The 282,249-nt window shown below is 49.3% G+C and overlaps 7 protein-coding genes, 1 long non-coding RNA gene and 1 pseudogene across 10 annotated transcripts; 8 read left to right on the forward strand and 1 right to left on the reverse strand.

Moving 5' to 3' along the window:
• The first annotated feature begins 9,242 nt into the window (after nucleotides 1-9,242).
• Nucleotides 9,243-16,567, forward strand: NODAL (nodal growth differentiation factor). The gene is made up of 3 exons (XM_087863056.1): nucleotides 9,243-9,438; nucleotides 13,549-14,246; nucleotides 15,656-16,567. Exons 1-3 carry the CDS (start codon nucleotides 9,243-9,245, stop codon nucleotides 15,806-15,808), a joined length of 1,047 nt encoding a protein of 348 aa, XP_087719182.1. The 3' UTR covers nucleotides 15,809-16,567.
• An 8,623-nt stretch (nucleotides 16,568-25,190) lies between these two features.
• On the reverse strand, nucleotides 25,191-43,870 carry EIF4EBP2 (eukaryotic translation initiation factor 4E binding protein 2). The gene is made up of 3 exons (XM_045783689.2): nucleotides 43,412-43,870; nucleotides 26,667-26,852; nucleotides 25,191-25,683 (listed from the first exon to the last, which is right to left on the reverse strand). The coding sequence occupies exons 1-3, from the start codon at nucleotides 43,554-43,556 to the stop codon at nucleotides 25,652-25,654; spliced, it is 363 nt and encodes a 120-aa protein (XP_045639645.1). The 5' UTR covers nucleotides 43,557-43,870; the 3' UTR covers nucleotides 25,191-25,651.
• Nucleotides 43,871-43,945: 75 nt separating this feature from the next.
• On the forward strand, nucleotides 43,946-157,043 carry LRRC20 (leucine rich repeat containing 20). 3 transcript variants are annotated; one of them, XM_045783685.2, is made up of 7 exons: nucleotides 43,946-44,033; nucleotides 45,724-45,780; nucleotides 50,615-50,686; nucleotides 73,034-73,178; nucleotides 110,725-110,874; nucleotides 131,629-131,796; nucleotides 154,477-157,043. In XM_045783685.2, the coding sequence occupies exons 4-7, from the start codon at nucleotides 73,097-73,099 to the stop codon at nucleotides 154,629-154,631; spliced, it is 555 nt and encodes a 184-aa protein (XP_045639641.1). In that variant the 5' UTR covers nucleotides 43,946-44,033; nucleotides 45,724-45,780; nucleotides 50,615-50,686; nucleotides 73,034-73,096; the 3' UTR covers nucleotides 154,632-157,043. The 3 variants fall into 3 exon arrangements, with proteins under 3 accessions (XP_045639641.1, XP_045639640.1, XP_087719183.1); XM_045783684.2 differs by lacking the exons at nucleotides 43,946-44,033; nucleotides 45,724-45,780; nucleotides 50,615-50,686 and adding an exon at nucleotides 67,348-67,474; XM_087863057.1 differs by lacking the exons at nucleotides 43,946-44,033; nucleotides 45,724-45,780; nucleotides 50,615-50,686; nucleotides 154,477-157,043 and adding an exon at nucleotides 141,108-141,198 and having other exon boundaries at nucleotides 73,082-73,178.
• Nucleotides 157,044-165,946: 8,903 nt separating this feature from the next.
• On the forward strand, nucleotides 165,947-188,701 carry NPFFR1 (neuropeptide FF receptor 1). The gene is made up of 5 exons (XM_087863192.1): nucleotides 165,947-166,179; nucleotides 166,232-166,287; nucleotides 179,044-179,358; nucleotides 182,815-182,914; nucleotides 184,022-188,701. The coding sequence occupies exons 1-5, from the start codon at nucleotides 165,947-165,949 to the stop codon at nucleotides 184,899-184,901; spliced, it is 1,584 nt and encodes a 527-aa protein (XP_087719318.1). The 3' UTR covers nucleotides 184,902-188,701.
• Nucleotides 188,702-201,372: 12,671 nt separating this feature from the next.
• PPA1 (inorganic pyrophosphatase 1) lies at nucleotides 201,373-237,064 on the forward strand. Its single transcript, XM_045783431.2, has 11 exons — nucleotides 201,373-201,566; nucleotides 204,401-204,459; nucleotides 217,857-217,910; nucleotides 218,798-218,917; nucleotides 221,047-221,133; nucleotides 222,360-222,486; nucleotides 228,130-228,257; nucleotides 228,565-228,650; nucleotides 234,964-235,033; nucleotides 236,066-236,108; nucleotides 236,716-237,064. The coding sequence occupies exons 1-11, from the start codon at nucleotides 201,503-201,505 to the stop codon at nucleotides 236,745-236,747; spliced, it is 870 nt and encodes a 289-aa protein (XP_045639387.1). The 5' UTR covers nucleotides 201,373-201,502; the 3' UTR covers nucleotides 236,748-237,064.
• LOC148109808 (uncharacterized) lies at nucleotides 202,557-204,135 on the forward strand. The gene is made up of 2 exons (XR_015724835.1): nucleotides 202,557-202,690; nucleotides 204,005-204,135. It is a non-coding gene; the product is annotated as an uncharacterized LOC148109808 (long non-coding RNA).
• A 10,405-nt stretch (nucleotides 237,065-247,469) lies between the features above and the next one.
• Nucleotides 247,470-247,600, forward strand: LOC123783166 (U6 spliceosomal RNA; annotated as a pseudogene).
• Nucleotides 247,601-253,151: 5,551 nt separating this feature from the next.
• SAR1A (secretion associated Ras related GTPase 1A) lies at nucleotides 253,152-268,511 on the forward strand. Its single transcript, XM_045783448.2, has 7 exons — nucleotides 253,152-253,272; nucleotides 257,988-258,061; nucleotides 258,187-258,306; nucleotides 258,741-258,806; nucleotides 261,347-261,450; nucleotides 264,276-264,407; nucleotides 266,164-268,511. The coding sequence occupies exons 2-7, from the start codon at nucleotides 258,004-258,006 to the stop codon at nucleotides 266,278-266,280; spliced, it is 597 nt and encodes a 198-aa protein (XP_045639404.1). The 5' UTR covers nucleotides 253,152-253,272; nucleotides 257,988-258,003; the 3' UTR covers nucleotides 266,281-268,511.
• A 2,180-nt stretch (nucleotides 268,512-270,691) lies between these two features.
• On the forward strand, nucleotides 270,692-278,670 carry TYSND1 (trypsin like peroxisomal matrix peptidase 1). Its single transcript, XM_045783503.2, has 4 exons — nucleotides 270,692-272,014; nucleotides 273,712-273,842; nucleotides 275,080-275,265; nucleotides 277,802-278,670. Exons 1-4 carry the CDS (start codon nucleotides 270,837-270,839, stop codon nucleotides 278,017-278,019), a joined length of 1,713 nt encoding a protein of 570 aa, XP_045639459.2. The 5' UTR covers nucleotides 270,692-270,836; the 3' UTR covers nucleotides 278,020-278,670.
• Nucleotides 278,671-282,249: the final 3,579 nt, after the last annotated feature.

Raw genomic sequence — 282,249 nt, forward strand, 5'->3', positions numbered from 1 at the left:
ACCAATGCCCTCTCCCCCTCCCGCCTCCCCTGACCTGGGGCGGGGGGGTTCTTGGCTGGATGCCACAGCAGGGCAGGGCCCTGTCAGTTTCTATTACCAGTCCTTCTAGCTCTGCGAGGGCAGCACAGGACCTGAGGCAGGTACAGGTAGAAAAAGGGCCCTGTGATCTTAATTCTTACCAGTGGGGGAAAAACAGCGTTTGGGGGGTACAGCCCACAGGGAGGCCCTAGGGGAGCTGAGGGATGAGGTGGGAGAGGGGAGCGCAAGGGTGCTGCGAGCCAGGAGTAGGAGCTGGGCCAGGGACTGGAGGGAAGCCGGTGTGGCCTTTCTCACACCTCATAACCCCGGTCCCCTGGCTCTGAGTGTCAGCTGTCAAGGGAGTGATTGGGGAGTGGGGGATGGATATGGGAGCCGCGGGAGAAGGTGGGGGTATGGGGGGGTCTTCTAGATATATAACATCTCAAATCCTGGGGACATGATCTCAGCCCTGGATTACCCGGTCCCTGTGCCCCAAAGATGCAAATGTGATAGGTGGGCAACAGGCATAGTCCCACGACCTCCTGTGCCTGCCACCCTCACACCAGAGTGAAGGAAACACCAGAGAGCTCCCTGTGGTCTTAGCTGTTTGTCCCCTTAGAAACGACCGGATGGAGAATGAGGATTAGAGTCAAAATGGACCTGGGGTCCAATTCTAGCTCAGCTGCCTAGAGCTTGGGCAAGCATTTAAGCAATCCGAGCCTCAGCTTTCTCATCAGTAAAATGGGAACAATTATACCCATAGAATGCAATGTGAAGGGAGTTGTGCATGAGGCCTGTGTCCAAAGCACTCAGCACTGTGCCTGGCAAAAAACTGGTGACAACTGGTTTCCGATGTATTTTTCTGTCTATGGGATGAACATGCATTTGGCACAGCCCCTACCTCACCTTAATCCCCAGGTGTCTACACTGTCTGTTAGCAGCCCTCGAATGAAAGATGCTGAGGGTGGGGGGTGGGTGAGAACGTATTCAAGTTCCTTGCATTGAATTATCTGCTCCGTGAAGACTCTTCCTGCCCCATTGGGTCTCTGGTTAATCGTATTAGCTCTCCTGGGCTTTCCTGCATACACAGCCAGGTTGGTGCGTCTCCCTTTAACCTGCCTTTGAAGCCTGGGGCCCTTTGATGTGAGTGGGGAATGCCCCAGCCTGGGATCCTGCCAGCCCTGTGGTCAGCAGCTAACAGGGCACAGGGCTTGGTGGAAACACAAGTCCCCCCACCCTGCCTGAGTTACCCCAAGTGTAGGTTTTGGAGTCAGACCGCCTGGGGCCCGGATTCTAGCACTGCCCTGCGTGACCTGGGGCAATTCACCCAGCCCCCCTGAGCCTCGAACACCTCTGCTATGGAACAAAGCTGACAGAAGCACCTACCTCGTGGGTTTGTGGAAAGACAGGAGAGAGAGAAAACGAAAGAAATGATGCCCTTTTCCACCGTAATTAATAGGACTCCTCCAGCGAGTCTACAGACCTAAAAGGCGTTGGTATTCCAAATTTTAGTGCAGTTGAAACCTTGGCACTCTAGTCCGTTGAGTGGATTTCTATTTCAGAACTATAAATGCTACAAATTTGCAAAGAAGAGAAGCTTAATTATCTAAATTTCTTTTTTTTTAAGATTTATTTATTTATTTTAGAGAGAGAGCAGGGAGGGGTAGAGGGAGGGGGACAGAATCTCAAGCAGACTCCCTGCTGAGCTCGGAGTCCAATGTGGGGCTCAGTCTCACGACCCCGAGATCATGACCTGAGCTGAAATCAAGAGTCAGACGCTTAACCAGCTGATCCACCCAGGGGCCCGCTTAAATTTCTTCAATGCTTACTTAGTTTTATGGATTTTGAATAACAATTTTTATATTTCAAAGATTTATTATAGTTACATTCATTGTGACAAATTTATTTTCTTATTTTTTTAAAAGATCTTATTTTTTTAAGTAATCGCTATACCCAACGTGGGGCTTGAGCTTACAACCCTGAGATCAAGAGTCCCACACTCTACCAAGTGAGCCAGCCCGGTGCCCCCACTGTTACAACTTCAGTAAGGTGTCATTGACACACATCGGCTGCAAATACCTGAAGCGTGCCTTTCAGCAAGCTCTGACATACTCTGCAGCCGTTGCTACAATCGAGACAATAAATGTACTTATCGCTCCCAAAACTCTCCTGTGCCCCTTTGTAACTTCTCCGTCTCCCTTCTCCTCCCAGACAACCACTGAGCCACATTCTGCACTGCTTATCTGCAATCATTAGTCTGCGTTTTCTAAAATTTGTAGAAACGCAATCAGACAGTATATCCTATCTTTTGTCTGGCTTCCTTAACACGGCATCGTTATTTTGAGGTTTATCCTCGTTGCGTCTATCAACAGTTAATTGTCAAGCAGCATTCCAATGTTCAGATACACTGCAGTTTCTGGGTCCAGTCACCCACGAATGGGTGCTCGAGTTTTTTGAATTTCAAATAATGAACTTTTCATTTAATATTTTTTGGAAGACAGCAAAGGTCGACTGGAACCAAAAAAACCTTAATTAAAAATGTCTTATTAAAAATTCACAAACTAAATAAGTACAAAGGGAGTTTATATAATTGTACTGTCAAAGGGTGTTTTTTGTAAGTTTCTATCCTTGGTACTTTTGACATGGATAACATTTCAAAGGGCACTAAAAGTGCACCCTGACTTGGGGGGCTCCCTTTATCTTTAATAAGTGCCTCCAGGGGATTACCGTGGTCACGGACGTTCAGGAGACACCAAGTCACAATGCATGTAAATCTCTTGGCATAGCCAGTACCTGGCACAGGGGCGGCACTCCCTAAAGCCCACGTCATTCCCACAGAACATGTTCCCTGGAGTGTTTGCCCTTAGTTCTGATTCTTTCCCCTGCTCCCCCCATGCACGCATGCACACACACACATGCACACACACACACACACGCATGCACACACACACACGCACAAGCCCAGGCTTGGCTGCATCACCAAACTCCAGCTCACCTTCAGCACCAGTGAGTCTTGGTGGAAGGAAATGGGGAGGTGGGAAGCAGGAGGTGGCTGGCGGGGCTGTGGGAACCTCTGAGAAGCTTCCCAGTGGGAGGAGAGGGATTCTCTTGGTGGTCTCTGTTTGTTTCCCAGGGCGGGCTGGGGCTTCACCTCCTGACCCTGTGGGAAGCACAAGAGAAGCCTGGGCTCTACCCAGGAAGGGCTGGGAAGGAGAGCCCGGGCTGGAGGGAGCGTCAGGTTCTCAGTCACACAGGCCTGGCCCCTACCAGTTCCACCATCGCAGGCTAGCCCCCTCTCCAAGGGTGAGGCTAGCCCTGCTCAGGTCACACGGCTCCTGCAAGGACCCGGAGCGGGAACGGAGGCAAGAGGGTGGCATAGATGGCTCCCTAACAAGAATGCCGGTCCTGCGGAGCCAGGAGCACTAAGGAGGCACTCTCTCGCTGATGTTAAGACATCAGCATGCTAAGACAGGTGTGCTAAGCATTTATTGAGCATCTACTGTGTACCCATTCCCCATGTGCTCAGGACAGTGAAGTAGAAGGACTTGAAATCAGAGGAAGCTGGTGACCTGTGGGGCTTACGTCCTTTTGGTGGCCACTGGATCTCCCTGCCCTTGTCTTCTTACCTCTGTGTTCCCCAGTCCAGGGACTGCGTTAAGTGTATTTATTCAATAAATACGTACTGAGCACTTGTATGTGTCCAGGTCCGTGCTAACTACTGGAGGTTCAGTGGTGAACTGAACAGACAGGGAATCTGGCTTAAAGCCCAGTGCTGGGGGAGGGAGGAGACAAAAACTGAACAGGACTGAGCACAACAAGTTAATTTCTGACCATGGAAGAAAAAAGCATGGTGAAGTGATAAGAGTGCAGAAGGCCGACTGAGATGGGGAAAGCGGAGAAAGGCTTTTCTGCACGAGGGCGGGAATAAATGACTAGGCTGGGACCTGGTCGTATCCAGTCTCACTTCCAAAGTCAGAATAACGTGGGGTCCATCACCGCTTGACCACTTGCGAGGGGTTCCACCTTGAGCAAGCTCTGAGCCACAGTTTCTTCACCTGTAAAATGGGAGTAAATATCCAATCCGCTTCCTAGGGATAGGAGGGGTGAATTAGATAATGCAAACACATCGTGGTAAGCACTTACTAAATAATAGATGATTTACAGATCATGCAGCCTGGGCCAGGTACCCACAATCTGTGGGTTAGTCCCCGTGGAGAGGAATACTCCCGAGTCTCTGCTCCTAACTGCTCCCGGAGTGTCTTTCTCTCATCCAACATACAGCACGCGTCTCACACTCATTGTCTCGGGGGCCAGGCAAATGGGTGCGATAAGTTAAGGAGTGGTGCAGACCGCGGCGCACTGGAGAGGACAGAGCCTGCCACAAAGAAAGCAGCTACCACTCAGCTTTAGGGAGCACTGGCCATGTCGAAATGAGGGCCAAGACCTTTCCGTTTCTCAAATGATGAAATAAAACCATTTTATTCAGGGGCGCCTGGCTGGCTCAGTCAGTAGAGCATGCAATTCCTGGCCTCAGGGTCATGAGTTTGAGCCCCGTGTTGGGGGTAGAGATTACTTTTTTAAAAAGCAAAACTATTTTATTCAAAATCTAGAATATTTTTAGTGTTAATGATTTAAATGAAAACCTTTCAAAACATTGCTGGGGGTAGACCAAACACTGCTATAAGCCAAGGCTGGCTGCAGGCATGGTTTACAACCTCCACTTACGGAGGGCCAAGCCATCTGATGAACACCGAAGAATGCGAAGCAAGGCAGGCGGCAGGCTCGCTGGTGGAGGACTCCCGACGGCTTGAGGACCTCGGCCCTCAGCAAAGAGCGGCTTGGCTCAGAGCCTGCAGGGGGAGAGAGACCACGTAGGAAGGCTTTGTGGGAGAGGAGACCCTCGAGCTGGACAAGGGAATAAATCGGAGTGTCTTGTGGGGATGTAGAGGGGGCAGAATTACCCTGGACAGAGGAAGAACGGCTTAGAACTTTGGGGGAAGGGCGGGTGTTTCCATGGGGCTGGAGGACATTGGAGTACAAGGGCATCATAACGGGGACAGCTGGCTCTCTCTCTCTCTCCAGGTCACAGAGAGCCACATGTGCTCCACGGAGGTGCTGAGATGGTACCTCCCAGCTCTGGGTGCTGGCCTCCAAGATCAGCAGGGTCGGACAGAAAGAGTGGGCAAATACCGAAAGCAGAAGCCAGGAGCCTGTGCTTAGAACACCTCTACCATTCCCTTTTTTTTCTTTATTTTTTAAAGTTTTTATTTACTCATTTGAGAGACAGCGTGAGAGAGCACAAGCCAGGAGGACGGGCAGAGGCAGAGGGAGAAGCAAACTCCCCGCTGAGCAGGGAGCCCAATGCAATGCAGTGTGGGGCTCGATCCCAGGACCCTGAGATCGTGACCTGAGCTGAAGGCAGATGCTTCACCAACTGAGACACCCAGCCGCCCCTCTACCATTTCTAGAACTGGATTCATTCATCTAAGTTAAGACCACAGCAAGCAATCGTCAGTTATGAACCAGGGGCTGGGGCTTCAGGAAAAATAACTCAGAGGCCATCTCTGCTTCTTGGGATCTCACAGTCCAATGGCGGGCACTGAAGACAGTTTGGACAACGGCTCCATCGTGCTGTCCTTAGAAGAGGCCTCGCCAAGTTGTTGGGGAGCTGGTGATAGGTCTTTCAAGCTGTGTCTCGATGGTGGAGTCGGAGTTCACCAGGGGATACGATGGGAACACGTCCATAGAAGAAGGAGCACAGAGGTGCGCTGGGAAAGTGAGGACAGCTAGGTCACACTGACATAGAAAAGATACGCATTAAATGTGTGCAGAACTGCGCTGTCTTCCTGCCTGGCCCGGGAGAATAGAGCTCTTGCCGTTGACCTGCTGTTGACCTTTGTAGAAAAGCAGGTCTGTTCGATGACCGAATATACAAATGATCAGATGCTACGTGTCCTATGCGCTTGACACACACCTCCATTTCCTACTCACAGCATTCCTCGCGCACAGACACTATCCTTTACCTCCGTTTTACAGCTGAGGAAGCAGAAGCTTCAAGATGGTAAGTGGCTGGTCTAAGGCGCCCAGGTAGTGACAGAGAAGGATCCTGACCCTGCGTCCTGGCAGCCTGACCTCACGGCTCCAGCATTTCACCATGCCGCCTGCCGCTGCTCGTGTCAAGAGAGGGTCTGCGACGGTCTGATGGAAAGCATTCAAGAACTTCGAGGGACTTTGCTCCCCACCCTCCGGCCAGCTGGGATGGCCCTGAAAGGTTATCTCCCAGGTCAGGTAATCTGTTGGTCAGTCCGTCTGGGGCAGGGGAAGCAAGAAGGTGTCATTCCCCACCTAGGAGGAGGGAACTTGTGGTTCTTCTTGCAGGAAACAGATCCTGGATGAGCAAATACCCTTCAAAAACGAGCGGGAGGACCATCAGCCTTTGTCCTACAGAGCTGACTGAGGTTTGATTTCTCGTAGGCCTCTGGGGCTGCAGAAAGGCCAGTGATGGATGGGCTTTGACAGTTGCTCGTACTGGTCGGAGAGCACTTCCAGGCCCCCGCGTGGTTCTGGGCCAATACACATCAGAAATGAGCTCTGTCTGCAGCTCCCAGGCCCCAGGAGAGGCACGACTTGGAGAGTTCCTAAGTCTCAGCACAAGGCACACGTCCGCCCTCTCACCTGTGGGAAAAGCAACGGAGCTCAAGGCACAGCTCTGGGTCACAAGCTCACCTGCCCTTCACGTGGTGGCTCTTCCCACCTGAGTCTGGGGCCTTGAGCAAATCACCTTGTTTCTTCTGAGCCTCTGGCTTCTCATCTCTGACGTGGGCCTGATGGTAAAAATCACTGCAGAGGGCCAACAGCATGACGGACTCAAGAAGTGCTGGCGATTGTCATAATCGCTCCTTTTAGCTAAAACATGGATTAAGCACCTTCTAGATGTCACATCATAGTGCAAGCGACACAGGAGGAATACGCCTTTCTTCTTAATTTCAAGAAGCTTCTGGTCCGCTTGGAGAAGTAATCGACCTTCTTCATTGTTCCTTTCCGCATCTCGGTGGGTAAGACCGCTCTGGGCTGAGCGTCTCTGTTTCCATGGGGACCACCAGGATTCTAGGTCACATGGGACGTGGGAAGATCCGGGTTGGGGAGGCTGACTCCTGTACCTCTGTCTAGCTATACGCCCCTCCCCTGTGTTGCCGTTCTTGGCTTCTATGTCCTTGTCAGGGCTCCCATTGCACTAACCACAAGCTGTCCATTTTTTATTAATAGATTCGTAACCTGGGTGAGGGTATCTCTGCCTCTGGGGAACCAGCATCCCGAACCAGCAAGCCCCACTCTGGGGAGGCTGACCGAGAACCATGGAGCGCGCATAATGATATCCACGTTCAGAAGCTTTCCATACACGCCAAGTTTTAGAGCTGGCGAAGCACTTTACCATTCGCTTCCTTTATTCTAGGGAAGGAGGGATCCCCAGTAATGTTTTACAGATGAGGAACCTGGATGCAGAGGGGTGGGTTCCAAACTGCGACTAGAACCTCAGCCCCCCCCAGGTTTACTCCAAGTTGTCTGGTAAGGACCACGGGGTGCTTGTCAAATATGCAGATAACCAAGCCCTTTCTCGAAATTCTGAGTCTAGAGGTCAGGATTGGGACTCAGGAATCAATAGTTCAACAGCCGAAGTGATACTTCTCTCCAGGCAGGTCCAGACACAGTGCCGTTCACTGATTTATTTACTTAGCTAAGATTTTTGGGGTCCAAACAAACGTGTACTGTGGGGGAAACACGACGAACAAGGCAGTCCCCACTTGAAGGAACTAACAATCTGCCCCCTGAGCCCCCTGTCCAGGTCCCATGGCCGGGGTGGGGCTGCAGCCCAGGTTTCTCCTAGGTGAGGCCCCTTCCTGCTGGGTGTGGGCCGGCCCCACCCCCACCTCACGCCCACCCCCCAAGTCTGGAGCTCCTGACTGAGCCTGTTGGGCCTTCTTCCACTGTCTGCACCTGCTCTGGGCTGAGTCTGTGGTTCTTCGGAGCTGAAGCGTCCTGTGTTCGGAGCTGAGGTGGGCCTGGCGCACAGCATTTCAGGAAACGCCAGCCAGCCGCTCATGTGCCCGGCAAAGCTAAGAAAGGGAAAGGGAAGGAGGAGCCCTCCTGGGTTGAGGGAAACAGCTGGGGCCGGACAAGGGGCAGGGATTTCTATTTCTTTAAAGGTAATCCCAGCTCGGGCCTGACTGCATCGGGCAGGGAGGCCAGACAAGGGTCAGTTCCGTGCAGCTGAAGAAAGCAGGGCTCAGAGGAAGGGAGATGAGAGTGCTGAGCTGAAACCCAGGTTTCCTGCTGGGCACGGACACCACAGGCGACACCTTTCTCCCGAAATCCCTGGGGGGATGGATGGGTGCCTGCAAAGGGAAGAGCCTGATGCCACCACAGGTGCTCCGAGGGCGGGCAGCCAGGATCCCCCTGTTAGCTCTGCCCCGGGCTCCAGCTTCTGCCGCACACCTCCCTTTTCTGCTGAGAAAGTCTGTCCTTCATCCTGGGCACTCCTGCCCTTTGTCTTCTCCAGGAGAGCCCTTCCATCCCTGTCTGGAGCGGGTCCCCGGGGGGCCTTCCTCTGGAGCTGACCTTCACGGATCCAGCAACTCCCAGTACCCAGAAATTTCCCAGAGGCTAGCCCTCTGGACAGGCCTTGCCAGATAAGGCCAGGATGCGCCTGGAGGCCATTTGGGCGGTGTCCTGGAAGGCTGCACCTGGCCAGCTCGGTGGGAGCCTCCCAGGTCAGCGAGGGGAGAGCCTCCCGCACCCACCACGAGTCCCTACCTGGTCCTACTGAGCCAGACCTCCATGTGCAGCCTGTGTCAGGGCAGGGATCCGAGGTAAGGCGGAGCAAGGAAGCCACAGTTCTGACCTGAGAGTTGCCGGGACGTGTTTGCTGTGCCTCACAAGGCCCTTAGTAGCTACGGTAGCCGAGTGCCAGGGTGCCCGGAGGGGGCAACCAGGACAGTCCCTGACCTCACAGCGCCTCCAGCTTGGCGGGTCTCCTCCCTGCCAGGCTCAGGTCTGGCCCGCCCCAGCAGGTGGTCCCTCTGGGGGCCACCACCACCAACCCCCCGGGTGGGGGGAGGTATAGGATCTCAAGGCTTTCCCCAGGGAAGGAGGAAAGAGGCGGGGCGGCAGCGCAGGCCCAGGATATAAGGGGCGGAGGCGCAGCTCGCGGTCCCAGCCAGCCCACCATGCACGCCCCCCGGCTGCCCCTGCTCCTCCTGCACGCCTGGTGGGTCCTGAGCCAGGCGGGCGCCGCCACGGTGGCCCCGGTGGCGCTCCGCACGCGGGTGCAGCCCTCGTCGCCGTCCCCTCTGGCGTACATGCTGAGCCTCTACCGGGACCCGCTGCCCCGGGCGGACATCATCCGCAGCCTGCAGGCGCAAGGTAGGCAGCGCCGCCCCGCCGAGCAGCCGGGGCGCCTCGGGACTCCGGAAGGGCACAGGGCGGGCTGCGGGCTGGGGGCCCCGGGCCGGGGACGCCGCCGCAGAGGGCGCACCGGGCTGGGAGCGCGCGTCCGGGGTTCGGGTCTAGGGTGCCTCGGCGTCGGCTCCGGCTGGGCGGATGGAGGGGATTGTGGCATCGAGAGGGGCGCGGGCGGAGACCTTTGCGCTCCGCGCCTTGCTTTAGAGTGGGCAGCGTGCGGTGCCCGGGAGGGTAGGAGGCCGACTGCGCCACTGGACCCCGCGGGCTTGTTAAATTACGTAAGCTCCCGGCGCCTTGGTGTGCGCTCCCCTGCAATGGGGACAACAGTACCTCCCTTAGAAGACTGTGGCAAGCGCTAGGTGACAGAGCACATTCAACGCTCCGCACGAAACCAGGCACAGTAATAAATGGTCGTTATTATTGCTACATACATTTTGTGGATTTCTTTTCTTTTCGCGCGTGGGGGTGAAGGGGTGCCGGAGCCAGGCGCCGGGAGTGTCTCAGGCTGACTGCGAGCTTCGAAACCCAGCACGGTGCACGTAACCTCAGGGATTAGAGTTCAGAGATCCGGTACTAGAGATGGGGTGCCCCGAAGTCGGGAACTGAGGCAGGCTTGGGAACTCGAGTCCAGGCCGGGAAGGGTCAGAGTCCCGAGTGATTCGGGTTCGGAGCCTAGATGTGGGTCAGAGACCATGGTGACTCGGGAGGATCTCCCTCAGAAACAAGGCAGGGCGTTCCGGGCGTCGGGCGACGGGCAGGTGGGTGCTGAGCAGACGGAGCACTCCCGCGGGGTCCCCTTGCCCCTTGCAATACACATCCTGACGCCTGGGGTGGGGGTGGGGGGGCAGACCCCTGCCGCCTTGCTCCGACCTGGCCCTCCCTCCGCCAGCTGGGGCCAGACGGCCCTCCCCCACGCTGGGGCGCAATCCACATCCGATAATCTAATCTAATTGGCCACCCGCCAGCCCCTTGTGGTCCGGGGGTGGGGGCTCCTAGTTCCCTGGCCGCCGCCTCTGGGGTCAGACAGCTGGTGACCCTCTCCCGAAGGGTCATCTGGGGACCAGACAGCCTAGGGAAATGGAGGGGCGGCCGGCTTGGAAATGACTGGAGTGTTTTGCTCAGTCCTTCTACCAGAAAGCTGGGTGCGCAGAGGAGGCTGGGCAGAGGGGTAGGGGGTGCCCTTTTTCAGTTCACTCGTCCTTCTGGAGAGTTCCAGAAGGTTTGTGGGGGTTTGACAGCCTGGGAGATTGGAAAACTGAGTCCTGGTCCCTCAAAGCCTGCTTCCCAATCCCAGGAGGGTCCCTTGCATATCCATTGGGTTCTCTAGTTTCCCCTTCTGTAAAACAGGGGACTGGCTTTCTGCCTCATTGGTGTGTACATGTGATAAAATATATCGGACAAAATCTACGACGCTACCTCTTTTTAAGTGTACGCTGACGTTAAATACACTCAGTGTTGTGAACTGGCTTCTTTTTTTTAAAAGCAGCCAGAAGAGCTGCCTGGAGAGACACTGATGGGGAAGGAACGTTCTACGCGCTCTTCCCCTCGGGTGTATCTGTAGGCCGCCCCAGGAAAGGGGGGAGTGGGTGTTGGAGACTAACCCAAGTGGGTTTGCATCTGCTTCTGTCCCTGCTGAAACACCCTCGGCTTGGGCCTTCAGCTTTCTCATGGCAAAATGGTAACGATGGTGGTGAGGATCGAAGGAGACCAGGCTCGGCTCAGGAAGCAGTTAGTGGCAGTTATCCTCAGAGTTTGTAACAATGCGGAGCAGACGCTGAGTGTCATACCCACACCCTCCTTTCCCCCAGAGCCCCAAGTCCTAACTCAGCCCCAGCACGCTGTCTGAGGGGAGAGAACCCAAGGAACCCAAGGGCATGGGCCCAGCCACTTTCTTCTTTAGAACTGGACGTGGGTCGAGATTTCACCGGGGCCTGTGTGGCCAACTCTGTCCAGTGCCTGGATAGGTTTCAGGGTGTCCCTGATACCTACCCCCAAATCACATCTGTTGTACAGGTGGGAGCATTCTTAGCTTGTATCAGGCATCAGTGACCCTCAAAAGATTAGGCACCCCTATCCTCAAGAACCAGAGCCAGATTTAAGAAAACCCATCAGCACTGTTTGCCAAGGAGCCCTTGGCTGGGGGTGGGGTCACAGAGTCAAAGACTCTTCTTCACCCTGAAGGAGCACTCCATACACATTGCCCAGCCTGGGAACAGATGACTTTGCTCCTCTGTCTGGGTCCCTCACTACCTGTCTGGACACCTTCATTTCTAACCTTGGCCGTCGGCAGTCATAAGGAAGTGGTTGACGACAGCCAACACTCGCTGTGCTTTTGTTGCACTGGGCAAAACGCGGTAGGCACGTTATCTCAGTAATCCTAACACTCCCACGAGGTGGATACTGTCACTATCTTCCTTTTACCAAGAGGGAAGCTGAAGCCCAGAGAAGGGGAGTAATCTGCCCAACGTCCAACAGCGAGTGGCAGAATTTGAAGCCTCACAGCACGCACCAGAGCCCAGGCTCTTAACCGCTGAGCTGGACTGTCTTCCTCTAAAAGGCCATTTGTGGATACTTGAGATAAAAGCCTTTAACTCCCAGCGCAGGTGGCCAGGAGTTGCTACGGGTCCCACCTAATCCCCAGGTGGCTAGGGGGTGCTGTGGTGGGCGAGGGGGAATGCCGGCCTCCTCCCCACACCTCTGGGGAGAGTTGCTAGCCAGGGGCCGGTTATTGCCCCCTGCAGGTGCTAATGAGGAGGCAAGTGGAAATTGAGTGAAAAAGAGCCTCTGCAGATGGGCTGGGAGAAGCTGCCAGGAGGCTGAAGCTAGGAACTGCCTCCTTGTAATGCACATTGGATTTCTCAGAGAAATTCACTTACCATCTGACCAAAGATGATCTATGAGACCCTTAAAAAAAAAAAAACCATTACGTGGTCTGCCCAGAGTGGACCTAGATCGGAGACCATCACCACCCTTGAGATCGATTCACGAAAGGGTTAATGTTTTTATTCTAAGGGATGATCCCTGACTTTGATTTAGCAACAAGCCTTCAAACCCTTTTATTTCCACGAGGGCTGGTGAGATGGCAGGGATGGGTAGGGCATGACCCTTCCCATTGCAAAGAAGAGGAAACTGGGCCTGAAAAAAGTTAAAGGTCACTTTTAGGTGACCTGAAAATCCACAAAAACATGCTATTCCCAGACATCGGACCAAATTAGTCCAGGACTAAAATGATTGGAATGTGCTTCCCCATTCCTTTTCATCCAGTTTGAGTGGAGTTGTGTTGGGGAGGGGGTGGAACAGGGCCAGGGGCTGTGCGTGTGCTAGCTGTGCCCGCCCCAGGTGTGGGAATGCCCCGCAGTGGCCGGGGGTGATAAGCATCCTGCAGGTAGATGAGAAAGCCCACAGGGTGGAAAAGTCCCAGGTCAGTGCAAACTCATGCTTAGAATGCCTGTAGGAGCCTATGCGTCAGGTTGTCAAGAACTCCTGAAGCTTCTGCCTCCTTCGTTAGGAAGGGGCGGAGCAGAGAGTGGCCAGTCCTGGGCTTCTGCTGCCTGTGCCTCCCTGAGCCCGCCAAGCCTGGCCTTTCCATGATGTGCGTATCAACGTCATGTGCCCAGGAGATGGGACGCCCTTTCCAATGAGAAAACGGAGTCTGGGACGGTGACTTGTCCAGGGTCACAGGGCGAGTAGAGGCTCAGGGTTTAGGTCGGAAAGCTCAGGGTTTGGCTTGAGAGCATGGAGAAACTCATCCAGTTTCTCCCAGTTGATCTCCAGCTGTGGGGTGTCTTGGAGGGAGCAGCAGAACCCGGATTTGGAGTTTGGGCTTTGCGGTTGGGCAAATCCAGGTTCGTTCTTGGCTCCGCCAACTTGTGCGGGTGATTTAACCTCTCTGAGCTGCAATTTGAATGGACTAAAGTGGACTCCACATTCCCAGCTCCTAGGGTTGGCGCGAGCATCGAGAGGATCCCTATCAGGTTAAGGCTCCAACGTGAGCTCTGGCGGTTGTTACAGCGATGAGGCTGCAGGGGGCCCCCACTCACCCTGCTTCCTTCCCGGTGTCTCCCCACCCAGATGTGGAGGTGGAAGGGCAGAACTGGACCTTTGCCTTTGACTTCTCCTTCCTGAGCCAAGTGGAGGAGCTGGTGTGGGCCGAGCTCCGGTTGCAGCTGTCCGGCCCTGTGGACCTGCCCCCCGGCGTGCCACTGTCCATCGAGATTCTCCACCAGCTAAAGCCGGATGCGGAGCAGGACCCAGCGGACTGCCGGGAGCGTCTTCGGATGGACCTGTTCGCCGTCCCTCTGTCCCAGGTTACCTTTGCCTCAGGCAGCCTGGTCCTGGAGGTGACCAGGCCACTCTCCAAGTGGCTGAAGCACCCCGGGGAGCTGGAGGCACAGATGTCCGGCTTGGCTGGAGAGTGTCAGCAGCGGCCTCCCACGCCGCCTGTCACTAGCGTGCTCCTCGTGCTCTACTCCAACCTCTCCCCAGAGCAGAGGCGGCTGGGCGGCTCCACCTTGCTGTGGGAGGCCGAGAGCTCGTGGCGGGCCCAGGAGGGACGGCTGTCCCAGGAGAGGGGCAGGCGGCACCGTCGACACCACTTGCCGGACAGAAGCCAGCTGTGTCGGAAGGTCAAGTTCCAGGTGGACTTCAACCTCATTGGATGGGGCTCCTGGATCATCTACCCCAAGCAGTACAATGCCTACCGCTGCGAGGGCGAGTGTCCTAACCCCGTGGGGGAGGAGTTCCGTCCCACCAACCACGCGTACATCCAGGTGCGGAGGCCTGCCAAGGGGAGGGGAGGCGGGGGGCTGTGGGGAGAAGCGGCCATACTGCCCGATCGGGGGGCGGGACTCCGGCTTTGCTCGTAAATTGCTGTTCCTTGGTTCACTGTTCTTCACGCACCAACAGCGTGCCAGCTCCTGTCCTGGGAGAGAGAGATGGCCTGTGACGCAATCCTCAGAGGGCCTACGTGCAGCCATGCCCCCTTGGGTAACCTTGAACACCTTGCTTCCTTAGGCCACCTTCCTAAGAAGGTGTAGACGAGAAGGCCTCCGCTTCTCCTCAGCTCTGACTTCTAGGAAAGGAAGTTCAGAGTCTGGACTCTGGGAATAAACCCGGCTCTGATTCCTACGTATTAGCTGTGTGACGCTGATCACGTGGCTCATTCTCGCCGAGCCTGACTTGTCCCGCCTCTGAGAGGGGGATGGCAGTGCCATAGTTCGCAGCGACGTGGTAGGATGAGATGAGACGTATACCGACATGTGTATCTGCCGGCAGGTGACCGGCACGCTGCATGTTGCAGTACCATTACGAGAAGTCTGTGATTCACTGCTGGAATCGGGGCCACATTTATGGGGCTGTGGTTGGGGTGATCCTGTTCCAGCCACTGTACTTTCGCTCCCGAAAACAGGAGTTGGACACCGTTTTGTAGTAGAGAAGGCCCAAGACTCCCACCACGGGCCACTCGTCAGCCTAAGGTCTAGAAGGTGGTGGAGGAGAGCAAAGGGAGAATGAGAGGGAGGGAGCAGAGAATAGAGCCTAACATGGTGGCCCTGATATTGGGGCTCAGAGGCTCTGGGGGGCGTGTGAGCTGAGCTCATGCAAGGGAAGCACTCGTGGGGCCAGAGCCCTGCAGGACCTTTCTTGAGCAAAGGCCCGAGCCTCTCCTGGGACTTGGCTCCACGAACCTCCCTGCTGCATGATCAAGGGGACCCCCAGAGGCCCAGAGCGTCCCAATAGCAAGTCTAATAGTCGGATCCGAAAAGACCTCCCTGGACCTCGGGGACGGGTCCCAGTTCCAGAGTGAGTGCCAAAGGATTGTTACCTCTTCTCCTATTGACTCTTATTTATCCTTCTCTGGGCAACAACGCAAATCCCACAAGAATTTCCGCATGACTCTCTTCTGCTTCATGTTTCTGGAACTAAACCAGGAGTTTCTTGGAACTGGTATGCACTCTAGACTACAACAATAGGAGGACATGTCCATTCGCTACTGCTCTACCCTGATATAGCTTTTAGAATCTTCTGTTTCGCTCTGTTTTGTTTTGTTTTTTAAACAGCCCGTAAAGATACTTCATGTGTTCCGAGTTGATGATGTATTGGCAGGCTGATTCCTTTATGAGAACGACTTTCTTCTGTGTTTATACCCAGAAACTGATTTTAACTAACTTTTCTCCCCCAGAGTCTTCTGAAACGATACCAGCCCCACCGAGTCCCTTCCACCTGCTGTGCCCCCGTGAAGACCAAGCCGCTGAGCATGTTGTATGTGGACAATGGCCGGGTCCTCCTAGACCATCATAAAGACATGATTGTGGAAGAATGCGGGTGCCTTTGAGGAGATTCTGGTGGGGGCCAGATTTGCCTGTACCCTGGGAAGTTGGGAAGGCCTGGAAGAGCCTTCCCAACACGAGAACCATCTAATGCCGTGAGGAGAAACAGAGGGGGAAAGGCTGCTCTGTCTGCCAGAGCTGAGGAGGAAGGGCTCCCCGCTCGTAAAGGAAGGCTCTGTGGAGGCTGGCTCACGCAGAGGCTGCTGTCAGGAGAGAGAGAGGAGCCAGCCTGAGCGGCAGGCTTGTTGGCCGTTCTTTCCTGAAGAGACTGTGGTGACTAAAAGCACTAGGGCAAGGGTTCTTTGCTTGACTTTTTAACCTACGAACCCCCAGAAACGGTATGCAAAAGTTGGGGCACATGTGCATTTATCTTTGAGGTGGGACGGGTTACTGATGACTTTTCTGTATTCTCAAAAGTGGGCTTTCTGCACCCCCGCCCCTGCCAAGATGAAGTTCACTGTGTTAGCTGGGAAACAGTCGGCTCTTGTTGCCTCCGGCTGGTTTAGGGAAGCCCCCACCTCTTTCGGGCTGGCCAGTGGCAATCTGCTGGCCTTGTCCAGGGGCTCCCCGGAGTGCGTCTCTGCTAATGAGTTGCCCAAACAATACAGCCATTGTGAAGTCCTCCCAGGCCAGCTGGTGCCTTTGAGGGGAGAGGCAAGAACTCCAGAGAGCTGGCCACACTGGACTCCAGGAGCAGAGCCCTCGGGCACCCCCCGGTCAGCCTGCTTGGGCAGACACAATCCGAGTCTATTAAAGTTGGTGACAGTTCACCTCGGTCTCTCATTGTGTGCTGTGAACAAGGCCCCTGAGCTTCCCATCCAGCAGGGGCGAGGGCCGCCTAGGACTTGGGTTATGGTCACAGCCGAGCCGCTGGGAGTGGCCTCGGGTGAGTAATTCCTTGCTCGGCCTCCTCCTGTGGAGTGCAAGGGGTTGGGTCCTGACACGCTCCTGTAACATGTCTGTTAGCAGGTCCAAGGTCATGGACTGTCCTCTGGGCCTCATCCCCATCTCCCTCTACAGCTTACGAAGCCTGCTGAGCCCCAGGCCCGCCGTACCCCCGCTCTCGAACCTTTCCCCGCTCGTCTGTTGCTCAGGGTTCGAAGTCTGGCTTCATGTCGGGTTCCACCCAGCAGCCCAGCGGAAGGAACCCCAGCTTTCTTGGGGGACTCGCTACCACCAAAGCACCTGAGCACGGCTTTGCCTTTTGGATGAAAAGACCCCCAAAGGCAGTGATCCTGTTTCTCTTTCAGCTGACCTCGTTAGGCACTGCCAGAACAGGGGCTGTGTCTGTTTGGCTGGGTGAGGGGGCCATTCTAGCGGGAACGCGAGTCTCTGGTAGTTCTACCCCTGCTTCCCCGAGAAGCCGGTCAGCGTGCGCTCCAGGCTTAGGAAGATGACCCCCATCGGGTGGGAACCCGCTCCCAACTTTAGATGTAACTTGATTGCGGCGTTGGCTGAGTCAAGGCAGTAACCCTGGCCTCGGCCGAGGTCGGAGAGGCTAGAGCCAGGCCTGGGCTTGAGAACCCTCAATGCCCTGGTTCAGCAACCAAGCCGCTCCCTTCCTGGGGTGGAAACAGACTCCCAGCACTGCAGTCCCGAATCACAATAGGGCTCTGCCGCTGGCCCTAGTCAGGAAACAGCAGAGCTGGAGAGCCCGTGTGAGGCCAGCTTTTTATCCCATCCAGAGGCCCCGGGGCCTGACCACACAGCTAGGAGGGGCTGGGTCAAGAACTCTGCTCTGGTCTCTGGAGCCCCAGGGGCACTGCCCTTAATAGCAGCTAGAGGTTTTTCTCTCCTACTTTGGGGTCAAGGCCTAGCCTTTAGGACCAAACATGTGGACCCAATTCCACTACCACCCTGAAGTTCTGGGAAGTGCAAATCCCATCCCGGGGTTTAGAGCGTCTTCCTTGGTAAATAGGTGCCCAACATTTCTTCCAGGGCGAGGGCCAGGAAAGCGAAAGTTCAAGCTCCTTGTGGCCACGGCTTGTGGGAGAGTTTACAGTCCGCGGCTCCACTGACTCAGCAAACCTCACCGACCTCACCGACGAGGCACGGCCTCCTATTAGGAGGCCAGCACAAAGGAGTGGAACCTCGCTTTGCCGCGCTGCTCAGAGCTCCGTACGGGCGTGTCAGCCGTGGGCTGTCCTGCTGCCCGGCCAGAGGCGTTTGGGGCCAAGCCTAGCAACGCAGCTTCGTGCTCTGGGCCCCGGGGGCTGGTCAGGCTTTGTAAGCTGGAGGAAATACTGCCTCCAAGAATGGAGTCCTGCCCTCACCTGGGGGCCAGATGGGGCTCCACAGAATGGTGATTTTCACGTGCTCTCAAGACCAAGGTCTACTGTACTTAGAGCCGTGCCAGGCAGTAACTGTGTGGGGACAATCGGATGCCTTACGGTCCTAGGGCGGGGCAGGGGGTGGGCCTGGCGGTACCTAGGAGTGGAGAAAAGGAGAGACTGGAAGGGGAGGTGCAGAAACGGGCACTACACGGGACGTGGGGGTGGTTGTGACTCCAATAGCCCCACTGTGGGGCATTTGTCTCCATCCTGCCCCCCCATCCGAGGTTGCCTTGGAAGTTAGCATCCCACCTGCCTCGGCGCAGAGGAAAGGGTGTATGAAGTGCTAGCAGAAGGGTTTGGCCCTGTCTTCCCTTAAAGATTCTTCAGTCCTTCCAGAGGTCCCAGGGCTGGGTCGTGGCTGCAGCCCCCAAGCCTCCACGCCCGAACTCGCTCACTCCTGAGGGAAAGGAGGCCCAACGGGCTGACCTCAGGTCGCCACGCCAACCGGGCTGTGCTCCAGCCCTTTCCCGAACTCTTCACGTGCCAGGCCCGAGGCTAAGCGCCTTCTGTGAGCCTCACAGCCCCCCAGGAACCAGTAGTTCTTAACCCCAGCCTCCCTGAGAGAAGCCTGGCAGGAGGACGGGGGCCTCTAAGCAGCTCGGCTGGGCTTCACGGCCAGCTCACTCTAAAGCCTCAGGACTAAACCTCGACCCTGCCCGGATGGGAAAACGTTTCCTCGAGTCCGCTTTTACTCTGCGGACCTCCGTTCACGTCTCAGGCAGGACAGAACTCTTGTTCGCCGTCTTAGTATGTGAGACTCACTGGACTAACAGCAAGGACTCGGGATGTTACTGCAGACACAGCCTAGTTCCGGACCTCAGAGGGGATGCATTTCGGACAGGTGCCCTGGGGGCGCAGGCAGCCGTCTTGGAAAAAGGGAAAGCCGTGGTCCGGGCTTCCGTGAGGCTGGTCCGCGGAGAGGGGCCTTCCTGGTGTGTCAGCCCCCACACGCACCCGATCACCACCAAGCTTCCAAGGGAAGGGACGGAGCACCTCGCCCCACCTACGGGCCAGACAGACAAAGCCAGTGCTCCGCCAGTGTCGAGAACGAGGTGGCGGACCATCTTCGCCCATCTACCTCACCGACCCTCCACGTGTGAAATCCACAAGGTTTCACCCGAAATTTAAAAAACTCAAAACACAACTTGATACTCAAGATCTTTATTGATTTAACGGTAACAGCAACCATTGGTGAGAATTTAATTTTTTCCCTAATTTCCAAACACCTGCTGGTTTAGGACAGTTACAAAAAAAACAAAAACCAAAAAAACAACCAACAACAAAAGTGATCACGGACTCACACAGGACTGCCTCAAGACTGCATGGTGTCCTTGCTCTCCATCCATGACGGCGGAATGGACGGGAGGGGTGGGGGGACAATCACGTTGAAGGGGACTAAGGGAAGACCAAGGAAGTAACGGCAGTCTCCACTTTTCCGTTCAGTGGATGGAACTGGGCCACTGGTGGCACTAAGACGGGGAAGGGCATTTGTTTTATACAGAAAAATATCTTTAAAGATGCTTAAAATGGACCCCTGGATATGTGAGTGTCCTCTGAGCTCTCCAAGATGCCTCCTTTGAGGCTCGCCCCTGGGGTACTCAGGTGGGAAGAGGCGGGCTCCGTCTTCAGGGGAGGGAAAGGCACTGGCTCACGGTACTCAGTGATTTGGACACGGCCACCAGGAGCAGGATGGCTTACACGGACAACTTGTCCCTTAGCTCGTGTTCCTCCCCCACCCTCCTGGTTTCAAGTAAAAATTACCCTTGGCCTGGGCTTAGTTTTTTGTTTGTTTTTAAAGATTAAGATGGAGAGGAAGGGGATACACCAGGGGCAAGAATGGCTAGCCTGTGCTAGATTCATGGAACTCTCTAAGTCAGAAGAATCCAGGAATTTGGGGTATAAGCACCGGCAAGAGCTCCCTTTGGAAATTTCAGCGTGGCCACATGATTATCAAGCATTGCAGCATCTGTCAGCCCCCCCACTCTTAGAAAGGTGGCAGAGTAAGAATTTAAATACCCCAGGAACTGCGTTTCACCTCGGCAACATGTCCCGCTGGCCATCCACACTGCACGGTTGGCCGGAGCTGCAGGCAGAGGCTAAGCAAAGAGAAACCACAGACCCCCTGAACAGGGACTCAAGAGACCTCTTCCATCTAGTTTTGCCACAAGGTATTCACTTCTAGGACCAGCCCAGAAAAAGAAATTTAAATTCCAGAGGGTGGGAAAGGTGACATGAATGACTGCTTGAGAAAACAAGTTTGTATCGTCTCCTTCGAGTCCTTCCTAAGAAATTCCTGAGCTGGCCTCAAGGAAACCCCAAGTGCTGAGCTGGAAAATCCTTACTAGAACAGGAAATGCCCCTGGGGTACAGGCATTCAAAACAATTGTGACCTCAAGATGTGATCTCATCCTTTATTAAAAGCTGAGAGGTAAGGACACGGGCATGGGTGGGTGTGGTTAACCACACCCCTTTTAAGTCCAGACAGAAACCGCCCTCCCAAAGAAACCATGCTTCTTTCAAACGATTACCCGGTCCCAGGTATCATGGGTGGGTAAGTGATTGGGTTTCGCAGATTAATACACAGCTGCTATGCCTATAGTCCGGAAACACGCCAGGACGGGCAAGTTCTGGCCCAGATGGAAGGCAGCAGACCGCCTCTCTGCAGGAGAACGCAAAGGGCCCAGGGCCCCGGCTTCAAGCAGCCAAGATGCTTGACACGCCATCGAATATCCAAGAAGGGGAGAATGGGTAAAGAGTCCGTTTCTGGGTTACTGCTGCCAGCACGACGAGCCGCTCGTACCAGCTGCCTTGACTGCACGCGGGCACACAGTGTGCTGGCTGAACAACGGGCTCTGGGGGACAACCCGCAACGGGCAGCATGCTACTGCACATGTCTGAACCAAGGAGGGCAGACGGTCCCAAAGAGCTGGGAGCCCAAACAACAGAAAACGAAAGACCATATATTTTGACTCCACCTCGAAATCTGAAGGAAAAAGACAATTCGTGGGGAAGTGCTGTGAAGAGGGGTCCTTACTTGTGGAGCAAGTGCCCTTGTTCTTACAGCTGCCTCAGCAGCCATGCTTTTGGGTCAAGTGCATGCTCAACCAAGCAGGGACACAGAGAAGAAAACGCCGGGAAGAGCATAAAGCCAGACAGGAATGTGCGTCTTGAAGATGTCTGAAGTCTCTAAACCGCGGTTGAGAACAGGTGCCAGACACCCAGCAGACGTTCCGAGAACGTGTTCAACTGACCAGGCTCATCTTAAGCTTCTCTCAAAGGGGAAGCCAGGGCTGGTTCTCTTTAAGAACTCCTCTCCATCAGGAAGCCCGGGACGAGGTGGGCACCCAGTGAAGACACACACCGGATGTAGAGGAGCAATCAAGCACCGACAGACATTTCGAATTCCGATGTTCCCTACTGAACTGGAGAAGTGGCTTCTTGGGTGAGAGCCCTAACCCCAATCTGTTGCAGCTGGAATGGCTGCAGAGACCAGGTGCCAACACCGACTCTGCCAGGGGCGGGGCTTGCAGATGACATCATCTCCTTCACCCTGAATCTGAACCATGCAGCTTTTACTCAGCCCCGTAACCCGACATCTCGTTCACATTTCCTCCTTCGGCTTAAGGACCCTGACTCCAATTAAGTCCCCTTTCATGGCTCAGTTAGGAGGAGCCGATTCCCTTTGTCAGTTCCTGGCTCAGGGAGATGCGAAGACGTCGTGCTGAGTCTCAGAGACAGGAAGCCTGAGCCTCGCACCGTAGCGTCCTTGCACTGCTGGTAGCCAGGCACACGTCGAGCTCTTTTTATTCTCTCGGGAATGGTCATTGCTTGCCACCACTCTCCAAACCAGCAGGTGGCTTTGGGGAAAGAGTGTGTCTTCTGTTCAGTTTGGAGATGGCAGTAACAATATATCTCTTTGTGTTATCTGGTTTAACCTACCCTGGGGTCGGACTGACTTTATCCTCTGTTGGGGGTGAGGTGATTTTAAGACAGATCCTCACATTCTTTGATACGGCTCCATTCATAGGTGGGGTGTAACTGCCCTCCCCTTGGGTGTCGGCCGGGCTTGTAGCTTGCTTCTAAGGAACACAGTAGGGAGAGGTGATGGTGTGTGCTTTCGGAGACCGTCATGAAAGGCACTGCAGACTCCTTGCTTGCCCTCTCCCTGGGGTCACCTGCTCAGGGGGAGCCAGATGCTATCGTGGGAGGACACCTGCACTGCTCTACAGAGAGACCCTCAGGGAGAGAACGCAGGCATCCTGCCAATAGCCACAAAGAGAGCGTGCAGAAGCGGATTCTCCAGCCCTAGGGGACTGCAGACCCTGCCAACATCTTGACGGCACCTTCCGGAGACCCTGTGCCAGAACCATCATGCTAAGCTGCTTCCCGATTCCTAACCTCCAGAAGCTGACAGAAAACGTCTGCTCTTTCAAGATTGAAAGTCTGGGGGTAATCTGTTACACAGCAATAGAGAACTAATACAGGTGGGACGATAAAACTCTGGGGTGACAGCCCAAGACCAAGGAGCCAGCCGCCTGACAGTGTGCTCTTGAGGGCGTTAGCTATTTAAACAGAATATGAAGACGCGTGATCTCGGCAAACCATACTGTAAGACAGACCAAGACAACACGTGTCTCCTGCTGGAATCTGGAGGGTCCTTTCTCACTAAGGTGGATTGTCCTCAGAGGTAGAGAAACGTGGTTTCCTCATGAAAAGAACAAATGATCACGAAGATTTGAAGAACCATCTCACTCAGATGGTCCCCTAAGGGTTCTTCCTCCCCAAGAGAAAGCCAGGAGAGATTACTCATTCTTCTGGATCTGGCTCGCCCTGAAAAAATCATTCTGTGAGGCATGGCACACAGGTGTGATCTGTTACAAGTTAATCTGTTGCTTTGTGAAACTATCTTTAAAATGCAGACTCATGGAGGTCAAAGTATGTCTCACGCTAGCGGCCTCCAGGAAAGAAGGCCACCAACCAGTAAGGAGGTCCCTGCAGAAAAGGCTGGAGGATCGGGCCACTGCCGTATCAGACAGCTGACACTCCCCGCAAAAATGAGAAAAATGGCCTCCGATTAGGGAGCCGTGTGCGGAGATGCCCCGAGATGGCAGAAAAGGGAAAATGGCACCTTGACGTTACCCAAGCTGGCAGGTTTTAAATCCACTCCCCGCTGCTCAGCGAGGAGGCCAGATTTTCATGGGCAGCAATAAAGATCAAGGGGTGCTCTTCTGCTCACTGCCCGACTAGCTGGATTGCAGCCAGGTTCCACGGATGCCAAAGCCAGCTATGAAGAACGAGAAGCTTCATTCCCAAAGAATTGAGCTCCCAGGGGACAAAGGGGTCCTGAGCAAGCTTCTCATGCAAATGACGGTGCAAGTGAAGTTTTTCCAAGAGTATGGAAAGCGAAATTCGGAGTTTAATGAAAATCAGAACAGCGATACATTAAACAAACAAACAAGAAAATACTTTTTTTGATCATCAATTTTTGAGACCGAAAGCATCCCCCAAATTTTGGAGATCCAGCTTATTCCTGAGAAACATCAACCATCACAAAAGGTTCACTCTTTGAACTATTCACATTTTGTAGAAAACAGAACAAAGTTCCTCGGACAGCCTTCCTCTCTTCTGTCTAAAATGTGTTCGTAAACAGGGTCTTTTCATAGTTCAAAAGAAAAACAAACAGCTTTCTTTCTTAGCCAGTTGGCCTGTTACTCTCACCCTGGGATGTGATCTCTTAATGAGAGGGTTCAGGGCACCAAATGGAACCAGAAATTCCCAGGACACCAGCAGCTACTTTACTTGTCATTCTATGAGGACACAGAGGTGTTAGTCTTTCTACAAGGGGGTCACTCTCCCGGGATTACTGTGCCAGTCAATAGTCGGGAGGGTGCGGTGGGTCCGCATGAAAAAGCAAAGGAGGAGGGAAAAGAACGAGGCTCTCGTGAACAACCCACGGCAAGGCAGAATGGTCCAGTTTCACAAACCACCCACCACAAACTGCAAACATGCACACCCGAAACTAGAGGGAGAAGCCAAGAGCTCGTCAGGGACTTGGGGAGACAAAGGATGGTGACACGGAACAGCAGACTTGCCTGTGGACATTTCTCACCTTCCTAACACCGGAAGATGTGTAATTAAAAAGTTGCTGTTCAAAATCGTATTGAAAACATATCTAAAAATAGGTCTGTAGTCATCTTAAAAATAAAAGATCACTCCTCAGATAAGAGGAGTGCGATATTATCAGATACCAACACTCGAGGTATCTTTGATGTGTATTTGAAAAATGGCCTGGCAGAGAGGAGGGAGGGAGGGACGGAGGGAAGGAGAGGGACAACTCTGAGTACGACGGGGAAGGCAAGACCTGGGAGAACCCACTTTCAAGCCCGTGCTTACCTATCCCAGCAGCCTCAGCAGGTCCATAAAGGAAAAAAGTTTGGTTCTTTTCTAAGAGCATTCTGAAAGTCACCTTTTAAACTCAAAACAGAAGACACTGCAATCAGACAGCGAGTATCCCAAAAGCCTGGTGGACTAGAAAGCAAGACTACTGAGACTGAGTACCCACCTGGTTCAGCACGCTCCCAAGGTCACTCTTCGGGGTCACCCGGCAGAACACTATGACCAGGCCTCCCCCAAAGCGCCTGTCACTTGGACAGGCCTGTTGCAGGAGTGGCAGAATCACCCCGGTGGCTCAGATACAAGGGGACGGCGGGCAACGGGAGGCTAGCAGGGAGGAAGAAGAGGAGAGCCGCGCTGCTGCCCGAGGACCCCCCCTCGGGTGGGGCTCACACCTTTCTGCACAGATGTGCTGAGTGAAGGACAGGGAAGCGGCACTCGAATACCAAAGACAAAAGACACTCCTGCCGGAGGAAGGAGGGGAAGTGGACCTCAGAAAGCGACGCAGGGTGATGCTAGCACAACTGTACAACTGCACTCTGGCCCCAAGGACAAACAGCTCACGGTACGAGGCAGTGGCTCTCGTCTCCGTTACCACTGCCCTCTGATGGCTGTGAAGACCCGACACCCAGACTGTTGCAGCTCTGAGCCACAGGTGGGAGACAGGGAGGGCAGACAGAGGGTCAGAACGCAGACAGTACTAAACCCGCCACACCTCTGTGTCACTTTCCCAGACTTCCCAGCCAGGCAATTGGCAGGTTGATATTTGATTTGGGATTTAAAAAAGGAGGGGGGCGGGGAGGACAGGTTTTCTCAACTGTAAAATGACTACGGAAGCCAGAGTTTAACTGTTTTCCTCTGTGGGCCACTTAGGTCTACGGAAATATGCCAAGGACCTTGGATCGAATCTGTGTAACTGGGAAGGGGGACAGGAAACAGGGAGAGGAAATGGTCAGATGAAGCCCATCTTCGCATCATTTGGCACCCAGAGGAAGGAAGGGGAGGCCTCGGGGGCTGCGATGGGACTGCTGGCCGCCCCCCTGTCCGCTCATTGTTGATCCGACGGGCCCCATCCGGCGCGCAGCCTCAGCGCCGCTGCTTTCCTGCTGCTCCTGCAGGCGGTCAGATGTCCATCTCAAACTGGGCGTCATCCCCTAGGAAGATTCCGGGCAAAGTTCAGCACAAAAGGAAGAGCCAGGCAGTTCTGTCACTCCTCTGCATGAGGGCCAAAAAATAATCCAAACTCTCCCACTCTCTGCTATTTTAAAACAATTATTTGTTTGCTCTGGCCGGGCTTTTCAATCTGGGGCAAAAAAGAATGGCAATCAGACAACCCATGAGGAGTAGGATCTGGGGAAGAAGATCCGAGGGAGAACCTGCCCAGCGTCCCTCTGGCTGCAGGCGGCCCCAGCGGGAGCTCCTTGCCATCTACCATGACGGCAAACTCTTCTGGAGGCTCTGAACTCTGGCCGTGCTCTCAATCAACACTTTGTCCACGAAAAGCTCATTTGGAATTTGAGGAGGCAGAATGCTGGCTCCCGCACAGAGGTCGGGGGGTACAACCCGAGGTGAATCTCGGGAGCTGGCCATGTCCACCTCCCTCTTCTGCTTCCACAGAGACAGAGTGGACTCCTTATTCAGTGTGTGTGTGTGTGTGTGTGTGTGTGTGTGTGTATCACAGGCAGTCCTGGAAAATGGGGGAAACAAACCCTATTTCCCACTGCACCACAAAAAGGACATTCTTCTTGTAAGAAACAGGTCTGTCTCTGAAGGGCAGTGGAAATGGGGCCTGTTCGGGTCTGTTCTGTGTTCTGCGTGTTACTCCTAGTCCGGTATAGCCCAGGCTAGGCAGGACTTGAGACCTGGTTCAAGGACTCGTCTAAGGATTTCCTATGCCCTGAGTTTGGATTCCTCCCCACGCCCCTGCCCCCGGATCAGATTCGCTTATGATTTAGAACCCAGGATTTCCAGAACATTTCAGTAAACTCTGGTGATGGGAGCTGGGGGAGGTGGGAACCTTAGAGACATATAAATCCATGTCGGTTATAACCAAGGCATCCATTTTTCAACCTGTAGCCGACTGACATTTGAATTCCCAAAGCTACCCACTCGGTCCCCCAAACCGGCGTTCTCTTACCAACTGCATGCTTCCTGTCATGATTGTTCAAGTTGTTCAAATTGTTTACTTCTACTTTGGAGTCTTCGATTAAGGTGCCAGGGCTGGTGACCCCTGGGATATTGGGCAGGTGGCAGGGCGGGGTCTGAGCCATGGGAGAATTGCGACGATCCAACAGAAACTTTCGATCATAAATGATTCGGGTTCCTGGAAAACAGGGTTCAAGAGTCTGAAACAAATTAAGGGGCTATCAACATATAATATTACCTGGGAATTTATTTTAAATTCCATCTAAATCTAACCCTTGAGGGTTCACAGTTCAAGCAAAAAGGATAAGCTCTACCCTCTGCTGGAAGAGCGCCTTGCCCCCCTCTTCTGCTCATCTTTAAGGCTCAGCCCCAACATCACTTCCTTTACAGAAAACCTTAAAAAAAAAATTTCTTTCCCCCATATTACTCCATACACATCACCTATTACAGGTCACCTGTTTATCGCTTTGCCTCTCTAAAGGCTGTGACTTCCCTACACCAGGACTATGTCTGACCTTGGTTCTACCATTTAGAAAGTTTTAAATGAAGTAATAAACAAGTGAACGAATCACCAATAGATAGAGAGCAGCCTTGAAGTTAAAGGCTTTCCAAAGGCACGGAGACCAACATTCTTCCCAGACAGAGCTGTGGTAGAAGCTGGACCCTTCTCTATTTTACGAAACAACTTGCACCCCAACAAGCACTACCACAGTGCTCTACGACAATCCTTCTGAAGAGCGCACCTGACCTGATGAATAGTTAAGAAAACCTGCTGCTGCTATTTCTTCTGTCGTGGTCGGTCCAATGGACGAATGGCTATAAATAAGATCTACAACTAAGCGACAATTTAGAGATGCTTGACGTCGGCTTAGCGTAGTGGCCGCCTGGGGCCCGGCTCCCGACCCTAGGAGCACAGCTGGCTCAGTGATCAAGGACGTGGCCACCATTCAGTGATGTCTGCTGAAGGAGGGGAGAAGGGGGAATGGCCGCCCAGCACCCCCGCCACCCCAACAAAGGGACGTGGTCAGATGGAGGCATTCTGCTCACACTAAGCATAAATCCAAAAAAGGAAACGGTTCAGGCACGTAAGTGAAAAGCAGCAGTATATGAAAGCTAGACTGTGCGCGGTTACCCATCTAAAGAGGCGGAATCTAACTCCAACCGTCTGCTGGCCCTGCTTGCAGAGCCTCCAGTAACATGGGACAGCTACATCCCGGGAAACAGAAAAACAGAACAGCTAACCAATCTACCTGAAAAGTGAGGAAGCGGGTGGAAGAAAGCAAGGCATCTACTGCAAGAGGAATGGAATTCTGGAGTCTTCCCAAAGAAGAAGGAGATGGACATTTCATCTAAAGAGAGGATACTGACATTACGCTAAATAGCTGGAAAAAGAACTACAAACTCAGCGGTTTCCTCAGGATCCACACGGCAGTGGTACCATGACAGTTTCATGCAGATGCTAGTAAGTCCTCTCTCTTCAACTAGATGGAAAATAAGAGTCAAACTAGTGGTTTCTAGGTGAGAAAATGGCCGAGAGAGAGATTCTACCCTCCAATTTGCCCCCCGCATCCTTGCTCTTACAACCAGAACCAAGTGCTAAACATATTCTCCTCTTGGTACTATAAACCTGTCACAAGAAAGCATGACTCAGTGTCTCAGAATGGCAGCAATGTTCTCAGGTGGGCGTCCGTTAGCACATGCAGGCATCTCAAAACAAAACCTTTAAGGCTTTCCAACCAACTCCAGAGGAGATCAATTCTTTCTTACTCGCTAGTCCTGTTACAACTACACTGTACACACAATCACACTTACCATCTGCAAGAGGTGAGTATCAGGTATCTGGCTCTCAGCCTCTCCATGATCAAGGACTAAGAAAAATGCCTTGCCATATTATTAGGACAGTATTTTTGCAGGTATCTGCATCAGAATCCTCTGGGAAGCTTGTTTAAAAATATTCTCCCTGAATCAGAATCCCTCGGGATTAGAACCTGGACAGCCCTATTTTAAAGAGCAAACCAGAGGTGACATTGGAACCGAGCCCCCGGGGTGTAGACTCCCAGCACAGCCCACTCTGCACTCTGCCTCGGCACCTGGGACATCCAGAGTGGGAGCACGGTGTTGGAAGTGAACGGAGGCGGACGGTAACCGCCACTTCGGCACGAACACCGGGGTGAGCAGCAGACGGGGCGCCCGCCGTTTGCACGACAGAGGCCGCCCCACCAGCCCCAGAGCACTGCTGCACTGCTTCTCCAGAGGGACGCGGCAGGCTGGCGGTGCCGGTGCTGCCCCCTCGGGAGGGCGACAGACACCCGCAGAGGTGGTTTCTGTTTTTTGGTTTTTCTAAGTTTGCCAAGGCCTGAGTACTTGGGTCTTTTAGAAATTAGGTAATCCGTTTATTTTTGCTTACAGAACAGAAATACGCGGTTCTAAAAATTACACGAGCAGGCAGGTCCTATCATCCAAGCTCATTTCAGAATAGCAAAGGGGGCCTCGCTGGTAGTAAAAGGGGATGCCGGAGAGCATTGTCTCTGAAGGACAGCAGGGCACAAACCAGGTCAACAGCTCTAACTACTGGTAAGCGCCGGCTCTTTCATTTTTAAGGCTAAACGAGGTAGGCAAAGGCTGACAACTTCACAGAGGAAGTCTCGGGGTCCTAGAGTGGGCTACAATTAGCTGCCTATGTTTACTTTTAGAACGACTGAGAGGCAAAGGCCCACAGCCCATTTATGACAGGACTCACACCGTAAACCCAACCTTAACAGAGCAGTTCTGCATGCCTCGCTCCAACCCCTGGAGAACACCTGCAAAAGTTGGAAATCATCCGTCCCCCGCTGAAGAACACTCAAGTCTTCTGTCCTGTCTCAAATACAATTTTAGGACAAGGAAAGTAAAACCTTGACCTTCACCTCTTTGCTTTGAAAAATAAGGACTAGAGTAACAACTAAAAAGGCATCTGGAAATTATGAGGAATGAGTCATTCTGGATAGCAGAAAACAGTTCGACTTTTAAAAAGTGAATAATGCGAATTATTCTGGATGGACATTTTTCTTGTACGGATTTAAAACTTTTTACCACCTTAAACAGAAAACAACCCGCCCCTTGCTTGATGAACTGGGGTCACTTCTGAAGATCACTTCATAAACGAGGCTGTGGCCTACGAAGTCTAGGAGCCTACGCTCTTGATTTCCCCTCCACTGTACGGAATTCAAGAAGCCTGCATGTGCCCCTTTCCTCATTCCGTTTCCTCCCTCACTGCTAGGTTTAAGAACCCCCGTTTTCCCCCCAAGTTTCAGTCAGCTCGGACTGCCACACCAAAACACCATGGACTGTGTGGCTTTAACAGAAATTTAGTTTCTCAGTTCTTGAGAAGCCCAAGACCGAGGTGCCAGCGTGCTCTGTCTCTGGTGAGAGCTCTCTTTGTGTGTGTGTCGACAGCCACATTTTCAATGTGTCCTTAGAGGGGGCAGGGTGGGGGAGCAAGCTCCCTCCCTAGTGCCCCTTCTTATAGGGGCACTGATCCATCATGAGGGCCTCACGACCTCATCTAAACCTAATTACGTCCCGAGGCCCTGGCTGTAAAGGTCATCACATTGGGAGGCACACAATTCACCTATCCTAACCCAATGCTTCTATCCTTGTAGGGACTTTGCAACCAGTGATACGCTTATTAGAACACTATGTAAAATAAAGAGCAAAAGGGCTGAGAGGGGGCCCGATGGCTTTCCAGGGAATAAAGGGAAGGAGCTTTAGTGAATGGACTTTGCATATTTGCTGTGTCACCTCCACTTTTGCTCATGGCTAGGTTTCAAGAGTGAGGTTTCACCGTCAGACGTTCTTAGACTAACATTCAACTTGCAAGTCAGAACAAGATTGTTCGTACTTCTGCAGTATGCCAAGCTTGGAACTCTGGGAATGAGACGGTGGGGGGGGGGGGGAAAGCACAGGATAAAAGCAAGCTTTCTATTTCTAAATTATAGATTAGCAATAACATATGCATTAAAGAACTGTGATTGGACCAACTAGGAAACAAATAGCAGAGTCTACCTAAATGTGTGAGGTATAAGGGAAACTTGGAAGAACGTCTGCAACTCTGCAGAGGCGGTAAGATACCTTTTTTTTACAACTTTATTGAGATACAATTCACACATAATTCATACCACGTGTATAATTCAACAGTTTTCAGCAGAGTCACAGAACTGTGTAACCATCACCGCCATCAATTTTAGAACACTGCAACCACCCCCAAAAGCTAACCCGTACACATTGAACAGTCCCTCTCCATTGTCCTCTGACCCCTGCAGCCCTAGGAAACCACTGTCTTCTGTCTCTACAGATTTGCCTATCCCGGACATTTCATATAAATGGAATCATACAATATGTGACCTTTTGTGACTGTTTCTTATACCTGCGTATGTTTTCAAGGTTCATCCATGTTTAGCATTTCTCAGTTACTTCATTTCTTTTTATTGTCAAATATTCCATTACGTGCGTTTATCACATTTTATCAAGTAATCAGCTGATGGACATCTGGGTTGTTTCCACTCTGAGTAATGCTGCTATAAACATTCACGTACCTGTCTTTGTGTGGACATATGTTTTCATTTCTCTTGGGTAAGAGGAGAATTGCTAGATCATATGGTTAACTCCGTGTTTAATCTTTTCAGCAACCACCAGGCTTGTTTTCCAAGGTGGCTGCACCATTTTACACTCCCACCAGCAGTATGTGAGGTTCCTGTGTATACACACTGCAGCCACTTGCTGTATTTTATTATAGCTATCTGATGGCTGTTAAGTGCTATCTCGTTGTCGTTTGATTTTTTTTTAAGTTTTTATTTAAATTCCAGTTCGTTAAAACAAAGTGTAGTATTAGTTTCAGATGTACAATACAGTGATTCAACTTCTATACAACACCTGGTGTTTATCACAACAGGTGTACTTCTTAATCCCCATCACCTATCTCACCCCTCCCCCCACCCACCTCCCCTCTGGTAACCATCAGTTTGTTCTCTACAGTTAAGCGTGTTTCTTGGTTTGCCTCTCTCTCCTTTTTTCCCCTTTGCTTATTTGTTTTTTGTTTCTTAAATTTCACTGTGGTTAGATTTAATTTGCATTTCGCTGATGGATAATGGTGTTGAACATCTTTTCATATGCCTATTGGCCATTCCAGTGGACATCTTTGGAAAAATGTCTATTCAGATCCTTTGCCCATTTTTTAGTGGGTTGTCTGTTTACTACTGAGTTTTAAGAGTTCTTTATATTTATGAATACAAGTCCCTTATTCATATATGACTTGCAAATATTTTCCCCTATTCTGTGGGTTGCTTTTTCCCTTATTGGTATTCTTTGAAGCACAAAAGTTTTTATTTATTTATTTTTTTTAAAGATTTTATTTATTTATTTGACAGAGAGAGAGACAGCCAGCGAGAGAGGGAACACAAGCAGGGGGAGTGGGAGAGGAAGAAGCAGGCTTATAGCAGAGGAGCCTGATGTGGGGCTCGATCCCATAACGCCGGGATCACGCCCTGAGCCAAAGGCAGACGCTTAACTGCTGTGCCACCCAGGTGCCCCAGCACAAAAGTTTTTAATTTTGACACAGTCCAAGTTATGTCTTTTTGTTGCTTGTGCTTTTGGTGCCATACTCAAACTATTTGCTAACCGAGGTCATAAAGATTTGTGCCTATGCTTTTTTCTAAAGGTTTTATAGTTTTCAGTTTTCACATTTAGGTCTTTGAGCCATGGGGTCCAACTTCAGTTTTTTTGTGTGGATATCCAGTTGTACCAGTATCATTTGTGGAAAAGACTATTTTTCTCCCATTTAATTGTCTTGGCACCCTTGCCAAAGATCAAGTGGCCATCACTGTATGGGTTTATTTCTGGACTCTCAATTCTATTCCATTGATCTATGTTTATCCTTATGGCAGTACCATACTGTCTTGATTTGTAATAATTATTGAAATTGGGCTATTTTAGTTCTCTTAAAATTCCACATTAATTTTAGGGTCAGCTTGTCAATCTACACAAGGAAGCCAGCTAGGATTTTGACCTAAGCCAGCTTAGGTGTTGAACATGGAGATCAATTTGGGAAGTACAGTCATCTTAACAATGTTGTCTTCCAATCCATGAATGTGGAATGCCCTTCCATCTACTTAGGTCCTCTTCCATTTCTTTCAAAAATGTTTTGTAGTTTCCACAGTATAAGTTTTGTGTTCCTTTCATTAAATTTATTCCTATATATTTTATTATTTTTATGTTATTAGAAATGGAACTGTTTTCATTTTTGCATTGTCCGTGGAAAGTGTATAAAAATACAACTGGTTTTTGTATACCAATCTTGTATCCTGCAACCTTGCTAAACTCAGTTAGTTCTGATAGTTTTTTAGTGGATTCCTAAAATATATTTGGTTTTGAACGCAAAGCAAATTAATTCAGAAGACACCCTGAAGAACTGGAGTCTTAACTGATGCCACTAACGCTCTCAAATATGGCCAGGGGACATAGGAGGACAGAAGGGTAGCATCTTAGGTGTCTGAATTCTAGATCGCTGCAAGCTAAAAAAGTTTCACTGTAGCAGATATAGAGCAAAAATGAGGAATCAGCCTGGTAGTGACTAAGGATCTATGGTGTGATTCAAAGGCACCTGACCATTCAAAAAATCAAAACTATTCAAAGAAAAACATTAAGACTCAACTATGAATAAAATGGCAAGAAAAAACCCTTTGTTTCCTTTGTTATATATTGTGTTTACCATGAGATTATATTTATTCCAAGACAAAAACTAAAAAACCTACAATACTCAAGATCTCTTATATATGTGCATGCTCAGACATCTATTTTCTAAAGCAAGAAAACTTGCTGGTAATCCACATTTCATCCAAACTGCCCACCACACTTATGTCAGGCCAATTTCATGTCAACCAATGCAGCCACGAGTAACTAAAATAGAGTTAATCCTAAATTCCTGAAGAAGGAAAACAAAAGACCATACAAGAAACCCATACCTTGAATAATAACATATTAAAATGGGCCGTGGGTGCCTAGATGGCTCATTTGGTTAAGCGTTGGACTGTTTTGATTTTAGCCAAGGTCATGATCTCAGGGTCGTGAGATGGAGCCCCAAGTGGGACTCTGTGCTCAGCAGGGCATCTGCTTGAGATTCTCTCTCTCCCTCTGCCCCTTCCCCATGCACGTGCTCTCTCTAGAAATAAGTAAAATCTTTAAAAAAAAAAGAAAAGGGCCATGTTTTAGATCAATTGATGGAGTATAAAAAAAAAAAATTCTCTATTTCACCTTGACAATGCATGCTTTTCCTTCCAGTGAGTTTTCCACTTCCTTTTCTATGAAAATAATCATGCCACTTGGTTTTACATTGAAAAATTAAGAACCAAGGTATCATATATGCTATATACTGGTTTTCACTGTTTGTGATCAAACTATAATAAAAGTGAAGAAGATTACTTACAGGAGAGTATGTCAATGTTATAGGCCCGACACTGTCAAAATAATGAAGTTACCTACCAGAGAAGTAGAGACGGAATGGATGGTACACAGCAGAGAGCTTAACTGACAGATTGCAACACGGAGGTTTTGACTCTATTATTTTATATTTTAAAGGCAGCTATCAGAAGAACCAGAGATGGGGTGCCTGGGTGGCTCAGTCGTTAAGCGTCTGCCTTCGGCCCAGGGTGTGATCCCAGGTTTCTGGGATCGAGCCCCACATCGGGCTCCCTGCTCCGCTGGGAAGCCTGCTTCTTCCTCTCCCACTCCCCCTGCTTGTGTTCCCTCTCTCGCTGGCGGTCTCTCTCTGTCAAATAAATAAATAAATAAAATCTTTAAAATAAAATAAAATTAAAAAAAAAAAAGAAGAAGAACCAGAACCAATAATACTATCTACAAAAACTAGTAAATGGAGAGGGGAGCAGAAATGAGAGGGAGAAAGTAATGAAAGTGTTCCAGATTACTCATCTTCCATGACAGGGAATCAATGGTATTAGCTAATGTTAACAAGCCAAGAAATTGTGTGCCAATTGGTGGGTTACAGCAACAGCAATAACCCACAAAAGCATGAGAAACAGAAACCGTTAAAAAGTAGTTGTCTACTGGCATTTTACTTTGCATTTTAGGTGCTTCTGTTTTTCTTTTTCCATCTTACTTTTTTTTAAAAGGACATTATTTATTTGTTAGAGAGAGAGCAGGGGCAGAAGGAGAGGGAGAAGCTGACTCCCCGCTGAGCAGAGAGCCCAATGCGGGGCTAAATCCCAGGACTCTGGGATCATGACCTGAGCCGAAGGCAGCCACTTAAACCACCGAGCCACCCGGGCAACGTTTTCCATCTTATTTTTTAAATGTGCCTATATTACTTCAGTCTACATGTTTGGATTTCAGAACAAATAAGAACTTTTAAATCTTTTAACATTAGATATTTATAAAATTTTCTTTATCCCTAATGACCAGATACTAAGATAAATCTAACACCTTGACCCCATTGCTTTCTAGATGCTGATATTACCAGGAAAACATGAGAGTAAAACAGAGTTCCTTTGGTGGAGAACAGAAAGGAGGGGGGAAAAAGCTACTACCCTTTGATCTAAAAACTAGTAATTTTCAAAATGGCAAGGAACAAGAAAACCAATGAAAGAGGTCCAAAATTACGCTTGCCAAGACAGTGAGGTATGTAAACAAGGTCATTCAAGCCTAAGGGTCTCTTTCAAGACCAAGAAGCTTAGTTTAAATAATTAATCCAGGGATTATGCTATATACATTCAGGAAACTGTATTACCTTCAAATTAAATCACCGAGAGAAAGCCCACTGTAATGCGGTTACCTGAACAGGGCAGTCATTACTATATTTCACAGGGTCCCGAGCATGATGTTCTGTTTAACAATGGCTGCTTCTTGTATTAGAATTAAGCATCCACTCATGCAAAATGACAGCTCGGACCAAGTAACATCAAGTAACTTGCCCAAATTGCATAACTTGAGTAAGCTGGTGACAAAAATCCTCCAAAGGCTGAGATGGACCTACACCCCCATACGACAGTGTTCAAGGAGGAAGGGGGAGTGTGGAATTAAACAGGGCTTCCCTCGGGGGACTCTCCAGCCAAGAGAAAATCCTTCTCAGCAAACCCTTAGCAGACTTGCCCCTACACCTCATTTGGCCAGAACTGGGTCAGACGCACACCAGACCAGACACTGGGGGAAGCCGTGACTGGCAGCCATGGTGCATATCCTGGGGCTTGGCACACTGCCACGGAAAAAAAATGCTTAAACATCTATTCTTCACGGAGACTCTGAATGAAAAGACAAGACTCCTAAAAAGCTCTAGGCCAGATAACCCAGAGGAAACTAACAGCGGCCCAAGCCAGCCCCCTCCAGGGAGGCTGCTGGTGGCCAAACCACATTCAGTGTGTGCCACCATCAAACCCCTGAAGTGCTAATAAAATCAAGAGAGGGACAATTTTTTACATGAACAGAAGGTACAAGGGGAGCCTCAGGATCTTACAACTTAGTCTAAAGTACTATGGCGAATGGGAGATGTCTAAGGGTTGTGAAAAGCCAATCCTACTGTCCTCTGTAGAACTCCAAGTTTCAGTAACTGGGAGCAGCGATTTCCAAGATACTGTCAAAGGATGGCTCCTGGCCCAGTCACTCAGGACACGACGTCACAGAACACACACTTAGGCTGAAAGGGAAGTTAATGACTGTGTTCCTATTCTGAAGGTCTAGTGTTACAAGAGGCATAGAGAACATCTGGCAAAAGCCCGTCATTTTAGACATGAAGAAACTAATATCCAGAGAAGTCATAAGTATTTGTGAAAGGACACAGAGTGACCCAGGAGTCAGGACACCAACACAAATAAACTAGGTACACTAAACAAATCTGGTTCTCTTGAGTCTCAGCTGCAACATGAGTTGAAAAGATGATCTTTTTAGCTAGTACCAGGGCCAAAATGGTATACGAACCACAAACTAATCTTAAATAAATGTCAAATGATTTTTAGCCTTGACCGTCAAAAAATCGGGGTGAAAATAAAGTACATCGAATACGTCCACTTCTTCTTCTTCTTCTTCTTTTTTAGATTTTATTTATTTATTTGAGAGGGAGGGGGAAAGGGAGGGACAAGCAGACTCCCCACTGAGCAGGGAGCCAGACACAGGGCTCAATCCAGGACCCTGAGATCATGACCGAAGCCAAAGGCAGACTCTTAACCGACTGAGCCACCCAGGTGCCCCTCAAATACATCCACTTCTGTTTGGGCTTGAACATTCATCCCAAAATAAATCATCTCTACAAAAATGCCTTGCTCTGATTCCAGAAAATGCTGATTGGGTCTGCCAGGTTGCTGACTGTGTCCTGGATCAATTCTTTGGGTTAGATTTCCCAGATGTGGTTCAGCCTCTGTCTGTAATACTAACAATTAATGAAGGATCACTGCTATTGGTCTGGGGAAAACATTCAGATTCAAACCTGGCTTTTTATTCCAACTGTCTGTTTTCTTCCAAGGTTCCCTGCTCTTGGGCACTTATTTTAAAAAATAAAAATAATGCCTATCTACTAAACTAACATCTTCCACTTTTCACTTTCAAGTAAGGAGACTGAAGTCTATCGACAAAGTTTGTGAGAAGCAGGAGTCTACTGGAAAGCCCTGGTCTAAGTCACTGTTTTTATGTGCTGCCTATTCGTGATTCTAGGAACTTACTGACCAGAGAATAGTTTCATTTCAACCTAAAAGCAGCCTGACTCTGATATGAACAGTCTCTGGTGGTGACAGGGGCTCCTCTGAGGCCCAAATGATTAATTATTGAATCTTGAAATGAAGAATCACAAGGCTCTCACACTTTCTGAAAAGTGTCTCTTAACACCTAGAGAGCAATGGTCTGTCTACCTTCACCAGTAAATAGTGAGCATTTCTGCTATAAACAAGCCACTTCTAAAATAATTAGAACTGAATAAGGCCAGTTATTACCTTGATTCTAAAACCAAAGACATCATGAGAAAAATACACACTAATACCCCTTATGAATAGAGACACAAAAATCCTCAACAAAGTATTAGCACAACAAATTTAGAAACACATAAAAAGGATTATATACCATGACCCAGTGGGACTTATCCCAAGAATACAAGGCTGGTTCAACATCCAAAAACCAATTGACACAGTATGTCAAGTCAACAGGATAAAAAACAAAAAAATTACACGATCGACTCTGAAGTGGAAAAAAAAAAATGCATTTGACAAAATCCACCGCCTTTCACGATAAAACACTCAAAAGACTAGGAACAAAAGGGAACTTCCCCAATCTGATAAAGGGTATCTATGAAAAACCCACAGCTAACATCTTACCTAATGGTGAAAGACTAGATGTTTTCTAACACTGAGAACAAGTCAAGGGCATCTGTTCACACTATCTTGCCACCTCCATTCAACACTGTACTGAAAGTTCTAGCCAGAGCAATTAGGCACGAAAAAATAAAAGGCACCCAGATAGACCAGGCAGACATAAAGCTATCACTATTTACAGATGACATGCTCTTGTCTACTGAAAATGCCATGGAATCCACACAAACTGAATTGCATTCTCCAGTTCATTTGTCCTTGCTTAAGTTTTTACTTTCTTAAAAACACTCAATGAATTGAACAGCTTCAGTTTGTCAGGGCATTCATCCTGAAGATCTAAAAGATTATTTACTTAGATGTAAACGCTAAGGGATTTCTGAGCTTTTGGCTTCAAGCAATGGCCTAAGAACAGGTGCAGGGGGCCTTTAAAAACTAGCCACCCATGGGATGGACAGTTGCTGCCTGTTAAAACACAGGTTCGAAGGGGCCGTCACAAAAGGAAATTCCACGATGAACAAATTTGAAAATGGGAGCCTAGGCCTTGCCTATTCAGTTAGGTTGAACAAATGCAATTCTCAACTAACTTTTTTTCTATTATAAATGGAGTAGCAAACATCTTTTAAATATTATTGTTCATCAAAAGACTTGGAAGCCAAGAAAAAGTTCTGCCGTGCACCAATGAACTATTCTCCTGCTCAAACTGTCTTCTTCTCCAACCAGATGAACTAGCTTACTTCACATTAACTGTACCCTATCTGATCTGCACATTTTTACGCGCACACACAATCAAGCCTGCAGTGCAGTCAAACCATGCAAGACCCCTCTTTTTTTTTTTTTTTTTAAGTTAAGTAGGCTCCACACCCAACATGGGGCTTGAACTAACAACCCGGATGTTAAGAGTCACGTGGTCTACCTACTGAGCCATCCAGGTACCCCTTTGCAAGACCCATCTTATAAAACTGTTGTTAAGACTCCAGTCATGGGGTACCTGGGTGGCTCAGTCTGTTGGGCATCTGCCTTCGGCTCAGGTCATGATCCCAGGGTCCTGGGATTGAGCCCCGCGTTGGGCTCCCTGCAAGCCTGCTTCTCCTTCTCCTTCCCACTCGTGTTCTCTCGCTGTCTCTCTCTCAAATAAATAAATAAAATCTTAAAAAAAAAAAAAAAAAAAGACACTCCAGTCATAAGTCTTTCCTGAGTAACCCTGCGAGTGCCAGTTTACAGACTCATCACTTTTCCCTCTTCCTGTTGCCCACAACAGGCCTCAGCGAGCTGAAGGAGCTGTGCACAGGGCGTTCATACATGCTACACTATCAACTTGTAAGAGCCGTCTATCCTGGTCCCTCTGCACCTGACTTAGGACAGGCAGGGGCTTCCACATAACGCACTGCTATAGGCTCTGAGGACTCGAACTGCTGCCTCCCCCAGGCTCCGAATTCAAAGATTTGTGAGCAAAACATGCACCCCACATAAAAACTGAAGTACAGCTTCTTTAATATATACTTTGGCAGCTGATGAATATGAGACCACAGCTGAATCTCCCACAGAATGACAAACGTGTTAATAATGTGGGTTACTCTGAGGTAAGTAAATGCCGTCTTCCTCAAACACAAGGCGGAGGGACTGAACACCTCTCATTATGTTTTCACGTACTTCTCACATGGCGTAAGGAAGTGCTTTGGTTAATAACTGAAGCTAGGTAGCCAAATAAGTACATTTGTTGGTTCGGAAGGTTTTGGCCTAGAATAAACTCAACCCAAGGTCATGGAGTTCGAAATTTCACAACAGTCAGAAACTGACCTTCCTTCTCCATATCGACATAGAGCTCTATTGGTCTCCTAAGAAAGGAACCAGATTAAAACTTAGAGGACTCCTTGAAAATACTTTTATTATAGCTCACTCCAAGTGGATTATTTCCCCTTCTTCCTACTTTTCTCCTTTATTTCCAGACCCTTCCAATGGCCTTCAGGTAATTCTGACCCAATGAACCAATCACTGCAACTCCCCAGCTGGCAGAGAGGAAACACAGTAGCAGGAACAAGATTTTAGGCCATCACAGTTAGTTCCCCTCTGGTGCTCTTGTTATGGCAACAGCACTTTTCTACAGCTGATGAGGATGTTATGCAGGAAAAGAAAGGCAGAAAGAAAGGCTAAAAGAGTTCTTCTACATTTGTGCTCATTTCCCAGAGCACAACACTCCCAGAAGGAGAAAGTTCAGAACTTACAAAAGCATTAGGTCCCTTCCAGCTAACCAGACTGTTATAAAAGCGAAGACAACTGCAGTACCTTTCCCTTCCATTGAGGCTAGATGGAGCTTCTCAGAGGAAGAACCAAATATCCTCCTCACTTCTCCACAGGCAGATAAAACAAAGTAAAATAAAATCCAAGGGCATTTTTTTTTTTTTGCCTTGAATTTACTCAACAAAAATTTTCCTCCTCCTTAACAATGAAAACAGGTACTCTTCTAGCAATCTGAGAAATCCAAAGGTCAGAGCAAGTGTGTTTCCACACACCTCTCATTTCCTAAACCATGAGAAGGCAGTTTTGAGAAACCTTTCCAAGGTAGGCTGTAACCTCTGATGCCCAAAAAATAAAGGGCTCTCAAAAGAGAAAAAAAATCACAAGTTCACTATGTTGTGAATGTCCTTGCCCAGTCTGGTCATTTAGGGCATTCAGCACATCAACTGTTATCCCGGAATGCTGCAACATGTGTATGACACTCCAGAAGGTTTCCAGAAGTTTAAGACAGGACATGCTAATCCCCTTCCTTCCCACTAAATAGAGATTTCCAATGCAAGCTTACTATCACTTTTCTAAATGTTTTCACACCTGAAATATATGTTAGCACTGGATTCTATACGTTTTTTGGTTCTAGAACGAAAAATCTTATCAGTCCCCAACCCCCTTCAAGATTTTAAGATCACTGAGAGCAAGGACTGCATTTCCTACTTTTGTCTGTGGTTCTCTTTTGGGCAAAGCACTGCACTAGGCCCACAAAACTCATTAAAAATACCTAACCACATTAATTCAGGTGCCTGGAGGAGACCAACAAACTATCTACCCCTGGCTCAATTACATGGTGGGAGAGAGAGGAATGCAACAAGAGAGTTAAACAAACCATCAGAGGAGGGGAAAATTTCCAAAGGGGGACACATTAAATCAGTAAGTACTGTGCATCTAAACAGCACTGAGTTAATAGTGATTAAATCCAATCCCAACAGTGCTATATCCTATAAACACATTATGTGAGTCTTCGTGCTACAAATCCAAAGATCACAACCTGCTCTACCAATAAATACAAGTTCAATATAAGGGATGAGCTAAGACAAGTATTTAAATCTGAAACAAAAAACTGTGTACAGAAACTATCTGGAGACAGGTTAAGTGATATTTGAGAAAGCAGTAGTGACTGTAAGTTGGAAGGAAGGGTAAATGAATCAGTAATTCTGGCAGATTCTTTCCAAGCATTTTAGGAACTAATCCAGACTATGAGACAGGCTTCTATCTTTAAAGCAACGCTTAAAGACTGCCCTTATTTTAAAAGCATGGTAGCTCGGCTGTTTGAAATATGCCCGAAAGGTACCCCCTCTGTGGCTCTTTCATCAGAGGAATAATGATTAACATACAGCTAAAAGTTTAGTTCCTTCCCTGCATAAATAATAGCTGAGTGCGGTTGTTAACCACGATGTGTTCTCAACAGCTGGAAGTGTGGGCATTTACTGACCAGTACCACAAAGAATTCCCCAAGAAGTTATAAATTCCTTCCTATCACCTTGGAAAACAATATCCATTTCTTTAAAGCTGTCAGTTCAAGTTCAGGACAACTCTATCTGGAGCAGATACTGGTCTGCCAAAATCTTTCACGATCAAAAAGCAAGAACGCAGCATGCTCAGGGGCGGGCCTTGAACGGATCAGGTCAGGAGGGAGGGTTCTCCAGTACAGCAAGCCGCCTCACCAAGTCATCCCACTGTCCTGCAAAGTCAAAGCCTCTTTAAACCCAGCTCTCCAAAAATATTGATGAACTCCTCCTGCTTGGGTCATTTTAAAGTCTTCCAAGGCTGCCACCCATCCCCTCCAGTGGCCCGGACAGATGGCTCTGGAGAGCTCTCTCCTAGATTTTTATCCCTTGTTGTTGGCAAGAAGGTCTTCCTACTCTGGGCCTTGCTATTGTGCAACCAATTCAAGGATCTCTGGGGCCTAACCGCACCGGATTGGTTGTAGTACAACTGGTGAGCCCAGCCCACAGGAACGAAGCTAGCCATCTCCTCCCGCAGGGGCTGCCAGCAAAGTTCAACCCTCTAGAGAGAGGCCACCCCAACACCAAAAGAAGGCAAAGTTCCAAAGTTAAAATGAAGCGCCATCCCCTTCAATAAGGTCCCACAAGATCGCTCTTCAGTCTCCTCCCTCTGGAGAACAGCCCAGTCAGGGGACAGACAACCTTTGAGCTCCCTTTTCCCATGACCAATTCAACGTGGTTCACCTCCACCCCAGTGTTGTTCTTTGTAAACAGTTCCTGGTAATACTTCGAAAAGCAATGCTCGCGAAACTCTCCCTGCGCTGCCCCTTCTCGAGAATCAAGCGATCCCACCGATCCGGGTGCCCTTCTTGACAAAGCCCTCCTCATCTATCCCCAAAAGCGTCACCGCCAAAAACCGATCGTTAGGGCTGCCAGCGCTCTACTACCCCCACGTCTTTTCCGTTGGCTATTACTGGAGTATTATTTTATCATTCTCTCATTCTCTCCCCTAGCCTGGGCCTGGGGACTACCCCCGCCCCTCTTGGGGCCTCGTCCAGCAAGTAAACAATGCTGTCAAAGCAGGATAACGCTGGGCGAGGCGTCCAAACTCTGCATTCCAGCCTCCTCCTGCCCTTCTAAAAGCAGCAAAACAAGTCATCGCAGAGTCCCAGGAGCAAATTACTCTGCCCAGCTTCCTTTCTAAAAAAGCCCGGGAGAGAGCTCCAAAATCAAGCATTAATGTGCACAAATGCACGACATGCAAGAGGCAAAAGCAATGCAGACTCAGAACAAGGCCAAGTGTAGACGAATTTGCCCAGGAAGAGGCAGAGGGGGGGGAGAAAACTGGGTCGAGCGCGGAAAGCTGCCACGAAGCGGGAACTAGGGCTCCCCCCGCCCCCAGCGACGGGAGAGCCACGTTCCCAGAGTGGGCGCGCGCTGAATCGAGTTGCAGCCAAGAGAGAATGCGAAGTTAAGGTTCCCGAAAGCAGTCTCCCAGGGGCTTTGGCGGAACTAGGGAGGGGGGGGGCTTCGGCGGAGCTGCGCTGGCCGAGGCGGCCCCGCTTGGACACGCCCTGAATTAAAGGCCCGCGGCGAGAGGCCGGCGGGGACGCGGCAGAAGAAACGGGCTGCAGGCTCGGGGCCGCGGCGGGGCGGCCGGCGCTCACCTCCCGGCGTGGTGGAGAAGAGCGTCCCCCCGGGCGTGGTGCAATAGTCATGAGGTAGCTGCGCGGCGTCGCTGATGGGCACGGTGCGGGTGGGGATGGCGCGGCTCTGGCTGGGCTGGTGGCCGCTGCCGGAGGACGAGGACATGGCTGTGGGCGCGGGCTCTCGGGCTTTGTCCGGCGGACGGGCAGGCGGGCGGCGGCGGCGGCGGTAGCGGCGGCGGCTTGGGGCCCGGGCTGCTCCGGCTGCTCCGGCGAGCGGAAGGGCGGGCGGGGCTGGGCACGCTCCGCTTGCTCCTCGCTCGCTTCCTCTCGCTCCCTCGTCCCGCTCCGCTCCCGCCGCCGCCCTCTCAGCCGCCGCCGCCGCCGCCGCCCGATCCTCCGGCCTCCGCCAGCAGCCCCAGCAGCAGCAGCAGCGGCAGCAGCGGCGACGACGACGACCGGAAGCGGGGGAAGGCGGGAGCCAGAGGGAGTTCGGGGAAGCAGGTCGGCGGAGGTGACGTAAAGGGGCGGGGCGGGGCGAAGCGGTAGGGGGCGGGGCCGAGGGCGGGGAGGGACTGAAGCCCGGCGGGCCGGACGCGACGCGCGGTGCAATCAATGCGAAATGTTTGTGAGTCGAGAGTAGGTAAGTGCGGAAAACTTAGGCGGGCTTTTTTTCCAATTGCCGGTCACCACCACTTGACTTGAGCCAACTTCTGTTTTCTAGCCATCTAAACAAAAGTGTAATTTTACTTTTAATTGCTCCATATTAAGTATAGGCGATGCATGCGCGATGTATTAGGAAAAAAATCAGAGCTGAAGGGTTAAACCACTGTCTCCCAGTTTCCCAATTCCCCTTTCCCGGGGAGACCACTGGTACCAGCTATATATTCGTGTATCCCTCCAGAGACAGTCCATCTATACACAGATAATGCAACATATAAACATTAAGAAAACAAAGAGATTAATAGCTACCCGTGTCGCAAGGATGAGTACTGTGTTAGAAAGGAACTGAAACGCAGGGTAAGGTTAAGAACACGAGGTACCTGAAAAATCTCGATTTGGAACGCTATTCTTTCCTCTAGGGGTTCTCAGACTTGTCAGTCTCAAAGTTCACATTCCTAAGAATTAGTGAGGATCCCAAAGAGCTTTTCTTTGTGTGGATTATATGTATTAGTAATTAGTGTGTTAGAAATTAAAACTGAGGATTTTAAAACTGTTCATTAATTTATAAAGTAATGTCATTACATGTTAACATATTTTTATTTTACAAATTCTATTTTCCAAAACAAAAAGAAATTACTGAGAACAGTGGCATTGTTTTCCATTTTGGCAAACATTTTAACGTGTGCTTCATAGAAGGCAGTTGGATTCTGCACTCCATCTGTTGTAATGTGTTATTTTGATTCACATATACGAAGGAAACCCAGATTCACACAGATAAGTAGTTGAAAAGAGGAAACCTCACAGAATCTTGGAAAGGGCCTCACCGACCCCCAGGAATTTCCAGACCACATTTTGAGAACTGCTGCTCTAGGCAGCGTTGTCTTCTGCCCACAAGACACCCGAAATGGGATTGGAAAGAGAATCACGGGTACCACCAACATGGCTACAGTCGTTCCCATTTTGCAAATGAGAAAATTGAAGCTAAGAGATATTGAGTGTTTAGCCCAAGTATAACAGCTACTGCCTCACTACTGAGAGCACCGAACAATTACTTAGAAAAAACACAAACGAAAGGAACTTAAACAGTGACGCAAATATTGTGATTGATGGTCACGTTGGGCCAGAGCATGGAGCTGATTTTGTGGTGAGTGTCCAAGAACTCTGGAAGAAGAACTCCTGCCTGCCCTGCAGCAGGGAGGTCCCCAGCATTGGAGGGGACTGAGCTCAACCTTGAAAGGTTCTATGGTTGTATGATTTTGCACATGTCAAGAGAAGGACAGGGCGCCTGGCTGGCTCAGCAGGTGGTGGAGCTTGCGACTCTTGATCTCAGACTTGTAAGTTCCAGCCTTATGTTGGGTATAGAAATTACGTAAATAAATAAATCTTTAAAAGAGAGAGAGAGAGGAGGCCCTTTCTAGAGGAAGGAAAAGGTGAGATACTAATTTACATCTGTGTAAAGCTTACAAAGTGTGTGATTACAACAGGAACCCCTCCTTGATCTCTCTTTGATTATAGATATTGGGGCGTTCTGGGAAGAACAGGGAGATCTTTCTGGCCAGAGATTGGGTTGGAATATGGATTGAAATGAAGTAAATAAGGTTGACACCAGGGTACAATTTTGAAATTGCAGAGACAGGGAAGTATCATCTGTTTTTTAATTCATTTGACAGGCAGCCTGGAGTACAGAAAGAAGCTCTCCCATTAACAGCTGTGTGACCCCAGGCAAGGTACTTACACTCTCTGAGCCTCATCCATATTATGGAGACAAATAACACTGTTACCTCACTGAGTACTCCTGTGAGTTAAGCATATAAAGTGTTTAACAAACAATTGTCTCCTAGGAAGGTCATACTGAAATTAGTAGACGTCTAGAATTTTCTTCTGAGGAGCTCTGGTGTCTTCTTTCCCCAAATAGAAGGTATCAGCCTCACCTTTTCTGGTTTCTGGTTTGAAATTAAGTGTGTGGTGGGGGGGGGCATGTGCGCATGCACATGGTTATGTATGTACATGTATGAATGGATTTCATCACCTCTAGAATACCCTAAAAAAAACAACACTCAACTAATTTTTTCACACCCTTTCTAAAAACTTGCTCTTTTCTTGTGTAACGGCTTTATTGAGATATAATTTACCACAAACTTCAGCCTTTTATTTATTTTTTATTTTTTTTAAAGATTTTATTTATTTATTTGACAGAGAGAGACACAGCCAGCAAGAGACAGAACACAGGCAGGAGGAGTGGGAGAGGAAGAAGCAGGCTCCCAGCGGAGGAGCCTGATGTGGGGCTCGATCCCAGGACTCTGGGATCATGCCCTGAGCCGAAGGCAGAGGCTTAACGACTGAGCCACCCAGGCGCCCCAAACTTCAGCCTTTTAAAATAGACAATTCAGTAGTTTTTAGTATATTCACAAGTCATTCAACTATCATCCCTACTATCTACTTTCAGAACATTTTTTTCACCCCAAAAAGATACCCAGTAAGCATTAGCAGTCTCTTACATTTACCTCCAAGCTCCTCAGCCCTAGGCAACCACTAATCTACTTTGTTTATATAGGTCTCCCTATTTTGCTACTGGTTTCTTCCTTTTAATGGTATGAATTGCACTGCTATGAACATTTGTGTACAAGTGTTGTGTGAGTATATGTTGTCAGTTCCCTTGGGTGTACACCTAGGGATGAAACTGTAGCTGTAGACGTAACCATTTGGGGGACTCCCAGCCTGTTTTCCAGAGTGGCTGCACCATTTCATGGTCCCACCAACAGTGTACACAGGTTCTAATTTCTCCATATCTCTGCCAATACTTGTTATTATCTGTCTATGTGATTATAGCCATCCTAGTGGGTGTGAAGAGGCATCTCGTTGTGGTTTTGATTTGCATTTCCCTGATAACTAATGGTATCGAGCATCTTTTCATGTACCTGTCGGTGTTCCAGAATGTATCTTCTTGGGAGAAATGTCTATTCAAATAATTTGCCCATTTTTAAATTGGGTTATTTGTCTTTCGTTGGGTTTTATTTTTTTTTTATTTTTTATTTTTTTTAAAGATTTTATTTATTTATGTGACAGAGAGACAGCCAGCGAGAGAGGGAACACAGCAGGGGGAGTGGGAGAGGAAGAAGCAGGCTCACAGCGGAAGAGCCTGATGTGGGACTCGATCCCGGATCGCCAGGATCACGCTCTGAGCCGAAGGCAGACGCTTTAACGACTGCGCTACCCAGGCGCCCTTTCGTTGGGTTTTAAGTGTTCTTTATAAATACTCCAAAAACTGGAACCTCATCAGATATATGACTTACAAATAATTTCTCTCATTCTCTCTTTTCAGTTTTTTGATGGTAACCTTTGAAGTACAAAAGTTTTTAATTTCAATAATGTCCTATTTATTTTTCCCCCTTTGGTTGCTTGTGCATTTGGTGTCATATCTAAGAAACCATTATTTAATCCAAAATCACAAAAATGTATGCCTGTGTTTCTTTCTAAGAGGTTTATAATTTTGGTTCTTACTCTTAGGTCTTTGCTCCATTTTAAGTTAATTTTTGTGTACGGAGTGAGGTAGGGGTTCAGCGTCATTCTTTTGCATGTGGATAACCAGACCATGTGGCACTATTTGTTGAAAAGGCTATTCTTTCCCCCATTGAATTGTCTTGGCAAAAACTTGCTTCTTAAACTGACATTCTCTGGGGAAATGTCCTCCCAGATGAGGAACTCAAGGAAATGGGACCATTGTAGGTTGGCAGAGTACTTTTAGAAGCAACTGAGCAATAACTGCGACACAACGGAGTTCCAATGTCTCACTCTTTTAAGTAATTTGTGTATACCACTGCTTCATATATTCCTGAAACAACCCTGTACAGTAACCTCCATCATCATAACCATTTTATAGATGGGGAACTGAGGCTCAAAGAAGTTGAATGACTTGTGTAACAAATTACTCCGAAACTTGTGGCTTAAAAGAATACATATTTGCGGGGCGCCTGGGTGGCACAGCGGTTAAGCGCCTGCCTTCGGCTCAGGGCGTGATCCCGGCGTTATGGGATCGAGCCCCACATCAGGCTCCTCTGCTAGGAGCCTGCTTCTTCCTCTTCTACTCCCCCTGCTTGTGTTCCCTCTCTCTCGGTGGCTGTCTCTATCTCTGTCAAATAAATAAATAAAATCTTAAAAAAAAAAAAGAATACATATTTGCTATTTCTCAGTCTTTGAGGGTCAGGAATGTGAAAGCCCCTCTCTCATGGAGTTGCAGTGAGGATGTTTGCCAGGTCTGTACTTATCTGAAGGCTTGACCAGGGTCAGAGGATTTGCTTGCAAACTCATTCACATGGCGGGGGATTGGAGGCCTCAGTTCTTCACCGTGTGGACCTCTCCAGAGCCGCTTGAGTGTCATTGTGACATGGCATCTGGCTTCTTCCTGAGTGATTACACTGCAAGAGGGAACAAGGAATGAGCTACAGTGAATCTCACGACCTGACCTTGGAAATCGCCTGTCATGTCATTACTTCTACCACATTCTGTTCACTAGAATCGAGTCACTAAGTAAGGCCAACATTCTCTGGGGAGGAATTAGGCTCCACCTTCTGCAGGGAGACATATCCAAGGGTTTGTAGACATATTTTAAAACCACCACACATGCCCATGGGCCAAAGATTATAAGTAGTTTTTTTTTTTAATTTATTTTCAGGGTTTTTTAAAAAAGATTTTATTTGTTCATTTGAGAGAAAGAGAGAAAGCATGAGCAGAGGGGAGAGGCAGAGGGGGAGGAAGTAGAAGACTCCCCACTGAGCAGGGAGCCAGACGCAGCACTCGATCCCGAGACCCTGAGATCACGACCTGAGCCAAAGGCAGACAGTTAACCATCTGAACCACCCAGTCGCCCTGATTATAAGTGTTTTAACGAGAGAAGCCCAGTGTGCAAGTACTGATAAATCCCCACTTGCACCACACTTGTTAATATCCCTTTGGCTAAAGGAAGTCACATGGCCAAGCCCAGAAGCAGTGGAGAAGAGGATCAGAGCCCACTGACCGGGAATTAGAGTTCACGGGGGGCCGCCAATGTAACAGTCTAGCACAATGCACTATCTTTTATCTCCCCGAAATGTTGGTGTCTTTTTGGAGTTGTCTTTTCCGACTTGCATTGTCTCTGTTCCTTGGGTTTACTTTCTCTGCCTGTTTTTAAGCCCCTTTTTTCAGGTTAGAAGCTTTCCTCACATGCCTGATGATCTCGGGCCGTCCATTCACAAGGAGGTGAAATACTTAAAAGATGCTCCAAGGTGGAGGGGAGGCTTGTTCTCAGGGTGAGAATCTCTGTGCGGTCATGAGATCCAGACCAACTACTTCACTGGGAGTCCCCCAAATGTCATTATATATAGATAGGTGTTTTATCTTCTGCTGGTCAGTGTTCCCTAAAAAGCAGCCTTCATTTTCCTGCCTGGGGAGTGGAAGACTGGGCCCGGGTTCTGAAAGGCAAGCTGGGGCCAGGGAGGGAGTAGGGACTCTGTCCCTTCAGAATGCAGACTTTCATTTTCCTTCAGTACAGCGCCTTCCCGAGGTCACACCTGGAGGGCGTCTCTGAAGCCCCAGGTGTCCCCAGCACCTGCTGTATCTCTTGTTCTACTTCTCTCAAAGATAAACCTCCCATCACCTGTGGCTATCCCGGAGGGAAAGGTGCTTAGCTGGGCAGGATAGTGGAAGAGATCTGGGGGCTCCAGGTGTTCTTTTTAAAGACTTTAAGCCAGTCTTTTTCTGTCCAGCCACACCTCGCACCCCTGACCACAGAGGTACCTGGAGCCTCGGATCCGTGAGCCTTCCTGGAGCGCTGATAAAAGCTGGCTTTTCTCCTGTTCACTGCTCCGCCCCCGCTTTCCCACTCTGTGGACTCAGTCACCCCACATCTCTCTGCTTTCCAGCTTCCAGAATGTTGTTGCTCTCACTGGTCTTCTGCCATATCCTGTACTGACTTCTTAGTCCTTATGGGTTTATGCTTTAAAAAAAAAAAAAAGCTCTCACTTTAGGGGGTGTCTAATGGGAAAAACACGTAAATAGCTAAACGCGTATGTTTACCTGGTTTCATTTAAAGAACACAACACGTGTTTTTAAATAGCCTATCAGTTAGGAGTCAGTTGCAATAACAGAAGAGGTTTATTCTGAGAAGTGGGCACTTAAAACAAACTGGGTGCGCTCGAGGAATGGGCTCCAGGCTGGGCCTCCAGGAATGACCCTCAGAACCCTGCAGAACTGACCCCCCAGGAGAGCCGCTACTTGGACCAGAGTCAGGAAGCTGGAGAGTAAGCAGCTACCGGTCCAGCCGCCAGCCCCACCATAGCCAGGATCAGGGATCATGGAGCTGCTGCTGTCGCACTAGTGGCTTCAAAGGGCCACACGAGCCCTCTAGATCCATCCAGATAATGAATGCCTGGGGCAATAATGCTGCTCCCCCCACTTAACTCAGTTCCGAATTCAAGTCTTGTGTGAAGGCATCTGCTGGTATAGCCCCAATCCCTGAAACACACATCTGGGGGTCTTGCTTCAAGGGAATGTGAAAATGCCTTTTTTTTTTTTTTTTTTTTTTAGCTGTCCAGCCTCTGCATTATGAGAAGGCACAGCAGGCATCGAGTGTACCAATCTGCCTATCGTTCACGAAAGGTAAGGAAATGTGTATAAACACTTTGTAACTGGACACTAAGATTCATTCGACTGTTCTCATCTCAATTTCCTTCCTCTTAGCCTTTAATTAGGGGTTAAACTCCAGAGGCATCCCCTCTTGCCTTTGGTCAGAGGTTAGCAAACTTTATCATAAGAGGCCGGAGAGTAACTATCTTAAGATTTTGCAGGCTAGATGGTCTCTGTCACAAGTATTCAACTTTATTGTTGTAGCAAGAGAGAAGCCAGAGACCACGTGTGAACAAATGAGTGTAGGTCCAGTAAGACTTTCTTAACAGAAGCAGACAGCCAGCGGGATCTGGCCCACAGGCCATAGTTTGCAGACTCCCGTATTTGTTCATACTGTCCTTTAACAAATCTTTAATGAGCACCTACTATGTGTCAGGTACTTTCTGGGGGAGGGGATAGGGCAGTAAACAAGACAGAGGTGCTGCAGGTCCCATGGAGTGAATGAACATCCTGCCTGGAGTGATGGTCTCCTCACCCACCCCTTCCCCGCCTTGCCCACACTCTTACTCAGTAGTCCATTTAGGTTGACCTTCCTTGACTTTCCTTTCCCCAGCCAGGGTCGCTTCTCTCCTGTGAGCTCCCGCAGTGCCCTGTGCACACTGTGATCACTTGTACCCACCTTGTGCAGGAGTGCTCTTGCCTTCTGCACCTGGCCCCTGCAAGACTGCTAACTCTACAAGGACAAGGACTTCTTGCCTCACATCCCTCGGGTCCTGGCTCAGAACCAGCCTGTGGCCTGTACGTGCTGAGCTGACTTCAAAAAGCTTTCGTGGAAGCCGAGATATAAATAGGAGACTCAGTTGAGGGCAGATTGGTCTGGTGTGGCCCTTCCTATTCAGATGAGAATTTTTGTTTCTCAATTGGGTGATGGTGTATTTGACATGGAGCCCTCTCAAGTGTGCTTGCCTCTGAGTTTTGAGGAATGTTTCCATTCTTGCAAACACCACCACAGTCAAGATATAGAATATTTCATCACACCCAGAAATCTCCCTCAACTTTTTGCAGTGAACCCCCACATCAAAGCCCAAACCCCAGGCAAGAATCACTGATTTGCTTCCTATCACAACTGATTCACTTTGTTCTAAATCTTTGCATAAATCGAATCATACCATGTGAATTACGTAAGATGTCAGTTTTTCATGCAGCATAACGTTTTGCTTGGAAACAAATGAATAGTCCATTCCTTTTTAGGACCGAGCAGTAGTCCTCTTACGGATATCCATGGTCTATTTGTCAGATGAGAATTTAAAGGTATCTCTGCCTCCTCCCCCAGAGCCTACCACGGGGGACTAGTGGGGTCTCGTGTGGCCTCAAATATACAGGTTGGGTATTATCTCAGAATGAGGTTATTTAGATAGCTGGCGATTGGGAAGCTGCCAGGGCAATTGTGACCCCACAGTCATGGTATCCCAAGGTCCATACCTGATGTCCTGCCTTTGAATATGCAAATTATTGATCGAACATACAAAATACACCACATATGAGCAGCCATTTCTTGGAATGTTTAACATCTATTAATATAATTGGAGTTGCAAAAAATGGAAGTATCCCCAACCCAGGGATGTCCTTTCTAGAGTCTATTATTTCAGTGTTTGGCCACCCGGGCTTTCTAAAACTTATTCCTTCTCCCTGCATTTATCTGGTGCCTGTGTTCCCTCTGGTTCTGTCTTCTCCAGGGGCAGAGGGAGGCCGGCCCCACGCTCTGTCATGAGGCCATCCACGCAAGATCTGTATCATCGTAAGGATAATCACCCCTTACCTTTGGATAACACTTTTCCACTTTACAAAGCACTTTCGGACCATCATCTCACGTAAGCTGAGCCACAGCCCTGTGATGGAGGCAGACTGCTTATTATTCTCACCTACATTTTACAGATAAAGAAACTAAGGCTTAAAGAGGTTCTGATTTCTCTGAAGCCATGCAGCCAGGACCCATGGAGCTGGGACTAGTGTTCCTGCTTCTGGCTGGCCATCCTGTGCATTTCCTCCTTCACCTTGGGTGAAGGTGCCTCTTGGGTACCCATTCTTTATGATCGCATTTCTGAATGCACTGGGCAATGAACAGCATCCATTTCCTGAACTCCTGAAACAGAAGAGACAGAATGTGTTCAGAAGGTGATAACAATCATAGGTAACTTTTATAGGTGTCCAGGCTGAGTCAGGTGCTATACTAGGCCTTCTAGAGATCTTATCTCTATATTCCCACTGCCATACAAGGTAGGTATTATTATGCGTGTTTTACAGACGAGGGAGCAGCCTTAGAGAAGCTAGCTTGCCCAAGGTCACCTGTTATGTCTATAGAAATTCTCTAGCTTCTTGCTGTGGTTGGGAACAGTCTACCATTGCACAGGCTTTGACATGCCTTGGTTCCAGTGCTGGCTTTCCCACCTGCTTGTTGTATGACCGTGAGCTTTGAAGCTATTCTGTCCTCTGAAAAATGGGAGGGCGAACCCTTCATACCCAGAGTGCTCTTCTAAGGATTACATGTCCGGACCAGCCAAGGTTTGGCCAACGAGCATGGTGATTAGGCACCAATCCAGTTCCAAGAAATTGCCAGGGGCCGTGAGGCTGGGAGAAGAGGGGCAGGTGGCGTAGCAGCATGACCGTTGGGTATGCCAGAGGGCCTGTGCTTCAGTCTCAGCATTTCCTCTTTGGGAGGTTTGCCAACAGAAGTCTGTAGCTGTGGACTTCAGAAAATGAGGTTCGGTTTGTTCAAGGTCACTTTGGCATAATAAAGTCCTCCCTCGAAGTCAGTTTATTATCTGCCTGTTTACTACAATTCAACACCTGTCTTGCCTGTCTTTCTCCCTCTCCATCCCAATATTAAATAGAAGATTCTTCATGGTACAGTCCTCCCTGTATTACCCCAGGCCTGCAGGAAGAAAGCAGGCAGTATGCTTAATGCCATACCGTGTCCAGTGGTATGTTCCAGTTCTGAGACCTTGAGCTCCAACCAGAGAGAGCACTCTGACAGTACCGTCATGGCAGTACACAGAAAGGTACTGTCATCCAGACAGTGAGTGAGGTGCCATGCCCCGTGCCAGCCACGGCCCGAAGGCAAAGCACACAGTGTACAGAGCCTGAGAGCCCGGAGCTGAGAGTGGGTGCTTGCCATGTTGGAGCAAGAGGTACTTGGCCCCAGGGAGCTTCTGTTCTCTTTTCTGCTCTCCCAGGGCTTTCTTTTCTTTTCTTTTCTTTTCTTTTCTTTCCTTTCCTTTCCTTTCCTTTCCTTTCCTTTCCTTTCCTTTCCTTTTTTTTTTTAAGATTTTATATATTTACTTATTTGAGAGAGTGAGTGAGTGACAGAGAGAATCCGAAGCAGACTTCCCACTGAGCACAGATTCCTATGCGGGGCTTGACTCCACCACTGCGAGATCATGACCTGACTGGAAACCAAGAGTCGGACCCTCAACTGACTGAGCCACCCAGGCGCCCTGAGTCCAGGGTTTTCAATGGGAGTCCTTTTTTTTTTTTTCCCCTCAGTGGGCATCCTTTTATGATGACTAAGTAGGCACCGTCAAATTCACAGTGAAAGACTGACTCCAGGGATCTGATCTCCATGCAGGCTCTGAACAAGACACCTGGCTTCCATCTCTCCATCAATGAACTCATTTGGAAATATCTGCTCAGATGCTGGTATGGCCCCAACTTCGGGTTCAGGGGTGAACAAGGGCACACCTCATGGAGCTTCCATCCAGCTATGGGACTTAGCTGCCTTGGTGACAAACACTTGTATCCAGGTCTTCTGGCTGGATTCGGGTGGGGTTATTCATCCACTCTGAATTCAGCTCAGAAGCCCTGGGGTAGCACCGACTAGAAGCGCACATTGGATTACGTCACCACCCTCTCTTCCATGGCTTCCCATTATTCTTGGAATCTTGAGGAAGGCCCTGCATGGTCTGGCCTCAGCCCCTCCGTTTCTCACTCTCATTTTCTGTGCTCCTGTTCCTCGAGTGGTCCACACTCCCTCCCATCACAGGGCCTTTGCATGTGCCATTCCCTTTGCCTGGTGGTTCTCTGTGGTGAACAGATGTTAAGGTGACCACCATCATGCTCACTTCCTGGCATTCACACCCTTGAGTGTGGAGGGATCTGTGACTTGTTTCTTTCTTTCTTTTTTTTTTTTTAAAGATTTAATTTATTTATTTGACAGAGAGAGACAGCCAGCGTGAGAGGGAACACAGGCAGGGGGAGTGAGAGAGGAAGAAGCAGGCTCCCAGTGGAGGAGCCTGATGTGAGGCTTGATCCCAGACTGCTGGGATAACGCCCTGAGCCGAAGGCAGACGCCCAACGACTGAGCCACCCAGGCGCCCCTGGACCTGTGACTTGTTTCTAACCAACAGAATACGGCACAGGCAATGGAATGTCACTGCTGTGATTATGTTAATTATGTAAGACTCCACCTTGCTGGTGGACTCACTTTAGAGTCCTCCCCTACCCCCACCTTTCTCACTCTTGCTCTCACTGGCTTTGAAGAAGCAAGCTGCCATGAGTCCTGCTGCCATAAGAAAACGAGTTCTGCCAGAGCCTGAAGGAGCTAAGACATGGATCCTTCCAGTCAAGCCTCCATGTGAGAACGCAGCCCCGCATCACACCTTGACTGCAGCTTTGCCAAGGATCCAGCTAAGCCGTGCCAGGACTCCTGACCCGCAGAAACCGTGAGACAATAAATGTATTGTTTTATGTCACTAAATTTTAGTTTCAAAAAGAAAACTGTATAAATGTGTTACGATTTTTTATATGAGCGTAGAAAACCAATACGTTCTCTAACATTCACTTCATTGACTTCTCATCCCTTATCATCCCCATCCCACTCGGATGCATTTTCTCAGGGCAGCCTTCCCGTCCCTGTCTGCCAGGGCCCACTCTCCTGTTAGAGGCTCTCAGGTCACTGCGTGCCTCCCCTGTACGACCTGTCCAGTTATAGCTGTGTGATTAATTGCTATCTGCCCCTTCACTAGACTGTAAGGTCCATGAAAGCAGCTTATCATGGTCTCTGCTTTTCCCCAGGGACTAGCACAGTGCCTGCCACATGACCATGTCCAGTAACTCTCTGGTGAATAAATAGATAATTTATCAGGAGGAGTTGGGACAAGTGTAGTGAGAGACAGGGATTGTTCGGTGGTTAGACTTGGGAGAAAGTGGATAATAGAGTCCCCAAACCTTACTTTTATCATGACATATCTGGGCAACTGAAGCTAAGAGTGTATTTGGGGGCATCCTTGGTGGGAACAGTGTGTCCCTACAGCAGTCACACTGAGCCAGCCCCAGGGCTTGGCATGAGTGTGTTTCTCTTGGAAGCTCTAGACTTCTTCCTCCTTTCAGAGGAACATCTTGTATTTTGATCACCAGGCAACTCTCTTAACAACGTCCCCCCCCCCTTGAGTTTCTACTTTGGGGAAATGCAGGGGGAGAAAGGAGGGGTAGGCAAGGTGAAGGGAACTTCAGCGTGGCAGTTCCAGCAAGGTCCACAAAATGCCAAATAGCTTGTCCCCATAATAGATAGGTGAGTCCATGGTGCTGGGACTGGATTGTGTCCACTCTCCCCCAATCCATGTGTTGAAGTTCTAACCTCAGACACAGTATTGTATTTGGAGATGGGATCTATAAGGAGGTAATTAAGGTTAAAAGAGGTCCTAAGGGTAAGGCTTTAAACCATAGGGCTGGTGCCTTTATAAGAAGAGGAAGAGATACCAGAGCTCTCTCTCTCTGCCACGTGAGGATGCAGTGAGAAGACAGCCATCTACTGCCAGGAAGAGAGACCTCACCAGAAACCAAATCAACTGGCACCTTGCTCTTGAACTTTCCAACCTCCAGGACTATAAGACAATACATTTCTGTTGTTTAACTCACCCAATCTATGGTATTTTTGTTATGGAAGCCCGAACAGATTAAGACACGGGGTTATCCAGAACTCAGTTTAAAAATAAGGTTGAGGAGCCTCAGAGTTTAGGTTTGTGTTCTCCTGTATCTTCAACTTGACTTTTCCTGTCTCCTCTGATTTTTTTTTTTTTTTTTTTTTTTTTTTTTTTTTTTGGCATCAGAGTTTAAACATGCCCAAGTCTCTATAGCTTTAAATTCCCTCTCTGGGTCCCAACGCCCTTCCTAGCGATCGCCATGTTTTCTTCCCTACCTTCCAGCCAAGCTTCTGGCGTTGTCTACACTTGCTGGTTTATCACGCTCTCATTTCCATTTATTCACTCTTCAGTCCCTTCCGCTGGGCCTCTCCCCTGCAATAGCTCGGAAGCTGCTTTGATGTCACATGCAGCAGACTTTTTTTGGTCCTCATCTGACTGTGCTCTTTTTCTCAGCCCTTCTTCCTCCTTTGAGTTTCTGGACACTGGTCTCTTCTGCTTCCCTTTCTGCCTTCCTGGCATCTCCTTTGTGGTCTTCATCTGCCCTCTGCTACCCTACTGCGCCTCATGGAAATGTTGATGTTCTCCGGGTTTTGCCCTTGGTCCCCACCTTTCTCATCCCACACCTCTGTCCCATAAGCCGTCCCACTCCTTTTGCACCAGCATCCGCTGAGGGCTCACCGACCTATAGCTTCAGCCCATATTCCTTGCAGCTGCCTGGATGTCCCTCATGCACATATAACTGTGCATATCCTGTCAGTCCAGCCTACCGCTCCCCCCTCCCCCACCCCCGGCTCCAAGTCTTCTCCCCTCTCACACGCCCTTTCCTGGCACATGGCATCATCATCCTCTGATCGCTCCTGTCGGAGACTACAGGTCAACCTCCATTCCTCTCTTCCTCACTCCTCAGCTCTTGTCAGTCACCGTGACCTACCTTCTCAGCCTCCTAAATATTGACGTGCACCCATCCATTCCTATCGCTGCTGCCTCTTAGTCCCATACGGAGAGCCTGAAAGACGCCGGTGTAGCTGTTGCCTCTGTATGGCATGATTGTAGCAGGCAAAGGGAAGGTACAACGGACGCCCCGAGGAAGTGATCTTCGGCTCTTTCTAAAGCTATAGCAGAGAAGTGGATTGATGTTTGGAGATGCAGCGTTTAGTGGATTTTTAGTGAACTCTGTGTCATTGGAGGCCCTCGAGGAGAGGATACTATAGTGTGGTCTACTGCTTTGAGTGTGACATGGGGCTGGACACGAGATGGCACTCTGGTGACCACATCCAGCTCACAGATGCATTCTATTTGGCTCATATATGGTTCAAAATTGTTTAAAGAGTTTCCAACATTAAAAGCCTGGAGACTTCAGGACACCTGAGTGGCTCAGTCAGTTAAGTGTCTGCCTTTGGCTCAGGTCATGATCTGAGGGCTCTGGGATCAAGTCCCATCAGGGAGTCTGCTTCTACTTCTGCCCCTCCCCCCACTCATTCTCTCGTTCTCTTTCTCTCTCTCTCAAATAAATAAAATCTTTAAAAAATAAATAAAACAATTTACTTTAAAAAAAATTTTTTTAAAAACCTGGAGCCTTCAACATAAGAAAATGGATTTCTAGCTTTTCTGAAAAAATCAGAAATAGCAATTCTGGGCCCAGAGCCCAGGATCAAGACTGGGAGCTGACTTAGAGCTGCTGCCTCCAGTGGACTGTTCTCCACAGTGTCCACTTGCGGCTTCGCTAGCTCATGCTCCTGTCTGGACCCTGGAAGCATCTGAGTTTGCTAAACCTGAACTAGATATTCCCCAGTTTCGATCCAGCCTGATTTTACACTGTCGTATTTCAGCAATGGAGGAAGTTCCCCTGGGATTTCCTCGAGGCTCTGCCATGTCACTAATCCTGGAAAATCCCCCTTCCCTCGTCTCTGCAGTAAGAAGTGTAACTGGACCTGTCCACTCTTTGCCTCTACCCCCTACTTCCCTTTCCTGTCCACCCCACTCGTCTTCCTGTTCCAGATACTCTTCTGGCTGAGGTCTTCAGTCCTCTGTGGCCCACTCAGCTCCAATATTGCGTCTCTTCAAAGCCCAGCCTTCTCAGGCATTTTGGTAGACGATGTGTGCCCATGTCTCGCCATTGCTCTGGAAGTTACATGACTCACCGAATGAGGCATTGGAAGATAGACGAGTGGGGATGCTCTCATACAAGGTTCTGAAAGTCTGCTAACGGATGCAGGGGAACGAACGACCGTGCAGGGAGATGCTGGACTGGTTAGGAATGCTTTCAGCTGCAGATAAGGGACATAGCTCCTCAAAATCCTGAATAAAAGCTATGTGACAAGATGTCCAGAGTTCTGAGGTTGCTGGAGGGGGTTCAGGACCCCTGTCACAGTCAGGGATGGCTGCTGAGGCTGCAACTATCAAAGTCACACTTGAGGCGGGAAGAAAGTGGTCTCATTTTATCAGGAAAGCAAACACTTGTCCAAATACCTCCAGCTGATTTCTGTTTTTATTTCACTGCTGTGATGGGTGGCCTTCCAAAAAGATTGGTTGGAGTCCTGAGCACCAGGACCTCAGCATGTGACCTTATTTGGAGATTGCATCTTTCAAGAGGCAGTCAAGGTAAAAAGAGGTCCTTAGGGTGGGTTCTAACCCCACATGACCGGTGTCCATGTAAAACAGGGAAATGTGGACAGAGACAGACAGACGCGGAGGGAAGGCCATGTGAAAGAACAATGGAAGAAGGTGGCCATCTACAGGCCAAGGAGAGAGGCCTAGAGCAGAGCCTCTCCTCACAAGCCCTGAGAAGAAACCAGTTGTGGGACACGGCAGGACTGTGTGACAATGAATGCCCATTGTTCAAGCTGCCCAGTCTGTGGTACCTTGTCGTGGCAGCCTAGGAAACGGGTACAATCGAGCTGACTGTGACACATGGCTTCCTCTGGTTTCAAGAGTGGCAGGGAAGGCAGGGACTCCATTGACATAGTGCTGCCCGGAACAAAATGGGGTTCTGTTGACGAGGAAATAGAAGGCAGGCGATGTTGGAACGGCCACCAATAGCATCTGCCAATATCCTGCGGAGTCAGGGATGAGAGAAGCTGGTCTACAAGAAAGGGTGAAGAAAGAGAATGGATGCTTTAATAATTTCCCGGCCCGTTGATAAACAGTTGGCCTAAAAGCATTCCCTAAGTATGTAGGGTCTCCAGCCCCGTGCCAGGTAAAGGCTATTTCCACTGTCAATCTCTGCCCTTCCCTCGAGCAGCTCGTAAGTAGACTCGGACACAGGATCTATATTTATGAGCCATGTTTCCCTGGGCCCCAGTAGTCTGAGCATGAAAAACAAGATTTATTTCTTTGGCTTAGTTCCCACCTACTGAATTGTAGGACCCTCTACCCCAAATCCCTCCCTCTGGCAGAGAGACTAATTGTTCCCTAGTATCCATTTCCCCCTTCCTCTTTTTCATATAAAATACACAAGTTTTAACTGAGCACATGATCACTCAGCCATAGACTATATTGCCAGCCTCCCTCCAAGTCAGGTGTGGTCACATGACCAATCCAGGCCATGGGGAGTGAAGGCGAGTGATGCCGGCAATATTTGGGTCATCTCCTTAAAGGCAAACTGGCTTTCTCTGGACCTTTTCTTTTTTCCTTCCTGCCAACTCTGAAAGGGTATAACTGCAGTAGCAGCCTGGGACCCAGAGGTGAAAGAAGCATATTGAAGATGACATAGTAGCCGGCCATCCTGGTTTTTAGATGACTTGCTTGGAACAGAGCTCTCAACCTTCCCTAGATCACCTGTCTCAGGAGAGAGGGAAACAAATTATTTAAGTTGAAGTATTTTCAGGTCTTTTTACAGCAGCCTGGCTGTCTGCTAGTTGAGATAGTCCCTGAGAATAGAATGGGGTGTCCGATGTGTACTTGCAGACATAGTGACCTCTGACACTATGGGGGGTGGAGCAGGGAATACTCTCCACAGTGACATCGCTTCCATGTGCTTTGTTTCCCAGTCCCAAGGCAGGCCTGTCTCTGGCATTCAGTTTCTCACTAGGACCCCTGAGCTAGGGGCAGGGCTGGGGTGAGGCAAACCCTAAAGAGACACTTTGAGGCTGTGCGAGCGTGGGATTGGCAGCTGAGAGAGAGTGGCTCCTTCAGTGTTATACCCTGGGAGCCTCTGGGACCACTCCCTAGTCTAGGACTGCCAGAAGCCATAGCTTCGTTGTGGCCACCCTCTTTGTCCCTGAGGGGTCTTCTCCTGTCATGTGCTTTTGCCCCGGGCCTGAGACCAGTGACATTGCCCCCTGAGCTCCAGCCCTGGTCTATCTCCGGACCTCCTGACTCTACTCCCAAGACCTTCTTGGACAGCTCCCAGTGGATGTGCCCTTGACGGTCTTCTGAACACCCCTTAAATCCTCCTGCTCTTTAGTCAGCCCTAGACCCACATGTCCTTTGATCTGTACAGGGCACAGCCCAGTCCCCCGCACCTGACCCCTCTTTCACACATTTTTCTCTTTCATCCCCACATCATTTCCAAGCGCTGCCCCACCTATCTTGGAAGTATCTCTTGCATCTGTCCCTTTTCTGTTCTCTCTACAGCTACCTTAAGTCAGGTCCTTGTCTTCCTCGCATGGACCACCCCCTTGCATGGGCCCTTCTAGAGTCTGGCCACTATACACGCAGGCTGTGGAACTGGGCTACCTGAAGTTGAATTCTAATTCTACCACTTGTAGCCATGTGACTTTTGACAAACTCTTTAACTTCTGTGTGCCTTTGTTTCCTTATCTTTAAAATGGAACTACTGGCAGGTGTGTGTGTGTGTGTGTGTGTGTGTGTGTGTGTGTAAAGATGGTATAGATAACACAAAGTATGTGGTAGAAAAGGTGACATTTTAAGTATGAACTATTATTGCTGCTGTTATTGGCATTATTATTTCAAATCATCTTGTGCTCTGTTCCTTCCTTCCAGAGTGCTTCTGGAAGGAAGTGACCTGGCACTCCCTTGCCCAATATGTTTACTCCTCCCTATATCTACCCCCTCAGTGGCCCTTCCCTATTGTCTCTGGGCTCGACCATGTTTTGGCTAATGAGCTAACAGAAAGTCTGTGCCACTAGCTGAGGCTTCAAAAATGCTTTCACTACGGGCTTGCCTTTTAGACCGGGCTGGTCCTTGATAAGTGACCATGTGGAGCAGAGGCCCCAGTCTGTCTGCACTGAGGCCCCTCCACCAACAGCCTGCTGACTGCCAGATGCGGGAGTGAGGCTGTTCTAGACCATCCGGCCCCAGCCGGCTGCCAGCTGACTGCAGAGGTCAGCCCAGCCAGTTCAGCCCAGAACTGCCCAGCTGACCCACAGAATTGTGAGAAATGGCACATGTTTGTTGCTGTAAGCTGCTCAACTTCAGGGTGGTTTGTTGCAAAGCAAAAGCTAACTGAAACACCCAGGAAATCAAGGACCACCTTGTCATCCTGGCAGCAAAGGCCCTCACAAGGGCTCAGGGTACCTTGGCGTCCTGTTCCCAGGGCTCCTTATCTCCCCGGCCTCAGCCAGAGGTGGGCACTTGGGTGTTCCCAGGAATGCTTTATGCTTTCTGGCTTCTAAACCTGTGCTCAGGCTGAGCCCCACTCTGGGAGTGCTCTTCCCTTCCCTACTCCTTTCCCTCTTTCACATTCTTCTTGGTCTTCTGTGTCTACTGCAGTTCAACCAATCCTTGAAGACTTCTTCAAGGGGTCTGTTTTCCTGCGGTGGGCAGGTCAACTGGGAGCAGCCCGTCCTTGAAACTCTTAACTTAGTATTGCTGAACTCCTAGTTGTCTGTTGTAGTGGGACAGTCTTTCCCAAGGTGGGACCTGTATTCTTGGAGGTCCAGGAGCACTGCTTTGAGAGAGTGATAACCTTTTTAAATTTCTTCCAAGCATTTTGAATTAACTAAGGCCCTGCCGTGTCTTTGCTATCTCCCCAGCACTTGCTAGCCTCCTTTTAGAACAGAGAGAACAGCCTCAGGAGCAGGCCTTCAGCAGGCAACAGTAATGTTGTTTCATTTTATTCACTTAATTATATTTAACAAGTTTTTCCAGTTCTATTGGGATATAATTGACTTACAGTGTTTATTTTTCAGGTTACTTTCTATCTATGGCAAATGATTCTATTTCCATTTGTAGTAAGGATATAAGGTTTTCTTTTCTTTTTCTTTTTCTTTTTTTTTTTTTTTAAGAGAGGGAGGGTGGGGAGGGGCAGAGCGAATCCCAAGCAGGCTCCACACCCAGTGGGGGTTTGATTTCATGACCCTGAGATCATGACCTGTGCCAAAATCAAGAGTTGGATGCTTAACTGACTGAGCCACCCAGGCACCCCCAAAGTTTTCTTTTAAAATAAACATTTTTAAGTTAAACCATGAGTCAATTTAAAGGAAACAAAAGTAAATGATAGTATCATGTGCTGGTAAACCAAGAAATAAAGTCCTGATTTAGAGTGTGTGCTGATTTCCATGGTATAAACCTTCTAACCATGCTATTCCCAATAACCAGGGTAGCACCACTGAATGCAGAGCGGGGAGGGAGTGTGCAGCATGAGCTCTCTGAGTCTACCGATGGCTCAAGCTCGCCAGCGGGTGGGCTGGGGTAGAGCAAATGTCAGCAATGGCTGCAGCTTGAGAAATACTTCATTAAAGTCACTTTTCGTAGGAATCTTCTTTGTCATAGCAGAGTGCTTGTGTCTCGAGGGTATTGACTGCTTCCTGCTCGTCTTTGCAAACCTTGCAGTACTGGAGGGGACCCTGGGGGGGGGGGGGCAGTACCTGGGACCAGGCTGAAACTTCTGGAAGCGGGACTGAGTGAGTTGCTCTTCCGCTTAGGATGAGAGTGACTTGGAGCGACTGGGAGTTCCTGCCTGGGGCTCACCCAGCTCCGGGCAGACGCATGGCTCCAGGTTTAAGGCTCAGGGAGGCACAGGTAGTGCATAGGATCTGGCTACACATGCCAATGGGACTTCATATTTTGTTTCCACCGGAACATACTTTTCCCTCAAGGGGTATACGATGAGAACAAATATGAGAAGAACAGAATGGAAAGGGAGAGATTTAAGGCCTGGTATTCATTTTCTAGGGCTGCTTGTAACAGAGTGCCATAAACGTCCCACAGTTTTGGAGGCTGGAAGTCTGAAATCAAGGTGTTGGCAAGACTGGTTCCTTCTGAGGCTGAGGGGAGACCTGTTTCAGGCCTCAGTCCTTGGCCTGTGGATGTCCCTCTCCTCTGTGTGTCTCTTCACATTGTCTTCTCCATATTCCTATTTGTGTCTAAATTTGCCCTTTTTACAAGGACAGTAGTCATATTGGATTAGGAGCCCCCCCTACTGATGTCATTTTAATTTGATTACCAGTGTAAAGACCGTATCTTGAAATAAAGTCACAGTCTGGGGTCCTGGGGGTTAGGACTCTAACATATCTTTTTTGGGGGGATATAAGTAGGCCCACAATAGGCCTTGAGATTGATTCTAGTAATTTTTTGATGGGAAGTGGTTCTCACTAGAGCTCCTAGTCTTTGGAGTTGAGCTGTCGGCTTTGGCCACAGGACAGTGTCCCTTCCACAGCTACCCTGAGGATTTATCCTGCTCGGCGAGGGGCAGACCCTCAGGAACTAGCCAGATAACAATTGGTCACAGCACAATGGGCTTCCTATCCAGCAGGGAGCCACAGGACTTTCAGGAAATCAGCAGGGGCCATGTTCAAGCTCTGGCAAACAAGCCTCTCTCTGTTGATAGGTGAAGGTGTATGGCTTCCATCTCACGTGACCAGGCCTCCAAAGATGCTCTGTTTGGGAGCAGGAACCTTCTCTTGCACAGCCCTGTCCTCCTGATCCTCTCATTAGTTATTCTAGAACTGAAGGTGGCAATGGATAACCTGTGAGTGAGAGGGAACATTCTGCCAACTGACTGTGTTGAATGAGATCAGTAAACATCACAGTTGAAAATCTTAGCACCGTGATAAATATTGACTGAGCACCTACTATGTGCTGGGTGTCACAGGAATATTTATCGAGCACTGCGGTAGATTGCAAAACTAGCCTTGATTCTCTCTCTCCCCATCCCTATATCCATGTTCCTTGCAACGTGACTTTGCCGGTCCTGCCATCAGAAGATGGAATCTATTTCTCCACACTTGAACCTGGGTTGGACTCGTGACTTGGTTTAGTCAATACAACTGTGGGAGTAATGTAGTGCCAGTTTTGAGCCTAGACCGTTAGAGACGTTGCATGTGTCCATTCTTGCTCTTGGAACCACACAGCTCTGCGTGAACCAGCCTGGGCTAGTCTGCTGGTGGGTGACAGACATGTGGCCCAGTTACCTCAGTTGACAGCCATCCATCTCCCCGGAAGCAGAAGCCTCTGCTACTGAGCTACTGACCCCAGATGCATGAGGGAGTCCAGCTGAGACCAGAAGAACTGCCCAGCTGAGCCCAACTTAAAATGCTGACCCATAAAATCATAAACGAAATAAATATTTATTATTTTAAGATACTTCTGGGGTGCCTGGGTAGCTCAGTCTGTTAAGCGTCTGACCCTTGATTTCAGCTCAGGTCATGATCTCAAGGTTGTGAGATGGAGCCCCATGTTGGGCTCTGCGCTGGGCGTGGAGACTGCTTAAGATTCATTCTCTCTCTCTGCCACTCCCCTCCCTCAAAAAAAAAAAAATAAATAAAGACACTTCGGCACTTTAGGGTGTTTTATGATGCAGAAATAGAAAGTGCTGACTGATACAAATACTTACTATGTGCCAAGCTCTGGTTGATCTGAAATCAGGCAGAGTCTTGGGAGAAAAGACATGTACAGAGATGTCATAATAATGGGCATACTGCAGTAAGTACTCTGGAGAAGCAAACACACCAGCCACAGAAGACGCAGCCTCTGAGCTGGGCAGGAGTCTTCTCCATGTGGAGTTGGAGGGTTCAGGTGAAATACCTGGGAGAGAGGACTGAATATGATAAGGCACAAATGTGGGATGACTCAGGCGGGGGCCATGATAAGTCAGTGGATTTCCTGAGCCCTTACTATATGCACAGAAATACTAGCCTGGCGCTCTCAGGCCTGTGGCCTGTAGGAGAAGAGAAGATATCCATGTATGGAAATTGGCCAGAGATGTAAAGCTGTTTTCTTATTCCTTTTTTTTTTTTTTTTTAAGTAAGCTCTACACCCCGCATGGGGCTGGAACTCACAGCCCAGAGATTAAGAGTCACATGCTCTACTGACTGAGCCAGCTAGGTGCCCTGCAAGGGTGGTTTTAAGTGAAACAAGTGGCAGGGTCCTCTTTGTCCAGAGCAGTAAGGATCTTGGCTTGGGCAGAACAGGACTCGATCCACTTGTTATTAATATCTGGTATCTGGTATATATGTGGCAGGGATAGAGTGATGATGAGATTGGGGAAAGGCTTCCATAGACAGTCTTCCGGGGAAGGAGTCAGAAAACGTGGCTGCTCAGCCTTTCCCCTGAGTGGTAACCCCTTGAGGGCAGGCTCTGTGTCTCCTTGATCTTGTCATACCCAGAGACAGAGGACCTTGCATACACTAGGCATTCGGGTTTAAAGACTTTCTTTGGAGACATTTCTCATCCTCTTCCCTGTATTCCTACTCGCCCATTGTATTAGTTTCTAAGGGCTGTTGTAACAAATTGCCACAAACTGTGTGACTTAAAACAAAAGAAATGTATTTTCTCATAGTTCTGAAGGCTGGAAGTCCAAAACCGAGGTGTTTTCAGAGTTGTGTCCTTTCTTGCCCCTTCCTAGCTTTGGGTCCTTGCCCACACAGTCCTTGGGATTCCTTGACTTATGGGCACATCACTGCCGTCTGCCTCTGTCTTCACACGCCCTTCTCCCTGTGTGTCTCTTCTCATCAGAACACCACACATGCCCTACTCCAGTATGACCTTACCTTAACTAATCTCTGCAATGACCCTATTTCCAAATAAGGTCACATTCTGAGGTACTGGGGGTTAAGACTTTAAGATACCTCTTTTTGGGGAGACAATTCAACTCATAACATTCATCAAGACCCAGGGGAATGTGTGTTCCTTATTTGCCCCAAACTGGAGACCGAATTAAATGGTCTTTCTTCAGAACTCCTACATATTTAGTACATGCTTCTGTTTACTAGAGCATTTGACATGTTGATCATTGTCACGGGCTGAGTCAGGGGCCTCGCCTTTTTCGTGGTTTCCATAGTGTCTTGTAAAGGGTATATGGTGAGTCCTCCATCAGCGAAGGCCTGTGCAGCGGCCATCTTTCTCTGAGCCGTCATGCTCAGCACTGCATGAAACATGTCATGTATTGGTCCTCGCAATGACCCCTGTTTTATGTACTTTAACTCCTATTTTATAGTGGAGAATGTTGGGATTTAGAGAGGTGAGATAACTTAGGGTAGCCAGAATTATTGTCTCTAAAAACCCGAATGGGCACCTGAAGCCATCCCATGAAAAGTTTTCTATTCCCCATCTTCACATTTCTCAAAGTACCCCTGATCTGGCCAATTCAACTCCATTCCCTTGAGAAGAACCCGGAGCCTCAGTCCTATCGATCCCGGGATCCGTGTAGCACGTTCGGGTCTACACGCCCGCGCTCCCTAGCTTTTTCCCTCCAGAAGCCGCACACAAAGCGGATCCACCCTGCGCACGAGAGCGCGCGGGCCGCTTTTCCGCGCGCGCCGCTCCGGGGCGCGGCGTGAGGACCGGCGCGCTGATTGGCTGCGCGCGGCCCGGGCGCGCGGCCTGCTCCCGCCCCGGCACCTATCCTGGCGCGGCGATTGGCCGAGCGGCCGTGCGCTCAGAAACCGCGGTCCCGCGCGCCCCGCCCCGCCCGCTCCAGCGCGCCACTGTTGCATGGGGCGCCGCCGGCGGCCGAGGGAGCGTGACTGCGCTGCGCAGGGCGCTAGGAGGCATTGTCGCTGTAAGTGGAGCAGAAAGCAGCCCAGAACCGGTCCCCACGCTTCGTGCCCCGCAAAGTAAATGCAGTCTGAGGCTGAGCGCTGGAGGGCTGGGGGCGAGAGGGAAAGAAGTGCCCCCCCGGTTCTGCAGCGTCCCCGCCCCTCCCCCAGGTCACCGGGTGGAAAGGACAGCGGTGTATCAGCTGCGGCTTCTGCAGTGCCCAGGGGCCCGGCGCCGCGCCGGCTTCCGCTTGCAAACTGCGGTTGGACCCCGGCTGGCCCGCGGGAGTGGGCGCCGCGGTGGCAGGGAGTAGGGAGCCCGGGAAGCGGCGCCAGGCCTCCGTCCCCGCGGGAGGCGCCCGGGCCGGGAGAAGCTGTTGTGTATTTCGTTCCTGAAGCAGCAATCTCGGGACTCGCTTCGGTCCCAGGGCATGCCTCCCAGCCTCCGGGCAGCGCGGGAGTCCCCAGCGCTCTGCGATCGCTAGCTTTCGCCCCTCTCCCTGCTTTATTCTCCCCAGTCCCCGCCTGCCGCGCGTGCGGAGGGCTGGCGACGAGGAGCCATTGGCTGCGGGTTCCGGGGGGTGGGGTAGACGGGTGAGGCGGGCCCCTTGCGCGAGGTGCGGAGACCCTAGCCTGGCCCGGCCCGGCGTGCATTCCTAAGGAGGCGCGGCCGGAGGATACCTAGGTACCTGGAGCAGAGCGCGCGCGCGGGGCTGCGAACCCCGAGGCTCAAAACCAGGCGCCAGCCGGTCCCACTCACGCCCCAGCGGGCTGCTTTCCCTGGGGTGGAAAAGTGGGTCAACTCTGTCCAGGTCTCGAGGGCTTTCGGGGCTACTTGGATCCGATCCAGCCCTCCGCCTCTCACCTTCCCACCTGCTCCCCTGCCCAGCGTGGCCGGAAGGACCCACAGGAGCTAGCGCTGGGGGAGCTTGCACACATGGCTCAGGAGGCTCGAGTTGCCCTTCCGAGCGGCTGCCAGGCTCTAAAGTTCCCAAGTGACCACACCAGTAACTAAATATAGGAGCAGCTGGTGCGGGCGGGGTGTCGCCGCAGCTCCTTTGCACAGATCTCCAGGCTCCAGATAAGGTAGAGTTCTCACTGGGGAGGACAGGAGCGCCAGCAGGGGGCTGCAGTCAAGGTTTAAGCAAAAATCACCCCAACTCCAGCCTTGTATCCGGGTGAAACTAGGTGATGGCTCCAGAAGGGTCTGTTGCCAGCTCCCACAAAGGAAGACAACTTTTCTGGCATTCGGTTTATTGTATCCTAACTTACTGTCTGTACCTGTTAAATGACCTATGGGTGATTAACGTGGGAAGTGCTTAACGGTTGCAAAGACCTTTCTCAAAAGTTATATATCATTTACGTTTCAAAAAACCTGGTGAGGAAGGTGGTATTTCCAGCTGCTCACAAACACTGATAAGTTTCCAAACTCATGTATTAGGCCGCTGCCCTCAGAAAACCTTCCCTAGCTCCCTGCAGAGAAACAGGACAGAGTTACCAGACGGCCTACAACCTCCTACCTCAGTAATCTGGGGACAGATTGACTACCTGTCTCCCTCTTTCTCTCATCTCTTTAGGTCCCTCTGCTCAGACCGTGTCTCTCTTCCCTTCGTGCAGAGGGCACACATGCTCCTTTGGCCTGGCGTCACAGCCCCACTAGCTTCTAGCTCATTCTTCCTCTTGGCACTTGGTTTCTCCTAGCTGGGGGAAGTTCATTCTGGCCCATGCCCCATCTCTATAACTTTATTCCCTTCTGTGGCCCCTTTGGAAGTTACCCAGGAGATATTTGTTGGTTTTAAACATTTCCTGAGGCTATGACGTCCACTTAGGAAAGGGGAGTTGGGGATGTAGGGAGAGGGATGTATAGCTGGGGACAGCAGCTGTGCGAGTATGGCTTTGGAGTCTGCTGAAGGTTCTCCAGGATTTGGAGCACTTGCCTAGAAATCAGCTAAGGCTTCCCTATAGTCCCTTGGGGACACTCTCTGACTTTCTTTTGCTATCGACTCTGCCTGCGGGTTTGGCCAGATGCCTCAAGGAACCCACAGCTTGAGCCTCTGGTGTTCTCCTGGGGACCTGTAGTTGGGTTCCGGTTCCAGGAAGGCTCCCTTGCGTGCTGATGGCTCCCATTGGCCAGCGTGATATTTCTCTTGTGGGATTGCAAGAAATGGGTGGCCAGAGTGGTGCTGACAGGCTGATTTTGGTTGATTCACATCGTTTATAGAGACAGGGGCCCTCACACCCTAGTGGCCGCCCTGCCTAGGGGCTTTTGCACTCCGTCAGAAGTAGGTCCATAGCTCTCTCCGCCACTTATATGTGACCCAGACAGTTTTCTTGCTTTCTGAAAAACAGTGTAAAACAAAAGAAAAGAATAGCTTTATTTTTATTTCTGCACCCCCCCACCCCCTGCAACCTCCTCTCTCTCGGGGTTTCTGTTATATGCTAAATAAATCTTGCTTTTTTTTATTTGTTCGTTTGTTTGTTAAAGAGGCCCAGTGTTGGGTTAGATCTGAAAGGAGCAGTCAGTGAAGTTGGACAAACTTGTAGGTGCCCTTTGGGGGACCCACTCCAGACTCCTGTGATCGCGTTTGTTCTTCCCTCGGTCTGGGGCCCCCTTACCCCATGTCGGGCCTTATAACGCATGTGGCCCTGCCACACTCCTCTCTCACAGCCCTGGTTATGCCAGAATGACAGGCCTTTGTCATCTGACCTGAGAGAGGGACAGTCAGCTGGACTATAAGAAGGAATTCTCCCTTGAGAGGGTAGGGGTCGTGTGAGGTAAAGGGAAGGTAGTTTCCTGGTCAGTTCGTGAAGGTGGCGATTTTGGGCAGACCCTCTCGGGGGTCTAGGGCACGTCTGTGCCATACCCAGAGCATCCTCTGGGATGTAAGGGGCCCTTCCTACTAGTGATTTGCTCTGACAGCCAGATCTTGCAGCTGTTCCTGCTTTGATGTCCATTCTCTGACCCACACGTGTGTTTGCTGGCCACCGGGGGTGAAATTTTTAATTTGATTAGTTTTCATCAGTGGGTTCTATGGCCTAAGGCATCCCCTGCCCTGTTCCCTCCCCCCCCCCCCCCCCACCTAGTGGCAGCTAAGAGAATTCTCAGCATAGTGCCTGGTTGAAAGTAATCAGCCCAGACAGTCCCCTGCAGGGTAGCAGGGATCCTGAGCAGCTTGGAGATCTACCTTCCCTTTCCCTTGTGCTGGGAGGCCAGGTTTGCCTCAGTGGTGTTTCCTAGAAAGCTGTCCATCAGAATCACAAGTCAGAGCTTTTTCCTGTGTTTCTGTCCTCTTCATTCTTATGCCCTATACCTAGTAGCTGCTCCATATGTGTTTGTGATTATGGGTAAGTGTTGGAGGTAGGGCAAGGAAGGAGCATGGTATAGTAGGAAGAAGCCTAGGCTGGGAGTTAGACCTAGCTCTTTTGTTTCCCATCTAGCTCATTTACCTCCCCTCTTGAACCCTCAATGTTCCCATTCATTGGGGTCACCAAGATCCCAGCAACATTGCTGTGACTCAGACTTAGGGGATGGTCCTAAGGACAGTGTGGTGGAGGTGCTGGGTTTAGTTTGCCATAGTCCTCACTATTCCCTGCTGCCCTACCTTGCCCGCCTGATGCAAGTTGTCTACCTAGCACCACTGGGCATTTGACTCTATGACCCTTCTCATTTAGACAGTGTCTTAGATTTATTGTAAGAGTCCGTTGACTTGTATTTAGATTTGAAACCCAAATGATGGCTGTTGATCATCATCATCCCCATTGGGGTACCCTAATTAGGCCTCTGTATGGAGTTTGTGGTGTAAAGTGTGGGGGGAAAGCGTAGTATAGAGCTGCTCCCTGTGCCAAGCTGCCCACAGGCCGACTGGGGAGGCAAGTATGTATATTTTTAAAAGTTCATAAACAACCCAAGTGACTTGCGCTAAGTCCTTAAGTGGTACTGAAACTCAGGGAGGAGAAAACACTGAGGGCTGAGGCAATCAGGGAAGACTTCCTGGAGGTGGAGAAGGAAATTCTAGTCATTCCTTAAAGATGAGTTCCCCCGAGTTATTTGTTCGAAATCACATGGGTATGAAACTGGAATTAGCGGCCGGTGTCCTGCCAAGTTTTTTTCTCTTGACTAGAATTTGTTGAGACCTACATGTCTTGGGCCCTGGCCGGGAAAGATGTAAATATTTTTGTTCAGTCCTCATAGGAATCCAGTGAGGTGGGTATTACTAGATCTCCTACTCAGATGAAGAGTAGCTAAAAAATCTTTCCCAAGGCAACTGAGCTAATAAATGGCAGAGTTGGGCACCAGGCCTGTCTTCAAAAAAACCAGTCTGTTTCCACTGCACTGTGGGTCTCAGACCTTCAGCGTCAGCCTCCGTGATGAGATGCACTCACATACTGGAGTCACCACTAACTCCGTCAGCAGATGGGGGGGCCTGGCCTGCCCCGGCTCAGCCTTGCCTGCCCTGCCTGTGTAGTTGAGCACATCTGGATTTTTACGTGGTGTCTGATAGCAACTCGGAGCCCACCCTTCACCCCCTTCTCTCTTCCTCACCTTTGGCCTCTGACCCTCAGAGCGAGCCCATTAGAGCTCCTTGAGCTGTCTTTGAACCTGGGATTGGGATCCAGAGGCAAAAAAGGGCCCTGATCTTGGCCCCAAGTTCATTCTGTCCCCTGGGTGCTGCTGCCAGTGTTGTGGGCGACTTTTGTAAAGAGGTGAGCTCTGGATGTGGAGCTGGGCTGTTAACATTGTTGCCGTTGACTCACTTTGACCTTGGCCAGGTCATCTAGTCCGTCTCTGTGCCTCAGTGTCCTTCTCTGTAATAAACGGGGAGTCAGAGACCTTTCTAGAGTCCCTTGTGTCTTTAACACCAAATAACTTTGTGTTCCTCACCGTTCTTGAAGCCTTTTCTCCCCTAGTGATCCGATTTCCCTTCTCTCCTTTCCTCGCCCCGCCCCCCTTCTCCCTCCGGGTCTGACGGATAAACTCCAGGCCGATCTCAGGTCTGTGGGCTAAAACTGTAATCAACCCTAGCCTTCCCTCCATGTTGACAGGTGGGAAGGGAATGCTTAGAGACACCCCCCCCCCCAGATGTGAGCTCTGACCTGGCAGGCTGGCTACATTTGCCTCTGTGCCCCTACTTCCCAGCGCACAGGACATGCCCAGCAGAGGTGAGTGAGGTGAGCAGGGAGCTGGGGGACTTGTCCCAGTGGTGGTTGCGGACAGAGCACCAGCCTGGAGCCTGCAGGACGGAGGGACAAGCATCTCTCCCCTGCAGTTGGCTGAGCTCCGGCTCCTCCCCGTGCTCCGCCTGTTAAGTGAGTCACAGGCCGCACACACCGGAGTCCTTACACCTGCCTGGCACTGTTTCAAGCCCTTGCCCTGAGTCTGGTGAGGTCGCACGTGTTGATCCACCCCGGAAACTGGTTAGGGTTAGCTGCACGTGGCCTGGTCTCTAGGCCCGTTGGGAGGAAGTGAGTAGCCTGGCGCCCTCCCTGCTGGCTTCCTGCAGCCTGGGTCCCACAGGAGGATGGCTTCGGGGGCATGTCCCCGGCTGGAGGGCGGGCACTTCATGGTCCTGTGTCTTCCCCAGGCACGGGCCCCCTTGTGAGCAGCAGACCGGCCTGGTGGCTGGCAGCAGGACCCCCTTGCCTGCATGCTGAAGAAGATGGGTGAGGCCGTGGCCAGAGTTGCAAGGAAGGTCAACGAGACTGTGGAGAGCGGCTCTGATACCCTGGGTGAGTGAGGGCAGGGCGCCCCGTAGACAGGCGGCGTGCGAAATCAGTTTAGAGGTGGAATTAAAAGAGAAAAGCACAGAGAGTGTCAGTGGGCACCCTCGTCCCGAGGAGAAGTGTTCCATGGAGTTTTATTGCACTTGTGCTTGGTGTGTGCGTACCAGGGAGCCTGTCTACACTGCTGCCGACTCTGAATGAGTGTGTGCCCTTGGCCCAGGTGACAATAGCTGCTGCCCCGCCGAGGAGCCCCAGGTCCCAGGCCCATTCAGGTGCCTCGTGTCGCCATATTGAATCTTCACCGAGGCCTTGTGATGGAGGATACCCGCCAAGCATGACTAGCCTTGGTCTTCAGATGAAGAGGCGATGAAGGGTTGAAGGCAAAAGGGGCTTTTCCCAGGTCACTCAGCCTGGAGGCCCCCTTTCATGCCATTGTTTTACTTGAATTGTGTCTTATATATTTTTTGCTTTGACTTGGTCATAGCATTTTAGCCCATACAGTTATGCCAAGTCTTTAAGCATCGAAGCAAATCATCCTATTTAACTGAATTCGACAGATATTTATTGACTGTTCACATGTGCAAGGATTGCGTGTGTGTGTGTGTGTGTGTGTGTGTCTCACCGCTGGAATATGTGTACCCTTAGGGCCATTGGCATATTGTGGGAGCCCTGAGGAGGAGAGCATGTTCCTGCCTCGGGGGTGATCGTGCACGTAGGGTAGGATTTGAATGGGGTCTTTGGCACAGAGAGAGGTATTCCACAGGCAGGTAGGGATGTGTGTGCCCATGTGTGCTTGTGTCTGTCTGTTAAGGAACATTTCCATGGAGGTTGTCGCCTGACCAAAGATCCAGAGACTGGGAACGTAGAGCATTTCTGTGAACAGCCATTGGTCGGGTATGTCAGGCTCCTGGGCAAGGCATTGTAGCCTAGAAAGTGGAGGGTCACTCAGCCTTCAAGATGAGCTTGGGGGCGCCTGGGTGACTCAGTCGGTTAAGTGTCTGCCTTCAGCTCAGGTCATGATCCCAGGGTCCTGGGATAGAGCTCCGTGTCGGGCTCCCTGCTCAGTCTGCTTCTCCCTCTCCTCCCCGCTCATGCTCTCTCTCACTGTCTGTCACCATCTCTGTCTCTCGCTGTCTCAAACAAATAAATAAAATGTTAAAAAAAAAAAGATGAGCTTGGTCGCCGCCTCTTTCAGGAAGCCGTCATCCCTACACCGACATTCACCCCTTGCTCCTTTCCTCCTCTGTAACACTCATTCGGTGTCCCTAGAGGGCAGGGACTTTTGCCCCCATCCCCCAAGAGCCAGAGCTGTGTCAGGTACTTTGTCAGCATGTAGTGTTTGCTGAACTGTCCTAAAGCGAGAGAAGATCTCCTCTGCCAGCAAACTTGAAGGTCGTGGTTGGTTTTGGAGGGAAGTTTCTGGGGTGCAGCGGGAGTGGGGGTGGCGGTGCCTTCAGCTAGTGAGCTGATGGCCATGGGCCCGCAGGAAAAGAATTCTGGAGTCCCGTGCTAGTTACTGATGTGGTCATACTCAGCCCAGGGCTCAAGGCTCCCCACCACGCATATGGCCTGGATTCAAATCCCCACTCTGCCACCAACTAGCCCGCTCCCTTAGCAGGTTGCTTAACCGCTACCCGAACCTGGTCTCTTCATGTCTGTAGTGGGGATGGGAATTGTGCCTCCCTCATCGAGGTGGTTCGGGGAATGGGGATGTCTATAAGGTGCTGGCCTTTAGGGAGTTCAGTGAATGACACTGTTTCTGTTCCATCTCCAAGGGCTGGGGGTGGCACCTAAGTCCCACTCTGCCACAAACAGGCCTCCTCCTCCCGCTGTCGGCCAGCCACCAAGCTGGGTCTCTTCACTTCTTGAAGTGGCGAGTTGAGTGCCAATCAACACGTCTCTGCAGGGAATAACCTCCCCCAGCCTTGCAGTGTTGCTGGGCTGAGGGGTGCATGTGAGCTCAGCCTCACCCACATGTGTCCCAGGGGCAAGGGTGGAGGGCCGGCAGAGGAGGGAGAGCACCATTTTGACCTCCCAGGCAAGGTGTTGCTGGAGAAAGTGCTCGGGGAGGCAGCAGTGAGGAGGCTGGGGCCCCAGGTAGCTCGGAGTTGGAGGTTGTATGGAGGAGGTGATGGGAGGATAGGGGGTGGCACCCAGCAGGTGGGGAGCCTGAAAGTGCTGCATGGAGTCTAGACTGAAATGTCTGGGGACCAGAGGTTGCAAACTTAGTTCCCTCTGCAGGCGAGATGAGCTGAAGCGTGGCCGCGCTGCGTGGGGTATAGTGTGCAGGGCGTCGGGGGCGGGGGGGGGGGGGCGCGTGCAGTGACCAGCATCTCTGCACTGCCCGGGGCTGTGCCCCCGAAAAACCCAAGGCAGGCCTCTGTTGCCCTGCCTGGCCACTGCCGTACTGGGATTGGAACCCTGACTGTCCCGCACCAGAGCCCTGGCTCTTTCTCTATCATGCCGTCCTGGGGAGGGGATGCGGATGGTTGCTGAGCCCTGGGGTTGTGAGCGTGCAAAGCTTTAGTCACCATCAGAGAGGAGTTGAACATTTTATTTAGCCTTGGCTGTCTTGACTGGAGCCCGAAACTTTCACAGGGAGGTGACTGGGTCTTTTTTTTTTATTTATTAAGATTTTATTTATTTATTTGACAGAGAGAGACAGCCAGCGAGAGAGGGAACACAAGCAGGGGGAGTGGGAGAGGGAGAAGCAGACTCCCCACGGAGCAGGGAGCCTAATGCAGGGCTCGATCCCAGGACCCTGGGATCACGCCCTGAGCCGAAGGCAGACGCTTAACGACTGAGCCACCCAGGCGCCCTGTAACTGGGTCTTTAAAGTTAGGGCAGACCGATGGAGGCCCGTTTATCTCTTCAGTGCCCAGCGAAGAAACAAAATGCCAGATCGGGCTTGCAATCCTGACCCTTCCCCAGGTGGAGTTCACTGGGTTCATGGAGTCTGAGGGGTCTGGGGTCTAAGCTGTCTGCATGTATTGAGCATCTGCTGTGTGCAAAGTGCTGGGGGGCCCCCTTGAGCTATGTGCAGTAGAGTTCTGGACACGAGACCAGCCCACCACTGTGGGACAGAGAGCGGTGAGGGACACGAGGTTTCCATGCTGAGGCAGGTCAGACACAACCACGGGTGGTCGGAGTTCAGAGGTGGGGGATGTGCTGGGTGTTGAAGGCATCCAGAAAGACTTTCTGGAGGAGGTGGGAATTGAAGTGGGTCTTGAAAGATGCGTGAAGTAACCCACTATGGTTCTCATATAAAACAGCAAGCAATCTGACACAGCCTAAAACACCAGCCCCAGAAAATGGCTTAAATAAATTTTGTTAGAGCTGTACAGTGCAATTTATGGAGCTACTAAAAGTGGTGCATAAAATTTCATTACATGCTTGAATGAAGACCAGCAGATTGTTCCATGGAACATGAATTGGAAAAAAGCGAAGATCCCAATCTGTATAGACGGTGAGATGGCAGTTAGTTAAACATGTGTAGGACAGGGGGAAGAATTGAAAGGAAATAAAACAAGACACAAATTGGTGTTATAAAATACTCCTGTGCCTTTCCTGAATGTTGTATGATAAACACATTACTCTTTTAAGCAGAGAAGTACAGATTTTAGGGAAAGGACCACCTGCCACTGTAGGAGGCAGAAGTAACTGACTTCCCAACAGCAGACGAGAGTCATGGGGATTGTTCCTTCTCTCAGCCCTTGGGTGTGGGCCGGGCTTCTCCAGCATCCCCCCTTCTGCTGGCTTCCCCTCCCTGCCTCCCTGTGCGCAGGCCTGGGGTGCAGCCCTGGGATGCTGGCTCGAAGCTGCAGGTGTCTCTGCAGGGCGGAAGGCCCCTGCGGAGACGGAGACCGGACTGGGAGAGCTCAGTTACAGGCTCTCACCTTACTCAGGTAAGCATCACACGCGCTCCCGCAGGCACTCGTGGGTGCCCTCTGGAGCCAGGCTCGCTCCTCCTGCAACCTGAGCCATGGCTCCCGGCCCTTGTCTCCCCACCCCAGGCTTCTTTGTCCTCCCAGGCCCCCCTGGTCTGCCCCATAGCTTGAGCTGAAACCACTTTTCCCCAGCCCCTTACCCCTCCTCAGCATTTTTGAATGAGCTTGCACAGAGTTGGAACCCTGTACCGTCCTCAGGCTTTCATCTCCTTCCTCTCCTTGTGTCCCCAAGTTCTTTGCCTTTGTCAAGGCCTCACGCCTGACTGGGCTTCCTGGTTCCTTGGACCCCGAGAGGCCTCTGTCTGACCTCACTATTCCCTCTGGCCAGTGGATCGGCAGGCCGGGCCGCCCTGCACCCCACTCCTCCAGGGGAGAAGCTCCCAGGCCTCTGGGGATGACTTAAAAACTGATCATTCTTGCCGTAGAGTGAGACTTGGAAAGGTCTGGGAGAGTGTGCCTGGCTGGGACAGAGACGCTGGCAAAGCCCAGCGCGAGCTGGCATTTCCCAGGGCCTGCTGTGTGCTGAGCACAGATGTTTGACACCTCTTTTCATCCTTTCTGTGGTTTTTGTACTTCTGCCAGAAGATTCCTGTCTGTGTTCATTTCGAGAAAATTCCAAGTCATTAGTTCTGGGTCTGTTGCTTCCCCCCACCCCTTGGGTCTCTTTTGCCTGGAATTCCTCTTGAAGCCTCCGTTCTGGGCGTCCTTGGCTCTAGCATATTTCCTTTCTCTCCATCTCTCTGGTCCATTCCGAGATCCGTCTGCCATTCCACGGTTTGCTTCTCCATTTGTGTTCAGTCTGCTCTTGAACCCATCAGTGAGTTTTAAGGCTACATATTTTATTTTCCAAAGTTCCGGGGGAGCCTGGGTGGCTCAGCCGGTGAAGCATCCACCTCTTGATTTCAGCTCAGGTCTTGATCTGAGGGTTGTGAGTTCACACCCTGCACTGGGCTCCACGCCGGGTGTGGAGCCTACTTTAAAAAAAAAAAAAAGTTCTATTTGGTTCTTTTAAAAATCTGATTTTATATACTCTGTTTTCTCTTCGGACGTGGCAAATTTTTTTTACCTTTTACTAAAAAGAAAATCCTATTTAAGGGAATAATATTTTGTTCCTTTCTTATGTGTTTAAATCTATTTTTTATTCCTTTAATCATTTGACTATGCCTGTCTTTTTTATCTTTTATACTCCCTCTGTCACTGGGGGTTCTCAGCGGCCCTGTTGATGCTAGCTCACAGTGGGGGTTCCTGGTGAATTTGATGTAATTTTAGACCCTAGACTCTTGTCTGGTGGAGCCTTGTCTGGGCTGAGGGGGTGTTCTCCAGAGGCCTTGAGGTTTCTTCCCACAGACTCCTGCCTGTGACCAGGTTAGAAACACCTCTTTTGTTAGAAACAATCTTACTCAGCCAGAGGGGTTTCTAGGCCTTAAGGGAAAGGAATATTCAAACCCCACGTGCACTGTGAGGGCAGGCCTGTGATTTCAGAATCGTAGAGGGGATTTGTTTTCTTTGTTGGTTCAGTGCCCAGGCAAAGACAAAGCAGCATTCTAATTATGAAAAAGTACATCTTACCCTAGTCCACTCTTTCTCTGAAGGCAGTCCTTCAGAACCTCAGCCTTCCACGGGGTCTTGGCTTAAGCATCCCTCAGGCAGGCCCAGGGCTGCATTCCTGCCCCCTTCTAGGCCTTTCAGCCCCAGCCCAGGGCAACCCGGCTTCACAGCAGCTGCCTGTGCTGTCTCATGGACGTGCCTCTCTATTTGCTCTTCCTAAACACCAGGCAGTGTTGTCAGCACTTGGCTGGTGTTGCCTTACTGAATCCCCACAATGACTTTGTGACAGGGGTGATCTTAATATTCCCATTTTACAGATGAAGAAACCAAGGCAGAGCGTTTTAAATCCAGGGTTTCTTAAGTGATTGGTGGCACAAGGGTGTTCAGCTCATCTCCCCTACTGCTTCTGAAGTAGGAGTTTCCCGGTTTTCCAGAAGCTGGAGCTAAGGCTGAGGATGTGACACAGGTGTTGAGAAGAGCAGCCAGACCTGGCCCAGCTCTGGGTGGCCTTTCCAGCTAAGGGCCGGGGAGGAGATGAGAATGTGGAGCCCCTGCTCCCCTGCATGCTTGCCTCTCCACTCACACCCTGTTGGAACCACAGTCGGGCCTACCCTGTTCCTTGAGAAGGAGGGAAATTCTCAGAAGGTTCGTATCTGCCTGGTCCTTGAAGATGTTTCAGGTGGTGATGGGCACAGCTGCTGTGGGCTGCTTTTTAGGGACAGATCCATGGAACCCACTTGAGAGCTTTAAAGGTGAAATCTCGGGGTGGGCATGGTGGTCTGCATTTGAACTTGAACCCTGTATGATTCTTCCCTGCCTTGAATAAGCCACTGGCTTATGATTTACAATCTGGAACTTCCTCCTTGTGGTGGGTTCTGGGGGGCTGGGCAGGGAGGGGTGTTGTCTGGGCAGGCCTGGATGTGTGTGTGTGAGAGAGAGAGAGAGAGAATGAATGTGAACATGGGTGTGATTCGTCCTCGGGACTGAGCAGCTAGACCGGGAACTGTGAGATAGTCAGGTGGGCAGACCAAAGCTAGTGAGACAGGGACATATCCATCCCATTTCCAGCTTCCCCCCCTCCCAGGCTCATCACCACTTTGCTGCTCTTGCTCTCACCAGCAGATGGCGTCCTGTCACCGGCCGACAAGGTGACAGGCCGCTGAGACCTGGACTTGACCAGATTGCTCTGGGCAGGCGTGAATGCCCACGTCCTAACGTCCTGACCGGGGCTTCCACTCCCAGCCCAGTTCGTGACCTGTATTTACATTCCTAGCTGACTCCCACAGGGATCTGATTTTGCAGCCCCTTTCTTGAGCAAGGGTATTCAGGAAGCACTTAATATATACACTTTCTAAATCAGGATAATATCTTCCCTTGGGTCAGACACTGCCCCTTTTCAGCAAACACCACACTGAGCACCTACTGTGTGTACCCCACTTAGAGGAACCAAGTGGCCCAGGAGTGCCCAGCCTGGAGGGGGAGGCAGATACACACACACACACACACACACACACACACACACGTACTCTCTCAGGCACAATATCAGGGAGGGGAGCAGCCAGGGGCTGTGGGGGAAGCAGTTTTTCTGGACCTTAGGCAGGGGCCTACAAGCAGTTCCTGGCCCTGGGCCCTGGAGGCTGGTGCTGGCAAGGATGGTGGGTGTGCGTGTTGCTTGGACGTGTCCTGGCCCGGGGAGTCCTGAGGGTCAGCCAGACACAGGGCAGCTCTGAATGGGTGGCAGAGGGAGTGGGCCCTCACGGGGCAGCCCTCTGTCTGGCCCGGGCCACTTGTGTGTTCACCACAAGGGCTGGAAGCCTCTGATTTACTATCTTCTGCTTCCTGCCTCTCAACTGGGAAGGCAGGCTGCTATCACTATATAAACATTTGATTAAAAACAAAACAAAAGGGGTGCCTGGGTGGCTTAGTCGTTGGGTGTCTGCCTTCAGCTCAGGGCGTGATCCCAGGGTCCTGGGATTGAGCCCCGTGTTGGGCTCCCTGCTCCACTGGGAGCCTGCTTCTTCCTCTCCCACTCCCCCTGCTTGTGTTCCCTCTCTCACTGGCTGTCTCTCTCTCTCTGTCAAATAAATAAATAAAATCTTTAAAAAACACAAAAACAAAACAAAAACCCAATAAGTATTACATGTGCCTAGTGTACAAAGTATGAGACCCAAAGGATAAGTAGTGAGAAGCCAGGATTCCTTCTGCCCTGTTCTCCGTGCCCTGGCCCCTTCCTCCTTGGCATCATGTCTTGTGGATCAGAGGGCTAGTTACAAGGCCCTGTTGGGGTTAGACTAGCAAGCTCTGGAATTGCTAGGGATAAGGATGGTTAGCTGGGGTCCTGAGGCTTTTTCTGGACTGTTGCCAGCTGTAGTGGGAGAGGACCCCAAAGCCCGACAGGTGTTTCCCAGGTCTCTGCTGGGGTTCCCTGAATCCCCTGCCAGAGCTTTGGGAGCTCCAGTGGTCACAAGTCCCACCTGCCCCCCTCCAGCCCCACTGTGGACTTTAGACTTCTGGGGGGGACGGAGACTAAGAGTGGGGCTCAGTGGTGGGCACCCTCCAGCCCGGCCAACATGTGTCTTGGGTTCCTGGTCACCGCAGTGCTGCCCCGCACTGGATGTTCAGCACGCATCTGCTGGGTGCATGGACGGGTGCCCTCGGCCCCTCTGGTGTGCGTGCAGACCACTCAGGGCTCCCTGAGTAACTTAACCCTCCCCGCTCATTCTTCCATCTATAGAAAGGAAACTACCTGGCTGTGAGAACTGGTCCAGCCCTGAGTGGGCTCCAGGAAGGCCCTGTGGGAGGCCGAGAGCCCTGCACAGCAAGGAGGCCATTAGCCAGGTGTGAAACACTGGCAGGACGGAACACGAACCAAGTGGATGAGTCCTGCCTCCACTGTCTGTAGTCGTATACACCCCAGGCGTTGGCTGAGCTCCCGTGCTGAGGCGTGGCATGGAAGAGGGGGCGTTGCGGCTGAGCCCCTGAGGATGGAGCAGATTTGGGGGTGTGGGTGTGGGTCAGGCGTGCGGGGAGGGTGTATCTGCGGGCAAAGGCGTGGCCACAGGCAGGCGCTTGCGAGGGGGATGACAAGGCTGTGACCCGGGAGAGTAAGGGGAGCCCTCCCTTCGAGTGTGTCACCTTCGGTAGTTCCTGCAGCGAAGTCCTATTTTCGATGCAAAGTGAACAAACCTTTTCGAATCTCTAAAAGCAAGACAGAGTTTTATTAGACCCCAACTTAGGACACCTGCCCAGGAAGCACGCTTTTCACAGGGAAGAAAGTGCCCCACAGAATGAACGGTTTTACAGGGTTGTATATGACAGGGTGTATACTTCTTACGTCTTGGAAAAGCTCAAAAGACTGTAGATTAGCATAGAGGCAGAAGTCACGGGTGATGTGATAAAGGACTGCAGGGAGTAGGAGCATTGATCAGTATCTCAAGGACAAGATGGCTTTTCCGTAGGCCACTCGCTCATTCACAATGATGTACAGCGCATGCGTGGCGGGCCGTAAATCAGGCTTTTGGTTTGAATGAAGTTGATATATAGTCACGTTGACTTAGAAAGAAATCTGAAGTGGCTTCCTTTGTATAGCAGGCCTTTAGAGAGTTTTTTCTCTCATCATTTCCCCCTTTTGACCTATAATCTTTTGACAGAAAGCCCTGATGGTGATTATTCTGTCCCGCGATGCCAGGGTAATTGCTATCTGCCCCGGGTCCCTCGATGCTCGGCCCAATTTAGGTCACCTAGGAGTCTATGCCAGGGGGTCAATGGTATGGCCTCTAATAGGGAATATTACAAGTGATACATATTTTTTCAATGGGATCAAATTGTTATACACACATGTATGTGTGCTTTGTGGTGAGTTTTACCTTTACATTTTTGGGGTGATATTTATAGCCTAAATACAGAAATAGTAATAAAAGCCCAATTGATAACAACAGGGAATAGGTACAGAATTAGAAAGACAAGAGAAGGAAAAAAATCCATCATAAGTATTTTGATCATCTTAAATTAGAGTACCTGTTTACCTTCCTTGTCTACGGTTATGTGTGCTTTGTGATATCATTGAGTTGATTGGTTTAAATGGTAATTAAATTTTCTGTTATTATAGGTGACAATTTCCCTGGCCGGTTAGTTTCCGTAAATATTACATCTTGTGGTAGTTGTAGTTCTGTCTCCCAAAAACATTTGATCAACAGTATTAATATTAGCACAATGTTTTTAAAGATTTTATTTATTTATCTGAGAGACAGATGTGAGCAGGGGGAGGGGCAGAAGGAGAGAGAGAATCTCAGACTCCCCGCTGAGTGTGGAGCCGGACATGGGGCTCGAACTCATGACCCTGAGATCGTGACCTGAGCTGAAACCAAGAGTTGGACACTTAACTGACTGAGCCACCCAGGCGCCCCCGCGTAATTTTTGTCAGTATCAGGCAAGTCTATTTGAGCTGCAGAGCTGGTATTACACCATATAGCAGTAGCATTGTGATGAAAAGAGCTCTGGTTATAAAATAAATCAAGGAGTATTACAGAGGTGTTTTATAAACCTTCCCAACAAAATCTTCCTTTTCCTATATACCGTATGTTATGGGCATAGCCGTTTGTATGGGCATAGCTGTTATAGGCCGAGTGAGAGTAAATTCAGGGTTCCACTGCTGTTTTGGGCACAGCCATGTATCTTGCCTGAATTTGCAGATGTCAGTAGATATTGGAATCCAGAAAGAATCATTGGCTGATGAGGCCCGTCTTCCTCCAATGGGAAGAACTCTGGTGGTATTTACAATAGTTCCTATTCCTATTAAGACATTGAAAAATGTCATAAATCTGGTTGGCCATACATTTGGGTACGGAGGACAATAATTGAACATTTATATAAGATACAGTCTTTAGTGATTTTCCACAGATTAGGAGAGCTGTACGTTTTGGGTTTCTGCAGTTAGTAAAGAAGGCCATTGACCAATAGTTACCTCAGGGTCTTCTGGGTTGTATGGCAAAGCTAGATTCGGGAGGTGGCTGAATCCACCAGGTCACTCCTAAAGCAGCGTCTGAAAGATACCCATTGGTTTTTCTTATTTCGTCTTAGGCCTTTCCATCCACAAAATCATGGTTAACCATTATGTTGGATATTTTGACATGTTGGACAAGCTACCGCTAAGTTTCTCCCGTTATGCCGGGGAGCCTTTTTTTTTTTTTTTTTTTTTTTAAGATTTTATTTATTTATTTGACAGAGATAGAGACAGCCAGCGAGAGAGGGAACACAAGCAGGGGGAGTGGGAGAGGAAGAAGCAGGCTCATAGCGGAAGAGCCTGATGTGGGGCTCGATCCCATAGCGCTGGGATCACGCCCTGAGCCGAAGGCAGACGCCTAACCGCTGTGCCACCCAGGCGCCCCCGGGGAGCCTTTCTTAATAAATTATCACCTAAGTTTATATAGACACAAGGATCAGTCTGTTGAATGTTATATAACGCAGCTTAAATGTGAGTTAGTACTTCTGGAGAGGTTTTTCCTAATGGAGGCCCTTCATAATGTGTAAGCACCAAAAGCTAACGGAACATGAGAGTATGTCCAAGAGGTCATAAACATTTTTCCTAAGTTCTCATTATAATAAGATACTAGGGGAGTATTTGAAGTTATATTAGTTAAATTAATGAGTAACCATGATATTTTACCAGGATGTAATAAAGGGGGGGAGATGAAAGCAAACAAGTAGGTTTTTATTGTCTTCTAATATTACAATTTAAAAAGAAAGAAGAGTAGAACTACAGGCCTGGTCCCGAATTTTGGGGAAGTAGTCTGTCCTGATGTCGTCCACTTCTCATCCTGGTTTGTAGTTCAGGCTCTGATGATCTTTGAGTGGCCCACTGAGCAATGGGCCCAGAGATTGTGTACGCGTGAGCTGTTGTGGCCGATTTCTTTACATCAAATTTAGTTTGTAGGGCTTCAAGAAAAAGGGCAGTTTTAGCTCTCAAATGATTTCAGGTCAAAAGGGTGGGAGAAAAATCAACATGTTAGTTTGGAGAGTTGTAGCCAGGCATTGGAGGACACTAGAAGAAATTGGGATCTGGTCTAGTTTGTAACGAATGCTATTAAAATCTAGTATCAGGGCGCCTGGGTGGCGCAGTCGTTAAGCATCTGCTTTCGGCTCAGGGCGTGATCCCAGCGTTCTGGGATTGAGCCCCTCATCGGGCTCCCTGCTCTGCTGGGAGCCTGCTTATTCCTCTCCCACTCCCCCTGCTTGTGTTCCCTCTCTCGCTGGCTGTCTGTCTGTCAAATAAATAAAATAAAATAAAATAAAATAAAATAAAATAAAATAAAATAAAATATTTTAAAAATAAATAAATAAAATAAAATAAAATCTAGTATCTACAAAGATGTGTTATTGAAACATTTTCTTTTTATGATCACCCTCATTTTTACCAAAAATAGCCAAAATAAGAAAAATGTGTTTGTAAAATAAGTTCAGTTTTAACAAGCTTGGCCTGATTTATTTATATAAGCACAGAAAGAATAGTGATTGACCATATAAGTTCTTTTAAATCTGTTGTGCTGAAACTTTTTATAAGGAATTTTAGATTGAACTTTTAATAGCTTCTCAAGGCCAGAAGCCAAGCCAAATATTTGCCATCAGTTTGCCCACAATACTTGTAGATTTGAGTGAATTCCTCTTCTCAGGGTCCCCCAAATATCCTGAGGTTCCTGCATCTGCCAGGAAGTGACCTTCTTTACTCCCCGGTAAGATTGCTAGGAACTCTGTTAGCAAGATGTCAGCCCAGCATTTCCAAGGGCTGTCTTGGCTCCATAAGGTCAACCTTAGGTCCTTAAAGCTGCCTGATCATATCTGAGTCTGTGCATGTCTCTCTCTAAATACGACTTTCCCGTCAAGGCCTTGGTAATACAGCCAAAGGTGTCCTGTTATGAGAACAGATTCTTTTTTTCTCTTTTTTTAAGATTTATTTATTTATTTTAGAGAGAGCTGAGGGAGGAGCAGAGGAAGAGAATCTTAAGCAGGCTCCACACTCAGCATGGAGCCCAATGCTGGGCTCGATCTCACCATCCTATGATCGTGACCTGAGCCAAAATCAAGAGTTGGATGCTTAACCGACTGAACTACCCAGGCACCCCTATAAGTCATATCTTAAGAGAAAAAGTTTTCTTAAATCTGGAAAAGCAAACATTGGGACAGCAATATTTCAAAGAAGAGTCATTAAAAACTATAATCATCTTTCTCAGTTCATCGAGTCCCACATTACTAATTCTTGTTTGGATTGAATGCAGCTTTTCCTTTAGTTCCAGGAATTCTTACCCAGTTTAGTTTTATGATCTTAAACATATTAGAAACTTGTACTTGTCAGGGCGCCTGGGTGGCACAGCAATTAAGCGTCTGCCTTCGGCTCAGGACGTGATCCCGGCATTCTGGGATCGAGCCCCACATCAGGCTCCTCTGCTATGAGCCTGTTTCTTCCTCTCCCACTCCCCCTGCTTGTGTTCCCTCTCTCGCTGGCTGCCTCTTTCTCTGTCAAATAAATAAATAAAATCTTAAAAAAAAAAAAAAAAGAAACCTGTACTTGTCAAAAAGTCCTTTTCACAAATCTCCTCAAAGATGAAACGCACTTTCCCGAACATCAGAACAATAACTGTAAATAACAAAAGACTAAAAGATGGACATGGTTAAAGACTGGATGATAGTTCATTATAGTGTATGGGAACGCAGTTATTTCTGTGACACACAACATTTCAATAGCTAGCATGTCAAGTGATGACCTTATACCAGTACATGTTAAAACTTTAGGGGTTTCATATAATTTCTAGAACAGGTACAGTATTTACTCATACAATATAACCTAAGAAGGTTATCACCATTTGTTTGACAGTGCTTCCCATGTAACCTCACATGCCGAATAAACAAGCCTAATTAGTCAAAAACTGTTCTTTCTTTTTTTTTTAAGTAAGTTCAGTGCCCAAAGTGGGGCCCTGAGCTTACGACCCCAAGATCAAGAGGCACACACTCTACTGACCGAGCCCACCAGGCACCCCTGATTAGTCAAAAAAACTTCATTTAGAGTTTGAATACTTGGGAACTTTTGTTTAAAACCCCTGAAGGTTTTAAAGCACATACCTAAGTAGAACTTAATATTTCATTATCTGTTTAACCCGGGTGGCAGTTACAGATTCCAAAGGCAAACACAGAGGTTGCCCTAGTTGTTAGCAAAACATAGCTCCTCTAATATTGAGAAGTTTCAGTTCTCTTAAGTAACCAAACACCTGATAGACAAAGCATAGAAACTTTGGTTTTCTGGGTGGATAAAGGAAAAAACAACAACAACTTTGTTTAGAATTTCTTACCAAGAGCAGACCAACAACCCAAGAAAACTGTCTTTTTAACACAGAGAAACGCCGAATCTCAATCTTATACCAATGTACTTTTAAAAATCATTCATTCCAATCTTAGTCAGTCCTGATGCACCTAAAATTATTTTCCAAAGATTCCCCTTACAGACCTTCTACAACTTTCTTTTTCATTCATATTCTGTCCTAAGCCTTCTTTTCTCTCTCACCAGTCTCATTTTAGGACAAATTTACTTTTTTCTTTCCTCAATGAAAACGTATTCCCATTCCTCACACTTTTCTCACCAACAACACATCTTGGGTTCCTTGGCATTCATAATTGCTTGCCTTATTGTTTTCCAGCGGTCTTAATTACATTTATCAGAACTTTTACTTTTAGAAACCTGTCTCCAGTGAAAACTAAGTAGTGAGCAATGGCGAACTGTCTGTTACCCCAGAATTCTTCAGATTGGAAATTTATGATTACATTTCATAATTTCTAGAAACATATGTTGTTGTTTTTCTCATAGTACAACTTTCAGTAAAGCACAAATCACATTTAACAACAGACCCAAGTATCTCTGTTTCTCTACAGTAAGAAGCCAAAAGCAAGCAAACCTGTGTTCAGTAATGAGTGCTTTCATATTCTGTCTTATTTGGAAAAGACTTAACTCTCCAGTGAATTCAACCCAGTTTATCATTTAGTTTGGCAAAACTTCAAAGTTTCAGATTACCAAAGATTTTGAAAGCTATACACCTTTTTATTTATTCAACCTATATTTTAATTATTTATTTTTAAGTCATCTCTACCCCCAACATGGGGCTTGAACTCATGACCCTGAGCTCAAGAATTGCATGCTCTTCTGACTGAGCCAACAAGAGGCAAACAAAATCTTGCCTTTGTTTCATTAATACTTGCAGAGAGGACATTAAAGGCCCAATTCCCAAATAGCTCCCTTTTATGAAAACAGTTCTCATTGCAAGATAGCATTATAATTTATGGATCCATTCATTAGTTATTTCCCATTTTCCAGTTAGAACATGGCCAGTTTTGTCCAGAGATGCCAAGAGCTGCACCCACAAACAGACCAGAAGAAGGCCAGGGTTCCTCCATGCACGTTGGTCCCTCCCCAAAAGCCAGGAGCTTCGTTGAGTGACCAGACAGCTTCCTAGTTTCTGGTTGCTCAGTCTTCACAGCCGGCTTTCCTTAATTGTAGTGCGAGAAAACGAATTTAGACGTGTCAGAAGAACCCCATTTGGGCCATCTGAGACTCGGGTTATCCGTAGCTCCACTTAACCTATTTCAGTAAGCACTTGCACGGGGAGGCACCCTGTGGATCCTCACACAGCCTGCCGGGGTTCCCACGAGTGGTTGTTGGTTTCCTTGGGAGCTTTTCCACTTTTGAAGAGAGATTCTCCATTCCTGTTAGTTTTGGTGTTGGAATAGGGCTCGAGCAAAATCTAAGGATATGAAGTGTGGTGCATCCAGAGGGTGGTGCTGGTGAATGTCACTTCCAAAGGGCCGTGGTGCGCTCTATTTTGTGTCTCGGTCTCTCCCAGCAAGGTCTAAGACCACCGAGAGGGCTCGTAGTGCCGGATGATCAGTCCTTATGTGTGTGTCCTTGGACAAGCCAACTGTTAATCACCTTATGCGATGGGATGTTCCTACGGGACTGCTACACATCTCGAGGCCTATCCTTAGACACTTGCACTAGGCTTTCAGTCACTGGAAAGCGCCATTTGGCTGGAAGGACCGTGCCCCTTCTCTTCGGAGCTGATTCAGTCCCTCATATTTCCAGCCAGAAAATGAACTCAGGCCTTATATTAATAACATAAGTCAGAACAATGCCAAGTTAAAACAACCACCCCATCCACTCCAGCCCCACTCCAGGTCATTCCCACCTCGAGAACATGACCAGTAACCTTCAACAGCTCAAATATAATATATATAAAAGGCAGGACCATTAACTCAAATTAAGGAGGTCCGGATGTAAGGAGAAGTCACTGATACCCCTTTGAGGTGTGGAGAAGTCAGAGGGGCACAGGGGGCCCGTGCTGGTGCTGAGCGCAGAGTTCCAGATGGCCCCTAGGTGTCCCCAGGCGCCTGCTCTGATATCCTGCCGTCTACACCCAGAAATGGAGATGCAGAATGAACAAACCTTCAGTATCTCTCAAAGCAAGAAAGACTTTCATTCTAGCCAAGTTAGGACAGCCGCCCCAGGAAACACACTCTTCACAGGGAAGAAATGGCCCCGGAGAATGAACAGTTTTTACAGGGTTATATACTTTTTATATCTTGGAAAAGCTCAAAAGATTGTAGATTTGCATGTAGGTGGGAGTCACCAGTTTTAAAGGAATGCAGGGAGTAGGAGCATTGATCGCTGTCTCAAGGACGGTATGGTTTTCCTTTAGGCTACTAGCTCACAAAGCAGATGGCCTGTGCATGCATGATGGGCCGTAAATCAGGCTTTTGAGCAAAGTTTATGTATAATCATGTTGATCTGGAAAGAAATCTAAAGGGGCACCTGGGTGGCTCAGTTGGTTAAGTGTCTGCCTTCGGCTCAGGTTGCGATCACGGGGTCCTGGGATCGGGCCCCACGTCGGGCTCCCTGTTCAGCGGGGAGTCTGCTTCTCCCTGTCTCCCTGCCTGTTGCTCCCCCTGCTTGTGTGCTCTCTCAAATAAATAAATAAAATCTTAAAAAAAAAAAGATTTTGAGACAGGGAGAGAGAGAGTGCACAAGTTGGGGGAGGAGCAGAGAGAGAGGGAGAGCTGATGCCAGGCTCGATTCCCAGGACCCTGGGATCACGACCTGAGCCGAAGACAGACACTTAACCGACTGAGCCACCCAGGTGCCCCTTCAAATAAAATCTTAAAAAAAAAAAAAGAAAAGAAAGAAAGAAATCTAAAATGGCTTCCCTTGTATGTCAGGTCTTTAAAGAGTTTTTCTGTCATCACTCTGTACACATGGGCTGTGTTCTAAAGACAGCCTAAGAATGAAAATCACCTAGAGTCGAAACGACCCATGAGTAATAATGAGCTCACACTTATTTAATACCCCCGATGTGCTAAACTGTCCCAGTTCTGTATCTGTCTCATTCAGTCCTCCCTGGGACCGTATGGTCTGTTCATCACTCGGCCTGTGAGGGAGCTGATGTTACCCCCGACTTCCAGAAGGAGGAGACTCCCAGAGGGAGGAAACTTGGAACAGAAAGGCTAAGCCACTTCTCCAAGGGAGGGGAGGGATTCGAACCCAGGCACTCCGGCTGCAGAGTCCACGTTCTTGCCCCTGGCTTAACCAGCAGCACGGGATAGACGGCGTTGACGGCGGGGAATCGGGAAGTCGCTGGCTGTGGACAGCAGACCCGTGTTGTGGGGGAAGACGTGCCTTCGGACACTGGAGTCACGCTCAGCCTCTGAGGTCAGGACGGGCCTCTGCTGTGCTTGCTCTGGCCGCTTCTGAGCGGGGGGTGGCATGACCCGGGTGAGCTGAAGGAGGATCGCCGCCGGGTGGAGGATGGTTGTGAGAGCAGCAGGAGCGAAAGCGGGGAAGACGCCCCTTCCGTGGGCCAGGCCTGAGCCGGCGTGGCTTTGTCCTGAGTGGGGCCTGGGGTGGGGGCCACCGGCCGGGAAGGCGGTGGGTGGGGGTGGGCAGCTGGAAGCTGGTCGTGCCATAGCAGGAACAGGGACGTCTGGGGTGGATAAAGGGATTCTGAGGAGTTGGGGTCCCCAAGGGACACGTCCCTGAGGAAGCGCACGGCAAGGGGACTGGATATTAGCACAGCCATGTGGAAATGGAGATTTCTGTGGAAGGGTTGCTGCCCGGGAGCAGCGCTGTCTTTCTCAGCCCCCCACCCCCATGGATGGGGCCCCGACAGCCCCCAGGGCATCCTTCATCTGTCCCTCCAGCGTGGGTCCCGGACACCTGGCTGCCCGAGTGTCACTGGCACTCGAAGCAGCGATTTTTGAAGGCGAGGAGGAATAAATCACTTGGATAATTATGCAGCCTCACAAGATCCATGTTGGCAGAAGCCTGAGAACGTTCTGCCTCAGAGACATAACCAAGTGGAGGGTGTTGTGGCATCACACGCCGGCGCTGCGCGAGTAGGAAAGCGTTAGCCTTGGGAAGGGGATTTAGCGAGACGGAGGAATTTACTCAAATCAGGTATTTCCAGAAACGCCTCCGTGGCTCCGGCTGCCGAGGCGGCTGGGGACAGGACAGCAGAGGGCTCCGGCACACCCCGCGCTGTGAATGTGTGACTGCCTGAAACCAGTGCTCTCGCTTTCCTCCGCGGGCCAGGAAGACGAGTGCGGCAGAAGGTCATCATCTCTGAAGACGAGGTTGGATTCAATAGACTCGTCATTGGCACCTGCCTCATCTTGGTTGACTGTTTTGCTAAGGCACCAGTTTATCCCCAGGCCTCCTTATTCTGTCAAGTTCATTTCAGCAGGCCTTTATTCACTGTGTGCTGTGTGGGCTCTGGAATGCTCTGCGGAGGACGGAAGGTGAGGGAAGGAGGAGGGAGCTAATTACTGAGCTCTGGAGGCGTCTCATTACACCGTGTGTCTGTGTGTGTGTGTGTGTGTGTGTGTGTGTGCGCACGCGCGTGTGTGCGCACTTGTGTTTCTGCCTGGGCTGTCCTTTGTCTAAATCTTTGCATGTCCTGCTCCTTCCTACTCTTGTCTCAGCTAAGTGCCACTTCCTCCGAGAAGCCCTCCCTAAACACCCTAGTAAGGGTTGCCCCTGCCTCTGCCTCCGTCACCTGGTCTGCCAGCACACCGTTTTCTTTTCTTAAGAGCAGTATTGCTGCTTGACATTCCCTCAGTATTCGCATTTACTACTCTTCTTCCCGCTCTAGACTGTTTGCTCCTGGAGATCAGGGACTCTGTCTTGCTCACCACCGTCTGCCTGGACAGTGCTAGCGTGCAGCTCGTACTCGGGAGACCTCTGTCAAGTGAATGACTGCATCTGATTTTCTCAGCAGCTCTGGACAGGTGGTGTTTTCACATCATTCATAGAAGGGGAAACTGAGGCTCTGGGAGCACCGCTGGTTTGCCTGGATTTTCACAGCCAGCAAATCTTGTGCTGGACGTTGTGGGCCTCCCACACCCCCTGTAACATGCCCCCCACCTCCGTGGGACCTGATCCCTGCCCTCGGGGAGCTCTCCGCCCCTCCAGGAAGCATGGGCACCCTGACAGAGGGGGCAGATGCACAAAGGGGGCTTGAGGGCGGGAGCAATGACATCACTAGAAGCCATGAGCAAAGGCTTCATGGAAAGGCAGCCTTTCCAAGGCATTGTAATATGGTGTTGATGAGAGAGAAGGTTTTCGAGGCTAAGAGAATAGCACCAGCAAAAATACAGAGGTGGGAAAGTAAAGGGAGTTTGCAGGAACAGTGAGCGGTCTGGCTGGGCCTGGGGGTGGGAACTCCCCTGAATTGTGTGAGGGACTTCTGGAAAGGGAGGTCGGACCCAGACCCCCCGGCGGGAATGCAGGACTGCAGAGGGCGGGTTCCACTCATGTGGCATGGGGCGTCCTGAAAGTTCTCGAATGGGCGGGAGTATTCAGGGGTTGGGGATAGAAGGGTGGGGCAGGGTGCCAAGCCAGGGAAAGGGATTCCTTAATAAAGGAACAGCCGTGGTCATTGTTAAGGTGGGTTCCAGGGTTATAAAGCTGGTTTCAGGTAACAAGAAGACGATATTAGTTGGAATCTTCACATCTTGGCGTCAGAGGGCTTGGTTCTTGCTGTGAACGCAGACTTGAGACAGATATTAGCTCACTGTTTTCCTCATTCCCCAAAAGGGCCTCTGTGCCCCGATTTTACAAAGGGAGAATCCCAAGACAAAGCTTCTCGGTGGTGAAGGGTATAGTTAAGTCTGGAAGTGTTTGCCCAGCTCAGTGCCAGGCCTGAGGGGTTGTCAGCAGGAGGATGCACACTTCTCCTGTCAAGTTCACTGCTCGTGGGTCCCAGATGCAAGTTTACCGATATTTACCAGTGGGAGAAGATGACCCAGGACGAGCACCCAGGCAGGTGTCCTGAAGTTGGAGGCGAGGTGGTTAAGGCACCCTTCCTGGGGGAGGAAGGGCTGGCCAGCTGGAGGATTTGTGGGGGCAGAGGGGAGAGGGAAGGGTGTTCCAGACTGGGGGAATGGCATGGACAAAGTCCAGGCGGTGAGCGAGCTCGAGGACTGGCAGGCGGGCGAGACAGGGCATATAGGCTGGCGGCCAGGAAATGGTGTTGGACGGAGTCAGAGGCTGAGCACAGATGCTCTTTGGAGGTGTTTGCTGCTGTTCCCTGGTCCCTTCTTCCAGCTGTGACCTCAGGAAGCCCAATTACTGCTCAGAGAACCCATTCCTTACAGGCCTGGATTCTTCATTGTTTCAAACCCTGAACAATTGAGGAGAAAAGGTGAAAATTTAGTCGGTCATTAAGCGTGCTGCTCTATTGTGGCCGGGCCCTGCCTTTGTTGGTAAGTGCGGTCTCCCCACTGTCAGCCGCAGCCCCCCACCGTCTGCCCTGCTCAGAAGTGGGCTCCAAATGAGAGGAGTTGTCTGAAATCTCATCACCCCCAGAGATGTCCACGTGCACATACATGTGGGCTCCTGTCCCATGGCCAGCGCCTTAGCCGGGGCAGGGGTACCACGAGGTCAGACCCCAGGCTTCTCCGGTGCCCAACACGTCAGGCCAGAGAAATTTATTCTGGGACATGCATTGGCCCCTACTGTGGATGAGGCATTATGCCAGGCACTGCAGGTGTCGGGGAGGCTGAGGGTCATCTGGACACCATTCTTGCAGCAAGAAACTAGTGTTTGCCTCCCTTTGACAGTGTGCAGGTGACGTTCAGAGTTTTTGCCACGTCAGAAGGCCAGCTCTGCTCATTCACAAGTGGAATAACATGGTTGACCCTGAAGTCGGGCTGCCCTGATTTGAAGCCTGACTCTGCCACCTGTTGGCTGGGTGACCTTGGGCAAGTGACTTGATCTCTCTGATCAAGTTAAGTCTGATCAGAGTTAGGTTTCTTTAAAGATTTTATTTATTAATTTGTCAGAGAGAGAGAGAACACAAGCAGGGGGAACAACAGGCAGAGGGAGAAGCAGGCTCCCCTGCTGAGCAGGGAGCCTGATGTGGGACTCGATCTCAGGACCCTGGGATCATGACCTGAGCCGAAGGCAGACGCTTAACTGACTGAGCCACCCAGGCGCCCTGGAGTTAGTTCCAATTTGCTCATCTCTAACAGGTCCTCACTTTCTAGAGTCGTAAGGATGAAAATCATGTTATGTTTAGAAGGGCGGCCAGCATATACTCAGTGCTGTAAAGGTATTAGCTGTGATTATTGTTACTTAACATTTTTCAGTAAATGAAATTAGCTTAAATAAAGTTTACAAAGACTTTATGTCATGACTATAAATGGAAAATCAATAGCTGGTAACCATAAAAATAAATATGAAAACAAAACGTGGTTAGGACATTAGGTATATAGGTTGGGCTTAAATCTGCTCCCCCAATGGAAAGGGGGTAAAGCAAAGATGAGAGAGGTGATGGCCAGCTCCACAGAGAGTTTGAAATAGGTATTTTTCACCCTGTGGCTCACTGCCATTTGCATAGTAATGACCATCCAAGTCCTGCTTCTCAAAGTGGGGTCAACATCAGCATTCCCAGGAAGTTCATTAGAAATGCAGATTCCTAGGTTCCATCCCAGACCTGCTGAATCAGAACCTACATTCTAACAAGGTCTCCAGGTGACTGATGGGTACATTCTGTTTCGAGAAGTCTGGTCTGTCACCGGCGTGTGTGTCCCACACTTGGAGGGAGACGGGCCAAATTCGTTCTTTGTATTTGACACACGAGGAGCTTAAGGTTCAAGAGTGACCCACCCAGGGTCACTTGAGTTCAGAACAGCAGCATATCAGAGTCCAGGTCTCCAGACACAGTCTGCGGGGCGACATCCTCAGGGGAAGTCAGGCTCCACCCCATCTTCACTTATTGTGTGACCTCGAACAAATTCTTAACCTCTCTGAGCCTTCATTTTCTGATCTGCAAGAGGAGACTGATAATAATGCCCTCCCTCAGAGGTGGTTCTCAGGATTAGCTAGAGAACATGCTCCATCGGTGTTGGCTGCTCTTGTCTTCGGAGAAGACTTCAGGGCCAGTCCCAGCCTTCTCCAGGGTCTGGCTCTGCGTGTGGCCTCTGCCTGGACCCACGCTGGTTGCTCCAGGGGTGTTGGTGGCCACAGTGCCGGCATCATTCTGGCTGCTGTGTCTATTCCCCTTTGTCCCATTACGTTAGCCATGAGTCATTTATTAAATTAAAATAATGTAATATCTCAGATGTCGACTGTGTGTCATTTGGTGGTATTCTGCGTGGGATTTATTTACTTTTGATTTTAATGAAATAAGTGTTTGTGGATTGGCCTGCTTGCCAGGAAGACACCGGGACTGTTTCGGTAAGGGAGGCCGGGAAGGGGGAGATGCCAGGGGTCCTCTTCCTCCCTCAGCCAGCCACGGAGCTGCAGCTCAGGCTTGTGATGAATTCTCACCGGAAACACCGTCTTCGCATTCCCACGGCTGCCCCTGCCACCCCGAGTGCCGCTGTGTGCAACCCTCTGCACCGAGCTCCTCGAGGACATTTTATTTCACGCTCAGAACAACCCCATTAGTTAGTTGGATCATCTTGTTCTCATTTTTTTTTAATTGAGGACTAACTCATATCCGTAAAATTCTCCATTTTCAAGTGCAGCATCCCGTGGTTTGTACCATATCCACAGGGCTGAGTAGCCATCATCACGATCCAGTTAAGGACATTTTCACCACCTGCAAAAGAAAGCCTGTCCCGTTAAGCGGTCGTTGCCTATTTTTCCCATCTCCCCCAGCCCCCGCAGTCTCCTTTCTAGGATCTGCACATTCTAGACATTTTGTATAGTATGTGGCCTTTTGTGACTGGCTGCTTTCCCTCGGCAGACTGTTTCCGAGGTTCCTCCACGTGGTATCAGTGCTCCCTGCCTTTCCGTGGCCCCGTGGTGCATCACTGTATGAAGAGTGCACATCTTGTGTGTCCGTTCCTCCACAGACAGACATTTGAGCGATTTCTATTTTCTGGCTATTGCAAATAGCGCTGCTATGAATGTGTGCCTACAGGTGTTTGCATGAATTCTTGTTCTCATATTATTGAAGGGGAAACTGAGGCTGGGGTTAAGTCACTTGCCTCAGATCGTGTCTCAGAAAAGCCCTGGCACAAGGAAAGCCTCGGTTTGGATCCTGAAGAAGAATGAACTCTCAGGCCCCGCCACCGCCACCTCTTCCTTTTTAGGTCTCTGGCTCTCGTGTGGCTAGGACGTGTTCTGACCATTGGGTGTGATGGCCACCGGCCGGGGGACCAGAGAAGTTCAGCTGTGTTCTCTGAGGCAGAAACCCTACAGTCATGTCGTTTCCCCAGAGAGGCTAGGACTGCTGCAGTAGTCAGGGAGGAAGCACCTCTGAGATCCAGACTCCCATGTGTACGGCCTCTGTCACGGGCTGTCAGCCAGGCTCTGATGGGATTTTAGCCCTGGTCCCCTCGTTCCCGTCAAGACAATCTCCATTGACCCCAGCGTTCTTAGCACTTGAGGGAAAACGTTCCCTTGGGTAGCTGGATGTTAAGGATGTCACTTTCTTTAAATTGAGGATATCAGTAAGAAGTAGTGAGTGCTTGTTATAAAAATGTCACAAAATACAGAGATCTATAAAGCAGGAAGTGAAAGAAACAACTCTCCCAAACCCACAGCCACCCTCAAGTTAAATGGTCTCCCCGCATTCCCAGAAGACACCATGCCGATTTCTCCCTTCTCCTGAGGTGCCTTTTTACTCTTCGCTGACTACCAGCCAGGACCCATTATAAATGCTCTTGTGGTGGAACTTTCTGGACTTCTGTGGCCAGCAGTGAGCTCCTCCTGTGACCTTTTCTCTCCAGGCTGCATGACACAGGGAAAGACTAGGAAATGCTGCTCTAGAGAGCTGGAGGTAAACACCAGCAAAATCCCTGAAAAGACCTGGAACTAGTTGTTTGTTTGGAGGGGGACTTGTGAAGAGAGAGTAGTGCCAGGCCTCCTTTTTGTCTTAAACCTTCTAGAGCCAGTTAGCTCAGTAAACACTGTGCACAAGTAACTCTGTTAAAATCCTGGCGCATTGTGCGCGGCGGTGCGTTGGGGCCAGTCCTCGAAGACTGGTGCGTTTGCTTGCTCTTGGCGTCCCGCACCTCCCAGCTTTGGAAACCAGGTGGCATTTCAGAGATTGGCAGCCGAGTCCCGGACACCCAGCTCTCTATGGGCTTGCGCCTTGTTCCAGGGTGCCAGCCCCCACCCCTAGCTCCTGAGCAAATCTGGAGGTGCTGGAATTTGGTCTTCTGGAAGGGGTGCAGGCACCAGTCTAAGTTTTCATTTTCACGTTCCAGAAAAATCTCTTTTCTCCCCATCAGCATCCTGAATGGGAGCCCCATGCTGCACAAGGCCTCTGTTCTGAAGCCCTCACACAATCTCACGTCTTATTCTGTTAAACTGAGCTCTGTCAGGGTTGGGGAGCTGAGTTTGAGTCGCAGCTCTTCTGTTTACGCACTGTGCCTCAGTTTCCACAATGATAAAATGGGGACGAACGTAATAATACCTATCTCATGGGTAGTTAAATTAGACAAAGTGTGTCAGGTGCTTAGAAAAGTCTCGGGCAAAGGGGCACCTGGGTGGCACAGCGGTTAAGCGTCTGCCTTCGGCTCAGGACGTGATCCCGGCGTTCCGGGATCGAGCCCCACATCAGGCTCCTCCACTATGAGCCTGCTTCTTCCTCTCCCATTCCCCCTGCTTGTGTTCCCTCTCTCGCTGGCTGTCTCTATCTCTGTCAAATAAATAAATAAAATCTTTAAAAAAAAAAAAAAAAAGAAAAGAAAAGTCTCGGGCACGGGTACATAGGTACATATGGTACATAGGAAGTACATATAAGCGTAAGCTATTATTGTATTACTTTTTGTTTCTAGGACTGCCTTCTGACCACCGTAAGAAGAGTGAGCATAGTTAGGGTAGACTAATGCAGTGTGATGGAAAGACCTTGGGCTTCGGAGTTGGGTTACTCTGGGTTCTAATCCCAGCTCTATACTCATGGGCATGGGTCACCGACTTTAGCAAGCCTCTGATCTCCCCACGACAGTACACATTCTAGCATTTTCTAAGGTGGACAGCTCAGAAACATTTGACTGCAGCTTGTAGCCTCTCCTCTTTGATGGGAGCATGGGCCAAGGAGCCTTTGTTTAGTAAAATCATGGCGTCACAGAATGTCCAGCGTGGTTGAGACACCCCAAATCCCATGGTTCCAAACCTCATTTTACAGAAGAAGAGACAAGGCCCTTGGGGAAGGGTTTCCCTGAGACCCCATGGCTGGTAGCAGAGTGGCCCGATGAGAGCGGGGGCCTGCTGAGCCTAGCCCACCACGGCGTCCACACCAAGGGTCACCTTTGCCTCTTTCAGAGCCAGAACCACGAACCAGGCCAGAGAGATTGGAAGACAGTGGCTCTGTTTTGGAATAACCTGGTCTGAGGGGAAGCAGGAGGTGTGCAGGGCAAACCTAAATGCCGTCCACGGGCCCGGACCAGCCAGCCCTCAGTAAACGGGAGTTACCGCCATTACTGCCATCAGTACTGTCGTTAGTCAGGGCCAAGTAGCCACAGCTGGTGGGAGGCCTGGTCCCCCTGTGCCAGTGACTCTTGAACACGAGTGTGCCTCAGAGGTGGAGGGCTTGTTAAAGCACGGATGGCTGGGACCCGCTCCCAGAGCTTCTGATTCTGCAGGGCTGGGCCGGGGCCTGAGAATGTGCATTTCTAACAAGTCCTGGGGTGATGCTGATGCTGTAGGTCCAGGGTTCCCACTCTGAGAACCACTATGTTGGCCTGGCCCTTGCCACTGAGCGTGGTTCTGGGACCTGCCTGGTAGAAAAGCAGCATCTCACGCCCCACCCCAGACGTGCGGCATCAGAAGCCTCGCCTTAGCAGGATCCCATGTCGTCGGTGTGCATATTGTGGTTTGAGAAGCAACAGTATAGTGCAGAGTTCCCCACTGTGGCTGCAGAGTAGAAGCACCAGGAGACCTTTGGAACCCCCTGATTGCCAAGCCCCAGCTCCCACGAATTAAGTCAGTTTCTGAGAGTGAGACTGGGACATCCAGAGGCTGTGATTCCAGCGTGGCCAAGTCCGAGAAGCACCAGCTAGAAGCCACAGCGGCAGCCGGGAGGGGCCTCAGGGACCACAACGTCCAACCCTGGCATTTGACTGAGATGCAGACCAAAGGGGTCGGAGCCACAGCGACCTGCCTGAGGTCCCGCGGCTGGGGGGTGACACATCCAGGCTCCTGAGGCCAGATAATTCTTTCACCAGCTCTTCCAATTCCGAGTCCCCTCAGTATAGCTCCGTGGTAGCTGCTGTTCATCTACCAGGGTCCCCGGGAGTCCGTCGCACCTTGGAAGATGGCTCTGCTCGTTGGAAACAGCCTCCTGTTGCATTCCAGAGCAGCCTTCCATGCTGCGTGAGCGTGGTGCGTTCTAGGCAGGCAGTGTGCATGTGGTTAGGGGCACGCGCGAAGGCCAGCTCTGCCACGTACTAACCAAGGCCCGTGGCCCCGTGCCTCAGATCCTTTCCCCAGCAACGGGGACGGTGATAACAGTGCCCATCCATGGAGCTGTGGCGAGGATTAAGGGTTCGTGTGACAATGCTGAGATCAATGACCGGCACACGGGGAGTACTTTATAAATGTTTATTATTTCAGTCACTGGGTGACCTTGGATAGGTCATGTGACCTTGAACAGTCCAGGTCCTTTCACTTCTCTGGGACTCCGTTTCCTCCTTTGCAGAGGACTGACCTCACAGGGTGGTTGTGAGGAGGAGGTGAAATCATGAGTCCGAAGCCCCAAGCACAGTTTCCAGCACACAGCCTGCATCCACGAATGGTGGCTGTGGCCGTGTGTCATGGACTGAAAGCCTGAACTAGAGTTAAGTTCTGGCTGGGGCGGGCTCTGAGTTGGGCCGGTCCTGACTCTCCAGAGTGAGCATCTAAAACCATGGGGATTGAAGGTTTCTGGAGTATTTTTGTCTGGAGAAAAGCTTAGAAGATCCCTCATCCTCACCGATGTAAAAGGTTGCCATGCCAGGGCAGATACACTATGTGTGCTCCAAGAGGCCAGAGTAGCAGTTATAATGTAGTTCATGAAAGAACTCTCTAATAGTTAAAATCATTCTATAGAAAGGAGGGTGAGCTCCCTGTCACTGGAGGTATTCAAGAACTTTATGCCCTCTGGTGGAGACATTAAGAGAATTCCAGGTCTGAGATTGGAGGCTACATTACTTTGTGTTCCCCAAGTTTGCTTATTGCTAAGAATCACCTGGGAATATTTATGAAAAACACAGATTTCCGGGTGGTCATTGCAGACACACTGAAGCAGAATTTCAAGGGTGGGGGCCTAGGATTCACCTCTCCGCATGATTCTTACTGGGAAGTTTGGAAAACATGGGTTAAATGAGTCTCCTAACTCTGAGATTCTGTGAAAAAAAGATTATGTAGAAAAAAAGACATTGTGGGCGGGCTCAGGTCACACTTCCGCAGTCTTGGGAAGCTTGCTTCTTGGCCAAGCCTCGGAGCCCATGTGCACGCCAGCTTGAGTCCCCGACACTTTCTCCTTTGGGCCTGTAACTGGGTCGTCAGGGGCTCTGCCACCCTCTCGGCTTCCCCCTACAGGGCCCTGTCACCAGGCCCAGCTCTCAGCAGGGAGGGAGCCAGGGGCACAATTCCGTGTTTCTGAGAAATGACACGAGTTTGACCCAGCCCTCCTGACTCCCTGCAGTCCGTTTTGTTTACTTCTCACATTTTGCTTGTTTTGCCCTGGTTCTGCCCACTGGTGACTTTTCATTAGGCATTCATTAGGATTAACAAGATAACCTTTAATGAAAGACCTGTGCATTGTGAATAAAAGCCGCTTCATTAACACAAAGCACTATCATAATTAGAGGTTTAGGGAGATGCAGTTTGGCCTTCTCGCAATAATAATTATAATTATGAGAATAATCTTGCTTTGTGTTTACTACAGTGCCTTCCCGCAAGCTTCTCTGTTCTCTGCTACAGCTCAGATATCGGCGGTGGGGGGAGGGCACTGGAGAGTCATGCTTGAATCCAACTGCTGTCCAGATGCTGGTGCTGTCTCCTGTTGTTAGTGCCCCTGAGTCCCACTTGGGGTCTGTGGGCCTGCATGCACCACCCGGTCGAATGCAATGTTCCCGTGCCAGAGTCTTCCTCTCTGAGGACTCGATGAGTGAGAGTGGGGCTTGAGGAAATTATAGGACATGGTAAGGCTCAAAGGTGGTATCCCGGAGCAATGAAAGTCCTCTGGGCCTTTGCTTGTGCCTTGGCCCACATCTAGGTTGCCTTCCCTCTCCTCTGACTCTTATAATCTCTCATCCATCAGCATCTAGCCTGAATCAAGGGTGACCAAGTCTCTGGAATTGCCCGGGACTGAGGAGCGGTCCCCCAGGATGCAGGACTTCCAGTGCCAAAATTGGGAACGTTCTGAGCAAACTAGGACAAGTTGGTCGCCCTACTGGAATCTTTGCATTCAGATTCTTTGTCCTTCATCATCTTTCCAAAATGCCCTTGGACAATTTGCCTATCAACATGGGCCTCACTTTCCACCTCTGAGGATAACTCATCATTGTTATGGGAATTTAATGAGTTAATATATGAAAAGTGCCTATTACTGTGCCTGGCACATAGTGAATACTCAGTGATGTTAGCTATGTTTGTTTTGTTGAGTTGAGTGAGACCTTCGAGATCCCCTGGCCTCCGTGTGGCTCATGAATCCTGTGGGTGGTGACTCCTTGGTCACACCCCCTGATGGGGTACTCACTTCCTCACATGGGAGCCTTTCCTTTATGGCTGGTGAACTATTCCATGTACTGTCAACTGTTCCATAAAGAATGGGACCCTCTTCTTGATGACATCCCATGGCTGCTTGAGGATGACTCACCTGTCTCCAGTCTGGGTCTTCTCTTCCCTGGGCGGGGTACCCCCTCCGTTAGTGAGACCTGGTCCCTAGCCATATCCTAGTTGTGTCCTCTGGAAGGAGGACTGCCTGCTCCCTTAAGCCCCGGGACCCAGCATTGAACTTGGCTCCGCTTAGGAGGTGTTTCTCTACTGCATACAGGTGTAGTGGGTGTAAACGGTGCCCGTCCTCTGAATTAGATCTGAGAAGAATTTCCTGGGGCCTCGTCCCCAGAATCACTAGAAAGGTTTATACTAGAAAGGATTTTTTAGCCAAGGCCCTGGTTTCCCTTTGAGATGCTCTGCATAGACTCCCCTTTCTCTGGCTCAGCCCAGAGACAGGTACATAGGTACTTCTTAACTCAAGGGGGCAGAATAGTGGAATGGTTACAACCCATGGCTTCCCGAACAGCTTAACCATCTCAATCTTACTTCCCTACTTTTAGCTGTATGACCTTGAGCAAGTCACTCCATTGCAGTTCCCGCATGCGTACAGAGAGGATAGTTCTTACAACCTAGCACATGTGAAATAGTAAGTGGTACTATTTATGGTTATTATTATCCGCATCCCCCGAGGAACGAACATGAGATCTATGCTCCTTGTGCACAGGTGGAGAGAAGACTGGGCAGGGTTGAGATCTGTTCCCGCATATCTGGGTACCTGGATCTCCATATTCTTGTCCCGGGGACCATGGAGAACTGTTCCTGAGATCATGGACCTGTCCTCACAGCAGGGATTGGAGTCCCCATGCAGTGTTAGTGGCTGGCGATGTGGCCTGCATGGGGCGCATTTGCATCACGTCCCAGCAAGAGCCCTTTGCCATCAGTGCCATCCAGACTGTTCTGGGCGGGAGCTTTGTGCTCTACCCCTGCCACATGCATGCCAGCCTCTGGGAGGTGGTTCTGGGGTCAAAGAGTGGCTAGAACAGATGGCATTCCTAAGTACGAAAAAAAAATCCTAGGGTAGTCACTGGGCACAGTGGGGAACAGTGCCTGGCACACAGTAGGGCTATTATGGAGAATAAACAAGGGCAGCAGGGGTGAATACATTCCAGGCCCTCAGCACCTTCAGATGGGGGCCATGTGCTTCTGCGACGTAGGTCGGTTGGCCAGATAAGGCTGCAGAGGCCTGTGTTGCTTGAGTTGGAGACTGACAAGAAGGGAGAGTGTATGGTTGGGATGGTGCGTGGCTGGGCCGGTGGCGGGAAGGAGGTTGCGGGCTGGGCGTTTCTGGGCTGATGTACTCTGGGGAGACAGCTGTTTTGGGACCCTTGGAAATAACTTGAATGGCCTTATGGCTTTATGTCTCTTCTGTCTCCATTGTGAGCACTTTCTCTCCCCACTGTGGGGAGTGGGGGTGCGTGGCACAATTGATTCTTGGTGCCTGAGTCCTGAAAGTTCCATCTCCTAGCTTTGGCTCCACTCTCCTACAGAGAGTTTCTTTCTTTTATGGGTCTTTCTTGTTTCTCTTTTGATGAGGAACTGGCTGCTCTCCATTTGTACTTGAATTTGCCAGGTTATTTTTTCCAATAAAAGCGGTTTTTATGATAATTCAACTTTTCTATTTCAAAAGTAAAGTGTCACTATATATGCTCGAGAAATATTTTTATTTAAATATGTAATGGTACTTTGCCTATTTTCTATAAAATAAACATTGGGACTGTAAGTAGTAATAAATTGCTCCAATCCTTTGTAGTAACTATTCAACACTGTGGTTATTTTCCGCTTTCCCAGGCGTATGTACTTTTTACCTCGTTTTACGTGTATTACAGAGTGCGTATAATTTTTTTATTCTGCTTTTAAAAATGCTATAACTTGAATCATTAAACAAGAAAAACAATGGACAAACATAGGTCGACGATACTGTTTAAGAAGGTCTACCCGCATTGGAGGGGGTGTGCAGAAATGCCAGAACGCCAAATAGAACAACGTCAAGAGATGTGAACAGGTTTTGCCACAAGGGAAAGAAAAATGGTTAATTACCCATGAATGATAATCCGTCTCATTACTGAAAGACTTACTGATTAAAAGCAAGGGATGCCATTTCCCCTGATCATATTAGCAAAGATTTTCTTTTTAATGATTCTCTTACTTATTGGACAGAATATATGCTAATTGGCATAAATACTCTGGAAGGCAGTTTGGCAATACTTCAAGAGCCATATGTTTCTTTGTTGACTAATTATCTTTTTCTGCTTGCGAACATCTTATGTTCTTTTCTCATCTCTCTCTGGTGGTCTTAATTTTTTTAACTGAATTATATTGAGAATTTTAAATAATAAAAGTAACTTTTTAAAAAAGATTTTATTTATTTATTTTTTTACAAGGGAGAGCATGAGCAGGAAGGGCAGAGGGAGAGGGAGAGAGTCTCTCAAGCAGACTCCACGCTGAGTGTGGAGCTTGGCGTGGGGCTTGATCTCACGACCCTGAGATCACAACCTGAGCCAAAACCAGGAGTTGGACGCTCATCCAACCGAGCCACCCAGGCGCCCCAAAGATAAATCACTCTTAAAAGACATTGAGGAAGACATAAAAAGATGGAAAGATATTCCATGCTCATGGATCGGAAGAATTAACATAGTTAAAATGTCCATGCTACCCAGAGCAATCTACACTTTCAATGCTATCCCGATCAAAATACCGAGAACGTTTTTCAAAGAACCGGAACAAATAGTCCTTAAATTTGTATAGAACCAGAAAAGACCCCGAATCTCCAAGGAACTGTTGAAAAGGAAAAACAAAGCTGGGGGCATCACAATGCCGGATTTCGAGCTGTACTACAAAGCTGTGATCACAAAGACAGCATGGTACTGGCACAAAAACAGACACATAGACCAATGGAACAGAATAGAGAGCCCAGAAATGGACCCTCAGCTCTTTGGGCAACTAATATTTGATAAAGCAGGAAAAAACATCCGGTGGGAAAAAGACAGTCTCTTCAATAAATGGTGCTGGGAAAATTGGACAGCTACATGCAAAAGAATGAAACTTGACCACTATCTCACACCATACACAAAAATAAACTCCAAATGGATGAAAGACCACGATGTGAGACAGGAATCCATCAGAATTCTAGAGGAGAACATAGGCAGCAACCTCTACGACATCGGCCAAAGCAACCTTTTTCATGATACATCCCCAAAGGCAAGAGAAACAAAAGATAAAATGAATTTATGGGACTTCATCAAGATTAAAAGTTTCTGCACAGCCAAGGAAACAGTCAGAAAAACTAAGAGGCAGCCCACGGAATGGGAGAAGATATTTGCAAATGACACTACAGATAAAGGACTGGTATCCAAGATCTACAAAGAACTTCTCAAACTCAATACACGAGAAACAAATAAACAAATCAAAAAATGAGCAGAAGATATGAACAGACACTTTTCTAATGAAGACATACAAATGGCTAACAGACACATGAAAAAATGTTCAAAATCATTAGCCATCAAGGAAATTCAAATCAAAACCACACTGAGATACCACCTTACGCCAGTTAGAATGGCAAAAATAGACAAGGCAAGAAACAACAATTGTTGGAGAGGATGTGGAGAAAGGGGATCCCTCCTACATTGTTGGTGGGAATGCAAGTTGGTACAGCCACTCTGGAAAACAGTGTGGAGGTCCCTTAAAAAGTTAAAAATTGAGCTACCCTATGATCCAGCCATTGCACTACTGGGTGTTTACCCCAAAGATACAGACGTAGTGAAGAGAAGGGCCATATGCACCCCAATGTTCATAGCAGCAATGTCCACAATAGCTAAATCGTGGAAGGAGCCGAGATGCCCTTCAACAGATGACTGGATTAAGAAGTTGTGGTCCATATATACAATGGAATATTACTCAGCAATCAGAAAGAACGAGTTCTCAACATTTGCTACAACATGGACGGCACTGGAGGAGATAATGCTTAGTGAAATAAGTCAAGCAGAGAAAGACAACTATCATATGATTTCTCTCATCTATGGAACATAAGAACTAGAATCATCAGTAGGGGAAGAAAGGGATAAAGAAAGGGGGGGTAATCAGAAGGGGGAATGAAACATGAGAGACTATGGACTATGAGAAACAAACTGAGGGCTACAGAGGGGAGGGGGGTGGGGGAATGGGATAGACCGGTGATGGGTAGTAAGGAGGGCACATATTGCATGGTGCACTGGGTGTTATACACAACTAATGAATCATCGAGCCTTACATCGAAAACCGGGGATGTACTGTATGGTGACTAACATAATATAATAAAAAATCATTATTAAAAAAAAAAAAAAAAGGAAAAAAAATAAAGTTTATTTATTTAAGTAATCTCTACACCCAACGCAGGCTCGAACTCACGACCCCACAATCAAGAGTAGCGTGCTCCAGCGACTGAGCCAGCCGGGCACCCCTAAGGATAACTCTTTATCCTGTTTGTAGATCCTTTCACAGTCTGTTGCCTTATTTTTTTTTTAACATCCAGATGTTCCGCATGGTTTATACAGTAGGTTTATTGATCTGTCCTTTGTGATTCTGTTACTGCTCCTGGGTTTAGAAAGTCGTCTTCACTGAAGAGTTTGTACAAATATTAAATTCTGTTGACTTCTGATTTTTTTTGGTTTGATTTCAAAAATATCTCAAGTGTAATTCTCTCTAGAATTTACTTTGTTTATTTTTTTTTTTTTTTAGAGAGGGATGTGGGAGAGGGCAGAGGGAGAGGAGAGAGAATCTTAAGCAGGCTCCAAGCCCAGCATGGAGCCCGATGTGGGGCTTGATCTCACAACCCTGAGAGCATGACCTGAGCTGAAATCAAGAGTCTGACACTTAACCAACTGAGCCACCCAGGTGCCCCAAGTTTACTTCGATTCTTAGGTTAATTGAGAGTCTCTTTTGTTTTCCCAGAACTGTTAATTGGCTATTCTGATATTAGTTATTAATTCTTCCTTTCCCCGATTTATGTGTGAGGCCTCCTTTAGCATTTATTACATTATGACATGTTATTTATGGACTACATTTTTCAGACCGTTTTGTTTCTATAATCTATTTTTCCTGTTGCCCTCTGTTTTAATTATTGTAGTCTTAAAATATTGGTTATCCCCCTGCCTTCTCCTCTTTTAGGGAGCCTTGCTTATTCCCCTACCTGAAATTTAAAACCGTTTCAAAAAATGGTTTCGAATTTTAAAGTGAAAAAAAGAATTTTCTGGATTTTCAGTAGGAATTACATTAAACAATGTATGAACTGATCTCTGAAAAAAGTCACTATCATTTCGGTATTTTGACTTGTCATTAACGAGCATGTTCTGTATCTTCACATACAATTTATTTTTTTAGCATTTCTTAATTTTTAAAATTTATTTAAATTCTATTTAGTTAACATAGAGTGTATTATTAGTTTTAGCGGTAGAATTCAGTGATTCATCAGTTGCATATAACACCCAGTGCTCATTCCATCAGGTGCCCTCCTTAATGTCCGTCACCCGGTTACCCCATCTCCCCAACCACACCTCCCTTCCAGCAACCCTGTTGGTTCCTTATGATTAAGAGTCTCATAGTTTGTCTCCCTCTCTGTTTTCATCTTATTTTATTTTTCCTTCCCTTCCCCTATGTTCCTCTGTTTTGTTTCTTAAATTCCTCCTAGGAGTGAAATCACATGGTACTTGTCTTTCCTGACTGACTGATTCCGCTTAGCATCATCCCCTCTAGTTCAAAAGCCTTCTTTGTGGGCTTTTCTCCTTAATATTGGTCAGATACATCTTCCATGCGGATCATCTCTGTATATTTCATATTATTATTGCTGTTTGAAGTAGGATCTTTAAAGATTATGTTTTATTGCTGCCATATGGGAATATTACTGAAGTTTGCATAGGTATTTTAATTAGCCACTTGGCGAGACCTTTTTAATTTGTGTAGTTTGTCAGGTGACTACTTTGGTTTTTCAAGGTTATGCAGTCATTTCATATGCACATGATTATCATTCTGTCTGTTTCCAGTGTTTGTGTTTCCTGTGTCTTTGGCCAGAACTTCCAAGATCATATTCAACGATACTGGTGATGGAAGGCATCCTTATTTTGTGCTTTGCTTTCAAGGGACAGCTACTGACATTTTCCTTGATGTTGCTTCTAGCTTGAATGAGATCTGTCGCTTTTACCCAAAGGGGCCGTTATGATTTACAACCACAACAAAGATTCCTTTCTAGCCCGAATCCATTGCACATCTGGCACAAAGCACTAGGAGACTAATTGTTTGGAAATGTTTGCTCTTTCTAGAATCCCCAGCCTGCCCCAAACTTTGAGCCTACAGAGCTGGTCCATTTCCAGCCCTTCTTGTCCCTCTACCAAAAGCCTGACTTCTGGGGATTTGTTCCTCACTGGCAGGACCTTGCACCCTCTTCTGCCAACCCTACTGGCTGCCATTGGACAGTGGCAGGGCTGGAGTCACCTAGCACAGCCCTGGACCAGGGGAAGCTGTAAAGACACTTCTTTTTTTTCCCTTCTAAGATTTATTTATTTATTTGAGAGAGAGAGAGAGAAAGTGCATGTGTGCATGAGCGGGGGGAGGGGCAGAGGCAGAGGGAGAGAGAGAATCTCAAGCTGACTCCCCACTGAACTCAGAGCCCCATTCAGGGCCCCACCCCACAACCCTGAAACCATGACCTGAGCCAAAATCAAGAGCCAGATGCTTAACTGACCGAGTACCCAGGCACCCCAAGACACTTTTTAATAGGATGCCCTATAGAAGACATCTGTGGATCCTCCGTTGTCTGGACTTCTGCCCTTGCCCCGTCTGTCCCCTTTCTTTTCCCAGACCAGCTCCGTGAGGTCGCCAGCACCCCTGCTTTGCCCTCCCAGCCTCCTGGAGCACTGCTGGCCCTAGGCTCTGGAGGTCTTCCCAGTCCGGTGGGAAAGCAGACACAAAACGAGGTTAACATAGTATAGGATGAGGAGGTCTCATTCGTACTCTAGGAGACTCCGAGATTAGAGCAGCTAACTGCCTAGAGCAGTCAGAGAAGGCTTTTAGAGGAGGTGACATTTGAGCTGGTCTTAGAGCAAGAGTAGAAATTCTATGAGGCAGATGAGGGAGAAGGGCTTCAATTATGATTATTTCAATAGACTTTGCATCACTGTTGCTGTTCAGAATGGGATCTGTAAAAACTATGTATCATCATTGGCCTGTAGGAATAGTCATTGAATTTTGCATATTTATTTTGGAGCAGTCTTCAATGGCTTAGGGGCCCAGGAGAGTCTGGCCTCTTTGGGGGAAAGACAAGAGTTTGCAGAGAGATGGGACAGTGCTGTCTGAGTTGGTTAGTGCTCATGGGGTTCAGGGGTTGGAGGAGGGTGACCCTCAGTAATGGGGATGATCCAGGAAGATTTCCGAAGAGGTGGGATGGGAGCTGGTCTTGAACCATAGAGAGGATTTGGGTAGAGTGAGAAGGGGAGGGTAAAGTGGAGAAGGCGGAGAGAAAGAGCACCCCCACTGTGCACCTGCCAGGCACTTTGTTAGCACATGTAGTACTTCTCGTATTTAATTTTCCTGACAGCTCTGCTTAGTAGATAGCAGTAGTTCCCCTGTTCTGCAGATGAGGAAACTGAGGCTCGGGGACTTTCGGTGACTTAGCGCAGCTGGGGAGCCTGATTTCTGAGCTGCCATGCCTTCAGCGCATCCCTGCTGTCGTTCGTACAGAAGCAATTGCTTTCTCGAGAAAGAATTCACATATCCTACAATTCACCCGCTTCAAGTGGACAGTTCAGCGATTTTCGTAGCTTGCCGAGTTGTGCAACCATCATCACAATCCAGTTTTGGAGCCTCCACCCCCGAGCTGCCAGCCCCCAGGTCCCCCCGGCCCTAGGCAACCACTACCCTACCTTCTGTGTTTAGGCGTTTGCCTGCTCTGGACGTTTCACGTAAATGGCCTCATAAAGTACGTGATTGTTTGTGACCGGCTGCTGCCACTGAACATCCTGTTTTCAAGGTTTATCCGCACTTGTGTTGGTACTTTCCTTCTCTTTATGGCCGATGTTCTTTTTGATGGATAATACCACATTTTGCTTATCCACTCAGTCTGCGGGTGGACGGGTGGGTTGTTTGCACGTTGGGGCTGTTGTGAGTAATGCAGCAGTGAAGGCCCCGTGTGATGTGTTTTCAGTTCTCTCCAGTGTACCCCCACCAGTGGAATTGCTGGGTCATGGGGTAACGCCGGGCTTACGCATTTGGGAAACGGCCAGACTGTGCTCCACGGCGGCCTCCGGGCTGCTTCTGGTGCAGGCTGGCCTTCAGAGTGACAGGGCTGGGAAGCAGGGCAGACCACAAAGTCTGTGTAAACCGCCTATTTTCAAAGGCGACTGTTACAAAGCCGTGTTCAGACGGCGCTCCCCGTGGAGTCGTTGATTGCAGAGGGCGGACTTGGCAGGGGCTCGAGGACGCTGCCGTGAATGCCCGGCGTCCTGAGCGGGCACAGTGCTCCTGCTGCCCTTGAGCTCCTAGGCCGTGCTCCCAGACAAGGTGCTGCGCCAAACCTACGGGTTCAGGGTGCGAGAGAGGGACGGGTGTGACCCATGATGATGAAGGCTCTCGGAAGAGGGAGGGCAGGCTTTCGAGCCTGGCACAGGGAAGACGGGTGAGAGAGAAAGGTGGTGGGGAGCAGAGGCGGGTCAGGGAGCATGCGGCGTGGGGGCAGTCCCCGAGCAGCTGTGGCTAACTCCGCTCTATGTCTGTTCTCTGGCTGCAGACCTGGCCGAGTGCAAGCTGGTTTCCTTCCCCATTGGCATCTACAAGGTCCTGCGGAATGTCACCGACCAGATCCACGTCATCACGCTGGCCAACAACGAGCTCAAGTCCCTCACCAGCAAGTTTATGACCACGTTCTGTCAGCTCCGAGGTACGACCCGCTCAGCCCAGGCCGGGAGGGCATGGACAGCCCTTGGCCTTCAGGCACCAGCCCTGTGTGGACAGTGTCCACAGGGGCCAGAGTCTGGTCAGCTAGACTCAGGAAATCATTCCCAGGGGAGGCCACAAGGCTGGACCTGTGTCCTCCCTGCAGCCTGGAGGTCTCTAAGTGTCACTCCTCCCTCTACCTGGTTGTGAATCAGATCAACTGATGGTCAGGGGTGTGGGTCCAGGAGTCATTGTCTTGTTCAGAACAGACCGGCGGAATGTGTGGGGTCCCGAGGCCCACAAGTAGTTATTTCTCAGTAGGCTTGAACAAGCCCCCTGCCTACCCTGCCCCCCTAGCCCTGGTTTCCCACTCTGCTAGCTCGGGTTGGGAGTGACAGACGCTAGGGAGGTTGGAGTTTCCTGTGCTGGGCACACAGCAAGTGGACCAGGGTGTTTGGCAGGGCGATGGGCAGGTGGCCAGCAGGTGGACACTGTGGATTCTCTTGAAACGGCTCCTCCGGCTGGGCAAGCAGGAGGGGGTGGCCACTGCAGCGCCCGCTCCCCTCTCCATAGAGCAGCCCCTCTGCCCTTCTGCGAGAGTCCCCTGCCGCTCAGTGAGCCATGGATGGGAGAATTGGGGAGGACACAGGGGCCGTAGGAGAGGCGATTCCTGCCTTCTGGAATTCGTTCTGGTAGAGGCATGAAATGGATCTTAGGGCCTGTTTAGAGAAACCAGTAAGTCAAATGCTGATGTGCAGGAGGGACGTGCGCAAGCATACCTCACACGGCCGATTTTAGGCGAGGGCATCGGGCAGAGCTCCGAGGGGAAAGGGTGGCATGAATTGGCAAACGCAGCCCAGGGACCAGAAGCAGCTTTGTAACGTTCAGGAGCAAGCTAGGGCCTGGAAAGGCCGCCAGCTAGCCACAAGCATGCAGGCCAAGGAGGGATCGGTCTGCGTAGTGGTTTCTGAGTGACACTCATGGGGCTCACTGCATTGGTGCCTAAACCACTGGGGGGTGGGGGATCCTAGGGCAACACTTGGCTCCCCGGAGGCACCGTGGGCACTTCTAACCAGGCTAACTTTTCCTGTCCGTCCTTTTCTGGTGGCTGCTTCTCTGCACGGATGAGATGTGCCCTCACAGCCAGCAGGTCCCATGGACCGCAGCACTCAGCTCTGGCGGAAATTAGAATCATCTGGGGCACTTTTCTACAAACGTAGTTACCTCTATCGCAAGACCAGTTGAGTCAGAATGTCTGAGTATGGGCCTGGGCCCTGTGAACATTTTTTTTTTTTAAGATTTTATTGATTTATTTGACAGAGACAGCCAGCGAGAGAGGGAACACAAGCAGAGTGGGAGAGGAAGAAGCAGGCTTCCAGCGGAGGAGCCTGATGTGGGGCTCCATCCCGGAACGCCAGGATCACGCCCTGAGCTGAAGGCAGACACTTAATGACTGCGCCCCCCAGGCGCCCCCCTGTGAGCATTTTTTAAAACCTATTCCCAGTCATTCTGAGGTTGAGGCCATGGCTCAGGTGTTATACACGCTATTACCTAAGAGACTAGCGTGTGAGTGGTGAGCGTGCTGAGACTGGTGGGGATAGTGGCAAACTAAAACGTGCCCCGCTCAGCTCCAGCCAGATATGCCATGAGGATGTTCTGTTTTATTCGACAGAAGCTAGAGAGAGGGGTTTAATGTGGATTGTATCAATTTTTGTATAATCTGGAAGGCGATAAAAATTTGCATGGTAGATTTAGCCCCTGGGCCATCAGTTGGAAGACTCCCCCATCATCTATTAGAGCTGTCTCTGCCTTGTCCTCTCGTGGATGGAAAAGGAAGGTCAGGGAGAGGAGGCTTGTCAGACGTCCCAGAGCAGCACACCCACATCGTCCACCACGCAGGCCAGGGCTGCCTTTCCAGGCCACCTGCAGTAGTCCACGGGTCCCCTAGAGATGTTTGCTTCCCAGAGGAGGGTGGAAAGACCGAAAATGCATGGCGGGGTTGGCAGGGCCCTCCAGGAAGAGCGGTCAGCACACTGCCTTTGGGTAAGCCGAGACAGTTCCTTTGTGCTCTCCTTCATTCAGCTTCCCCATCAGCACCTGCCATATTCCAGACGTGTCTGGAGACTGGAGAACGGAGACCTGTAGACCAGGTCTGTCCCTCAAGGAGCCCAGGGTCGCTGAACAGACTTGTCCACAGCACCAAGTCCTGGGATGCTGGCGTGGACGGCATGCTGAGATCGTTGGGAAGAGCACTTCATGCTCCCTGCAAGTGGCGTGGGTAGTGGGGGGGCATGGAAAGCAAGGGCTTTCAAAGGACTTGACACTTGGCAGGGCTTTGGGGGACGAATAAGTAGGCCCTCTCCAGGGGGCACGGTGACACATGCCAGAGAAACACACCTAGAGCCCCATGCAATTGTGCCTTTGCTGCAGAAATGTGTTTATCATAATACCCTTCCGATCAGAAGTCCATTGAAGGATGTAGTTTGCACTCCCGGTGTGCTGCTGGCAGCTCCTGACTCCCCCACGCTCCCCCATCACAAAAGGAAAGCTGTGTGTGTGCAGTCATTGGACCTCACAGAGATGGCGTCGCAGCGGCCGGCAGCCGATGGAGGGCTGATGACCAGGGACAGGGAGGGGCTGGAGCTGAGAGCCGCCCTTGGCTCCCGGAGCCGTGGCTCTGCGGCCCAGCCTGGATTTGTGGTTTCTCTTTCAAATCGAAAAACCCTCTCCTTTTATGTGTGAAGGGGAGGCTTGAATAAGGTTTCGCTGGCTTGCCGGCTTCCTCTGCTTGGTTCTTGACAGAGGAGACAGACGGCCTCGTGCTGGGGAAAAGGCCATCTGCCTCCTCCCACCTGCCACATTGTCTCCGGTGGGCGCCCTGGGGCCTGGCTTCTGTGGGGCTTATGGCCCCCTCGGAGCTGGGTCATCTTTAAATGATTCCATTGCCCTTGATGCCCTTCACCCATGTTATAGAAGAAGAAAGCAAGACCCGAGAAAGCCCATGGCACCAATGGAATCCGTGCATAGGGCCAGCGCGCCCTGTGGAGCACATCTCATTGTCTGACTCCGGCTCTTCTGTTCCCTTCTTCTCCTGGGTCCCCATCTCCCCACTTCCTCCTGATACAAGTCATTCAGCTCTTCTTATGGACTGTGTCCAGGGCCTGCACACCTGTGGAAATCCACAAAAGCCACCCAGATGAGAAGCAGAGGCTGTTTATTGAGAACCAGCTCTAGCGGAGGGGAGCCAGCAGCTGTCACCGGCATCTGGCAGAGACTCAAAGGCAGGCAGAGGAGGGGATAAAGGGAAGGCCGTGCCCCACTGGGGGGTGGGAAGCTGGAGGCAGGCCAGCTCGCAGCAGGCATCCTGCGTGATTGCTGAGGTTGCATTTTGGCTTTCTCCAGTTGACCCAAAGTTGGAAGTTGAAACAAAAATTAGGGAGACTGTCCGTTGGTAATCAAGTCCTGGCCACCTGGGGCCAATTGTTACGGGAGTCATATTTGGCTTCCTGGACCATCAGGAGAGACTGCCATCTGAGTCCCTGCAAGTGTGACCGAGAGCACACTGGCGTCCTGGGCCAGCTCCCAGAGCGGATGGGTTGGTTCCCCCGGCAGGGTGCTGTGGGTTGTGGGTCCTTGCTGGTTTTGTTTGCGGCCTGGCCATCGTCTGCGCGTCTGTTCAGCTGCTCACAGCCTGCCTTTCAGCTCAGTGCGGCAGTTCCTCAGGAGCACCTGTTGGGGCCTGGCTGTGGGCACGGACAGGTGAGTTATAACCCGGGGGTCCGAACTCACAGGGCACTTAGCCCTCGAAGCTTCTCATGGAGGGTTTGACACGTGTCATCTCAGTTAACCCTCTTAGCACCAGCCGTTTGGGATGGATAGGACAACAAAGACTAGACGCGGTCCTTGAGGAGTCCCCGGGAGAGGCGGGGGTAGAAGCAGACAGCCACCTTAACACCTGAGGGGTGACACAGCAGACATTTACGGGAAGTCTGGTGGGCGGCCTGGGGAGGCAGAAGTCAGGTCTGCTTTGCACACGTGTGCTAGTTCGCTAGGGCTGCCAGAATGACGTACTGCAGCCATGGGGGCTTCACCAACAGACCTTTACTGCCCACGGCCGTGGAGGCGGGCGTCAGACGTCGAGGGGTCGGCAGGTTCGGTTTCTTCAGGTGCCTCTCTTCTCTTATAGGCGGCTGCTTTCTCGCTGTGTCTTCGTGTGGCCGTCCCATGCACGTCTGTTCCTGGGGTCTCTGCATGTCCTCTCTTTTCTTCTCAGCACACCAGTCAGATGGGATTAGGGCCCCCCTAACAGCCTCATTTGAACTCGAACACCTCTTGAAAGTCCTCACCTCCAAACAGAGCCACACTATGAGGCATGGGGGGGTGGGGGGGTAAGACTTCAACATAGGAATTGAGGGGGGGACCCATTCGTCCCAAAATATGGGGGAGTCAGAAACCTCCAGAGGAAATGGTTCGGAGGGGTCACTGGACAGAAGGAAAGGGGGAATTCCCACGACATCGTTCAGGAAGATGGGAGGTGTGTTTGGGAAATGGACTAAAATAAAAATGGTACAAGACTGAACATAACGGAGCAGAGGGATACGGTGTGGCGTCAGCAACTGTCCTGAGAGAGTGAGTGGGCCTCAGGGAGTCCGTCAGGAAGGAGCTGGGGCAAGTGACCTGGAGGCAGTGGGATTTGGGGTGGGGGGTGTCTCCCTCCCCTTCGTGCTTTGCCCCGGCCCGCTGGCTTACTTCTCTCTAGCTGAGGGCACTGAGTGGCTGCAGGGGGAGAGAAGAGGGAGCCCAGAACTGTGCCGGAATGCAGGGCAGACACTGCAGCCTTGCAGTGGTCCGTTGGACGCTGATGTCTCGGTTTCAGTCTGGGATCGGGCTGTGCTGGGCACACAGCTTCTGTTCCCTCCGCACAGCTCACCCCCGGAACTGCAGGGTCCGGGAGAGTGTGTCTCACCTGAGTCATTCACAGTTGCTGACAATCGAGAGCTCCTGCCTGATCCAGACGTGGTGATGAGATTGTGGCCTTTTGCATCAGCTTTTGCCTTCAGTCCTCAAGGATGTCTGTTCCCTGGGGTTACATGGCCGAGCTCAGGGGGGCGAAGACCAAGCTGTTTGTCACCCCTGTGTGCACACTTATGAGCAGTGGGCCAGCCCTCCATAGTAGAGAATTAAAGGAATCCCAAGTACTATGGGCTTTAGTATCCTGAGGGTACTGAAAGGTGATCCTAGAGGTAGGGTCACCAAGGCCGGCATTTTAAGTCTGTCAGTCTTTCCTGTGAGGTAGGAAGCCCTGATGTCACCGTGGGCCCGGGACCCACCACGGTGAGGAGCAGCTCACCGTGTGGTCAGGCTGAACCAGGACCCGCAAGATGAGAGGCTGGGCTGTGATGCTCAAAGCCCAGGCGCCCCGTTCTGGGCATGCTGTCTTCTGTTTCCTCTGATCCTACTCTCACCCTCTGGCTGTGGTTGGATGCGGCCACTGGGGGGGCCCCCCAGCAGACCGGGGGGAGAGAGAGCAGAAGCTCAGCGAATATACTGCCTGGGCCACCTCCCTGTGAGGTCCACCTCATCCAGAAGTCACATCCCTCGAGGCAGCCTCCGCACGACTCTCTCACCCCTGCGACAGCACCCTGCTCCGAACCCAGCGTTCCTGCACAATCCCTCGAAGTTCCCCTACTGCTGCCTGTACCTCTGTAACCAGCTCGTTGCAGATAAAGCCTCTGTGGGGATCCGAACTTGAGGGCGCCGTCTGTTTCTGGTTGGGCCCCGACTGATGCCCTTTGCCACTTATTAGCTCTTTCAGCTTGGGCAGGCTGTTGAACGGCCTCGGTTTCCCCGTTGGTGTTGTGGAATACTCACGGCAAAGGCTCTCCCTCATAGGGCTCCTAGGAAGATTGACTGAGCTCATCCCTGCACAGCCCTGGGGGTCACTGCAACCCCAGCACTCGCCAAGCAGGACCTGGCCCGTAGCGGTAGGTGTTCAAAACCACGCGCTGAGTGGGTGAATGAGCAACTTCCCACCACCCGGTCGGCGGAATAATGACCCCCCACAGATGTCCACGTCCTACTTCTTGCAGCCTGTGACTATGTTACCTTACGTGGCCAAAGAGGCTTTGCAGATGTGAGTAAGTCGAGGACCTGGGCGTGGAGAGAGATCTGGGTTAGGTGGGAGGGCGCGGAAGTTCTCCCAGGGGCCTTCGCAAGGAGGCAGGCATGCCAGAGAAGGAGATGTGATGGTAGAAGCAGAGACTGGAGGGGTACAGACACAAGCCTCTAGAAGCCAGTAAGCTCAAGGCACAGATTCTCCCCTAGAAGCTGAGACCGTACATAGCTCTGCAGCATGGTTTTCGTCCTCTGAGACCGATCGTGGCCTCCTGAGCTCCAGAACTGTGAGATGATAAGTGTGTGCTGTTTTAAGCTAACCAGTTTATAGTCCTTTGTTACGGCAGAGTGGCGGGCGGGGGGCTCCTGCCTCCGTATCCCCACTCTGCTTGCTTTGCTTTTCCTGTTCTCCCACTCGACCTCACTGTGGAGCCAGCACTGTGCCCCAAAGCTGAAACCTTCTCCAAAGAACCACCATGCCCTCCTCTCTGCTGCGTTATTTCCCTCGGAGCCTCCCAGCGTTTGATCCCTCGTGTGGCACACAGGCTAAACGTAGGTGGAGCTCAGAACTCCTCTCTGCGTGTCTTGTTCAGACCCCCAGTGGGGCCGAGCTGGAGACCCTCTTTCCTCTCCAGTGCAGCCCAGAGCTGGGAGACCTGCTTTCCTCTCCAGTGCAGCCTGGAGCTGTTCTCAGAACATCTAGGCAAGCATGCGTTGCTCCGGGAGGATCCTTGGCAACAGAAGAGCTGTGTCTTTGCCCTATTACTGCATGTCAAAGCACCCTAAGATTAATTGGTTTTAAACAACAATGAGCTGTTCTCTCCAGCTCTGTGGGTTGCCTGGTCTCTGCTGGGCAGTTCTGCTTGATGTCGTGTAGACTGTGGTCACCTGTCTGGGAGGGACGTCCCTCAGCCTCCAGGGCCTCACTCCCTGTGGGCTCAGATCTGCTTCGACTGCCTCACGGCACAGTGGGTGGACTCCCAGAGGAAGGAAGTAGGTAGTGCCCAGCTTGATGTTCCAGAAGGTCACTTCTGCTGCGTTCCATTGGTCGGAGTGGTGTCGGGGCCAGCCCAGGTTCAAGAGGTGGGAACTCGGCTCCACCTCTTGATGGGAGTTGCTGCAAAGTCTCAGTCCAAAAGGCCTGAAGGACCAGAGATCTTGCTGGGCCATCTATGGATGGCTTTCTGGTTGTTTTTTTTTTTTTTTTTAAGATTTTATTTATTTATTTGACAGAGAGAGAGGCAGCGAGAGAGGGAACAAAAGCAGGGGGAGTGGGAGAGGGAGAAGCAGGCTTCCCACTGAGCAGGGAGCCTGATGCGGGACTCGATCCCAGAACCCTGGGATCACGCCCTGGGCCGAAAGCAGATGCTTAACGACTGAGCCACCCAGGTGCCCCTGTGGTTGCCTTTCTGAATTTCTTACCCATATCTCCAACAAATGGCACTTCTGTCATTCTTTATTTGCCAGCTGTTTATGGCCGTTCTTTGCCAGCCACTGTGCTAGGAACTGGGAGGAACTGGTTTACCACTGGGGTCTGAAAACCTGGCCCTGGCATTTCCCAGCTGTGCGACCTTGGGCAAGTGATTGAACCACTCTGAGCGTTCACTTTCTCATCCTAAAATGGGCATAATAATAATAATACTCCACAGGAAGTATATAAATCTCATATGCTGTTAATTTGTTAACTTCATTTATAAATCCTTATAAGCCAAACCGTGTCCTTTTTTCTGCAAAGTGACAGGAATAAATCAGTTCCCTATAGAGGGGACTCAGAGGCAGCCCGGAGAGGTATTCCTGCCACACGAGCAGGAGAACATGTCTCTCCTGCATGTCGCCAGCCCCTGGAAACCAGCAGGCCCAGGACTCGTGTGCACACCCGGGGCCCTGGGACGTTGTTTGCAACTGGGCATCGTCTCAAACCTGCAGGGCTCAAGGGAACATTTCTCGCCCCCCGTGTGACGTGGGGCTTCGCAGTTCCCCTTCATTTCCCTCTTCCAAGCTCTCTTTTGCTCCTGGCTCTGAGATTTAGAAGTGCCCATCCCCCTGCCCTTCTTCCCCACTTCCCATTCATTTCTCTAGTTGTTATATGACTCTAAGGCTTCACTTGAGGTTCCGGTTATATGTTTTGAATGGGCAACCGATGCACACAGTACAATATTCCAAGGGTCAGAGAGGGAAATAGGGGAGAGTAAATCTCCCTCTGACTCCCGTCTCCAGATATCCATTTCCTCCACCCACAGGCAACTACTTACCAATTCTAGAGATACTCCATGCCAGTGTGGACGTGAATGTATTTAATGTTGGTCGCATTTACAGTGTATTGCCACAGGCAGTCACTGGGAGAAGCACCTTGCAAGTAAGAAGTCACTTCAGTCTTGACAGGCCTGCAAGGTCAGTGTTATCATGGCTTTGTTTCCGATGAGGAACCTGAGGCGGGGAAGGGATCAGTAACTTGCCCAAGGCCACACAGCGAGGAAGGGGGGGTCGGGACTGTGGGCCCACAGCCAGGGCCTCTTCGTGGAGCTCCTTTGTAGAATGCGTCCACTACTTTGCAACTTGTCTTTCTCGCTTAGCGGTATATTTTAGCAAGTGGCCAATGTCCGTACAGGGGCAGTCACCTTATTCTTTTCAGGAGGCAGATGGTTAGCACTTGGCTTTAGTGAGTTCCAGCCCCGGTTAGAAGAGTTTTCTCGCCCCTTCCTTGTGTCCGTCCGTGCAGATGTGGCTTTTGGAAACTTGACTCTTGTCTCTTGGCCCCTCTGTCTGCTGTGGACAGCAGCTGTCTTTGTGCTGAGCATGGACCAATGGAAGGACACCTGCCTCACCCCAACAGCCGGTCGCCCTGCAGGGGGGCCCTTGCAGACAGCAACATGATTGCTCATTGATGCAGGGTCACGGCCATGGTGCTGATTGATCCGCGGCGGGCAGGTATTCTTGGAGCTGGCACATTCCCTCACCACCCGGCTAGGTAATTACCACAGGCCGGCCTCATCTGCCCTTTCGTGGAATCAGCAGGCTTCCTCTGTCCCCTGGGGTCAATCCGGGGCCTCTGAGTCAGACCTGGCGGTTGTCCAAGATGGGGATGATGTGGAAGTAATAAGAAGAACTTGGCAAGGAGAGGTCCATTAAACAGACACCGGAAACCACACTTCAGTAGGGATGACAAATAAGGGAGAGTCACGACGGGCTCTTCTCAGGCCACGGACAGTCTTGGGAGCCGGATGGAATAGGGTCTCCTCCCAGAGGCCCCGTCCATCCTGGGAGCCCAGCTTGTTCGACTTTGAACGCTGGTGTAAGAGACAGCAGAAAGAAACCCGCAGAGCCCCCACTAACGCAGCCCCCTGGGACCAGAGGACTGAGGCCCTCTGTGTCCACGAGAGAGGCTGGCCAGGCCGGGGCATTGTTGTGACACCACCATGGAGAAGTATGTCATGGCCCCCAGGGTGAGAAGCAGGGCCAGCTGTGGCTGCTGCTGTGAGTTTCTGGAAGCTTAGCACACCAGCCCAACAGGTGGCTGGGTTCTCGCCAACACTTCTGTTCTTCCTCTGATGTAGACACGTCAGAGAAGACCTCAGGCATTCAGGGGAGGGTGACATAACATCCCGGAGTTAGATGGGGCTAGGACTTTGACAGGTGTGGTGGATTCCATCCCAAGAAACCTGTGTTCTTTGCCCTCCCCTTGTGACGGAGGCCTGGGAGCTGCTGCTTCATGGTTCGGTTCCCGCTCAAAACTTAGCAAGTCCATTGTGAACGACGTGGCATTCATAAACTCAACGTCAATTCTCTAGGCCCCACTGGGTGTGATACGCGACTGCTGAATTTCTGAACGCTGCATCTGAAACTAATGCTGTACTGTATGTTGGCTCATTGAATTTAAATTAAAAAAGGGAAAATAAATACATTCTCTAGGCCCAAATGATTTCGCTGGAGAATTCTATCAAATGTTTAAATAAGAAGTAGCATCAATTTTACATAGTCTCTTCCAGAAAAGAGAAGGGAAGGGCGTTTTTTCCAACCCATACCATGAAGCCAGTAGTGCTTTGATTTCAAATTTATATAAAGATGGTACAAAAACTATAGGCCAGTGTCTCTCATGAACTAAGACACAAAAATTTTCAGCAAAACATTAGTGATCAAATACAGCAAAGTATAAAAAGAATTATATGCCGTGACCAAGTGGGATTTATTAATTTTTCCAGATATATGTCACTTGAAATGCATTTGACAAATCAGTGTTTTCTGTTGTATCAAAGGCTAAAGAAGAGTCACATGATCCTATCTGTTGACACAGATAAAGCCTTTGACCAGCTAGGAATACAGAGGAAGTGCCTTAAATTGGTAAAGAACATCTATAAAAATCCTATAGCTAGCATCAGACTTAATGATGAAATGTTTTCCCTGTAAATTTGAGAACAAGGCAAGGATGTCTGCCCTCATCCTGAAAGTTTTAACTACTGCAGCAAGACAAGAAAAAGAAAGAAAGGCATGGAGATTGGAAATGAAGAAGTAAAACTGCCCCTGTTTGGGGTGCCTGGGTGGCTCAGTCAGTTAAGTGTCAGCCCAGGTCCTGATCTCGGTCCTGGGATTGAGCCCGGCTTCCGGCTCTCTGCTCAGCGGGAAGCCTGCTTCTCCCTCTCCCTCTGCCCTTTCCCCCTGCTTTTGCGCTCTCTCTCTCAAATAAATAACACCTTTTTATAAAAAACTGCTTTATAAAGAACTATTTGCACATGATATGATTGTCTGCATAGAAAACTCCAAGGAATCTATAAAAAAACTAAAAACCAAACCCTTCTAGAACCCATCAACGAGTTTAGCAAGTTCCCAGGGATACAAAATCAACACAAAATATGCACACCTATTCTCGAAAGCTTCCTCTGGCTTCCTGTCTCACAGAGAGTAAACCCATTATCTTCAGAGGTCTCTGAGGCCCTGCCTAGCCTGGTCCCAGCCCCACCTCCACCTCTGTTCTTCTTTCGCCCCCCCTCCTGGCACATCGCCCCCTTCTCTGTTCCTCAGATGTGACAAATGGTCTCTACTTTGGGGCCTTGTACTTGTGATTTTGTGATAGCTTTCCCCTGGGCTGTTTCCTTCTCATTCTTCACTCCGATCTGAAGTGCCTTCCTAGCCATCTGAAATAATCTTACTTATTTATCTGTCTTCCCCCCCACACCACTCCCCACATGTGTAAGCTTGTTAAAGGGAGACACTAGCGTTCCCCGCGCCCTCCCCGCGGTCACGCAGCAGCTCAACCTATGGCAGGCGCCTGGTGAGTGGGGGTTGAATGACGGAGTGCAGGCTGTCCTGGTGTCAACTGTGTCTCAGTGACTTTCCCGTAAGTCACACATCCTGCCTGCACCCACCTTCTCTTTTATTTTCCCTTTCAATTCCTGCTTTAATGTTCACTTTCAATTTTGTTTCCAGCAAAGGCTCCAAAACCCAAGAATTAAGTCTCATGGGTCTTGTACCTCCCTAACAGAAAGAATGCCTACTGATGGAGTGCTTTCACTTTTCAAAGAGTATCCATTTCATGTTCAAGTGCAGGGCTGAGTGTCTAGGAGGTGCTTAACAAATCCTCGGTATCAGGCAGCATGTCCGCTGGTCACAGCACGGAGACCTTCCCGGGGGGCCGGCCAGACAGAGCGGGGGCCCACAGACAGGAGGAGAGGGACTAGAACCAATCAGAAGCAGGGATTTGCCGAGTCTCTACTCTGAGAACAGGTACTGCAGGGTTAGGGAAGCGGTGTTGGAAAAAGCGGGGTGTCCAAGTGGCCCACTTCTCCCAGGGAGCCTGGCTGGTGTTCAAACCCCAGTTTGGGAGTTGGGGGAGGAAAGTCAGACATCTGGGGGAGAGGTTGGGGTTTGACCTGGGACACGTTATTTTATCTCTCTGCAAACTGGGGGCTCATAGGTTACTAGAAAATGAACATGCTGATGGCGGGGAAACCCGGAGAACAAGCATCTGGAACATAGCAGTGGTCAAGAGCTGTTAGCTGTCCTTACTACTTCATCAGCCCCAGGCCCCGCGAGCTGAACTTCGGGGGTCCAGCCGAAGGGCTCTTTCCTGGAACCCCTCCCCCACTCCAGCCTAGCACCCCAGCACTTGGCCAAAACAGTGGGAGCCCGATTCACCAGAGGGGCTGACACTGTCTCGCCTCGGCCCCCTTGGAAGCTCAGCAATGGAAAGTCCCCCTGCTATTCTAACTTCAGCGCAGCCCCTTTGATGAGCGGGATGCCTTTAAGGACCGGTCTGCGAAGGGTGCAAGCCCTGCCTGCCCAGCTTCGACTCTGGGCTGTGAGAGAGGCCACCTTTCAGGCAGACCCATCCCCTCCTCCTCACAGCTGAGCCTTCCCTCAGAGCCTGCCGCTAAAGGAAGGCCAGACTTCAGAGAGCAGCCTTCCCTGCAGAGCGGAAAGCTGGGGCCTGGCTGATAGTGTATCCACAAGTCTCTTAATCTTTAGAGCCGTGATCCCCAGAGGATGCACTAAGCAATGACTTGGAAAGCTGCCTAAGCTCTGCTGAGTGAAAAAGGCTGGTCTCAAACAAGTGTATAGTCTATGAATGCTTTTTTTTTTTTTTTGAAGATTTATTTATTTATTTGTTTGTTTGTTTTGGGGTGGGGGAAGGGCAGGGGAAGAGGGGAGGCAGACTCCCTGCTGACATGGGGCTCCAGCTCCCATCTTCTGGGAGATCATGACCTGAGTCTGAGTCAAAAGCAAGAGTCTGGGGCGCCTGGGTGGCTCAGTCGTTAAGCGTCTGCCTCAGACCCAAGGTGTGATCCCAAGGTCCTGTGATCGAGCCCCGCATCGGGCTCCCTACTCTGCTGGAAGCCTGCTTCTTCCTCTCCCACTCCCCCTGCTTGTGTTCCCTCTCTTACTGGCTGGCTCTCTCTCTCTCTGTGTCAAATAAATAAATAAAATCTTTAAAAAAAAAGAAAAAGCAAGAGTCCCCCAGGCCCCTGCAATTTTGTTTTTTTTTTAAACTAATACCTGTCTCTTCATCTGTCTGCCCATCCATCCATCTGTTAGTATGTACGTAAAAAATATGGAAGAATGAATAGCAAACAACTCCGGTACTCTCTAGGGGTGGAAATACATGGGATTTTCGTTTTTCTCTGCTCCATGTTTTTGTGATGTCTATATTTTTGCGATGAGTACGCACCGCTTTTTTTTTTTTTTTAAGATTTTATTTATTTATTCAACAGAGATAGAGACAGCCAGCAAGAGAGGGAACACAAGCAGGGGGAGTGGGAGAGGAAGAAGCAGGCTCACAGCAGAGGAGCCTGATGTGGGGCTCGATCCCATAACGCCGGGATCACGCCCTGAGCCGAAGGCAGATGCTTAACCGCTGTGCCACCCAGGCGCCCCACGCACCGCTTTTGTGAGCAGGAACTGCATTTGAAGTTCAACAAACCATAATCAGTCAGGATGGGCCAGTTTCACATGAGGAACAAATAATCCCAAATCTCAGTGGCTAAAACAACAAAACATAGTTACGGTTGGGACAGCGTTTAGTTTCTGTGACAGTTCCGAGCGCCGCCCAGTGCTAGGCCACCTGCCGCGCTCGGTGACGAGTGAGGGCTGGACCGGACGTGGCTTGAGCATCGAGCTCCCACGATAGCACAGACGGTGAACACAAGATTCACAGAGAAGGGAAGGGGGAAATGGAATGACCGCCCCTTTCCTCAGGGCAGGGGGACGCATCCAGACACCAAGACGGGGCCGGGATCAGCCGGGGGGATTCTCCAGAGCCAGGAAGCCGGAAAGCTTTTCATCTAACTGATGTCGTTTTAATAAATGCTCAGCATGTCTTGCCAAGTCTCTTTCCTGCTGTTCAGTAGCTTTTCTCTACGTCTCTCTCTCGCCCCAGCTATGACTCCAGGCTCTGCATATCTCCTTCCCTCGCAGGCTCTTAGAATGGGCATCACCCCGAGGCTTTTGCAGCATCACAGCCCCTCCTCTTCGGGCTGGGGGAGGAGCAGAAGGACAGCAGCCCTGTCTGTTCGGAGTGCTCAGTACACGTTTCCGGAGCCAGTGCTTATGGGTTCAGGAGATGCAAAGACCTGCCCCTGCTCAAAACCCAGTTCTCTCCAGTCCCCGGGCACCCTGGGCAGGAGGCCACCACGCTGCTATGGTCTGGGTTTCTGGACTGTACCATGATTTGTGTTCTTTCTCTTCCCTGCACCTTAGGCAAGGACAGGGTTAAATGTGTATTGAGCACCTACTACATGCCAGGCGCTGTACACATTATCATCTCCTCCAATTTTCCTAACACCTCACAGGTGAGCTTTATTGTCTCTTCTAGCGATGAAAGAAATAACTCAGAGAGGTTTGGTGATCTGCTCAACACCACACAGCATCACACATCACGGCAGCTAACATCGGATCCTGGATCTGTCTAGCTCCCAAAACACCATGGGCTGCCTCCAAAAGGGGGGGGGGAGTGAAGGGCTTTATAAGTAGAGTTGAATGCAGGGAATGATGGTTCCGTGACTGGAGAGGCTCAGAGCCTAACAGACCCATGAAAGACTTAACTCTTCCAAGCTTTACAAAATGTCCAGTCCCTACGTGTTGAGGTTATCAGAAGGCCAAGACTTCTCTGTCACCCAGCATGGTTAATTAAAAAGTAGAAACCCAACAAGGCATTCCTGCCTCCTGAAAGGTTTGCTCAAGAACCACTCTGAACAGTAGGCTCTTCTTCTGAAGCTCTTTTGACCCTCGTGACTTTCCGTTTTGGCTCCGTTTGGTTGGACCCCATTCTGGGAAAGGGCAACACTCATTCCTATCAAATTACAGACCTATTACTCCCATTCACACACACCATGATGTGGGTTAGCCCTGATAAGGAACAAACAGATTGCCACAGGCTGACTTGACCACAAACGCCCCAAATTCTTCCAGCTGCTCCCAGCCTGGCACAGGGCTAACCCACATCATGGGAGTGGGAGCGGCGGGAAGAATTTGGGGCATTTGTGGTCAAGTCAGCCTGTGGCAATGTTTGTTCCTTATTTATCAAGTCTTTCCTGAGCACCCTCTCTGTGTCAGGCCTTGTGCTGGGCACCCAGAATACAAGGATGAACCTCACTGGTCCTGGCCTTCAGGGGGCTTCTGGTCTAGCCTTGGGTCTTAGCTTCTGGTCTTAGCCTTGGTAACGTGGCTTCAGCCTCTTTCTTCGGGGCCCAACTCCGACTTGTTGTAACATCTTTCCTGGACCTTTCCCAGAGCATCACTGTCCTCTTCGCTGGGCTCTGCCAATACCGCCCACCTGTGGCCTGGGGTTCTCACACCTCACACGGCCAGCTCGGCCTGGTTTCCCATTTGCTGTTCCTTCGGCTCCTGCCCTCTCTCCCTGGCCCAGTGGTACCTGGTTACCCACAGTGGAGGAGCAGTGCCTCTTCGGCCTGGGCTCTATCTATGAGACTTTGGAGCCGGACCACACACGCATCTGCTCTCCATCCTGAGCACGATTCCCCCAAACCTGGATGCAAGCAGCGAGTGCCTATCACCCTGGGAGGCAAGCCTGTTGGAGTTGCAGGCAAGAAAGCCCCTCTGGTCACTCTGGGTGTCTCTGTTCCTGGATGTTGTGGCCCCTAAGCCAGCCTCAGGAATGATGTCAAACTTGCTACCCTGAGCGAGGGTGAAAGATGCTGAGGACTTGCTAGCTTGGCCCTGACCCTCGGGGTTTGTGTCTGGGGCACTGGGCAGAGCCTTCCAGCAGCCCGCTTTCCCAGACTACATGGTCTGTCTCCACCATGCTGAGCAGCAGAGATGGCAGGCAGGGGAGGCTCCCGGCAGTCAGGGATGCTTCCTCGGGACCCCTACAGTGGGAGCGGACTGCTGGGGCAGGGTGCTAGGTCAGGCCTCTGAGACCCCCGGGGAGCACCCTCCGATCAGCTTTCTTGGCCCCATGGGCCCTGACTCTTCAAGCTGCTCACGGAGGCAGGCTCCTAAAAGGCTCCCAGAAGCCGTCTGCAGCGCTGGATGCTTCTCACAGTTCCAGGCCACTCTGGGGCTGTCATTAGACTCAGGCCCGAAATGGTTTCATAAAGGGCTCTTTTTTTTTTTTTTTTCTTAATAGCAATTCGGAACATGTCAAAAATCGAGGATAACAAAACCAAGAAAAGGGAGATTCTCTTCCCCACCCCCACAGCAGTTACCCCCGTCTCCCCCCAGCTGTGGGGTCTGGCCCTGGGGTGTCAAGGGACAGGGCCAGCAGGGCATGGGACCCCTACAAGGTCATGTGCTATGCACCTGTGACGCTGGGGCCGTGCTTCTCAGCTCCCCACTGCTTGGTGCCTCAGACACCTGTTCCCCAAAGGCCTCCGGACTCTGCGAGCCTATCCAAAGCAGCAGAGGACGGTCTCGTGTTCACTCTAGCTTCAGGCAAAGAGCGTTCTCTTAATAAGTCCAAGTTCGGCCAGTTAGAAATACAAGCCTAGCATGTAACGCCTTACTAACTGGGTTCCTGCATTCACTGGGTGCCCGGCATCATTTTTCAAATCTGTCTGTCTGTCCGTCCATCTCACATACTTACACAGTACTTACTGTGTGCCTGGCATTGTTCAGAGCCTTTTTTTGTGTGTTAATTCACTTAAATTCACAACAGTCTTATAGAAGAGTCTAGTACTGTCCTCATCTTACAGATGAAGAAACTGAGGCAAAGATATACAATTTGCCCAAGGTCACGTAGTCAGGAAGTGGCAGATTCTGACTGTGAACCCACAAACACCAGGCCCCAGAGCCTGGCTTGGTCACAACCATACCATATGGCCCCCCCCCTGCCTACGTGGGGCTGTACCCCCATCTCATCTGTGGCAGGTTCCAGGAGGGGAGGATCCAGCACCCAGGCGTGAGGAAGCCTTCCCAGAGTTGGCATTCCTGACTATGGGAATGAAAACAAACCTGGGGACAGTTGACAACTGCCCCGTCTATAACACTGACTGGCACCTGCCACCGAGCTCAGCAAATGGAGCTGTGCCCTCAAAACTGCCCTCTTCATCACCAGCAGCTGCCTCGTGGAGGCCAGACAGGCTCCCTAAGGGGCCCATGACAGGCCCCACTGGCAGATGGCTTGTGAACTGGGGATTTGGGGGTGCGGCCACAGCCAGACCACACAGAACGTGGCAGGCACATTCTCAGAAAACGAGGGCTCAGGGAAATGCACCAAACAGAAACCGAACAGCCAGGAAAATTGGGCCAATTCTCATCTGAGAACAAATGTCCGTGCCAGGCAAGTGGCTTCTGAAAGCCTCTGGGAGGCAGTCACCCCTGCCCTCCACACCCCCCCTCCGCTGGTGTAAATGCACCTGGGGCCCAGATTCCGCATCCGGCAACAGCATCCAGCGAGAATTGAATCACATTATTCTTATGGGAAGTAATAACAACTTTTCCATTTTTATGTAATAAAAAGGAATGACTCAATTAAGAAGAAATATGTGGAATAGAAGTTTGGCAGAAATTGTGAGGGTGATACTCTGATTCCTTCATTTGTTCATTTGCACACTCGTCCAACACAGAGTCCTCCACGTGAACCGGGCACCGTGCTCTGGGCATCTTTCCACAGCAGAGTGAAGCCCCAGCATCGTGCAGCTCCCGCTGTCACGGGGGAGATAGCCAGAGCACAAACAGGTCAGCATGTTAGGTGACAATAGACAGTGGAGGGAAATACTGCAGGGGAGGAGGCAGAAACCCACAGGAGAGGACCCTACGTCCACTGCAAGGACATTTGAGCAAGGACGCGCACTGCAAATATACTGGTCAAGAGCATTCTAGAAAGAGAGAACTACAGGTGCAAAGACCCTGAGGCAGCCGTGTGCTTGGAGTGTCTGGCAGAGGCATGCGTGGGAGGCATTGGCCCGGACGCTCTCCAGCATCCCTTCCAACACGGTGACCTTGTAAGTGTGATCTGGATAGGGGTGTTTTCTGATTTAAGGCATGGCCATCTAAGAACCTGGCTGCTGGGGGTGTCCTGGGCTTGTGGGGGACAAACTGTGGTTCTGCTGATGGAGCTTTGGGTTCAGGATGTCCCTGAAGGTGGGAAAAGGAGAGGCAGACCAGCTAGGCCCCCTGCATTATCTGTTCGTCCCCGGGATGTGGAGTGGGAAGAGTCATTATTCGACCAGTATTGGTTGAGTGACCACAAGGTGCCCCTCAGAGGGCTGGATGGAGGGAACAAAGATCAATCAGGTATAGTTCCTGTCCGCCTGAGCCCCAGCAGGGCAGAACAGGGGCCCGGGTGTGGCTGGTACTCAGGTGTGGGTACAGAGAGTGTGCGGGGGCGGGGTGGGGGGCTCTGCCTTTACTGCCGAACCCTGGGAGGGGCTGCTGGCACCTGAGAGCAGCTCATCTCCCACAGCTCGGGGCTGCATCCTGGAGGGTCCAAGGGAGGAGGGTGGAGCACAGAGGGAGGAGCAGGACCCGCCACATAATCGGTGCCCCCAGCGCAAAATGAAAATGCAGGGTCCTCATTCAAAAAACAGGAGGACGGTGCCATTGAAGGTACAGAAGCCGTTTCCTTTTTCCCCGAGGTCGCTCTCAGGGTGTCACGGTACTTTTCCCTTGCTATTGAAGGTCCTTCTGAGTAAGGAGAAATTAACACTTTAAATTATTAGCGTGAATTTTACTTTTCATCTTTACAATGCCAGTTTAAGATGGAGGTATCAGATCATTGACTTGTATGTATTAAGAAATTACACAATTTGTATTTTGTGGCCCATTTCTAGAGGGTGCCTTGAGTGGGCCAGGACAAATTCAAGCCAGACTCAAGTAGGTTGGACGGAGGGAGGGAGGAAGGGCAGCGTCTCCTAAGTGCCTCGGGCTTTCCTAGCCCCATGGTGCAGGGCACACGCACATGACCCTTCCGGCCTGACGGCTCCCCAGCGTGCAGGACGCCCACACTCTGCCCTGGCCAGGGATGGGATCTAGGGAAGTGCGGCCAGCATCTCAAGGATGTTTTGTTTTGGTTTTTTTTAAGATGTATTTGTTTATTTGAGAGAGAGAGCGAGCGTGTGTGAGTGGGGAGGGAAAGGCAGAGGGAGAGGGAGAGAACGTCAAGCAGACTCCACGCTGAGCACAGAACCCAGCCCGGGGCTGCTGGCCCCATGCTCCACCCGGGACGCCATGGGCACATGTGCCCAACTGATGCTCATGCCCAGGCCCCTGCAGGGGTGGAGAGCTGCCACAGTTGCAGAGCAGGGGCGAAGAAGGGGAGGCCAGGCTGTCCTGGAGTGTCAGGGGCAAGAGGACTGGCTGCTGAGAATGTGTCCTGGGGAGGCAGGGGGAGACCTGACACTCTATGACTCCAGCTCTATTTATCAAACAGATTCCAGGATAAAATTAAGACTTTAAGAAGGCAGCATAGAACATTCGCTCTCAGGTGTGGGACCCTTCTGAGCCTAGGATCCATCTGACTGCCCCGGTCACAGGCCCACAAAGCTGGCCCCGGGGAGGAGAGGGGAGGTCATTGTTCAGGTCCCTTGACATTTCTGGGCCTCAGTTTCCTTTAGGCCAGACAAGGTGACAGGGTGCTCCTGAGTCAGGTGGCAAAGGAGCTGACGGCAATGTCCTGTGTGGACAGGCGCTGGGAGAGCGGCAGCCACCAAGGCCTCCACCGGCCCAGCCTCTTTATCTCGGGCTCGTGGCAGGTCCTGCTTTTCTGTCTCCCTCATTCTCCTGCTGCCAGCAGGCTTCTTTAGGCCTTCCCCAATGTTTATTGAGCACCTACTGTGTGCCGGCCAAGTGCTGAGCGCTTGGCACGCCGCTGATCTTCACAGAGCCCCGTGCTGTGATAGGAACAGCAGTGGGTATGAGTGCTGTGTGCCGGGCCCCGTGCCCCGCGCTTTAGCCACGCTGACGGAGGGACCGCTCCAAGGACAAACACCACGAGGTGGCTGGTCGTAGGATTAATTAGTCCCTGTCTGCAGATGACAGTGAGATGGCACGTGGTTCAATGACCGAGGGAACAACTTTCAGGCGGCACAGCTGGGGTTTGAACCAGGCAGTGGGGGTCCCAGATCCCCCACTCTTCAGCCCTGCATTACACTACTTCCCCACGGACTCTTGGTTTCTGCCCCTCTTCCCTCTCCCTGCCCGGGGCCCCCCGGGGCTCCCCGGCTTCTCTCTGTAGAACAGAGCATTTCAGCTTCAGCGCAGAGGGACTTCCACGGGCCCAGCTCACCTTCTCACCTGGGCTCTGTCGCTGCTCAACTTTCCCAGGCTCACCCGGCCAGCTGTGGCTGAGCAGGGGAGTGGGGTCGCGTGACACAGAAGGACCTTGGCTGTCCCTGGTGGCTCCTCGAGCAGGGAGGGTGCTAGAGAGTGGTGTCCCTCAGCGGGGCTCTGGCCGTGAGGAGTCCAGGGACTGCCCGCCCTGACCTGTCCTATTGAGGCCCAGAGTCGACGCCTTGTCTGAGGGAGGAGCTGGCCCGTCCTGACCCTTTGTCTAGGCCTCGCTTCTGTCAGGAGAGCCTTCCATTCCAGAGCCCAGCTGACATGGTGGGGCAGGCCCTCCTCCTCCATACACATGGAGTGAGCCCCTTGGGGGACTGCCTGTGGCTGGGGTACCCTCGCTGCCTTCCTGGCCCAGGTGCCGCTGTCCCTGTAATCTGTAGGTTGCCCCCTTTCTTTCTCTTCTTCCCACACATGGCAGAGCTCCGCCTGGAAGGGAACTTTCTGCACCGCCTCCCCAACGAGGTCAGCACCCTGCAGCACCTCAAGGCCATCAACCTCTCCCGGAACCAGTTCCGTGACTTCCCCGAGCAGCTCACCACCCTGCCAGCCCTAGAGACCATCAACCTGGAGGAGAACGACATCGTGGGTGAGCGGCCCTGGCCATGTGGCCCCTGCAGTTCCTCCCTCTGCCCTCCCTTCCCTGAGGGGTTCACAGGGCACAGACGCGGGGCTCCAGGGTCAGACCTTCACAGACCGGAGGGCAAGGGTGAGCTTTCTGGTCTGAGACATCTGGGCACAGGGCACTGAGCCTGGAAAGGGAGCCATTCTTAGGCCCTGCCACCTGCTGGGGCTGGGTTGGACAGCGGCTTCCACCTGGCGGGTAGAAGGCTAGGCTTCCTCGCGGCCTGCCCTGAGCCAGCGCGCCGCCTTGGCCTGCAGGCTCTGCCTCACATCTCTGTCTGACGGCCCAGGCCGCCTCCCAGACTCCCCAGCTGAGACCCTGTACCCCTCTGCTCCCTCCTGAGGCCCCCCGTGTCCCTCCCCGGCCTTCACAGTGAGCCCTTCACTGTTAGTAGTCAGGGGCTGCTAGGCAGCTGTGTTCAGAGCAGCCTCTCTGAGCTTTCCAGTGCGTATACACGCTCCCCCCGGGGAACCTGATGGTCTCCCGCCCCAGGCTCAGAGTGCCTTCTGCAAACAGCAGGCCCAGCTAGTGGCCCTGTCCTCCTCCTGAGACATTTCCACCTGAGCATCCTCTCCCACTGCTGACTGATCTCCCCAGAGAGGGGCAGCACTCCCCAGGGCCCCCTGTGCCCCCCCTCCTCGGCTCCCTCCTCCGGCTGCCTTGGCTCCCTCAGAAGCCTGTCTTCAGTCCTGTTTGGTGCCCTCCCACATCACCTCTGATGTTGGCAGTGTCAATAATAACCCCCTTCAGTGCTGCTTTTATTTCTGTAATTGCTTTCATAGCCATTATGCCATTTGACTAAAAGCAAGAGCTCTCCAGCGGCTCGGAGCTGGATGGAGAGCGCCTGTCTCCTGCATGGGGTGCTGAGTGTCCCATCTGTCTGCCATGCTGCCAGCAAGACGCTGGCCCTGGCTGGGGTGGGGGGGGGGGCGTGGGATCCATTTCTTTTACAGATGAGTAAACTAAGGCACAGAGGAGTCATGAGAGCGCATCAGGTCACACAGGGAGACAGCAGAGGTGCCAGGACGAGTGTATGTGACTCAAACTCAGCCCTGTGCCTAGGATGGGGTTCCTGATAGGCTCTGGTTTGGTCTTTTCCCTCCCGAGACCTGGGTCCCTGAGCGCCTTGCCCCTGAGTTGGCCCCCCATCCCTTGAGCCCTTGCGCTGTCTTTAGCTGGAAGGAAATGTGCAGAAGTGCCTCTTCACCATGAGGCCCTCCCTCCTGCACTGCCGCCACTCCCTGGGGTCTGGCCCTGAGCCCTTCATTCTCGGCCAGGCCCTCCTTGCTGGGCCTTTCCTCCCCTGCCTTCTGTTCATTGAGGCTATTGTTGATGCCTCCACGTCCCTCTGCTGCTTCTCTGAATGGGGCAGTTCCCAAGCAGGGGCTAGTGCGAGCTGATGCCGAGCGCCGCGAGGGGCGTGTAGCTGCAGGCAGGTGGGTGAGGACAAGTACTGGCCATTGGCTTCCCCACTTCCCAACAGCAGCCTTAGAAGACTCATATCACCTCTTTGAGCCCCAGCTGCTTCTCAGCTTTTAAACTGAGATTTCCCCCCCACTAGCACCCCAGAAGGGAGCTGTGCCCCAAGCAGGGGAGCAGGGCACGTGGGCCTCTGTGCTGGCTTCTGTGGGAAGCGGGATGTACAGCATGGTACAGATCCCCCACTCCACAAGGCCAATGACACCCCTTAACAGCAACAGTTCCCACAGCAAAGATGGGCTGTTTTGACTCATTCTCTGGTGTAGGTATCTCATCCTTTCTGTAGAGTGACAGTAATGACTACATGTGGGAGCCTCTTACAGTTTACCAAGAATGCTCAGGCACAGGCCCAAGGCCCATTTGATAGATGTAGAAACCTAGGCTCCAAGAGATTTCCCCTCACCTCCATGGCCAGGTGCCTTTTGCATGCCTGGCCAGGTGAAAGAGACGTGTCAAGCCCTGTCTGTTTCCCAGCTGGGTCCACCTGTAGGAGAGCCTCCTGCAGCCAGCCTGGCCAGGCGCAGGGGACCTGGGGATGCTGGGGACTGCCCTGCGCAGCAGAGGCTCCCCGAGGCACTTGACTGGTCCCAGGCCCACGCCGCTGCAGGAGGCCTTGGCTATCCTCCCACATGCTGTCCATGGAGAGAAGGCGCACATGGACGCAGCTCTGTTCCCTTGCTGGCATCTCCCCGCTTCCATTCCCTGCCTCTCCCTGACCCATCCTGGTTACTCAGATTGCTTCCACCTCCCCAAGCCTTGGCAGGCCAGGTCCCCTTCTTCCCAGCCCAGCCGCACGGAGGGAGCCGTGATCACAGCGAGGAAGGTGAGGGCTGCACCCTCCTTGATTATGGAAATAGCTTTGCCCCTGTCGCAGCTGTAACTCATCTCCTGCAGGATCTCATCGGGAAAATTGTAGTAGGAGCTTAGGATGCCTTAAGAACGGCTGCTTTTTCCCCTTCAGAGCCCACAGAAGGTGTTGGAAACATTTTTTTTCCCTGAGAAATAAATCTGAGATGCATGAGTTGCCTTAAAGCTTTAGTTCAGCAAGAAGAAAACAGGCAGCTCTGAAGCAAGCCCCCAAGTGCATCAGAAGGAGACCCGGGCTGAAGGGACTGTCCCGAGGGTTGCCTCCAGCCCGGCCCCAGGGAGACAGGAGGCTTACAGCATCCTGAGAGAGGCCAAGGGCAGCTCCATCCTCTTCTGCTTTCTCGATAGTGCTGTTACCTGATCTTCCTCCACTCTGCACCAGAATGGGGGCTCCAGTTCATGGAGGGGAGAAGGGAGGGGGCCTCACTAGGGTACGTAGGCTGGGAGAGACTGGGACGGTTGCGTCTGCTCTCTGGTGCCAGCCGGTGCTGGTGCCAGTCCTTGGAGCTCACCAGGAGCTGACTGCCCTCTCGCAGGCCGTGCGTCTGGGTAGCCCTGGTGGCCTCGCAGCTGCAGCTGGTACAGACAGTCCTCTGGTCTGTGTGCACGACGTCTCTCTATCCTCATCTTGGGAGCCACCCTGCTCCCCACCTCCACCCAGCCCCAAGCATGGTGTCGGCCCTACCGCAGGTGCTTGGCTGCTTAGAGCCCTGAGCAAAGCAGGAGTTCCTAAGGCCCAGAGGCCCTCTGAGATGACTGACACACAGGAGGACGGATTGTGTCGGGTTGCCGGTGGTGACCCACTAGTGAACCATGAAGTCAGATGCAAAGGTTGAGGCCAGCTGGTGATGGAGTGCCTCCCCTCTAGCATGGTAATATCACTTTGTGACTTTTATTTCAGTTTTACCTATATGACAGATCTATGTACTGGGTCGTGATGTAAAAGCGTAGTTCTTACTGTGGGTCACGATGAAAAAACATCAAAAGCCACTCCCTTGAGATGCCCTGCAGAGATGTGGGGGTCTGTTCTCGGCCACTAGCTACATGTCCCCCGCAGCTCACACTGCCAGCCACACAGTACATTCTTCCTCCTCTCTTCTCCATCCGTGTCTCTGTCCATCATGGTCACCACCTTCTGCGTCCTTCTGGTGACTGGTGGGCGTGGATGGGCAGGGAGGGCTGTGGGGTCAGGTAGATGACCTGGTCAGTGCCCCCTGATTGTTTATCCCTGCCCATCCCACCTCTCCCACCCTGCTGGCCTGCACGCTCAGTCTGAAGGTCCTTCCTCGTGTCTTACCATTTTTTCTGCCTGTGGCCAACCCCCCACCCCCACCCCAAGTCTGCAGGTCTGGGCCAGGTTTAGGTGAACATGAAACAGTGCAGATCAGGGGGCCTCTTCCCTCCGCCAGCTGGCCCCCTGACCCCCTCGCCGCAGCCGATGCCCCCATCTGGCTGGGAGGCTCCCTGGGTCCTGGGGACAAGCCACTGGGACACAGTTGTGGTGGGCCATATGTCCTTGGGAGGTGGTGCTCCCAGGAGAGCCCGGGAGGGGCTTCAGAGGAGGTGACATTTAGTCTGACATGAGGTCACGCTGGATTTCCTGTGTTGTGGAAAAACCCGAAAGCCCAGTGGCTCGCCCTGGCAGCTGCCGCACGTGACCGGAAGGTGGAGGCAGGAGCCGCATGAAGTTCGCATTAGAGCTCGATCCTGCGTAGCATTTCACCAGACTCCTGGAGCATGTGGGGGTGAGCAGAAAATCAAGTACTTAGGAGACTTCATTTTGCTAAGCAGGGGACTCTTTCAGTTAATCTGAAATTAATTTTCCATGACCCTCTACTCACTGGGGTTTTTCCAGCGTTCCAGAGAGAGCCAGAGATCATAGGAAAACAAGCTCTTGTGAAGAATTTAATACAATAGCACTCTGAAAAAGCAAAGTGTCTGTGTCCTACAGGGACGCTTTGGGCCAGATCCACTTCATCCTGCGCCGTCTCGCTTCTTACCATGGAAGCTCACGTTCCTTCAGGTGGGGGCTCAGCAGCAGCACCCGAGAACTTGTTAGAAACGCACATTCTCACAGGGCGCCGGGATGGCTCTGTGGGTTCAGTGGCTGACTTGATCTCAGGTCTTGGTCTCAGGGCCCTGAGTTCAGGGCTCCGCCCTGGGTGTGGAGCCTACCAAAAAAAAAAGGAAAAAAAAAGAAATGCACATTCTCAGGCCCTTCCCCAGCTGTCCCCAGTCAGAAATTGGGAGGGAGGAGGCAATTTGTTTTAACAAACCCCTCCCCACTACCCGTAGTATGTCTGGCTGAGGCTTCTCGAAGCGTCATCCACCGGCCAGCAGCGTGGGCATCACCTGGGAACTTGTTAGAAATGCAGAGCCCCACACTCTACCTCCGTGCTCCGGGGTCAGAATCTGTAGGTGATTTCTGTGCACACACACCGCAGCCTGGGAAGTGCTCGGGGGCGGGGGGAGGGGCTTCCCTAAAGCACCAGGTGCCATCTCTGGCCACTGGCCACGGGCTGTGCTGTTGTCCGCCCGCCCCCCCCCCCCCGCATGCCCTCCAGCACAACTGCTCTATAAGCCTCACAGATCCCACACCCCAATCCCCCCGGAGTGCTGGCTGGAGAGGAAGGCTCCCAGGTCCTCTCTCAGAATCTCTGCGTCTGAGCCCAGGAGCCTACATTTCTAACAAGTGACTGACCGAGGCGGAGGCAGCAGTGTGCGGACTGAGAATCTGTGCCCCCCCCCAGCCCTCCCACCAGCTTCAGTCTTTTGTTGTAGTTTATCTGGGCCATGGCACCCGCCCTCACACGTCAGGTTTCCCCAAGGACAGGACGCTTGTCCCTGCAATATAAGGATGAGAGTGGGGACACTGTGGGGACTTGAAGGGAGCATGGCTGGCCGCGGGGTCACCTGCACCCCTGTGCTGACCCGATGTATCTCAAGGGGCTTGGGCCCTGGATCACAGCAGCCTCTCCCTTCTCTGGCAGGCAGAGGAGGGCAGATCCTTCCGGAGAGCCACAGCCTCACCCTGGCCTCCAGCAAGAGAAGAGCTCCTCCTCCTAGCCTGGGGGCACAGATGCCCGCCGGGACCTCAGGATCGCCCTCCGCTGGGGTCCCGTGGCTGTTCCAGCCTCATCCTGTGCCACAGGATAAGCTGATCAGTGTCACGTTGGGCACTCTACCAGCCCGCCCCAGAGTGAGCGTTTCTGCAGGCTCTGGTTGCTCTCGGAGCTCACCTGTGTAGCGCTGAGGCAGACGTGCTGCGTTCCACGTGCTGAGGGAGTGGTACACCGGGAGGTGGGCCTAGGAGGACTTCCTGGAGGAGGCGGAGTGAGTGGGACAGGTCCTTCTCCACAGCACAGCCCTTTGTCCCTCTGGTGGGATGGGAGGGGAGTCTCCCTAGTTCTTTCACTGGAGCCCAGAAAATGTTTTTTTAAACAGAAAACCCTGGACGAGCAGAAGTGGAAATAATACTCTATTTGATCTAAAAAAAACCAGAAATGCACAGACTTTTCAAAACCTAATGGCTCTGGGTGCCTAGCACAGGTCTCCTGCTGTGATCTTGCTTAGGCCAGTCAAGCCTCTCGTCTGGGTAGGACGCGTGATCACCACTTGACAGCTGAGAGGAGAGGCTCATGGAGGTCAAGCAGCCTGCACAAGGACTTGGTGAAGGCAGGATTCCCACCCAGGTCTTTGGTCATCCAGGCCCATGTGTCTTCATTTGATGGGAGAGGTGGGTGTGGGTAGCTGCGTGAAGGGACAGGTGCAGGATGCCACGTGTCAGGTAGGCACCCATAAACAAGTTGGCAGGTTACAAAGGGATGGCTTTTGCCCCCTGGCCTCCCTCAGCCCTGGAAAGAGCCTGTAATTGCAGAGAAAGCTCCCCCAGGAAAGGATTCGCTGCAAGGCCTCATTAGCTAGTGGTTTACAAGAGGCTGTTTAGCAGAGAGACTTCCTGTAGGCGGCTGGCTGCTGTGAAAGGCCTGTCAGCCCCTAGGACGGGTCAGAGCCGAGAAGCTGGCCTCTTGCCCTCCTTTGCCTTCCCCGCCAGGCTGCCGGGCTCCGCTGGGGGAGGGGCTGGTCTAGTGTGCACATGGATGAGTCAGTGGTGTGCTGTGTGCCCTCCAGTGCCAACACACTGCTCCGTCAGCAGCCTGGGCCCAGAGCTGTAACAGTAACGCGTGCAATCAGCTGGTTGTATCTTTTGAGCTCCTCCAGTTTCCTCTTTGTCCCACTTGGGGTTTAGTCAGGCCCTGGTCCTGGTCCATCCGAATTGCTAGGCCAGGGAGAGGCTGTGTGCAGGCCTCAAGGGTTTGAGAGGTCAGGCTTGCTACCCACCCTGCACACCCACCAACACTCCATAGGAAAAGGGAACAGCGAGTGGGGAATCTTGGCCGAAACAAATGCTTCTGGACCCAAGGCCCTGCCTCCTGGCAGACCAGGCAGTGCCATAGTGGGGGCGCTTCGGTCTCCTCAGCTTTCCAGGGCAGGTGCCCTCTGAGCGTTCCTGGGGCTCAGGAGGCAGCTTGAACCACAAGCAGGGAAGGCTTCTGAGAGTCTCCCCAGGCCTGCCTGCCTTGTCTTCACTCCGGACAGAAGGGGAGCCCCCCATGGTGATCACAAAAGCAGAGTTTTGTAGCCAAAAAGGCACAGGGCCGAAGCCCCACTTATTTTTTTTTAAAGATTTTATTTATTTATTTGACAGAGAGAGAGACAGCCAGCGAGAGAGGGAACACAAGCAGGGGGAGTGGGAGAGGAAGAAGCAGGCTCCCAGTGGAGGATCCCGATGTGGGGCTCGATCCCAGAACGCTGGGATCATGCCCTGAGCCGAAGGCAGATGCTTAACGACTGAGCCACCCAGGCGCCCCCGAAGCCCCACTTATATCATTAGCGCGAGCACGTCACCTCCCCTCTGCACACCTCTGTTTCGTCCCTGCTGCAGAGTCGGGGGGACGGTTCCCCCCTTTGGAACTGGTGCCTGGGTTCACCATGGTCACTTCCCACCAACGGCTGGTCCTGCCACTCAGCCAGCCTGGAGTCCTGACCACACGCTGCCTGCTCAACCTCTTTCCTCACTCCTTGCCCTCCAGCCTGCCGGGCCTCTTCTTGCACTTACCCGGGACCAGGCAGAGGAGGCAGGGGCCATGGCTAAAGGGTTGGATAGAGCCTAATTAGTGAGCCACAGCATCCAGGGCAGGGCTCAGCTGGCCAAGAAAGGTTTGCCAAAGTTGTCCTTCCAGAGGATTCTGAGTGGCCAGCCCCTGGCAGAATCCTGGCACCCACCCAGGTCCCCTGAAACCCACCTCACCTACCCCCACCAGATACACCCTGAAGGAGGCTGCTGTGTCATTCCTGGTACCACTCTTGCTTCCCCTGAGGAAGGGATTTGAGATGGGCACTCAATAGCCGAAAAGAGGGAGTGATCACTGTGTGCAGCCTTTAATCTGGGCAAAGATTCGACTAGGCTGGGTGGTCTGGGAGGACAAAGTCACACCCCTGGCACTTTTTTCCTGAGTCTGGACCTGGGGCTCCAAACCCGTCTGGGGGAGAATGGAGCCAGTCCCCTCCCTGGGCACTGGGTTTAGCGGTCTCTGGAGCACAGCCAGCTGATAGCGGTCTGAGCCTTACCCTGCCCCCTCCCCCCAAGCACAGTCACAGGGCCCAGAGGACAAGGACTTGCCCTCACCGTGGCAGCTGCGACTCCTGCTGTCTCCCAGCATGCCCTTGTCCAGCACAACAGAGGACCACACTGTGCCTGCGGGCGGCGAGCAGTTGGTGCAGGCATCCCTCAAGCTGTCAGGAGGCTTGGGGAGGTAATCATTAGACACACTGGGCAGGGAGCACTGGCCGCCCGGGGAGCCAGGATGAGGGAGAGGCTGGGAGTAAACAAACAGGCTTTAACAACAATTAGTGCAAGTTAGACATGCCTCCCTCCGACATGGGGGGAGGGGAGCTCCTGTTTGCAGCTCCTGCTCATGTGTGTCTGCCCACAGGGACCGAGCAAGTGGGTCTCTGGGCAAAAGACCTCTCACACACTGGGTCTCTGCCCAAATGGAATGGCATTATCTGTGCCAACCACTGTGTGGTAAAGCCTTGATTACTCGGAACCTCCAATTATCCAGGATGCTCTCGGCATTCTGTCAGTAGCATGCAGGGAAACAGCAAGAAGGGAGTTGTTAGATATTTGTTTAAAACAACAAAACACTTGCATGCTCCATTAGCCAGCCAGCCGGTCTCTGGCCGGCCTCGCGACCCTGTCCAGAGTGCTGGAGAGCAGCCCCGATGCTCTGAACCACAGAGCTCAGCCTGCCATGTGCCTGATTCAGGGAATGAGGCTTGCGGGGGCACAGATGTAAATCGAAGCCTTGGAAATGTCCGTTCATTTGCTAGTGGTCATTCTTCGCTTGAACAGCTTGCTGTGTGCCAGGTGCTGTGCTGGAGACAGAGATGGGCAAAGCACGTTCCACAGTCTCCCAGGGCTTGTGGCACGGTCAGTGACACTAGCTGGTACTCAGTGACCATTTACTTCACTGACCTTCTCTAAGCATTTTTTCAGCTATGCTCTCGTTGAATCCTCGTGACAGCCTTGTAAGGCAGGTACTGTCCTCCTCCCCTGGCAAGGAAACCGAGGCGTAGGGAAGTTGAGTAACTTGGCCAAGGCCATGCTGCCTACGCAGAGCCAGGGTTCCAGCCCAAAGAGTCTCGCTCCAGAACTCCAGCTCTTCAGGTCAGTGCTTTGTACAGGGAGAATTTTTGCACATAGCTGTAGGGAGATAGGAAGCCACAATGAAGTCACAGCTGAAACACAGAACTTTGGTTGGAAGGAAGTTCCCTTGGGGTGGAGAGAAGGGTGTAAGGTAGTGAGGCAGGATTCCCTAGGCCACGTAGGCCGTCAGCCTCGCTCCTAACAGCTCTCTCTCTCACAGAGCAGAAAGGTGGGCAGCATCCAGGATGGAAGTGCTGTGTGGGGATTTTCACCAGATTCTCCCTTTAAGCCTCATGGGTAAGACCAGCGGTGCTCAAACTAAGCCATACGTTCGAATCATCTGGGGAGCTTTGAAAAACCCTCATGTCCAGACCACACTCCATGCCAATTAAATCAGAATCTTTGGTGGTGGGTTTTGGGCTTGAAGATCTCTTTAAAACTCCCCAACTGGTTCCAAAGTGCAGGCATGATAAAACCATTGGGCTGGACCAGACCTTCCATCAACACCCACATTCCATCCTGAAGAAGCTGTAAGCTTTCTCCTCCTCCCAGTATCAGTCTGCTGTGTGTTGTCTGTAGCTACGTCAGGACGAGGAAAGCCACAGCCTGGCCGTGACACCTGGCACTTGGCTGGAAGGGTGGCAGGGGTGAGCTCTGTAGACTTGCAGTTTCCCTTGGGGTTCCCCTTTTACACCAACCCTACTGTCTCCTACATGTCCCCCACCCTGAGCATGGTGCTTTGCTGCCCCACTACCCACAAAATCCTCTCTCCTCTCTGTACCACAGCACACTCACCTAGCATTTTCTGAAGGAATTTTATCTACAAGCCAAAAGCAACCGACAACATACCAGTAATAAAACAGTGGGCCAGTTCCCAGAGTACAAGCTTATGCCAGAGAATCCTAGTTTGAGTGTGGGCTTGGCCTGAGCACCAGCACCTTTCATGCAGGAGTCTGCAGTCCTGCTGGGGTGAGCCACACATAGTGGCTCTCCCGTGGTATCCTGGGGGTGCTCAATCAGGTTAGTAGCTTGAGACTGGCCCTCGTGGGAGGATTTGGACCGCAAAACATCGGCAGATGCCACACATGAGATATTTTCCTCCTCGGAGTGGATCGTGAACTATTAGCCAGCACACCACTGGCTCAGATCTCGCCACCTCCTTGCTGTCGTGGGCGTCCTGACCACTCTCCCCCACTCCCACCTGCAACCTAAGTGTTGTTTCCCAGAACCTGGTTTCCCTGGGGGTGGGGGCGGGGGCCTACCTACATAGCTCATTCCTACCTAAAGGTTATCTTAGGAGCTTTTCTTCTTATTTTTCCCATAGTCAGGGAAGTCTTAGTTCTCTGACAACGGTCTGAGCAGAAAGTTTTGTGAAGTTAGTATGAGCAGCCTTAATTTGCAAACAGGGAAAAGAATTTTCGAAGGAGCCATTTTCACTTCTTCCACCCCCCCCCCCCCAGGGAGAAGAACCTTTAAGGGAGGTGATTACTCTTTATCTGCATATCCTGTCACCACCACCCTCCCTAGACACTTGCCATTCGCCTCACGGATTAGATGATTATGGTCCTCCATGTGCACAGCGCCTGCAGGAGGGAGGGAATGGCAGACACTTAATGAGAGCTGCCCACAGAACTGTCATTCTCAGCATTTGGAGGCACTAAAAGAGGCCCAGAACAGCCTGGGGGTGGGGGCGGGTGGGGGTGGGGCCTCTGGAGGCGCCTTCCAGTGGCCCAAGTGAGGGGAATGTAGGGGGAGAGCAAAGACCGGAAATCGGACCAGGAAGATAAGGGCCAGGCAATTTGATTTCCTAATTCAGCTGTCCACAGAGCAGCCAGTAAGACTGTGTCATTTATGAAGAAAATTGTCAGGATCCGTCTTTGACCGCCTCCCGGAGCCTGGCCTGGGGAGTGTGCGGGGAGCTGACGCCCCTCAGCCCACCTTTGCTGGCAACCTGGGGAGGGATGATGGATGCGGAGGAGGGGCTCACAGCAGGGACTTTTCTCCTCCTTCCTTCTTTCCTCAAAGCCTGTAGTGAAGGGGGAAAAAGAAAGTGTCTCTAGGTTCATTAATGGATTCTGTTTTTGTTCTGAGTATGGTTGACACACGATGCTGCGTGAGTTTCAGCTGTACAAGAGTGAATCCACAAGTCTACACCTTATGCTGTGTTCACACCAGAGTGGCCACTGCTGGCTCCCAGGCAGTGCTGCTACACTCATGGGTGCTTAAAGCACTCTCTGCTCCCCGTCCTCTCACTGGGGAGCATGTCCTACTCCCCACAGCTTGGTAACCCCGTCCTCCTTGGGATGTACGTGATGATCCCCTCCCTGAGGGCCCCTTGACTCCAGGAGGCAGAGGACCATTGAAAGATGAGAGGTGGGGGTTCAGGGAGGTTGAGGGGCCTGCCTGAGGTCACACAACTCTAAATGGCAGATCTGAGGTTAATGATGGGGTTCTCTGCCCTGTGCACTCCCCCCAGATGGCGTCTCTTTCAGCAGGGGGCTTCCAACTCCTGACCCACACCATCGTCCCTGAGGGCTGTGGGACTCGGCTTGCAGGATTACCCGGGGCATGCGGTGTCCTCTGTGCCTCCTGAGGGCGGGGGCTACTTCCCTGTCCTTCCTGCACCACCCTCCCCCCCTCCCGAACCCCCCCCAGGATGCTCAGGCCAGGGCTCTCAGGTGAGCTCAGTCACTGCCCCCGCCTGGCTCCTTCCAAGCCTTCAGAGGGGACAGAGCCAGCCATGAGTGAGGGATGTGAATGCGAGCGAGCCCCAGGAGCTTTCTGGTTACAGGCGTAATTCTCTGTTCTGCTACGTTACCATAGTTCGCTGCTTGTCTCTTGTGGCATTTTGAGTGGGGACATGAAGCTCGGCTCAGCTTAGCACTGCATCCTTTTTTTTTTTTTAAAGATTTTATTTATTTATTCGACAGAGATAGAGACAGCCAGCAAGAGAGGGAACACAGGCAGGGGGAGTGGGAGAGGAAGAAGCAGGCTCATAGCAGAGGAGCCTGACGTGGGGCTCGATCCCATAACGCCGGGATCACGCCCTGAGCGGAAGGCAGACGCTTAACCGCTGTGCCACCCAGGCTCCCCTTAGCACTGCATCCTTGATCTCGGTTGGTTAGGTTTCCAGCCACCAAGTGTGGTAATCCAGGCTGAGGAATGGGGACAGGCCCGGCTGCCAGGCCAGCCTGGATTCTTCAGCATGAATGTGCCCACAGTGACCTGGAGAGGCCAAGATGGCCTCCAGGCTCTGGCCTCAGGCCCTAGGCTGGGGCGCCGCCCCAACATCTTAACCCAGCACCTCAGGTGCCGTTGGGAGGACGTGTCCCAAAGGGCCAGACTCCTCACTCCCCAGAGTCCTGCAAAACCAGGAATTCTGGCCAGAGCTGTCAGTCCCGGTCAGAGGTGAGACAGGCAGCCATGTGTAGGCTCTCTAGTGCACCCCAGCGCGCGGCAGGTGTGGGCGCCATGGTTGGTCTGTAAGCTGCCTGAGAAGGCGGACAACTTACGCCCTGGGCCACCAGGCTGGGGAGCCTCGGACCCTAATTCCAAAAGGGACCTCAGAAGTCACGGGGCTCAGCCGCACCCAAAGCGGAAATCAGAGGGCTGGTCTCGGCTGTGTTCTGGGCTGGGCGGCTCCCTCTGGGGTGGTCATTTTTATCGTCCTGTCTCTAGCAGGTGCCACCGGCACGAAACAAGTTTGCCAGGCAGTAATGCTAATGATTGGTGAGGTAAGGTCAAGCCGACCTCGGGGAAGTAATTTCCTCTAAATACTGCCCGCTCGGATTCTGCTGTTATTGATTACTTTAAGCTTCCAGAGACAGAGGCAAGAGTCTGGATGGCTGTCTGCCGTGGAAGGAGGGTCAGGCAGGGCATGGGGTCTCCGGCGGCAGGAAGAGGCAGTGCACCGAGCCCCACCCCTGTTGCGTTTGTGGTGTTCAGGCCAGGTCGGGGGCCTTCTTCTCTACCGTGGGCGTCTGTGTGGCTTTAGGCCTCACTGTGGAAGTTTCTTGCCATCACCACCAGGCGCTTGGGGCCCTGGGAAAGTCAGAGGAACAGGACTCTGGCTTCTTAAAAGGATTCTAGAACTTCCCATCCTACATTCTGCAGGCACAGGCTGAGAGATGAAGGAACCCCAGAAAGCCTTGTGGACTCCGCCTCTCATTATCTGTAATAGTGATAACTGGAAACAACCTAAGTGTCCCTCTGCACACCGTGGGCTCCGTGCAGTCATAAAAATGTCGCTTACTTGCAACCTGAAAAGGTTTCCATCATCAAGAAAAGCATGGCATGGGGTCTAGGAGGCCTTTTTTGAAATCTGGATGTGCCTACACACGCGTAGTAGTAAGTCGGGAAGGCCGTGTACCAACACACTACCCGTGACTGGTTCTAGATGGTGGGACCTAGGTGACTGGGGTTTTGCTCATTTTCTGAATTGGGATGACTGCTGCTAACGGGCCTCTGAGCCATCACAGCCTGGGTCCACAGACGCCTGGTCCTGACTGGCAGGTGTGCACACAGTAGGTCAGGCCAGCGGAAGGGCCCCAGCTCTGGAATGTGCTGTGGTTAGAGTCGCTGAAGCAAGTGGTGATGATGGCGGAGCCCAACGTGGTCCCAAGCCTGAAGGAGTTTATGGCCTAGTTTAGGAGGCAAAATATTCATCTGTCCATCCATCCATCCATCCGATACAGTTATTGAGCACCCCGTGGGCACTGTGCCAGGCATTGCATTTACAGGGTGAGCGAGCACATTCACTGGTCACAGAACACGATGCATGATGCGTGTGTGGTATACGGTGTTATGGGAGTTTGTTGGGGACCACAGGGAGCGACAGAGGAGGTGGTCTTGGAGCCGGAATAGGAGGGGGAGCAGAACGTTGCCCAGTGCTAACTGGGGCATGGCCCACAGGAGAAGGGAGAATTGAGGCCTTCTTCTGCTCCACGTGTGCCGAAGTCCCGAGACTGGCTTCTGTTACCTCCATGTTGCTGATGTGTCTTGTGGCCTTGGGAAGCTTATGTAACCTCTGCAGCCTCAGTTTCCCCATCCACAAAGTGCGGAGCATTTCATATCCTCCTCCACCCTCTAGCCATCTCTCTCTCTCTCTCCTTCTCTCATTAGGACGCCGTGAGTGTAAGTTTTCTTCTTTAAGCCTTATCCAGAAGGTTGTCGTTGGCCTCTTGGGCTTGTCTCTTGCTGGCTTGGCTGCTCCAGTTCGTTGACTCTGCTGGTTTTGACAGTCTGCTCCCATTGCTCCTTCCTTGGAGCTGCTTCCGTGACTTGAGCAGTTCCGTCAGGGCAAGGAGCTGCACCCACTCCCAGCTCTGCACCCGAGAAGCCTGTCTGTGGCACAGTGGTACGGAGAGCTCTGCAGACCCTGGAGAGGCCGGCCCGGTGGTCGATTTGGAAACGACAGCTGGGAACCAGGGCAGCACTGCTGTCTCTAGATCTGGAGTTGTGGGGATTTGCTCCATGGGGCCATACCTGGTCTTCGTGTCACATCCAGCTGACCTAGGGCAGGGGTGTCACAGGAAGACCCCCCCGCCTCCTGCTCTCATGAGCACCAGCCACTCTGTAGGCCCCTGGCCTCCCTGGGTCAGGGATGAGGGGGAGTCAGGAGTCCAGAGAGAGAAACGTCCTAATCTGTCTCCCTCTGGAGAAACTGAGGCAGAACCAGTGGTCCTCAGTGTCAGGTGAGGAGATGGGGCGACTTAGCAGCTCCGAGCCTCAGCCCCCACCCTGAGTTGAAGCGGTATTGACAGTTGAGGTTATGTCACCCTCAGTCTGGGGTCCAGCCCTTGGTGAGTTGCTCAGTGAAACCTGCCTGTCGTGATTTCCTTCCAGCGGCTGAGAGACAGGTGGATGGAGACCAGTTCTGGCCTTGACTTTGCCCCTCAATGTTGGGGGGCAAAGCACCTGGACTTTGGGATCGGGAATGCTCCTGCCTTCACCACTTAACTATCTTGGTAACCCTGGGCCATGTCAAAGAAAAACCAGAGCTGGACGGTGGTGAAAAGCAGAAAGGCAGATTTTATTTAGGACTGTTGCTATCAGGAAGAAGGGACCTCCATGTGATCAGGGAGAAGGGACCTCTGTGCAGAAGCCTACTCAATCCCAAATACAGCATGGGCACACGGCAACTTACCGCCCGGGAGCAGGGTGGGGGCAGCGGGTGGAAATGACAAAGGAGGTATCAGGGGTGAGTGAGGCTGAACCTACTTCACAGGCTTCTTGCAGCAGGAGGCCTGATGAGCAGACATCGCCTGGGGCGATGGAGGAGGATCAAGAATCTGATCAGGTATCAAGGGTGGAGGGTTCTGGCTAAACCAATTTAGCAGGATTCTAAACTAGACCGTGAGCGTCGAACACAGAAGCAGGAACATCAGGCTTTTCATTTTAATTGAAAAATTCAGGGGAGCCGGAGTAGAGTTAGAGAATCTTTGTCAGCACCAGGAACGGCAGCCTCAGTTTCCTTACCCGCAAAATGGGTTATTGTGAGAACCCAGCAGCCTCCTTTGCTGGGCCCGTTTGCGCAGGGTGCTCAGCCTTCCCCGGGCCTCGATGTCCTTCTGCGTCACGTGCGGGTTACAGGACCTCATGAAATGTCTTTAGCTCTTAAAAGCCCAGCGCAAAGGGGTTTTCTTATCTGGGTGATCAGGGGCAGGGAGCATGGTGTCGGACCTCCCCCCCCCCCCCATTGCTGGCTGTGTTGGTGGTCACGACCATTACCAAGCCGCTGCCAATTAGCAAAGAAGGTAAGGCTTCCAAGTAAGTAGCCCTTTTCTTCCTGGCCATGGGGTAGGGGAAATGGGGGCCCAGCTCACCAGGTGGGCAGCCCCTTCAGCCCCCCCTCCCGCCACACCCCTCCCACTGAGTGGCGGGGTGGACAGGACAGCGGCATACAAATGAGCTCAGGGGAAAGCACTGGGTGGGTGGCAACTGGGGTCTTTCATCTTGCTGTTCCTCCCCTCCCAGGAGTAAGTCCAAGCCAAGCCCCATGTTCCGGGAAATCCTTGTCTTTGCCTCCTTCTCTACTCCAGCCTCCATGCCCTCCCGGTCTGCCTGGGGCTCTGGGTCCCTCCCACTGCCGCCTTCACACGTAGGCTCCTGCCTGTCGGCGGCCGGGTAATGAGCAGCCCCAGCCGCCGTCCTAGGGATTCAGGCACACGGAAGAGCCCTGGCCTTCAGGAGCTCCTCAGTTTCCTCTGCCACGGGGTGGAGGGGGGGGCGCAAGGCCAGGGACTAGGCCCCTTGCTAACACAGAGCTGGGGGCTCAGTGAGCTCTGAGCCTGCTCCCCCAAAGTGCCAAGGGAGGGCGAGCTCCTGGGAGGGGATTTGGCCGCCTGGTCCAGCCCTGGGACTCCTGCGTGTGCTTCCCCTGCGTTCTGAGCAGGCCTCCGTGTCCGCGTCAGCCTGGCCACCTAGGGGCTGGCGATCTGGGTAAAAGTTGCTTCCTCGCACTGTGCCTCAGTTTCCAACTTCCTCCCAGCTCTGATGGTCCCTCTGCCATAATCTGCAGCAGCCCATGAACAGGAGTACCTCAAGGGAGGTTCAGGTTGGTCCTCTCAGTGGAGGCCAGATTCCAGGGCTTCTGACCTTTTCTGAGTGGTGGTGAGTGATGTCATTTTGGAATGTTGGTGAGGTTGGGGAGGTCCAGAGCTGCCGGCCAGGAAAGAATTCTTGAGAGGTCTTTGGTGCAAAAAGGCGGTTTTATTGAAGGACGGGCACAAACCCTGTGGGCAGAAGGAGCTACCGCCCCGGGATTCTGAGAAGCCACAGACGATATACTTGGGGGGGGGTAAAGATAAGGGAAGTTTCAAAAGGATTTTCATATGCTAAAGAAGACTCAGGAAACCTGAGGCCTTGCTTTTGTCATACCCTCTAGCAAGGCATTAACATTAAGACCGTTGGGAGCTTCCTGGAGGAACTCATACTCCGCCCGCCTCAAGTACTTGTCAATGGGCTGCCGGTTATACGGACATTTAGTTTTATCTACATTTCCTTCTGCCTTTGTTCTCTACATCAGTGGGGGGCTCGGGGAGCTGTGGCACTTACCCGGGAAGTCTGGGGCTCACACCTCGCCCGGTGCAGGGTCTTCCAACCAGGCCATCCCCTGGGGCGCTCCGACCCACTGCTGGCCCAGCGGGCCGAGCTCCGGGGCTGGCTCCTGCATGCTCCAAAGCCGTGGGGCATGTTCTTGGGGATGGGGGTGGTGCTCAGCTGTGGTACTTAGTGCAGGTTCCAGCCAGGTGAGAAGGCGCCAGGGGCCCGACGCCGGCTGCCCAGCAGCCCCCGAGCACTGCGCGGGCGTACTGCGTAAGGCCATCCCCTCGCATCCGCGGTCTCCCTGCATTTCCCCAGCGGGAAAGCGGAGAGTCAGAGATCCCGCCTGGGGCAACGCTCAGGCAGTGGAAAAGCTAGTCTTACCTTTCTGATCGCAAAACTCTGCTCAGCATCTTAACCACCACCTACCTCTACCCCACCCGCCCAACATATCACAGGAAGTAAAGGATCTGGGTGGGGGGAGGGCGTTCACTCAAAGAATGTTTTGGGCTACAAGTTTCAGAAATTTTATCCTGGAAGAAGGGACAGGTTTATTCTGCATTGTGACACAGAGCCGAACAAAGAGGCATGGAAGATTCTAGAATGAATCTGAGAAATCTCCAGGAAACCCTTTCTCTCAGGGCAGGTCAGCAAAGATGCTGTGCCTGCCATGGGAGCTTTAGAGAGCTCTGAGGTTCTGTGCTGCTGGCTTCCCCTCAGAGGGGGCATCCCTGGACTGTGGCCAGGAGCTGTTCCTGGCTGGGTGGTCCAGAGACCTGAGTTCCCCGGGTCAGAAAGCCACACACTCCGGCTGGGTCCCAGGAAGCCCTGCAGGAAGACTGTTTTTCTGTCTCCTGTGAACTAAGGGAATCTGTGGGGGGTTTTCCTAGCTGGCGGAGGGCTGGGGGCATGGGATGCCAGGCTGGAGGGCCAGGTGGGAGGTGGCATGAAGAGCACAGACTCAATCCAGCTGGCCCGGCTTCATATCCTGGCTCCAGCACTTTCCACCTGTGTGACCATGGCCAAGTTACCTAACCTCTCCACAATTGTCCTCATCTGTAAAATGGGGAGAAGATGGTACTCAGCTATAGGGCTGTTGGGAGGATCGAGAAACTTAACCTAAAGAGCTTAAGTCACCAAGCACTCAACACTCATTAGTTAAACAAAAAACCACCAACCCACCAGTAGAGATCCTGAATGGCTGCAAACTCCCACTTTGCTGGGGACATCTTGCACTTGACAGCCTGGGGGGGGACTGAGTCGCTTACTGATGCAAGTTGAAGGCCTTTGGGTTGCTTTCTCCCCTCCCACGGCCAGCGAGGGAGGTCGCTATGAATGAGCAGACAGCCCCTGAGCATCAGTGTCCTCATCTGTAAAGTGGGTTGAGGAGCACCTGTGGTGCTCTGCCCCATGTCTCTGGAAGGGAACAGATATGGAAGCGCTTTATACACTTGAGGGACAGGCATCTGTGAGGAACTTTCCTCAGCCTGTGGCCTCCCCTTCCCTTCTCCCGGAAGAGCTAGGGCGTAGCTGTGTCCCAGTTACCAAGTTCAGAAGGGAGGAGAATAGATGTCTTCAGAGGATTCCGTTGTGGGGCTTTCCAAAGGGTGGACAGCGGAGCTCGGGGTGGGCAGAGCCTGCAGCCCCTGGGGATGGGAGGGGAAGAACTCACAGAATGCTTGCTGGAGGTCAGGGGCCCCTCAGCCTGGAGGTTGGGGCGGGCAGGCCCGGGTAACCTCATTTGAACGTCTTGGGACGACGGCAGGGTGGCTGGAGCCCCTCAGAGACTGAGCACGGTTTCTAGAGAGCAATGAGGTATACACATGTGTATACAGACATATCCTTTGACAAAGCAATCAGTCCTGCTGCCAGGCATCCATCCAAAGACGTTCCCACACCAACCCTGAAGAGGCCACCTCACTGTCCATCGCTGGCAGAGTAGAGAGCTAGAGTGTGGTGAGGACGCAGGATGGTGTTCTGGGCAGCAGTCAAGAACAGACAGATCAGATGTACACAGGGTCTCATGGGTGGCTTGTAAAACACGGTTTGGTCACCAGCACCGTGAGTACTGGGCACAGATTCCCTTCCCATGGAGAGGAAGAGGACTTCCTGATGGCTGATGCCAGGGCTGGAGCAGCAAAGCCTCAAGATGAGCCTTACTGCAAAGTCAGGAAGTGCCTCTAAGGGGGGGCAGCTTGTCACAGGACTCTGGAGCCAGATCAGAGGGCCTCCCACTGGCCAAATCTGGGGCAGTTTGAGCACCAAAATGACGAAATTCAGCAAGGAACTGTAGACCGCTAGAAATACAGGAGTCCACGTTGATGCTAAACAGATCCATGGGAGAGAAGGGAAGGCTCTTGCCAAAATGCCGAGGGGCTGCTGGAGTTGGAAAGTCAGTTGCAGCCATTGTAAAGATCAGATCAGGCAAGAATCAGCAGGTGTTATATCTAGGGGCGATGGATTTTAATTTTGACAAGGAGCAGGAGATTTGCGCACTCTTAAAGTGTGTCCCCACAGACTGCAAGGGAGGAAATAAACAAAGCAGTAATTACACAGTGGAGAAATCAAGTCACGCCCAGACTCGGTGATGACAGTTAACGTCAAGGATGAGGGACAGGTGGACGGGTACTGTGTGCCTCCAGTGTGATAGCCCAAGACCCCACCACCTCTTTCAGCTGAGGACCCATAATCCCAGTCTCACCATGAGGAAGCACCAGACAACCACAAAACGTGGGATTCTTTTTCTTTTTTTACAATTTTTTTTTTTTAAGTAGGCTCCAACACCCAGCTTGGGGGTTGAACTCACAACCCTGAGATCATGGGTCACCTGCTGTACCAACTGAGCCAGCCAGGTGCTCTAAAACATGGGCCTCTTTATTAAAAAGACAGAGATGGGGGTCCTGATATTCTCCCAAAATGTCATGTCACAAAAGACGAAAGGAGCACAAAGAGACAGGACAAGACCTGCCCCCACCCTGGACCCTGTACTTGGGGGAGAGGGGGGTGCGCTCGAAAGGGCATGATTAGGCCACCCGAGATAACTGAAATACAGGCCAGATGTCAGACAGGGCTTCTATCAATGTAAACTTCAGGAAGTCAGTAGCTGTGGTTACGGCAGAGAAGGTCTTTATTCCTAGGAAATACACAATGAGGTAGGGATAAAGGGCCATGCTCTATGTACATTACCCTCAGATAGTTCAGAAAGAAATTGTGCGTGTGCCCCGGGGCGGGGGTGGGGGTGCAGAGAAGACCCAGGCACAAATGCTAAAACAAATAGGGTAAAAGGTTAACAACCGGTGAATCCTGGTGAGAGGTTCTGTGGTGTTCTCTCTGCTGTTTCTACCTTTGCAACTTTTTATACGTAAGAAATTATTTCCAAGTAAAAGAGTAACATGAGAAAATCATATTTAAAATGTCCCCCAAGTAAAAAATTGTTACACTGAAGGGCTAAAGCGACAGATACTGCCAGCTTCCGCTTGGATTGAGGTCAGGGACAGACAAGTGAATCAGTGGTGAGAAAGCTCAGAGGGGGGTGAGCTGGAAAGAGGCCCAAGAGAGCCCTGTGGGAATGCTTGAAACAGGTCCTAGCCTGCTCTGCGCGGAGGTCACGGGAGTGTGTACCTATTTGTACATTTACCTGCACTTGAGGCATTTTGCATATCTCCAAAAAATGATGCTTAATTTAAAAAACCGCAGAAACAGAATGAGATCTATAACACAGTACCATTTACCTAAGTTAAAAATATGCGTAAAAGAAGATGCGTATAACATGCCGAAGTGGTCTAAAATGAAAAACAAAATAACCACAAAAACAGAAAACCTTCCATCAGCCCACTGCAAGGCACCCAAATACATGGACTCTGGTTCTTGCCATTACTGATGGCCCAAGGCTGTGCAGGACTCAGGGGGGAGGCCCTGGCCCTGTCCTCGGCTGGGGTGGGAGGTCCCATGGTGTGTGGGCTGCTCGCAGAGTTAGAGCGAGGCGGAGGGGGTGTTTGCATTGAGGGCAGCTCAGCCCTGGGCTTGTGTGTCGGGGCCTTGGCTCCTGGTTGTTGGCTGCCTGCTGTGTGTCCAGCCACTGTTCTTAGGGCCTTGTATTAACTCTCTGAGCCTTACAACAACCCTATTGGATAGGTGGTGTGATTTCCCCCATTTCACAGATGACGAAACTGAGTCCCAGAAAGTTGGATCAGTTTGCCCAAGGATACACAGCTAGAAAATGGGAGAACCAGGGTGTGAACCCAGCTGGCCTGGAACATTCTCTACACCACAACATGCACCCTCCTGAGAAGAGACTCCCGCACAGGGTGGTCCAAAGTGGGGAACAGAAGCACTGTCCCCACAGGTCTCCCTGGGCCCGGATGGGAGGGCCTGGCTCCCTGGGCTGAGAGGTCCTATAGGCTTTGGTGTTCCAAATGGCCTGCGGGGCTGTGCCCTCGGGATCCAGGCCAGGACAACGCATTCTAGATGCCATCTATGGAATCTTCCAGTCCCCCCACTGCTCCCAGCTCTCACTCCAGCATCCTAGCCCCACTCTTTTGCCCCCACTTCCCTCCAGCCACAAATGCCCCCTCCCCTCATTCAAATCCCGTCTACCCTTCAGTTCCTAGCTCAGCCCCCACCTCTGCGTCCAGCCCGGCCCCTTGCTCCGTGTACCCCTGCTGTCTTTTTAGACAACTTGGATTCCAACCTGGGCTCAACTACTTATGAGTTTGGGGCCTTAAGCAAGTGACTTCACTTCCCTGGGGCTCTGTTCCCTTTGGTGGTCGTATCTGATGTCTGCTGAGTAGTGTGGGGAGCGCATGTCCTCTCCCGTTATCCTCAAGCCGTCCTGCGAGGCATAGCCTGATGTACGATGAAGGCGAGTGACTTGCTTTAGGCTCACAGCTGGTCACGTGGCCTGCGGGGACTTGATCCGACGACCTAGTGATCCAAAGTTTGGGGTGAGGCGCTGCAGAGTGTGAAAGCCTACAGCTGAGTGGCAGTCAGTGCACTCACAGTGTTCTGCTGCCGTGGCTTCACCGAGCCCCAGAGTACTTTCGTCACCCCAAAGGAGACCCTGCACCCGTTCCCCCAGCCCCTGGCAACCACTCGTCTACTCTCTGTGTGCATGGAGCTGCGCATTCTGGACCTTTCCTATAAATGGAATCGTATGCTCTGTTAACTTCTGTTGTCCGCTGCTTTTGGGCAGCGTCGTGTGTTCGAGATTCAGGGCATGTATCCATGCTTCGTTCCTTTTCCCTGCTGAATACTCTTCTGCTGTTTGGATGTAACCGCTTACCCGTGGCGGGACACTGGGCTGCTGGGGACATTTGTGCCCCAGTCCCCGTTTGGGCATCTGTTTTCCCTTGTCCCAGTTCTACCCAGGAGTGACTGTGCTGGGATACATGACAAAGCTAACCGTATTTGGGGGTGCTTCCCTGAATGGGGTTGTAATGGTGTGGTGGGCCCCCTGCAGTGGGGGATGGAGAGCGGTATCAGCATCCTCCTGTTCCCTGTCCTCTGCCCGCTTGCCCCGCCCCCAGCCTGTCCTCTCTCCTCAACAGACGTGCCCGTGGAGAAGCTGGCCGCCATGCCCGCCTTACGCAGCGTCAACCTCCGCTTCAACCCCCTGAGTGCTGAGGTGCGCGTCATTGCCCCGCCGCTCATCAAGTTTGACATGCTCACGTCTCCTGAGGGCGCACGCGCCCCCCCACCTTAGGCCTCCCTCCTCGCGCCCGCCCAGCAAGGGACAGAGGCCACCTGGGCCGGCACCGTGAGGGGAAGGAGTCCCACAGGCCACGGGAGGCCAAGCCTGGGGGGCTGGGGGCGGGTGGGCCAAAGAGCATGTGGTGGGAGGGGGCGCAGCCGGTCTAGGATAGATAGCTTAGAGCACTAGTGGGCTCTGGGATGCCCCGACGGGGAGGGGAGGCGGGGCTGGGGCCTGGACGCTGGGCACTCAGCTTCTGCGCCCCTTCGGGCAGACCCCCTCCCTCTCCGAGCCTTGTTATCTGGGAGGAGAGGCAGTGGTGGGGGGCCTCTGCCTCCTTTGAGCTCCTTGGAGGCTTTTTGGGCAACACATGACTTCAAGTTACCTTCAAAACATCAGGCACCTTCTGAGCCCACAGATGGCCGTCGCTGAGCACTTTCTGGGCCGCTGTGGGTTACAGGCCTTGTTTCTGGTACTGAGAGCCAGCCGCTGCCCTGAGAGGAAGAGAAGACAACCTCCATCTGTTTAGTGCTTCCTGAGGACTGACCCGCGTGAGGCCCTCTATGGGGACCGCCTCCTCAGCCCTGTGGGTCTCTCTGGATCGGCGGGAGCCTGAACCAGGCATCGTGGGAAAGCTGTGGAGAGAGTGTGGCCCTGTGCTCTCGCCGGGGCTGAGAACGTCTATATAGGAGCCCAAGGCCCATCAGGCCAGGAAACCACAGGAGCAAATCAGGCCGGCTCGGTCCTTCTCTTGATGAAGACACCAGCAGGGAAGGAAGTTCCGAGTGGTCCTTCCTCAGGACAGACCAGGCGTGCCTGGCATCGCCCGCTGAGCTGCAGGAGAGGTGGCCCAAGAGAAGCAAAGCCAGCCCGGCCTGTGGCTCTGGTACGAGGTAACTGGCTACCACCATGGTCTCCCGCTGGCAGCAGCCTGGCTGCCTCATCATTGGTCCACCTGTGGGCAGAAGGCACTTTGGACCTTGGATTTGTGGCTGGCCAGCTCCCAAGCCTCCACCCAAAGCCCTGATGGCCTAGTCATTTCTGGGCCCTCCACCTGGAGTCCAGGATGTGGCCGGACCATAGGGCTGGGACTGAGGGGTTTCCCGGGACGTGGGACTGCTGTGCTCCCACTGGGACAGTACCTGGCAAACAGGGACAACTGGTTTCCTACCAGGAAAGGGCCTGGGGCTCTTGCTTTCTGATAATATCTGTGGTGTGGAGAACCCCTGACCTCTTGATCCCCCAGGTATCCGCCTCCTACCTTCTCATCTGTGGAGCAAGCAGACTCAGAGCCCAGAGCCCACCTGACCTGGACCTTTGTCTTGGTCTGTGGGAGATACCTGAGACCCCAGGACGTGGGACAGGCCAGGCCACCCAACCCTACAACCATGTACCAGTAGCCACTCCTCCACTCCCAGGGTTAAGCTTCTCCCAGCCCAGACCCTCATTCTCAGAATGCTGTGTTCCTTCTCCCCTCCCCAGCCCTGGGCGCCCCCCACCCCGGCCCCCTGTCTCCTGGCAAGGACTGACAGGTTGGACCATTATTGGCCCATCTCTGAGTGCTCAGTGTCCCGAGAGATGCTCTGTTTACTCTGCTCGTGTCATAAGGCCTGATTCACCAAGCTCTGGGAAAGGGGTTTACAGGGCAAAGAGGTCCGGATGGATCTTCGGGGCTACAGGGCTCAGCTGTGGACAAGTGGGAACTGTGACCCAGTGCAGGCTGGCCTGGCCCCACCCACCCTATGTCCCAGAGTCAAAGAAGAAGTGCACTTTTCTGATAGGCACAAAGGCACTGTATGGCCAGAGCCGTGCAACTCAAAGTGTGGTCTGTGGACCGGCAGCACTGGCATCCGTGGGAACTTGTTCGAAATGCAGAATCCCAGGCCCCACCCCAGACCCCCAGAATCAGACCCCGCATTTCAACAAGATCCCCAGGTGATTCCTAGAAGCACTTTACTGTTTGAGAAGCCAGGGTTGAGGGGTGACCCTGAGGTTATCCTTGGAGTGGAGGATGGTGGTTCTCAGCCCTCCCCCTGCTACTCCAGGTCTCTGAGCCTGTGCTCACCGTCAGCCCTAAGCCAGCCCTGGGACACCCCGGGCCTCTTAGATCTTTTCAGAATTTGCGTGACTCTTGCAGCGAAGGGAGTGACCTGAAGTCACAGGAGATGAGGGTTGGGTCTGCCTGGCCCTCTGGACGCTGCCTTCCTGGTTACCCTCTGCATACCCAGCCCCTGCTTCCCAGGTCCTCACATCGGGCCCTTCGAAGGGGTTGCTTCTGGAAGTTGTTTTCTACTCTGGTTGGAGAGTTTGCCCTTGCCTGTGTGGGAAAGCTTGAGCCGTGAGAGAAGACCCCAGATCAGAGCCCACAGTGTAAACGAGCCCTCAGCTTCGGTTTGCAATAAAGAACGCCTTGGTTTCATCCGCCTGCTTGGTGCTGGCTCGTTCTATCTGCTCGGACCTCCCATAGCCTGCATGTCAGACCCAAGGGGCTGCCCCTCTTTTTGAAAGCTTGCTCTTCAAAAGATACCAGCCCACGGTGATATTCAGAATATTCACAAGTGGGTGCCGAGGCGGCCAGGTAGAGGTGATGCATGGCCTAGAACCCTGCTGTTGCTGGGCAGCCAGACCCCAGCCTGGGGGGACCACAGACCTGGGAAAGGATGAAGGCACCTGCCATCCCCGTTTCTCCCTTACCGATGCGAGAAATTACACCCTCAGCAGTTGGTTCCTCAGGGTCTGTGCTTCTCAGAGAGAGGTCGCTGGACCAGCCCACCTAGGGAGCTGGCTAGACGTGCAGATTCTCGGCCCCAGCCCCGATCTCCAGAATCCGACGCGGGGTGGGGCCGGCACTCTGTTCCAGGAAGCTTCCCGGGCGGGGGTGCTGCTGCCTGCTCAACTTAGAGCTCAGAGCTCAAGTCAGGTTTTGTTTTCTAAATCTGAAAGGCCAGCTGAGTTTGCCTTGAGGTTCAGGCCACGCACCCCATTATTCTTGTGTAACAAACAGCGAGGGAGGTGGGTACCAGGCAGTGTCCAAGCATGCCACGCGGCCGATCGTAACTCATTTAGTCCTGTGACAACCCCAGCTGGTGCGGAGTTGGACAGATCCCGTTCCAGATCCCGTTCCCTCTCTAGGCCCTTTCCTGTCGATAAGGAGGCCGCACCAGAAGATCCCTGAGGGCCTTTCTGGAACACTTGATCCCTATTTCTGTATTCTGGGACCCTGCTGTAACTGTCCCTTGTGGATGAGCCTGGACACAGGCTGCCCACCCTCACCCCAAAGCTCAGACAGAGGACTCCCCCATTTGAGAGAGAGTGCCAGGGGGGTGGCAGGGGCGGGGGAGGCAGAGGGAAAAGCACTGAGCAGGGAGCCTGATGCCGGACTCGATTCCAGGACCCCGGGATCATGACCTGAGCCGAAGGCAGACGCTCAACCGACTGAGCCACCCCGGCGCCCCGGACTCCGTTTCTCCTGGTCAAACCCTGGCTCACCAAAACTAGCACCTGATTGGCCCATTGATTAGACAAAGCTCATGACTCCTCACTGCAAAGGAAGCTGTGCCTTGAGAGAGTCTGACTAGTGTGTCCCCGTGGGAAGACAGAAGCCACGGTAGTTAAGATTTCGGAGTTTCAGGTGGGCTTTCAATGCGGCGGAGGACGGAGTCTCGGCTGAGACTGGGTGAGGGGTATGGTCTGGTTTAGGATGGGCAGACTCAGCAAGGGGGCATTTTGAGGCAAGGAAATCACCGAGTCTTAAGATGTAAACTCTCTTTTGATGCTATTTACTAAAGAATTGAGTGGGTTGTTCCTTTAAATGATTCAGGAAGCCCCAGACTGAACAATACAGTTATTTACCACTTCCCCTTCTTGGGCAGGAGTTTCCTGGAAACGCACCATTATGTTGAAGAAGGGGGGATATGACCAAGTCTTAGAATGGGGACAGTAAGCTGTGTGGGACTCAAGAGATTTTCTAAGTATGACTGAGATATAACTGACATATGACTTTATATTAGCCTCAAGTCTTCCTAGTGTACAAGATACCTATTCAGTCTACATGGATGTTGTGGAAGGAGCACCACCAGAAGTCTGGTAACATCCATCACCACACATGGAGGGTACTGATTCTCAGTCTCTCCAAAATACCATGTCGGACCCTAGAGCCCTGCGCTGGAGGCACCTTTTACATGAAACATGCCTATTGCTTCTCAGAAAGCCAGCCCTGGTGTGGAGAGCGGTTCCTGGAAGGGTCTGCCCCAGAACGTCTGACCGAAGCCCCAGGGGAGATGCCAAGGCCGGGAAGGGCAGGGCCCAGGAGCAGCCAGACCATACTAGGGACCTGCATCTCAGCCCCAGGTGGGCCGGACCCCTCCCTCAGAAAAGGGCCACGAGCCCGGCTGCCTCAGGTCTGGGCAAGAACACTCATTGAGCCCCTGCTGTTGTGAGCACTGGGCGGGCATGTGCGTGTTTCTCAGTTACGCTTAACAGTGCCCATCTTGGTGCCCGCTGTGCCAAGGAGGAAACGGCTTAGTTAGGGGGTTAGCAAGGGCCTGGGAAGGAGCAGAGCTGGGGTTTGAACTGGGAGGCCAGGGGCACCTGGGTGGCTCAGTCATTAAGCATCTGCCTTCGGCTCAGGGTGTGATCCCAGTGTTCTGGGATCGAGTCCCACATCAGGCTTCTCTGCTAGGAGACTGCTTCTTCCTTTCCCACTCCCCCTGCTGTGTTCCCTCTCTCGCTGGCTGTCTCTCTCTGTCAAAATAAATAAATAAAATCTTTAAAAAAAAATGAACTGGGAGGCCAGCTCGGACGGGAGAAACGATGGCTTTCTACAGCTCACACGCTTCTCCTCCCATCATCATCCTGGGAAGAGTTCTCTCTGCGCCTTACTCTCCTCATCTGTGAAATGGGCGCTACCCCTGCCTTCCTTCCCAACGTCAGCGGGGTTCGGGACAGTCGGTGCAGGTGAGTAGCCCTCAGGGAGCAGCATCACACGCACCTCGCACACGCGGGAGCTTCCTCTTGCATCCGGGCACAGCCGCCTCGTGCGAGCCCGGCCCTCACGGCCGAGAACCTCACGTGGACCCGGGCAGGGCTGCGCTGCTCGTCACGCAGCTCTGGGGCCCATCTGGCCGCTGGTGGAAGACTGACTCCCACAGCATGGGAAGACCCCCACTAACCCGCCTTCACGGTTCGGGGATCTCGAAGTTCTGGCTCGGGGCCAGTCGGGGCTCGTGATGCACTGTGCGTACATCCGAGTTCTTGCAGCCAAGGGGCCTGGCACCCTCTCTCCGGGAGACTGGAAGCGCTTCAAGTAGGGTGTCTTCAAGGCTGGACATTGCAGGGCTGCCGCAGGGCCCTGCCCCGTGGGTGTCGCCCGCCACGGACTCTAGCTAGTGGCACCAGGCACCTAGAGAGCAATGTGAACGGGCCCCTGGGGTTGTGCGAGGCTTGGTGCTGGGTCTCTGGACCACACAGAGAGACTAGAGGTTCCCAAGCCTCACACCTCTGCCCCTCGAAGAGTCTCTGTTTCTCTCCTGCACTGCACCCACAGGGGTCTTCTATTTTATTTTTTTAATTTTAATGTTTTAAAAGATTTCTTTATTTATCTTAGAGAAAGCATGAGTGGGAGGGGCAGACGGAGAGGGAGAGAGAATCCCAAGCAGACTCCGTGCTGAGCCTGGACCCACACATGGGGCTCGATCTCAGAACCCTGAGATCACCACCTGAGCTGAGACCAAGAGTTGGACACTTAACTGACGGTGCCATCCGGGCGCCCCCAGAAGTTTCTTTCAAATCCTAAGTCACTCATCTGCCCAAGTTCTGCAGGGGTTCTCCATGGCACTTCAACATAACAGCCAAGTCCTTACAATGGTCTTCGAGCCTGGTGTTTTCTTCCCTTCATCACTGCTCGTTTTGCGTCTGGCTCCTTCACCGCACTCCAGGCACACTGGCTTCTGCTGTTCCTCTAATACTCCAGGTTGCTTGTGCCTCAGGGCCTTTGCATCTCACCAAGGAAGTCTGCTTCCCAAGGACTGCCAAGCAGTAGGACATCTTCCCTACTCTGGTCTTCCCATCCCTCACAAGTCATGGGGACTATGGCTGGGGCTTTTCCTAAGTGGAGTGGCCGGTAGCTAGTACGCACAAGCCAAGAGACCAGGTACCCTCACCAGCCTGCCCCTGTGCCTGAAATCCCACCAGTATGAGACCACTGCTTTCGGTTAGGCTCTCCCCATGATCTTATGCCAAGCCCTGCCAGGATGGCGAAGGGGGTCCCCTCGAGACAAAGCTGAGAGCTTGCCCGGGCCCTGGCCACTAGTGTGGTCCTCGGGCAGGCAGCATCACCAGCACCAGGCGATGTGTTGGAACTGCAGAGGCTCGGTCCCTCCCCGGAACTGCTGAGTCAGAATCACATTTTAACAAGCCCTCCACGTGATCTGCGGGCACGTTGAAGTTTGGGAGCAGGGCTTTCGACGACTGAGACCCCATCTCGCTTTCTCCAAGTCCCAGTGGTAGGCGGTGCCAAAGTGTAATTTTCAGAAGCTAAAAACATGCATTTTACTATGGGATGAACACGTATCGAAGATTTTATTCGATTTTACTAATTCATGAGGGAATCAGGGGGATGGTAAAGCTGGGTCCCAGAGCGTTCGAGGAACTGGGGTTTATGTGGCTCTTTAAAAAGAGACGCGGGGATCTGCTTGCTGCTGCATAGGACACACAGTCAACGTCCTACACTTCAATGAATAGTCACTTTGGGGCTGACGCTCCTTCCCGCTGGACACAATCCACACGCTCACTCGTAACTTCTCAGAGTCTATGCCGTGATTGGTGGCAACGACAAAACCACAGCGGTACATTCTCAGGGGCCAGCCTGTTAACCAGCGCTTCAAGCGTGCACTTAACCGTCTTGGCCTCATCGCTAGGTTTGGATAAGATTTCCCAATAACAGATTCCCCTGGGAGACGTGAATCTTCCCGGGACCAAGCAGATTACCAGCTCTGCGTTTCTGTTAAAGGAAAGCTTGAGGAAAAGGAAAGAAATTCTGCTGCTAAAAGGAAAGGAGGGGACGAAAAAGGAACAAAGGAGGTGAAAGTGAAATAAAAATGTACACTAGCAGCTTACCACGTGTCTGTGACTATGCCAAGTGCTTCCCATTTCTTCTCTCACTTAATCCCCAGGGCAGCGTCTGAGCTAACTACTGCTCCTATCTACATTTTCTAGATGAGGAACTGAGGACTGGAGTAGACCGGGAACCTGGCCGAGGTCACAGGGCACAACTGGCCTCCAAACCCAGGCCCTTTGAGCAGAGTCCATGTTTCTTAGAATTGGGGTCCAGGGCCGCGGGAAATGGTTCACAGAGCCCCCCCCCTAACCTGGAGGAGGCCCACCTTCCCCAAACACGCATTCCTAACACTGGGGAGCCTCACCCGAACCCCACTTTGATCCAGAAGTCTACAGCACCACTGCCCAGGGTGCAGGACCCTGGCCAGGGAGCGGGGGTTCCCGGGGTGCTGCCCAGCCCCTCCTCCAGAAGGCACTTCTTACCCTGGCTTCTCCAAGGACAAGATACACTGTCGGAGTAAGAAAGTTCTTCCAGCCCAAACCTCTCCTATGTTATAGGTGGAAACACTTGAGTTCCAGAAAGAGTGTTCCAAAGGGCACATGGAGTGACTTGCCCAAGAACGGGCAGGGAGCAGATAGCAGAGCCCAGACAAATGGGCGGGTTTCCTGGCTCCTGCCCTGGGTTCTTTCTGGGGCCCTCGCAGGGTCCCGGCATTTGGGAGCGCTTCCGCTTAGTGCTCCCGGCTGGCCTCTCCTCCATGGCTGTGTTGCCCGGGCTGTGCCCAGGAAGTGAGTCAGTCCTTTGAGCCCGCGTGTCATTTATGAATGCAGATAACAGCTCTGGCCTCCTTCCTTGGGGAGAGCTCACTAATAAGCATTTGAAAGCATTCTGAAGGAAGTGCTCCTCGGAGGCTGACTGGGGAGAGGGAGGGGCACCTCCTGGTTCCCCGAAAGGGCCCCCACCTCAGTCCAGACCCCAGCCTCTCTGCAGCTCCCCTGGCCTCACCCTTCCGGGGGACAGTCCCTCCTCCCCCAACTCCCTCCACTGCCACCGAATAGATGCTGAAAACGCCAGCAGTGTGCCGGCTCTGCTTCCCGGGGACCGCATAATGCCACCAGGCTGAGGCCCCTTCCCCGTCCCCGTCCCTGTGGATTTGAGCCTTTTCAAAGTGATGAATTGCCAGTGGACTTCCTTGCTTCACAGGCCCAAGTGCATTTCCATTTCCAGCTGCCAAGAGAGGGACTGGGTCTCCCATCAGAGGTGCTTGGCTTTCCCACCATGGGGGAGGTTCCCCACAGGGCACTCCGTGGCTTCATGCCAACCCTCCCTCAGGCTCCTACCAACTCTCTCAGGCTCTTACCAACTCTCTCAGGCATCTCCAAACACACCTCTGACCTGGCTGAGAAGAGAAGGAGTTCAAGTGCATTCCTGCCACACCCACCGAAGGCCTGTGACCAGGACGTTAAACCTCCAGGAGAAAGGCAGTCCTTCAGTCATGCGGTTGTCCCTTTTGACTTCCCTCACTGCCCTCCAGAAAGCTCAGTTCTAAGAAGATCCCGGTCTACCTCCTCCCCTGCTCCCTTTGGACCCTGCTCCCGGCAGGTGTCCACATCGATGCTTCAGCACAGAAGGCTCTCCTGTCAAGGATCTTCGCAATCCCACTGCCCTTAAGCCGCCTCCTGGTTCCCAGCTGCAATTTTCAGATGGAATCAGTTTTCACGATAGCAGGGCTTTCTGTGAAAAGACTCCCTAGGCCACAGCCGATGGAGGCCAGTTGGGATGGAGAGCAGCTCCCCTGAGGGTGAGGGGCTAGGCCAAGAGCTCGGCCAGGATGGGCAGAGTCGGAAGCCCTGAAGGTCAAGGAGGGGGTGGGCCTCCTCACGACCGGATGACTATACCCATAGTTTCTCAGATGCTCCCAGAGGGGAGGGCCAAGAACCTTGAGGGCAGGCTGGGCTGGGGGCAGCAGGGCCAATGCCCAAGAAGTCTAGAAGAGTGTTCCTCCTCTTTTTGCCACTGTCCAGCTGTGCAATGTTGGGTCAGGCACTGGGTAATGCAGTGGCTTCACCTGAAAAAGAGGAGGAAAGGTGTGTTGCTTATCTGAAGGGCTCTGGATCCGTATTTCAGGGTTGGGAATACCCCAGCCCTGCGGTCAGGTGAGCCTGGGAGGAAGGCACCATCTAAAATAGAGCATTGAGGTGCCTCTGGTTTCCTGGGAGCCCCTTTGGGGCAAGGAGGGGAGTGAAGGGAGGCATTTTTTTTTTTATCTGCTTAGAAAGATCTTACCCAGTCTATCTGGCCTCTACCCCTAGTTTTGGGGATAAGGAAGGGCACTGTATTATGGGCACTTGACGTTTAATCTTCACAGCAGCCTTGAGAGGAGGATTGTGAAACCCATTGTACAGATGGGGAAAATGAGGTCAGAGGGCTTATCACCTGGGTCCCACAGTGATAAATGGTGGAGGGAGAATTCACAGGCAGGTCTTTCTATCCATGGCACTGCCCTCTGTGCATTGCAGAGGCTAGACCCACAGAGTGTGTTCTGTGGGTGCCTGGGCGTGTTCGTATCTTGGGCACTGTGTAGAGATGGAAGGAAGAAGTCTGCAGAGCAGGAAGCAGAGGGAAGAAAAAGAGACTTTGTGACCCAGAACTACTCAAATAACAAAGAGGAGGGGTGGGGGGACTTGGCCACAAGCCTGAGTTCATGGCTGAGAATGATGAGGCTCCTAAGGAGAGGTGAAAGTCAGGGAAAAGGGGAAGAAAGTGGGGGGAAAAGTGAAAAATCGAGATTGAATTATTCAGTGCCTAGTGCCCGAATACACACAGCTCATGTGTATTGAGCACCTACTGTGTGCCAGGCACTGTTGTAGTGCGTGACTTTACGGTGGGTACTATTGTCCCGATTTTGTAGATCGGGGAAGCTGAGGCACATAGAGGTTATATAACTTTCCGAAAGTCACACCTGCAATAAAGGGCAGTGCTGGGCTATTCGGATTTTACAGCAGTGTCCTGAACTCTGCCTTGGTGAGGGCGCTTGATGTCACCTGTCACAGTCCTGACAGAGGGACCCTAAGAACTGTGAGTCCTTCCATAGGAAGGTGGACTCAAGATAGTAATGATAGGAATAACCAAGATTTACGGAGTGCTTACTACGGGCGAGGCGCTGTTCCCAGGGCGGTACACAGTCCCTCCTTTCGAGAGATACTGTTATCAGTCCCGTTTTATAGATAACCCTGAGGCAAGCCACAGGAAGAAAAAAGCCCAAACAAAATCAGATGTTTGGCCTGCAGAAGGGCGGACTGGACAGGGAGCGCTCCCTCCCTCTGCTCTCCCTGGGCTCTCCTGGGCAAAGAGACGGTGACGTGAGGCAGAAGTACCCACCGCTGGGCATCAGGATCCAGAGCCCTGCGCAGGGCGGGCTTAGACTCCGCGGCCTCGAAGGTCTCCCAGCTCGGAGACTGCTGGCCATTCCACTCGGGGCAGAGGAGGAGCTGGAGGGAGACCAGGAAGAAGCTGGAGCCCAATCTTTTCCTCAGGACTCTGGATGTAAACCGCACCCCCCAATAAAGGAAGGAACGGGCCAATCACTCTCTTTCATCTGCCTGGAAACTAGGATCTTCATTCATGTGACAAAAGACTACGGTGGTGGTTGTTGGGGGCTTGACTGGGGCTAGAATAGCGGGAGGGGCGCGGCCTCCCGTCCAGCTCAAGGGGCCGTTTGGAGAGCATCCACTGTGCGCGGGCAGAAGCTTCGGCATCCCATTGACTCGCCTGGAAACCATTTTACAAACGCGAAAATTGAGACTTAGGTGCAGTCTGAGAAACTTGTCCAAGGGGAAAAGCGCTGAACGCCTGGCTCCACTGCTTCCAAAGTCAGTGGTCTTTGAGGGGACAGTGTCCCCACTCCCCTCGCGGAGCTCAGAGCTGATGGGGGGCCGCCTCTTGCCCCCTTTGGCGCTCCTGTGTATTCACAGCTGCCTCTTATTCCCTTCTCAGGAGGGTCCCGGGGTCCTGGACACCGGGGTGGGTGGCTGGGGGGTCAGGCTGGGGTGGGGCGTGGAGGAGGAGCGGGGACAGGGGCTGGGACGTGGGGCACGAGGAGAGAGGTGCAGAGTTAGTGGACATCGCTTCCAGGGCTGCAATGGGCAGTGGGGTGTGTCCCCTACTTTGGAGGGGCGCTCGGCCCCTGCGGAAAGAGGCGCATCAGGGAGGAGGGCCTGGGGCGCGGCGGGCAGGGGGCGCTGCGGCGGGCACAGGCGTGCCGGTTGCCATGGCGACGGCGCCGCGCGAGCCCCCTCCCTCGCTCTGGCCCGGGGAGGTGCGGGGCAGCGGGCGGCCCGCCGCAGAGCCGGGCAGGCGGCGGCACTGCGCGGGAGCCCTGCCGCCGCGGGGCTGGCTCTGGGCCCCGAGGGGGAGCGAGACCCCGCGAAGGGCCGGGCCCTGGGGGCCCACGCCCCCCGCCCGCTTCCGCCGGGCCCGGGACTCGATCCCTACAGCGCAGAGGTAGGGACGCGGGAGACCAACCCAACGCCCGGAGACGCCCACCTCCTGCCAGGGCGGAGGGGCCTGCTGTGCCCTCCTCAGAGCCGGCGGGAGTGGGCAGCATGGAGGGTGAGTGAGCCCGGAGCTGGGGCTGAGGGTGGGCTGGGCGTTGGAGTGGGTCAGGTCCTGACTCAGGAGCAGTGAGCCAAGGGAGAGCAAAGGGGCTGGGGTACCTGATCACTGAGGGCTGTCCAGAGCCAGACACTGTGACAATGTGTGTGTGTGTGTGACAGAGACAGAGAGAGACCCTGAGAGAGGGAGAAAGACTTAGAGTGCTCCGTGCTGTGTGTGGTGTATGCGTGTGCGTCAGAGACAGAGACAGAGAGATGGAGAGACAGGTGCCTCTATGGCCCTGTGTGAATCGCAGCCCGCCTCCTGCCTGGACAGAGGAGAATTTGAAACCAGGTGAGCTAAGCTACTGGCTTCAGTGGAATTGTCACCCACCGACTTGGCCTGCTGGGAGTGGGAGTACTGGGGTAGATGGAATTCCAGACAAGATTTCTTCCACGCACAGAGAATTTTTCTCCCTGGGGGAAAGGTGGATTTATGGACCTTTGGGACTCTAAGGTGTAAGTCCCAGGCATAAGACTGCTTGCTCCAGTGTTACCAAGGGGGTGGGCAGTCCAGACCCCCAACTCAGCTGAGGTGGGCAAGGGAAACCATATTTAGGCTAAGAAACTGGAAGACTGAGGGCTGGTCCACTAGCTTGTTGGGTGTCTTTGGGGGTGATGTCAAAACCTCTCTATGCCACTGGTTACCCATCTGTTGTATGGAGAAATTTACATTTAGCTGGCTTCACAGGGTAGCTGTGAGGGTAAAAGAAGACAAGATGTTTGAGCAAATCCATGCCGGTAAGAGAGGCTGCTTCAGGAGATAATAAAACCCTGAAATTCCAAGGAAGTAATTGCAAACACTGCTGGCAAGAAAGAAAAGAGAGTTTCACAGAACCCCTGAGTGGCTGCACTTGCCGGGTTTGAAAAGTGCACGCATGCAGAGATGTGATGAGGAAGGCATAACCCAAGATGAATCTGGAAGACTGGCAGGATCTGTAGGAATAGTGTTCGCAAAACACCAAAGCCCGAGTGCACAGAAGCCAGGGGAAATTAACAAAGACAGGGCAAAGCGCTTTCAAAGTCTAAGTAAGAGGTATAATCTTAACACACAAGGGAGGGCAGGCAGAGCAGGGCACGGGCAGTTTTACTCCAAATGATGGAATTAAGAGCTTAAGGAGGAAATTGAAACCCAAGATAGGTGATGGGGAGAAGGCATCGAAGCCCAGACAAATGACATCCCAAGGATGGGGAGGCCCAGCAGATGTAATCACTGCCTTGAAGGAAATGACAAAGAATGAAGGGAAACCAGAAAACTAAAGATGGGCAAATGTCCTGATTTTCAAAAAGGAAGTAAAGATAGATTTAAAAAAGCAAAAAATCTCTAAGCTGGTAAGATTCATATTGGCCTCTATTAAGATTCCAGAATAAATTATCAAACACGTAGTGAACACCTAGGAGACAATAAAGCCATCGAACACCTCGGAATTTTTTCAAACGATGCCATCCTGCACACTTGCAAAGAGATGTGCATGAGCATTTTCCGGTCAGTGCAAAGCTGGAAACCATCGAGATGTCCCTAATGAAGTAAAGTAAACGATGAAACACATCTGCAGTGGCATACTGTGTAGACAGCGAGAACTGCGTTTAGGATTTTATTCACGGGCATGAAACTATGTTCCCTGCCTACTGTGAGTCATTTTTTAAAAGCCGGTTTTAGAACACATGTGTAGTATGATCCCCTTTATGTAAAATTACATAGACTTATTATTGGATATATTTGTAAAATACATGCAAAGAGACATCTTCGTGTGGATTCCCAGTTCTGAAAGCGCACCCTAAGACAAGGGCTCGGGTCCAGGGAGTTTGATGCCTGAAAGTGGAGGTCAAGAGAGTGGGCTGGGAGAGGAAGAAAAACAGCGCAGGAATGAACTGGGGCTTGTGAGGACCCAGTAACAGTGTTCACTAAAAGCAAACTGGACCAAACTCACCAGATTTCCTCTTGCAGACTGGGTTTCTGACAGGAACAGAGACGAATTGCAGGATTTCAGCAGGGCACAGCAAAGCTCTTTCGTGAAAGCCCTGGAAAGTGATGGAAAGATGTGGGAAGGGGCTGGAGGACTGACAACAGGGCTTTCCTTAGAGGCTACAGTGCAACGTAAAGGTCCCTCGGGCTCGGGCCTTGACCTGATGCTGAGTAATGTAGAGGGAAAATCAAAGGGACACTTATTAAGTGTCTGGATAAGAGCCACAACACCCACATGGCCACAGATTCAAGATTTGACGCTATCTCAACGTTCAGATCCAAACCAAGAAAATGAAATGTAAATGTAAGTGGAACGTGAAGTCCTTAATTTCGGTCCAGTCAATTGCCTACATTTACAACGAGGGAGCTCTGGCTCGTATTCCTGAGATAAATTCGTGGGTGGGTGAAAGCAGACTGACGGTGAGGTGAACCTGGAACCCCTTTCGCTGAAGAGCCCCTGGTTGTTCTGGGGGTACAAAGTTGGGGAGAAGGGGACGATCCTGGGGCCAGGGGCTCACTGTTGTTCTCTGTGGCTCCAGGGAGCAGAACTAGGACAGGTGGGGGCAAGTTACACTAAGACGATGCAACTCAGTCGTCAGGAAGAACTTTCTAGCACTCAGAGTTGGCCTGGAAGCTATCTCCTCACCAGATCTCATTATCCAGCTTGGACAAGGGGGGCTGGCAGGGGCCTCTAGGGGGAATTCTTGGGTGGCTGGACCAAAAATATGGCCTGGCTTCTATGGGGAATTCTTGGGTGGCTGGACCAAAAGTATGGCCTGGAGGGATCTCTGGGGGCCAAAAGCCTTCTCCGAGTACGTGCAGACGGACGCTGCATTCTGCTGAGCCTCCTGCAGACTTGCTGGGGCCAGCCAGGCAGAAACCCCATCAGACTTCCCACTGGCCTGGGCCGCGGTGCGCCGGGCTGTAAGTCAGCAGAGCACAGCAAATCAGATCTAGTACATCTGAATACCACCCCCACTTCCAGCCCCACCCCAGTCTAGTGGCTCCCTTGGAGCCCCTGGCAGCCCCCCTAGCTGCTGCCTGGCCCGGGAGCTCTGTGGCTGAGGGAGGCCCAGAGGCTGGGAAGATGTAGGCTCGCACTGCCTGGAGGAGGGTGTGCCAGGGGGCAGCGGCCCAGGCAGGGGAGGAAGGTCGCCGGAGAGAGGAGAAGGAGAGGAGCAAGCCAGCTGCCTTCCCTCCAGTGCAGGACGCAGAAGCATCTTGGAGGTCCGGGTGGGTCCTGCTTTTCCGTGCCCCTGGAAATGCTGCCAGAGACATTGTGCCCTGTCATTTTTTGCAAAGCACTTCACCGCCTTGGAGCTGCTCATCCAGAGGGGGCAGTGGGCAGGGAGATAGCATCACCCCCATTTAACAGATGATAAGATTGGGCTTAGGAGATGCAGCTCGCCCTGGCTTGAACTAAAGCAGGTCTGCTGCCTTCTGTACAAACAACCCAGATTCTGGGACACTTACGGCTGCAGCCGACATGCAGTCCAGCTATCCAGCTATGTCCTGAGGACCGTCTGCGCCTTCCCATCTTATGAGGAGTGGGGAGTGGGAGGGGTCTCAGCTGCTGCTGGGGAAGCAGAGGCCAGGTAGGTGCATGTCTGGTTCTCACTGGACCCATGATCTATCTGTCTGAGGGCAGTCTGTCCTGCTTCTATCAGTGAGTGGAGGCAATAGTTACAGTAAGTATTTCTGTTCCAATCATTGAGTGAGTAAGTATTTCCGCTCCACTGCAAAAACCCGGGTTATTAGAGCCAGAAGAGGTCTGGATAAGCAGGTGCTCAACCCTAGTTTTAGAAACGAGGAAACTAAGGCCCAGAGGGTGGAACTGACAACACAGCTCATGTCTACCAGATTTACTGAAGATACAAATAGAAAAGAATTCAATTCAGTCTCTCCTTCTCAAAACCTTTTGCTACTCTCCCTTTAATAACTGAAATTACACCATTGGAGCTTTGTTTTTCTTTCTGATTTAAGGTTTGACTCCCTTTGAAATGCAAACACAAAAAAGAGACACTGCACTTTAAGCTGTTATGAGTCATTTCCTCATTTGTGTGAACAAATTCATCAGAATCTTTCCTGAAAGAAGATCGTGCTAGGAATGGGGGGAGAGAGTCCATAAGGAGCTTGGGACGGGGATGCTGAGGCTCTAGGAGGTGATGCCTGGTTGGGAAGTATTAGGTGGGGGAAGAATGGGTCCCAAAGAAGTTAGGCATTCACTTCCATTACTTCTCCGTTGAGCCCAAGATAGCTTGGCTCTGCCTCTGGCCCCTGTGTGCCTGCTTCTTCGGGAAAGGTTTCAGATGACCCATGAGGTATTCATGGTGTCAGCTTTGCAGCTGGAGCCTCAGGAAGGCAGGGACCCCTCAAATCAAAGATCCCCAGTTGCTGCAAAGGGACACTGGATATCTTAATAGATGGTCTGATGGTACCAAGAGAGGATGAGAAAATGATTGGAGGTGGCAGAACAAGAGCAGGGGCTCAAACTCAGACTATGTCACCTGGCTTACTTGATGAACTCTGAATCCTGGAGCCAAGGATCTCCTGTGTTCTAAGAGCATATCTCTGCTCTTGAGCTTTGATTTCCTATCTGTGAAATACAGAATTCTCCTTTCCTTGTCAGAGATAGCCTGGTGTTGAATAAAAAGTATTTCCTTTTATTTTTTTAAGATTTTATTTATTTGCTTGAGAGAGAGCACAAGTAGGGGGAGAGGGACAAGCAGACTTTCCGATGAGCAGGGAGCCCAATGCAGGACTCGTCCTAGGACCTTAAGATCATGACCTGAGCCAAAGTCAGATGCTCAATTGACTAAGCCACTCAGATGCCCCTGTGTAAAAAGTATTTCAACAATAATGAAAACAGTATATATCAGAACTTATGGAATACAGCTAAAGCAGTGCCTAGAGGAAAATTCATAGCCTCAGGACCTATATTAATTGCCACCATTTTTAATTGTCTGCATGTTCTATGCCCTGTGACAGATAGTGAGGATTGTTCTGAGATGAAAGAGTCATAGTTTCTGCCCCTAAGGCATTTCCAGCTTAGTGGAAGAACAAACATTTTTATACATAGCTGAATCGGGAAACTGAATGTGACCAGTGCTAGGGAAGACACTGAGGAAGCCGTCACCAAACCCAGAAAGGATGCGCCTGTGCATGGGCTTGGCCTTACCTAGAGGAGGAGAGGGGAAGTCCTTCCCGTTCTGCTCTCCCCTTAAATCTCTTCTACGCTTCTTCTTTTTTTTTTTAATTTTTAAAAGATTTTATTTATTTATTTATTTATTTATTTATTTATTTATTTGACAGAGAGAGAGAGAGAGAGCAAGTGAGCACAAGCAGGGGGAGAGGCAGAAGGAGAGGGAGAAGCATGTGGGGCTTGATCCCAGGACCCGGGACCAAGACCTGAGCTGAAGGCAGACACTTAACCAACTGAGCCACCCAGGCGCCCTCTTCTACCCTTCTTTTTCTTTCTTTCTTTCTTTGTTCTTTCTTTTTTTTAAAGATTTTATTTATTTATTTATTTATTTATTTATTTATTTATTTATTTGACAGAGAGAGGGGCAGCGAGAGAGGGAACACAAGCAGGGGGAGTGGGAGAGGGAGAAGCAGGCTCCCAGTGGAGCAGGGAGCCCAATGCGGCTCAATCCCAGAAGGCTAGGATCATGACCGGAAACAAAGGCAGACGCTTAACGACAGAGCCACCCAGGTGCCCCTACCCTTATTTTTCTAAGGTCTGGAATTCCCCTAAATGTGCTGAGAGTATAGGCTTAGGATGCAAGTAAAGAGAAGCTCAGTAACTTCATTTTTTACTGAGAGGTAAACAATTTTGCATCAGAACCTTCTTTCCTGAATCCAGGTTTTGATGAGTCAAACAGAGAAAACTGGAGAGCTCCAGGAGGAAGTGAGGAGAAATGAACGAGGCTCGGAGTAGAAGGGAAAGTGCAGGAAGAGGCAAGTTTGGCTCCATTGGCTGCTGCACGAGCAGGCCTTGGCCTTTGCCAACCCGAAGGGCTCTCGGGAGGCCCACCTACTCCTGCTCACCAACGACAGGCCGGCTTGCAAGATCTGTGTTACTGTGGTGGGTGCCTGGGACGTGGTGGGGTTTAGCTCCGCTGCCAGGAAGGAGAGAAGCGAGGTCGCAGGTCTCAGGAAGACTCCCTCCTCAGCAGTGACCTCCCTGCACGCCCACCTTTCACTCACCTGTGTGGCCCCAACACAGGGCTTGCCCAGGCTGGTTTCCCTGGGGACAAACCCAGATGAACTAGAATCTCACTGTCACCCCTCGGTCCCCTGCAGCTGCCTGGCAGAGAGCTAATATAGTCAAGACACAGCCCTTAGGTCTATGAAACCCTTTATAATCTACTCTGATATCTTATTGAGCTGGTAACAACCCCATGAGGTGGGGAGATGCAGGAAGCCCAGGCCATCCTTTGAAAGCCAAGGAGAACACAGGGAGGTGAAGGGGAACCCCCCCCCCAGTTCACAGAGGAATCCCGAGGGGTGGCATGCAGGACTGAGCTCCCCTTCAGCAGTCCCCAAACAACCCCAAACTAAATATACCTCCCTGTAAAAACTGCAAAAGCAACTTTAAAACAAGTTCCTAAGCTAAACTTTTCCTTCAAACCAAGTTACCCCCCACCAGCCCCTCTTCTATGCAAGTTTTGGAGTGACCACCACTGGGCCAACTCTCAAGGCCATGTTTTCTGACTCCTAGCTCAGTGTCCTTTCCTGTGAGCACCAGCAAAGACTCCCTGGAAGGTCACGTGGCCTGTTAGAGGAAGCACAAGGAGGGCTGGTATCTAATCTGGGGAGCAGGAATCTTGGGGCTCTATCCCTAACCATCTGTACCCCTTCCAACTGTCCCTGGGGTTTTGAACCTGGACCCCACAGATTCCAAGGAGGCCCAAGGATGACCAACTTTGATCCCCTTGTATTAGCAAGACAACAGGCTACAAGCAACAGAAACTGTTTCTGGCTAACTTCACCAACAATGGGAATTTATTGGAAGAGTACGGGCAGGTTGTCCAACGGAAGGAAAAGTTGTGTTATCGAAACCCAGGATCAAATCCAAAGCGGAAGAGGTCTGATTGGCTGTCTTTGGGGCAGGGGCCAGGGCAGACTCCTGACTGACCGTAAAGGGCCCACAGAGAGGGCTTACGCCCAAGGCCACAAGGGGTAACGGGTGCAAGGGGAGCCACAACCCCACATGCCCGCCATTCCCTTGAAAGTGTGTCAATAACCAAGTGCACTTTTTGAAAGAGGATCTGGAGCTTTCAAAGACAGAATTCTACCTGGACAGGGATCATTTCTTGGTATATCGGGACAAAGCTCCAGGAAAGCATCTGTGAAATGAGTTCAAATGCATCAGAGTCTCAAAGAGTTTGGAGACTCCCACAACGTGAGGCACTGTCAACGCCTTGAAGGCGGGGACTTGGAAATTCAGTGGTTCTCCAATCTGCTACACTTGGAAATCCCCAGGGGAGCTTTTAAGAAAAATACCAGTGCCTGGACCCCCAGAGATTCTGATTCATTTGGAGGGAGTTCTGTATTGTTAAAAGCCAGGTGATTTTGATTTGAGGCTGAGTTCAGAACCCCTGATGTAGTCAGTTTAAAATCACATTTACCAGAGCTTCCTTTTGATTAGAAAAGTCAAAATGCAAGTTAGTGAACAGAAAAACAAAAATCACTTGAAACATCCCTGTGGATAAGTACTATTTTTTTTTCATTTGTTCACACACACATACATACCCTTTTATATAAAATGCAGATTTATAATATATACTATTTTGTATATATTATATAATATTTTATATTATACATAAATATATTATATATATTTTGTATAATATATACTATTTTGTGTTTTGTAACTATTACAACCCATGGTCTGTATTTCCCCCCACACATTAGATCTTTTGTCCCCTAGGATAAGTCGCTGGAAATGGAATGGCGGAATCCTGGAGTAGGTCCCTTGCCAGGGTGCTGGATGGATGCGCCCCAGTTGTGAAGGTTGAGCTGCTTTGTGCCTCCCCCCATCCCCCCAGTGCACAGCCACACCCTGGCCATCGCTGAGCACTTTTCTTCTCTGCCAATCTAATGGATGAAAAGGTTGTTCTTTAAAATTGCATTTCTTTGATCACAAATGAATTACGAACTTAAACTTTTTGTCTTCTGTGTTTATCAGCCATTTGTGCTGTTTTGTGTTGTGTCCTTCAGCAGGGCCCTAGCGCCTCTCTGCCTCGGTCACGTTGCCCCAGGAGGCTCTCAGGAGGTGGCTGTTGAATGGGGAGCCCCACGGCTCTAGTCGGGGGCGAAGCTCCCTGTGGTACGAGGACGGACCAGCAGGTGGCGATAACGACGACCTTATTAGTAGGAATTGCTGTGAACTCAGGGAAACAAACACCCAGCCTGATTCTGTGCTCAGGGCGCTCCTTTTGGTGTTGTTTTCTCTCTCACACATCTTTCAGGCTTTGGGGGAGGCCCGGACCAAGAGCAACATGAAGATCTCCTCCTCACCCCGTTGTGTAGTTAACACTGTCAGTACCGTTGGTTAGGAGCTAATGCGCATGGTGCACCCAGGTCCTCTCACCCATTATCTCCTTGGCTCTCCCCCACCTCCTTTGGGTCCGTGTGAGCTTCTCCCCATCTTACCAGTGACAAGTCTGGTCTCCAGAGAGGAGATGTGCCTTATGCTAGGTCCTAGCCAGGAACTGCGTGTTTCCACTTGCAAAATGAGAACGCTGAGTTCCCACAGAGGGGAGGCGGTGTTTCAGTCCCTTGGGGCAGCTGTAACAAAACATCATGGAGTGGGGGCTTAGAAACAACAGAAACCCATTTCTCACAGTTCTGGAGGCTGGGAGGTCTAAGATCAAGGCGCAGCTTTGATGTCTGGTGAGGCCCCCCTTCCTGGTTCACACGCAGCCCTCTTTCCGCTGTGTCCCCACACATGGAAGGGACAAGGGAGCTCACTGGGGTCTCTTTCATAAAGGCACTAATTCCATTCATGACAGCTCACCAGTGGGATCTAATCTCGCCCGCAAGGCCCCATCTCCAACTACCATCCCATTGGGAATTAGGTTTCAATTTGTGAACTTTGAGGGGACAGAGATATTCATTCAGTCTGTTGCCTGAAGTCACCAAGAAGGAGGCAGGAAGGAGGGCTGGGACTTCCCAGTCTGTGTGTGTCCGCTATTTCCAGAGCCTTTGGCCCAAGCCCTTTAAACCTGTGGTTCTCAAACTGGAGTGTGCCATCAGAATCACCTGCAGGATATGTTAAAACAGCTGGGTTTCAGGTTCCCTAGATCAGAGGTGAGGCCTGAGAATGTGCATTTCTAACAAGTTCGTAATGCTGATGCTGCTGGCCAGGACCACACACTGAGAATCAGTGGATCCCCGTCTTCTCTCTGACCCTGGGCTTTCCGTGGTCCAGGGCTTGCTTGCTCTCTCAGATCATCAGGATGCCTTGGAGGCAACCATGGTTATATCTGAGACCTCCAGGAAGCTCTTGGAGTAGGGGAATGACTTAATTGGGTTCAGTGGATAAGATTTTCACAGGCTTTAATGTATCCACAAGGGCACTTGTCCAGAAAGGACAAGTCCGGGGTGTTAATGAGGTCTGTGGCTGCTGGTATGGCTCAGCTGGGGTGGGAGCCTGCCTGCTCCCAACTCATCTCACCCCAACCCAGGGGAGTTGCCAGGAATCCTCCCCAGACACAATCATTCTGCAATTCTGGAACTGGCCCTGAGGGTGGGGACAGACGCCCAGCCCAGCGGAGGGTCTAGAGATGGGCAGGGTCCCTCATGGGCACTTCTCAGGACAGACTGCAGAATATGAGCTCACTAAGCAGTTCTCCGAGGCTGAGTGAAGGGCAAGGACAGACAGACTGGAGTCTGGCCCGGCAGGTTGTGGCAATTTCTTCTACCCACGCAGACCCACAGATTTCTTTGAGTCATGGGGACTGATTCCGAGCTGATCTGGGGCTCAGGAGGGGTGAGCTCCCCAGGGAGGCTCCCAACAGACCCTGGGGTAGGATTCCTTCCAGAGAAGCCCGTGAAGGCCTTCCGACACCAGCAATACCCTGTCACCTGGGGTCAGAATCCACCTTTCCTTCCTTCTTCCCTTCACGCAACTATTTATCCATCCACCAACCATTTACTGGACCATTGACTATGGGCAGGCACTGATGAGACACTGGGGATTCGGGTGCCAACTGGTCTCCAGGGCCTGCCTTTCAAGGTTGGGGAAGAAAACCCAACCAACCTGAAAACAAAGAAAATATTGACAGATGGAGAGAAAGAAAGAAGATGCATGAGAGAGAATAAATAGGAGTGCAGCTCCTTGAAATAGAGCGACCAGGTCAGGCTTCTCTGAGAAGACAGCCTCGTCTAAGCTGAGGGCTAAAGGGGAGGAGGAGACAGGAGCAATAGAAAGGGGTAAAATCCTTGGGGTTGGAGAAAGCAGGAGCGTGTAGGAGCCAGCGCAAGGTGTCCAGAGTGGAACGGGCACACGGGCATGTGGCAGGTGGTGAGGTCAGAGATGGCAGCAGGAATCAGAGCACAGAGAGTTTGGGCAGCTGAGGGCAGAGTTTGAATGGTATTTGGAAGACAACTAGGGGTCTAGGCAATGTCTTAGTGGCTGCTGCCCAAAACGTTGGTGAACAGCTAATAGGATCAGCTCCATCGGAAGAGCATGGGACTCTTGATTTCAGGCTCATGAGTTCGAGCCCCACTTTGGGTACAGAGATTACTATAAAGAAATCAACAAAGAACCTTTAAAAAAGTATCTAGTGATCAGGGAATTCGAATGCAGGAAGCTGGGTAATTGATAATATTAGACATAACTGTCAATGTTGTTAGGTGTAATACTGATACCGTGGTTGTAGGCGGGTTTTATAGTCCTATCTTCTAGCGTTACGAACCGAAATATTTATGGATGAACGGAAGTGACGTGCTATTCCAAAGAGAGGCGGGGTATGGGTGAAACCCGATTAGCCTTAGGCTGATCGTGCACAGGAGGTCTTTATACTTTTCTCGCGGTAGTTCATGAAGCCGTATACTCTTGTGTATGTTCACGATACTGTTCTCTCGTGCATGTCTGACACCTTCCATAGTGACATAAAGATGTCTGGGGGCAACTGGACACCCGGGAGCGCCTAAGCAGGGGGCTGTCACCTCCTCCTCTCACTGTGCCTCAGAGGCTCGCTGCGTCTCCACCTCTGCCAGCACGCCACGCCCTCCGCCTGCCCTGGGTGCCGCCGCTGCTCCTGCTGGGCCCCCAGCCCTGGTCATGCCAGCTCCCTGGCCCCAGAGCGTCCCTAGCCTCCAGATCCCAAGCCTCTGGTGGGTCTCCAGGCTAGTGGCTGAGCTCTGGATATGACAGAAGACTCCCCAAAGATTCTTCATCCCCCGGAACAGGCCACATTCAGTCCCAGAGGAAGGCAAGGGGAGAATTTATGAGACAACATCATGAGTCACCACAACTAATGGCTTCCCAGAGGAGCTGTGGTTGGACAGGGAACTGCTCCTTCCCACAGGTGGCGGGGGGAAGCGCACCCTGAAGCCTGGATCTGACTCAGAGACGCCAGCGCAGGACCACCTCTGCTGCACACTCCCGAGCCACCTGGAGAATGTCATCTGATCCCAGTTCTCCCATTTCAAATGGGGCTCATACCTAACATGTTTACCCCAGGGGGTAATTGGAGGGTTAGATAAAATAATGCATAAGCGAGTGCTTTGTTAAATGCTGTGCAAATGAAGCAGCTGTTAACATGGTGGGAGACAGTGATGGACGCCTGGTAGCCTTGGCTTTGGATGGTCTTCTGGTGAATTTAATGTGTGCCTTTGCCCTTTACCGTGGTTCAGAATCCTCTCCCATTGTCCCTTCCTCTATTGCCTTCTTGCCTTTCCCAGCTAAAGTTCTGTGGAGATGAGGAGGGACAACAAAGATTTTGAGGGTGTAATAGTCAGGGTCCCAGGAGAAAACAGGTGGTGCACTCAGAAAGAATTTATCTGAAGAGTTGAACAGAGGGACTTTACAGAGGAGAGGGGAGGGTGAGAACCAGCAAGGGCTGCACAAGCACCGGGACTGGCAATCCCAGGAAGCTGTTAGTGCAAGGGGAGAAAGAACACAGTGTCACTCCGGCCCCCAAAGAGCTAGACTCGTGGAATAACGTCACCTAACAGGAGCTGTATCCATAAAGACAGCCCCACAGGCAGAACTGGGCCAGGCAGGGAGGGAGTCGGGAGATGAATACTGTGACATCTGTCTTTTCCAGTCCTTCAATCTCCTTCAGTGCTTTCCATTGGCTGAACCTGGTCAGAAACTAGAGGGCAAGGGAACCTGGCCGATGTAGTCCTTAGAGGTCAGCCTCTGGGGCACACAGCAGGGCTAAGAAGGATGGAGCCCAGATGGGGCGGGGGGGGGTGGGCCATATGGACATGGAGAAGAGCCAACATTGGGAAGTGAGTTCTGGATGAGACGAGGTGAAGAAGGTATGAGATCGGGGTTTGGGTGCGGGGGGTTGAAAGTGAGCCAACATTGTAAATGAGTTCTGGATGAGACGAGGTGAAGGTATGAGATCGGGGTTTGGGTGCGGGGGGTTGAAAGTGCATCCAGTTGCCACTGAGGTTGAGCATATGATCGGGGTGCTAGGATTTGGAGCACAGTAGGGTCTCACCAGTGGCAAGAAGTCAGTCATCTCTTCTTTGTCTGGGATCCTGACCTGTATGCTCCTTTGCTTCTAGGGGAGCCCTCCCAGCCTCCTAACAGCAGCTGGCCCCCAAGCCTGAATGCGAGTCATGCCAAGGCCACCCCAGCGGTAAACCTCACCTTCTCCTCCTACTACCAGCACTCCTTAGCAGTGGCAGCCATGTTCATCGTGGCCTACGTGCTCATCTTCCTCCTCTGCATGGTGGGCAACGCGCTGGTCTGCTTCATTGTGCTCAGGAACCGGCACATGCGCACCGTCACCAACATGTTCATCCTCAACCTGGCCGTCAGCGACCTGCTGGTGGGCATCTTCTGCATGCCCACGACTCTCGTGGACAACCTCATCACTGGTGAGTGGAGGCAATGGAGGCAGAGGGAGTCAGAAATAATAGATACAATGAATTAATTATTCTCTTCGCTCCAGGCATCGGATGACTTATTCTTCCTGCGTTAACTAATCCTCACAACAATCCAATGAATTATGCGTTGTTATTATTACCCTGGTTTTGGGGGGTGGGGAAACTGATGCTCAGAGTGATGAGGGACGGGTCTGCAGTTACACAGCTGAGTGTCAAGTCCCGTGTCCTCACACCCGTATTTCTAAACACACCATTCAGTCTTACTCTCCTGGGTAGCTCCCCTGGGCAGAGCTAGAACTCACATGTCTCCTCTGAACATGGACCTAATAATCCCCTTATTTGAGTTGTTCTCCAACCAAAGAGAGTTCTGTCCTACAGGTAGTGAGCTCCCTGTCACTGAGAGTGTCTAAGTAGGGACTGGCTGGCCATTTAGCACTGACTTGGTAGAAGGGATTCAAGCAGAACTAGACCACTTGACCTCCAAATTCCTGCCTGTTCGTACTGTAACTGTTGGAAGGATCACACTACTCTTTCCCATGTGCTTTGTCTTTCTTGTTTCCAGAATAAGCTTGCACAGCCCCTGAGACTGTAGTTGGGGAAGGACTAGTTTCCAGAGCTGTGGAGATGCCTGGAGGTCTGAGCTTGCAGGCTCCGAGCTCCAAGCACCAGGTGCTTGGCTGCAGAGCCTGGACAGCTCCAGTGGGAGTGACTTACCTGACTTTGGGGCAGGGGAGTCACAGCCTGTGTTTCTATAGGTTTCAGGACCCAGGAAGTAGGGCCAGGGCATCAGCTTTCCCTCGGCGGCACTGGCTCTGCCTGGTGAGACCTTCAGTCACAGCTGGACCTCAGGTTCCACCAGGATTGCTGAGCATGAACTGCTCATCCTTCCCCTTCCCAGCACACCTAGACCCACACCTATGCATGCACGCGCACACACGCAGAAGTGCACACACCTGTAGGCACGCACATACACATGCACCAGTTAACGATGATATGGCGAAGTCCCTGGTTGGTTAAGGTGGTGTCTGCCAGCTCTTTCCACGTGCCTAAATTTAAAAAATTGTTGGAATAACACGTTTACATGGTTCAGCAGTCAAAAACTACCAAAAGGTTTCCAGAGAAAAATGTCCCTTCCATCCCAGTCGTCTGGCCTCCCAGCTTCTCCCCTGGGAGGAAATCAGTATTGCCAATTTCTTGTGTCTCTTTCCAAATGTATTTTTAGGCAAGAACAAGCAAATTACGGACATAGTGACTTCCCAAGCAGTCGGTTCTGTATCTTTACTTTTTTTTTGGCTTAAAAATATAGCATGTATATTGTAAGCAGGATTCCTTAAAATTAATTTACATGGAGTTATTCCATATTAACAAATAAAAGAGTTTTTCGTTCTTTTTGCAACTGCTCAGACTTCCGTTGTACGGATGTACTAGAATTTATTTAGCCAGTCTCTTTCTGATGGTATCTAGGTTGTTTTTAACAGAATCTTCTGCAACAGAATAAACCTTCGTACAGCTATTCTTTCCTTTTTTCTTTTCTCTTCTTCTTCTTCTTCTTCTTTTTTTTTTTTTGGAATGAAGGTGCAGAGGGTTGAATTATTTACATCTACTGCTCCTGGTGCTATGTGACTTCACTCTGTTGCGAAGACCCTCATTTATTTTTTATTCCTTCCCTCCTGTGGCCCTACCTCTTTACAGCTTCCCCTCCCTGCCCTATAGGCAAACATTCTACCAAACAGAACATGTGTCTTTTTTACTTGTATGCCTGCTTACAAAATGTGCATTGCATATGTGTGCACGTTTTATATTTAAACATTTTTGTCCAGGTACAAGGTAACATGCACAAAAATCCTCCTTTTTTAGCGTACAGTTCCACGGGTGTTGAGGAACATACATGGTCCCGGGGCTCCCACCACAATCAAGATAAAGAACACCGTCACCCCCCCAACCACTCCCTTGTCAGTTCTCTGGGTCGGGATTTTCCTGGTTATTCCTGTGGATCTATTGTTAATTTGTTTGGATGGTTTTGTGTTACAGAACTCATTCTTTTCCCGACCTTTGTCACTAAGGCTTCTATTTACGTTGCCCTGCGCCCATCTCCCCTGCCCCTGGGGTAGGTGCTGCCTGCTGTGCTCCACGGGGTGCATCGGCCACATTTTACCCTCTGGTCTCCCGGGGATGGACACCCAGGTGGCCTCTACTCAGTGGCTTGCTAGAGCCAGGCTGCCAGTGTCGGTGACGTCATGGTGGTAGCAGGAACTTGGCCATGCGGGGAGATACTGGACTTGGCAAATGCTATAAGTTAAAGCTTGTTTTAGTTTAGTTTAGTTTTTGTTTTCGTGTAAGAGCTGATTTACCAGCCCACCACTGCCTCCCGCTCTCCAGCGCTAGAAACAATTGGACTATGGGGGAATGTCTCTGGGATATGAACTTGGGAGAGGACTTGCCGAATCAGGGAATTTGCACATACCCAGCTTTCCAAAACAGAATCAGGCTGCTTTCCATGGTGCTGTTGGCTTTCTGTGATGTTTAAACTCCCCAGCACCCACACCAAACTCTTACACTTACCCATAGTGATTTAGGGGCCAAGAGACTGGAGACCAATTCATCTCCCCTCAGCTTTCTCATCTGTGAAAAGGAGATCACAGTGGGGTTGTTGGGAGGATGGGATGAGACAGTGCTTGGCACTCAGTAAGTGTGCAGGCAGAAAGGTAACTGGGGGTGGCTGCTGGGGAAGGGGGCCCCAGCCTCCTGTGGCCAGGCACAACAGACGAGAACAGGTAGGACCCCCAGACCTAGAGGGGCAGTGATACCAGGCAGAGACCAACACATGGCCTCAAAGAACCAAGATGTAGATCCCACTACCAGTCCTGAGGCCAAGTGGGGCCCCGGTCTCTGGACAGAGCAGAAGCCTGGGAATCAGAGCGAGACACCTGAGGGGCTAGACTTGCTTGTGTCTCCCCCACCTGGGAGTCAGGCTCGCTCTGTCCCAGTGGTTCTCAACTCTGGCTGCCACTCAGATCCCCTGGGTAGATCTGAAAAGTACTGATGTCTGCCCCACCCCCAGAGATGCTGATTGTAATTGGTCTGGCATGGGTCTGGGCACTGGGTCTTTTCAAAGGCCTCCGGTGATTCTAGTGAGTGGCCAGGGTTGAGAACTGCTGGCCTAGAACTTGAGGCAGGGCTATGGGAGCAGAAAGCCAGGCAGGTCTGGCTGGATACAAAGCTCCTGGAGAGAAATCTTGGTCAATATAAAGACTGTCTCTCTAATGGTGAGAACTGACCACAGTGGTATAGACTGGTCAGTTCGTCATTTCTGGAAGTGTGTAAGCAGAGGATGACCACCTAGCAGGACATGGAGGAAAGATCTGAGCACAGAGGGGACTGGCTGAAATGGCCCAAGGTCTCCGGCTCTTTATGCATGAGGCACTCATTCTGTGATGGTCATTGCAGGGTGGCCCTTTGACAACGCCACGTGCAAGATGAGCGGCTTGGTGCAGGGCATGTCCGTGTCGGCTTCCGTGTTCACACTGGTGGCCATTGCTGTGGAAAGGTAAGAGTGTTCCTGGCTGGGTTATCCTTGGCCGACAGGGGCCTGGCACTAGGAAGAGCCGCCGTCCCCACTGTTGCGCTGACCAGAAGGCTGGGGCTGCATCGTGAGCCATCAAGGGGAGGGCTGTGGGGCTGGCTGCCCTCTACACTTGGGGGACCTGCAGAGAACACCACCACCTTTGTCTAGAGGCCTGGAGGCAGGTCCTGTGAAGGTTTACTAGGGATTCCTAGATCCTGTGAGAGCTTGAGGGCCTTGTTTCCTGAGCAGTACGAATCCTGCCATCCATGAGTCTGAGCAAAGAAAGCCAGTTTCAGGGTGGGAGTGGGGGGTGGGGACAGAGCGTGGCCCTGCTCCTTCATTGCCCCCTTCCTACCCTCCCCCCACCTCCTTGCTGTTCCCTGGCAGCCCAGGCCTTACTAACTCCCCATCTCCACCCTACCTCAAGCTAATTCTGGTCTCTTTCAGCCTCAGATTCCATCAGATTCTCTGATAAGCATGAGTCTGCTAAGGGAAGGGAGCCAGGGGCCAAGGAAGCTTTGCAAACACTAAAAGTGACCGGAATGCTTGTGATAGGTCCTCCTCCCCTCGTCCACCTCAGTGAGCTCTCCCACTAAGGGTTCATCTGGGCACTCTTCCCCAGAGCGTGGGAGGCAGGCAAGGATGCTGGCCAAGATGACACAGGGACGGCCGGTCCTGTAGAGTCCACACCTGAACTCCCAGGGTTTTCTGGAGAATCCCTAAACAGCTAAAAATGTTCTTTGATACACCTACCCGATCAGCCTACTCAAGGGCAGGATGTGCAGACTGACCCTTTCGCTAGCTGCCCGCCAATCGGCCTACGCCCCCGAAGTGTGCAGACAGGACTGATTCCCACGCTGCCCGCGCTGCCTTCCCCCTCCTGGGTTTGCCTTTGTTCCTCCCCTACTGACTCCCTCGCAGGCGAGAACCAATTTGCTTGCGAAAGCCCCGAAACCGCCTGGGCGGCTCTTGGAGGCTGCCCACCGTGGCCACAGCCCGGCAGCTCCCGCCCGCGGTAGCGCCCCTCCCCGGGGACAGGGACCCCTGGCGCCGGTCCCGAGCCCGCTGGCCTTTCCTCCCCGGCCGCAGGTTCCGCTGCATCGTGCACCCTTTCCGCGAGAAGCTGACGCCGCGCAAGGCGCTGGTCACCATCGCAGTCATCTGGGCGCTGGCCCTGCTCATCATGTGCCCCTCGGCAGTCACGCTGACCGTCACGCGCGACGAGCACCACTTCATGGTGGACGCCCGCAACCGCTCCTACCCGCTCTACTCGTGCTGGGAGGCCTGGCCCGAGAAGGGCATGCGCAGGGTCTACACCACCGTGCTCTTCTCGCACATCTACCTGGCGCCCCTGGCGCTCATCGTGCTCATGTACGCGCGCATCGCCCGCAAGCTCTGCAAGGCCTCGGGGCCCGCGCGCGCCGGCGGGGAGGCGGCGGCGCCCGAGGGCCGCCCGGGGGCCCGGCGCAGGGCCCGGGTGGTGCACATGCTGGTCATGGTGGCGCTGGTCTTCACGCTGTCCTGGCTGCCGCTCTGGGCGCTGCTGCTGCTCACCGACTACGGCCAGCTCAGCGAGCCGCAGCTGCGGCTGGTCACCGTGTACGCCTTCCCCTTCGCGCACTGGCTGGCCTTCTTCAACAGCAGCGCCAACCCCATCATCTACGGCTACTTCAACGAGAACTTCCGCCGCGGCTTCCAGGCCGCCTTCCGCGCGCAGCTCTGCCCGCCGCCGTGGGCCGGCCCCAGGGAGGCCTACTCCGAGCCGCCCGGCCGGCTCCTGCGCGCCCCGGTCTCCGTGGAGGTGCAGCCCAGCGACTCGGGCCTGCCCTCCGAGTCCGGCCAGAGCATCGGGGCGCCCCGGGCCGGCCGCCTCCCGCTGCGCGGTGCCCGCGTGGCCCACCACGGCTTGGCCGGGGAGGGTCCTGGCTGTGGCCAGCTGCCCCTCACCATACCCGCGTGGGATATCTGAGTGGTAGGGGGAGGGCCGGCCCTCGACCCGGGGGGTCCCGATGGGACGGCCATGGGACGCCTGGACAGGCTAGCAGCCAGGTGTGGTGGGAGAAGTTGGTGCCACGTGCCTCCCTCTGCCCTGCAGGGCGGTGGCAGCTGCGCGAGGTACCCGCTCTGCGGCCTTCCCTCTCCCAGGGGCGGAAGGAGCCCACTTTCCGCCAAACCCTTCCTTGTGTGGCCAAGAGTGCACACACCCTCTGGCTGAATCCTCACAACGCTTTGGGAGTAGGTCTTCTTGTTCCCCCTTGTACAGATGCGAAACTGAGGCCCGGAGAGGAGGTGTGGCTAGCCTGCACTCTCAGCTGGAAATCGCTGGGGGGGGGGGAGCCTGACGTCAGTGCCTGGAGGGACCTCACCAGCCGTCTCCAGAAGGGCCCGTTGCGGTGGAGCACACCAAAATGGGCAAATCCTAATGACGCCGCTGGGGAGGAGCAACAGGCAAAGTTGTCCTGTCCATTGGATGCTTTGTGTCCGTGTCCTGGGGTCCCTTCTGTGTTACCCAGGCACCTCGGTGTCACCCTCTCCTGGGAGAACACTGTGTGCCCCTCCTCCCAACTCCTTGTAGGTTTGCTCCAAGACATGTTCTGGGCCATTCTCTCCTTTCCAGAGTCCTACAACGGGACATCACATCTCAGCAGCCACACATGGAGTGTCCGCTGCAGACACTCTGAGTTTTGCCCTTTGGGTGGGAGCCCTGAGGAAGAAGGAGGGGGTGCGGTCCTCCCTCCTCTCCTCATAGGGCCCACTGCCATCATCACCCCCCCCACCCCCACCCCCCCGTGAGAACTTATAAGGCCAGAGGCAGCTGTCAGGACACGTGGAGGCCTCCGCTTATTTACTCACGGACAGGAGGAAGGGAAAGCACAGTACTGCTTTCCGCCTCTGGAAATTCATCAGCTCACTGGAGCTGCCCGCACAAAGCCTTCCCAAGGCCCAGCTCCGCTGCTCCCCCAGGGCTTGGAAGGGCGGTATGTCAATCAGAGCTCAGGTGCCCTTGGGGCCTTCTGGAGGTCCTACAGAGGTACAGATTGCTCCTGTCCTCTGAAAAGGGGTGGTGACCAGGAGGCCCTATCACCCAGTTCGCCTGCATCACCTTGAAGAAATGCGGCTTCTCTTGGCGAGTTGGGAGGACATGGGAGTGCCTCAGTGATCCCTGCATGGTTCCGATACCTGAAGTTCACTCACATTTCCCCCCTCCCCCAGCCCCTATAGAAAATATAATGTTGCTAGAATATTCGTGCATAGCAAACGAATATTTGCTCAGGCCAGACAAACAGCTCTGAAGCTTGATGGTTTCTCTAATGAACACACAATGACTTAATCCTCTTTTGCTCCACTCTAAGTACTGGACGTAGAAGCAGACGAAACTTCCAGAGCGGTTGTACAGTATGTTCTCCGAGCATGTCCCCAGACAGTGTCTCTTTGGATCCATGCGAACGAGGTTGTTGTTGCCATTCTACAAACAGAGTAACCGAGGCTGCGAGGGGCCAAGGTCACAGGCCACAGAGTGGCAGGATTTGGATTAGAATTTGTCTTCTGATGGCTTCTTCCCTCACGGCATCCTGCCCCTCAGAGAAGTGGATTGGGCATAATGGGGAGGAAAACCGAAGTTCCTACAAAGGTTTTCTGCCTGACAGTGAACCAGGACACTCATGGAGCTAGGATCCCTTCAGGCTGTCAGTCTGGGAAATGGGAGTCTCTTGTGTCTACTCTTGTAATATCCAGACTGAGCTGTTCCGTGCACAATATGCATAACCCATGTGCTGAGCCGGCCCCTGAGAGCCACCATGACCGCACCCCGTCCTGGTGTCTGGGGGTGATGGGTCTCTGGAGAGGGTAGGCCATCCTGTCCGTCATTAGCTAGTGCACCTATGGGGCCCATTTCTGGTGTTCTGTGTTAAGTGTAACATAGGCCAGAGAGTTCCGGGCTGCTTATTGTGAAGAACTCTGTCTCCAGGCTCTAAAAATTGGCCAGAGAAAGGGCCATCTCAAACCCCAATGCTCGTCCCTGTGGCCGGGTGGGATCTGTCTGGAGACACTGCCTGGTCTCTCCTCTGGCCTGTGTTTCTCCTTTTGCATGGCCTCCCCAACCACAAAATCACAGCCTTTATAGCAGGGGGAGACCAGAGTGCTCACCCCAGCCAACCTTTCCACCAAGGCCCCTTTGTTTTATTTCCCCCGAAAGATGCCATGCTTTGAAAGAGTGGGCCTGCCAAAAAAACTGTACTAGGCCATAATTCATATATTTTGCTGTTATTTTTCTTTTTAAAAATCAATCAAAGGCTATGCCTGCCCATTTAGAGATTCGATCTGAATGGTAACAAGCATGACTTTATGCTTTCACGAAGTGGGGAGGCCTTGCGGGTATGTGTAGGATGTTTGTTTTTTTGTGCATGTTTTAAAATCTACACAACATAAAACTTAGCGTTGTTAGCATTTCCAAGCATACAGTTCAGTGGCCCTAAATGCATTCACACTGGTGTGTAACTATCACCCCTGTAGATTTCCAGAATTTTTTGTTAACATCCCACACTGCAACCGTGTACCCATTGAACACTAACTCCCCTTTCCTCCAGGCTTCTGGTAACCACCATTGTACTTTCTGTGTCAATGAACTTGACTACTCTAGGTCCCTCAGGCAAGTGGAATCACACAGTGTTTGTCTTTTGGTGTCTGACTTATTTCACTGAGCAGAACGTCTTCACCGTTCATCTGTATTATAGCATAGGCAGAATTTCCTTTTATTTAAGGCTGAGTAGTATCACATTGTACGTAAACGCCACGTGTGGTTTAGCCCTTCATCCATCGGTGGACATCTGGGTCGCACCTCATGTTGATAAGTGCGAATAAGGTGTGGACTTCTAAGACACGGGAAGTAGTTCCTGAAAATAATGCCTGTGTGACCCTAAGGACAGAGACCCCAGGTTAGAAACTCAGGATCTCTCCCAGCTCAGCACTGATGGGTGACAAAGCAGAGGTCAAGGAAAGCTGTGATTCGTCTCACTTCCCTGTGCCCACCCCACTGTTCTGAGCTTCCGCCGGGCTTCACTTCTTCACCAGAGTGGGTAGGAAATTATGTGTTCCCTCCATGGGATGATATGTTATGAAGGTATTTTTATAACTATAGCTTTATTATCCTCACTGGAGTCCTCTGTCCCAATACCTGGACCGTGTCGGGAGCCGGGTCCAGCTATCCCAAGGCACACAGCAAGCAACGCACCCTTCACCTGATAAGCCGTCGTCGCTTACGGGCTGGTCGGGTCTCCTAAGGTGACTGCCCTTTCACAGGCGGAAGTCTGAAGACGAATTGGATGTGTGATGGGCGAAAAGGGCCAGAGACCTGTTGACACTGAGCACCCCCACCCCCGCGGACTCTTGGAAGGACTCTGTGTCCCATCCTGCCATGTGCAGCACGAGCGGTCATTCCCAGCGCGGGTCTCCACTGATGAATGGCCTCTCGACTTCACCAAGGCCATGTAGCATTCAACAGACCAACGTGAGCTGGAGGTGGGCACCCGGCCTGGACCCCACAAACCACAATCTGCCCAGCTCTATGCTGAGGACCTTCTCTTGGGGCCTAGAAGACGTATGAGTTGATTTGGGTTGGAATGGAGGGCGGAGCTGGCAAAGGAGGACGAGAGCCCCCTATCATTAGTCTACTGTGTATTCATCCAGAAATCCAGGGGAGAGCCAAACCGAGAGCTGGGCGGACAAAGCATTGCTATTAAGCTCTGTACCTTTTTGCAGTCGTTTCCTCAGCTCACCCCTGGGAAGTGCCACTGAAGAGACAGATGAGAAGGAGGTCACCCAAATGGGCTTCATTACAAGCAAACAATGTTGAATCGACAATAGGTTCCTTGTGGAATAACCCGATTATTTATGTTTATGGCATTTTATTGTTGGTTTTTTCTCTCTTGACACAAACACTCCACAGTCATTGTGGAAATTTTACAACATTTAGATAAGCAATGAGAAGAAAATAAAAAGCACCCAAATCCCATCACAAGAGATAGGCATAAAGTCATTTGCTATCCATATGTTTTAAAACTTTACAACAGCTTTATTAAGGCATAATTCCCATACAACAGAGCTCACCTATCTGAGTTATACGCTTTGATGAGTTTTAGCTGTGTGTACAGTTGTGTAAGCACCACCACACCGAAGCTATTTCCAGCATATCCCCAAAATTCCCTTCTGCCGTACTGCAGTCAACCCTCTCCCTCACTCCTGGCCCCAGATAACCAGTTATCCGATTTCAAAATGTCATGTACATGGAACCATCCAGCGTGTAGCTTTTTTAGTCTGGTTTCTTCCGCTTAGCGTGATGTCCTTGAGATGCATCTGTGTCGTAGTATGTATGGGTCCTTTGTTCCTTTTTATTGCTGAGTAGGCTTCCTTGTGTAGCTAAATCACATTTTATTTCTCTGTTCATCAGTTGATAGACATTTGGGTTGTTATTCAAGTATGAACTTACGAATTATGAATAATGCCGCTATAAAGGAATTCATCGACGAGTCCTTATAGTGTATATGTTTTCAGTTCTCTTGGGGAAATGCCTCGGTGAGGGTTTGCCGGGTTGTATGGTGAGTGTGCAGTTTAACCATGTAAAAAACCGCCAAAGTATTGTCCAAACTTGCTGCGCCATTTTGCACTCCCATCAGCGGTGGACGAGTGTTCAGATGTTCTTGCCAAAGCTTAGTAGTACTTGTCTTGAAAAAACATCCCTGATGACTAGTGATGCTGGGCATCTTTTCATAGGCTTATTGGCCATTCATTGTAAAATGTTTCCAGATCCGCCTATCTTTTAAAAATGGAATTATATCGTAGAGACTTCAGTACAAAAATTTGCCCTAAATCTAAGAGGAATTTATCACTGATAGATTATCATTTTTTGAGAGGGGGGAGCGGCAGGGGGAGAGGGAGAGAGAGAGAGAGAGAGAAACTTAAGCAGCTCCACGCCCACTGTGGAGCCCACTGTGGAGCCCACTGTGGAGCCCAATGTGGGGGTTTGATCTCACAACCTTGAAATCATGACCTGAGCTGAAATCAAGAGTTGGGTGCCTACCCAACTAGGCCGCCCAGGCCTCCCCATAACAGATGATTTTGAAACCCATCAAGAATGGGTTTAAAGCAAGATAAGTAGATCGAACATGTGAGAGGAGGAGCGCTATTTGAATAGGGGATTAGGAATGGCCCCTCTGGGGAGGTGACGCTTGTGTACAGCTGTGAATAAAAGGAGAGAGAAAGCCATGTGGATGGCTGAGGAAAGAAGAAGGCAGATAGAGAGAATATCATTTGCAAAGCCCCTGAGACAGGAAACGGATCAATGAAAAAGGAATTAATGCATATCGAATGGTACTAAATTGCAAGAACTACATTTCTGGTCAACTGAAAACTGTTACAAGCCAGGCACGGTACTAAGTGCTTTTGCCTGTGATTTATTTCTCCCAACAGACCGTAAGTTCCATGAGGACAGGAGGTATGTCTGTTTCACTCACCTTTGTAGACTCAGATCCAGGACATTGCCTGGTACACAGGAGGCACTCAGTAAATGTCTGTTGAATGGGTGACGTGATGAAATCAGCAAGTATTTATTACTATTCCCATATTACAGATGGAAAACCCAAGTCTCGGAGAAGGTAAGGAACTTGCTGAAGGTCACATAACTAGATGGTGGTGAAGCTGGGACTCACATCTTGCTCCCTCTGGCCAGAAAGCACAGGTTTTGCAACTCTCCCAAGCTGCCGTGGATTCTCCTTCCTATATTTGGGAAATCGAGGTTTGGAATAAAACAAAGAGGCTTGACAGAGGTGCCCTTTAATCCAAAAATAAAACCAGCCAGCCACAGGCTCCAGGAACTGCTGTTTTGGCTGGAAGACCACATTTCCATCACATTCAGTGGCTTCCAAAACTTTGAGATGGAAGGCGAACCAGCAGTTTAATTAAACGGGGAAAACTTGGTTTGATCCAGTCCCACATCAAGTCTCCACGGGCTGAAAGCAATCATCCTTTGCCTCCCGTGCCTTGCAGTCCGTGATGGGGCCAAAGCTGCCCAACTGGCTATAGAGTCTTGCCTTGAGTTGTTTGTGTTCCCTTGCGAGCTGCGATGCCCAGGCCTGTGGATCCCCGTCACCGACAAATGCTGCTGTTGTCATGTGCAAGCAACCAAATTCATGTGGGTGGAAAAACCCAAGCTTAGTGATTTGGGCAAATTGGTTTATCTGTCACATAGCCAGGGGTGGTGTTAAATCACTCTCTGTTTGAGGAGTAATCACTCCCTGCCCCGCTCTGTCTTCCTCTCCGCGGGGAGGTGAGAACAGCCAAAGCCAAGCTGTTTTAGCGACAGGGCAACCTATATTTCCGTGTTTTGACCACTCCCGAGGAAGAGTATTTTACATAACACATTTTTTTCATTCACAGTGCTGTCTGGAGGTCCTTGGAAGCCACCTCTGATGATCAAAATCACCCCTTCATTCTCCTCTAGTCCACGTCCTGGGAAAATGATTCAGTCTCCTATGCTATCAATTATGGACAGGACACGCATTATGAAAGCGTTGTTTACTTTCTGCTTTCCATCGCATCAGTAGCTTTCCCTCTTTTGCATCTTTCCTGTGAATGAAAAGTTTCTGGGCAGGGGGCGCCTGGGTGGCACAGCCGTTAAAGCGTCTGCCTTCGGCTCAGGGCGTGGTCCTGGCGTTACGGGATCGAGCCCCACATCAGGCTCTTCTGCTATGAGCCTGCTTCTCTCTCTCCTGCTCCTGCTTGTGTTCCCTCTCTCGCTGGCTGTCTCTATCTCTGTCGAATAAATAAATAAAATCTTTAAAAAAAAAAAAAGTTTCTGGGCAAATAGCCATCCCCCCAAAAAAGGGAGACGGTAGGCTGTGTTACCACCGACAGAACTGCAGTATTCCCATTTTACGGATGGGAAACAAAGTTGCATAGAGGCCCAGGAATTTCCTTGAGCCCCCCCCCCCATCTTGCAAGTGGGGGGAAATGAACGCAAAGCTTCAGGCTCTGTGGGTTGCAATCCAGTGTTCTTGACACGTCAGCAAGTTTCTTACTCGGTTAGCTCCCTACTTTTAGGCATATGTGACAAGTTTAGAGAAAACTTAACTCTGGTCATGTGTATGCTCGACAAACCTAGTGTCTGCTGATTTGGGAACGTGGGCCTTTCACAGTCCGGTAGGCAGAGCTAGAAAAGACAGCTGACCTGCGGTGTATGATTTTTTACAAGTGAATATCATGGTTGGCCAAAGAAGCAATGGAACAGCCTGAGGAGTGTCAGAAAAGAATTCCCCTAAGAGGCTTGAAATAAGTCTTAAGACTGAATTAGAGACAGCCAGGTAGAGAGGAGGGCTCGAAGCACGAAGTGATACCCTCAGATCTTCATCTGTTAAAGCTCATACTGGCAGTGGCTAGAGAGCGACTTGGAGGGAGCTGGAGCTGGAGCCCAGAGAGGGAGGAGGTATTTGGGGGAACCCAGGTGGATATCCCGGGATTGGCTAAGGCAGTAGGAACGGAGAAGAGACAGCAAGTTCACGGGATGTTTGAGAGAGCAGCGCAGTATTATCGGGTAACTGCTAGGATGTGAGAGGATGGGCCATCATTCTAGGATACTTTTAGTTGCCAGTAACTGGCTTAAATGGAAGGTTTGCAAAATAGTTAAGTGCAGACGATCGGTTGATCCAGAAGCTCAGCGATGTCACCAAGGACCACACGGTCTCTCTTCCTCTGCTTTGCCCTCCACAGTGTGAACTCGGTCCTCAGGCTGGCTTCTCTCATGGTGCGGAATGCAGCTATCAGCGATCAGTTCCCGCTTTCTTATTTACATTGAGAGAGAGAGAGAGAAGGAATATCTCTTCCCATGACTTTCTCCTTAGAGAACAAATTCTCAGAAGGAAGCAGGAAACTTATATTGGCTCATATTATGTCAGGTGCCCATTCCTGAACCAATCCCTGTGGCTGGGAGAACGCCGTGTTCTGAATTTCGTGTTCTTTGATGGGGTTCCAGAACAGGTAAAGGGGATAAGATTACAATGATTGATTTAGACAGATCAAGGCCCATCCCTGGAACTAGAGTTAATCTCCAATCTAATTCATCTGGGGGAGGGAGTGACAGATTAATGGGAAGTTGTATCCATTAGAATGTCTTTCAGCTGCAAGAAATACTGTGAATCCAACTGGTTTTTATACAACGACAAAGTCAATTTATTATCTTACATAGTGCATTGACTATTAGTAAGATCAATTCATTATCTTTTCATAAAGAGACCTGAGACAGAAAAGGCCCAGTTTTAATTAAGTCAGCAGCTCGGTGACATCAAGACTCAAGATTTTTTCCCTTGGCATCTTGATTTTGGGTATATCGGTATTACCTGCAGCCTCTGTCCCCTCCAGACTGTAAGACAGCTGTGCTTGGCAAATTCCATGACAACGTGTACAGGAAGAAGAGTAGGGGCGCCTGAGTGGCTCAGATGGTTAAGCGTCTGCCTTCGGCTCAGGTCACGATCCCAGAGTCCTGGGATCGAGCCCCACATCGGGCTCCTGGCTCAGCTGGGAGCCTGCTTCTCCCTCTCCCTCTGCCTCTCCCTCTCCCTCTGCCTCTCCCTCTCCCTCTGCCTCTCCCCCTGCTCATGCTTTCTCTCTCTGTATCTCTCTGACTCAAATGAATAAATAAAATATTAAAAAAAAAAAAGCAAGAAGAGTATCTCCCATAGAAGCAAGAGAACCTTTGCCAGAAGACTCCAACACACCTCCTCTTAGACAGCATTGACAGCACTGTGTCACATATATACAACCAAACTAGTCATTGGCAAGGGGAACAGAACCACTGTGATAAACTTAATTAGACCGTCCCCTGGGGCTGGAAGGCACCGCATTTCCCGAAACACATGGCCACACAGGGGTGGGTAGATGCGTGTCTGAACAACACAGTCCTGCTGGGAAGGAGAAAGGAGGGTGAGGAGGTGTTGGCTGGGCAACTACCAGCGACCGCTGCAGAGATGAACCGGGAGAGGCCCACGAGGACGTTCTGGGAAGGGCGGCTGGGCAGTCGAGGCGCTGTCAACCGAGTCTATCTCAAGAGAAAACATTTTTGGACTTGGTGAATGTGACATGCTCATGCGCCAGCCACTGAACAGTCTAGAAGGCGGCTATCTGTAAGGCTTGATCATCCCCTTCTTCTTAAACCCCTCCCCTTTTTCTCTCTTCCAAAACACCATACTTCCTTGTTTACCTCCTACCTCTCTGCCATGCCTTCTTTGGCCCTTTCTTGGCACTTCCTCTGCCACCCATTCCTGGAATATTAAGATTCCTCATGGTCTCATCCTCTTCTCCTCTGGCTTCAATTACCCAAATCAATGACTTCAGCCAACCTTCCTTTCTCTTCTCAGTTCCAGGCCTCCTATCTAACCACTCACTGGACTTCTCAACCTGGACTTTTGTCTCTCCTCACCCCCCAGAATCTCTGTAAGATTTTCTCCATTATGTGCTACTGACAATTCTGGATTTCCCCCCCCCCTCTGTCTTATATAATGAATGGACTATGCCACTGTAACTTCAAGCTGCCTCTTCATCCAGCTCTCTTGCTGTCCTAAGGCCCTGCTGTCATATCCATCCATTCTTTGCTCTCTTCCCCTGCTCTGCTGTATTTGTTGTGGGGGGGGGAGGACAGTAAATCCCTGTAGATTAGGTTTCCCAAACTCGTATGTCAGAGGGATACAAGATTATATTATTGTTCCCAATTATTCACTCTCTTCGCTGGAATAGGAGTATAGAACCCTTTATTACCAAGTGCATTATAATGCCTCCTTGCAGATAAATATACTTCTCTGTCCCCTTAACATTGGGCCTGGCTACATGACGTACTTTGGCCAATGGAAAGCGAACAGAAGTTCAATATCAACTCCCACCAGAAGCTTTAGGAATCACAGTGTGGTTTAGCTGTTTCTCTTCTTCCTCTACCATCAGACCAAGATAAGAGCTGTTCCCTCCATCAGGATCCTAGAATAACAGAATGTGGGGCAGAGTCAAAGCCAATCTGTAGCCCGGACATGTAATCTGAGAAAGAAATGAATGTAGTGAGATTTCAGGGGAGGGAGGACTGTCTGCTAATACAACATTAACTAGAAAAAGCTGACTAATAGAATAATCGGTGCAAGTTGCAGAATGCTGTCCTTAAGTATGTGCCATTGCTTCCCGGTAGCAGGCAGCAAGTGGTGTGGCCTTTGGTCATTTAGAAGGCAGATTACATACCAAGTAGTTTGTGAGTTTAGGCAAAAAGGTTGGGGAACAGATTGCTATGAGTGTGCCTTGGTTGTTTTTAGCTGCCTTTGACAGGCTGCTACAAGAAAGAGATGAGCTCAGAAAAGAATTGACTGTTTTGTAAGCAGAGATTAAAACTCAGCCTTGGGACAGAGACCAGATCAGCAGTGGTTGCTGTGAGTCTTTTGCTGGATAAAGTGACCCAGGGAAAATCGACTTAAGAGCTTGGCTCTCCAACGGAGGCTTGGTAAGTTCAAGTTCCCTTGGCAGTGATACCTAGAGAGAGAGGTATGTCTGGAAAAGAATTATAGGTGCGGTAATGGGCACACAGAGCTGACTAGAAGTGGGTCAAATGCTACTCAACATGTAAAAAGAGGTGCGCAGCCAAGACACATCAGCTTGGGTTAAAAGGTGTGATTGCTGGAGACCAACATTTGGGCTCCCAAATTTCTGTGCACAGGAGGGAAGGTGAGAAAGTGGCTCAGCCCCCAATCAGCCACAAGTTAGGAAGAACATGGGCTACTCCCAGGGACCCGACCTGGAGCTTAATCAAAGAATGTTTCCTATACCCAGCAGGATTTGGGAATTCTAAGAACCAGTGATGGTTGTGAGTCTCTCATTCTTCCTTTCGATGAATAGAAGTGTTTATTCAATGTTTATTCTGTCTTTGTTCAACCATCTCATATTAGGTATAGATGTGGGGGGCAGTAGAAAACATGTGTTTGTCTTTAAGTTCATTAGTCTCTGGATCAAGAGGAGCCATATCTGGACATAATGCAGAGACTATCATATTAAACTTTGGCCCTCGAGTCACGATTGGTTGAAACTTTTGGGTGTCACTCTTTGTAGGAAGAGTGAGTATATTTTTCATGCAAAAAGGAGAGAAACGAGTGTTTATGACCAGAAGGTAGACTGTGATAAGAGAATATTATTTTTACTATTTATTTGCTTCTCTTCCTGTAGGAGAATTATACAGCCCTCAACATGGTTACCCGTTTGCATTGTCTGCTACAGGAGGAATATCTTGCCATAACCCGTTGGCATCAGGCAAGGTCCTATGACCTGCTTTAGTTAATTGACTGTGAGTGGAAGGGACATACGCCATTTCTAAGCAAAAGCTTAAGAGTCACTGTGTGGTTTGGCCAATGTCCCCCCCTCTGCTTGGTCTTGTTAGGGGAGGCTGAGGGATGCGACTTCAGCTTCAGTCTGCAACTGAGAAGGCATATGGGGCAGAGCCACAGGTGACTCATAGCACCACCGTGAACCGTGAACGAGAAATAAATGTTCATTCTTGCAAGCAACCGAGATTTTTTATATTGTTTATTACAGCAGCGTAACTAGTCAAAATTGACTGTCACAGTTGGCCTCCATCAGGGCCCAACCAATGGGGAACACCGGCAGGAGACTGGAGGGTGTAAGGAAGGGAAAGAATACGGCTCCCCTCCCTTCCCCAGGCAGCATCTCCAGCAGCAACTCTAGCCCCAGATAGGCAAGCCCACTGGGCAGCCAGTTCCTGACCATGGGCCCTGAGCTCCTCCCTTTGGGTGACGCTGCCCACCCTCCCTTCTGTCCCTCTAGAATTCCTGCTGTTGCTAATCTGTATTTGGCTCCTCAGCTCTTCTATTACTTATTGACTGACTCTCTGTGTTAAAGTCCCTCTGGTTTAAACGTTTTGAGTAGTTTTGGTCCAGTCGGACTCTAGCTGATATATCATCCTATGTATAAATTTTGGAGTAACTACTGATCACCGATGTCTCAAACTTTGTGTGCTTTTTAAAAAATGAAAGATACATTTGATTGTATATTTTTTTAACCATTGTCACCGTTTAAAAATTTTTAAAATTTAAATTCAATTAGCCAACATATAGTACATCATTAATTTCAGATGTAGCGTTCAGTAATTCAGCAGTAGTGCTCATCCCATCGTGTGCCCTCCTTGATGCCCATCACCCAGCTACCCCATGCCCACTGTCACCATGGTTAAGTGTACAGTCCAGTGGCAATAAGTACATTCACACTGTTGTGCAACCATCACTAGCATTCACCTCAAGACCTTTTTCTCTTCCCGAACTGAAACTCCATAACCATTAAACAATATCTCGCCCTTCCCTCTTTCCCCCAGGCCCTGGCAACCACCATTCTACTTTCCGTGTCTGTGAATTTGACTACTCTAGGTACTTTATGCAAGTGGAATTACACGGTATTTGTCCTTTTGTGACTGACTTATTTCGCTGAGCATACTGTCTTCAAGGTTCATCCATGCTGTAGCATGTGTCAGAATTTCCTTCCTTTTTCAAGCAATCAGTCCCTCGTCTTCCACTCCATCCAACTGATGACCAGTTCCATTGATTCTACCATAAACATGGCTCCATCATTGCTCTTCTCTTTTGCCACCCACAACCAGGGCCCGGTCAGCATCTTTAACCTCGGCCACTATAGCAGCCTCCTCCTGGGTCTCCTGCCTCTAGTCTCGTTAAAACTTTAATCCAGGGACGCCTGGGTGGCTCAGTCGTTGGGCATCTGCCTTCGGCTCAGGGCGTGATCCCGGTGGTCTGGGATCAAGCCCCACATCAGGCTCCTTTGCTGGGAGCCTGCTTCTTCCTCTCTCACTCCCCCTGCTTGTGTTCCCTCTCTCGCCGGCTGTCTCTAACTCTGTCAAATAAATAAATAAAAATCTTAAAAACAAAAACAAAAACAAAAAACAAACTTTAATCCAGGCTCTAAGCTGCTAACAGAGCCACTTTCTAAAGCAATTCTGACTGTGTCCCTTTCCTGCTAAAAACTCTTAAGTTGCCCATTGCTTTTAGGGAAAAGTTCAAATCCCACATTATGCCTTCCAAGGCCCTCCACCAATTAACTCTGACCTACTTCTCTGGTCTCTTCTCTTAATAATCCCTTTCTGGCTTCTGCCTTCTCCTCTTCATCTTATTAACCTCTTCTCTGCCTTCCGGTCATAGGTTAAGGCTCACTTCCTTGAAGGAGCTCTCTGGTCCCATAATGCAATGCCCTGTACTTACTCTATCACTCTACTGATCCGAATTTATTGTAATTATTTGCTGAAGTCTGCCTTCCTTTTGGACTATAACTTCTTTGAGGGCCAAAACCATGTCTTTCTTTTTTCTTCTTCTTTTTTAAGATTTATTTATTTGAGAGAGAGACAGAGAGAGTGAGAGAGAGAGAACATAAGCGGAGTGAGGGGCAAAAGGAGAAGCTGACTCCCTGCTGAGCAGGGAGCCCTTGATCCTGGGACTCGGGGATCATGACCTGAGCCGAAGGCAGATGCTTAACCGACTGAGCCACCCAGGCGCCCCAAGACCATGTCTTTCTAAATGCTACATCCCTACCACCTAGCAGAGATAATGACCACAATAAGTGTAGATATGAAAGTTTTCTTGTTACAGGAGCTGTAGGTGGTAGTTGACACCAAATGTATACATGAGATAATCTAGGGAGAGGGTACCTCTAGAGACAGAGAACATAAGAAGTAAGAAAGACAATGCTGATTAAGATGAAGAGATGAAGACAAAGCTAAGGGGGAGAATGAGAAATGAGCGGCCAGAGAAGTAGCAGAAATGTCAGAAGAGAATGCGGTCAGAAGCCAAAGAAGAGAGACCATCAGAAAACTGGAGGCACCCACCAGGGCCAACCACAGCAAAGAGGACAGGATATGGATTGAAAAGAAGTGCCGCCGGAGTTGTTACAGAGCAAGAAAGATAATGTTTGGCAGTAGCTGGGTTTATCCTTTGTCAAACTACTATACTTAAGAAGGTATTGTCCACTTCCTTTTCATTAATTCCTCTATCCATTAGCCCAGCAGAAACTCATTAAACATCTAGCACAGTACTGCGCTAGGCCCCAGGGAGACATGAGAAACAGAACAACACCCACTTGAGCCTACGGATCTCACCACCACTGCCTGCAAGGGTAAGTTCCAAAGCACTGACTTATGGCCCGGCAAAGCCAGGGCGTGGCATTTTATTGGAGTGGATACTAACTGGCTTTCCTAACAAACTCGATGAAATAAAAGTTGGCGTGCAAGTCCAGAGGTCGACAAGACTTTGTTATCTTGCTCTGAGCTGGCAGGAGGCAAAAGGGAAAGTGTCCGTAGTACACAATTGCATCATTTCCATCTGTTTGTAAGTCAGCCACAGACAAGATTCTGGGTTTTTCCAAAAGGCTAGTTCCTGTGCTCAAAGGCAGAAAACTGATAGAGCAACTCAATCCAAAGAGCATCCCCTTAAGAAACTCCCTGAACTTAATCCTACTTAGTGTTCACTCTGCAGAGATTCCCTTAACGTCCAGTAATACATTGTATTACTGACTAAATTCCTGCTTGACTCTTTTTTTGCCTGCCCTGTGTTCCAATGCAGTAAAACAGTGTGGTGTACTGTTCAGAAGGTCAATGAGTCATGGCCTTCTGAAAATTAATGGGAGTCTGGATGGAGACAAGACAGGAATATTCTTTCTATCTAACTCATTAGGTAATTATCTTACTAAGTTTTCCTTTAATACAGGGATCATCTCATTTTCCACAGTAGACTTTGAAATAAAAAAGTTTAAATTAAAATATCTTTAAAGCATATTATCTTTGGGGCGCCTGGGTGGCTCAGTTAGTTAAGCGTCTAACTTTTGATTTTAGCTCAGGTCATGATCTCATGGTCCTGGGTTCCAGCTCTGTGTTGGGGTCTGCACTTAGTGGGAATTCTGCTTGAGGATTTTCTCTCTCCCTCTGCCCCCCACCCCTCTCTTTCTCACTCTCTCAAAAATAAATAAATCTTGAAAAAAATTCACATTATCTTTAATGCCTGAGAAAAACAAGACCTTTTAAGGGAATGCAGCCCATCAAAGTAGGCATTCTTTGAAATATTCATTATTATGTAATCAAATTAGTGAATAATCAGTTCCTAATTTATAATTTGGATTTTGAAATACACTTAATTTTTTTTAAGGTTTTATTTATTTATGAGAGAGAGCAAGAGAGAGAAAGAGCAAGAGCCAGGGGTAAGGGCAGAGAGGGAGAAGCAGAATCCCCGCTGAGCTGGATTCCAGGACGCTGGTGTATCATGATGTGAGCTGAAGGCAGACACTTAACTGACTGAGTCACTCCGAGGCCCCTGAAATACGCTTAAAAAAAAAAAAAAAAAAATATATATATATATATATATATACATACACACACACACACACACACACACATACACACACATACATACATACATACATACAGGATTGGGGAAGTAACTGATGCAATTAACTGACCACAGCCTCAATCAGACTTTAGCTTTTGGGGTCTGTCCTGACTTAATAAAACAGCAGTTGAAAAACAAGCTCCAAGGAACTTATGCCTGAGAGAATGTGCTCAGGGGACTCTGAATGCATACCTGTACCTTCCCAATGCTTACAACTGAAAAGTCCCTGGGGACCCGGGGTGGGTTGAGCAAGGAGGGGGGCAGATTGAATCCTCCTTCACTGGGGAGGGTAGAAATAACAAGTCATACTTCCATAGTGTTTACAACGAGCCAGGCTCTTCCTCCGACTCTTGACATGTATCAACTCAGTTAATCGTCCCAGCAACCCATAACAGTTACTATTACTATCGCCATTTCGCAAGATGAGAAACTGAGTCAGAAAGGTTAGCAGCGATTTGCCCGCTGTCCTACACTAGAAAGTGGTAGAGCTGCTTACTCACCTGGTAGCCATTGTTGGGGGGGGGTTCAGTAATTTGCCTCAAATTCGCTTAAGAATGCACACCTTTAAGATCAAAGGTAGGGTCCGCCTGGTGAAGCAGGTGACTTCGGAACTCCTTTTGAGACAAGGAATTACTCGGGGCGGGGGTGGGGGGGGGTGGAAGTGGGGGTGAGAGTTCCCTGTGTGCACGGTGGAGGACAGCTCGCCGGTCAATTCCTGGCTGGTGCAAGCTGAGAACTTGCGCCTTCACTGTCCTCTGTCAGCGTCCCACAGCACTCGGGGCGGTAGCAGAACACATGGTGCGCCACAGCTCTCCGCCAGCCACGTGGCCCAGCCTGGGAGCCAGGGGGCTGTCCCGCGAGGCGGGGCCGGGGAGGAGGGGCTGGGGCGAGAGGACGCGCGGGCCGGGCGGAGTGCGCCTGCGCGCGGTGGGCCGGGCGAGGGCGGGGTGGCCACTTAAAGCCGTTCCCCGCCCCGCTTGCCGCGCCAGTCTCCGCGGTGCGCAGGCGCGGAGGTTTCTCCTTGTCAGTCGGAGCCGCGTGCGGGCTAGTGGCTCTGTGGCGGCGGCGGCGGCGGCGGCGGCGGCGGCCCCGGCTAGTCATCGGCACCATGAGCGGCTTCAGCAGCGAGGAGCGCGCCGCGCCCTTCACCCTCGAGTACCGAGTCTTCCTCAGTGAGTGTCGGCGGCCCACTGCCCCTCCCAGTCCTCCAGCCCATTCATTCCCCGGCCTCGCTTCGCCTTCTGCCCGGCCGCCTGCGGCCCGCGCTCCGCCCCTCGTCCCGGGCGCGGGCCGGGTTCCTCGGGCTCCCCGGGGCCCTCCCGTTTCACACGTCGCCCTCGCAGGCCGGACGGCGGGGCTCGGCGTTTCTCTTTCACACGCGCGATGGGACCCGACGCCGGGCCGGGCTAGTTCTGCAGGTGTCCTGCTCGGGCGGGCACCTTCTGATGGAAAAGGAAACCACCGAGTCACCCTAGAAGGGTGGCCGGGGGTAAACTAATCCTCGTAAGAGGATTGCTTGATTTGGAGGAACTGGGGCGGGGTGGATGACTCCCTAAGGACCTTAATTCCTGAACTGTAGCTCAGCTTGTGGGCACCAAGCTGAGGGTCAAATCCAACCCCGCGTTCTGCAGACGGGGAAACTGAGGCCGGGATCAGGAGCCGTCAGTGGAGGACCGAACCCATCCCCAGGGTAGCGCTCCTGCCCTTCCCGCCGCGGTGTCCCCGGTAGCACAGATGCTGGGAAGGCGCCTAGTGAAACGGAAAGCTGTTCCCTTCAAGTCAAACAGGTGACGTCAGTCTGGGAAGCACGAGTGAGAAAGCGCCAAGTTTTTGCCCTTGGGCAGGGAATCGGCTTCTGAGGGGGACGCACCCTAGGTCCGCGCCTGGAGCTGCGCTTAGAGCCCAGCACGCCGATGGCTGGCTGAGCTCCGCTTTCCCTGGCGCACGACCTTTTTTGTCTTGCAGGTGGAGGAAAACCTCGGGTTTATCTTTATCTCTACCCACCCCCTCCCCAAAGCCACTAGGAATAGATTATTGGAGACAACGGAGGCGTTTGAAAATGTGTCACCGAAGTCGTTTCTTATTTTAACTGTAAAGAACAGTTTACTCGGAAGGAAACGGGCAGGTGGAGCAAAGGCTTTGCGTGTGGTGTGTGAAGGGCAGGAAAGAGCGGGATAGAGGGGACGAAAGGGAATACGAAGAGAATGAACACGGATCCCAGCAAAAAGTAACCTGCTGTGGGAGGAGAAAGAAAGTGAACTCAAGTTTACCCGTGTAGATGAAGATTACCAGGAAGGTAAAATCGAGGAAGGATGGGACTCCCCATTTTATTTAATTTAAATAAGGAGTTAAATAAGGGCATTGTGGGAACGTTTGACGAATAATTCACTAAACTATTTTTCCTGGATTTGGTGTTGGCTCCAGAATTTCTCTGAAGGAGGGATTTAGAGAGGTGACCCTAGAGTTCGAAGGTGGAGGGATGATTGGGGAATTGTCTTCAAGCAGTATTCAAACAGCAGTTTTTACTTAGGTTATGTAATGGTGGTGTTTGATGGCCACTATGGAAGACCATAGCCACTCTTTTTGACTTTGGCACTGGCTAAAGTAACTTTTTATCAGATAAAACTGTCTGGAACTTGAGAAATACCAATAATTAGAAACAACTATGTAATTACATAATTTTAAGGTTTTTTTTTTAAATCATAGATTTCTTAGCACCCGTCCTTAGTAGAGGATTTTTTGCCCCTGTAATGTTAACATTTGCCAGTCTCTTTAAAACTGATAGTGGAGGGGCGCCTGGGTAGCTCAGTTGGTTAAGTGTCTGCCTTCTGCTCCTGTCGTGATCCCGGGGGTCCTGGGATCAAGCCACATTGGGTTCCCTGCTCTGTGGGGAGCCTGCTTCTCCCTCTCCCTCTGCCTGCCGCTTCCCCTGCTCTCTCTCAAATGGATAGATAAAATCTTAAAAAACAAATCTGATAGATAGGATTACAAAGTCACAGGTGACTCTGAAGGGATCATAGTGGGACGGGATGGTCACTGCTCAGTCTTTGCTATTCTAGCTTGGTTTTTTTTGTTTGTTTGTTTTAAGGATTTTATTTATTTATTTGACAGAGAGAGACAGCCAGCGAGAGAGGGAACACAAGCAGGGGGAGTGGGAGAGGAAGAAGCAGGCTCCTAGCAGAGGAGCCTGATGTGGGGCTCGATCCCACAACGCCGGGATCACGCCCTGAGCCGAAGGCAGATGCTTAACGACTGCGCCACCCTGGCCCTCCCCACCTTGGTTTTTAAATGCGAAGGGATGTAGTATCAATTGACCCTTACGTTTCTTAAAGAATAGTAAGGAAGTTTTGAAATTACTTTTTGGATATGGTAATTAGGTCTCTAGAATATAGAAATTACCTGTGAAAGTGTTGTTGCAACTTGATTATCCTTAAGAAATATAACCTAAGATGGCTCTGTCTTCCGGGAACGTTACTTAAGACGACAGGGTTTTATAATTCGGCAAGTTGGCCCCTCCCCTCTCCCTGAGCCCAACTATTTCATTAGTTCTGTAAACTGTTAACTGATGTAAGATCAGTCCAAACCAGCTTGACCCCCTTTTATATACCAGGCACTGCTAGACTCTGGGGGTACAAAATAATGTAAGGCAGCCCCTGCCCTCATTGTAGAGGTTAGTATCTGTTAGACACCGAAGGAAAGCAGAGGATGAAAACTTAACCCAATCTTGGAGGGGTCAGCAAGGTAAAGTATACAACCAGTTTTTCTGGTGTGGGAATAAAAAATTTCTTTGTCACTATTCTGGTGAATGGTGTTGATAATGGGGGGAAGCTCTGCAAGTGTGGGAGCAGGGGGGTGGATGTGGGAAATTTCTACCTTTCTTTCCAATGTTATTGTAAAGCTAAAATCACCCCCCAAAATTAAATGTTTTTAAAAATGTGTACTTAATGCGTCTGGAAGTACAGTTAACAAAAAAATTATTAATAACTTTTTCTAATTCGTTTTGCAGAAAATGAAAAAGGACAATATATATCTCCATTTCATGATGTTCCAATTTATGCTGATAAGGTAAGATGTCCTCATTTAAATGTAGTCTCTTTACTCAGATCACTTAGTTCCACATGGATTTTCTTGTATATCTTAATAAGTGCTTAAAATGCTTCATTGTGCTGTAAGTTAAAGGTACATTGACTAAATAAGAAGTCAGTCTTAAATCCAGATTCTTCGACTACAGAGGTAACTATAAATTGGGGAAGGAGTAGAGGAACAGATGCAGATGTTTTAAAGCTGTCTTGGTTTAGGGGCGCCTGGGTGGCGCAGTTGCTTAGGCGGCCGGCTCTTGGTTTCTGCTCAGGTCATGATCTCAGGGTCTTGGGATCGAGCCCTGCCTCAGGCTCTGCATTTAGCAGAGACCCTGCTTCCGGATTCTCTTTCTCTCTCTCTCTCTGAATAAATGAGGCTTTAAAAATTAATAATAAAGCTGCCTTGGTTTAAAGAAAGGAATGATATTGGTCTTTTCTGTCTGTGTACTTGGAACTAAAATCTTAGTACTTCATAAGTGGTTTTAAAATTAACCAGGTAGCCAGCACAAAATTTGGGTTGTGGGATATTTATTAAACAGCAAAAATAAACTAGAGTATTCACTGACTACAGGGAAATTCAGTACTTTTAATGTATCGGTACAGTTAAGGTGCACGTAGTGTTAATAAAGGTTAAGTCTACAGACTTTTTTTTTCCTTGAGAGAGAGAGAGAGAGAGTGGGTGCACAGGCGGGAGAGGGTGGGAGGAGGCAGAGGAGGAGAAAGAATCTTAAGGAGGCTCCACGCCCAGCGCAGAGCCCAATGAGGGGCTCCATCTCCACCCTGAGATCATGACCCGGGCCAAAATCAAGAGTTGGACACTTAACCAACTGAGCCACCAGACGCCCCAGGTCTACAGACTTTTAAAAAGAGAGGTCTGTTCCTATGCACACCAGGAGCTGAAGAAACCTCACAAATTTACCACAAATTGGTAAGAATCTTACTCTGCTAGGAAAAAAATGTCTACAACTATATATTCCAAAGTCTTTGTGATCCTTTGGAAGTAGAATTGTTAGTGACTCTGTTTTTTTTGTTTTTTTTTTTTAAGATTATTTATTTATTTATTTGACAGAGATAGAGACAGCCAGCGAGAGAGGGAACACAAGTAGGGGGAGTGGGAGAGGAAGAAGCAGGCTCCTAGTGGAGGAGCCTGATGTGGGGCTCGATCCCGTAACGCCGGGATCACGCCCTGAGCCGAAGGCAGACGCTTAACCGCTGTGCCACCCAGGCGCCCCTAGTGACTCTGTTTTTATTTTCATTTTTGCCTTTTTATACTTCCTAACCTTTTTACAAAGAACATGCATTATTTGTACAGATTTTAATAGTTATTATTTTTTCAACTCATAGCTTGTTTTAGCCACCTTCCCAATAGAAGTTTTGTATTTAGGAACCAACACAAGGACTTTTTTATACCTTTAAAAATTCTTTTTGGGGCACCCAGCTGGCTCAGTCTGTGGAGCATGTGACTCTTAATCTCAGGTTTAAGTTAGAGCCCCACATTAGGTGTAGAGATTTTTTTAAATCACCTCATGATGATGGAGTTTAGAGTAAACCGTGCAGACCTGGGGGTCCCTGCGGAGCACGGCCCCCACACCCTAGAGGGTGGGCCACTGACTGTCCGGCCCTCACTGTAGCGGAAGGCCTCTGCTGCTGGTCTTCCCAGAGACCCCGGCCCTCCCACACGTAGCAGAACCAACTGCAACCCATACCCCCGCAGAGAGCCTGGGATCCCAGAAGCCGCACACCGCCAGTAGAGGAGAGAGGAGAGAACTGGCAGCAACATCCAGAGCCTGAGTGGGAAGTTGGAGGGGCGGGCTGTTGTGGTTTTTTGTTGTGGTGGTGTTATTTTATTAAATGTTTCCTTTTCTTTTCCTACTTATTTTGATGGACTCCATCCTAAGCTGCCCTGGCTTGTGCTCCTGTCAGGTGTGTCTGGTGGGGAGGTGTCCCAGCCCCTCCAAGACTTCAGGGTTTCCGTTTGGGTCTAGGTCAGACCAAACTCACATGTTTCTTCGGAGCAGCCTGCCTGAGCTGGGCTTCGACTGGAGACAGTGCAGCAAATAGCCAGAGGCCAATTATGTGCCACAGTGACAGGAGGGACCTCTAATTGGCATGTGTTTTCCTGTGGGATTCTCAAAGTTGTATTTATTCAGAAACTAATTTGTTACATCTGATTCCCTGGGAGTTGATATGAACTGCAGGATTCTTTCTGCCTCTTGAATTGGCATCATTTGGTTGGCTTGATTATCTGTTTGGTGTATAATTAATATATATATATATATGTCTCGAAGTACTTTATAGTGACCTCTCACTATTTTGAGTAGTTAAGTGATATAAAATGATGACTGAAAGTTTATTGATGGTCACTTGACATACAGATGTGCTAAGAAAGAAAAATATTTTTTTGACATCAGCTGGGTGTTTTTGTGTGTTTGTGTCTTAGTCCGTTTGGGCTGCTGTAACAAAATACTAAAGACTGGATAGCTTATCAACAGCAGAAATTTATTGCTCACAGTTCTGGAGCCTGGATGTCTGAGGTCAGGGTGTGAAAATGGTTGGGCGAGGGCCCTCTTCTGGTCATGGACTTGTAGTATGTACTTATGTGGCAGAAGGGGCTAGGGATCTCTCTGGAGCCTCTTTTATAAAGCACTAACCCCATTCATGAGGGTTCCAACCTCACGTCTTAAACACTTCCCAAAGGCCCCACCTACTATACAGTCACCATGGAGGGTTAGGCTTTCAACAAATGAATTTTGGGGGAACACGAACGTTCAAACCATAGCTATAAGTAACTGGACAGTATTCTAGCCAACGATCAGATGCTTCTAGCAGTTGTGGTGCCTAGTTTTCCAAAATAGGAAACGGAGACTACATTTTGGTGCTGCGTAAAACATCTTCGCTCAGATTATTCTTCGACTCCTTGAAGTCTTGGTGGGACTGGTCGCGGCGATAATCTGGGATTACTCAAGTGAAGACTGGGGCTTTGTACTACCCCGGGCTGTCGCAAAAACATAGGCTGTTGCAACAACTCTGGGTTTCGCCAGTGGTCCAGACCTCAGTGAACCTCAGCACTTCAGATTCCTGTCCGAGAAGCAGGAAAGAGTTGTTTTGTTTTGTTTTTAAGGAAGTTTATACAAAACACAAAAAAGGGTGTGGTACACAGAAATTATTTGGATTATAGCCTAAATAAAAGATCTGATTAATTCCATTGGTTAGAGAAGAATATGATTTTCTTTTTTGAAAAGTTCCAGAGTGATTAAGTTTATGTAAATATATCTTTATGTGTGTGGCTGTAGACTTTATCTCTAATATGGTCAGTGATTTGAGGGGTGATGATGAGGGAATGTACCTTTCACACAACTCTGTCAGTTTTACTAAGGAAAAATGCCCCAAGGTTTATATTCTGCTCCATGTCAGGACTTCTCAGTGTGGGTCAGCTTTCGATTTGGTATATATGCTCCCAGGTGATCAGCCAGTTCTGGGAATCCTTGTGACTGAAACACTCTGCTTGGCTTATTTCCAAGTCCATTGAGTGAAAGGAGAAGACAAAGGCAAGGACTCGATGGGTTTTGTCATTTGCTCTAGGTCTATTTTGGGTCACATAAAAAAATACCTGTAGCTCAGAGTATCTTCTGACATAAAACTTCTGAGATAAGAGAAATTTGTAAAATCCAGAGCATAGTATAAGCAGTGTGAAACACTGACTAGATTAAGCTTTATCTAAATCTTAAAGTGCTTAAATATCATGACCTGATATTTACATTTAGGAGTTTGGTATTTTTCTGTTCTATATCTTAAACTTTGTTAAATACTTGGTCTCACAATATAGGCTCTGTTTGTTTTCCAGGTGACTGTTGGGAGGATGTATAAATATGGAACTATGTTTCTTTTTTCCTCTTCTAAAAAAAAAAAGTCAAGCTTATAATCAAATAGGTTGATGCTTCAGAAATTTAACAGAATATGTTTTGCAGTTGTGTATCATTCTTGTTTTTTCTTTTTCTTTTTTTTAAGATTTAATTTATTTATTTGACAGAGAGACAGCGTGAGAGGGAACACAAGCAAGGGGGTGTGTCAGAGGGAGAGGGAGAGGGAGCAGCAGGCTCTCCGCTGAGCAGGGAGCCCAACATGCGGCTCGATTCCAGGACCCCGGGATCATGACCTGAGCCGCTGAAGCCAGACGCTGAATGACTGAGCCACCCAGGAGCCCTCTTTTTTTTTTTTCTTTTTCTTATTTAAAGATTTATTTTTGGGGCACTTTCCCCTGGTTTTTTTCCCTCTCACGCTGTCTCTCTGTCAAATATAATCTTAAAAAAAAAAAAAAGATTTTTAAGCAATCTCTACACCCAACACGGGGCTTGAACTCACAACCCCGAGATTAAGAGTCGAGTGCTCTACTGATTGAGCCAGCCGGACACCTGCAGTCATGTATCATTTTTAACTTTTTAGAGATACTATCTCAGGGTACCTGAAATCTTTAGAGGAGATATACTCAAGTGGATGCTTTTTCGATTACTCACTTCCTTACAGGGTTTGTTTTGGTTTGAATTTTCTTTTTATAGACAGTTCCTTAAATGGAATTTTTAAAAATGTTGCTGAATTAATAATTTAAACAGTTTTCTTCCCCAACTTTGTATGTATATGGAATGGGTTTTCTGGATTTTTGTTTTGTTTTGTTTATCTTTTGGTTTCATGTTTTCTAAACCAAAGCTGGATCTGGAAACAGATGAAAACTGATGACAATTAAACTTAACCGGCATGTCATAACTGACAATAAACTCCTGTCCCCGCGCCCCCAGATGAGCTTGCAGGCGCCCCCAGATGAGCTTGCAGGTGACTAAATTTTGAAAACAGATATTTTAACCATAACTCTATGGTCTGTCAACTTTGTCAAAAAAAAGCAGTTGGGATGGATGATTAAATATGCATATAACATACAGCCACAATGTCTGGCTTTATAGGATAGTCTCCATAAACAATAACCAGACAAATAGGATGATGATATTGAGCACAATGACTGGTTATTTCTTTAGTCTTTCAGAGCTCTATTTTATAGAGTAAAAATCACTGAATCAGGAGTAAGGTATCTCGATTTTACTCCTGCTTTTACCACTAACTGGCTTTACGATATTGAGTGGTTCCTTCACCCCTGAACAGTGTTAATCTTGATGGGTGTTTTTAGATTACATTCTGCACTGATGTCCCATGATTCTGTGGACATAGCCTATTAATGAAGCCTCATTTGAGATCATTGTCGAGGCGCCTGGGTGGCTCAGCTGGTTAAGCGTCTGCCTTCAGCTCAGGTCATGATCCCGGAGTCCTGGGATCGAGCCCCCGCATCGGGCCCTCTGCCCCTCACTCTGCTTGTGCTCTCTCTCTCGCTCTCTCTCAAATAAATAAATAAAATCTTAAAAAAAAAAAAAGATTTGAAAAAAAAGTTCAAAAAATGTTGTTCCTGGGGCGCCTGGGTGGCTTGGTTGGCTGAGCATCTAACTCGATTTCGGCTCCAGTCATGATCTCAGGGTCTTGGGATTGAGCCTCGCCCAGTCGGCTTGTCTCCTGTTCCCTCTACCCCCTCATGAGCACACCAGCACGTTCTCTCTTTCTCTCAAATAAATGAATAAATCTTTAAAAATATTATGTATTGTGACTGTTGAATGCTTCCTGTACCTTAGGTGCTATGCTAAAGCCCTTGTGCGGATTACATCATTTAGCCATCATGGCCTTCTCTGAGCTGGGTTCTTTCATTAGCCCCATTTTCCAGGATCAGCAACTAGAATTCACGAGTGGCAGTGGCAGGCTTGAAACCAAGGCATTCTGGCTCAGAAACTGTGGCGTTATGTATTTATTTATTTATTTGAGAGAGAGAAAGCATGCGGTGGGGGAAGGGGGGCAGAGGGCAAGAGAGAAGCAGGTTCCCTGCTGAGCAGGGAGCCCTGGATCCTGACCTGACCCCAAGGCAGACAGTTTGACCGACTGAGCCACCCAGGCACCCCTCAGAAACCTGTGGTCTTTTTTTTTTTTTTTTTAAAGATTTTATTTATTTATTTGACAGAGACAGCCAGCGAGAGAGGGAACACAAGCAGGGAGAGTGGGAGAGGAAGAAGCAGGCTCCTAGTGGAGGAGCCTGATGTGGGGCTCGATCCCAGAACGCCGGGATCACACCCTGAGCCGAAGGCAGACGCTCAACGACTGTGCCACCCAGGTGCCCCAGAAACCTGTGGTCTTAACCATTGTGCTATACTTCCTTGAGTGATTATGTATGTGGGGTAGATTTTACTTTAGCCTTTTATATTTTCCAAATTTTCTACCATTGAGTATCTCTTTGATAATGCAGAAGAAAAGGCTTTATTTATTTATTTAAGCTTAGAATTGAAATGCATAAGAACTTTCTTTCTTTGGAAGGGCTCTAAAGTCTTCTACTCCAGGGATTCTTGGTGACCCCCAGGCTCTGAAGCTGCCTGGATGGGTTTCTGAGGTTCTGTGAACTCTATAATACTACGATTTGGTGTAAATGTGCATTTTTCTTGGGAAAGTTTCTGTGGTCAAAATTGTTATTGAAAATCATAGAAAAGTTTGACAGCTGGAAATGCAGTCTTTTGCTTGATTTTATAAAGAGAAGAAAGTAAACAGATTATGGTTATAATATCTGTTTTTAAAATTTAGTTCTCTTAAAGCTCTTCTGAGTGGAGGTGGATAAAGAGCTTATTCTTAGTTATGACACATCAATTAAGGTTTTTTTTTTTTAAGATTTTATTTTTAAGAGGTTGAGTGGCAGGCAGAGAGAGAGAGAGAGAGAGAAGCAGGCTCCCTGCTAAGCAAGGAGCCTGAGCCTGATGTGGGGCTTGATCCCAGGACCCTAGAACCATGACCTGAGCCGAAGGCAGATGCTTAATGGACTGAGCCTCCCAGGCGCCCCAGACACATCAATTAAGTTTTATTACTTTCTATAGGTACATATGGCAGAGTTTGTTGGAACTGATATGAGTAGGAAATCTGTGTAATTGGAAACCTAAATGAGTATTCCTGAAAGGTGTTTGTTGGGTTTCAAATTCTAATAGGTTAACCATCTCCCCTGGACTCTTAACACAATTACTGAGCAAATTTTTTTGGTTGATATAAACCATATCTTCTTTTGTTAAGTTACAATTCTAAATGAATAGGAGGCATATACAGTGTGAACTTTATCATATTTCTTTCTGTCACCTTCTCAAATCGACTTTTTAAAAAAGACTTTATTTATTTGAGAGAGAGAGTATGTGAGAGTGAGAGAGAGAGAATGAGCAGGGAGGAGGGGCAGAGTGAGAGAGAGAAGCAGATTCCCTGTTGAGCAGGAAGCCCGACTTAGGACTCGATCCCAGGACCCTGAGATCATGACCTGAGCTTAGGGCAGATGCTGAACCAACTGAGCCACCCAGGTGCCCCTCAAATAGACTTTTATCATTTGTCAATGAAATAATTAGGAATCCATTTACTTTTTCTTTTTAAAATATTTAAAAAATTTTTTTCAACTTCACTGAGGTGGGATTGACAAATAATCGTGTATTTAATGTTTACAATGTGAGGTTTTGATATATGTGTACATTGTGAAATGATTCCCCCCAATCAAGCAAATTGACCTCTTCATCACTTGACATATTTACTTTTTGTGTGTATGTATGTCAAGAATCCTTAAGATCTAATCTTTCAGCAAATTTCATTAAACCATGCTGTACGTTAGATCTCCCGAACTTAATCATCTTATAATGGAAAGTTTGCACCCTTCAGTCAGCATTTCAAATCCCTTTTCCTGTAGCCCCTGGCAACCACCATTCTACTCTGTTTTTATGAGTTTGACTTTTTTAGATTCCCCTTATAAGTGAGATCAGACAGAATCTGTCCTTCTCTGACTGATCTATTTCCCTCAGCATGATGTCCTCCGCGTTCATCCATGTAGTCACAAGTGGCAGGATTTCCTTCTTTTTTAAGGCTGAATAATATTTGTGCTTGTGCACGCACGTGTGTGCGTGTGTGTACATACATTTATGTATATATGCCATATCCGTTGATGGACACTTAATTTGTTTCTGTGTCTTGGCTGTTGTGAATAATGCAGTGAACATGGGAGTGCTCTTCAAGATTATGATTGAATTTCTTTTGGATATACACCCAGAAATGGGATTGCTGGATCACATGGTAGTTGTATTTTTAGGGTTTTGAGGAACCACCGTACAGTTTTCCATAATGGCTGCACTAATGTATATTCCCACCAACAGTGCACAAGGAGGAATCCATTTACGTTTAATAGCTTAGAGTATATCCTGTAATCAAAAAATCGACTTTGAAGCCAAAACCTAAAACTAAGGGTTAAGAGCCATTGTTACTTGGTGAGCACTTAATCAGGTATAATATCCTTAGAAATGATGAAATCTGGTACACTTCTTCAAAAGCACCTTTATGGGGGTTGGAACATTTCCTTATTAATTATGTGAGCTTTTTGATAGGGATTTTATACTCTAAAACTATTCTAGAGGTTTAAAAGAAAAAAAAAGGCAAGCTGCCCTTTTTTTATTAGCGTCTTGCTTGATGTCTAATCTCTAGATATATTTAGAAAAAAATCCTCTCTACCACCAGTGTTTTTCTGCAAATTTTATTACAAAACAGAAAAATAAAAGGAAGGATGATGGAATCAGAGAGTGATTTTGTATTTCCTCCTGTGTCTGGCATTTATTTGATTTCTGAAGTTATGCAGAGAAACAAATGATGGGTCAACTTGAAAATGCTAATTTAAGCCACTTACATAATTTTGCAGTATAGCGTGTCGTGTTCAGTAGGCTTCAGATCCAGTGTTGGAAACAGATCATAAGTCATGAGGTGTTCAAAGGTCTCCCAGATGCAGCGATGCGATATAATTAAATGAAGGGCATGTTCCCTATATATACATACTTAACTACGTTAGTAATAATAGCCTACCAAATCGCTATAGCCTGTTCATTAGTAAACAACTCCTTAGACTACTAATTTGACCCACAAGAAAACTAACCAGTTTGGAGATAAAACTTATTATCACCATACTACTGTAATATTCCTGTTTAATCAATGAAATGAAAAGACTAATCAAGATATAGGTTACATTTCTTCTATTCCTAAAATACTTTTATTTAAAATCCTTTTGATTTAGGGGTGCCTGGGTGGCTCAGTCGGTTAAGTGTCTGCCTTCAGCTCAGGTCATGATCTCAGGGTCCTGGGATCAAGCCCCACATCAGGCTCCCTGCTAAGCAGGGAGTCTGCTTCTCCTTCTCTCTCTGCCCCTCCAACTTGTACACTCTCTCGTTCTAATACATAAATAAAATCTTAAAAAAATATTTTTGATTTAATGGAGTGATGCAATTAATTTTAGCCTTAAGTTTCTAATCTCCTTAGAGTCTGGACACGTATAACATTCACATTCTTATTGATGAAATGATTATAAACCTGGGAAGTAAGATTGACGGTTATGTCTCTGACTTTGGGAAGTCAGAGCTAAAGCTGCAGTTTGCCTTTCCTTTGCCTCCTACAGGCTTGTCAAAATCATCATACTGGGGGTACTAACCTCTTCCTTCCTTTCTCTGAAACTATAAATAAGGAGCTGAGCGCTTGGTGCCAGAGCAGGGATTTAGAATCAGAGCATAGTAGAAGTGGAGTTCTGAGAAGCCCTAACAATGGGGATAATAAGACCACAGATCCAGGATTGAGTAGTTGAAACCAGTTGGGATTAGAGAAAAAAAGGCATGAATTTGTAACCAGGTGGTACTAAATTTACTAAAATCTTGTCTCAGTATTTTAAATGCATAAACATTGGAAGTGTAAGAATGCGTAATTTTTTCCAATTGTTAATTGTAAAAGCCCCATAAACATAAACGTGAGATTGACCATCGTAAGCATCGTTCAGTGTATGGTGCAGTGTGCTGAGTACACTCACATTGTGCAACCATCACCACCCTTCATCTCCAGAACTCTCTTTGGCTGGCAACACTGAAACTCTACGCCCATTGAACACTAACTCCCCGACCCTCCCCACCCCCTGGGAGCTACCCTTCTACTTTTTTTTTTTTTTAACCCTTCTACTTCCTGTCTCTCTGAATTTGACTTCTTTAGATACCTCATGTAAGGGGAATCGTATGGTATTTGTCCTTTTGTGACTAACTTATTTCACTTATCATCCTCAAGACTAGCGGTGAACGGATTAAAAGCTCTTTTAACTCCCTAAAAGTTGGATCTCCAAAGTCGGGTTGTTTCTGTGTGGTGGCCTCAGGCTGGGGACGGTGGGGGGGGGGGGGCGCAGGTGTCCACAAATCTGGGTGAGGGATCTTGTCTATAAAATGAGCATTTAGCACATTTTTAAGCGTTCATCCACGTTATGGCGTGTGTCAGAATGTTCTTCCCATTTTGGGTTGCTTCTACATTTTAGGTATTATGAATAATGCTGCTATGACATGGGTGTACCTCTTTAAGACCCTGCTTTCAGTTCTTTTGGGTACATATCCAGAAGTGGAATTGCTGGATCGTCTGGTAATCCTAATTTTGGGGGGAACTGCTGTTTTCCACAGTGGCTGTACCATTTTACATTTCTACCAGCAGTGCGCAGGAGTTCCGATTAGAATGCATAATTTCACAGTGAAAGTGTTTCCGGCAATGGAATAATTGGTTGGATTTCTTTTATTGCCCAGAAAATCCTAAGGATCAGTGTTCACCTGAACACCTCGCTGAATTGTAGCCATGCTGTCTAGGAGACATAAACTGTTCTTTCGTAGTAGTAGTTCCTGCTAAAGAATGGAGCTCCCGTTTTATATCAAAATACTTAAATAACACCTGTTGTGATAATAATTGGAGAGACAAATGACTAAAAGCTAAGCTCTTTGCTTAAAGCAATGCTTTAAAAAAGACACAGTAATTACTACGGCATCTCCAAACACTTAAAACACTTTAAAATGTGCTAAACATTCATTTTACAGACAAGATCCCTCACTCAGGTTTGTGGACCGCCCCCCAGCTGTCCCCAGCCTGAGGACTCCACACAGAAACAACCTGATTTGGAGATCCAACTTTTAGGGAGTTAAAAGAGCTTTTATTCTGTTCACCACTAATCTTCAGTGCCTGGAAAAGTAACAGAACAGTGGCGCTCAATGAGTCATTATTTGTTGAAAGAAAATGAATCGGCTCTGAGGCTCTTTACAGGATACTCCTTTTTTCTAGGTAATTTCTAAAAAGCACCAAATCTTCAGGCTTTTGGAGTTCTTCTGTTTGCAGTAGAGTTATCTTACCATTTTCAGAAAGATGTTTTCTTTCCTGTAGTGTTGGTTCATTCTTTCCTTTCTTTGCTTGCTTGCTTCCCATTATAGTTATGTAGGTTTGTAATATCAGGTAATGTGATTTTTGAGGATCTATACGTGTTTATCATTTAACTCTATTAAAATGTTCAATATAGTTACCAGATTTCAAATTCGTATATTTTAGCTCTATTTGCCACTTTTTTCCCTTGAGGTAATTTATTCATTCGGTAATGTGTTCTTTAAAAACATTAACCAATCTCCTTGGTTTTTGCTTCTCAGTTCCTCTTTCACGTGGTAACAGCTCCATCTAGTGAGCCTTTCAGATATTGCTGCTGAGAGGTCTGACTTGTTTGTAAACACAGAGATCTTCCATTTCAATGCCTGAGGAGTGGTACACGATAGACGTAGTTCTTGCAAACATATAGTGGGTAGAATGAAATTTAATCAAAGATTGGGTCTACCCATGAACAATGTTCATGGTGGTTTTTCTAAACCACACAGTTATTACTTTATAGGAATTAAGCACTTACTGGCTTAAAACCCATTTTTTTGTGGGTTTTATGTTATATATCAAGTAGGTGTTAAGAGGTTTGGAGCAGAAACTTGTGAAACGCTTTAGTGTCCCTGGGTTTGACCATGAGCTTAAATAAGCGACAGAAGTTTTAGACTGTGAACCCTGTAGCCTTTATGTTTGGTTAAAAGGAACAGCAGGGTAATTTTTGGCTTGAAACCTTTGACTTACTCCCTTGGAACATATCAGTCCCTATTTTTATTTAAAGAGATTTTATTGATTGATTTGAGAGAGCACGCGCGCACGCACACGCGAGTGAGCATGAGCAAGGGGAGAGGCAGAGGGAGAGGAAGAGGAAGAAGTGGGCTCCCTGCTCAGCAGGGCTCGCCAAGACCCTGAGATCATGACCTGAGCCAAAGGCAGACGCTTAATCAACTGAGCCACCCAGGCGCCCCTCAGTCCCTGTTTTGTGATGCAACGTAGCAGAGAAGTAGTCCTAAGAAGTGTGTAACTAAGTGATTTTTTTTTTTAAAGGTTTTATTTATTTATTTGACAGAGATAGAGACAGCCAGCGAGAGAGGGAACACAAGCAGGGGGAGTGGGAGAGGAAGAAGCAGGCTCATAGCGGAGGAGCCTGATGTGGGGCTCGATCCCAGAACGCCGGGATCCCGCCCTGAGCCTAAGGCAGACGCTTAACCGCTGTGCCACCCAGGCGCCCCTAAGTTATTTTCATTTGAAATCCACTTTTAAAAATATACATTTTATGAAAGAATAATTGCAGATTTGGCTTCATGTATGCCTTTTGCAGAGGCTATAAACTGAAAAACTGCATTTAAAGTTTTATTCCTTGGTGAAAATAATTTTCTGACCATTTCGAGCTTGGTTTAAGGCTGTAAACTAATTACAGTAGAACTGCCATGGGTTAAAATATTTTTGGAACTTACGTGCTCTTCAGTATCAAACTTCTGGTCTTCCTGAGTACTTGATTTTTTAAAAACAGCCAAATTGGAAGAATAATGTGGGTAATCAAGCTGTTTGATTTTATATGAGGCTAAAACTAAAGTCTGACAAAGTAATTAAATGGACTTGGGGTTTGTCTTACAAATTGCCTCTGAAGTCAGAGTTTCCAGAAACATCGTGAGCAATTGCAGTGTCACCGAAGGAAGTGAGTAGCCTTTGGAGATGATGGCTTTGAAGATGGCCTTCCTCAGAGATAGGAGAAGTTCTGCTATGTTTAAAAATGGTTTCCTTTCTTTATAGGGACATTGTTACCCACCTCCCAACATTTTATTATGAAAAACCAATTACTTTTACTGAAACATACAAAAAAGTTGAAAGAATTACACCACGGACGAGCACACACGCACCACCTTGAGTCTACAGTTATTTTGCATATTTGCTTTATCTCTTCATTCATTAGTCGATCTGATTTTTTGATGAATTTTATTGAAAGTCCATTGACTTCAAAGGTCCAATGTAATGAACAATTTAACTTTGGAAGAACTAGGGCACGCTTGCCGAGGTAAGAGAACGAATTAGCTCCTGTGACCATCTACATTCTGTGTTTTTTTTTTTTTTTTTTTTCAGAATGTGTTCCACATGGTAGTTGAAGTGCCGCGCTGGTCTAATGCAAAAATGGAGGTACGTTTCCCGTTGCGTTGATAATCAGACTTAGGATATTAATTGTGACCTAGCCACACTGATTTGCTCAAGGATTCAACGACTGAAGTCGAAGGTTTTCTTCTTGCTAGTCCCAGTCCATTTTCCAGTTGGATCTCCTGTGGCCTGCCAATCTCCCACTTGGACTCCAACTCAACCATTTACTGTTTGCAAATATGCAGCAGACTTTCCTTCCCCACACCTTTGATTCTGGCATTCTGGAGGCCTAGGACTACCTTTTCCTCCTGTCTTCTCAAGTCCATCATTGACTCTTCCACAAAGTCAGCAGGCTTTCTTTAGTTAGCCCAGACACCTGTGATTTTATTGAAATTTCTGTTGGCATTTTATTAATTTCTTTCTGATGATACCTGATAGGCTTGGCTTTTTGTTGAGGATATATTACACATTTTATACCACTTAATTAAGCTTTTTGAGAGTACCCACATTTTGCATATATTATATACTCAAATATTTGAATAATTTTGAATGTTTTAAAGGAAAGATTAAGTTGGATAGTATTTATTGTGCCCTTTTACTAAAAACCTTAAGACATTTATCAAATATTAGGATTTATTCCAGGTAATTTTAGTTTTCACTTAAGTAAATGTTTTTTTTGGTTTGTGTTTTTTCCCTTCTATATATCTCAAATAAGTTTTCTATTTAAAGGCTGATTATGAAAAAAAATATTAATAAAAAAATAAAGGCTGATTATGGAAAAACTTTTATATCAAATCATAAAAATGATAGAGGTAAAGTAAGTCATTAAGGTGGAATTAGGGGATGTGCATTCCATAATTCATTTCCTCAAATTCTTATTTGAATAGTATTTTATATCCAAATATGCAATGATTTGAAATGTTTTATTTCAGATAGCTACAAAGGACCCTTTAAACCCAATTAAACAAGATGTGAAAAAAGGAAAACTCCGTTACGTTGCAAATTTGTTCCCTTATAAAGGGTACATCTGGAACTATGGGGCCATCCCCCAGGTATGTCTCTGTGTGATTTCTCAAAATGTACTTTTTAGCTTATAAACAATTAACCTACTGCCGTTAGTGAAAAAGATTTAAACGTGCAGAAAGTTTTTGCTCTAGTAGATTTTAACAACATAAGAGTAATTATTTTAATACTTCCTTGAACAACTTATTTTCAAGATAAACTGAAAGATGAATATTTACAATGTTTAAATTCACATCTGAAAGTTGGTTCTTTTCTGACATCTTTATTTTTCTGTATGGACTGGTTATAAACCGTTCACATAGTTTTTTTGCAGAATGAGTGGCACACCTCTTACGAGAGCCTGCCTAGCCTAGTGGTTGAAAGCACTGATTTTTGGCACCACATCCCAAGTCTGCCATTCGCTAGCTCACCTAACTTGCCTTTCTGCCTTCCCGGGACCTGTCTCCCCAAGATATTACTAGCACTTCGCCCTTACGGCTGTTGAACCTAACACATGTAAGATTTTATGTCGAGAGTCCTCATTTCTTCTTAGTGCCAATCTTTTTGTGGTAAAGTAGTAAATGGGGTTCTGTTTTCCTAACGAGCCAACACTTTGAGGAGGGAGGATATCCGCACTGTTGACCAGTTTATCCCCACTCCATGCCAGTGTGTATACCAGGTTCTTACTTAATATTCAAATGAGGAGTCACTAGAATCGTGTCTGTCATGAGTAAATGTGGCTATTTAATTCGGGTTTAGCAGGCTAATGCCTGTGGTACTTCTGATTTTTACATGAAATATTCAGTCTTGCTTTTTTCCTGTTGATAAATGGTTTGTTTTTCTGAACCGTTACGTCTGTTAAGTGGACCCTACTGTGAAACAGTCCGTGCGGTACCAGCACGTAGCTCACACTCCTAGCTTGCTAGCTAATCCAGAGTCGTTGTCCGCCTTAGTTACGGCACTCCACTTCCCAGTCAGTTGAGTTAGTAGTTAGCCTCAAAATAGTATCTGTTTGGGAGAACACTGCTGAGAGTCTTGTTCTGGAGGTTGGATTTGGCTTTGTTGGATCTAGTCTTCCTTTAGGCCCCTTCACTTTTCTGGTTTTGCCTTTACTCCAGCGGAGCAGGCAAACAAATCTGAGAGGTAAGTTCTCAGTTGCGGGAGCAAAGAACTAGAACAATAGCAACCTTTTCAAGCTGCCATCGAGCACAGGCCCACTGTCCCTTTGTGGGATGCCCTACAAGGCTCAGGAAAGAAAGGCAGCAATTGGAAGGAAGCTCCAGAAAATCCTGATTGAACTTTTCGGTCTTGGCTCCTGGTCAGTGATGACACTCTTGCCACCAGAACATCTCATTTCCGCTTTAGTACTGTTGTCTACTAACTTCTGTTCTGGAAATTTATTCTAAGGAAAATCTGGTTAGTAGAAAATAGTGAGCATGAAGAGTCCATCAAGCACACTTTACTTCTAATGTATTTTTTAGGTGAATATTTGGTTTTGTGTTTGTGGCTGCATGTTGTCTCTGCTGTTAGGTGGTTCGTTCTTGTCTTATACAGGATCATACTGGGCGCCGGGCTGGCTCAGTTAGTAGCACATATGACTCTTGATCTCAGGGTCGGAAGTTTGAGCCCCCATGTTGGGTGTAGAGATTACTAAATATAAATAAATAAATAAACTTAAAAAAGAAAAAAGATCATTCTCTGTTTTAAAGCTTAAAGTCAGTTTAGCGTATGTAGCATAGCGTATTTAGCATAATAGAGCCCTAGCATTTAATTACAATTATTGTGTCTAGTGAAGATTCTTAGATGTGAATAAAGAATTTCTTAAAAATGAGAAGAAAATAGCTGAAGATTCATATTTTCACAGAAAGACTCATGGGATGTGACTTTTTTTTTTTTTCAAGACTTTATTTATTTATTTGACAGAGAGACAGACAGCCAGCTAGAGAGGGAACATAAGCAGGGGGAGTGGAGAGGAAGAAGCAGGCTCTCAGTGGAGGAGCCTGATGTGGGGCTCGATCCCAGGACTCCGGGATCACGCCCTGAGCCGAAGGCAGACGCTTAACGCCTGAGCCACCCAGGCACCCCGGGATGTGACTTTTTAATGTCAAACGCGATCCACTTTGTCAGTAGCATGTGTAGGAGTGATATACTCGCAGCCTTATTATTTATTATCTTTTAGACTTGGGAAGACCCAGGACACAATGACAAACACACTGGCTGTTGTGGTGACAATGACCCCATTGATGTGTGTGAAATTGGAAGTAAGGTAATGGAATCTGAAATATTTTTCTGTAGTGTCAAGATGATAGTCATGAGGTACACAAAGTTCATCCTTTAAAAAATGTTGTGAATAAACTATATTAGTGAAATAATGATGTCTCTTTGATAAATTAAAAGTGTCTAGTTCATCTGAGCATTTGTATGTTATAATTTGTGCATTGAAACCTAGTCTAGAAAAGTGCGTGACTGTACGTACATGCGGGAGAAGTCTTCGGAAGGCAGATGACGAGTCAGGAGGTGAAGTGTACCCAGAGGCAAATTTCATCTCAGTGAAGGGCAAACCCTGCCTAATGATTCGGGACTGGTCAGTGAGCTGGCCCATGCAAGATAACCTCATGAGCTGGAATTTCTTTATCATGGTCAGAATTTCTTTATCAAGTAGGGCTGCTCTAAGATTATGACTATAGTTATATTTCTTTATGATCTTTCTCAGGTCAGGGAAATAGTTAACTGAAAACAAAGCTGTCATTCATGTTTTTAACTCATAAAGTTAAGTCATATTGTATGATTTGCCTATTTCAGTCATTTCTATAAAATAAAAAGCAAAGAAAGCACATTTATTTATTTATTATTTAAATTCTAGTTAGTTAACATATAGTGCAATATTGGTTTTGGGAGTAGAAGTCAGTGATTCATCACTTATATACAACACCTGGTGGTCATCATAACAAGTGCCCTCCTTAATACCCATCACCCATCTCACCCATCCCTCCCACCCACCTCCCTCCAGCAACCTTCAGTTTGTTCTCTATCGCTAAAAGTCTCTAATGGTTTGTTTCCCTCTCTCCTTTTTTTCTTTCCCCCCTTCCCATATGTTCATCTGTTTTCTTTTTGAATTCCACATGAGTGAGATCATATGGTATTTGTCTTCTCTGACCGACTTATTTCAAGAAAACACATTTAAGTATGAATTTGAAACATTATGGAGGATTTATTCTTTGGCACAACCAGTGACAGTTCAAAAAATATGAATTATCCTGACCATGCTACTGCTTTTCTTAGGGCCTATAAGTAATAAGGGTGCCTATTTTCAATTTTGATAGGACTGACAGGGATTTGCTTGTTTAGCTTTTTAAAAATTGGTTAAAGGAACAATCTTAAGGTAAGTTTGCAGAAACTTGACGTCTTCTGTATTTCCTCTTATCCACCAAGTAAAACTTTTCCAAAGGTTCATTCTGTAGTTTTGTCCTAACTGTGGTTATTGACTCTCAGGTATGTGCAAGAGGTGAAATAATTAGGGTGAAAGTTCTGGGCATACTGGCTATGATCGATGAAGGGGAAACCGACTGGAAAGTCATTGCCATTAATGTGGATGATCCCGATGCAGCCAATTACAATGGTAAGGAAATCTGAAGATCTGAAGTCTGTGTAAATCTTATGCACCACCAAACTTAACTTATAATGACAGAATTGCCTTCAGTAAGCAATAAGGAATAAGCCCATGCCCTCAAACTGTTAAAGAATGTAGAAGCAAAACATTTGACAAAGCATTGTTACTTCACATAGGGAACTTCTCAGTAATTAACTTAGTAATTAACTAAACTTTCTCCTTCAATCCAGGAAAGAAAAAAACTGGTAGCTCGTGTTTACTATTTTCTCTTTTCCTTCCATACATATTAGCATTTACTTGCTCTATTTATTTATTTAAAAATATTTTTTATTGAGATATAATCTGCATACCATAAAATTTGCTGTTTTAAAGTGTACAATTCTATGATTCCTCGTATATTCACTCCGTTGTGCAGCTGGCTCCGCTATCTAATTCTAGACCAGGTTCCCCACCCTGAGAGGAAGCCCCATATCCATTAGCAGTCACTCCCCGTTCCCATTTCCCGCTGTCCCTGGCAACCACGAATCTATTGTGTGTCTTTATGGACTTGCCTGTTCCGAACATTTCGCACAAGTGAGATCGTATGATAATGTGTCTGTCTGGCTTCTTTCACGTAACGTCATGTTTTCAAGGCTCATTTACATCATAACACGTATCAGTACTTCTCCCCCCCCCCCTTTTCTTGGTGGTATAATTCACTTAACACAAAATTCACCATTTTAACAGTTTTAAAGTGTATAGTTTGGTGGCATTTAGTACATTCACAAGGTTGCGTGACCATCACCACCGTCTAATTTCAGGACATTTCATCACTCCAAAGGAAAACTCTGCCTCTAAGCGGTCCCTCCCTACTCCCTGCTCTTCTCAGGCCCTGGCAACCACTAATGTACTGTCTGTCTCCGTGGATATCCCTATCCTGGTGTTTCATACACGTGGAATGTCATATACATGCGGCTTTTTGGGTCTGGCTTCTTTCACTTAGCCTCATGCCTGCTAGGTGCATCCATGTTGCAGCATGTATCAGCACCCCGTCCTTCCATGGCTGAATTCTGTCCATTGCATGGATCTGGGCCACATTTTGTTTATTCATTCATCTGTTGATAGACATTTGGGTTGTTTTGGGCTATTAGAAATAATGCTGCTACGAACATTCCTGAGCAAGTTTTTATGTGGGCATATGTTTTTAATCCTCTCGGATACAGATACCGAGGAGTGGCGTTGCTGAGTCATGTGGGGACTTTCATGTTTAACCTTTTCAGGAATGGCCAAACTATTTTCCAAAGCAGCTGCACCATTTTACAGTCCTGCCACCAGCCATTAGTGTTCCAATTTCTCTACTTACTTGCCCACTTGTTACCTTTTTTTTCATTGTAGCCATTCCAGTCGTAGGTTTTATTGTTGGGTTGTAAGAGTTCTTTCTGTATTTTGGGTACTAGACCTTCATGAGATATATGATTTACCTGTATTTCCTTCCATTTTGTAGATTGTCCTTTAATTTTCTTAATGAAAGCACTCAAGCTTTCCATTTTTGTGTAGTCTAATTTATGAATTTTTCTTATGAATGTTTCTTATACTTTTGGTGTCATATCTAAGAAACCATTACCTGTGGTCCAAGGTCACAAATGTTTACACTTATGTTTCTTTTTAAGAGTTTTATAAATTTAGCTCTCACATTTAGGCCCTTGATCGGTTTTATGTTAATTTTTGTATACGGTATGAAGTGGGAGACCAGCATCATTCTTTTGGATATGGACATCTGTTGTCCCAGCACCATTTGTTGAAAAGACTCTTCCTTCCCCCATTGAATTGTGTTAGCATTCTTACTGAGAATCAATTGGCCATAAATGTGTGGGTTAGTGCTATAATTTGATTGTCTGAGACCTTTTTGAAAAATGTTTATGCCTTGTAACTGTCTTTCTTGTTATCATGACTGTTTTTATATTAATCTTGACTCTAGTAAATGATCGAATCCATTTTAGTTATTGAATTGGTCTTCTCTTGCCTGTCTGAAATGGGTCTTACTGGACTAAAATCAGAGTGTCTGCAGAATTGTGTTCCTTCTGGAGGCTCTAAGGAAAAATATTTTTCCTTGCATTTTCTAGCTTCTAAAGGCTGCCCACATTCCTTGATTCATGTCCCCTCTTAAAAGCCAGCAGTTGCAAGGCAAGTCTTTATCACGTCTTGGTCCCTGACTCTCCGCTTTCCTCTTCCACATAAAGACTGTTAAGAGTAGGCCCAGCCAGATAACCAGGATTATCTTCCAGTTTCAAGATCAGCTGATTAGCAACCTTAATTCCACCTGCAATCTTCATTCCCTCTTCCCATGTTAACATGACATATTCATAGGTTCTGAGAATTAGGATGTGGACATCTCTGGGGACAGTCTTCTCACCACAAATGGTGACACTGTAATGGTGGATATATGATACTATGCATTTGTCAAAACCTGTAGAATTTTATAGTAGCAGAATAATGCCGCAGCCCTTCCAAAGTTGTCTACCTCCTAATCCCCAGAAACTCTAAATAGGTTACTTTACGTGGCAGATGGACTTTCGGATGTGATTAAGGTTAGGTCCTTGAGATGGGGTGAGTATCCTGGATTATCCAGATGGGCCCCATTTAATCCCATGAGTCCTTGAAAGCAGAGAACTTTTCTCAGCTGTAGTCAGAAGGAGATGTGATAGCAGAAGAAGAGTCAGAGTCAGAAAGAGAGAATGATAAAGAGAGACTGACTTTTGTTTCAGATAGTTCTGTATTGTTAAAATTTTGTACAGTGAGAATGCATTCATTCCATTTATTTACTCTTTGACAGTGATTCTCGTTATCAGTGTGTCCATTTTCACATGTGCTGCGTACACAGGAGCACAGGCACTAAGTGGCATGCTCTGGCCGCAGCTAGGGAAGACACACCTGTCATTATGTCAGCGGCATTTTGCTAGGGTATCATTTCCCTGCAGTAGAGGGTATTAGAACCCTGAAAACTTTCTCTGGGTGGCTGGCCCCATGGTGCAAGTAGTATGCAGCTTCCCCACAATGACAGCCCAAGACAGTGTCTATCTGCCATTCGTTACTGAGGTTTCTAGATGGAGAGAACTCTAGACTAGCCACAACTTTTGGAGAGATCCACACAGAGCCATGGAAGAGGACTGCTTACCCACTAAAGCAACCAGGTTGGACGCATTAATCCTCTTTTTCATTGTGGGGCCCGCGATAGCCAGATTGCCTTGTCACTTTATGGGAAGCGGTGAACGTGAGCCTTGGGGTTCCATGTACGCTACAACACCAGTACTGGCTGGCTGATGAGGAAAGTCAAACCCAAGAGGGAACAGCACAGAATGTGTGCTGTCTTTGGTAGGATCTCGATGTGTGTTAGGAGGCAGACCACTCTGCAGTCTCGCAGACCCCTGGCTTTGTCTTTGTGCACACAGCGTGCAAGATGAGCAACGAAAGCTGACTGGGTTCTGGGTCTGGTGTTGAGGGTCCCCAGTCTGGATCCAGCATACCTTTCAAGGTCGGGTTCACAGTCAGAGCGGGGATGAGCTCCTGTAGTTTTCCAGGCTGTGGTATAATGCAAAAATATATTCGATCTTTATCTCTGGTTCCTGGCGAAAAACTTCCTGGAATTTCCTGAGTGTTTCCAGTGTATTTTTTTGTTATTCATCATGAGCCCTTTTCTTCAAACCTGAGTTTATGCTAATGGGGTGACTTGGGTAGGGCTGCTAGCTGGCCTCAGACTGGGGCTGGTCACCAAAGACAAAGTGATTAGAGGGTAGGAATTTTCAGCCCCACCCACTGGCCTCTGGGACCCAGAGGGGAGACTGGAGATTGAGATCTCTCAAACTCTGGAATGATGACATTGGAGCACTTCTGGGTTGGTGAACATGGGGGGGGTGCTGAGAAGATGCCACACCCACCCTGAGAGTGCCGGGAAGCTCCGCACCCTCCCTCCCCCCACACCTGCCCTGTGCGTCTTCCGTTTGGCTGTTCTGAGTTGTATCCTTTATAATAAGCCACTAAACATAAAAAAAGGTTTTCCTGAGTTCTGGGAGTCGTTCTAGCAAATTAAACCTGAGGAGGGAGTTGTGTGAGTTCTTGAGGCCATTGGTGTCTGAAGTGGGGTCAGTCTTGTGGGACCGAGCCCTTTCACTTGTGGGAACTGATGCTGGCTCCACGTACATGTTGTCAGAGTTGGATTGAATTGGACACCCAGTTGCTGTTGTACCTGGAGACCTGGAGAGTTGGTTATTGGTGTTGGAAAATGCCCACGCTTGCATTTCAGATTTCTGGATTTTCACATTTCAGCATCAGGTGACACGTTTTGTGTTATTTGTAAGTTCCTTGAAATTTATCAGTGTTTATACATTTCCCGGTTCACTTTGTAAACTTTCTATACTTTGGTGGTACGATAACAATGCATGATATTCATTATCTACACAGATTATACATTGAACTCAAGCAACATTATTTTATGAAATACAGATTATACTACACAGTATATAGATTGGACTTGAGGAAAGTTATTTTATAAAATTTAAATGTGCTTATGTTGTTGAATGTACTTCTCCTTCCAATAATACTTTTCTTGATTTTTTTTTTTTTTTAGCACTTGTTTCTTCTGTTTGCTTGCATTGAACAGCAGTTTGGTCATTTAAAGTTGACCTTGAGGACATTGAGGCTAGGCATTGTTGATGGCTATACAGAAACCTTGAAAAGTTTTTAAAATTTTTATTTTTTAAACAAATTTTAAAGAAAGACTTTATGTATGTATTTATTTTGAGAGAGGGCACATGACAGCCAGTGCAAGTGAGGGGAGGGGCAGAGGGAGAGAGAGAATCTTAAGCAGACTCCGTGCAGAACGCAGAGCCCTGGGGGGGGGGGGCGCTGGGTCACATTACCCTGAGAACCTGATCTGAGCTGAAATCAAGAGTCAGACACTCGGGGCACCTGGGTGGCTCAGTCGGTTGGGTGTCTGCCCTCAGCTCAGGTCATGATCCCAGGGTCCGGGGTTTGAGCCCCACATTGGGCTCTCTGCTTAACAGGGAGCCTGCTTCTCCCTCTCTCTCTACCTGCCACTCCCCCTGCTTGTGCTCTCTCCCTCTGTTAAATAAAAAAATCTTTAAAAAAAGGGGGGGGGGCAGACATTTAGCTGACTGAACCACCCAGGTGTCCTGAAAAGTTTTTTAAACAGGACACTTTGCTGTTGTCCGAACTAGAGCACTGTCATATAGAATGCCTGTCCTGCAGAGCCAGAAGTCTAGTCTCATTTAATATGTCACCCATGGATGGATTTAATCCGTCTGGGAGTTGGGGTGTGTACTTCTGAATATAGCCCCAGGCTGTCTTTTTTAGTATCTCCTGCCCTTCTCACAGAAGTTACCTAACCTTGCCAAACTAGTTCTTTAATTATGTAGCCCCCAGTCATTTCTCCCTCCTCTCCTCTAATAGAAATTATTATTGTATTGATTGTTGCCTTAATACTTAAAGTTATATATGATTTCCGTTTCATGTGTATTTGCTCTCTTTTCAGCAAGGTGGTTAGCTCTGTTATCTTTTACTTTTTTGATGTCTATCCCATAGCTCTCTGAAAGTACTACTTGAGATTTTTTGCATGAATTACATATGCATCTTACAATCTGCTTATTCTTTTCTTAGATATTAATGATGTCAAGCGGCTGAAACCTGGCTACCTGGAAGCTACTGTGGACTGGTTTAGAAGGTACAAGGTTCCTGATGGAAAACCAGAGAACCAGTTTGCTTTCAATGCAGAATTTAAAGATAAGGTAATGCGTCATTTAGGAGTGTAGCTTTAAGCCTGTTTGTTACAAAGACTAATTTAACTATATTGTTTTTGTTTGTTTTTTGATTTAACTCTATTGTTATCACTTAAAGACTATACAGTCATAAAACAAATGTTTAAAGACATAAGTGAGACAGCCTTGATACTGATTTATTCATTTCAATGTTCTCTTCTGTTTTTGACCCAAGGAAGTGAATTCAGAAAAGAAAGTTATCAGTCTTTGGGAAAATGTTGATACTAAGGAAAGACCACTTATCTGTCATTGTAATGCATATCTCTTCAAATTCTAGGATTTTGCAATTGATATTATTAAAAGCACTCATGACCATTGGAGAGCATTAGTGACGAAGAAAACTGATGGGAAGGGAATCAGTTGGTAAGCAGTAACTCTTCTCTGCATGTTTAACACAAAAGCAAACCAGCTTGCTCCAAAGGTTTTAATGACGTAAGCACACTGTATCATTACATTCCCTTAGAAAAGAGAGAAGTGGTTTTGTCAGTCAGTGCTAAAGGGAGTGGGAAGGTAGTTATATAAGCAACTGAAAAGTACTCATAAGATACTCTCTGAACAAGTACAAACTAAAACTATAAAGGAGACAGTGAGACCAGAACTTTGTGAGGGTCACTGGAAAGACTTCCTAACATCGGGGTGCTCAGAATATAGTGAGTAAAATAATTTTGAGTGCAAGTTTTTCTCTGATATAAATACAGAAGATGCATTGCAGCTAAACCCGTATCTACCATGCACACAAAATTTATTACTGCTAAAAATAATAGTTAATATTTATTGAGCAGTTAAATATTTGCCAGGCATGTAACAGAGATGCAGGAGGGTTGCCTGGGTGGCTCAGTCGGTTAAACGACCAACTCTGGATTTCTGCCCAGGTCACGATCTGGGGGTGGTGAGATCAAGCCCCGCACCAGGCTCTGCACTCAGCAGGGAGTCGGAGCCGGCTTGAGATTCTCTCCCTCTCCTTCTGCCCCTCCCCCTGCTTGTGTACACACTCTCTCTTTCTAAAATAAATAAATAAATCTTTTTAAAAAAAGAGAGAGAGATGCAGGGAAGTTAAACTTAACGAAGTCACCCCACGGTAAGTGTCTCAGAGTTAGGACTCACCTCCAAGTCTGTCTTGCCTGACCATGCTCAGGATCATTTACTTCCTCTTGAATATTTAAAGATTTACAAGAGAATGCCCTCTATCACCACTTAACTAACGTTGTTTTTGAAATAGTAGTCAATGAAGTATATAAGGGAAAAGATGTATTTTGGTGCAGAAATGTTGGAAAAGGAAGAGCAAATTGTCACAGATGATATGATTTTGTACCCAGAAAACCCGAGGAAAAATAAAGAATTTAGCAAGGTGACCAACTACAAAATGAATATATGTGTATATTGATACCTTTCTATACATCTGATAACAGAAGCAATAATGGAGGAAAAGGGCCCATATAGAATATAGTATTTAAAAAGAAAAAAAAAACCAGGGGCGCCTGGGTGGCTCAGTCGTTAAGCGTCTGCCTTTGGCTCAGGGAGTGATCCCAGGGTTCTGGGATCGAGCCCCAATTCGGGCTCCCTATGCCACTGGGAAGCCTGCTTCTTCCTCTCCCACTCCCCCTGCTTGTGTTCCCTCTCTTGCTGGCTGTCTCTCTGTCAAATAAATAAATAAATAAATCTTAAAAACAAAACAAAACAAAAACCCCAAACACCAAGGTATAAACAAGACATCTGCAGGACCCAGAAGAAGAAAACTTTAAGACTGTTGAGGAATATAAAATATGTTAAAAAGAAAAGTAAACTGTGTTCATAAATAGCATTCAGTTTCATCGGAAAAAAATTGCATGTGAAAATAGCCAGGAAAATTCTGGAAAAAAAAAATGAGCGTAGTGGTAGCGGGGTGGAGTGTTAATTATTTTGTCATGTTTTCCTGAAAGTTTGATAGTGAAGAAGAAAGTCAAATCACTCAGTCCTTTTAGAGTTGTGTAGACCCGACGATGTATTAGTTTATAACAAAGTATTACAGATGAATGGTTTTGGACCCACTGGCTGTTTCGGAAGAAAGCAGGCTAGATCCCCACCTTGCTCCATATACTCCTTATCCCAGAGATGTGCACTGGCAACCACCACCATGTTCTGGCTGTTTCGTTTTGTTTTTGAGAGGTGCTGTGACCAGGCAGGTGCTCCTGGAGCGCCCCTCAGAAGCAGCTCAGCCCATTTTCTTACATTTAGCTTCTCTACACCCTTATGTTAATTGGGTACAGTCTGTTGGTGTTTGAGTTTACAGCCCTGTCTTCCATCAATATTTAATGCCAGACACATACATTTTGATGTGAAAATTCTAGAAAAAGTATAAGTGAACTTCTTTCTTTTTTTCTTTTTCTTTTTTTAAGATTTTATTTATTTGAAAGAGAGCATGGGCAGGGGGAGGGGCAGTGGGAGAAGCAGACTCTCTGTTGAGCAGGTAAGACCGACACGGCGCTCTATCCCAAGACCCTGAGACCATGACCTGAGCCGAAAGTGGCCGCTTAACTGACTGAGCCACCCAGGCGCCTCTAAGTGAATTTCTTTATTAGATTATAGCAGGGAAGGCCTTTCTAAACAGAGCACAAACTCAAAATCCATACAAGAAAGGTCTCCTTTTGATATTTTTATGAATCAGGAGACAATTTTTCCCATTTTTTTTTTTAAACAAAATGCAACGAAGCGCTAAATTCTTTAATATATAAATAGGTTATTCAGGTCGGTAAGAAAAAGACTAACCACTCAATAGATGGAGAAAAAAGCTAGGAGAAGGAAGTTTGCACAGAAGAAGGTGCACAGTCTCATAATTTAAAATGCAATTCAGCAAGATGATGTCGTCCATTACATTTGCAAAAATTAAAAAAAAATCAGATGATAGCTAGGGATGCCAGGAACATACATACGTAACTGCTGAGCATATAAGTGGCTATCCCTTTGTGGCGCGCAGTGTGACAGGATCCAGTCCAGACGTTGAAATTGCGTGTATTTCTTCACACTACCACTGCTAGGGATATATCCATAGTTCAGCAGGATCCACGTATAAGGATGTTCATTGTAATGTCGTTTATAATAGCAAAATGTTAGAAAACCAATGTAATGGTTAAGTACATCTATATACTAGAACAGTATATGGCACATTAAAAGAATAGATAGATAGATAGATAGATAGATAGATAGATAGATAGATTGATATATTGATATGGAATGATCTCCAAAATATATTAAGGGAGAAAAGCAAAGTTCCTAGTATTATATTTAATATGGTCCTATTTATGCAGGATAAACACCCCCCCCCCCACACCCACCCACACCTATACCAGCATCTATGTATTTATATCTAAATTTTTTTTCTGGGGGGAAACAAGAACTATAAATTATAATTGCCTTTGAAGACAACCATCTGGAGAGGAGAGGAAGGCTTTCATTTTAGGACTTTTTGAATTTTCTCACTATATATATATGTATTATATTCATTTTTTTTAAATGTCAGAAGTTATCTGGGCAGCGAGGTTTTTTTTCTGAGTATGAGAAAATCCTAATGTATAAAAATAAATCTCAGGGATCTTCTGTTCTGTGAGTCAGGACAATGTCCTGTAAAGTGAAAACACTGTCGTTCGCAAACGGAGGGAAAAGTGAGCTGTTACACATTTGCGTGAAAATATACAATCATAAGACATTGCTTTTAAGGTCTCAATTTTAATGGTATCTTATATCTATAGCAATGACCTTAATGCGTGTTAAGTAACAGAGAACTGCCGGTATTTCCTTCTTCATTTTGGTAGACGATTACTGATCATGCCCATGTTATACTAGTACTATAATAATTAATATATAGGAAAATTTGAACTATGGATAAACAAAAAGAAAACCTGTATTTCAAAAAAGCCTCCTTTATCAGTTTTTCCATAGATGTTCCTATTAACATTTAGAGTGGTTTTTTTTTTTTTTTTTAAAGATTTATTTATTTATTTGACAGAGATAGAGACAGCCAGCGAGAGAGGGAACACAAGCAGGGGGAGTGGGAGAGGAAGAAGCAGGCTCATAGCAGAGGAGCCTGATGTGGGGCTCGATCCCAGAACGCCGGGATCACGTCCTGAGCCGAAGGCAGACGCTTAACTGCTGTGCCACCCAGGCGCCCCTAGAGTGGTTTTTTTTAATAGTCCTTGTGTGTGTGTAATACTTCAAAACATAATTGGGATTATATTGCATGCATAATTTGTTTTATGATTTTAATTTTTTTAATTAACTTTTTAAAAAGATTTTTATTTATTTATTTGATAGCGCGCGCGAGCGCACAAGCAGGGGGAGTGGCAGGCAGAGGGAGGGGGAGAAGCAGGCTCTTCGCTGAGCACAGAGCTGGATGAGGGACTCGATCCCAGGACCCTGAGATCATGACCTAAGCTGAAGGCAGATGCTCAACTGACTGAGCCACCCAGGCGCCCCATGTTTTATGATTTTTTAAACATTTAACACTACAAATATTTCCCATATCATTAAAAGTATTTTTATAATATTATGTAACATTCTATCTCCGTGTAATATCCTACCTCCTAGATACACCGTGTTTAGTCATCCCCATTGCTGGACATTTTGGTTACTTCCAGCTTTTCATTCTTATCAATGGTGAGATGGTATATGTTGAACATTTATGGATCATTGTTTAAGTATGTTTGAATTCTGAGAGGTAGAACTTCTCTATCAAAGCACATGGACTTTCTAAAAGGTTTGGACACAGTTTATGAGTATTTTCCAGAAATCCTTCTTCAAGAACCAAGTGTTGTTCCCTCCAGGACTATTGATCTCAGATGCTTCACCAGCATTTGTTATTTCTTACCTTGTTGATAATAGGCATTCTAACAGGTGTGAGGTGACATCTCATTGTGGTTTTGATTTTCATTTGCCTGATGATGAGTGATGTTGAGCACCTTTTTGTGTATCTGTTGGTCATCTGTATGTCTTCTTTGGAGAATTTCCTATCTAGGGGCGCCTGGGTGGCTCAGTCGTTAAGCGTCTGCCTTCGGCTCAGGGCGTGATCCCGGGGTCCTGGGATCGAGCCCCACATCAGGCTCCTCTGCTGGGAGCCTGCTTCTTCCTCTCCCACTCCCCCTGCTTGTGTTCCCTCTCTCGCTGGCTGTCTCTCTCTCTCTCTGTGTCAAATGAATAAATAAAATCTTTAAAAAAAAAAAAAAAAAGAAAGAAAATTTCCTATCTAATCCTCTTACCCATTTTTTAATCAATTGTTTGCTGTTGAGTTGTGTGAGTTCTTTATATATTTTAGATCTTAACCGCTTATCAGATACATGCTTTGCAAATATTTTCTCCCATTTAGTAGGTTGCCTTTTCATTTTGTTGATGGTTCCCTTTGTTGGGAAGCTTTTTAATTTGATGTCCTACTTGTTTATTTTTGCTTTTGCCTTTGCCTTTTGGATAAATTCAAAAATTTATCCCCAAACTGATATCAAGGAGCTTACTGCCTATGTTTTCTTCTAGGAGTTTTATGGTTTCAGGTCTTACATTCAAGTCTCACCTATTTTGATTTAATATTTGTGTGTGATGTAAGCTAGTGGTCCAGTTTCATTCTTTTGCATGTGGCTGTCCAGTTTTTCCAACACCGTTTATTGAAGAGACTGTCCTTTTCTCATTGTATATTCTTGGCTCCTTTATCGTAAATTAATTGACCTTATATGAATGGGTTTTATGTCTGGGCTCTCTGTTCTGTTCCTTTGATCTGTGTATGTGTTTTTATGCCAGTACCATACTATTCTGGTTACTGTGGTGTGAAATCAGGGAGTGTGATGCCTCCACCTTTGCTCTTATTTCGCAAAATCCTTTTTGGCTCTTCGGGGTCTTTTGTGGCTCCACCCAAATTTTAGGATCATTTGTCTTGTTTCTGTGAAAAATGCCACTGAATTTTGATAGGAATTGCATTGAATCTGTGGATTGCTTTGGGTAGTATGCATATTTTGACCGTGTTAATTCTTCCAGCCCATGAGCATGGCCTGTCTTGCCATTTATTAGCGTCTTCCAGGTTTCAGTGTACTCAGCTTTCCCACCTCCTTGGCTAAATCGGGGTGCCTGGCTGGCTCAGTCGGTAGAGCAAGCGGCTCGGGGGTCCTGAATTTGAATCCCACGTTAGACATGGAGATTACTTTAAAAAAATGCAGTCCTAGGTATTTTATTCTTTTTGATGTAACTGAAATGTTATCGTTTTCTTTAATTTCTCTTTCTGATAGTTTATTATTAGTGTATGGAAAATGCAACAAATTTTCGTATGTATTGATTTTGTATCCTATAACTTGAATAAACTTAAGAGTCAAGTAAACCAAACTTGAATCTCATCTGGCCTACGATCTCTACCATCTGCCATCTCTGTCTGTTGTTGTTTTTTTTTTTTTTTTTTTTTAAAGATTTTATTTATTTATTTGACAGAGATAGAGACAGTCAGTGAGAGAGGGAACACAAGCAGGGGGAGTGGGAGAGGAAGAAGCAGGCTCACAGCGGAGGAGCCTGATGTGGGGCTCGATCCCATAACGCCAGGATCACACCCTGAGCCGAAGGCAGACGCTTAACCGCTGTGCCACCCAGGCGCCCCTCTGTCTGTTGTTTTTTTAACTCTTAAGAGACAAGTTTTGTTACTGCAACTCATGAGTACTTTTGTTTTGTTTAATAGCATGAATACTACAGTGTCTGAGAGCCCCTTCAAGTGTGATCCTGATGCTGCCAAAGCTATTGTGGATGCTGTACGTAAACGTTTTCCTTGGAAAAGAACATACGTGGTGGCTAAAAAAATCTGTTGCTAACGGGGAGGGAAAGTACTTCTTTCAACAAATATTGGCGTTCCTCCTGTATGCACATTATTGTGTGAGGTCCTGAACTTACAAACCAGTATTGCACACAAGTGGACATTTGACTGAAGGGAGAAGCTGAGAAGGGTCCTAGTCAACTCTAAATGGGAAAATAGTACAGTTATAACCATCAAAATGATTCCAGAAGGTACCGACTGACCCAAATCCTGTGTACCCGTCATAAGCCCTTTTTCCAAAAGAATTCATAGGATCTTACTTGACTTGGTTCTAAGCAAGGACTAAGAAAGTAGTCAAGGTTCAGGCACCGTGCAGGCGTGGTTCATAACCCTGGAAAAGACATTCTTGAGAGGTAGTAAACTCTTCGTGAAAGAAATAATTTTGGCTTTGTATTATTTTTAATTACTTGATTTGGATTAACCAAAAGACTGAATAATCTTAAATTATTCTCATTTGCTATATTAAATAAGGAGAAGAAAATGAAGTTTGACTTTTTACTGCCTTGTACGTAGGGTGTAGTACAAGGAAAAAGAATAATTGAACAATGAAGCCAGTACATTTAGATTTATCTTTATGTGTGAATACTGACAAAGTTGAGGTGAATAAGAAAAATTGGAAGGGAAAAACTATTGGTTTACAGTCGTTAACTTCTCGATGAGAACACTCTGCCTACTTTCTATGTATATTTGTGTATATATAAATTCATTGTATATGCACCCATCAGTTATTTCAAGCAACATTTCTTTTTATTTAGTCTCCTGTGTGCAATCAAAGCTAAGGGGCCTGAGTTTGTTTTTTGGCAGTAGAGTGAACCTTGCCTCGTTCCTATATATTATAAATTATTTTTAGAACCTAAAAATTGGGGCAGTTATCTTCTGTTCAGATTCTTTTTCATTTTTGTGTTGGTATACTTTTTTAGCTTATTTTTTTTCTGCAATCAGACTAATACATATTATTATTTTATTTTAGTTACCACCACCATGCGAATCTGCCTGCACAGTACCAACAGATGGTAAGATCTGTATTCTAGTAAAATTACACTAAACATTGTGTGCATGTGTGGGAAAGTTATATCTATCTAGATATATCTTACACAGTACATCCACAGAGAAAGAGAAGGAAGGGAAGAAGACACATTTTTAGAGTTCCGGAATGTATGGGGGAAGACAGATGGCTGTAATGCCAACCTTCATGCCAGCCCCCGTCACAGCAGTTTCCAGACCGTGACCCACTGCTCTCCTCCGGGTTCCGGGTAGATGCCTCGTGGATGTTGGAGCACGTGGGGCTCTGGATTAGAGCCACCAGCTGCCTCACCCAGAAAACAGCTTTCTCCCCCTTTACGTTTAGAATTCTCTGTAAGCTTCTTCTGGTGAGAATCACATGTTTATTGATGAGGATCGAGAGTGGGAAAGCCCGAAAGCACACACTGTGATAAATTACCTGTTTTTGCTGTAGTGAAACTTGAGGTGCAAGTTTGTTTGAAGGTAATCTATGGTAGGATATACTAAAGCAAGGGTGGTATTCTTCATTATATTTTGGGTGTGTTTTGATTCTTTTTTTATTTTAAATTTTGATTCTTAATAGAAATTCTAATTTGGTTTTCTTTTCTCTGAATGCAGTGGATAAGTGGTTCCATCACCAGAAAAACTAATGAATCTTTTGTGGAGTACAAGCTGATATTGCTGCATCCTGTTCATCTGGAGTATTAGATGCAAAAGTAGTAGCTTTCCAAAGCTTTAAATTCCTAGATCTAATCTAACTAAAGCAAATTCTGCTGCCACCAATATACTCAGAATGTTACGCATCTAAGAGCATTTTTCATATCTCAACTAAGATAACTTAGTACGTTTCAGTAAAAAAGTGGTTGTAATTCGGAAGTCATTTGTGAATAAAAGTGTGAGAATAGTGCATGTTGGATGTATATGTTTACCATGTGTTAGAAAATAAAATTATTTTGCTGAAACTTCATTTATAATATTTTTACTTTACTCTGAAGCCTGACATTACCAAGCAGGCATGGGTGCCAGTTGGTGTTTGTTTCTCTCAATGATCTTATAATTCAGTTTCATAACTATTAGACTGAAACTGACTTTATTTTTAGGAACCTGAGAACGAAATCCCTTAGGTTTGCAGTAAGTAGTCTCGATACTATATTGTTACTAATTCCCAGCATCCCATTGTAAAGCAAAAGCTTTTAAACTTCTGACATATTAGCAGAAAGCAAAACCTTGCTCACCTTTTGAAATGATATAGTTACTTTTTTTACTTCCCTAAATCAACAAATTGGATTCTTATGTCATTTACATTATATTTGGAGTTATCAGTCCAAATAGCTTTGTGATTAAGGTTGTGGGTTTTGGAGCTGCACGGACCTGAATTTTCAATTCTAGCCCATTTACTTGTAACTCCGTAATCTTAGGTCAGTTACCCACCACCCAACTTCAGTTCCCTCATTTGTAAATAAGATGTAACTCCTATAATGGCCTGTATTAAGCACAGTTTTTTGTGTTTTTGAATCCACAGATCATTGTGGATTCACACGCAATTGTAAGAAATAATACAGAGTCTCTCTATACCTTCCCGTTTCCTCCAAAGGTACGATTTTGCAAAATGATAGTATGATGTGACCACCAGCACACTGGCTTTGATATGGTCCACTGAACTTATTCAGATTTTCCAGTTTTACCTGTGCTCCTTTTTTGTGGCTTATTGTTCTGTAAAACTGAATTTCCCATGTAGGTTCCTGCATTCTACAAGGCACCGAACAGTTCCTTTTTTTTTTTTAAGATTTTACTTGTTGGAGCACCTGGGTGGCCCAGGAAGTTAAGCGTCTGCCTTCGGCTCAGGTCATGATCCCGGGGTCCTGGGACTGAGCCCCATGCCAGGCTCCCTGCTAAGCGGGATGTCTACATTTCCCTCTCCCTCTGTCTCTCTCCTCTCTTGTGCTCTCTTGCTCTTTCAAATAATAATTTTTTTTAACATTTTATTTGTTTATTTGAGAGAATGAGAGAGAGCATGAGCTGAGGGAGAGGCAGAGGGAGAGGGAGAGGCAGACTCCCTGCCGAGCAGGGAGCCTGATGTGTAGGACTCCATTCCCAGGACCCTGGGATCATGATCTGAGCTGAAGGCAGATGCTTAACCAACTGAGCCACCCAGGCGCCCCAAAACACTGAACAGTGCTAACAACACAACCTCATGTTGTCCTTTTATTTTACAACCACACCTCCTTCTTTCAGGTTCTCCCCAGACCAATCCTTAATCCCTGGCAACCCCTAATCTGTCTTCCATTTCTACAATTTTGTAAATCCAAAAATATTATATAAGTGGTACCCCACAGTGGGTAGCCTTGTGGGATTGGCTTTTCTCACTCAGCCTAAGTCCCTGGAGATTCTTCTAGGTTGTTGCATATATCAATAGTTCATGCTTTTTATTCATCCCTTTTTATTGCTAAGTAGTATTCCTTGGTATGTATGTAGGCTCATTCCAGTTTTTTTTTTTATTTTAAAGATTTTATTTATTTATTAGAGAGAGAGACAGTGAGAGAGGGAACACAAGCAAGGGGAGTGTGAGAGGGAGAAGCAGGCTTCCCGCTGAGCAGGGAGCCCGATGCGGGGCTTGATCCCAGGACCCTGGGATCATGACCTGAGCCGAAGGCAGACGCTTAACGGCTGAGCCACTCAGGTGCCCCTCATTCCAGTTTCTGGCTATTACACATAAAGCCACTGTGAGCATCCCCAGACACATTTGTGTGTCAGCATCACCTGTCACTGTGATTTCTAGGTCAAATGATGGATGTGTGCTTAGTCTCATAAGAAGCTGCCAGATTGTTTTCCAGAGTGGTTGTACCAGTTCACATGTAAGATAATTACTGCTATGTTCACATTTTATCCTGTTGAGGGTTTGCTCAGCTTGGCTCTTTTACCAGATGTGGGAATTTTTCAGTCGTATTTCTTCAAGTACTCTTTCAGCCCCAGCCCCACTCTCCATTTTTTCTGGGAGCCTGACGATACGAGAGTTAGATCCTTTGCCACCGTCCATGGGTCCGTAGGCTCTGCTTTCTTTTTTGAGTCCGTAGGCTCTGCTTTCTTTTTCGAGTCTGTAGGCTCTGTTTCAGGCTGGGCGAGTTATGTTGTTCTGCCCTCGAGTTCATGGAGCCTGTCCTCTATCATCTCCACACTCACAGTGAGCCTACCCAGCAGGTGTTCTGTTATTATGAAACTGTTAAGTTACTGTAGTTTTAGTTCTGTAGTTTCCATTCGGTTTTTATAATTTCTATTTCTTTGCCAAGGTTTTCTATTTTGTAACTTATTTCAAGGGAATTTCTAATTGACAATCTTAACTGCAGTTTTAAGAGGCTGCTTTAAAATCCTTGTCAAGATTCATCACTGTGTTGGCGTCCGTTGTCTTTTTTTCACTTAAGTTGTGATTTTCTTCGTCCACGGTATGATGGGTTAGTTGTGTCCTAGACATTTTGTCTATTATGGTCCTATGTAAATCTTGTATTTTAGCAGACATCCCCCGCTGAGGGCTAGCTAGTGCATGGGGCTTGGCCTAATTCATTTCAATGGCAGTTTAACTTTCAGCGCTTCACACTGTTAGCTCTGGTATGCTTGGTTTTCTCTGGTGCCACTGGGGCTTCTGTTGGTTCCTGCAGGTGCTGCTTCAAGGTGCTGGTGGGTATCTCTTGGTGGAGGAAGGGCGTGTGGGTCCCCCAACTGGTCCTCCCAACCCACCCTACTGGGCTAGTGTCCCTGGGTGGGGAGGAGAGTCTTACTTTAGGCTGCAGGGATAAAGAGGCCTCCTGTACTGGTCTACGTGCTATAGCTGGGTTTCTCCCTCAGGCTCAGCCCGACCACCCACCTAGGAAACTCTTGGGGGGAAGGGGGCATCTCTGGGGAAGGAGAATACCTCCCTGGTGGCTTATGCCTGGCTGGACTGCCCATGACCCCCCTTGCCAGCGGGAGTCGTACCACCAGACAGACTCCCATTTTCTAAGGGGGAGGAATGAGCCTGTCTGGGCTGCCTTCTATTGCTAGGTCAGGGGTTGGGAAGGACTCTCCTGTGGGTGGTAGGACACACGTGCCCCTGCCACTGTGCTGCTCTCCGGTCCTGGTCCCAACCAGTTCGCCGCCTTACCACTTTTCAGAGTTTTCCTATGGTCGTCTGTTTGCCATTTCCAGGGTTTGTAGCTGTACTTAGCCATGAGCAGCAGGGAAAAATGGGTCTATGCCGTCTTGTCTGGACCAGAATCAGAAATGTTAGCATTCAGATTTTAGCAATATATCTCTTACTCCCTTTTGTAAGTCTATTTTTAAACGTTGCCTCAGTCACAGTCATATGTAATTTCTGAAATGGTTTATTTGTTAGGATGAGAAATGGGTTTTGTAATGACAGATTATACAATGTGCAGGACTTCCTAAGAATTGGCCCAAGAGTTAGGAATCAGTCATCAAGGTTTTTGCCAGTTTTCAATGCAGTAAATGATTGTATTTTTTCCCCGTAGACTTGCAAGTCAAATCTGACTATATCACCGTGGTTCAATCACTTAACCTACTTGAGCTTTAGTTTTTCCATCTGTAAGATGGTCATAAAGCCATCCTCACAGGGTGGAAGGAATGTCGGTAAAGGACTTCCCCAGTGCCAGGGTCACAGACGAGGCTCGATGGAGGCTGGTTGTTCACAACTGTAATCTCAACCACAGTGAGTGTGACCGATGCATTTTTCCAGGTAAGAGAATCTGAGACATTGGCCCAGCTGTGTGAAGGGTCTGACTGCTAAATCGCACTGGAAATCCAGGTCATTCTCGCCAGCACGGAGCCTAGGCCTACGTGTGCTGCAGCGCTGTAAAGGCAGTTCTGTCCTATCTGATCCGCATGTTTGCTCTGCAAGGGCTTAAACCGTGCTTTTGCACAGAATGTTCTTTACACTTAGAAAGAGCTGCGCCTACTGCTTTCTGGGAGTCTGGGCAGAAGGGAATTTGCTTTTATATGGACAAGAATGCTGTGCTAATCGCTTCATGGTGGGCAAGTATTTATTAAAGAATTATAAACTGGAGTCCGTTACCACACAGTTCATTGTTCCCTCTGTCGGTCTTTGGAATCTTTCCTTTAGTTATTACAAAACCTTTAAATTAACAGAAAATATTTACCAGAGGTAAGATTAAGCAATGAAAACCACTAGGTTATGTGGCAATCTGAATTTAAAAAGAAGCCTGAGATCAATTTGGCAGTCTCTCAAAATTTTCAACTCACACTTACCCTTTGAGTCAGCAGTTCTGCTCTGAGAATTCATTCCAGTCGACTAAGAATAGTCAACCGAGCACACAGTGTACAGCAGCTTTGCTTAGTACAGCAAAACCTGGGAAGTAGCTAGCTGTCCACTTGAGAGTGGCTAAATGTGTTCTCAGTACCATGCAGCAGTTAATAAAGTCACTCCAGGGGCTGATAGGGAAAAGATACTCAAAACACACAAGCGATAAGAGAAGGAGAAGGCTGTACTCCGGGCAGCCGACTGCGGCCCGTGGGCCAAAGCCCGCCCGCTCACCAGTGCGGCCTCGGAACAGCCACGCCCATTCGTTTGTGAATTGTGGCTGCCTTCGAGCTGCAGGGGAGAGTTTAGTAGTTGGGACAGAGACCATATGGCCTGCAGAGTGGAAAAATATTTACTATTCAACATGCTCCTGAAGACATTGCCAATCCCTGCTCTATCCTATGATGCTATTCGTGTTTTTCACAAAGCGAGCGTGGGGGGAAAGAGATGCATTCGCGGGTACGCTTGTATGGGCACAGATAATTACTGGAAACCAACCAACCAACCACATAACCAGATAACGGGGATTATCTCAGGGGGTGGGAATGTAGAGATAAGCGTGGAAGAAGCGGGTCCAGGGAGTTTCCTTCCACTTAATAAGATTCTGTGCTCTTTGAATTATTTTTCTAAAATAATTTTAATTTTTTTTTTTAAAGAAAATCAAATGAAGTAGGAGAACACCAATGGACAGTGCTCAGCACAGCCTGCGGCAGAGGGCTCCCAGCTCAAGGCAGCCTCTCTCCCTGGGGTCCTCGAACCACCAGCACTGAATCACCTGAGATATTTGTGAACAATAAAGAAATACATACAATACATATAATATACATATTATATATGATTGATAACATATCTCTATATATAGATACATATAAATATCTCCTACTGAACTACAACTAGGAGGGGCTAGGCCCTGAAATCTAATTTTGTTTGTTTGTTTTTAAAGATTTTATTTATTTATTTGACAGAGAGAGACAGCCAGCGAGAGAGGGAACACAAGCAGGGGGAGTGGGAGAGGGAGAAGCAGGCTCATAGCGGAGGAGCCTGACGTGGGGCTCGATTCCAGAACGCCAGGATCACGCCCTGAGCCGAAGGCAGACGCGTAACGACTGCGCCACCCAGGCGCCCCTGAAATCTAATTTTGAACCAGTTCCCCTCAGGTAATTCTAACATATCTCGATGTTTGAAACCACTGCTCCAGTCATAAAGCTCATAAATTAGCGAAAGAGTTCTCAGCGGGTTGTAATATAGTCAGTGTGAAATAATCAGCAAACTTCTACCACAGCAACAGCAGCCACAAAAATAGCTCCCGTTTGTGGGGCACCTGGCCGGCTCAATCAATAGAGCGTGTGCCTCTTGATCTCAGGGCTGTGAGTTCGAGCCCCATGTTGGGTGCGGAGATTACTTAAAAATCTTTAAACAAATAGCTCCCGTTTGAGAGTCCTTACTGAATAAGCGTCAGGCCCGTTCTACACGCTTTATGTACTTCATCTCATTTAACTCACTTGCAACGTGGAACTAGGGAGGCCAAGTGAGCTGCCTGAGGTCTCTGGGCGTCTTGGGCCTGGCCCTTCGCGAAGGGCTGGGAATGTGACACCCTCCCAGCACCACGGCTCTCCCCAGTGACAAGCTGGTCTCCTCTTTCACCTGGCAAGCCACATAAAACTGGCTGCACTTTGTCAGGTCATCTCAAGAGACCAACGGGCTGGGTCACCTTCCATGCACAACATCCATTCCTGGGAGTTAAGGGGCTTGACCTGGGTGCCCCGGAAGGCCTCTTCCAGCTGACATCCACACCTCCACCTTGGGCAGTACCGCGGATGTTCCCGTGGCACGTGTGGCTCCCCACTGCTGCACCCATGCCCCGGGGGCCACTCTCCCCCTGCTCCTTCCCTGCGGAGGCATTCCTGCTTCAAGTCCACTTCCCTAGCATCCCTGTCTCTCTCCCTAGCTGATTAAAATGCATCACAAGCCCGGAACGGATCCCTCAACAGCCTGCCAGCTGCTCGCAGGCAGAGGCCGTGTTTGTGCCGTGTCATCCAGCACAGCACTGAGTCCACAGTGGGAGTTCAGTAACAACCCACTGCTTCTCGAATGGCTTTGCAAATAGAAACATAAGGGCGTCATTGTACAGCTCAAGTTGACAGCCAGCAGCCGGTGCCTGCCTGCTTCCACTGAGGGTCTGAGAGGGCCCCATCGGGGAGTGATGCATGCATGGCCTTCCACACGGGGGCTCCAGCACCCCACGGGGACACAGCCTGTGCCCAGGGGTCCTGAAGCCACAGCTCAGACGCTGTGCAGAGATGTGTGGCTTCGATTTTACTGGAGGGTGAATGATCACAAGGTTATTCATAGGTTCAAAGACACAGACATGCTGTGGTTTCGAATGCCGGCTTTCCACGAATGCTGAAGAGAAACGCGCTATTGCAGGGCAATTTGCCATCTGTGGTTCCGTCCTGGGGCTGCGGCACCAGATCCGTGGAGCCAAAGCTGATCGTCCTCTGGTCTTGGAGTAAATTCAGAGGCGGTTTGCAGAGCACTTTAGGAAAGAGCTCTGTGCGGCCAGGGCCGAGTCCTGAGTTCTGGCTCTGGGTGACATCGGGCAGATCTTTTTACTTCCCTGGGCCTCAGGGTCCTCATTTTGTATGATACAGTAGTCGACTCCTGCCTCGAGCATGTATTTTACCATGGAAGGTATTGTGTCTTTATGATCTGCTAGAGTCCCGTGGAGCAGGGAACAAAGGGTGGGAACAAAGTTTCTCTCTGTGTCTGGCACTGGGCTGAGAGCTGGGGTGACAGAAAACCACAATTTCATACTCTTTGCCTTCAAGAAGTTCCCTGGTACGGCGGTACACTAGAAAGTGACTGGAGGCGTGGAGAAACTGACCTCCTCATACACTGCTGGTGGGAATGCAAAATGGTGCGGCCGCTTTGGAAAATGCAGTTTCTCGAAAAGCTCAACATAGTGGTGTTACCACATCACCTAGCGACTCCACCCCTAGGTACAGACCAAGAGAGATGTGTCCATAAAAATGTGTACATACGTTCATAGCAGCATTACTCGTAACAGCCAAAAAGTGTAAACCACTCCAAACGTCCATCAGCTGATGAATGGATAAGTAAAATGTGGTATAACCATGAAGCGGGTATTATGCAGCCATGAAAAGGAATGAACTATGGGCACGCGCTACAACTTAGATGAATCTAGAAAACGTGATGCTGAGTGAAAGAAGCCAGGCACCAAATCATATCTTATATGATTCCATTCCATGAAAGTCTAGAAAACAAAAATCCCATCAGGACAGAAAGTATACTAGTGGTTGCCAGAGGCCGGAGGGGGAGTGGGACTAATGGGCATGGGGTTTCTTTGGGGGATGCTGAAAATATTCTAAAATTGGGGTGATGCCTGCCCAACTCCACATACTGAAAATCACTGATTTGTACACTGCAAATGGGTGAGTTTGAGGACATGTGAATTACATCTCAATAAAGCCATCATGAAAAAACCAAAACCAACCTAGGAGGTGCTGTAATGGTGGAAAAGAAGTCGAGGGACAATACGGGAAGGGGCCACGTGGGAAAGGCTGCCTAGGGGGAGTTTGCTTGACCTGGGTCTTGAGCAACAAGGCACAGAAGAGATGGAAAGTGTCCCAGACGGAGGGAACAGCCCGTGCAAAGGAAGGTATCCTAAGGCTGAAAAGGATGTTGATGATAATATTCAACTTTTATTGAATGTTTGGATTGTGCCAGCAAACTGAAATTATATAATCTTATTTAATCTTCATAAAAGTCATTGCTTCAGTTACTGAACACACTTCATCAGACACCTGCTACATGCCAGGAACTGTGCTAGCCACCAGAGACGCTATAATGAGGTAGACACTATCATTACCCATTGTAGGCAAATTAAGATTACACCAGTTACCCGAAGTTGCAGAATGAGTAAGTTGAGGAACTGGGATTCAAACCCAGGCAGTCTGATTCCAGAGCCCATTCTCAAAAGATGTTCTTTTATACATCCCTATAAATAGTAATCATTTAGCCTAAATGCATAAATACCATCACACATTTCTCCCTTCCTCGCCCTCTTATTCTTTCTCAATCTTTTTCTTTTCCCAGTTTGGTTGAGACAACACGGACAGGTAACATCAACTCATGTTGATGAGATACACTTATGCACTATGAAAGGATTACCGTCAGCTCACACCTCCAACATGTCACCTCACATGATCACCGTTTCTTTTTTGTGGTGAGAACATTTAAGATCTACTCTCTTAGGGGCGCCTGGGTGGCACAGCGGTTAAGCGTCTGCCTTCGGCTCAGGGCGTGATCCCGGCGCTATGGGATCGAGCCCCACATCAGGCTCCTCCGCTGGGTGCCTGCTTCTCCCACTCCCCCTGCTTGTGTTCCCTCTTGTGTTCCCTCTCTCGCTGGCTCTCTCTCTGTCAAATAAATAAATAAAATCTTTAGCAACTCTTAGCAACTATCAGGTATAAAATACAGTATTATTAACTATAATCACCATGCTCTACCTTAGATCCCCAGAAATTATTTATAACTGGAAGTTTGTGCCCTTTGACCTGTATCTCCCTAGTTCCCTACCCTTCTGCCCCTGGTAACCACCACTCTACTCTGTTTCTAGGAGTTTGGCTCTTTTGGATTCTATATATGAGTGATATCATACAGTATTTACTTTTTCTGGTTTATTTCACTCAGCATAATGTCTCCAAGCTCATCCATGTCGTCACAAATGGCAGGATTTCCTTCTTATGGCTGAATAATACTTCATTGTGGATACATATCACATCTTCTTTAGCCATTCAACAATTGATGGGCATTTAGGTCATTTCCTTATCTTGGCTATTGTGAATAATGCTGCAGTGAACTTGGGAGTGCAGATATCTCTTTAAGATCATGTCTTTATCTTCTTTGGATATGCCAGAAATGGAATAGCTGGGTCATATGGTAGTTCTATTCTTTATTTTTTGAGGAACGTCCATACTGTTTTCATTCCAACAGTGCACAAGGGTGCCCTTTTCTCCACATCCTCGCCCACACTTATCTCGTCTTTTTGATAATATCCATTCTAAAAATGTTAAGTACATTCACTTTTTGATAATATCCATCTAAAAATGGATCAAATCCATTCTAATTCTCTCATTGTGGTTTTGACTTGCATTTCCCTGGTGACTAGTGATGTCCTACCTTCTCATGCACCTATTGACCATCTGTATGTCTTCTCTGGAATCACGTCTGTTCAGATCCTCTGCCCATCTTTTTTTTTAAAAGATTTTATTTATTTATTCGACAGAGATAGAGACAGCCAGCGAGAGAGGGAACACAAGCAGGGGGAGTGGGAGAGGAAGAAGCAGGCTCATAGCTGAGGAGCCTGATGTGGGGCTCGATCCCATAACGCCGGGATCACGCCCTGAGCAGAAGGCAGACGCTTAACCGCTGTGCCACCCAGGCGCCCCCCTCTGCCCATTTCTTAATCAGATTGTTTTTTTGCTATTGAGTTGTATGAGTTCTTTTTATATTTTGGATATTAACCCCTTATCAGATATATGATTGGCAAGTATTTCTCCCATTCCATAGGTTGCCTTTTAATTTTATTTTTGTATATTCCCTGCCCCAGCCCTGGAACCAGCCATTTCTCCAAGGAGCCTTGATTCCTTTTATCAGAGAATGGTATTAGAAACCAAGATCTGGGTGCTAGGTGTGCTTATTGCTACTGAGTTGCTGTTGCTTCTAGGTCCTCTCAGCTGACAGAGCAAGGAAATGTATGTGTGTATACCAACCTGTGTGTATACATGTATCTATAAATATTGACATATACAGCCATCTATATCTGTATTAAGCTAAACATGAGTTCATACTGAGGCCTCCAGCTCTAAACCTGCTCCTCCAAAGCCACAACCTACACCTGGATAGGCTCCTTCAACGAAGGGGAAGAAGGGATCCAAAGAGAAAAAAGGGAAATCCAGTGCTGGAGGATGGGAATAACCCTGCAGAAAATGGAGATGCCCAAACGGACCAGGCACAGAAAGCTGAAAATGCCGGAGGTTCCATGCTTGGTTCAGCAGCACATACACGAAAATGGGAACGGAAGGGAGGAGATTAGCATGGCCCCTGCACAAGCAAGACACGCAAATCCGTGAAAATGCTGGAGGCACCAAGTGAAATGTGTGTTAAATTTTTTTAGGAGCACCCAGCTGGCTCAGTCAGAGAAGCATGTGACTCTTGATCTCCGGTTATGAGTCTGAGCCCCATTTTGGGTGTAGGCATTACTTAAATAAAACTTAAAAAAAAATCTTTTAAATGTGGTTGATGGACACCTGGGTTACTTTCACCTCTTGACTACTGTTAATGATGCTCCTGTGAACATGGGTGTACACATACATCTCTTTGAGACCCTGCTTCCAATTCCTTGGGATAAATAACAAAGAAATGGAATTGCTAGATCAGATGGTAGTTCTATTTTCGACTTTGTGAGCAACCCCCGTTCTGTTTTCTACAGTGGCTGCACCATTTTACATTCCCACCAACAGTGCCCAAGGACTCCAATATCTCCACCCCTCGCCAACACTTTTCTGTTTTTGTTTCGTTTTTGAGTCTAGCCATCCTAACGGGCGAGGTGATGTCTTATATCAGCTCGATTTGCAATTATCTGATGATTAATGATGTTGGGCATCTTTTCATGTTTCTTGGCCATTTACAGATCTTTTCAAGCCCTTTGCCCATTTCTGTTTTCTTTTTGAGAGTGCTATATTTGATTGGAATGGAATATTATGTAACATCACTGATACAAAGATAAGGCATTATTCTTAATACAAACAGGACAAAAAAGGCTTGAAAATCTCCCTGAGCATTACAGTGTATATGCCTTGATCTAGTTTTTCGGGGAGTTGAAGGTAATTTCACTGAAGACCCAGGGAGCTCTGATTTGCCTTTTTTTCTGAGTCATCTTGAAAAGAGCGAGGGAAGGGGCATTTTTGCTTATTAGGTTCCTCAACTCTTACAAGGATATAACAAGGGACGAAGAAAGTAATATACTATTCAGAAGGACATGGAATTTATTTGGAATAAAAGTACAATAGGAAAAAATAGTTATCTTTTAGTGATTTTTCTGACTCCAAAACCCATCCAATTTTGGAAGGATTCCCTGTCCAGGGGGAAATCTAAGGTAAAACTTTTTTGTATAACTATAATGACCAAGCCAATTAGAACTCAGACATACAGAAATTTATAAAAACATATTTCAGGAAAGGACTTCAAGTTAGATACCCTTTCCCACTCCTTTGTAAGCTGGGGAATATTCAGTTTCTTTAAGAAGTAAATTTTTTTCTAATTGCCTCTAGATAATGTCAAAGGGGAAGCATTTGGAAATGTTAACACTTCATCTCCTCGAATTTTAAAATAGATTGCTTTTTGGGGTGCCTGGTTGGCTTAGTCAGTGAAGTGTCTGACTCTTGATTTCGGCTCAGGTCATGATCTCAGGGGCGTGAGAGTGAGCCCTGCATCCAGGCTTCGCCCTGAGCCCGCTTAAGATTCTCTCTCTCCCTCTCTCTTTGCCCCTCCCCCCAAATAAAAATAAAATTAAATAACATAAAATAAAATAGATTGCTTTTCAGGATGATTTTTCTTTTCTTTTCTTTTTTTTTTAAAGATTTTATTTATTTATCCGACAGAGATAGAGACAGCCAGCGAGAGAGGGAACACAGTCAGGGGGAGCGGGAGAGGAAGAAGCAGGCTCATAGCGGAGGAGCCTGATGTGGGGCTCGATCCCATAACGCCGGGATCACGCCCTGAGCCGAAGGCAGACGCTTAACCGCTGTGCCACCCAGGTGCCCTTCCTTCCTTCCTTCCTTCCTTCCTTCCTTCCTTCCTTCCTTCCTTCCTTCCTTCCTTCCTTCCTTCCTTCCTCCCTCTCTTTCCTCTCTTTCCCCTCTTTCTTTCTTCCTTCCTTCCTTCCTTCCTTCCTTTCTTTCTTTCTTTCTTTCTTTCTTTCTTTCTTTCTTTCTTTCTTTCTTTTTAAGATTTTATTTATTTATTTGACAGAGATAGACACAGCCAGCGAGAGAGGGAATACAAGCAGGGGGAGTGGGAGAGGAAGAAGCAGGCTCATAGCAGAGGAGCCTAATGTGGGGCTCGATCCCAGAACGCCGGGATCACACCCTGAGCCGAAGGCAGACGCTTAACCGCTGTGCCACCCAGGCGCCCCTTCAGGATGATTTTTCTAATCAACATTATATGAAATCCTCCAGATGACAAAGGTCAAATGTTTCTTTTTTTTTTTTCTTTTCTTAAGATCTGAACCAACTTTTAAGTATTGACACAGACGGTATTCCAGTTTTTACCACTGAGCAGAAAAGGATAATTAATTTTCACCATCTATGCCTTTTGGGATCCCCGGTCTCTCCTCTCCTTCACAGCCACATTTCTAATGGCATTGTCTAGGGTCACTGCCCCATCTCTTCCTCTCCTCGTCTCTTCTTAGGTCATTCCAGTCCAGCGCCCATCCCCATTACTCCCCAAAACTGCACTTATCAGGCTCGCCCACTACCTCCATGTTGACAATTCCAATAGATGCTGTGACGGTTTGTTTTATGCGTCAACTTGACCGGACTAAGGGATGCCCAGGTAGGTGGTAAAATATTTCTGGGTGTGTCTGTGCGGGTGTTTCTAGAAAAGATTAGCATTTGACTCAGTAGACTGAGTAAAGAGATCTGTCCTCACCAATGTGGGTGGGCATCACCCAATCCCCTGAGGATTCAAATGGGCCAAAAATGCAAAGGAAGGGCGAATTCTCTTTCTCTCTTCTTGAGCTGGGTCATCCACCTTTCCTACCCTCAGACATCAGAGCTCCTGTTCTAGGGCCTTCAGACTTCAGGGCAGACACCAGCAGCCCCGATTCTCCACTCCAAGGCCTTCGGGCTTGGCCTGAACCATACCACCAACTTTCCTGGTTCTCCAGCTTGCAGATGGCAGATCTGGGACATCCTGGCTTCCATAACATGTGAGCCAATTCCTCTAATAAATCTCCTCATATATGTGTGTGTGTACATATATATATATATATATATATATATATATATATATATATATATATATATACATACTACTGGTATGCAAAGTACTCACCCCAACATACAGCCATGACTGACACATGTTTTTCAATCTCCATTTTAGCTTCTGAGTCCTGTCTACCTAATAATATTGAGCGTGTGTAGGGGAGTAAGAATACAGTGGGGGAGAATTACATAAAATTCCTCTGTTTCTATTATTGGTTTATTATCCTAAAAGACCCATTTATATTTCTTTTCCTGTGAATTGTCTGGTCTTATTCTTTGCCTATCTTTCTAAAAAAATTTTTTTTTGAGATTTTATTTATTTTGGAGAGAGAGAGCATGCAAGCAGGGGGAGGGCAGATGGTGAGGGACAGGCAGAGAATTCCAGGCGAACTCGCACCAAGTACAGAGCCTGATGCAGGGCTTGATCCCGCGACCACAGATCTTGACCTAAGCCAAAGCCAAGAGTCAAACGCTCGACCTAGTGAGTGCCAAGGCACCCCTCCTTGCCTATCCTTCTAACAACAGTTAAGTCTTTTTCATATTAACCTTTCACTTGTGATGTGATTATGCATATTTTTTCCCAACTTTCTGTCTTTTGGGTTTATGGTGTCATCACTGTTACGTCAGCACTATTCTGTCATTTAAAACTTTCCCATTTTCCTGTAGTTGAATTTGTCAATCTTTTCTTTTTTTAGTTAGAAACTACAGGTTTACTTTCTTATTTTGACAAAGACATAACAGACAAAAAACAAAAATAAAAACCCAAACAAGCAGACATATCAATATAGAAAACCACGAAAAGAAAACACGTGGTTAGATGTTGGAAAGCAAGGCTGGGCTCAAGCAGCCTTCCAGTCAAATACAACTACAAGTTTTGCCTAAGTACTTAGGCAATATTTTTGCTTGTTTGTTTTTAAGTATGGCGCTTGAACTCATGACCCTGAGATTAAGACCTGAGTTGAGATCAAGAGTTGGATGCTTAACCAATGGCGCCACCCAGGTGCCCCTATGTTTTTTGGTTTTTTTGACTACCTATTGTCCCAACCCTTTTATTATTTATTGTTAAACACATAATTGAAACATTTATTGAAAACATACTCTGGAAAAATTGCTAACATGTACAACATCCCTCTTTCACTCCTTTAAGAGTTGGGTACGCTGTGGCCTGGGGTATCTGTCAACTTGCTCAAGGCTGCCCATTTGGTAAGGAGAGTGTGCAGCTCTCCTGATAATTTGCCTGTGTGCTCCTTCCTTCCTCTTGAGCCCCCCAAGCCATCCTTGTGATGTGGGACCCTCCCACCCCAACCTCTTGTAGCCAGCCTTCTATCCTCTGAGTATTACTGGAGTGGCCAGATGCCACTTCAATTTTATTTCTGCACATATTTGGGTCTATGTCTGTATTTTGTTCTAATTGGTTTGTTTGGCTTTTCCTGCACTAGTACCAAAGTGTTTTCTTTAACGATTTTATTTACTTAGAGAGAGAAAGAGAGAGAGGGCATGAGCAGGGGGAAGAGCAGAAGGACAAGCAGAAGGACAATCAGACTCCCTCCCTGCTGAGCGGGGAACCTGATGTGGGATTCAATCCCACGACCCTGGCATCATGACCTGAGCGGAAGGCAGACGCTAAACCACTGAACCACCCAGGTGCCCTCCCCAGAGTGTTTTAATTACTAAGGATCTATAATATATTCGAGTATCTGATAGTGCTAGTTCCCCCTCCTTGTTCTTTTTCAGAGCCCGTTTGTTCCCTGAAGAGTCTTATTTTTCCATTTGAATTTTAGGAAAAAACAGGGTAGTTTAAAACACACACACACGAACCTATTAATCCTATTAGTACTTTTATGGGAATTGTGTTAAATTTATAACTGTACTTAAGGAGGATCGAGATGTTTATGATACTGGGTCTTACTATCCAAAAACATCATTCATCTTATCGTTTGACTTAGTTTTCCTATCTGTAAAATTGGAGTAATAATACCAATCTCGTAGGGCTGCCTTCAGAATTAAATGAGAAAATGCTTGGGAAGGAAGAGCAGAAGCCAGCGTGCTGCTCTGCCACTTCCTAGCCTATGAACTTGGGCTTGGTTACTGGATTATTCTGAACCTCGGTTCTCTCATTTGCAAAAAGGGGATCATAACAGTATCTGCTTCATAAGGGCTGTAATCGAGGTAAAATACGAGGAGGCACGCATGCAAAGTACTCAGTGCAATCCCTGGAACGTAAGCCCTCAATGAACATTAGCCGTTCTTCCAAAACATAGGCTATGGTAGAGAACTGTGACTGAAAGCAAAGGCTTTCTGGGCTCCACCCCAGGTGGCCCCAGGTGGAAGGCTGTCGGGGCAACTCTTCTGTCCGAGAACGTACCTAGCCGTCTGCCGCCGCTCGCGATTTTGCCAGACCATCTGCGACGGCAGTCGGACTTGAAGCCGCGATCCTGAGCTGCTTTCTGGGTGCACCGCGAGCCTCCCGGCTCCCGCCCCGCCCCCGGAGCCGCGGCGCTGCCACGTCTCACGCGCCCGGCTCTCCGCACGGCAGGGAGCGGGGCCAAGTGCGGCCCGCCCCCAGGAACGCTCGGCGCGCCTGAGCCCCGCCCCTCCGCGGCCGAGTCGTCGGTAGGCGGCCCGGCGATTCGGAGCGCCGTGGCGCTCGAGGGGGCGGGGCAAGCACGCGCCCGGAAGTCCCGGGGGAGGGGGTGTTACGTATATCCGGCGAATAGCTGGCGGTCCGGGTGCTGCTGGGCTGTGTGCTCTGAGGGAGGGTCGAAGCTGCCCGCCGCCGCCGGAGGAGCCCCCTTGGCCGTGAGTCGGGGAGCTGCTGCGAGGGAAGGAGCCGAGGGCCCGGAGGGGCTGGGGCGGGCGGCGGGGAGGGTCGGGGTGGAGGCCGGCTCAGGCGGGCTTGCTGTGTGTGGGGGGGGAAGTGACACGCAGGCGGTTCTGTGGGGCCGCGGGGCTGGTTCTGGGTGGGGACGGGCCGACTTGGTCGGTCTCCTCGGTTCGTGACAGCACTTGGGGTATCGGGTCGATCTGCATTCCTTCGGGGGTCCCGCAGCTGCTGGGCGGGATCAGTTTTCTTGTTTGTACTGTGCGCTCAGGTTTGCGAAACGGTTTCACATCCCGTCTCGGATGAGCCTCACAGCCCTTGGTCGGGCGAGTGGGAGTCCTTGATGACTAACCTTGATTTGCAGCCTGGGGCATAATAAGGCTCGCTAGGCAGTGAATTGGCCAAGGCCCCGCCGATAGCAAGAGGAGCGTTCGAACCGGATCTCCTGACTCCCAGTGCAGTGCACACCCCCCTCCCCGACTTTCAGTTCAGTGTTATCGTCTGATGCCCTGGGTCGAGCTCCGTATTTTCTTCTTCCACCTTCCTCTTTTCCTCCCTCTCTTCAATGCGTGGAAAAATTCCTTGGTGTGCGTTTGGTATAGATCAGTGTTTTCTTCGTGATTCTAGCCTAGAGGCCAGGAGCGCACTTGTGAGGGTTGGCACTAAATTGTCTCTTAGTATTCTCCCTTGCTCTTGTCTATTCCTCCTTTTACCTCGATCCATCTGCTTAGGTCGTGACGGGGGACTGGTGGTGCTTTGCCTATGGGCTTGACCTTTGATATTTACCTTGCAGCTAAGCATAGTTTCTTAGCTAAAACCAGCAGCCCGCTAGCCCCGATCTGTCAGGAATGGTGTCTCAAAGTTGTAATGAGTATGCATAAGAAATAATGAGTGTGTATAGAGAGTCGTGCATACATTATTGGCTAGTGCTCCTTTTTTTTTTTTAATTTACTTCAGTCTGATATCAGTCCTGAAATTTGCAAATTTTATTTTGGGGTACATTGGCAATACTTTTGTGATAGTTAGTTCTTAATTTGTGGTAGTTTAGAGTTCTTAAATTCTAGAGTACGCTGATTTGCCACAAGATGCCATAAGGTGGTAGAGTGGATCAAGGATAGGAAATAAATAGAATGCTAGTTATTAAAATACCATTCAAAAGGTGTGGTAAGTTGTAAGGAAGAAAACTTTAGAAGATTATCATCTGTTTAGCTGGTGGGTTAAGGAAGTTTTATGTTTCTTTAAAAGCAGTTTTGTGATTTGGAACTGAATTTTATGCAATATTAACCGGAAGAGCTTTGGCTTTGGCGTTTAAAAAGAAAGGTTTAAGTTTTGGCACTGAGACTTTTTAGCTGAGCATTTTTGGTTAAGTCAGCTGACCTAGGAGTGTCAGCATCCTTGTTTTGTTTTTGAAAGCTAAGGGCTCCTGTCCAGTAGGATTTCTGTGAGGTTGAAATGGGGTGTATGTGCAGGCACTGTATAAAATGTAAAACTACTTGTTAGGGGTACAAAACCTAAGAGCTCAAGGATGGAGGAGCCATCAAAGCCATTTCCTTAATTTTGGGTAGCAATACAGTGCAACACTTTGGGTCCGATAGTGGTTTTTATTATTTTTTTAACATCACCTGAAGAGTTTCTTCGAGCACTTTTTCATAGATCATTTTGGAGGAATGTCAGGGAAAGATAAATTTTTAAAGCAGGAATGTCAAGGGAAGATAAATTGGAAAATCAAACTAATTCAGTTACCATGAAAAATTCCTTAATGAGGGGTTTTCCCATTGTCACCTTTGGAGAATTCATTGAGTTTGGAAGAATTCTAAAATGATGTGGTAAACTTCACAAAGAGTATATAAAAGTATTGACTGCAACTCTGTGTAGTACAAATAAATATGGAACAATGGCTTTTAAAGGAGCGATCAGAGTGGGAGAGATCTTAAAGAAAGGTTCTCTGTAAAGGTGAGCCTCACTTCTCCAAATTGTAGACTGAGAAAAGTAGGGAAAGATGACTGGTTTAGGGGAATTGCAGAGAAGAGGCACATTGTTCTTTTACTTAACTCAGTGGAAATTTAAAACAGGAGCTTTGTAAAGTGTATTTAAGTCATTAAACTTCTTAAAGTGCCGACTGAGTTACCAGACAAATTATTTAACATGCTAATTTTCATCTCTGCCAATATATATAGCTGCCCCCCCATTGATATATTTTAAGATTTTATTTATTTGTTTGAAAGAGAGAGAGCACAAGCAGGGGGAGGGGGAGAGGGAGAAACAGACTCTGCTGAGCAGGGAGCCCCATGCGGGGCTCAATCCCAGGATCCCAGGATTATGACCCAAGCTGAAGGCAGACGCTTAACCCACTGAGCCACCCAAGCACCCCTGCCAAAATATATTTTAATGTTACTGAAAAGGGCAAAAAAAAACCCCATAGTCAGTATTTTTTTTATAAAAGCTTTTACCTTAGCCTCTACTCTCACCCAAACTCCCAAGCCTCATTTGGCCTTCCATGTTAAGAGCCATAGAAAATAAGCATTAAGCAGTCCCTAAAGTTTATAGGTCAGGCCTGATTTTCTTTTTTTTAAGACAATTTTTTTTTTTAAGATTTTATTTATTTGACAGAGAGAGAGCCAGCGAGAGAGGGAACACAAGCAGGGGGAGTGGGAGAGGGAGAAGCAGGCTCCCAGCGGAGGAGCCTGATGCGGGGCTCGATCCCATAACGCTGGGATCACACCCTGAGCCGAAGGCAGACGCTTAACGACTGAGCCACCCAGGCGCCCCAGGCCTGATTTTTTTTTAAAGATTTTATTTAATTGAGAGAGAGAGAGTGCACACAAGCAGGGGGGGATCCCAGGACACTGGAGTCATGACCTGAGCCGAAGGCAGACACAACCAACTGAGCCGCCCAGGCCTGATTAAAAAAACCCAAAAACCTCAGTCACTGGACAGAAAAAAGAAATAAATACACACACACACACACACACACACACACACACACACACACACTTCAGTTTATTTAGTTATTTATTTAAGTAGTCTCTACCCTTAATGTGGGGCTCAAAATCATGATCCCAAGATCAAGAGGTACAAGTTCCTCTGACTGAGCCAGCCAGGAGCCCCCAAATTAACATTTATTGCCTCGACTTTTCAACTTCTCTATCTAGCATTCTTTGAATGAAGAATATAGGTAGGTTTTTGTGGATAACCCTGTTAAGGTCACTAGTAAAAGTAACAAAAGTAAACTTTTTTTTTTTTAAGATTTTTTATTTATTTATTTGACAGACAGAGACAGCCAGCGAGAGAGGGAACACAGGCAGGGGGAGTGGGAGAGGAAGAAGCAGACTCCCAGCGGAGGAGCCTGACGTGGGGCTTGATCTCAGAACCCTGGGATCAGGTCCTGAGCCGAAGGCAGACGCTTAACGACTGAGCCACCCAGGCGCCCCAACAAAAGTAAACTTTTGTTTACTTTTTTAAAAAAACAAAAGTTCATGAAGGTTGTATTTGATAGCAGTTGGTCACATCCAGTGTAGCCTTGTGTTCACATGCTCTTGCTGATGGAGAGGAGTGAAAGTGGGGAGTCTTTCTTTTTTTTTCACCAAATCTGAAATATTGAGGCAAAAGTTCAGTGACCAGAAAATGCTGAACCTGAGAAACTTCGACTCCACCACTGGCTTTAGATCTTACCTTCTTAACTTCTTTCAGAGGTCCTCTTGCTCCTTACCAGTGTATGTAGACCTTTCAGTAGCTTTGGGTCATCTTTTGTTTGTCCAGGCTTATGGAAAACAGTAGGAAAAGTGGTCTTAATATTAGTACTAATTAGGGTGTGTACTTGGCTAGGAACCTATTTCTATGCCCTGAACAAGTATTCTTGTTTTAAGAAAATCCCTATTTGTAAAATGGGTTAGGTCTTGGTTACTCAGATTATGAAAAGATTCTCTTATTCCTTCATGGCTCCCCGAAATAGTGATATCCTCTCTTTTTATAGGTTGAGACACAATCTGCAAGGGGGGTTATATAAATACTGTTTAGGAAACAGCATTGGTGGGGCACCTGCGTGGTGCAGTCAGTTAAGGTTCTGACTCTTGGTTCAGCTCAGGGTCAGAGCAGGCTCCCTGCTCGGTGGGGAGTCTGCTTGAGATCTCTCTCTCCCTCTGCCCATCCCCCCCCTTGAGCTCTCCTTTCTCAAATAAATAAATAGATCTTTAAAAAAAAAGATAATAGTCATTGGTAAGTGGGGCAGGGCAGATTATGTCAGCCATTAGGATTTCGGTGACTGTTTTTTAGAGCTGTTTACAAGGAAGGGTTAATATGCTTTTCATTGTTATCTTCTGCTTAGTGTATTGATGTGACAGTTTGATCTAGATTATTGATGGGACTGATTTCCTAGAGGTTTTGCTAACTGGTGGACAGCAGTGGTATATCTAGGGAATGTGAATGAGCAGGCGCCTGGAGGAGAGAGTTACACGGTGAAAGAGGAAAGTAGATCCTTAACTCCTAGTCCTTGGAGTATCATGGATTGAAAACCGATAGAAAACCAGGAGTTTGTGCAGATCTGAGGACCCCAGAGACTTCTCTCCAGGGTGCAAAATCCTTTATTTTCTATGTCGGAAAGCATGGGACAGTAAACACGCATCAGGGCTGCAGAATAAGAGAACTGTGCTAGCATTCAGAAAGCTAATGTTTGCTGCTTTCATATTTTATACAGGTAGTAAGCATTAATAATGTCTTTCATCTTTGAGTGGATCTACAATGGCTTCAGCAGTGTGCTCCAGTTCCTAGGTAAAGCCATTTCCTTGAAATATATCATAGGTTTCAAACTTTGTACAGTTCCTCCAACAATCTAGATACAAATAGCCTTTGGTAAGTAGAAAGCAAAATTATGTTAAGTTTTTTTTCTTTTTTAGGACTGTACAAGAAATCTGGAAAACTTGTATTTTTGGGTTTGGACAATGCAGGCAAAACCACTCTTCTACACATGCTCAAAGATGATCGATTGGGCCAGCATGTTCCAACATTACATCCGAGTAGGTTTGAAAATACCAGGTGACCTTTTGATATTTGAAGGTCAATGTCATGGTTTGAGGGCGAATCCCCAGTTGACTCATTTCTTATATTAACTGAGGTCCCAAAAGACAGCTCACTTGAAAAAAATTCCCTGTAGGACACTCAGGGCACGTACCCCTAAATCTAACCCTCTGGGACTATGTCAGTATCTGTTCTCACTAGTTCTGTAAGGGGACACATCTCCCATATTTACTTCTGAGAAGCAGCAGACATTTTGGAGAAAAAGAAACTTGGCTTTTTAGAATAATTTAAGAATGTTTTCACCCTTGTATCCTTTTCTTTCCAAGCTAAAAGCTTCATTAAGTTTTGCATTTGTATTGGCTTACAGTGCTGGGAGCTGGGCCTTGTTGGATGGAGGAGTTTATGTCTTTTTTCTGTTTTGACAATTTTTCAGCATCAGAAGAGCTGACAATTGCTGGAATGACGTTTACAACTTTCGATCTTGGTGGGCATGAGCAAGGTAAGAGACGATTCAGTGGAAGAGTAGAATTGACTTATGGTTCTTTTTATACCCTCTTTTTTTTTTTTTAAGCAGTGTGACATTTTTACCTTTTAAATTGTGATTAAATTATGATTGAAATCTTATTACTTGAAATTGTTCTTAAGTATTTTCAAACTTGTCAAAAGTTGCATAAATACAGAGAACTCCGCTCCTTTATACCTTTTGCCCCAATTTATTAGTCTCTATGTAAAACCTATTAATATTTCTCAAACCTAGGAAGTTTTATTTTTATCTACTCTGCAGTGTATATTTCTCTTTTTGTCAGTTGTCTCCATAATTGGCTTGATAGCATTTTCCCCTTGAACAAGAGCTAGTACAATATCAAATTTAATCATGTCTCTCTTATATTCTTTATTCAGTGGAATGTAAGTGTGTAGAAAATTGTTATTATTTGAAAGTAATTTCAAATTTGTCAAAAGTTGCAAAAATAATACAGTGATATACTTGTGACCATTCTGATCTATTTTGTATACTCCGTTCATGTGGGGTGGTTGGGAGAACGTTTTCCTCTACCTTGTCGTTCTCATAGTACCTTCTGCCTTACACAGGCCATGTCCACATGGTTCCTTGATTCCTATCACGTATCTTGTGTGGGTTTTGGGGCTGTATAGAATGGGACATCTTTTTCTGAGGACACTTACTTTACATTTGGCAAGACTAGGCTTAGGAGTAAAACATCTAAGATGTGGGAATAAATGTTCTGCAGAGTTGAAAAAATAAGCTATTGAAATTTTGTCAGGTTTATTCATTTGTTCTTAAATTGAGTTGAGAGGTCTACTTTTAGAGCATTCATTATGTTAGGTAATAATATAGCTTTTGAAAAGTATAGTTAAAAGATTAGAATATTGGTAATTTTAATTTTTTAGCCAAGTAATTTTAACCAGAAATCTAAGGAGTGATCCGAATGACTTTGTAGTTGGTGATCTCATGAACATGTCATCACATTTATTTTAGTCACTTAGTGTTTCTGTCCCGTAAAATCGTATGTAGTATGGTCACAATCACGTGAAATACCTGTACAGAAAAAAAAGATTAAACGAACATATACGAAAACATTAGCAGTAGGTGTGTTTCAGGGGAGGATTACAGATGATCTTTTACCTTTTTTTCTCTAATGAGCTTGTATCGTTTCATTTGGGTAGTAATGGATATATGGTGGCTTTGCTGCTGCTTTCAAAAGGATTTGTAACTGCTCACAAATTTAAATTCAGAGATAATACAGTTGTAAGAACTGAACTGAGACCGGATGGAGAATGCAGGAAAGATGTTTTTAGATCCTTAAACTGAGACTTAATGTGCTCTTTGCTGTGATAAATTTAGCTTTCAGGTTTTGATAGATTATGAAGGGGGGGAACGTGTTACATGTAGTTTTGTTTTGTTTGAGGAAAATTTATTTAACAATTACTTTATCATAACTTAGTCACCATTTTATAGAAGTTACTAAAATGGTATATATTTGGAGATTTCCTTTTAAAAAAAAAAAACTTAAAAATTTTAACTTCTGTAAGTAGGTCCGGCTCAGGGTACCTGGCTGGTTCAGTCAGAAAAGCATGCGACTCTTGATCCCAGGGTTGTGAGTTGGAGCCCCACGTTGGGTGTAGAGATTACTTCAAAAGAAAAAAAAAGTTCAGGCTCCCTGTAACAAATTGAGTACACACTCAAAATATGAATATGGAAGGTGAAATGTGGAAGTTCCCCAGCCTCTCCTTCCCTGTCTCACTCTTCAGAGGTAACCATTATTAACTCTGATGTAGAGATGCTTTGTTATTCATCCCTGTGAAAGTACTAGAAGTGAATGGCTTAGAAATTATAATACAATGAGAGCATTGCTTCCCAAACCATTATCCCTTCATGTCATAGACAAACAAAACAAATAAAATTTATAAGGCCTCCTGGGTTAAATATGGGAGACTCAGCTAATTGCCTGGGAACCTCAACCACCCGTCAGGCCCCATCTCCTGAGGATGGACGGAGCAGGTGAGTGTGTCAGTACACGTACACAGTGGTTAGTTAGGAACTAACCTGGGGCTGATGGTCTGTGGACAGTTAATTTGCATCCTGATGAATTTGACTTTGAGGGTGAAGTAGGTCATTTAACTGAGTCAAAGTGACCTGGTGTCAGACAGTAGGGAGTGGTGGAAACTTTGCTAAATGGAAGAGCGCAGACTTCATTTGAAGGGATAGCCACCACCCAGTTCCAGCTGGTTAGTAACTGGTGGGTAGGTATGTGTGGGATTGCCAGATGTTGCAGTTTTTCCAAAAATCAGGCAAAAAACCTTGATTTTTTTTAATTTGAAAAAATCAGATTCAATTCATGGACCATCCGTGTATACCCTTTGTTCTGATTTAATCCTGGTTAGGACTTGGAGAATGGAGTTGAATGCTATTGAAACCAAGCCAAGGTCTGCCCATTTTAGGGCAAAAAAAATAGATATATTTCAAAATACCCTTTTTTTTTTTTTTTTAAATTAATGCAACTACGAACTTTTGTCTTTTAGCACGTCGGGTTTGGAAAAATTACCTCCCCGCAATTAATGGGATTGTCTTTCTGGTGGACTGTGCAGATCACCCTCGCCTCATGGAATCCAAAGTTGAGCTAAATGTACGATTTTCTTTTTTCTTTTTTTGGCCTCTGTGTCTGTTAAGGAATCCAGGTCAGTAGTGTCAATACTTTTGCATTCCAGTTACCATGTGATGAAAGTCCTAGTTACAGGAAGAAAGTGTTTTAAAATCTAAGACCTTGCTTTTCAGTGTCTTGAGGAAACTCAGCTTGAACTCAAGGAAGTTAACTTTGTATCTGTCATAGGGTGACAGTGCCCAGTTTGCTCACCCACTCCCCAGGGTGTGCCTGTTGCCCTGGCGCAGTGAACGCCTTTTACCTTCACATACCACATACGGTCCCTGCGTCTGAAGCGTCGGCAGAGTGGCCTTAAGAGGGAGATTAAAGGACCTTTATGTATTTGAATCTGGGCTCGCACTCTGTGCCTGCCCACCCGTGCACTGAATGACTCCGCAGACCTTAACGGTCTGTTCTTAGTCTTCAGTCTGGGGCACGGGCAGCATTTGATGCTGTCAGGTTCTCTCCTTTCTCCTTTCTCAACCTTGCATTTCCTTGGCCTCACAGTTCTTGTGATGTCGCCTTTGGTAGCCGCTCCTCGGTCACCCTGCAGCTTTATGTGCAGCACAGCACAGAAAGTCTTTCCTGATCTTTCCTCTTTTTATTTCTCCAGCTGCTTTTCTTTTTATTGCCTACCTTGAACTATATTCCAGACATGGAGAACAACTTGTCCTTCCTTCAGTAGGCACAAGCGGCTGTCCCTGCCCGGCTTTCTCATCTGACCCCCACCCACTTTCGCTGGTAAATTAAAAAAATGTCCTTTAAGAGTGGCGCCTGGGTGGCTCAGTTGGTTAAGCGTCTGCCTTTGGCTCAGGTCTCACGATCCCGGGGTCCTGGGATTGAGTCCCACATCGGGCTTCCTGCTCAGTGGGGAGTTTGTTTCTCCCTCTCCCTCTGCTGTTCTCTCTCTCCCTGTCAAATAAATAAATAAAATCTTAAAAAAAAGTGCCCTTTAAGAGATCCCAGAGTTCAGCCAAGACCTCTTTTAGGAAGCTTTCCCGGACCTCTTAGGCTTAGACTTGCCACCTTATCAATGTCCGTGGTCTTTACTGGTTTTCTTGTCTCTTCATCAGCTTGTGAACTTAGAAGGGACCGAGTTTTGTTTCTTTGTGAAATCCTTGCACCTAGCAAAGCATCAGACATATGGTAGGCATCTGGTTAGTATTTAATCAGTAAATGACCTCCTTACTCTGATTTTGTCTAACATTTTGCGGAACCTAAGATTGTCAGAAGTATGTTCCCTGTTATCCCTTCAGCTCTGCTCTCCTCTCCATGCTTTTCCTGTCAGTGGGCACTGGATTCCCAGGCTTGAAATCTGTGCCAGCTCAGGCCCCTCTGTCTGGCTTATCATCTAGACATCAGTCTCTTCACCTCTTTCTCCACAGCGCCTGCTGCACTATTCCTTGGACGCTGCCATCTTAGGCTCGCTCGCTGTCCCTTATCTGAGCACACATACTTTGTGTGGATTCATTGTGTTTTCTTACACGGATTCTTTTTTTTTTTTCTTTTAAAGATTTTATTTATTTGAGGGGCGCCTGGGTGGCTCAGTCGTTAAGCGTCTGCCTTTGGCTCAGGTCATGATCCCAGGGTCCTGGGATTGAGCCCCGCATCGGGCTACCTGCTCAGCGGGAAGCCTGCTTCTCCCTCTCCCGCTCCCCCTGCTGGTGTTCCCTCTCTCGCTGTGTCTCTCTCTGTCCAATAAATAAATAAAATCTTTAAAAAAAAACAAAAGATTTTATTTATTAGAGAGAGCGCATGAGTGGGGGTGGGAGGGGCAGAGGGAGAGGGGAAGGAGGCTTCCCGCTGACCCGGGAGTTCCACATGGGACTCCATCCCAGGACCCTGAGATCATGACCTGAGCCGAAGGCAGACACTTAACAGACTGAGACACCCAGGCGCCCCTCTCCACACAGATTCTATCTGGTAATTTCTGGATTTGGGGTCTTCAGGTCTGTTGCTGCTGACTTCTCGGACCGGCACCGTAATGTTGATCATGCCTTCCTATTCTGTGTACTGTGGGTCAGCATACAAACCAGGCCGTTCTCCACGTGGCTTTCTGAATGCTTTTTCTACTGTAAAGCCATTGCTTTTATTCTTCCTTCTCCTTTCCACCTATCCAGATCCTGCCCTCTTTCAGAGCTTAGTTGGGTTCCTCCACTTTGCTAAGACTTTCCTTAAGTCCACCATTTTCCCTGCCATTTGATTTCAATGAATGTCTTAGTATTTATACCGTCCCTCTTCATTGTGACACTTAATCATCCGCTTGCCTTGCTTTGTTGACAGATGTATGAACCTTGAGTGAGGATTTCTTAAAGCCAGGGATATGTCTTACCTTTCTTTTTGTATCCCTCTCAGTGCCTGAGATAGTGCTTTGCACACATTGGGCACTCAGCGTGTACTCGGGGACTTCCTGTAGCCGTCTTCGAGGCTCTGTAGCCAGCGCATGGAGTCTTCTAGGAGGGTGCTCAGTGGTACCCTGAGCATGGTCTGTGGCTGAGTCATTTCTCTCAGAGTTAAGGTTGGGCAGTTCTGCTGCCTTGTGAATAGACACAGCCTTGAGCTGCGATTGTTTTGAGGCTGTTGGGGGATTTTTACCTAATGTCAAGGTAATTTTCAAGGGCTTCTTACCTAATGTGAAGAGTGTTGTATAATGTGAAGATTAGTAGTTCATCGTTCAGGTATAAAGATGATCAGATTTTCTCTTTACATTTGATACTTTGTAGACAAGTGAAAATCCGGGTGGTTTTCATGATCTGATGGGCATTTACAGATAGATTCCTTACCTCGATCTTCTTTTATGCTGTCTTTAGGCTCTAATGACTGATGAGACAATATCCAATGTGCCAATCCTTATCTTGGGTAACAAGATTGACAGGACAGACGCGATCAGTGAAGAAAAACTCCGTGAGATATTTGGGCTTTATGGACAGACCACAGGAAAGGTAAGAGAAAAATCTTCAGGGGCCATGTTATTAAGGAAACACACAGCTTTTGAGACATTCATGTTTTGCTACCTAGATTTTGCTTGTCTTTCAAAAGTTGAACTGGGCCTAGGGTTGGTTTTACCCTAGGTGATTTGCAGTCACTCTGAAGGCAGGAGCCTGTTCTTTCACTGTTTTCTGAGGAGATTTTCCTCAGGTATGTGAGGACGAAGAAATCAGTAGGAGAGGTAGACTTACCGATTTAAGAATTTTTGACTCTCTTTCAAATCTAATTGAGAGAAATCTTTTTTGAAGGAGGCCTGCTTACCAGAAATCAGTTTTGTTTTTGACTGGACATTTCAGGTTATAAAGAAGAGTGATCCTTCATGATCACTTTCCAAGCACCGAAACCCAGGCTCTGGATTATCCTCAGTGTTGCTTGCTGAGAGAGGTAGGACTGCGGTCCCCGTTTTGAAGAGAGGAAAATCTGAGAGTGATTTGTTCCTATCTATGCCGCAAGTCAGTGATGAAACCGGGAATAGAACCTGGGTCTCCCAGATCAGTAGGTTATGCTATCTCCAGTTGGAAGGAGAACTTTATTGTAGAAGTGCTTGTGAGAGAGAAAATCTAGATCAGCTGTAGTTAAGCAGGAATTCTGGTTTTTTCAGCTTGGAGTGTTGGCATATTCAGCTTTAAAAATTTCCCTTTTCTGGGATCTCTGATAACCTGACTTTTTTTTACATGGTTTCTTATTTCTTAGTCTTACTTCTTTGTTGTTATCTAGTTTTTTCTAGAAACACTTGCTTTAATTTAGTTTCTCCTCTTCTGCATGGTGTTACACATACATGAATTCTTAATTTCCTTGATATAACCTGTTTTTTGCGTAGATTTCTGAATGCTTGTGCAAATGAGAATGTCCTTTTTTTTTTTTTTTTTAAGAGTTTATTTGAGAGAGAGTGCACTCGCACAGCGTGACAGAAAGAGCACAAGTGAGGGGAGGGGCAGAGGGAGAGGGAGAAACAGACTACCCGCTGAGCGGCAAGTCCCACTCGGGGCTCGATCTCAGGACCCTGATATCATGACCTGAGCTAAAGGCAGATGTTTAATCGACTGAGTCACCCAGGCGTCCCTCTTTCGTTCGTTCTTTCTTTCTTCCTTCCTTCCTTCCTTCCTTCCTTCCTTCCTTCCTTCCTTCCTTCCTTCCTTCCTTTCTTTCTCTCTCTTTCTCTCTTCTCTTTTCTTTTCTTTCTTGTATTTGAGAGAAAGAGGGAACATGTGTGGAGGAGGGAAGGGCAGAGGGGGAGAGACTCTCAAGCCAACTCCCTGCTGAGTGAGGAGCCCTCTATGGGGCTCAGTCTCACAACCCTGAGCTCATGACCTAAGCTGAAACCAGGAGTTGGATGCTTCACCGATTGAGCCACCCAGGCGCCCTGAGAATGTCCTTATTTCCAGAGTCTTGGACTTCTCTCCATCAAAGAGCATGCTGGTTCTGTGGGTCCTAGTGGCCTTTTTCTTGGTTAGCTGCCATAACTTTCCAGATGCTGGTGTGTTCAAAGTAAAGGCTCTTTACAAAGAGAGTCTGCAGATAGACCTGCGATTTTGGCCTGAAAGCGTGAAGCTCTGGGGAATTCGTCTGTGTGGCCTTGACCGCATTTCTGTGGTCTTAATTCCTACTTTCACTTGCTTTCGAGGAATGGAGGGAGTGATTTGTGATCCCCCTTTCAAGCTTTTCCACCCCGGGGATGCTAACAGACCTTCTTGGCCCTGCCTGCCCTAGGGGAACGTGACCCTGAAGGAGCTGAACGCCCGCCCCATGGAAGTGTTCATGTGCAGCGTGCTCAAGAGGCAAGGCTACGGCGAGGGCTTCCGCTGGCTTTCCCAGTATATTGACTGATGTTCGGACAGGGGAAATAAAAGAGTTCTACTTCTCTGGACTGATCCTATTCACAGCTTCCTCATGAACTTTTCTAATAGAACAAGGAAAGCTCTTCAACCGTGTCTGGCGTTGAGAAGCCAAGAGTCTCTGTCAGCTCTCTCATCGCCCAGTGGTGACATGTGCTCTTCTCCACACTGTCGGGAGGTTACGCTGCCCCATGTGCTGGTGCAGGTCAGCATCCCGGGACTTGGAAGCTGGCAGGATTTGCTGGGTAAAGCTGTGTGCCATCGTGGGGCACCGGAAAAGAAAAACACGTCTCACCACTGTGGTTGATTTCAAAAGAAAGTGATTCTATTTTTTAAAGGAAGTGTTAATGTAACTGGTGTCCCTCCTAACTTTTTGAGTTCAAAATTTACTTGGTCCAGAGTTTTCTGTTCTTTTTTTTTTGTCTAGTGAATGGCATTTAGCTTCTTTATAAAATTATGCGCGGAAGCGTGTTGGAGGCCAGAGCTCAGTCAGGTGAACTTACTCCTGTTGAGTTAGCAGGCTAGTAAGAGAAGCTCCCCCGCTCTCTGACTGCCTGGTAGTTCGTGGTGCCACCTTGTGCACGGAGGGGCAGAGAGGGCAGCGCCCGGCCCGGTGGTGGCGGCAGCTTTCCACGGTGGGTCAGTCCTCAGCGTGGTGCGCGGGGCAGGTGGTTGCGTCACTGTGGAGGAGTTCATTATGGAGTGGGTCTTTTATTATTTTTGCTTACAAAGCTACAAATTTCAGCCAGTCTTTGCATTTATACTGTTGTAAAACTTTCTCTCCATAGCACCTTTTTCATTTTCAGTTACAAAAACATGACTTTTGCCTCATGAAAGAGAACATCCCGTGTTGGCCCGTAGCGCAGCCGTGCGCCGGTACTGCACGGCTTCTAGGGGAGACTTTCCTGATAGGTGAGTCCGCACGGGACAGTTAACAGCCGAAGGGCTTTTAATTCTGTGAGTTGAGAACTTAAAAGTCTGGCGTTTGTAGCGCTTGTTTGGATCCAGGAAAGGTTTATTTAGTGCGCTTGAAAGTTCTCATTTGCAGGATTGGGTCTCTTTACGGGACTGTTCATGGTTCATGAGCTCTTTTTATCAGTTACCTTTTTTTTTTTTTGGTATGAAATTGCCTTTCTCCGTTCCAGAAATGAGCTGGGGAGACTCTAATGTGAGAACTCCGTGTGGCGGCGTCCTTGTCGGGCCGCAGCCCGCGTCAGGAAGAGCCCGGTGTGAGAGCCCCGGCTCGCCCAGCAGTGTGATGCGCACCATTTTCGTAGCGTTCCTTTTTCTTAGTGCCACACATGAAATGGGATTTCCATGATCTTAACCAATATTAGACCCTTTCTTAAAATGGGTGGAGATCTTCATTTTTCTTTAATGAGAGATTAGAAGTAGTTTCCTCAAAACTGAAAATTGTGACAATGATGCAGAGGTTTGAACTAAATTCAGTGGAATCCTTTCGTCTAATGTGAGGGTAGAGAGTGTGGATAACATGTTCCAGGGGGGGTGAGAGTGTTACTCTAATGGATTTCTCATTGTCAGTCGTCAGGACTGACTTATTAGGAAAGCATCCTTTCCCACTGCCGGTACCGCATGCAGGGGCTCAGTAAACTGTAAATCTGGGAAGAGCATGCCTTTCCTCTGTTAGCATGCATGGCTGGAGTAAAACAACATGTTGGTTTGGAAAGGGATGAAAGCCTTAAGTGAACACATCTAGCTAATGGAGAATGAACTCGATAGTTAACTTGCATACTTTCAATTTCCTTTGGCTAAAGGCAGCCCATACTTCTTTATCCAGAGACTTGAGAAGTATGAGTGCAGTGCTAGTTTTCTTGTTTTTTTTTTTCGTGTTTTCCTCTTTGTCCCTGATCACTTCGTAGCAAGCTAGGAAACTCTGGATGCTACACAGCTCAGCTCTTTGTGAAAGTGGTTTATTTTGGCCACTGGAGAAAGAGGGGATTGAAAAATCAGCTGGCATCTATTTCTTGCTCCACAGAAAACACTGTTCCTATAAAAAGATAGTAAAAGAAGCTGCTCTGAGGAGCTTGGCTCTTAACGGTGAGGAGCAGAGCTTTGTGTGGGAACTCCCATGAATTGAGACTTTTCATTCTGTTTTATCAGAGTGCATATATGTCCTATTTCAGGAAAAGTTTAAACAGTCATTTACAAAAGAAAGTCAATCTGTATCCTAAGCATTTTAATAAAAAGTTAAAACAAACTTGCTATCTTGTGCCATTTGTTTTTTCATTTATTTGTGTTGGTTTGGTCTGAGTTTGAACATATCCTGACATTTGTTGTGGGTGTGGCAGGGGTGGGGAAGCAAAAGTTGTTTCCTACTTTGGGGAAGAAATATTTACAAAGGATAAGAGAGACAAGTTTTGCTACCAGGAGAAAAAAAAGGCTAGGCCAATTCACACATTTCATTCAAAGTAATAAATTCAGTACCATTCGAGAGGCTTCGAATATGTGGTGATCCCAGGATTGGTGGTGTGCCTTTTTTTTTTTTTTTTAAGATTATTTATTTACTTACTTGATAGCGAGAGAGGGAACACAAGCAGGGGGAGTGGGAGAGGGAGAAGCAGGCTTCCCACTGAGCCGGGAGCCCGATGCGGGGCTTGATCCCATGACTCTGGGGTCATGACCTGAGCCAAAGGCAGACGCTTAATGACTGAGCCACCCAGGCACCCCGGTGGTGTACTTTTTAACAAAATCTCATATTAACATGCTGGCAAGGACTGGGTCCAGTTTAGCTGTTTATCACTCATCATTTTGTACAAAATTGGAGAGCTTCAGTTGACTGCTACATTTGGTAAAACAGGGAAAGGAATGAAATGTGTGCTTGTGCATTTACCAGGTTTCTGGAAGCCTTGTTTTTAGAAAACCCAAATGAGATTCTAAACCTAGAGTAATGGGACAAATGGAATGGGAAGCAAAATGCAACAGGTCCTTTTTGACCTGTATTAAAAGTGTCAGAGGCATCCTGTGATTGAAAGTAACGTCCCTGTTACTAAAATGATGCCATGGGTTCTATGTTTAGATATAATGTCTGTGTCGTTTGAGTTAGAGGGAACACGAGAAGTACAGACTGAGCCAATGAGCCCGGCACTCAAGGGGTCTCACCTTGACTGTTGGCTGTGACTTGGGACTCCTTCATGTGCTGTAAACAGAAAAACGTGACGCATAATGGTTCATGCTGGCGATTTGAGCGTCATTAAGGGAGAATCATGGGACTCTAGAGAGAAAAACTCTTAATTGCTAGGAAGTTGGGATAATTAGATTTTCCTGTGATCGAGTCATCTTGTGTCACAGAACCAAAAGAAGACAGTGCCTGCTATGGAACATTTCAGCCCCACCTCTACTACGATCGGTCGTCATTTAACTTTCTCAAAGGTTTGTGTCACTGGGGGCATTGCAGGCATTACGCAGCGTTGTGCTGGGGATACGCCACCAGCAGCATTAGTTTTATTCGGAAATCGAGGCAGAAAGGTTATGTAATTTAAGTAGTAATTGAATAGTTTGTGTTCATGCTGACATATCTGCACTACAATAATCTGGGCTGCTGCCTGTTTTAGTACGGCCTGGGGGGGAGAATGCTGTCCTGTGACATATAAAATTCATATTTCAGCGTCCATAAGGAAGGTTTCACCGCACTCAGACAGCCGTTCCTTTACCTTTTGCCTGCTACCGCTGCAGGCTTGGGTATTTGAGAGAGAGTATGGCCTGCCAAACCCGAACCGCTGACGCTCTGGCCCTTTTTGGAAAAAGTGGCCCCTAAAAAGTGGCCCCTGACCTAGAGCAGTCTAAATGTTACGTGAGATGTGCACACTGCAAAGTATAGGGTTGTGTAATTGAAAATTTTGACTTCAGTTGCTGATCATTATCGTTTTAAAGGGCAATTTTATTTTGCGCAAACCCAGTTTTTAGTTTTGTCTTGGGCTCTGGCATCGAAAGTCCTAGGTATAACCCTGTGAGCTGCATGCCACCTAGTGGATTGCCGCAGGGTTTATTTACAAATCTCAAATTACTAACTCAGTCAAGGGGCCAAGGATCTCTTTGCCCTTACCATGCCAGGGATCAGAGGCCGCTGGTTTAGACCTGAGCAGATATTCAGGTCCTGTCACTGCCTGGGCAAGCCTAGGCACGTCAGCCCTCATTTCTATTCCTTTCCCTGCAGCCCAACGAACAGAAAAGGGACTCCGCCTTGCCCAAGCCCCGTCTCTGTAAAACCACACGCCAGGCACGGTCCCTGAGCCTGTATTCCCGGACTGCTTTGGCCCCTGTGTCGCACAGGTGGCTCGAACCAAGGGGGGCGGGGAAAGGGACGGGGTCAGCCTGGGCAGCCAATCAGGGCTCGGCCCCCAGCGCAGCCAATCCGGCGGGGCAAGTTGGGGCTCAGCCAATCGGGCCCAACGAGGAAGACCTGAGTCAGTGTTTGCACTTCTCGCTTCCAGCTTTGGGTGGCGCTGCGTGCGACCCGCGGGTCCCGACGGGGGTCCTCGCTCTCTCCCCCGTTCCCCTGGAAACGCCGTGTGCACGGTTCTGGAGGACATGGCGCGGCAGTGGGGGCCCTCCATGAGGGCGGCCGAGAAGGCGGGCTGCGTGGTGAGCGCCTCCCGGGCCGGGCAGGCCGAGGCGGGCTCGTGGAGCTGCAGCGGGGTGATCCTGAGCCGCTGCCCGGACCTGGTGCTGTGCCACGGGGGCATCTTCACCCCCTTCCTGCGGGCCGGGAGCGCAGCGCTGACCGCGGCCGGCGCCGCCTTCCTGCCCGGCGACAGTTGCGGCGACGACCTGCGCCTGCACGTGCAGTGGGGTCCAGCAGCCGCGAGCCCCGCAGGCCGCGCGGAGCGGGGCCGTCCCGGCCTGTGCACGCCCCAGTGCGCCGGCCCGGAGCTCGGCCCGCCGGCCCGACCCCGCGGGCGGCTCATGGAGCCCCCGCGGCCGGCCGAGCTGCTGCTGCTGCTGAGCTGCCCGGCCTTCCGGGCCCACTTCGCGCGCCTCTTCGGGGGCGAGGCGGCCGAGCAGTGGCGCTTCGCGAGCGCGGCGCCGGACGACGAGGTGTCGGAGGAGGAGGAGGAGGATCAGCTGAGAGCGCTGGGCTGGTTCGCGCTGCTGCGCTTGCGGCCCGACCCCGAGGAAGAAGAGGCGGCGGCGGAGGAGGAGCGCGGGCCGGCGGTGGCCGTGGCGCCTCTCGGGGCAGTGCCCAAGGGCACGCCGCTGCTGGCCTGCGGCTCCCCGTTCGGGGCCTTCTGCCCCGACATCTTTCTCAACACGCTCAGCCGCGGCGTGCTCAGCAACGCAGCCGGCCCGCTGCTGCTCACCGACGCGCGCTGCCTGCCGGGCACCGAGGGCGGCGGCGTGTTCGCGGCGCGGCCCGCGGGGGCGCTCGTGGCGCTGGTGGTCGCGCCCCTCTGCTGGAAGGCCCGCGAGTGGGTGGGCCTCACGCTGCTCTGCGCCGCCGCCCCTCTCCTGCGCGCCGCCCGAGCCGCTCTTGGCCGCCTGGGCCCCGGCACCCACGCCCTGGCCGCCCTCCTGCCGCCGGAGGTGGGCGTCCCGTGGGGCCTGCCCCTCCGCGACCCCGGCCCCCCGTGGGCAGCTGCGGCCGTGCTGGTGGAGTGCGGCACCGTCTGGGGCTCCGGAGTGGCCGTGGCGCCCCGCCTCGTGGTGACCTGCCGGCATGTGGCCCCTCGGGAGGCGGCCAGGGTCCTGGTGCGCGCCACGCCCCCCAAGTAAGGCCCGCAAGGTTGCCCCAACTCTGCCCGCTCCCCGGGTGTCAGATCGTAACTCTGAGGATAATGGAGGCCTTCTGGCATCATGCTGATGCTTTGACGCTGTAGTGCGGAGAGAGACCTGAGTCCCTCCCCTCGTTCCCGCGTATTCACAACCCCAGTGTAGGGGGTTCTGGGCCTCCCTCCTGGCAGGAGGTGAGTAGGGCTTGGGCAAGACACCAAGCAACTCTGGATCCTGGGACTGTGGGGAGTCCCAGCACCCCTGACTGGGCGTCGTTGAGCACCCCCTCCCAGCCTGAATTCCTTCCCAACTCTGCTCTGTCGTATAGCCCCGCACCCACACAGCACTAGGCCCCTTGAACGGAGACTTCCCCGCCCTGTTCCATCGCCCCTGAGAGCGGTCGTGAGGTCTCAGAGGCCCCGAATACTGCCGTCCTGGGGTCTGAAGAGGGGCCTCTTACTTTACCTGATTGCTCTCTGAGATCTTCAGCAGAACTTCCCATCCCAATAAAACTTACACGTGCGGAAGCCCCACCTAATTAGAACGTGGGAGTGGGGCCCAGCAACAGATGGACTGAAACAATCTTTGGGTGATCCTGGCAGCCAGGTTGGGACTTCGGTCATTTAGGCCTCTGCGGGGAAAGCACTCTTGGGTTCCTTTCCTTCCATTTGCCCGGCGGCAGGGACAGCAGCCTTGGCTTCCTGGCTTGGGTTTCTCGCTGGGGTCCTGTTTCTGCGGTCGTCCCAGGCGCTCGACTTAGGCAGGAGCAGAGCGTTACCTCGCCTTGGTGTTAATGCCTGAGGGTCTGTACCTGGCTCAGCCTCGTGGCCCAGGCCTTTCCAAATCCCTCTCCTGAATGTCCAGTGTTAACCCAGCTGGCTTTGCCGTAGGGTGTTCCCTCTGGCAGCCACCAGGACAGCCATGGCTCTAGAGGAAGATGGTGATGAGGATTTCCGGTTGGTGGGGTGCCCAATCCTCCGCCCCAACAACAGACACACTTGCTCCTAGGGAGCCCAGGGGGTCTGCTGGAAGCTGTCCCTGCAGAGTGCAGCAGGGAGCTCCTGTGTGATCCTGGACGAGCCAGTCTAAGCTGCCTGTCCCTGAGCTGACCTGTAAAGTCTTGGAACAGAGCCCGGCGCACAGTGAGAGCTGTAGAAGTGCTAGCATGTATGTGTGTAAACAGGGACACAGGATCGAAATCCTACATCTGCCTCACCAACTGGCAGGCTTGTTAGCCCAAATGAGGCAGTGAAGGAAAACGCTGGGAATGTGTGCCCTGGCTTCTGCCATCTACTGTGTGACCTTGAGGAAGTTACTCAACCTCTCTGGCCCTCCAATGCACCATTTAAAATGGTGGTAACACCAGCGCCTGGTTCTTAGAGCTTCGGTAAGGACTAAATGAAATGGTGTGCATACAGCATTCACACCTGTCCTGGCCCACAGCGCCCCCCGGTGTCAGGCGTTAGGTATACGGTGAGCTGCAGGGAGCTTGCATAGAAGTCTGAGGCATGTTTGGAAGCGCCACAGGATGGTCGAGTGGCGTGCCCAGAGATGCCTGCCTGGTACGCGTCAGGGCTGACGCCAGACCCGATGACCCCCAAGTCCATGACTTCTACGGTCACTCTCCTCCCCTTGCTTCCTCTCGGCGCTAAAGGGTCAGAAAGCTAGCCCATCACTTTGTTTCCCTTGCTCCTAGGAGTGCCACGATCTGGGGATGTGTGGTGTTTGCCACCCAGGAGACCTCTCCCTATGACATAGCGGTAGTGAGCCTGGACGAGGACCTACATGGTGTCCCCCTGCCGGTGCTGGCTGAGCGTTTCCATGAAGGTAAAGGACAAGGGGCCCTCTGGTCTGGGGCGGACCTCAGGAAGCGAAGTCAGTGCGGGGCACTCTAACCCTCTCGATCTAGACTAGGGCACTCTAGCCCCCTAGACGGGCTCCCTGCCCCACCCCTGCTGGAGTCATGAGTCAGGGCGGCATGAGGCTGGGGTGAAGTCAGCCTGGTTTCAGTGCTTTGCCTGGGGTTGCTCTTGGAGGCTTCCCTGCTTGTGCCCAGCATGCCCCGGTCCTGGGCTTGGCGGGGGGGGGGGGGTACAGGTGGGATCCCTGGCGAAAAGTAAGGCATAGCTTTTTCCCGAGGCCCTGCAGCGGTGTAATGTGGAGAGGCTGAGCCTGGGGGCTCCTTATAACACTGCGGGCTGGCCAGAGCGGGGTTATACTTTCGAGGCTCCCCGTTGAGGCGTGCTGCCTTGGGAGTGCCAGATGCCTCCCTGTGGGGTGCAGACCACGACTCTAAGTTGGCGTCTCTTCTGCCCCTGGCTAGCCCCGTGTCCTTGGACAGGCAGCTCTACAGTCTCTGCCTCAGTTTGCACATCTGTAATATGGGGATAATGCTCCCTGCTCCTGGGCACTGGGAGGAGTGGGTGAGACGTTGCTTGTACAGCGTTTGGCCGTGTGCCCTGGGCATTCAGAGCACTTGGTGACGGGGGTTCCTTGTCATCATCACCACTTTTTTTCACCAAGAGACTTCTTAGTCCAAGGAGGAGATGGGTATTAATGTCGCAAACATTTATTTACTTTTTTTTTTTTTTTTAAGATTTTATCTATTTGTCAGAGAGAGCACAGAGCAGGGGGAGCAGCAGGCAGAGGGAGAAGCAGGCTCCTTGCTGAGTAAGGAGCCCCATATGGGGCTCGGTCCCAGGACCCTGGGATCATGACCTGAGCTGAAGGCAGATGCTTGACCGACACAGACATTTCTTGAGCACAGGGCTGGGTGCCAGGAACCCTGAGCAGTAACCTCCCGGTGCAGTAGGGAAATGAGGGCCGGAGAACAGCCTGACGCCCAGAACCAGTGGTGAGCAGGAGCTGGGAGCCCAGTGGACGGCCCGGCCTCTTCTCTTGGGGACCTGGGGCAGACTCCCCGGAGGCAGGAGTATCTGAGCGGTGGCCTGAAGGGCGGAGAAGGGTTGGAACTTCAGAGAGGGCCGGGAGCAGGTTGGGGAGCGTGTGAGTCCCGTCAGACAGAGGCGACTCCCCGCCTTCACCCCCCTTTCTTCCCGGGCAGGCGAAGCTGTCAGTGTGGTGGGCTTCGGCGTCTTCGGCCAGGCCTGCGGGCCCTCGGTGACCTCAGGCATCCTGTCAGCTGTGGTGCGGGTGGGTGACACACCGGTGATGCTGCAGACCACGTGCGCCGTGCACGGCGGCTCCAGCGGGGGACCCCTCTTCTCCATCCGCACAGGAGACCTCCTGGGTAAGCGGCTCCCCGGCCTCTCCCGGCCTTCCCCTTGCCAGGCCCTCAGTCCCATCTAGAGGGTGCGGGCACCCCGTCCCGGGAGCCGCTGTCGGCCTGGGAAGATGGTGGGCCTCATGCCCACGAGGCAGGTAGCCACGGTTTTCTGGCACTTGCGCTCTTGAGGATGGAGAGGGACAGACGCTGAGCAGGGAGGGAAGAGATCTGAGTCCCGGTTCCTTCTCTGCCACTAAGCCACCGCGTCACCTCAGGTAAGTCTCCGATCTCATTGAATCTGTGGAACTCAGCGGTTGGATCCGTCCGAGAGTCACAGGTAAGGTGAACGAACGAGGGAGCTAGGACAGCAGGGCGCGGAGGGTCAAGGGTGACCCGGGGTGAAAGCACGTGCTCCAGCACACTGATGCCTCCTTCCACAGGACTGTGGGTCTAACACGGCCTGATTCTGTAACACTTCACTAGCAACTGGGAACCTTTTTTTTTTTTTTTTTCAAATATGTGGCTGTTAAATCTTTCCATTTTAAAATTTTGGTAACTAATTCTGGTTAAAAAAACAAAACAGTCCATCCATTAAAAAAAAAACCAACTGTGAGTGCACGTGGATACCTCCAACTGTCCTCCCACACCAGGGCTCACACGATGCTTCCCCTTCCCTTACTTCTGCCATCCAGAGAAACCTCGCCTTGCTCTTGCTAGCAGGAGTGGATTCACCTATTTTTTCAACGGACACAAAGTACTTGCAGAATCCCTATCTCACAGCCCCGTAAGCAACAGATTTACCAACTAGAGTGTAGTGTTTAAGTGTGTATAGTTCTTTTTGTCTTGAGCCTTCACGCGTCCCCGCAAAACACTGTTTTCCCCAGTTTCTTAGGTCGACTCCTTTCTTCCCCTTCCCCTGGAGCGCAGTTAATGATTCGTTGATAATACGCTTAGGGCCAGTTGTCACAGCCTGCATTCTATTTCCTCCATATACCTGCTGACGTTTAGAAATACACAGAGAAGTGGGTGTAGAAATAAGTATAGACGTGTGTGTAGGCATGAGTTAGTGTATACATAGATATAACCTAGCTCCGTGCGCTGAGAGGCGCCAGAAGCAGTGACACCCCACTTGCAGTGAGCCCACCGAGAGCCCAGATCTTGGTTTCTCTAATAAAAGGCACCAGGAAGCGACTCATTCCGGGGCTCGGGCAGGGAACATCTGAGATGAGCCCCGAGCACCTTGGGATGCTGGAGAGGAAGGAAATGCTAACAACAAAATGACCGGTGCAGCCAAGGAGCAGCAAACGCAGAGGCGATCCGCAGGAGCTCCCAGTAGAAGGAGCTGAGCTGCAGAGCCCGTGGCAGGAGTCACCGTGATAACTCAAAGAACGGCTGCATCCACACTGACCTTAGTAACTGAGGACGTTCTAAAACGGAGACAAGTGGCAGCTTCTCCTTACAGAAGAATTCCAATTACTAAGTGCAGAAGACTTGAGGGACGTAGAAAGCCACGACTAGGGTACCCCAGAAGGAATGGTTGTGGACAGGACCCACCAATGAATGGAAAGTAGAATTGAGATCTTTGCATGATCCAAAAAGAGTTCGTACTTACAAGAGGGCAAATAGTAGGCGCACGGTAGAGCATTCTGGCAGATAGCACCTCGGCTAAGCGATCAAGTTTACCTAGCATCGCAAGAAATGCTGACGGACACCATCCGCCTCCTGATAGGCTGCCCGGAGAAGGGCACCGGACCGTATTCCGAAGCATGTCAAACGTCACGCCTACCATGAGAAAACCTCGGGTGACCCCAGTCTGAGGAACGTTCTACAGAACAACTGACCTGTGCTCTTCTGAGTGTCAAGGCCATGAGCGATAGGAGAAGACTGGAACTGACCCGGACTGGAGAAGACTCGAGAGACAAGACGGCTAAAGGCTTCTGGGGCCCTGGATTGGCTCCAGGAACAGAAAAAGCATTTGTGGGATCGCTGGCGACATCCGAGCTCGTCCTGCATTTCCGTCACTGGCGTTGTTCCAAGGTTACTTTCCTGGTTTTGACCCTTGACTTGCGGTGACGTGAGGAGAAGCTGGATGAAGGGCAGGCAGGGAGGCTGCTGTTTTGGAAGGCTCCTGTGAGTCTGAAGTCGTCTGAAAAAGCACATCCCCGTGCACACACGCGCACACACGCGCCCACGCGGCGGGATTCATTTACTCCGCCAGCCGGCGACCACTCGCGGGGCGGCTACCCGGGGTCGGCACTGCTCTGCAGGTGCTGGGGGGCCTGGGTGGGCAAAGCCCACAGAGCCCACGCTAGTTGGAGAGAACGGTAACAAAGCCGGGGAGACACTGTGTGTTAGGTACTGACGTGAAGGAGAAAGTAAATGCGGGAAGGGGCACCGAGGTGTGGGGGGCCTGAGGCCAGGAGGGAAGCTGGGCGTCTGTCACCGTGAGGGGACTGCAAGCCCCCAGCGGTCCTAGGGCCTCCGGGCCGGAGATGGACCTCAGCTCCCGTCCGTCTGTCCCCTGGCTCATAGCGCCTTTCCTCTTTGGACTCCTCAACAGGCATCGTGGCCAGCAACACCCGGGACAATGACACAGGGGCCACCTACCCTCACCTGAACTTCAGCGTCCCCATCACGGTGCTGCAGCCGGGCCTGCGGCGGTACAGGCAGACGGGTGACCTGGGTGGCCTCCGTGAGCTGGACAGTGCCGCGGAGCCCGAGAAGGTGGTGTGGCGGCTGCAGCGGCCCCTGACAGAGGCCCCACGGAGCAAGCTCTGAGGCCGCGGCAGGCCTCTGGAGACGGGAGCCCCCGTTTTACGCTGCAGTGAGTGCTGAGGGTAGCAGCTCAGGATCCCGACAGGGCACACCCCACCTGGACCGCTGCCCCATCGCCACCCACCTTGCTCAGCTCCGGAGTCGGGACCAGACTTCCCTTCGGCCCCATGGGTCTCCAACCTGGCAGCCTGTTTCGGGGCGCTCTTTTGAGCCCTCACCTCTGTCTGCCCCCCGGCACTGGACTCAGCTGTGTTATTTCTCCTTGTGGGGAGCCCCGTGCAAGTGCACAGCAGCCCTGGTCCTGACAGCCGGGGGCGGCTCTGGCTTCGCATCGGTTCCCTGTCTCCTGATGGCCGCCGGCCGCCGGGGCAGCTGCTTCAATGGGGCAGGGAGTTCCTCAGAAACCCTCGGCAGAGAGGCCTGCTCTAAGACCAAAGACAAGAGGAAGAAACGTTTTTATGGCTCTGCTCCATCTCTAAGTGGAGTCCCCGAAGGTCAGGACTTGTGGGTCCTCATCGGTCAGGTGTCGCTGAGCTCCAGGGGCGCTCCGACACCGTGCCTTCACCTTCCAGCCCATAAAATGGGCCTCAGGGATCTCACGGGGTAGAATGTGTGTAGTTGGGGGTTGGGAATAAAGAGCACGTCCGGGAGAAACTCTGCTTCTATATAACAGGTTCTTCTTTTTCTTCTTCTTTGATTCAAAAGTCGAATTGGGAATAGGAAACCCCCAGGCACAGAAATATACCTTTTCTGTCCTGCTTTCTCGGGGGGGGGGGGGCTCCAGCTACTCTCGTGCCGGACTGGGCCTGGCGTCCGATCATGGTGCCAGTCAGCACTGCATGGGGCTCGCAGCCCTTGGAAGGTGGTGGTCTTGGCCCGGCGGTAAGTGCTTACAGAGCACCCAAGAGGGGTCCAGGCCTGTACTAGGCCCTGGGGGGGTGGGTGGGAGGTTCAAAGATATGAATGAGACCAAGGCAGCCCCAAGGACCTAAGACCAGCCCTGCACGTCACGAACATGCACTGCGTACCAGGGTCCTGCACGTGTCCACCCTTGAGAAAGGACTGTGAAGTCGTTGACAGGTTCAATGTCATGGGGGGGGGCTGATTGGGGGACTAATTCTAAGCCGAGAGAATTGCTAGGAGTACTTTGTTTCCACCATCTATCTGTTGAGTGCCAACGGGGCAACCCCAAAATTCCTGTGATGATTGTTCTCCCCTTTACAACTTCAGAATGGTCCAGAAGGCAAAGTTAGCTTGAGAGAAACCCCACAGTAAAGTAATGGCAGCAGGGGGTGAGGGCTGAGGGCTGACTTCGCTGGGAGTGGGAGGGGGACATTTCTTCCAGTGGGTACCAAGGAGCTCGGCATTTTGGGGAGACTGGTGTGTCAGCCCATTAGTGCAACGGGCCAGGCAGTTCTGTCCACTCAGAGGGAAGGCCATGTCCTAGGGCCTAGGGAGGGGGGGATCAGGCAAGGCCTCCTCGAGGTGTCTTAGGAGCTGAACCCTGAAAAGAGAGTAGGTGTTTACCGAATGGCCTGGAAACAGGGAGGGTGTTCCAGGTGGAGAGCAGCAGGAACTGGGACAAGGAGGTGTGAAACCCTGTGTGTTCTGGCAGCACTAAGTGGAGGGAAATTCGGAAAGGAGCAGGATGGTGGGCTGGGGGATCCGGCTCCCCGGGGCCAGGTTGGGGAGAAGACGGCTGAAGAAGGACCGGGCGACATGGAGAAGACCAAGCGATGGCATGTGAGGCGGGGCGACGCCGAGAGGGAAAGGGCAGACGCGCCTGCATTTCTGACGAGGACAACAGTATGGCTAACGAGTTTTGGGGCAAGATGTTTCCTCGGGGTGTGTGGGACCTCAAGTGGAGAAGTACAGTGAGCTGTTGAATGAGTGGCTGAGTCAGGATAAAGCAGGAAAAGATCCCCTCTCCCCCAGCTCAGCGGCTTCAGACAACAGAAATTCACGTAAAGTCGAAAGTAGGGGACCGACCAGGAAGGGAAGGGGGGCTGTGTTGCAGGAGTGGGCGAGGGACTGAGGCTCCTTCCCTCTGGTGGATCTGTCACTGGACCTGCGACCGCGGAGGCCTCTGCCATGTCTCCGGCACCTGGCAGGTGGATGGGGGAAGAGGCAGGAGGTAGGCCTGATTTTGTTTTTTTTTAATAGATTTTATTTGAAAAGTTCCAGTTGTTCTGCCTTGCTAACACTTGGTATTGCGGTTTTGTTTTGTTTTGACGTTCTAATAGGTGAACAGTGTATCTCACTGTGATTTTTTAAAATATTTTTTAAAGCACTGTGAAGTCCACAGCAAAGCTGAATGGGAAGTGTAAGATTTCCCACATACTCTTTCCCTCCCACGCACAGCAACCTTGCCTACTATCAACTCTCGTTAGAGTCATCGCCGTGGTCTTAATTTACACTTCAGTGGTTTTCACTTGCATCTGCCTATTTTGCATTTACTTTATTTGCTATTTGTATGTCTTCTAGGTGAAGTGTCTATTCAGAGCTTTTGCCCATTTCGTTATTGGGTTATTTTCGCATTGTTGAATTTTGAAATTTGAGGGTTTTTAAATTGTAAATATTTTCTCCCCATCTGTGACTTATCTTTTCATTTTCTTTCACAGGACAAAAGTTTTTAATTTTAATAAATAATGTCCAAATAACCATTTAAAAAAAAAGATAAAAATAGATTTTATTTGAGAGAGAGCACGAGCAGGGGGAGGGGCAGAGGGAGAAGCAGACTCCCGGCTGAGCAGGGAGCCTGATGTAGGGACTCGATCCCAGGACCTGAGATCATGATCTGAGCCCAAGGCAGACGCATAACCGACTGAGCCACCCAGGCACCCCAATTCCTGCTGCTTTTTAAAAAATAATTTTCTTTTGAAACAATTTCAACATGCAGAAAAGTTGCAAGAATCCCCAGACACCTTTCACCCAGACATCGCCATTCCAGTTTTGCCACATGCCCCTGTGATGTTCTTTGTAACGAAAGGTCTCATTTGGGATCATGAGTTACACCCGCTCGCCGTGGCTTTGATCCCCCTTTGCCTGGAGCAGTTCCTCAGTCTTTCCTGGAGTCTGATGCCCTTGAGCTTCCTGAGGGTAACAGAGAACGTGCCTTCGCCTGAGTTTGTTCGAGCTTCCTTCCAGTTAGGTTCAAGATCTGCGTCTTCGGCAGGGATATCACATTAGTGATGTCGTCTTCTTATCGTGACCTAATGGCTGGCACGTGATGTTTCTTTGTCCTATAACAGGTGATAATGTGGACTGTTTGAGTAAGATCGTGCCTAAATGTTTCTCCGCTGTAAAGGTTTTCTTCCCCCTTTGTAATTAGTACCTATTTTGTGTGGAATCACTTTGAGATGATATAAATACACCATTCTTTATCCCACTTTCACCCACGATGTTTATCACCCATTTATGTCTCTTGGCTGGATAACTTTAATCATTGCAAAATGGTCATTCTTTATTTTCATTATTCCTCCTACATTTATTAGCTGGCATTTTATGGTAAGAGCTTTCCCTTCCATTTGTTTAATTGTATCTGTTTGGACTCATGGATTCATATTTTCTTCAATGGATCATAATCTATTATTGTCATTATTTATTTTGATGCTGAAATTGTCTGTTGCTTTTGTCTATTCACTTTGAGGCCGGATTTGTCTGTTGGCTGGCAGGAGTGCCTTCAAACTAGCTTCTCAGTTCCACTTTTTGGCATCTCCCCATCATTCTTTGAGCACTGCCTTCAAAACGTAAATGTTCTAGGCTTGCCTTGTGCTTTCCCCGGAACCAGACGTTTCTCCAGGGTTCTGATTGCTGGAGAATGGTGTTTAGAAGCCAACATCTAGGTGCAAGGTGTGCTTATTGTTCTGAGGTGTTGCTGCTCCTGGGCCCTCTCAGTAGACCCTACGTCTGTATTTGCTTCTGTCTCCGTATAAGCCTTGAGTTACCACCGAGAGTACCGATTTGTATCAGACGCCACAAGGTTCATTCTCGCTCTCCCCTCTTCCTATTTCTTCTTCCTCCTGTCGGTGAGAAACACATGCCGTTATCCTCAGTTTATTCATGTGTTTGCTCCATCCCCTGCATGTGGCCAACCCTCCAGCCCCACCAGGCTGCCTCTGCCACCACGCTCTGTAGCTCTTCTCAACGGGCCACCATTACCACGCCCCACAAGCCTACCTAGCGACTTTTTTTTTTTTTTTAAACGTCATTGGTGATGTAGGAAAGACATTA

The sequence above is a fragment of the Ursus americanus genome, chromosome 6 (assembly GCF_024610735.1).
Source record: "Ursus americanus isolate L20-20 chromosome 6, mUrsAme1.1.p, whole genome shotgun sequence".
Lineage (NCBI taxonomy): Eukaryota > Metazoa > Chordata > Mammalia > Carnivora > Ursidae > Ursus > Ursus americanus.

Excerpts from the sequence above, each read along its gene's own strand:
- NODAL (XM_087863056.1), top strand. The coding sequence starts at position 9,243 with ATGCACGCCCCCCGGCTGCCCCTGCTCCTCCTGCACGCCTGGTGGGTC. Across the intron at positions 9,439-13,548 it reads CCGCAGCCTGCAGGCGCAAG|ATGTGGAGGTGGAAGGGCAG; the intron begins GTAGGCAGCGCC and ends CTCCCCACCCAG. Across the intron at positions 14,247-15,655 it reads CCAACCACGCGTACATCCAG|AGTCTTCTGAAACGATACCA; the intron begins GTGCGGAGGCCT and ends TTTCTCCCCCAG.
- EIF4EBP2 (XM_045783689.2), bottom strand. The coding sequence starts at position 43,556 with ATGTCCTCGTCCTCCGGCAGCGGCCACCAGCCCAGCCAGAGCCGCGCC. Across the intron at positions 26,853-43,411 it reads CTTCTCCACCACGCCGGGAG|GAACCCGAATCATTTATGAT; the intron begins GTGAGCGCCGGC and ends CCTGTTTTCCAG. Across the intron at positions 25,684-26,666 it reads TGACAGGAAGCATGCAGTTG|GGGATGACGCCCAGTTTGAG; the intron begins GTAAGAGAACGC and ends GAATCTTCCTAG.
- LRRC20 (XM_045783685.2), top strand. The coding sequence starts at position 73,097 with ATGCTGAAGAAGATGGGTGAGGCCGTGGCCAGAGTTGCAAGGAAGGTC. Across the intron at positions 73,179-110,724 it reads GAGCGGCTCTGATACCCTGG|ACCTGGCCGAGTGCAAGCTG; the intron begins GTGAGTGAGGGC and ends CTCTGGCTGCAG. Across the intron at positions 110,875-131,628 it reads CACGTTCTGTCAGCTCCGAG|AGCTCCGCCTGGAAGGGAAC; the intron begins GTACGACCCGCT and ends CACACATGGCAG.
- NPFFR1 (XM_087863192.1), top strand. The coding sequence starts at position 165,947 with ATGGCGACGGCGCCGCGCGAGCCCCCTCCCTCGCTCTGGCCCGGGGAG. Across the intron at positions 166,180-166,231 it reads TCGATCCCTACAGCGCAGAG|GGCGGAGGGGCCTGCTGTGC; the intron begins GTAGGGACGCGG and ends ACCTCCTGCCAG. Across the intron at positions 166,288-179,043 it reads GGGAGTGGGCAGCATGGAGG|GGGAGCCCTCCCAGCCTCCT; the intron begins GTGAGTGAGCCC and ends CTTTGCTTCTAG.
- PPA1 (XM_045783431.2), top strand. The coding sequence starts at position 201,503 with ATGAGCGGCTTCAGCAGCGAGGAGCGCGCCGCGCCCTTCACCCTCGAG. Across the intron at positions 201,567-204,400 it reads CGAGTACCGAGTCTTCCTCA|AAAATGAAAAAGGACAATAT; the intron begins GTGAGTGTCGGC and ends TTCGTTTTGCAG. Across the intron at positions 235,034-236,065 it reads CCAAAGCTATTGTGGATGCT|TTACCACCACCATGCGAATC; the intron begins GTACGTAAACGT and ends ATTTTATTTTAG.
- SAR1A (XM_045783448.2), top strand. The coding sequence starts at position 258,004 with ATGTCTTTCATCTTTGAGTGGATCTACAATGGCTTCAGCAGTGTGCTC. Across the intron at positions 258,307-258,740 it reads TGTTCCAACATTACATCCGA|CATCAGAAGAGCTGACAATT; the intron begins GTAGGTTTGAAA and ends ACAATTTTTCAG. Across the intron at positions 264,408-266,163 it reads ATGGACAGACCACAGGAAAG|GGGAACGTGACCCTGAAGGA; the intron begins GTAAGAGAAAAA and ends TGCCTGCCCTAG.
- TYSND1 (XM_045783503.2), top strand. The coding sequence starts at position 270,837 with ATGGCGCGGCAGTGGGGGCCCTCCATGAGGGCGGCCGAGAAGGCGGGC. Across the intron at positions 273,843-275,079 it reads GGCTGAGCGTTTCCATGAAG|GCGAAGCTGTCAGTGTGGTG; the intron begins GTAAAGGACAAG and ends CTTCCCGGGCAG. Across the intron at positions 275,266-277,801 it reads CCGCACAGGAGACCTCCTGG|GCATCGTGGCCAGCAACACC; the intron begins GTAAGCGGCTCC and ends ACTCCTCAACAG.